The 288,358-nt window shown below is 34.9% G+C and overlaps 1 long non-coding RNA gene and 1 pseudogene across 1 annotated transcript; one reads left to right on the plus strand and one right to left on the minus strand.

Moving 5' to 3' along the window:
* The first annotated feature begins 15,019 nt into the window (after positions 1-15,019).
* On the plus strand, positions 15,020-16,293 carry LOC141504798 (bifunctional phosphoribosylaminoimidazole carboxylase/phosphoribosylaminoimidazole succinocarboxamide synthetase pseudogene; annotated as a pseudogene).
* A 51,981-nt stretch (positions 16,294-68,274) lies between these two features.
* LOC141520156 (uncharacterized) lies at positions 68,275-232,138 on the minus strand. Its single transcript, XR_012477553.1, has 4 exons — positions 232,029-232,138; positions 231,581-231,682; positions 77,377-77,489; positions 68,275-68,832 (listed from the first exon to the last, which is right to left on the minus strand). It is a non-coding gene; the product is annotated as an uncharacterized LOC141520156 (long non-coding RNA).
* Positions 232,139-288,358: the final 56,220 nt, after the last annotated feature.

Raw genomic sequence — 288,358 nt, forward strand, 5'->3', positions numbered from 1 at the left:
TAAATGCTGCTTATTATTCTGAGGAACAATTCATTGATTCCTATACTCTCTAGTGTTTGTAGTAGGAATGGGTGCTGTATTTTGTCAAAAGTTTTTCCAGCATCTATTGATATGATCATATGATTTCTGATAGGCTTGTCATTGATATAATTTATTATACTAACAGTTTTCCTAATACTGAACTAACCCTGCATACCTGGGATAAATCCTACTTGATCATGATACATTATTTTAGAGATAAATTATTGTAATCATTTTACTAAGATTTTATTTATGATTTTTGCATCTATATTCATCAGGGAGATAGATCTATAATTTTCTTTCTCTGTTTTAACTCTTCCTGATTTAGCTATCAGCACCATATGAGTGTCATAGAAAGAGTTAAGAAAAGTTCTGTCTTCCCCTATTTTTCCAAAGAGTTTATATAGAATTGGAACCAATTGTTCCTTAAATGTTTGATAGAATTCTCTTGAATCCATATGACCCTGGAGATTTTTTCTTAGGGAGTTCAATAATGACTTGTTGAATTTCTTTTTCTGAGTTAAGATTATTTATGTATTTAATTTGCTCTTCATTTAATCTGGGACACATATTTTTGTGCATATTGATCCATTTCACTTAGATTGTCAAATTTATTGGCATAGACTTGGGCAAAATAATTCTGAACTATTACTTTAAATTCCTCCTCACTGGTGGTGAGTTCACCTTTTTCATTAATGATACTAGCAATTTGGTTTTCTTCTTTCTTTTTTTTTAATCAAATTAACCAGAGGTTTATCAATTTTATTGGATTTTTTTTCATACAACCAGCTCTTGGTTTTATTTATTAGTTCAATAGTTTTCCTGCTTTTGCTTTTAATTTCTAATACAATATTGAATAGTAGTGGTGATAATGGGCACCCTTGTTTCACCCCTGATCTTATTGGGAATGCTTCTGTCCTCTCCCCATTGAATATAATGCTTGTTGATGGTTTCAGATAGATACTGCTAATTATTTTAAGGAACAGTCCATTTATTCCTACACTCTCTAGTGTTTTTCATAGGAATGGATGCTGTATTTTGTCAAAAGGTTTTTCAGCATCTATTGATATGATCATGTGATTTCTGATAGGTTTGTTGTTGATGTAATTGAGTATACTAGCAGTTTTCCTAATATTGAACCAACCCTGCATTCCTGGAATAAATCCTACTTGATCATAATGTATTATCCTAGTGATGACTTGTTGTAGTCATTTTGCTAAGATTTTATTTAGGATTTTTGCATCTATATTCATCAGGGAAATAGGTCTATAATTTTCTTTCTCTGTTTTAACACTTCCTGGTTTAGGTAACAGTACCATATTGGTTTCATAGAAAGAGTTAAGCAGAGTTCCATCTTTCCCTATTTTTCCAAAGAGTTTATATAGGATTGGAACCAATTGTTCCTCAAATGTTTGGTAGAATTCACTTGTGAATCCATCAGGCCCTGGAGATTTTTTTTTAGGGAGTTCAATAATGACTTGTTGAATTTCTTTTTCTGAGATAGGGTTGTTTAGGTATTTAATCTCTTCTTCATTTAACTTGGGCAACTTATATTTTTGTAAATATTCATCCATTTCACTTAGATTATCAAATTTATTGGCATAGAGTTGGGCAAAATAATTTTGAATTATTACTTTAATTTCCTCCTCATTGGTGGTGAGTTCACCTTTTTCATTTATAATACTAGCAATTTGGTTTTCTTCTTTCTTTTTTTAAATCAAATTGACCAGAGGTTTATCAATTTTATTGGTTTTTTTCATAATACCAACTTTTGGTTTTATTTATTAATTCAATAGTTTTTTTTTGCTTTCGATTTTATTAATTTCTCCTTTAATTTTTAGAATTTCTAATTTGGTATTTAATTGGGGGGTTGTAATTTGTTCATTCTCCAATTTTTTAGTTGCATATTTACTTCATTGATTTTTTCTTTCTCTAATCTATTCATGTAAGCATTTAAAGATATACTATATCCCCAACAACTGACTTGAATGTATCCCATAGGTTTTGGAATGTTGTTTCATTATTGTCATCATGTAGGATGGAATAATTAATTCTTTCTGTAATTTGTTACTTGATACACTCATTCTTTAAAATGAGGTTATTTAGTTTCCAATTAGTTCTGGGTCTATATCTTCCTGGCCCAATATTGCATATGACTTTTATTGCATTATAATCTGAGAACGATGTATTCACTATTTCTACCTTTCTGCAATGGATCATTAGGTGTTTATTCCCTAGTACATGGTCAATTTTTGCATAAGTGCCACGTACTGCAGAAAAGAAAGTATATTCCTTTCTATCCCCATTTAATTTCCTCCATAAGTTTATCATATCTAGGTTTTCTAACAATCTATTTACCTCTTTAACTTCCTTCTTGTTTATTTTACAGTTAGATTTATCTAAACCTGAGAGTGGGACATTGAGGTCTCCCACTACTAGAGTTTTGCTGTCTATGTCTTCCTGTAGGTCTTTCAACTTTTACTCTATGAATTTGGATGCTATACTATTGAGTGCATACATATTTAGTATTGAAATAACTTTATCATCTATGGTACCTTTTAGGAGAATATAGTTTCCTTCCTTATCTCTTTTAACTTTTTAACACTATCTATTTTTCAGCTGCTTTGTCTGAGATAAGGTTTGCTACCACTCCTTTTTTTACTTCAGCTGAAGCAAAATATATTTTGCTCCACTCTTTTACCTTTACTCTATATGTATCTCTCTGCTTCAAATGAGTTTCTTGTAAGCTGCATATTGTAGTATTCTGGTTTTTAATCCACTCTGCTATTCACTTATGTTTTAAGGGAGAGTTCATCCCATTCACATTCAAAGTTATAATTACTCACTTTTTATTGCCCTCCATGCCATCTTCCCTCTGCTTGGATTTTTCCCTCTTTTTTCCCTTTATACATATTCCCCAGTGCTTTGTTTCTGAATACCACCACCTGAAGTGTGTTTGTCCAACTAAACCCCTCCCCTTTCTTTCTCATTTCCCTTTTCTTCTTCTTCCCTTCCTTCTGTAAGTTCTCCTTTTTCTTCCCCTCCCTATCACCTCCCCCTTTCCCCCTTTTGATTTTTGAAAGCTAAGGTAAGTTTCTTAATTTAGCTGAGTGTGTCTAAGTTAAACTTAAGTCAAATCTGATGAGATGAAGATTCAGGTGGCTTTCACCTACTCCCCTCTCTCCCTCTATTACAATAGGTCTTTTCTACCTCTTGATATAATGAGATTTACCCCATTCAGTCTCCTCCCACCTCCCATCCACTTACTGTTCTCATTTTTAAAGAAGTATTCTTGGCTGGTGGACTTAGGCATGGTGAGAAAACTGGTAACTTCAGATGGAGATGGATGGTGAGATTCAAGAGCAGGTCATGAGGGCTTAGAAGAAAGGGAGAGGTTGTGGTGTTTAAGAGAAAAGGAAGTAGAGTCACAAGGTGCTAGTTTGTATAGGTGGTAGATTCCCAAGACAGTTTTCCAAGGATGGGAGAAAATGTGGACATATCTGTGGGGAGCAGGGGAAGAACCAGTAGATAAGAGAGGGAATGAAGAGAAGAGAGAATGGAAGTTATTAGGTATCAGAGACTTGAACACTATAAAAGAGAGGAGGGCATGGGGCTGTGATAGAAGAGGGAGACAAAGAAGAGGAAGAGGAGGGGGAAAGATGGAGCTCAGGCAGTGGTCTCAAGTTTCTCTATAAAGTGTGAAGCAGGATCATTTACTGAGAGGAGGAAGGGACAGTCCTGTGAGGGACTTGAGGCAAGACAAGGTTTGGAAATGACCCACGACTCCAAGGTTCAGGTAACCCCCCTCAGGTGTAGTTCTCCAGAATACTTGTGTTTCAGAATGCTGGGAAGTGTCCCTAGAAGTGAGGAACCTGTACTCAGAAAGAAGCCCCTACCCCCAGAGCCCTGATCTGTGATTCTACACTGGGGAATCACTTTCTAAAAGAACATGGAAGTGCCAGATGGTGAGGATGGCCATATCCTACTTAGGTAGAGACCCTGAGAGGGGGCAGCATGAGAAAGCTCCACTCACTTCAGGGTCAGGAGCTACATGATTGCACTCTTTCAGGAGCAGGCCCTGAGAAATCAACTGTGGCCATACCCATCCCCCTCCCACTCAGAATTGCTTAAGAGCCAGGCAAGAGCAAAAAGTCTTTTCTGGCCCTGAACTTGACAGAACTACTTCCCATTGCTGTCCTGGTACAAGATGCTATGTCAGAGAGTCTTAGAATGTTGGCTGCAGGTGAACCCCTCAAGGTTCCAGCATAAGCCAGTGAGATCCAGAGGAGCCCAACAAATCCAGGCCTCTCATTGATCTCTGCCTCCTCATCCCAGGCATCTCCATGGATCTGGTATCTCCTCCATGGAAGTTCTAGGTACTCATCTCCCTAGGATGGGACTCAACCCCCCCCCCACTCCAGCTTCCCCCTTCTGTCCCACAAGTCCGAATCATGTCCCAGATCTACCACAGCCCTCTCCTCAGCATATGACTCCCACACTTTTGTTTGGGTGTCTCATGCTGCTTGGATCCCTCCTACAGCACAAATAGCAAGGGGTTCCCACTTTTTTATGTGTTCACATATAAGCAATAGAGACCAAGAACTTTTTTTTTGCAAGACAGTGACTTGCCTAAGGTCACACAGCTAGATAATTAATAAGTGTCTGAGGCCACATTTGAACTCTGGTCCTTCTGACTCCAGGGCCAGTGCTCTATCCACTGCACTACCCAGCTGTCCCAAGGCCAAGAACTTTCAAAGACCTCTCAAGCCTAGATGGGTGTGAGACAAGAGGAAACCTGCTGCTTGGCCCAGCTCCTAGCAAGGCTTCTTATCTTGGATAAGGTCATGCTGTGCAGTCTTAGATTGTTCTGGTCTGGCTGCTGACCCATGACTTCATCACTGTAGGGCACTCCTGGAAAGGACTCCACAGCTGTTCTGTAATTTCTAGTCTTGAAAAGGGAGCTACCTTTCTAATTCCTTTGGAGTCTCCACTCTACCATGCTTCCTCTCTTTGGCAAGTGGCTTCCTCTGTTCAGCAAATATTTATGAGAAGATAATAGATCCAACAAGAATCTCCTCTTAAACATGCCCAGGAGGTTGTCGTCTAGCCTTTTTGAAAGACCTTAAGTAAAAGGACCCACTGCACTTCGGATAGGCAGGAAGGTTTTAATTTTCTAAGTTTCCATTCCTCTCCCAACACCTTCCCTTTGCTTGGTCCTTGTTCTGCCCATGGGGGTCCTATAGATCCTAGTAAATACCTATTCCTGGAGAGGTGATGACACTTGGATTCCATGAGTATTTACTTGAGAGCAGGGATTATGCTATCCTCTCCATTCCTCAGTGCCCCTCTCAGCCAGTCTTCTCTTGAATGAAGCTCTATAGTTCCTTCAGTTGATTCTCAAAATGTCCCAACTGCCAAGCCTCTCACTGTCCTGGGCGTCCTTATCTGGATGCTGGCCAGATTTTCAATGTCTTGACTTTCTAGGACCAAGAGGAACTGGACTTGGCATCACAGATGAAGAAGGAGGCCAGAGAAGTGCTGACCTCCCTCGGCCAAATTGTCAGGCCTCTCTCGGGGTTGCCTGTCATCTCAGAAACTTTGGAGTTGCAGATCCGAGCTAGTTTGTACATGTTTATGGCTTGTTAAATTGTACATCTTTGCAATAGATGGAAATGTAGGTGGCGATTGGGTGAAACAATGTATGTATTAGGACGTTTTCTGCACTGTCAAGGGTTACAGAGGCGTTAAGTTACCAGTGTTCATTGGCATATCAATGAATATTAAGCAGAAAGTTACTATTAGTCAGTAATTAAGGAACAGACAGTAGGAAGTTCCTTGGTATCATATTGATTCTTGTGTGGTCCCAAAGCATCTGTTTGACTTGTTGCCTTGAGTGCAGTCACAAAGGGAAAAGGCCTGGGTACCAGGGCTGACCCAACCTCTTTGTAACCTGGGTAGTCTTGAGCAAGTCACTTGACTCTCTGGGCCTTAGTGGCATGAATTTGAAGGCCCCTCCCACTCTCAATCAATGAGCCTGAATGGTGTTCTTAACCACAGTTACCAGTTAAGAGAGAGTGCCATCTTGGCTAAACTTCTTTTGTGCTGTTGAGACTCAGAGTAAGTAGGAGTCCAGGAGAACGGGAGGTCACTGGGGACTCAAAGGAGGTTTAGTGGAGGGGTGGGGGGGTAGGCTTTGAATGATGGAACTGGGCTAAAGGTTGGGGCAGAGGCAGGGAGAGTATTCTAGGAAAGGGGGCAGTGGTTACCAAGGCACTTGAAGAAATAGTTTTATCACACTCTGGCTCCAAATGAAATCCTAATTAATGACAGCAGTATCTCTAATGATGCATAGAAGACTCTTCTCTGAAGCTTGATGACCAGAAACATTAGTAGTGTAGGAGAACCAGGCTCATATTCCAAGAGGTCAGGTGAAGGGTCAGTGAAACTGGGAGAAATCCCTAAATATGTTCTTCATTTCACCAAACATCAAAGAGGACTTTCTTGGCCTAGACACTGAGAAGGCAAAAATGAAATCATTTCTACCCTCAGGGAGCTTACATTCTCCTCCTGATGGAATACAACATATACACAGATAATTGTTTACAAAGAAATTAAAGTAACTCCAAGATGGAGAGACAAAAAAAATTAACAAACATAGAATTGAGGAGAAACATCATTAGAATAGGAAAAAATATTAAATATTTCTGATAAAAATCTAACATAATAAAAATCCTCAAATGAGTCTTAGAGATATGCCCTAGTAGATATCAAAGGAAATGAGCAAATGGTTTTAAAAATAATTGCAAGGGGCAGCTAGATGGCACAGTAGTTAGAGTACCAGTCCTGTGGTTAGGAGGATCTGAGTTCAAATTTGGCCTCAGACACTTAACAATTACCTAGCTGTATGACCTTGAGCAAGCTTAACCCCATTACTTTAAATAAATAAAATTTTTAAAAAAGAAAAAAAATAAAGAAGTATTCTTTTTAAATCATTCTGTCTATGTCACAGAAAAGTTATGAGTGTCCATCACTTCTGGCTAAGTATATTTTTTTCTAATAGAGTTACAATTTTCAAGAGCTATGAGAATCTTTCTCCCAAGTGGGTATATAACCACTTTCATCTTATTGGATAGATGTTTTTTTCTTTACCCTTTTTTTAACCTTTTCATGTGTCTCTTGAGCCTCCCATTTGATGTCCAAATTTTGTATTTAGCTTGGGTTTTTCCAGCAGGAAATATTGGAAGTCTCCCGTTTCATTAAATGTCTATATTTTCCACTGAAGAGAAGGCTCAGCTTTGCCAGACAGTGGAATCTTGGTTGCACTCCAAGCTCCATTGCTCTTCAGAATATCTCATTCCAGGTCCTTTGATTCCTTAATGTTGATGCAGCCAGATACTGCATAATCCTTGCTGTTACTCCTTGGTATTTAATTTTTTTTCTTTCTGGATGCTTGCAGGATTTTTTTCTTTTTTTGATAGTTCTGGAATTTGGACACAACATTCCATGGTGTTTTCATTTTAGAATCTCTTTCCTGAGGAGATTGATATATTCTTTCAAAAACTATTTTTCCCTCTGGTTCCATGTTGTCAGGGCAATTTTCCATCACTAAATCCTGTAATATAAATCCAGGCTTTTTTTCTCTTCGATGTTTTCAGGAAGGCTGATAATTCTCAGGTTGTCCCTTCTTGATCTGTTCTGGAGGTCCGTGGTTTTGCTGATGAGGTATTTTACATGTTTTTTCCCATTTTTTTTGTCTTTTGGTTTTGTTTAACACAATTTTGTTGTCTCATGAAGTCATTAGTTTCCACCAATTCCATTCTTATTTTTAGAGAAGAAGAATTTTCTTCATTTACCTTTTGCTAGTCCTTTTCCAATTGGTCAATTCTATTTTTGAAGGAGTTTTGCATTTGCCCAAGTATAGTTTTGAGAGAGTCATTTTCTTTTCTCATTTGCCCTTTTGAAGATCTGAGAGTTAGTCTCATTTTGTATTTGTCCAATTGTATTTTCCAAGGACTTGTTTTCTTGTTGCAAGATGTCAATTTTCTCTTGTTAAGTGTTAATTTTCTCTTGAGTTTCTTTTCCCAATTTATCCAATTGATTTTTAAACTCCTTCCTAATTTCTTCAAGGAAGTCTTTTTGGTCTGGAGGCCAATTCATATTCTCCTCAGAAATGCTAGATCTCTCTGGGTTAGAATCTGTCGCTTTTAGGTATTTCTTCATGACCCCCTTTTTACTGGCTTTTCTTCATCTTTCTAGGATTTTGTGTTGGGGGGGCTGGCACTCAGAGGTTTGCTTTTGAAGATTCTAAAGAGAATTCTAAAGAGATTCTCTTGGCTTAGTAATTCCAAGGACCAGCCAGTAGGGAGTGCTGGTTGCTTTTTCTGGAGGGTTTAAGGCCCTCAGCAGTAGTGTCTGAGTTGACCTTGAACAATGTGCTGAGCCCTCGGGGAAGGAGTTAGCCCCTTTTTCCATTGAGTAAACTCTGTTGCCCACACCTGAGCCTGAGGGAGCGTGTGTGTGTGTGTGGGGGGGGGGGGGTTGTTTATCGGTTGCTCTGGGCATAGGGCTGTGCTGAAAGTATGGAGCTCAGGCCCCTGGACCAGCTGGTTGCTCTCCAGGTGTGGGCTAAAACTCTCTGTGCTTGAACTCACCCTCCCATAGATTCTCCTCCCCTCCCTCCAGGACAAAGATTCTGGGATAAAAGTTGGATCTTGCACCTGCCAATCACCAAAGTCCGTGGCTGAGGATAGTCCTTTGCCATCCCCCCTGATGTTGTCCCTGTGCTGACTCTCTGCTCTCATCTCCTGGTTCACCCATGGCCTCCTGAGACAGATATTATTGTTAGGTGTTCTTCTCCTAGCTTCTCTTTCTTGGTTTTGTCGATCAGATTTCTATTAAGAGGTTTCTCTCATGTTATTTCTGAGGGAAAAGAAGAGAAATTAACACAGTGCCTGTCTTCTCTCTGCCATCTTGGCCAGAAGTCCCATTTTCTATTTTTCTAGTAGGTTTTGGATACAGAAGCTCTGGTTTTTCATCATTTGAGTATTTATTTTAGTCCTCCGTGGGACCAAAGTAATTTTCTATGGTCAGATTGTTCTTTTTCTGTTGTTTGCTCATTTCCTTGGCCTCCGTGGGACCAAAGTAATTTTCTATGGTCAGATTGTTCTTTTTCTGTTGTTTGCTCATTTCCTTGGCCTACTACTGATTTACTATACTTCCAAGGCTTTGGGAGATTTAGGGGAACAACTCACAGGTACAGGTATCTTAATTCCTCCAAGGTCTTATGAGAGACTCTGACTGCTCTCTTGCCTGTGTTCAGGCTCTCCCCTTTGCCCTGGAGCTGTGACGATGGCCCCTGATCAGATGGTCCCTAATGGTGATTGGGGGCCCGAACTGCAACCTGAATCTGAGTGTGGGCAAACAGGGCAAATGTAGTTAAGTGGCTTGCCCAAGGCCCCACAGCTAGGTAATTATTAAGTGTCTGAGACCAGATTTGAACCCAGCTACTCCTGACTCCAGGGCCAATGCTTTATCCACTACACCACCCCATAGAGAAACTTCTGCAGTGTCCCCTGACCCCATTACCATCTAATGAGATGAGAGCTCTGGATGTGCTGGGTGGCTCTGCCTACTCTTGCTGCAGATTCTCACCTCAGGGTTGCTCTGATGCTGGATCTCTGCTCTGCACTCACTCTGGTGCAGCAGAGTTCTCTCACCATGCTTTCCTACTGTCCCTGATGATTGAACTGTCCCCTCTGCCACAGATCCAGATGCTCACCCCAGCTGTGTTGTGCTGTGGCTGCACTGTAGCTTTTTCCAACCCCTAATCCTTATGAAACAAAAAACCTGTCCTGAAGATCTTCTAGATTATCTTGGACTGGGAAATTTTATCACTCAATCTTTCTATGGGTTCTGCCCCTCTAGATTTTGACAAGTCATAATTTGAGGGATTTTGGAGTATTGGGGGAAATGAGTTTCTGGGAATTAATGCCTTCCCACCACTATCTTGACTCTGCCCCCCAAAGATTTCTGAATTTTGTCTTGCTTGTTATTTATGAATCATTAATATCACCAAGAAGATCATTCAAAAATTTATGCCCATATTCTCATATGTCATAGTATCTTGTTTTTAACACCTATAAAAGATACCTTGTTGGATGAGAACTTTTAAGGCAATATTTGTTATAAAGAATCAAATACTAATTTTTTTTCAAAATCAACAACTATAGCTGCTGTATGTGTTTATTTCATTTAATCCTCAAAACAGACCTGCAACTTAGTTTTTTTACCATCCCAATTTTTATAGGTGAGGCAAGAGAGGGTAAAAGAAATTAATGACTCCCACAGCTGGTAAGTATCTGAACTGTACATTGAACTTACCTTTTCTTGATCCTGGGTCCAAAGCTCATGACACCAAGGATAAAAGATACTCTACAACTTGTATCATCTGTTCCAAATCAAACTATGATACTCTAAAGATGTATGACTACTTTTTAAAACTACATATGAATTACTGCACACACACACACACACACACACACACACATATTACCATAAAAAATCATACAGGTTAGATCACACAAATATCAAACAGTAATTTCTGTTACCTCTTATTTTGAAAGCAATAATTGTGAACTTTTTCTTCATCCTGCATTTGTAATCTTTCCCTTTTCAAGATAACTTGAAATTAAGCTAATTGCTTTTAAAATTATGCTTCACACAGAAAGGATTATTTCTGTATGAACTTATTTGTTCAGGTACAACCATTCATCTTAACTTCATCTTCACAAATATTATTGCCATTTCATTTAATTTGAGATACTGAAATAATAGAGCTTTGGTATATTTTTATGCTATCATTTATGAGAACAAACAACACCAAGAATTCATCTGTTCATTCTTGTCTTTTTTATTGTAATCTCCCCTTTTTTCTTCTGTAATCATGCTCATGATAATGTGCTTTAGCTGTGTCTCTTATAAAAACTTTGTACTCATTTTCCCCTTAACTACTTTTTGCTCTTTTGTGAACCCACATTTCTCATATCTTCTAAAACTCTGCTCTGTAATGTTTTACAAATGAACTTGTATTCAAATCTAGTGTCACCCATGATTGTCATACATCTCTGTTTAACAAGCAGATCATGCATCTGATAGTTGAAGCAGTAGCTAGTTTCTGTTCTATTTGAATTGTCTACTTCATGTTGGCTAAAATACTGTCAAAGAATCCATATTTTTATATTTCAGAGTCTCTTTTGCTTCAATAACTTGTTTTAAATGATAAAGTTGAGGATATGTGGGAAAGTAGCTAGGGTAACCTTGCAGTGTCCTTTTCTATTGTTTAAGCTTTCTTCTTTTTTTAAAAAGTAATTGTTTTCAGTTAGCAAAAATCTACTTGCTCTCTCTCTCTCTCATCTCTCTCCTGCATCAAATAAAAAAGAAAAAAATAAATTCCTGTTATAAACATATATAGTAAATTCCTATGTTTCTCATGTCTTATGTCCATACAAACACACATATATATGTATATATATATAATATGTGCATACACACATACACATATGTGTATTTATACATATATGTATGGCAGCTATGTGATGCCTGAATAGAATTCCTGGAGTCAGGAGGACCCAAGTTCAAATTCAGACTCAAACACTTACTAGCTGTATGACCCTGTTTGCCTGAGTTCCTCATCTGTAATATAAACTGGAGAAAGAAATGGCTAACCATTCCACTAACTTTGCCAAGAAAACCCCAAATAGATAAATGATTGAATATAAATGAAAAATAACTAAATATACATATATGTGTATTATATTATATGCATTTTTACATGTATAAGTCTCACTCTGCTTTGAATCCTTGACCTCTTCATAGGAAGTGTGTGTCTAGTCTCATCATGACTCCTCTGATATGATGGTTGCTCAGAAGCATTAATCTGAGTTGTCTTTCAATGTAATTTGATTTTAAGATACTGTTATTACTTTATAAATTGTTCTTCTGATTTTACTCTCTTCATTCTGCATCAATTCATGCAAGTCTTCCCAAGTTTTTCTGAAACTATTCCCTTCATAATTTATAGTGAAGTGCTGTAGAAGTTATACATCATAACTTTTTCAGACTTTCCATAAAAATGTGGTCATTGCCTCAGTTTCAAATATTTTTCCACTACAAGAAACACTAGCAATATTTTTTTTAACATCATTGGAATTTGTTGCAATTTATATAGTCCTCCTCTAATGCATTCTCATTCTTATTCTCCCTTCTCCCTTTTCCCCAACCCTCCTATTTCCCCATTGAATTAAATGCATTTCTATATCCAATATTGTGTGTATTCTGCCTTCTTTTGACCAGTTCAATTGAGAATGAGGTTCAAGTGTCACCTGCTCTTCCCTTTCTTGCTTCATATCTTCCAGGGATTCTAGTTGAACTTGTATTCAATTTGTTGTTTTTGTTAAGCTTTGCTTAGAGATGTTTTGGAGATAATTTCTCCTTCTGTGTTTGTGTCTTGGAGGGGTGTAGTTTCCCTGTCACCCTAATAATTTTTTGATGGATACTTTTTTTGTTGTCTCATTCTTCCATTCTTAAGTTTCTTAGGTCTGCATACTTCTGGACAGAATATCTGGGCTTTTCCTGCTGCTTCCTTTTGGGCTTGTGAATGTTACTTTATTCCAAGATCTTAAAGACAATTCAGACTAAGGTCCTGAAGATTTCAGGGATTCAGAATAGACCCGATCCAAGGCACAATCTGATTTCTTCCCTCGTTGTCTGAGCTATGTGATTTCTTGACCTGGATTTGAAATTGACCAACAGTGTGTGGGCTTGTTGCTTTGATTTTTTCAGTAGACTGTTATTGCTAGATGCAGCCACTATCAGCTTTGCTGGTACATGGTAACACAATTTCAGGTTCCCCTTTCTCTGGGATTTCTAACCTGGTCATTTTTCTGACAGTTACTGATGGACCCAAACTCCAGAATTAAGATTTTTAACCCACTTTTGGGTCCAAATCACTCAATTTCTGCTTCCTTCAATCTAGATCCTAAGACCATTTCTCATCTTACAATACCAGCTACAGGTACCCACTTCAGTTAGCCCTGGACCTAGTGCTTGATTCTGGGTAACAAAGAAAATGCTGCCATTTGGCAACTGTTCCTCTTTCTTGCACAACTTTAGATCTCTTTGTTCTGATTTGCAAGTACTTCTTGCTCTCAGAAATGTCTTCTTACTGCTCTGAAATCCTTCATATAAATTGTCCTCCACTTCCCACCCTTCACTTCCCTAGATCTTTCTAACTACCTAAGCTAATTTGGTATGTAAAATGACTCACTGATTTTTTTCCTTGAAATTCTCAATCAGAGTATGATTTGATGTGTTTTCTGAATCTATTGGGAGGAATTGTATGAGGGAGGGTGGAGTTAGGCTGTTCTTTCTACTTTTCCATATTTTGACTCTGTCTCCCTGTAATGATTTCCTTTAATGTGTTGCTGACTTTTAAATTTTACTCTAAACAGTAAATTATTGGACTATGCAGAGATTGTTAAATCAGAAATAACTGCCACAATGTTAATACATAATTTTCTATCTATTTGTATTCTATCAATTTCTTTTTACTTTCCTATCTTTTTTGGTAATGCTAACAAATGCTTAATATCCTTCTCTCCTTCCATCTCTCTTGTTGAAGAAGATATTCAGGATATACAGGCATGAGTTTTCTGAATTATCTACAAGTCTTTGGCTTCTATCATGTATTTATCCTAGATCATATTTTGTAACATCTCTTTTATCCATTCCTTTCTGCAGTTACCTTAAAGTCTAAATTAATAAGTATCAAATGCTGTTGACAATTTGAAGCATGTTGTCCAAGTTCTTATTAACATTTCTCTGCTTCTTGATCTTCTGGAATATAATTGTATGTTATCCACCTCTATCTTCATGATAGTCTTTGCCTACAACATCATAAGCATCATATGTTAGATGAGGAATTACTCCCATGATAACATTATTTATTTTGCCTATGTATATATAATGAAATAAATTTCACCAATTCCTTTATTTTACTTTCCAAGAATATGTTTTGTAAGCCATCTTTATATTCAACTTCCTTTTCTTCATGCCTACATAAAAGAAGAGGGTATAAATTTATAGAGATTATATGGTTAATTTCCTCCCACTGGAGACTGGACAATGACATATATTAAGAGTAAAAATTAAAAATAATATCCGTAAATGGTTTAAGAACTAGAAATTGTAGGGATGTCCATCACTTGAGGAATAGTTAAAAATGTTGTAGTATATGATTGTGATGGAATACTACTGTACTACAAGAAATGATGTGCTCAATGATTTTAGAAAAAACATGGAAAGTCTTGTATTAAATAATGAAATAAAATGAGCAGAACAAAGAGAATATTACGTATAATAAGAGCATATTTAACTCATGGATTTCCTTGAAGCAAGGTGATAAGGAAGTCTTTTTTAAATATTCAAGCATCATCTCAGTAGTAATGAAAGAAAGTCACAATGTTTATTTTATTTTTATCTATTCCATAGTCTTTTATGTTTTTTTTAAAGTTAAGTTTTGAACAGTAGATGTGGCATGAAAAACTCTTTCAACTTGGTAGAATTGCCATGAATAAAGGTTCACTGATAGAGAATTCAAGACTCCAAGACATATTGAGATATTGGAAAAGGACTATGTAGGAATTTCTCTTCTCTACTTATGGTTCTACACAAGCTACTTTTCTTTAAGTCTAGTTTCTCTATCTTTATGAGAAAGCTGCTCATGTATTTCAATGGCAGGGTCACTCTTTTATTAACAGAAGTAAAATAGTATCTCCAGCTGTCCTTCAATAGAATCATTATCCAAAGTACCTAAGATAAGTCCTTGGTATACAAACAAAAAACATGTCATTAAAATATATCCACTCATTTCTAAACTTGACTCCCATCTCTTCCCCACTTTCCCACAGCCCTCTCCTCAGCAGCTGTGGCATCCAGAGAAATGGACACTGCTGAAGTGAAGATTGGTAAGAAAGTCTACGAAGGCAAAACAAAAGAAGTCTATGAATTGTTGGCTAGTCCTGGAAAATTACTCTTGCAATCTAAAGACCAGATTACAGCTGGCAATGCAGCTAGGAAAAATCACCTAGAGGAGAAGGCTGCAATCTCAAACAAAATTATCAGCTGTGTTTTCGAGTTGTTACAGGAAGCAGGTATCAAAACTGCTTTCACCAAAAATGTGGTAAGTCAGCTTTCATTGCACCTCAATGTGAAATGATTCCAAATGAATGGGTTTGTAGAAGAATTGCAACTGATTCTTTTCTCCAAAGAAATCCTGGTGTCAAAGAAGGATATAAGTTTTACCCATCTAAAGTGGAGTTATTTTTCAAGGAAGATGCCAATAAGGATCCATAGTGGTCTGAAGAACAGGTTATTGCTGCCAAATGATGTCTTGCTGGACTTAACATTGGTCAGACTGAAGTGGATATCATGAGTCATTCCACACAGGCTATTTTTGAAATACTGGAAATATCCTGGTTACCTCAGAACTGCACACTGATGGACACGAAGACTGAATTTGTGTTGATGTAACTACAAAGGAAATTGCTCTTGCTGATGTTATTGATAATGATTCTTGTAGGCTCTGGCCATCTGGTGATAGAACCCAACAGAAAGACAGTCATACCAGGGACCTTAAGGAAGTGACTCCTGAAGGCCTCCAGATGGTGAAGAAAAATTTTAAATGGATTGAAGAAAGAGTGGACTTACTTCACAAAGTACAAAATCCATGCAGAGTTGTGGTATTGATGGGTTCAACTTCTGACCTTGGTCATTGTGAAAAAATTAAGGCTTGTGGAAACTATGGAATTCCCTGTGAACTTCAAGTAACATATGCCCATAAAGGACCAGATGAAACTCTAAGGATTAAAGCAGAGTAAGAAGGAGATGGTATTCCTACTGCATTTGTGGCAGTAGCTGGCAGAATCAATGGTTTGGGACCAGTATTGTCTGGGAACACTGCGTTATCCAGGAGTCAACTGTCCTCCTCTTAGATCTGACTGGGGAGCTCAGGATGTGTTGTCCTCACTTCAAATGCCTAGTGGTATACTTTCACCTGAGGGAGCAGCTCAATTTGCTGCTCAGATGTTCAGGCTGAATAACCATTTGGTCTGGGCTAAACTTCAAGGAAACATATTAAACTCATGGATTTCCTTGACGCAAGCTGATAAGAAAATCAGAGAATCAGTTTATAAGAAGACTGCTATGCATTCTTAAAAGGGAAAAACATATGGTAATGTTGCTTCAAAAACTGATCATGCAAGAGAAAAAATGATTCTAAACAAATCATAGAAAAATACTAATAAAATTTCTTACTTAGAGAAAAAATTATTCAGGATTCAGGCAGATATAATTCAAACCCATCAGTTCATTTTATTGAATGTATGTTTTTTTATTCCAATATAGGAGATTCTGGTACTAATAAATAATTATCTAATATAAGATGTGCTAATATTTTTAGTATTTAGCATTTTAGTATTTATTTTATTATTTATTATTTAGTATATTACTATTTTAGTATATTTAGTATCTAACTAATATCAAAATGTACTAATTATCTAGCTAATATCAAAATGTACTAATTACTTCATATGAAATTACTACTAGGTAGAGACCTAGAACTACAATTTTATCATCTGTAGCATCTTAGAGAACTTTTAGTCCAAACTCTAATTGCATGCAAAGATCATTTCCATAATGTTCCTGGTAGGTTCAGCACTGATTGAATACTACCTAAAAAGTTGCTTATTCTGGTTCTGGATAGCTAGAAATTTCTTTTATATATTGAACAAATACTTCTCTCCATGAATTTTTTTAGTCCATACTGAAAAGAAGGTCAGTCTTAGAGTTAGGAAGTCAGGGATCAAATGCCACTTCCAATAGATTCTAGCTATGTGACTCCAAGCAAGCCAATTGATATCTCAATGTTCTAAGGCTGTTTTTGATACAAAATGTCAGAAGGAGTTTCCTTACTAAAAATTTCTTAAACCAATGAAATTACAGGTTTGGTTCCATCCCCAATAAAATAGCACAAAGTAAAATAATAGTATTTCAAAAATTTGGAGAATGTTCTTTTTTCTCTAAAAATTTTCCTTTTCTAGATCAAGCATTCTAGTCCTATTAGTCATTACTTACAAGATATGATTTTCAAATCTGTCATCTTCCTAGTCACACTCTTTTCAATGAATTTCCATTTGTTAATGTCCTGATAATAAACATTATTAACTGCAATTTTTGTAGTTATTGTTTATAGAGTTCTGTTTTGGCTTTTCTTTTTTTCCTTTAATTCTTTCTTTTTCTTTTTCTTTTTAAATGTGGTTCCCTGTTTTGGCTAGCTGCTCATGGGCTAATCCTAACACTAATGATTGTGAGAGTTTTAACTTGCCCTCATTACCTGAGATGCACTGTCCTTCCTTTAGCAACCTAGTGTCTCTCTGTTCCCTGGGGCTTAATGGACTTGTGTTAGATTTAGTGAAGACACTAGATTGACTTTAGCCCTCTTACAATTTAGAAATTCCAAACAAGCAAACCACAAGACTCTACCTCCCCAAAAACAGAGGTAATGATATGTTTGTCTTCTGTTCTCAAAAAAAAAAAGACCATGATATCAGAGATGCTGCCATAACATGCGCATGAACTGGATTTGAGTGACAGGGTGCTGTAGTAAGACACAGTCTCATTTTCTCCTCTAGAGTCATCTGGGTTCAGTGACCAGACATGAATCAGGATGACTGTCTATGAGGCAATTAGGGTTAAGTGACTTGCCCAAAGTCACTGAACTAATAAGTGTCAAGTGTCTGGGATTGCTGAACTCCAGTCTTCCTGACTCCAGGGCTAGTACTTTATTCACTGCACCACCTAGCAGAGACTACAAGCATGTACTGCCATGACAATCTATATTATTCATAGGGCAGGTAGATGGTACAGTAGTAGATGGAGCACTGGTCCTAGAGTCAGGAGGATGGAAGTTCAAATCCAGACTCAGACACTTGACACTTACTAGCTGTGTGATATTGGGCAAGGCACTTAATCCTGATTGCTTTGCATAAAGTGTCATTTCCAGTCATTCTGATTCATATCTGACTACTGGACCCAGATGACTCTGGAGGAGAAACTGAGGCTGGTGACAACACAGCAGCCCTTCACTCAAATCCAGTTCATTTGCTTATCTCCCTGATGATATGGTCTTTTTCTAGAATAAAGGATAAATCATCATTATCATCACATTCTTCATACCAAATTGAATTAAGTTTGACTGAATTGAATGAAAGTACAAAGGTTCTTGGGTGAAAACACCTGACTCTACTTGTGTTTCCTAATCATACAATCTAATCACTTAACTTTCCTAGGTCTCAGCTCCCTCATCTAAAAAATGAAATAAGTGGACTAAGATGGTTCTAAAGTTTCTTCCAAGTCTAGGGCTATCATCCTATGATTTTTTGTTTTCTATCTTTTGTTCTTGTTTTGAGTAGATCATTCTACTTAAAAGTCTCCTAATTAGCTAAGTAATTTGCAATTGATCACACTTAATCTTTTTCGTAACATCTTCTCCTTCTAGAACTCAGGGAGTACTTTTCACTTAGATACTCTCTGAGCTATAGCTCCCCTCAATTCCCATTCTTTCTTGGGAATCCTGGGGTGTCTGATCCTTTGAGTTTGAAATTATTAAAGGTAACTAGACATTCTCTTAACTATTTTCTCATTTATCTTCAGTTTCCTTTCCCATTTTTAATCTCATGAGCAATCTGAAGATTGCACTCCTTGGTGGAACAACAACAAAAATAAAAACCAAAAACAAAGATTAATTCTGATTTCTTTTCATTTTTATTATCATTGCCCCTTACAGCCTAAGTAGCAATATTGTTCTATTTTTAATTTCCTATTTGTTCCCAACATAACATTCTGAGTTTTAGATCTTGCTGAATTTTAACAAGAATAACTGGTCTAGTACTTTAACATTTGCAAAGTGCTTTAAATGCATTAGCCCATTTGGGCTTTGCCAGGACCCTTTGAGGAATGTACCACATATATTATTATTCCCACTTAGCTGGAGATAATGATATTTAATTTAAAATTTTAATTTAAGAAAGTTAATTTAAGTATGTTGAGGTACAGAAAGGGAAATGGTATGCCTATGGTCACATAGTAAATGAATGCTGACTGCAAAATTTGAAACAAGATCAATTCCAAGTCCAACATTGGGCAATATTTCATGTTCTTCCTTTGTATATTCAATTTTTTCCTCATCATTATAGAATGCTTATGTGACTTCAGAATTTTTCTCTGAAGAATTGCTCATCTCTAGATGAGTAACTAGAGAATATTATATGGACATTCTCTTCTTTCTTTAAACATTTGGATATCAAGTCTCTCCAATCCACACTATGCTAATTTTGCTCCTCTCCTTCACAAACTAAAAGATAAAGATCTCACTCCCCACCCCCAACCCCCATCCTTTGATATCATTTGGTATTCAGTTTCCCCTTATTGGTTAGAATCTTTTCCAGAAGAGCTATCACATTTATTCCTTTTTTCTTCCTTTTGAATAATTAATTTAAAGTTAAAAATGGAATAATTTAGAAATGCAAAGGGAAAAATCAACTCTCCAGGACACAATCCTTCATTACTATATAATATTTCTGTAACAAGTAATTCTATAACAAACTCACCATCAATTTCCTCCTTCTGTCTCAGTGGTCTTTAGCATACTCACTACACAAGTTTGTTTCTGTTTTTCTGTTCCTTGATCCTAGCCTAAATGTCCTTTATCATACTTCTACCTTGAGATTTCTTTACATGAATGCAACATCTAGATATAAAATGCTACTCCACCAACTCCTTACTAGAATTCATTCTTCTTGGATACAATTCAGACAAGAAATGCCAAACCTTAGATGTAATTACTAGTTCTACTATTGTTTTATTTGATTACCTACAAATCTCTTAAACCTTCAAATTAAGTCCTCATTTAGAAACTTGGAAAATTGCAGTCTAATTGATTCTTTATTAGGATACTATGAGAATTATTTATTTAAAGTTTTCATAGTACTTTGAGATTGTAGAAAGAAATGTGTAAATTAAAGTCAAAATTTTGCAGACCAGAATACATTCCCCTTTATAAAATAATCTTTGATTCATAAGAATTTATATTCCATGTTATTTCCTATAAACATTAACTATTAAAAATTAAACCTCTGGATTTTGTGCCTTGATAGTTAATACTTCAAAGAAATTGGCTGCATCAATAAAATATACTCCTATTGATGTAGATTTCTCTCTTTAAATCTTAGTAGTTGGTTTGAATATTTGTTCTGACAAAGACTTTCATTACACAACTTCCAAGTTTCACATCTATCCATTTTATACAAATATTTGTTGTTCCCTAAGTTTGGTATTCCATTTGCTGCCTTTGTGCCTGTGTTCCCTATGAAAGCAATGATCTCCCTTTCTCACCTTTTAGAATCTCTAGATCAATTCTATGCTCAGGACATGATCCCTTTAACATAAGAATCCTTTTCTGATTCCACAACTTTTTAGTCCTCTCTGCCTCTTCAAATTATCATACCCATATAACGTGTTTAATAAACAAACACCACCAACCCCAATAAAATATATGATCTTTAAGAGAACAAGGAATATCTTTCATTTTCTCTTTGTGTCCCCTATGTTCAGCACAGTTAGCATATTAGATCCTTAATAAATTCTTGTTGAATTAGACAATTGAGGCTTGTTAGCCAAACTTTTGGTAATAAATTTCCTAGAAATTAGCAAGACTGTTTCCATGCTGGACTCGTAAATGAAATATTTGGTAGAATATGAGAGAACTTAGACCCCACTTATGTCATCTTCATGGGTCCAGGTCTATCACTATGCCATAATAAACAACCATAGTAGAATTCTTAATTATTTTTTGCATAAATGACAAGTGAAAGATTATAATATGGTATAAGAAATATAATGATCAGAGGATACAGCTAATCCTGGGGTGGGGGTTAAGTAGACTAAATTAAATCATTCAAATTTTGTATTAATAGATGAAAGCTAGCTAAAAATTTTAGTCGATATTTTAAAATCATACATAGATCTAGGACTAGGACTGGAAAGGATCTCAACATATATCTAGAGCTGGAAAGGATCTCAAAGATTAACTCATTCATTTTACGAAGAGAAAAATGAGGCCCAGGGAGATTAAGTGTTTTCTAAAAATTAGAAACAGAATAAATACCAGAGGAAGGATTTGAAAATGCTCCCTTATCTCCAAACCTAGTGCCCTTCCTACTGTGACAAGTTGCCTCTTGTAATCTCAATCAAGAAAACCAAGAAGAAAAACAGTTTGAATGGAAGTTGATGAAAGTATCTTAGAAAATAAATAGCCAAGATGGAGAAGAAATCAGTGTGACTCATTAGAAGAAGCAAGGGATTAAAATCAGAGGGCCTGGATTTAAATCTTGCCTCTCACAATTGCAAATATGTCTTTGGACTGAGTGTCTTATATTCACATGAGAAAATTGGGTTAGAGGAGGGATTCTTATCCTTTTGTATATCATAGACTTCTTTGCAATATGGTGAATCTCATAGACATCTTTTCTCAATAATATCTTGCCACCTTCATTTGTACTCAAAGGGAATGCTAGGTTTTAGCTTGATATTACTGAAAAATAAAGATATAATTTTTCCCCAATCAAGGTCATTAGAACCACTGAAATTTATCCACAGATCCCCTGGGATCTGGTGGAGCCCAGGTAATGAACTTTTACTTCAGAAGGGATATCCAAGGACCCATTTCAGTCATAATTTAATAATCCTATGAATTGTTTGTTATTTTTTTAAATTATATGTACCTAAAGGTAAGGGCTTCCTTTTATAATTATTGTGGTAAATAGGGGTGCCAATGGGTATTTATGTTAGTTCAGTGTCACAACCAACACTGCTTCAGAACCCACACATAGAATGCAGAATTTAAGAAGCAAGCAATGATTATAAATGTGAACAGATTCAACCTAAGAATAACTATGTAATTGAATCAATTGAGCTCATTCCCCAATTTTCCCCCCCAGGGATCCATGCCTGGAAGTGAAAATGAGGAAATATCATATTGAGAATATTATCTACTTAGAACCAGTATTCCAGATATGCCATACCATTGGGGTAGCACTAACCAGGGAAGAAAGATTGCCAAAGGAAATTTTGCTTTTCAGGTATTATTCTTAATTTTTTTAAGTTTATTTCTCTATATTCTAATAACTCCCTAGATAAGTTAATGAAGTTGATCTAACCTATAAGAAATAGAAGTCTAATCCTAATTCTCTTTATTTACAACAACATATTTTGTAATGAAATTCAGACTTGAGTCATTGAGGTGTATGCCAATCAACAAGAATCAATAAGCCTAGTTGTAGTCCAGGTTCCAACTTGTGCTCTCAGAGAAAGGACCACATAGTCCATCAGGCAGCATTTTACCATCTGCTTTTGGTTCCCCCATACCAATTCAACTTGGAGCTCAAAATAGCATGTCTATTTTATTTTAATAAGTGTAATTTATGTAAAGCTATGTTCTTTCTGTCAGTGTGTCAGCACAACACAACCCCTCCCTTGTTCTCCAAAGTAGACATTCTCCATAATGGGTATTATAATGTCATACTTTATTTTCAGCCCCTGATTCAGGCATTTATAACTTTCTGGAGAAATAATCTTTTCTTTGTTCCCAATCTGACTCCAGGACTATGGACCTTCAGGAAATGTCCAAGATCAGGAGAAAATCCCTAGTGGGACAATACAGGGAGGGGAATAAAGGTCAAAAGGTAAGAAGAATGCAGCGAATTCAGTTATCTATTTGGAAGATGAAGTGCTGATAATTATCAACAAACTGGATTTTTATTTTCTCTTTAATATACTTTCTAGAGAAAGAGATAAATCCCAATAAATTTATAATAGTCATTTACTTTAAAAAAAAAGATTCCTTTGCAATACATACCCTGAAATCACAGTGCATTCAGCCGAATTTCTTACATCTCTATCTCTTAATTCTACATCATAATAAAATGAGAATTCATATTTAGACTGCTCAAGATCCTTAATCATTAAAAAGGGATTATGTTCACTCTGTTCTACTGAATTACACATAGTCTAAACCATGATATATGAACTTTTAATAAAAGGAGTTATATGGCTAACATAATAAACACAATCAATAGATATTGTAAAGCAAGCCATATTTGACCAGATATGAATTCCATATATGGGTCCAAATGTGAATTCCCTATGTTTATATGTCTTAAGATTTATTATATAACCTTGAAAATTGGCATGATGCCAGCTTTGTTCTATGTCCCCAAAATGCTTTGCCCTGTGGGTAGACAGTATGGATTGATTTCCAGATTTGGCAAATTGATTTTTGGACTGGTGCACTGGCAGATCTATACATTATAGTCCCTCCCCTCAAGCATGGTTGAATTTCCTCACCTCAGTTTTCCAGCATTTCTTTGGTCTATCTGAATCCCAGAACCTGCAGTCAGGAAAAATAAGCTCCTGGCATATAGACATATGAGGTGACTTTATTTTAAATGGAGATCCTTACCTATTCAATTTGCCTTTTGTTCTACTTCAAAGTTATTTGCATGCTAAATCAAAGAAGAACTTGGAAATCTTTGACCCTAAGTTAAATATTTGCTTGGAACAAAAGACTCCATGCTGACAAAGAAGTCAAAAAGAAAAGAGATGATTTTAGTCAAGATTCACTGTTTGTCTTTTTTAAGCAAGGAGATGTGGTTATGAATAAAGGTTATGTCATCCTGCATTTATAGGAAAGGTCCTAACCACTATACTCTAGCAGACTAGAACTCAGATGATCTCCACATAATTCAGAAGAGATGAAGCATAATGGCAGGGAGCAATAGATAATAGAGATGATGTGTCCAGAAACCAATATAAAGCTATCTAAAATAAGTGGAACAATTCCTAACAGAGACTAAGACCTTCAGAGTAATGCCATTGTCAGCAGCTACAACATGATCTTTAAAGCAGGACCTTCAATTCCCACCATAAGTCACCAAGAGACCAGGGAGGATCAATAGAGCAACAATACATCAAGTAGGAAGCAAATCTCATAAGAACATACAATTGCATTACCAAAAGATCCAAGTGCCTTACAATAGGGCAAAATTGCTCCCAATAGTGTTGTAATAGGGCAACATTGCCCTGACTATACATGTTCCTTATGCATAAACCTTTTGAGCACCTACTTTTCCCACTAATTATGTATTTGCAGAAAAATGTTCCACCAATTATATGAGGGAAGCAATTTTTCTACTATGGTTCTAACAATGTTTTATCATTAAATACCTGCCATTTGAACAAACTGTGTGCTATGGTCCCTAGAAAATAAATGAATGCCTATCAGATTGGCCAATATGACCAGAAAGGTCATATTGGAATTTTGGAATTTTGGAAGGGATGTAGGAAATATGGGATTCTAATACCTTGTTGGTGGAGTTGAGAACTCATCCAACATTTCTGGAGAACAATCTGCAATTATGCCCAAAAGGCAATAAAAATGTGCAAACTCTTTGATCTAGCAATTCCACTACTAGGTCTATACCCTGAAGTGATCATGCAAAAGGGTAAAAACATCACTTGTACAAACATATTCATAGCAGCCCTATTTGTGGTAGCAAAGAATTGGAAATCAAATGAATGTCCTATTGGGGAATGGCTGAACAAGTTATGGTATATGTATGTTATGGAATACTATTGTACTATTAGAAACCAAGAAGGATGGGATTTCAGAGAAGCCTGGAAAGACTTGCATGAGCTGATGTCGAATGAGATAAGCAGAATTAGCAAAACATTGTACACCCTAACAGCAACATGGGGGTGATGATCAACCTTAATGGACTTGCTCATTCCATCAATGTAATAATCAGGAACAATTTTAGAGCACTTGCAATGGAGAATACCATCTGTATCCAGAGAGAGAACTGTGGAGTTTAGACAAAGACCAAAGTTTATTACTTTTAATTTTTTTAAAGTGACTATGTACTACATAATTTTGCTATCTCTAATATTTTATTTTCTCCTTAACTATATGATTGCTCTCCCAACACATTCTATTTCGATCAATGTATAGCATGGAAACAATTATTATTAGATTATTAGACTGCCTTCTGTGAGGGGTTTGGAGGGAGGGAAGGGAGGATGGAGGAACAATTGTAAAATTCAAAACCTTATAGAAAATGATAGATAGGAACTACTATTGTACATAATTGGAAAACAAATAAAATATTAATAAAAAGAAAAAGGAAAACAGAAAATAAATGAATGAATGAAAAATTAATATCAAAATGTTAATTGTTAAGTGCCAAATACTATGCTTACTGGTGAAAAAAGCCATATAGTCCCTACTCTCAAACAGCTCTCACTTTAAATTGGGAGAGAGAGTATGTAAAAGAAAGGAGGAATGGATGGAAAGACTTGTAAGTGCTAAGGGTTCAGCTAGATTATGAATGGCAAAGGGCAGGAGACCTAAGCCTAAGTTAGCAGATCAAATGATCCTGCTAGGATAGATATTACAGATAATAAAGACATGAGGACCTTAAAATGTAGTGGCAAGGAAAGGGTGAGCCTGGTGAGCCTCTATGTTCCCTAAAGGAACTGAGGGAGTAAACACAGGGAGTATAAAGTAAAAATAAATGAACATAATACCTTGAACTTTGAGTCAGGAACTGTCAAGGTTTTGTGTGTGTGTGTGTGTGTGTGTGTGTGTGTGTGTGTGTGTGTGTGTGTGTGTCTGTGTGTGTGTGTGAATTCATTATACTACAAATTACATACTTATATAATAAGGTTAAACAAAGAAAAGAAAAGTACTTTTCTGCTTAAAACTACAGTTAATCAGAAAAAAACTAGAGTTAATCTGAAATAATAATACTAAGTGGAATGTATCCTTGCCCAAATTTTCCAATTAATTAAAGCCTCACTATTTATTCACAGTAGTATGCAGATTCATGTGCTCAGAAACTTCTCTATCCTGAGAAATCCCATGAAGCTGAACTTCTGCTTCAAACTAAGGGAGGAGAGTATGTGCTGATAGAATATAGTATAGTTAGAAATAATTTAGAAAGTAGCTAGTTTTAGAATTTAGAAATTTAGAAATCAATTTAGAAATTAATTTAGAAAGAGATAGTTTTCCCTCTTGCAGAAATTTAGTTTATTTGGGAAGGTATTTTACTCTTCCAAGACAATTTGTGCTACTGCTTTAATCCAATGCCACCAGTACAGTAAATATTACATAAGCTTCTGATAGCTTGATTAGTTTTGTAGTTCTAGGAAACACAAGGTAATTAGACCTGTTTACTTTAGAAATGCTTTCAGAGAAACCACAATAAATTAGGCTTCTGTGGCCATCAACTTTTACCTATTTATACTTTCCCTATTTAGTTCCATTTTAAGATGGGTTTCAGGCAGCACAGTGGATACAGCACCAGCCCTGGATTCAGGAGGACCTGAGTTCAAATATGACCCCAGACATCTAATAATTACCTAGCTGTGTGGCCTTGGGCAAGCCACTTAACCCCATTGCCTAGCAAAAACCTAAAAAAAAGATGTGTTTCTTCTGATGTGTAACATAAAACTTTTTAAATGAAATACATCACTGCCCTTTAACATCCAGTTCTTGAATTATATAGTCCTAAGTCATACTACAAGAGTACTGAGAACTGAGCAATATTGTTTGGTGATCTAGTCCTATCCTCTCATTTTATAGCTAAGAAAATGAGACCGAGAGAGGGAAAGTATTTCAAACAGAAGTGCTACAACTGATATAAGTGATCTTCCTGTGATAAGAAGCACAACTTCTGACATAGGGTAAAAGTCATGGGGGGCAAAAATGAATGTTGAGGGGGCAGCTAGGTGGCACAGTGGATAAAGCACCAGCCCTGGAGTCAGGAAGACCTGAGTTCAAGTCTGACCTCAGACACTTAATAATTACCTAGCTGTGTGACCTTGGGCAAGTCACTTAAACCCACTGCCAGAAACAAAACAAACAAACAAACAAAAAAAGTCATGTACAACTTCATTTCCTTTTTATGCTTTTAATAGTTATCTTGATACCCAGAGGTGATTATAGGTAAATTGTAAAGGTAGGAAAAGTTTATCTTTGTTGACCTCCCACAGCTCCTTTCTTCACCCTCTCCCACTACTTATTTCCATATTTCTCCTATTCCTCCTGGTATATACACTGCCCTTGTTTATCCAGAGTGCCTCATTGGACCACGCCTCTCAGTCTTGCCATCTGTCAGGACCCCTTGATCCCGATGAGCACTTTGCAACTCATCTCTGTGGTTGTTATTGTTTAGTCATTCCAGTCATGTCTGAGTCCTTGTGAACCCAGGTGAGGTTTTATTGGCAAAGATAACTGAAGTAATTTTCTTCCCCAGCTCATTTTACAGATGAGGAAGTGGAGGCAGTGTTAAGTGATTTACCCAGGGTCACATAGCTAGTAAGTGTCTCAGGTTGGATTTGAACTCATGAAGATGTCTTCCTGACTCCAGGTCCAGCACTCTATCCATTGTACCACCTAACTGCCCAAAACTTATCTCAATTTGGTATTAAAGTGAAATTATCTTTTTGCAGGTTCCATTTTCTTATCTATGATATGAAGGAATTGGACTAAATGAAATCTCAAGTCCAATAAAGCTCTCAACCTAGAAGTTTATAATCTTATCCCTTCCTCCTCTTGAAGCTGTATTCAGGATCTCCCCACTTTTGTTCCTTTATTCTCTTCCCCTTTTTCAGCTTCCCTTGTGTGTTGTCTTCCCTCTTTAGAGTTTAAGTGGCTTACAGGTAAGCATTCTTTTTGTTAAAATTTGTATTCACAACACTTAAACATAGTACTTTATATATAATCTATGGTGGTCAATTGACAGATTAAATTAATTCACGTTGAGGTGTGGATAATCTATAGTATCCTTTCATAATGTACTAACTCTTTTAGGGGCATTTGCTATTTTTTGACGTGTGAATTTTCTTCATTTATTTTTTCCCATTTACATGTAGCATAAAGTTTTCAATATTTGTTTTTGTCAGATTTTGAGTTCCACATTTTTCTGCCTTGCTTCCTTCTCCCCCAAGATACCAAGCAATCTGATATAGGTTATACTTATATAATAATGTTAAACATATTTACATATTAGTCATGTTGTGAAAGAAGAATCAAAACAAAAGGAGAAAAAGCATGTGAAGTATATCCCATGACAACTCAGGTGTGCATCTAAACATTGATTGAGAGCCAGGTTGAAAAGAGACCACCAACACTTAATGTCATGAAACCATCTCTTAACTTTATTGTTGAATATCCAGACTTTGATAACAAAACATCTCAGACGTGACAAGTCAGATGGAACCCAGCTGCATAGCTTCCCTAATTAAATTTACAATATTTATCCTTGGAAGGCTATGAACTTCCTTATCAGAAAGTTTCCCATACACTTCTAGCTCTGCAGATGTTTGGGTCAGGTTTCATTGGTGAGCCAACCAATCCATTAATGAGCAAGAATACATGCTTATCCAGATGGCCTTTGTCATCAGAAAACACCTGTGTTCCCCTTGCTGGGGCTGGCCTTCCACAGAGAGAGAAAAAAACTAAAACCTAAAACAAATTTTTAAAATTGAAAATAGTTTGCTTTGGTCTGCAATCAGACTCTGTCATAATTTCTCTGGATGTGGATGGTATTTTCCATCATAAGTCTTTTAGAATTGTATTTGCAATGTACTGCTGAGAAGAGATAAATCTATCATAGTTGATCATTAGGATATTTGCTTTTTCAAACAATAGCTTGTTAGCCTAAAGGTTTATTATTAATGATAAAATTTAAGAAATCTTTTATGAGGGAAAATGACCAACAATATTGCCTTTCAAGGCAATTCACATAGGGAGCTACTGACTCCAGAGTTTCAAATGCTTAACCCACAAACTGCCCATAGCACACCAGAGTATGACTTGAAATCAGATTAAAATATAATTTGGAAATATTTAACAAAATAAAAAGAATACAATCAAACATCAATAACATTACATTTTTAAAAAGCCAATATGCAGCCTATAGAGATTTTTATTGTGACTCTCATCACTGGTCAGCTCCATGCATGGAATCAGAGTTAGTTCCACTCACTACACACATACACACATACACACATACACACACACACACACACACACACACACACACACACACACACACGCTTCAAAGTATAGCAATTGGATCACATCATACTGTTCCATACTAAGGAAGCCTTCGTTTCCCCCTTGTGATTTTTAAAGAGGCTCAGGTCCTCATTCTAGTGTTCCTTCAATTCAATGAATAATGTTCCATTTAACTAACTAACATTGATTAAGTTTTCCAAAGAGAGTTTTACTTCAAAGATATAGCAAAAACAGGAGTATAAACTTTCCATTAACAACCAGATGAGTCCAACTCTCAGATACTACTGTACTAGATCCTACAGTCTATTCTGCTTAACTGGATGCACATTAAAGCAAATTATAAGCTATACTCCATACTCCAGATCATGGATCTCCTGATCTTTCAAAATTCAGCCATATTGAGTCTCCACCTAAAAGCAGAACATAATTGAAACAGAGACAGAAGCAACAGCAGGGGCCTTGCATATTTCACTTTATATGAGCTCTAAATGAAAAATAAATCCTGATGTTTCCTTACAAACCAAAAGCTTTCAATAGAAAATCTTCCTCAAAGGTCATCAGGTTTAGAAAGACCCTATATCAAGTCCTTTTTTGAAAACATTGTAAGTCCATTTCTAGAGCTAATCAAAAAGCATCTTCAGTAGATGTGAACCAATTATAAAATACAGCTTTGTCCATGCTTCACATCTTTCCAAGACAATTACACTATACAATGATCCTTTCTATATCATGACTTTCTTCATTATGGTTTTTATATGTCTTAGATCAGCATAAGAAATCACTACAAATGGGAATTAGGGGGAAATTTTGTAGAAATCACAGATGATACCCAAAGGCCAGTAGATGACACAGAAAATATATAATATATGCCTATAGCCAAATATTTAATGAAATTTTCAAATAAAAAACTGCAAATAACCCTTAAAAGAAAAAAAAATTCAGATTTCTTCTCTGGTACAAAGGGAGGGTCAAAAAAATATTACTGGATTTTCCAAATTGTAGGAGCACTGTGCCATTAACCTCCACAAGGTGAAAGGAATAATACCTGTCCCATCATCATGAATCTCCAGGAACATATTCCCACCTACTTCTATTTGGAGGATTGCATCTGCAGTCCCCACTTACCAATCCCCCCCCCCCAGCTCTAGCCCTATATCATCACTGAATTTTGGACTTCTCTGTGTATGTCAAGGACACCACTATTCTCCTATTAATCCATGCTCTAAACTTTGGTATCAGGCTAGATTGCTCATGCCATATAACCAATCTAATGCTATCTTACTTCTACCTTCCCAATATTTCTTGTATAGATATTCTTCTTTCCCCTCCTAAAGTCATACAAAAATATTTGTGTATTATCTGCATAATTAGAATGTGACAAGTATTATGTATTTGCCTTTCTTTTGTTCTAATGCTTTGGGTACCTGGCACATAGTAAGAACTTAACAAATGCTTATTAATTTACTAACCCTAGCCACAATTCAGTTTTTTTTTTTCACAACAGAGATTTTATCCAATCCGCACTTTGATATTCTTTGGGAATTGTCCATTTCCTGCCCTGAATCTTCCATAGAAGGTTATGCTAGAGATGATATGCTAGAGATTTATCTCCTTACATTCCTAGTGTTAAATTGAAATCTTTAAAAAAATATTTTAAAAGAATTAGAACATGGGGTAGCTAGGTGACATAGTGAATAAAGCACCAGCCCTGGAGTCAGGAGTACCTGGGTTCAAATCCGGTCTCAGACACTTAATTACCTAGCTGTGGGGCCTTGGGCAAGCTACTTAGCCTCATTTGCCTTGCAAAACCCTAAAAAAAGAATTAGAACAATAGTTCTGTTTTCATAAAATACCTGCTATCATATTTTTTAACTGATGAATAATTTCATAATTTTTTTAAGTACAAGTGTACTACACTAAATCAGTCTAAGCATCCTTTTGGCATGTAAGTTACTTGTGACCAAATAATGCAATACAGAATCATAGAATTATATTACTTAGACCTGAAGAAGTCTTTCAAGATCCTCTAGTTTAACTCTCTTATCTTACAGATAAGAAAACAAAGGCATAAATAGCTTAAATATAACTTGTTCTGCAATATTTTACTCTTTTAGAAGTGTCTTTCTTTTTTTCTCTAGATCTCAGAATTTCATCATTTCAACAGAAAGAATAATCAAAATTAATTGACCCTTTGCCTATTCATAATAAAAAATATTCCTAACAGGCAAATCATGTTCCTTCTTCTCAACTCACAGCACTTAGGCACACAGTAGGTGCTCAACAAATGTTTGTTGAATTAGATTTAAAATATACCAGCTAAACAGTTTCTATTTTTTATTTTACTAAAACTACCACTTTATTGAACTCAATTATAGCTGGATCCACTAAAGAGTTGCTGAGACAATTGGAAAAGGCATCAGCAATTCCTGTTTCCTTCATTTATTGAATTTTTTTAGTATGTAGACATATAAAATCTGATCCACAATGTAATTCTTCTGATGGTCCATATTATAAGATGTTTTTGTTTTAAAGTCTTCATGATATAAAGTAATATAATTTCTAAGGCACTCTATTCCTATTCGTGTTTGTCCCTTTAAACACCCAATTCATTGTATTATATTTTCCAGAATCCATATTTACCTTAAAAATAATCCAAATAGACAAGATTATATAAAGTTTGCCTTAGTTTGCTTAAATAGAAGAATTTTATCAGGGTAGATTGTGTTTATTTTGTATCTCTGCATTCATTAAAAGATAATAGATTTAGTAGTCCTGCATGCAAGAAGAGAAATGTCTTTCTTTATGCCACCTCCACAAGACATATACATACACACAGACACACACACACACACACATACACACCTCTACATATAGACATACCACCACCACAACAACAACAACGACAACGACAATAACAACAATAACTTAGGATCAAATATTTAAGACAAAACAATAAACATTTTTAAATCACCTACCATGTCTGGCATTCTGCTAAGGGCCAGGGAATATAAAGAAAAACAAAAGTTGGGGCAGCTAGGTGGTGCAATGGTTAGAACACTGGTCCTGGAGCAAAGAGGACCTGAATTCAAACACTGCCTCAGACATTTAATAATTACCTAGCTGTGTGATCTTGGGCAAGTCATTACAATCTAATAGTGGTGACAACTATGAAATATGCACTCATCATACATTTAAGTAATAACTGGAGATAATCTCAAAGAAAAAGTTTCAGCATTTAGGAGAACAAAGAAGTGTTTCTTGCAGAAAATGGGATTTCAACTGATACTTGCAGAAGTCAGGAAAACAAAGAGACGGAGATGAGGAGAAAGAACGTTCCAAGAATGGAAGATAGTAAAAATGCACTGACTCAGTAGCTAAATGTCTTTTTGTGAGTAATGAAAAAGAGGTCTATGTTACTAGATCATGGAGTTGGAAGAAACCATGGGGATAATCTGGTACAATCTCTTCATTTTACATATAAAGAAACAGACTCTTAGTGGTAGACTAAGGATTTAAATCTAGGTCTTCTATCTCCAAAGCCAGCATTCTTTATACTATGTCATACTATTCCCTTCTTCAGTCAGGATGAACTCAGATTAGGAAAGAATTTTTGGGTCAATGTTTTTTTTTTTTCCCTAAGTGATCTAAGTCATTTTACGTTTCCAAATTGCCTGTAAAAAAACTGTTTTTTTAAAAAACTTCTCTTTGTCCCTGCTTCCCCTCACCCATCTCTAAGAAGATAGGCAAATTTTTTAGGTTATTTTTTGCAAAGCAATGGGGTTAAGTGGCTTTCCCAAGGCCACACAGGTAGGTAATTATTAAATGTCTGAGACTGCATTTGAACTCAGGTACTCCTGACTCCAGGGTCGGTGCTCTATACATTGAGTCACCTAGCCACCCCTAGAAGACAAGCAATTTGATATGAATTATACATGTTCAAATCATCGAAAACATATTCCCAGATAGGTGATTGATAGAAAACAGATTTTTAAAAATGAAAAAGAAAGTTTAAAAAATTTATACTTATGTCTATTTTCAGACTCAATTACTTCTTTCTTTGGAGAGGGATAGCATTTTTTTTCCAACATAAGGCCTATAGAATAGTCTGAGATTATTGTATTGTTGAGAATAACTGTTATTCACAACTGATCATTATACAATGTTACTTTTTCTTTATCCACTCTTCTCCTGGTTCAACTCACTTCATTTTGCATCAATATATGTAAGTTTTTCCCGATTTTTCTGAAGTCATCCTACACCTTTGTTTCTTATAACATAATAGTATATATTAAATCATTTAATACAATTGTTCAGTCATTCCCCATTTGATGACTATCCCTTCAATATTCAATTCTTTTTCCACCATAAAGAAGCAACTATAAACATTTTGTATGTATAGTTTTTTCCTTTTTCTTGATCTCCTTGGAATATAGACCTAGTAGTAATATTGTTGCATATCTTATTTATAAAAGGTCATTTTAATCCATAATAAATGAAATTATCCATTTTACATATTGTTGAATTCAAATTTTTTCTGACATCAACTTCTATTTTATGGGTTAATCCATCCCATTCATATTTTAAACTGTAATTACTTGTGCATTTTTCTCCTTCCTATTTTTCCTTGCCATCTTGTTTTGTTTTGTAGACATTATTTTATTTTATGAGTTTAAAAACATTATTCTGACGAGTTGATAGGTTTGACCAGATTAGAAAATGGTACTTGATATTAAAAGAAAAATTAGTTATGGCTCCTGCTTTAGGAAGCTCACACAATATCGATGTTAAAATTACTCAGGTTTTAGAATTGCTAATTTGGAATTATATGAAGCAAAGTAAAATGCAATGTTTTTTAAAGTAATGTTTAACTAGAGTCCACCAACTACTTGCTACAAAGATTCATTCTTTCAAAAAATATTAATTCGCTGAATACTACAGGCATGACATTATATATAAAAGTCATATACTGCAACAATTGTCTTCTCAGTTTGAAATTATCCAGATATCCCTGGACTCACATTTGAAACACCTTGAAATAATTTATCAATTTCTATGGAGTCAGTAATTATTTTTTAATGAAACTAATGAAATTCTACTGCCATGACAAACCAATAACACTCATTTCAATGCCTGAGTCAAGAAATTATCAAAATGAGATAAAATTCTGCACATTCCCAGGCACATGATAAGTGATTAGTAAATGCTTACTGATTGATTAATTCCTTTGTCTTTACATTCTCAAGAGTGTTTAGTGTACTGTCTGACAATGGATTTCCAATACATGTGAAAACACTGTAAAATTGTAATGATGGACTGGACAATCTCTAGGTTTCCATGGACTTTTGACACCATTTTTCAAGTGTTATAAGAAACATATATGTTTTTAATAATTTTATTTGTTTTTCCAACTACATGCAATGGTAGATTTTACCATTCATTTATTGCAAGGTTTTGAGTTTTACATTTTCTTCCTCCCTCACTTTCCCCCTGCCCCCTGACAGAAAAGCATCTGATGTAGGCTCTACCTTTATAACCAGGCTAAGCAATATATCCATATTGATGCTGTTGTGAGAGAAGAAGAATATTCAAATGAAAGGAAAAAAAAAACATTAGGAAAAAATTATTTAATACATAAGACAACTTTTAAAACTTGAAGATATTAAGCTTTGGTCTTCATTTAAAGTCCACAGATCCTTCTCTGGATATGAATAGTATTTTTCATCATGTCTTCACTATTTATTCAGCCATTCCCCAATTGATGGGTATCCTCTCAATTTCCTGTTCTTTGCCACTGGAAAAAAGGAGCTGCTATGAACGTTTTTGTACATGTGCAATTTTTACCCTTTTACATGATCTCTTCAGGATATAGACCCATAGTGGTATTTCTGGATCAAAGGTTATGCAGAGTTTATTGGTGAAGATTTTGGGCATAAGTCCAAATTGCTCTCCAAAAATGTTGGATCAGTTCACAATGTCATAAAAAATGCAAAAGTGTCCCAGTTTTCCCATATCTCCTCCAACATTGATCATTTTCCTTTCTAGTCATATTGACCAATCTGATAGATGTGAGGTTTTATCTCAGAGATATTTAATTTGCATTTCTCTAATCAATAGTGAATTACAGCAATTTTTTCTTAAAATTATGGATAGATCTAATTTCTTCATCTGAAAATTGCTTTTCCATACCTTTGATTATTTATCAATTGGGGAATGACTTTTTTTTAATAAATTTGTTCGTATTTTTAAATATCCTTTGTCAGAAGCACTAGATGTAAAAATTGATTCCCAATTTATTGCTTTCCTTTTAATCTTAAATTGCAATTGTTTTAATTTAATGTAATCGAAGTTATCTAGTTTTTTGTGTGTTCTCTATGCCTTCTTTGGTCATAAATTGCTCCCTTTCCATAGATCTGACAGGCAAACTATTCCTAATTGACTTTTATGTCCAAATCCATTTCAACCTTATCTTGGTATAGGATAGGAGATGTTGATCTATGCATAATTTTCTGTCACTATCTTATCCTCAAAGTTGAAAAATTTGGGTTTATCAAACAGATTACTATAGTCATTTACTGCTATTTCTTTTGCGCTTAATCTATTCCACTGACATATACATTATGTGTATATAGAGAGAGTTTTACTTTTTAGGATCACTCTATCATATGCAGCTCAGTTCAAGTCTTTCTTTCAAAATACCAAAATAATGATAAATTGTAGGATATTTTCATGTAAAAGAAGTAAACAATTTGATTTTATTGAGGGTTTTATAATTAATCTTTGAAGTTTACCTTATATTTCTCCAAAATAGTATATGTTTTGCTATTATTGTTACAAATACCTAAAAATCTTTCAGTTCATTAAATTTTCATTTTTTCTTACAGATTATAATTAACTTTGCTAGATTACAACCCCAGCCCTTTTGCTCTACAAAATATAGCATTCTAAGACATGATCTTTAATGTAGTAGCTGCTAGATGTTGTATAATTCCATGATATTTATATGTTTTTGTTGCTTTCAATATTTTCTCATTTATCAAGGTGCTTTGAAACTTGGCTATGTTATTACATAGGTTTTCCTCCTGATATCTCTTTCAGGTTGTTGATTGATGGATTTTTTCCCCATTTCTCCTTAACCTTCTTGTTCTAAAATTTCAAGGTTATTCTTCCCTGATGATTTCTTATAATATTATATCAAGATTATTTTTTAATTTTATTTATCAAGTAGTTTGATTATTCTTATATTTTTCTCTTCTCCAGATCACTTGTTTTATTTATGAACTGTTATACATTTTCTTCTACCTTTTCATTCTTATGATTTTATAATTTTTATAATATTTTTATTTTTATAATTTTCTGGTATCTTAGAACATCATTAATTTCCCTTTTCTCAATTCAATTTTTCAAAGAATTATTTTCTTCCTTGTCAATTTCTCTATTTCCAGTTACTTTCTTTTCTTCATTTTCTTAGATTACTCTTTTTTTCTATATTTTCCTCAATATCTTATTTGATTTTTAAAATAATTTTTAAGTTGAAAACTATATTTGTATACAATTGAAAAAATTAAGTCCTTTTTAAGATCTTTCAAGAACACTTTTTGTGCTTGATACCATTTGACATTTCTCATTAAAGAGGGGAATTTTTTTAGCTTTATTATCTTCTGGATATGAACCCAGATCTTCTCTATCCCTATAGTAGCTATCTATGGTTGAATTCTTCTCCTTTGGTCACTCATTTTAATTTTGTTTTTTTTTTTTATTTCTAGTAATAATTAGTGTAATCAACTTCTAGTTCCAAAGTATGAGGAATGATGCCCCAAGTCTCAGGTCTTTATTACTGTTATTTTATGAAATCTGTTCCAAGGAAAACTCAACCTTGCACTTACCACTCCTAAATCACAGTTAGGGACCCACCCATGATGCACCACAAATGCCCTTGTTCCCTGAAGTTCCATGGTGGCTGTAAACTATAGCTGTGCTCTCTGTCCTGGAATTGAAATCACTGACTGCTTTCCCACAGTCAACCGGGTGCCTACCCCTATGCTACTCCAATCACCAGATGTGTGCTCCTTCTCCCCTGCAACCAGAGCCCAAGATACATCCAATCTGGATAGCTGTGCTTGTTGTCCCTCAGTGAGTGAAAAGTCCTTCAATCTTCTCCAATTCAGCCCTTCAGTCCCTTACACTTTCCATGAGATGAAAATTCTAAGGCTAAGGCTTCCTCCCTTCCTCCCACTACAGCTACTCCCAATTCTGCAGAGTTCACTTGATGGTGTTCACACTTCATTCAAACCAACTGAATGTTTTGGAGGTTGGGTCACTCCTGGGGTCTTTTCACGTTATCTAAGGAGAACAACTACTTTACCCTGACTTTTGTTTATTTCCTCTTCTCTATGTTCTCTCTGAGGTGAGGTTCTGAATTTTTTAGTGGTGAAATTTTGGAAAAATTTAAAGTTTTCTGACCTACTCCTTCACCAGAATCCTTGCCACAAATTCTTCTTTATTTACAGAGATAGCAAATGGTTAACAATGAGACTTCCCAGAAAAAGAAAATATGTACACTTAATTAAGCTTAATCTGCTTAATTATTAATAATAGTTTTAAAAAATTAAACAATCAACAACATAAAATCAAAACCTCATTTGTAGCAATTGTCATTTCTGAGGTATAAATGTTTATCTTGAAGATTTAATAATTTGTTCTCATAAGTCACAACCCTAGTTCCAGCACATCCCTGAGTTAAGTTGCTAGTCTTTACCTCTTCTCCCTACTTACCAGTTTTTCAGATTCTTTCCCATGATAGATTTGAATGAACTCTATTCTCTTGCATTGTCATCAAGTATTAAAATCTCATTCCTAGTTAACAAATGATGGTTTAAGCTTCTGGTGTTCCAGGATCCATTTAAATTATAATAGTAAAGCTTTCAAAACCTAAATTAATGAACTATGAAAGCATAGTAGAGTGAAAAGAAATTAAATTTTAGACTAAGTAGCTTTGGGTTCTGATTCTGGTTCTACCACTGATTGGCTGATTGTGTGACCTTGTGCAAGACACTGAACCATTCTCAATCTCAGTTTCCTTATTTTAAAAAGAATTATATTTAGTGATATACAAGGTCCTTTCCAGTTTAGTTATTCTATTGTCCTTTGCACATGAGCTTATAAAATCATTCTACAAAGGTAATTACTTTCTTTTAGGATTGAGAGGTTATAGAGCAATGGATTCTAGAAATTTTTAAGAGAAAAGTCATGCTTCAACCTTTCATATAGCAGGGTCATGTGTGTTTTAAAAGTGATGTTACTGAAACAAAACCAATGTAACCAAAATTAGAAGAAAAGCAGAAATCTAGGAAACAATTTTTACAGTATTTCTAATAAAGGCCTCATTTCTCCAATATAAAAAGAATTGAGTCAAATTTATAAGAATACAAGTTATTACCAAATTGATGAATGATCAAAGGATATGAACAGGTAATTGTCAGATGAAGAAATAAAAACTATCTATAGTCATATGAGAAAATTATCTAAATCATTATTAGAGAATTGCAAATTAAAGCAACTCAACAGTACTGCTTCACAATTGTCAGATTGGCTAATATGACTCAAAATTTAAATCATTTCCATATATGTTCATTCATTTGCATATGTAAAAAAGGTGTGCTGTATATTTAGCTTATGCAGCTTACATGTGTCCACACAAGTCTGTCTAGATATGGCTCACAGATAAAAGAGTCTCTTTCTCATACCTTTCTTCAAGAAAGACTGATTACTCTCAGAAGGGAAAGCAAGAGGCTGGTCATTCTGTTCTCCTCAGAGTAAGGATCTACTGGTCTAAAATTATATCTATTTACCCCATAAAAACACTTTTTTAGTCTAGGAGAAATAATTTTGTAAGTTTATATACTGATTCTTATAATTTAATAGAGGATAACTCCAAGCTATATAGTTAACATTTGAGTCCTTTCAATCATCAATCAATAAAAATTTATTAAGCATTCACTATATATATATATGCACCAGACTCTTTACTAAATGCTGGAATACAAAAAAGAGGCAAAAGACAGTTCCTTCCCTCAAGGAGCTTACACTCTAGTGAGGGAAACAACACACAAACATACATATATATATATATATCCAAAGCAAGCTTATTTAGGAGAAATAGGAAATAATTATTAAAGAGAAGAAATGTATTTAAGAAAGACTGGGGGGGGCAGCTTGTAAAAACCAAAAGAAAAAGATTTTGAAAGATTAAGGGAATAATGAAATAAAATCCATTTCTTGGGGCGGCTAGGTGGCATAGTAGATAAAACACCAGCCCTGGAGTCAGGAATACCTGGGTTCAAATCCGGTTTCAGACACTTAATAATTGCCTAGCTGTGTGGCCTTGGGCAAGTCACTCAGCCCTGTTTGCCTTGCAAAGACCTAAAAAAAAAGGACTGAAAAAAGCTTCCTATAGATGGTGGGATTTTAGTTGGGACTTAAAGGGAACCAGGAAGGTCAGCAATGGGAGTAGAAGAAGAACATTCAGAAATGTGGGACAGTAAAAGAAAATTCTAGAAGCAGAAAAATGTTGTGATTCCTTCATAGAATAGCTAGGGAACTAGTATCATTGTATTTTTTAATTGAAGAGCTGGAGGGATGAAAGGAGTAAGGTTGAAAAACTATGAGGGAGATTGATCATAAAAGCTTTGAATATCAAATAGAGCATTTTGTATTTGCTCCTGGAGCAGCTGCTAGAGGTATAGAATGAAGGGGTTATATGACCAAACCTGACCTTCAGGAAAATTCCTATAGTGGTTGAATAATGGAGTGACAATAGAGTTGAGACTGGTAGACCCATTATTATAATCTATGTTTTAGGTTATGAGGACTTGTAGTAGAGTAACTGTGGTATCAGAGAGAAAGGAAAAATTAGAGAGATGTTGTAATGGTGAAATTGATAGACCTTAGCAAAAACATGGATGTATATATGGGGGGGTGGGAAGAAGGAGCAGACATAGGTGGAATCCAGGCTAATTTCTAGATTGTGAGCCTGAGGGACTGGGAAGATGTTATTGCCCTTTACAGTAATATGGAAGGAATTTAGGAGTATTTAGGAGGAAAGATAATAAGTTCTATTTTTCATACATTAAATTTAAGATGTCTACTAGGCATCCAGTTTGCAATATCTAAAACACAGTTGGAGATGCAAGATTGGAGGTCATCAGAGAGACTGAGGCAGGATAGGTAGAATTAAGAGCCATTAGCAGACCTAGCAATTAAATCCATGGGAGCTTATAAGATTAAGTGAGATGGTATAAAAGGAGAAGAAAAGAAGACCCAGAATAGAATGTTGAGGGACACTGATGATTAGAAAGAATGATCCAGCAAATGAGAACAGAGGGGTGGTCAGTTAGGTAGGAAGAAAACCAAGTGAGAATAAGTCCTGAAAATTTAAAAGTTAAACAAGTAGCAAGGAAAATAGAGTGATCAATAGTGTCAAAGACCACAGAGAGCTCAAGGAGAATGAAGAATGAGAAAAGACTATTAGATTTGGCAACTAAGAGATCATTAGTATTTTTGGAGAAAGCAGTTTCAGTGGAATGATAGGGCCAGACACTAGATTATAAGGGGTTAATAAAAGAGTAAGAGCCAAGAAAGTAGAGGCAACTGTTGTGCAGTTGATCTTTTCAAGGAGTTTAACTACAAGAGACAAAAAGATATAAGTCCATAGTCAGCATGGTTGGAAGGATCAATTGAGGATTTTTTTCAGGATAGACCTGGGCATGACTGTAGGCAGCAGGAAATGACTTAGGAGAATGGAAGAGATAGGAAATAAATGAAAGAGTATGACAGAAGGGACAACCTGCTTGAAAGCAGTATGGAATAGGATCTCTTGTACAAATAGAAAAGTTCACCTTGGTAAGGAGTAAGGTCACTTCATATGAGATAGAGGTGAATGAGATGAAAATGGCAGAAGACCCCTGAGTGATGGCAGATGAAGAACAAATAATGCCTGGATGATAATAGACAAGGTTCTCATCTGAGAGCTTGGTGGCAAGAGGAGCCATTGGAGACTTAAAGAGGAATGAAAGGTTTAAAAGAGCTGCTATGGAAAATGGGATAATGAGTTGACAACGGAGGTATAGAAGGACTGCCTAGTAGCAGTGAGGGTCTAGTTGAAGTTGTGTAACATAAATTTGTTGTGGACCCGATCAAACCAGTTGCATGATTTTCTTCACTTTCATTCAGCAGCATGTTTATAGAAGTGCAGAGGATAAGTGATGAAATGATCCAAGGCTGAGATGTGGACATAATTGGCAGTATGATTAGAAATTCAAGAAAGGAGCACAGTGTGTAGTTGAATAGGCTCACCAAAGTGTCAAGATGGGAGGAAAAGAAGAGAGCAGCTGATACTGGGATGTGGTCTGATAATGAATTGAGGAATCAAGAGTTTGGAGGTCATGGTATGAATGAAAAATAGTGTTATAAAAAGGAAAACAGCAGGAGATGTGCAAAGTCAGTAGATTTTGTTCAGAAAAGTGATTTTCAGAGTTCTTGAACACAGAGGTACTACATTCCTGGATGACTGCAAGACAAACATAGCAAATAGTAAAAAAAAAATTATTAAAGTGGATAGCAAAACAGAAACAGAGAAGCCATACATGTGAGAAGATATACCAAATAGTATAGAGTGAATGAGCTGTCCTATTGTAAGAAATTCCCTGAAGTCTCCTAGCATAATAAGTTAAGGATAGAATTATGTTGGAGATGCTGACTCCTCTACATGTTGGTTTCTTTCCATGGGCTCTGTCCCTTCAGAGATCTAAAGAACATCTAACATAACTAGTCTCTTTCAAAGCTGAAAGCCAAAAGACCAGGATCTTTCTTCTCTTCTTAACCTCTCATAACTCTGTCCTTCATGCAGATATAGAGCATTGACTTGTTATCAGTAAGCAGAGTCCTATGCAAAGGATCTCTGAACCACAGTTTGAATATAAAGAGGGAGAAAAATGCAATCAAAACCAAATTAATTAACAATTCAAGATAACATTTCCTCCCAACTTCCTGACCATTTAGAAAAGATACCACTTGCACAGTAGACATCTTTCTCCTCTCCCTTCAGCTGAAACTTGGACTCTCACTCAGAGACACTGTATTCTAACTCCTCTTTGTATCCTATCTCTTCCCCTACCCCCATTACAGTATAAACTTCTGGAGAGTAGGAATTTTCTTTCTTGATTATATTTTTATCTTTAGTATTTATCACATTCTTTGGAACACTGTAAATGCTTAATAAATGCCTTTTGTTATTAATTTGACTATTTAGTCAGGGAAAAAATAGTTGTTACCCACATAATTTTATGTGTCTCTAGAATTTATATGTGTAGCTATACAGAGAAGGGTAAGGTGAAATATTAGACTGGAACCTCATCAAAATTGATTGTTTTTGTTCCTGAGTTTTTTTGCTCACAGATACATACCAATTAAAATTATCATTCAGATTCAAGTCAATCTGGAGTTGGTTTATCTGAGCATGTTTTTCTCATTTCTAATCTTGTTGTTAAAGTAAGATATACATATAGTATCTCAATATGAACCTAACAAAAATTTATCATCCCATTTCAGTATTCTTATTGCTTTTAGAGGAGTCCTAATGAAGCATCTGTCTAAGCACAAACGGGGGGGTAGTGCATAGAGACATAGATGACTGCAGCAAATGATTTCTGATACTCTCCAAAGCACAGAAAAAGGCAATGATCTTGTCCATTTCTGTTCAAGAAAAACCAATCCAATAAAATTCCTGAAAGCAAATGAGAAAAAACTAAGATTTATGTAGGGTTGTCTTGCATTATTTTTTGCAAACAAAGTATTTTGCAATACATATATTGATAAATTCTAATTTAGGAGAAAGGTGATCTAGACTATATTCCCCAGAAACCATGATGTGATACCAACAGAGGGCTACAATGATTGAGAAGTCTTCTGAAGGATACAAAGTTTCAAGAGCAAAGATGACCTGGGAGAAGAAACAATAAACACAGAGGAGGCAAGCAGTAGAATTTTAATGGGGATGGAGACTAAAAGGAACATATAATGCCCAACAGGCAAGGTGACCTCAGACTCCAAAGTCCTAGCAGAAGGTTGATGACCCTGGACCTAAGCAAAGAGGCTTTAGCAGATTTCCGGTCCTACCAGAGATTTCCAATAGGGAAAAGACACTGATCTGTAAACTTCCTTAGTCTTCCTTAGTCTTACTTAATATGCTTAGAGGTATAGTGAAGATATTAAGAAAGAAATTGAAATCCAATTTCCCCAAAGACTAAAAGAGGTTAACTCACTTGAATATGGGAGCAGAAGAAAGCTCTATTACTTAGTTGGCCTTAGTACCATATTTCTCCATGTATAAGATGCACCCTTTTTTTTTAGGATTTTGCAAAGCAAATGGGGTTAAAGTGGCTTGCTCAAGGAGGCCACACAGCTAGATAATTATTAAGTGTCTGAGGCTGGATTTGAACTCAGGGACTCCTGCCTCCAGGGCAGGTGCTCTATCCACTATACCACCTAGCTGCTCCAAGATGCACCCTTTTTGGAAAAATTCTGGGTCTACCAATTGACAAATGGTCAAAGAATATGTGGAGGCAATTTACAGATGAAGAAGTCAAAGAAATATATAGTCATATGAAAAATTATTCTAAATCATTAATTATTAGAGAAACACAAATTAAAGCGTCTCTGAGGTACCACCTCATACCTCTTAGACTGGCCAATACAACCAGAAAGGATACAATGATCAATGTTGGAAGGGATGTAAGAAATCTAGGTCTCTAATGCATTGTTGGTGGAGCTCTGAACTCATCCAACCTTTCTGGAGAACAATTTGGAATTATGCCCAAAGGGCAATAAAATGTGCATACCCTTTGATCCAGCAATACCACTACCAGGTCTATACCCTGAAGAGATCATGAAAAAGGGCAAAAATATCACTTGTACAAAAATGTTCATAGCAGCTCGTTTGTGGTGGCAAAGAATTGCAAATTGAGTGAATGTCAATCAATTGGGGAATGGCTGAACAAATTCTTGTATATGTATATTATAGAACACTATTGTTTTATTAGAAATCAGTAGGGATGAGAATTCAAAGAAGCTTCAATTTTAATGGGCTTGCTCATTCCATCAGTGCAACAATAAGGGCAACTTTGGGGTGTCTGTAATGGAGAATACCATCTGTATCCAGAGACAGAATTATGGAATTTGAACAAAGATCAAAAACTATTTCCTTTAATTTAAACAAAAACTGTTATCTTAATATGTAATTTTGCTATCTCTTATTTTTTTCCTTAAGGATATGATTTCTCTTTAAACATATTCAATTTATATTAATTTATAGCATGGAAACAGTGGAAAAATTAACAGACTGCCTTCTATGGGGGGAGTGAGGGAAGTAAGATTAGGGGGAAAATTGTAAAATTCAAAAATAAATATTAAAAAATTGGGGGGGTCTAAAAACCAGAAGCATCTTATATAGTAATAGTAGATTTTTTACTTGCATTTCTCACTTTTTCATGCTTATTTTGCAGTCATTGTTTCACATTTTTTTACTGATATATATATATATATATATATATATATATACATATACATATATATATACATATATATTTGATTATGTTTTTGCCACATTCTTCCCAGAAATAGCTCAGAAAAGATTTTGGTGCAGAACTGAATTCAACTTCAAAGCAATCCAGTTTGCAAAAGTGAATGGAAATCGTGCTACTAATCATAAATTTGGTCTTCCTCCAACTGAGAAAACAATCCAAGACTGGCTGGCTATGCAAAGAAGAAACCCTACTGAAAACTCCCAAGCAGTTAGTCAAATACAGAGGAAATTGAAGAGATGAATTGAAGAGCAAAGGGCAATTGGAATTTCTGTGTCCACAAAGATGGTTCAGCAGGAAGCAAGAAGAATTGCTAATGAAAAAGAAGTGACTGATATCAAAGGAGGAAAAGATTGGTGCTTCAGGTTTGAGAAAGGGAACAGACTAAGCACACATCCACGCACCAGACTTGCCCAAAAGATTCCTGGAAGCTATGAGCAGAAGGGTCCTTGAATTTCATGATGAATAAAATTTGACTTCAATAACTTTATGTAATACATTTTTCTCAAATTTCGGGCCCCAAAATTAAGGTACATCTTATACATGGGGAAATATGCTATTACCATTGGTTTCTATCTTGATTAAATGTTGTCATTTAATTTGCAGCTAGCAAGGTTTATACAGAGAAAATATATTTTGGTGGAAGCACAGATCGTGATTTACAAACCTGATTGCCCAAAACATACCATAACAAACTTGGGAAAACTCATGTATTTTTCATGTTACTATTAAATATACAGAAATGTATTGAATTCAACAACTTTTGAAAGTCTCATCCTCTCCCTACAACTAGTCATGCCCTTATTAAATCTATTTAATTATAGGATTATCTATAAAACCATCAAGTATGAACTCTAATGCATTGTTGGTGGAGCTGTGAACTAATCCAACCTTTCTGCAGAACAATTTGGAATTATGCCCAAAGGGCAATAAAAATGTGCATACCCTTTGATTCAGCAATACCACTGGACTCAAATGGGTATAACTATGACCATAGAGAACAAAAGACTATGCCATTTCGAAATCTCAGTAGGAAGGCTGAGATTATGTAAATGTCTATGTATATAATACATATGCACATAAATATACATATACATGTAATTCATTTATTCATATAGATACACATACAAATATATATATATATATACATGCATATGAAAAATATTCCATTCTGATTTTCCATAGCTCATTCTGATAATTTAAACAGTAGTAGGATCACTATTTCTAAGTGTTCAAAATTCATGCAGCTCTATTGATGAGTTGTAAACAATTAGAGGGAGCAAATCCTTTCCCTCCATCTCTAATTGACTAATCAACCATGGATCATAGTAATATTATATGAATGGTAGGACTGCCTTAGTTGATGTTCTTATAGATAGATTTAGACATAGTCATTCAATTCCATTAAATTCAACAAATATTAATTCAGCACCTACTTTGTGTATATCCTTATGCCAGGAACAGAATGAAATAAATTTTGATAAGACATTATCCCTGGCTGAGCTTACCATCAAATGGCAATTATAACACACACACACACACACACACACACACACACACACACACACACAATGGTCCAAAACTGCATTATAATAATAATAGTTGTCCTTTGTTTTCAGAAAGGACCACATCAACCAAGTTAATAATGGCATGACTTACATATTATGTTTATTATGGTGAGGGATATGATGTTCAAAGACATGCTTCTCACTTGCCTTTTCCAGAACCATTAGTAATGATCTGGATGCTGGGAGTGTCCTTGGTCTTTAAAATAGGGTTTCCTCTCCCATATCAGGGAGGCACTTCAGCAGTCCAATAATGCCAGGTAAAATGCCATTATGTGATATTTGGTGACAAAACAGAGACATACACTATATCCATTGTAAGCTGGGATGTGAGAACTGAGTGAAGAAACTCATTTGTCATGGAGGCATAAGGAAAGGCTTCATAAAGAAGGTAATATATGAGTTCCTCTTTAAAGATGAATAAAAATGAAAAGCAATGTGGCATAATAGCTAGAGAGCTAGCTTTGCAGTCCTGAACTCTTGAATTCACCTCTGGAACAAATTGTCAGGGCAAATCACTTAATCTCTGACTTTCACAAGATCTGAACTGATAGAGAAATACCTCACTAGAAACTCCCTACACTGATGGAATCACATCTTGATAAAAGAAAAAAAAAACAAAAGATTGATAAAGTATGAAACTATAAAATAGAGTTGCATAAGAGTCTTAAGAAATTTGAGTTTTGCCTAATAGGAACCACTGATGAGTTACCTCAAGCACAACAAGGCTATATCTATGCATTAGGAAAATAAGACCAGTCGTAATCTGAAAGCTGAACTAGAGATAGAGAGAATAGAGGCAAAAAGCCTTAAAGAATTCTGTTTTAATAATTGAAGCAACTACAGTGTCTGGCACATAGTGGCTACTTAATGAGTGATAACTGATTGATAGTATGAGAAATTGTACCTGTGTTGGGGCAATTAGATTAGGAAGGGATAGATCCAAGAGATAAATCGGATTAGCCCATAGGCATACATATAATTTACATATATGCATATTATTCTTATTAATATTTTATTATTCTTACAAAATAAAATAATCCATCACACCAGGATATTAGACATGTTGCTCCTCTATCCTCCTAGAGATGTCAGAGAGATAGTGTGAAAAGGAAGAAAATATGCTATCTCAAAAACCTGGAGAAGGGATAGCATACTAAAAGAGATGTAATCTGAAGTATGTGACAAAAAGACCTGGGAGGAAGAGGACCATAGAATATGTGATAATTTGGTGACTTTTGATGACTTTTGAAAGATCAATTTCTCTGGAATGTCGAGAAAAGTAGTGAGATTACAAAGGATTCGGGAAACAATGATGACTAGGGAATAAACCAATTTCTCATAAAGTTCATCCTAGCCCTTTGCTAATTCCACTAAACTTTCTATTCAGGCCATTGGGGCTCTCTGAAGTTGTAAGATATGGGTCTAGGCTTCTTGAATCTTGCTGAAGCTAACACCTCCTACAGACATTTCCTATTTTTCATTTTCAATTAATTTTATTTTATTTCAAATAATGATTTGATCTTCAGTGTTTTTATTACACCCATTTGTATATAACTCCTACTTCATGAGAGATCTCTTGTAACTAATAAAAGTAAAATTAATAATACAGTGATCTTATCTGAAGGTACATGAAACATTTCATATACACAACCCCCCCATTTTTCTATTATTTACAAAAACTGACAGTAATCTATTTTCTCTTCTTCCCAAATCATTGTAAAATAAAAACAAAAAGGCAAAGTTTTTTTAGAAATACACAAAATCAAGCAAAATAAATCCCCCCAATGGCTATACATATATATATATATATATATGGATATATACATGTGTACATATTTCATCTATATGTACATATATCCATATATGTATATAGATATAGTTACATCTCATTCCACTCTCTAAATTCATTACCTCTCTGTAATGAATAACAAATGATTATTATATTGATTATAGTTCTTATAGTAGCCTCTACCTTTCACAGAGGGTATCCTGGAGGGAATAAATATAGAGAAAAATATTTCTTCCACAAAACTTTGGTAATTATAGAAGTTTCCTAGTTCATCTTTGGACATGCTTGCCTATCAATAAATATAATCATCTAATGCCATTATTTAAGGCCCTTGAAAATCTTAAAACAATATATATATATATATATATATAAAATGTTATTATTAGTAATTTTTTTATTATTACAGAGTGAAATAGTCCATCACTGCTAGAATATTAAAGATATTGTTTCTATTTTCTCCCAAAGATATTGACAATGTACACAAGCTCCAAAAAGCTTACTGACACTTAGACTTTAAATGTGTGCATTACTAGCATTTTCCTTTGAACACATCAATAAAATCTCATCTACCTTATGGATATGCACTTCCATCTTGGACCAGTTAAACCTATTTTTTAAAGTTTTTATTGAGGCAATGGGGTTAAGTGACTTGCCCGAGGTCACAAAGCTAGGCAATTATTAAGCATCTGAAGTTTGGATTTGAACTCAGGTCCTCCTGACTGCAGGGCACCAGCCCTATCCACAGCACCACCTAGCTGTCCCCAGTTAAACCTATTTTTTACTAGTTCAGTATTTTCTTTTATCCCAAATACATGACCCTTTGTATTGTTTTCAAGTCCATATCATGTGGTAGCCATGTGCTGGTCTAATTACAGTTTGGTACAATACTTCAGAGCATAGCTCCAAGTTCCACCATTATCTCAAGGAGAAGATACCTTTTGGTAAGTGAAGTTTGAGAATTGATGGTCATTCTTTCACATCTTGGTGTGTTACTTCACAGACCCCATCATCATGTAGTTGTTTCCCCCAACTGGTGATAAGCACAACTGAGGCAAAGAAGACTAAATCAACGCAGCAAATTTCACAAAGTCACATGTAATACACTCTCCAGTGGAAGTTCAGGCTTTTGGATGCACTCTCCCATAATTTCCCTTCCTGTCACAAATCACTTTTACCTCATCTATCAATGTCACCATAGAATTAGTTTCACATAGTCTACATGTCAGGGAGTTGAATCCAAATTAGTTTTCCCTGACCTATAATGCTCACCAAACTTATAATCAGCTAGTGCTGCTATGTATCTCTGACAGGTAGCATGCAACTTGGCAATGGTTAAAACAAAAAAATCAATGAACCACTCTCCATTCATACTTGAAATTAAACCCCACTCACATAGCTTTGGAACAAAGAACAAAAGGGGACAAAAACAAGAACTTTAATTTAAGATAGGATCCCAAGTCAATGTTAATAAATTCTCAGTGCAAATGCAAAAAATTTTCAGAGGCCATCACTCTTAATAGCAAACCTACTCCCAAACTCATACAAACACTAGCATGAAGTACAAAGAAATTTCTTGAATCTGTATAAGAAAATATAAATAAATGCAGTAGAAAATGCTATTTTTATCATCATTATTTAATTTTTCTCCTTTAGTTCAGTAAAGCTCTGTCCTAGAACAAGTCAATAATATGCCATATTTTTTTTGTTTTTAAGTGTTTATGTAGTATTTCAAATATTCTTTTCATAATTGAATAAAAATACTGGAATGTAAATGCATCTTCTGTAGGCTCACTGAAAGCATCCTTGGTACAAATTCCAGGTTCAGATAAGATTATGAGAATAATATGTAGCTCATCATGTTCCCATATGATTTAGTTCATTTTTTCCCAATCAATCAGCATCTGTTGCTTTCTCTCACCTCTCCCCCCCACCCTTTGGAAAATGAAAGAGAAAAACAAAACCCTTATACCAAATATGCATAGTCAAGTAAAACAGATTCCCGTATGTGTTGTGTCCAGAAACTTGTCTCATTCTACAGCTTGAGTCCATCACCTCTCCAACAGATTAGACAGGATTTTGATTTCTCTGATCTTAGCCATTGTATATACTAAAAGTCTAATGCAGTGTAAATATTTTCAGCCCTTACTATTGGTTGCTGAAGTGATATCTATATATTCCAAAAAAAATCCCCAAAGGTGTTTTTACCTGCTTAGTTTTATAAAATTATAAGGAAGTAATTCAGTCTCAATAAAGTTGCTGCAAAACATATTCACTGAGAGAGCAGCTAGGTGGCAAATGGAGAGAGTATTGTCTCTGGAGTCAGGAGGACCTGAGTTAAAATTTGAGGACATTTAATATTTATTTAGTTGTCTGACTTAGGACAAGTCATTTAACTCCTTTGCCTTGCCAAAAAAAAATATTTTCACTGAAACTTCAAAAACAATAGGAAAAAATTTGTCTCATGATAGTCTTCCAGTTTTTATCATCTAAAAATTTTATTCCATGTATCTTGTAGACTGAAGAATTAAGCTTAAATACAGTCTGAGACACTACCTATTTGATCTTGGACAAGTAACTTAATCACTGCTTGTCTCAGTTTCCTCAAATTTAAAATGAGGATGACAATAGCATCTGTCTCATAGGATTGTGGTAAGAATGAAATGAGATTATTAACAAAGAATTTATCAGTGGCTTTCATATAGTAGTCACTTAATAAATGCTTATTCCTTCCCCATTACAAACATTCTTCTAAATGTTTGTAGATAAATATGTTGTCCAGGTTATTGTGGGTAACACCTAATTCTATTTGCATTGTATTCCAATGCAACTTATTGGAGAATTCTACAGAATATTTTGAAGAATCTATTTGTATCCTTAGGATTTGTCATCTCTCAGATCTAAGAAAGAAGGCAAGCTAATTCTATTGAGTAAGTCTTGTCTTGCTAGGCATTTAGTAGGTGCCAAATTTTTGTAGCATTTAATTATGGTTTACATATTTTCTACCATTTACTTGTAAAATTTATATTAATTATTAAGTCTGGGCTTCTTAAGAATATTCTTCCTCTAATTCCTGGAGAAAATGGTCCTATATAGCAAACCTGCCATTTCACAGACAAATCTATGTTGCTCTGACATTTATTCAACAATTCTATATCAACATATTGCAGGCTGAATTCATGCATATGTGGCCATGGAGGATCTTAAGGTTCTAATCTAAAATCTTAGAAATTTCATAGCTTCTGTCCTGAAGTAATTAACTTTCAGTTACACTCAATAAATTCAATGGCCTGAACCTACTGTGAGTTTTTACTAATACATGATGGAGTGTTGTCTGATTGTTTTTGTGTGGTTTTTAATCCGCCTTTCATATGATCTAAGAATATTTCTCAATGTTCCTTTTCTTTTTAATCAAAAAGTATACATATTTCCACAACATCTTTGGGATGTTGGACCGTGTTTTGTTTATATAGCATAGGTTCTTGCAAAATCTGTAAGGATCCATTTTTTAGTTCCCAAGATGTAAACACTAAGACCATGATTACATAGATGTTAATTACCTTAAACATGATCTACCATTTCAGTTTTTGATTTCATGATGACAATAAGAATATTATTTTTAACAATATTTAATAATAAACTTAATATTTTTTATGCTAAATGTGTTGTCCCTAGAGAATACTATAGTATTTATAAATATCACTTTGAGGAATTAGTTCAATGTGACCCCAAGATTCAAGCTCAAAACATATTCGCTAAGGGGGCAGCTAGGTGTCGAAGTGGTTAGAGCACCATCCCTGGAGTCAGGCCAACCTGAGTTCAAATTTGACATCACTTAGTATTTATTTAGTTGTGTGATTTCAGTCTCTGTTTCTTTGGTATATGGACAGAATTTTATAATTATAATCCCAAATTACATTTTAATATCAATAAAGAAAGATTTCATGAGATGAACGAGCTCTTTAATTTGTTCTTGGTAGAGTCATTCACCTGGATATCATTCATGTATACCATGGAATTAATGAGATTTTTCTGTTCAAATTCCTCTTTAATCTGAGACTATATTTTATTTAAGAGAAATAATAATGAATTTAAAGCTAGACAGAACTAAAGATGTTTTAAACTGTCTCCCTGAAAAAAGTCACATTTTATGTAAATTATTCCTCATATTTTTGACTTGTAGTATATATCATAAGTAAAGAATCTTTTCTTGTATACAGAAAATATAATATCCTCACCACATTTTGATCCCATGCTATATATTCCTAACATTTGCATAAGCTGTGTGTATTTATCTAAGTTAAAAGCTTTGTAACAATATTATTGATGTTACTGTGCTTTCAGATTACTTGTTTATTAACTATTGAATCAAAAATAAGTTGCTTCTTATCCTTAAGAGACTTTTTTGGCATATCATATTTTGTTCCTTGGTCAATATTTTTTGTACATTTAAACATTATTTTAATGATATAAGATATGTATGTTTTGTGTATATGTGTGTGTATGTGTATGCATATAATTGAGCTATATTATGAAAAACTACTGATGCATTTAACGCTTTTGATAACTGATAGTGATAACTGATAGATAATTGATAATGACTTCTATTTAGAAAATTGGGATCAGCATTCCATCAGTGCAATAATCAGGGACAATTTGGGGCTGTCTGTGATGGACAATACCATCTGTATCCAGAAAAAAAACTGTGGAATTTGAACAAAGACCAAGGACTATTACCTTTAATTTAGAAAAAAAAAACCTGCTACCTTATTGTCTGATCTTGCTATCTCTTATAATTTATGTTTCTTCCTTAAGGATATGATTTCTCTCTCATCACATTCAGTTTGGATCATTATATACCATGGAAACAATTTAAAGACTGGCAAATTGCCTTCTGTGGGGGGGGAAGTAAGATTAGGGGAAAAATTGTAAAACTCAAAATAAATAAAATCTCTAAATTAAAAAAAGAAAAGTGGAATCAGTATTATTCTTGAGGAGAGGATGTTATCAAAGGTATTTCTATTAAGTCATGGATATTATAATCATTTCAGGAAATAATTATGAATATGATTCAGTACAACTGTTTTCCAGTTTTGTAGAAAAATTAAAATTTCAACCACTTCACTTGACATAATTGCTATGTCAGTTATATTAATAACATGTAATCTTTCTGCTTTTGTTTTTTTCAATGTAACAATAATGATAATGATAACAATTATGAGCATTTATATAACAGTCAATGTACAAAGTATATTACAAATAAAATATATTATAATTTGTACAACAACCTTGGAAAGTGAGTGCTATTATTATTCACATTTTATTATTGAGGAAACTGATAAAAACTGAGGTAAATGAAGTAAGCTCATACATCTAGTATTTGACTGAATCTGTATCTAAATGTAGATCTTTCTGATTCCAGACTCAGTACTCTTTTTACTACACTACCTAGCTCTTCTGAAATTTTGGGTTTCCTGTGATTATGCAGATGACCAAAAACTTTCTCATTTCCTCCTTCTTAGGTATTCTTCCTTCTTTAGCTATTTCTTTATTTCACAAATCCTTCACTATAAACTTTTTTAATGCTGTTTAATGATTCTTTCTGTTGCTTTGACTTTCATTATTTTTAACCTTTTGGTTTTTTTTTACTTTCTGTTGCTGATTAGAGGAATCAGAATTTCTGACATGTTATTTCCCCCAATTCCTTTCTTCATGTTGTTATTATTGTTGCTTTAATTAAGTAATATAGTATCCAAGAATTCTACAGTGTCAACCAGATATTAATGTGATCTTCTAAAACTACTCCAAAGATCTTCACTAGCTCTTTGAAATCATTTTTGCCATGGAGGTGTTTTATAACTATGATTAGGAGAATTCCTTCAGAATTTCATCTTTGCTTCTGTGGTTCTTGCAATGGCAAGAGCTGCTATATTCATTGCTGCGGTGAAGTCTTAAAATGTTTTCATATTTTTAAATGCCATATATTGCAAAGTGAATAGAGCACTAGTCCTGGAATCAGGAAGATCTGAGGTTAAAAAAAATCCTTAAAATAATGCATGCTCTTCCAGAATAAACCTTCTACAATTTCTTGGGTTCCTTACCTGGTCCTGAATTGCCAACACACCTGTCTTCATTTACATAAGTAAATTCCCATAACTTAGTCCAGACCCTTGTTTTTTCTTCACATAAGGCAGTGGAAAGAGATCCACCCCCATTCAATTCTTTTTTGACTTTTTCCTCTCCACCACCAAATGCTTGAATCTCTTGTATGCTGTACTAGTTATTTTGTATAAAACCCAGAGAGTATTACTAACTCCTTTAACCAAGTCCCAGTTAAAAAGCCTTTTGATTGTTGTGTGGGCTTTGATCATATTTAGCTCATTTATCAGTTTCATTCATTTGAAATGTGTTCTCACTTAACAAAGACTGTAGCATCCTATCACTTTTTTTAAATTGAAGCAGGGCATTTAAAGGAATTGACCCCCTCCCTTTAAGAATGATGGCATATTTCTTTATTATTTAAAGTAAAAGTCAGAGAATTTTAGAAAAGAATTTAACTTTTGAAGATATTTTGAACAAAATATTGAACTCTAGGGGTGGCTAGTTGGTGCAGTAGATAGAGAACCAGCCCTGGAGTCAGGAGTACCTGAGTTCAAATCCAGCCTCAGACACTTAATAATTACCTAGCTGTGTGGCCTTGGACAAGCCACTGAACCTCATTGCCTAGCAAAAAAAAAAACCTAAAAAAATATTGCACTCTTCAATCTTTTCACAATGAGTACCAATTCTTATTGTCATGGCATGTGAATCACATCTCACCCTTAAAAATTTACACTCATTGAGAGTTTCAGATCATCTTCTAGATAATAAAGTGACCTCTAGACCCTTTCATTATTCTTTCCTCATGATTATCTAAGGATTTTCTGAAAGACATTTATGATATTTAGCTCTAAAAACCTTTCAAGTAGTTCATGTCTCTAACCACCTTCTCCATAAGTAATTCAAATTCGACCAGTGCCCTCAAGATTTCTTGGAGTATAATTTTAATCTGAGAAAATCCTGCAAGGCAAATAAAAATGATATTCTCCTTGCTTTCCTCAGCCAATTAGTTATCATAGCTTTCACTATAGAAGTTTAATATTGATACCCATTATGAATCTAATAAATGGTCCAATATATAATGAACCCTGATCATGTTATAGTAATCTCTTTTAATTCTCCTGTTCAAAATTTAGAAATTTTGCACTTTTCAATCATCCAAATGTTCATCTTCATCACCTACCACTAAAATGGGAGTTGCACATATTAGAAGAAGTCTTTATTATTATGACACAAACTGAGTTCCTTCATGTGATTTCTGAGATCTTCCATCTCTTATAGGAGAATCTTTTGAGATCATTCTCAAAAAAGTTTAGAGTTGTTGTTTAGCTAAAAAAAATTAAAAGAAAGTCAGTGATGTTAAAAAAAAATTTGCTTCATGGAGCTTCACTCTACTGAAATGGAGATCATATATGAGTCCACACAACATATAATCTAGAGTGTTCCCTGTCATACATGTCATACAAATAAACTATTACCTGTTCAGAACAAATTCTGGATCTGCATTCATTCAAACTGTAACTCATGAGCTCCAAACTGATGTGTTTGCTTTTACTAGTTAGATCAGAATATACAATAGGAAATACAAATAATGAAAAAGGACAAAAACAATGATATCAGTAGAATATTTTGCAATTTTTTAGTCATAAATGCATATACTAGCAATAGAAAGAGTAGTGTCATATAGGAATCACATATAGGAGAGCATACACAGTGGGGAACATGTATAACCAGCACACAAAAATGGAGAGTCACAGACAAAGAGAATATATGTAGTCAGAGAACAAAAATTGAAGGGTCACTCATGCTTCTGATATGTCAGTGCTGCAATTATTTTCTAGCAATGTCATCATACAACTCTTCTGATCTTTTGTATCATGAGAATTTCTATACTGCCCTCTTTTCATTTGTAAATAGACACAAAGATGAGGAATGACAGAACATTAGAATCCTTTGAGTCTTGACTTGCAAAATGTATGGCTGGAAGTGGGGGGGTGGATAGTGAAGGAGGCTATAGATGCTATAATTAATATTGTCTTAGAAATCTGTAAAGTGGGGGGTTAAGCAGTTGAACTATATGGACTCTGAGTTCCTTTCCATCTCTAAATCTATGATCCTATGATCTGGTTGTTTCAACCAATCTCCCAGGCTTTGGGTGATCCATAATGACAAGTAAAGAAAGGCCCAGAGAAATTGATGTAGGTGTTTAGATTTTATATCTAGAATTAGAAGGAATCCCAAATTTCACCTAGTCTAAATTTCTTACTTTACAGATGAGGAAACTAAAGTCCTGGTTTAATCAATTTGCTCAAGGTTATATGAATATTAAATATTGCCTTGTATTGGCCAAGGTCAAAGGAGTTAAAGGATCATGAGAGACAGTAAACTCTCCAAAAGCCACAGAGATCAAATGTTCTCTGTACCCATGTTTGAAAGGCTCTCCCCCCTCAATTCTGCCTTTTGGTTGTCCTGGTTTCCTTCAAGTCCAACTAAATTCCCATATTCTAGAGACGAGGTAGGGAATCTTTTTTTTCTACCAATGGGCCATTTGGATATTTATAAGATCATTTGTGACCATACAAAAATATCAACTTAAAAATTAGCCTATTTGGTCAAACATTTAATTAATTCACCCCTAAAAGGTTCCTAGATTTTTTTGAATTTTGAGTCTTACCTGCTGTTGCTGTGATAGCACACACTACATGATATCACTGACCTTATATGACCTGTTTACCAGGTGTTCCCTACCCCTGTTCTAGGGAAAGCCTTTCCAAACCCTTCTTACTTTTAGGGTCTTCTCTTTCTTCATTATTCATTAGTTATTCCATATAAAACTTGTTTGTACATATTTGTTTCCTTATTATTTATCAAATTGGGAGTTCCTTGAGGGCAGAAACTTTTTCCTCCTTTTGTACTCCAGTGCTTAGGATAGTACCCAGCAGAGCACATAATAAATGTTGTTTGGTGGAATTTAGACCCTGGTCCTTTCAATCCATAGCCAATGTGTTTTCTTCTGTACTATTGTCAATCAACCACTTGGATGTAGAAAACAAAGTAGAATTCTGTTCTCAGAAGATAGTATTGCTTCTGGTACATTACACTATTATGTCTGATTTCTGTGGTTTAGCTCAGAAAATCAAAGATGTTGATATAGACTCAGGGACCATCACCCAAACAAAAATTATGATTTTAATTCTGGGGCTTGTTAAGTCTTTTGGAGATAGTGAGCTACTTAGGATTTAGAAAATTCAGTAAAGTGAATTAATGACTAAAGTCTCAGGAAAAATTAATGTAATAAGTCTCAGGGAAAATTGATATAATGATCAAGGAGTTTCATATAACTTTCTGGATTTCATTTACTTTTCCATTAAGTCCTAAAAAGGTATTACTCTAGGGACAAGTTTCACATCAGGGGCCAAGTTCATGCTTGAAAATTATGCAATAGGTCAATGATACATTTGGCTACTCTAAAAATAAGTTCATCTAGTTATTGTGCAACTAAAGGACTTAGTTTTTTGGAGGAAAGAATTAAAAAATAGAAACTCATTTTAAGACAACTCACAAAAATGTCTTTGTATTTGAGCTAATGATTTGTCCTGTGGTGAATCTTAATTGAATTTAGATATAACAACAAAAACAATAATAATGTAGATGATGCTAACAATTCTGTTTAAGTCAGTAAATTGCTAGATGTGCAGTAAATGATTTTTCAGACTGCCTTACTGTGAAATACCAAGAGTAGCAACCCTTTGCTCCATTCAATGACTTCCACATTAGCAGCTAATGGTGGATGTTCATTTCCTTCTTCTGGTACACTGGAGGCTTGGGCTTCATGTTAAGCATAATTGGATCTATTTTTGTATTGTACTTTTACAAGGTGACATGAGCTAAAAATGACTTACAAAGTGCATGGATGTACTTTTCACTAAAATGGACACTAAAGTGGATTGAAGAAAGCCCCATCCATTCACTGGGCAAAATGATGAGTTTGGTGCCATTAACGGCCTTTAATGAAACAATTAATGCAATATATTCAGATTAAAATATGAAATCTGTCTGGTAAACCATGAGGTTATTAACCTTAATGGTCTTATTTTTAACTATCAAACTCAACTAATTAGTGTCTCAGGTGCCAGCTATATGCCCAGATTGCACAGTGAAATAAATTAAAGTCTGTTTTAAACAAAGCAACTTTTGAAGTTACTAATAAGGCTGCACTTGATGAGATGAGAAAGCAAAACTTGTTTAGAATTCTCAATAGGGGGAATATTTTTGTCTTAAACTGGAAAAAAGCTAATCATGTTAGACAGTGTTTATAAGAATGAGCTACTTGTGTCTATTCACATTGTTACTGTAATTATTTTGAATATTCATATTGACATTGGAGATCATCTTTGGCAAATGAACTGCTGCCTCTACTTTCCACCATATTGATAGAGAATACCTGGGCTATGGACAATGATGGGTTAAAAGTAAGTCAAATCCATTTGTGAAAATATTAGTCTTCCACAGGAAATCATGAAATTCAAAGCACTTTCCAAAACTCTTTAGGTCATTGCTCTCCATATACAAACATACTTCCAAAACTAAAAATAATTTCCCAAATGATGCACATTGAAGGTGAGGGTCACTCTTATGAGTACATAATTATCCCTGTGGTTTGATTTATTAATAATAATAATATCTTCTCTATCTAGTTCCAACTCCTGCTCTTTTCAGGATAAGCTCATCACTTCTAATCTCATCACCATACCACTAACTCAAACTTGGTTTGATGTCATCCCTAAGGGGTGACATCAACTCCTCTCCCCTCCAGTTGCAGGACTGTAGAGTAGGTACCAAACTCTTCCCAATGCTGCCTTATTAGATTGTTATTGTCTTAGGGCAGGAATTAACATATTTTTTCTTAATTTTATCCCCAGTACTTAAAACATAGTAGTGTTTAAGAAATGTTATTATAGTTAGTATTTGTGTAATATTTTCAGATTTGCAAAGCCCTCCATATGCTAATTCACTTGATCCTCACAATGAACTTCAAAGGTACTGTATTTCCCCATACCTTAATTTTGGGCCTGAAATTTGAAAAAAAATGTATTACATAAAGTTATTTAACTCAAATTTTATTCATTACGATATTCAAGGACCTTCTGCTCATAGCTTTCAGGAATCTTTTGGGCAAGTCTGGTGCACATACACATGCTTAGTCCATTCCCTTTCATGAACCTGAAGCACCAGTTGTGTCCTCCTTTGAAAATCAGTCACTTCTTTTTCATTAGCAATTCTTCTTGTCTCATGTTAAACCATCTTTGTGGACACAGGAATGTCCTTTGCTCTTCAATCCATATCTCCAATTCCCTCTCTAAATCAGGCCATTTTTCTGACTTGCTTCTCAAGGTCTTCTTCTACTGACATTTTCAATAGTGTTTCTTCTTCCCATAGTCACTCTCAATTCATTTTCCCAGTTGGAGGAGGACCAAACTTAGGTTCAGCAGCACAATTTTCATTCATTTTTGCAATTGGTTCACCTTGATCTTGAATTCAGCACTGTATAAAAATTTTTTCTAAGCTATTTCTGGGCAGAATGTGGCAAATTGTAACCTAATATACCTGTAACAAATGTGAAATAATAACCACAAAGAAAACAAGTTAGGAAAAAGAGGGAAATGCAAGTAAAAAAAATCTATAAGCAATGTATTGGATGCTCCCAGTTTTTAGACCCCATATTTTTTGAAAAGGGGTGCATCTTATACATGGGAAAATATGATAAATGTTGGTATTATCCCTGGCATAAACTAGGCAGAGCCCCCAACCTCAAAGATCATATTTATTACCTTCATAGAATCATAAGATAGTGAAGCTGGAAGGTTCTTGAATGTTGTAGGTCCTTAATAATGGAGAATTTTGTATTTGTTACTTCAACCCTCTCATCTTGCAGATGAGGATATAGAGACTTAGAAAAATTAAATAACCTTCAGAGGAACAAATGGTCAGCTAATGATAGATCCAAGAACAAGATGCTCGAACCCACACCAAGTGTTCATTTCCCTGCATTCTAACTCTCTAAAAATGTTCCTTTTTAGGTATTAAAATCTTTTCCATTAAAACATAAATATCCTTGACAGGAAAAGTGGTATAATATAAAGAATGCTAGACTAGAATCAAGAGGGTTCAATTCCTGTCTCAGACATTGATTAGTTATGTCACCAGTGGCAAATTACTTAAGTTCTCAGAGCCTATGTTTCTTTAACTATAAAATAGGAATAATAACATTTTTAAAATATTTTATTAATTTTTTTCTAGTTTTCATATGCTCCCTGACCTATACCCACTGCTTAGAGAATACTCTCTCAAAATAAAGAAAGACAACTATAAGCACTCAGCATGACTAAGGAGGATGCCTTATTACAGACACATTATCTCTCAAATTTAGAGGAGAAATCATGAGTCCATTGCAATGAAGAATAGGCACTGGATAAAATCTGAATTCTGATGTTCTTCATTGGGATAATTCCACTTTCAGCACTTACCTCAAAGGAGATATTACTTTATCTTAGGAATTAATATATGATCCACCTAAAAGGAAGAATCTAAGGTAATTAGCTATAAGAAAAAGGCACTGTAGGTAAATGATGCCAAAGTAAGTTCTTATTGTTGCATTTGTAACTTTATCATTCATGGAACTGTTTCAATTCATAAGAATTTGAAGTACTAAAATAATTTATGTACTTGAATCATAGAAACTGAGAATCAATTAGACTAACTTACCCAAATCCCTTTAAGTGATTGCCTAGATGTCATGAAGGTCTTTAATAAGAGGAAATTAATAAGAAGTAAATTTAAATGGTAACCATCTCAGCAGGTAGGCAGTTGGTCTATGTTTATAGATGCTGGTTAGAAGAGTCAATCCATATTTAATGAATGTAAGATTACCCGAGGCACAGGTATTAGCATGCTTTCCTAACTTGAAAAAACAAAACTCTTATTAAACTTTTTATAATATAGCTAAGCCTAGGTGAGAGAAAGAGAAGGAAAGAAGGAAGAGAAGGAGGAGGAGGAGGAGAGGAAAAGAATAAAAAGAAAATAAGAGGAGGAGGAAGAGAAGAAGAAGAAAAAGAAGAAGAAGAAGAAGAAGAAGAAAAGGAGGAGTAAAAGTAGAAGAAGGAAAAGAAAAGGAAGAGAAGAAGCAGGAGTAGGAAAGGGAAGAGGTGGGGGAAGAGAAGGAGGAGAAGAAGAAAAAGGAAGAGGAGGAGGTGTGAAGGGTATGCTATGGGTCAAGGAAAGTGTTAAGTACTAAAGATAGCATTACCAAATAAGAAGATAGATTTGAGCTCAAGTCGCTTATATGCTAACATAAAAAAGACAATACACAGAAGGGTTCTGGAATCCTAGAAAAGCAGGGCAAAAAATAAAACATCAGGACTAAGTACCTCAGGGACTGAGTTTCAGATTCCAGTAGGAATGGATGAAAATTGGCATGGTGAAGAGACAGTCATCAAGTGGAAATGACTCTTCTTTGAAACTTTTAAAGAAAAAAAAATCATTAGCACAATAATTTTTTTTCTTAAATAGTAGGATTCTTTCTTTTCCCTTTATAGTTTCCAACAGGAAAAAATCCCCTTAATAGTAGTAATAGTAGACACTTATATAGCAGTTTACATTTATTTCCAATGGAACTCTTACAACAATTTTGTAAGGTAGGTACCATATTCCCATTTTACAGATGAGGGAAATGAGACTAATATATGGCCTGCCATATTCACCCAGCTATCCAGTAGTCCTGACTATATGTTTAGTATTCTATGCATATACATTATATATGCATATACTGTCTTTATTCTTTTTTCCCCTACAAGAACTTGCTAGTGTGAACACTAAATTATAGTCAATAATCTTTGGGAAATGGTAGAGAATTGGGAAAATGCCAAAAGACTTAAAATGGACAAATGTTGCAGTTGTTCAAACTGCAGGGAAAGGGTAGATTTCAAAAGCTCCAGATCAGTTGAGCTTGACATTGTTCACTGGCAAAAGTCTACTACAGATTACTAAACAGATGGCTTATGAGCAAAGGAAAAGGTGATAACTGGGAGCCAACTTCATTTTTAAAAGAACAAGTCATGCCAAACTAAATTCATTTCCTTTTCAGATCAGATTCTTAGAATGGGATGTCAGTGGAATGTCTTAGAACAGTGTATCTGAATTTTGCAAGACTTTTGGCAAAATATCCCTATTCTAATGAATAGGATATAGAATATGAAGTGTGAGGTAGAATGGTATCTTTGGAACTCAGAAAGTTGGTGGAATTCCACAAAGAGTTGTACTTGGCCATGCTCTGCCTAGCACTTGAAAAAAGCAAACTACTGAAAGTATAGATCGTTGGTTTTTTTTAAAACTTCCTGATTATACAAAGCTGGAAGGGATATATATTAATATATCCTCTATATTACATATCTATATAACATAATAATGTTTATAAATATTTACACATTTTATATTTTATTAGAAAGACACTTTAAGCCATAAAATATGACAATTGTTTTACTGAACAAAACAAGTTTTTACAACTATGGATGCTGCAGATATAATTTATCTAGATGGTACAGTGAATAGAGCACTGGACCTAAAGTCAGAGGGATCTGAGTTCAAATTCAGATCAGACACTTACTAGTTGTAGAATCTTGATTTAGTCACTTTAACCTTGATTACTTCACAACAAGAGCTATCCTGATTCATAACTGGTCACTGGACCTAGATAGCTCCAAAGGAAAAAGTGAAGCTGGTTACAGCACCACCTTCATTCAAATCCAATTCATATAACTGTCATGACATCATCTCCCTGATGTTATATTCTTCTTTAAGAATAAATGACACACATCATCATCAATTCAGCTTTTAAAGAGTTGAACTTTTTCTGACTCACTAGTAGTAAAGAGTTTGCAATTCTATTCTATGTTTTTTGGATTTTTGAGTTGAGGAGATTAGGATTATTGAGGTGAATTTTTTGTTTAAATCTATGTAACAACCAGAGGAATGTGACTAGATTGCTGGACTTTAGAGACCATCACATGTAGCTATTGGTCCAAGAAATGTTTAGCTTGAAGAAGAGAATACATAGTGGGGACTTAAGAGCAATTATCAGGTATTTGAAGGGTTGACATATACAGAATAGATTTGACTGGTTCTTTTTGAATCCAGAGAAGAGGTCTGAAAGTAATTGGGATGTGTTGCAGAAGGCTTAATATAAAAAGAAATTTTCCGACAATTATATCTATCCAGAAGTAGAGAACAGTGAATTTTCTCTTTGCAAATTTCTGAGATACTGTGAGATCTGTTGTAGAGGAGAACTTTTGTTCAGAAGCAATAGTTCTACTTATTAGATAACCATTCCCAGAGAAAAGCATGGAATGGGGAGAGGAACTCACCCAGTAGCAAAGTAGATTGCAAGATACTGACCACGTAGGAAGGTGAAAGGAATGTGAAGTTTTATCTTGGTCTAGGGCTTGATTTACTCAATAGTCCATATGCTTTGACAGTGGTTAAAGATAAGATGATAGCATGACCCCAGGATAGTGGTATCAAAATGTGTGTACTAAATCACCCAAGGTATTAGTATTATTTTAAAATGCTCAATTCTCATCTTGTAGTCATAATTTTTAAATTTTTAAAACTTTTTTTACTTCCAAATTCTCTCCCCTCCCTCTTATTCTTCCCTCATCAATTGTGAAAGCAAGAAATATGATGTTGGAGCAGCTAGGTGGTGCAGTGGATATAGAATTTACCCTGGAGTCAGGAAGAACTGAGTTCAAATCCAGCCTAAGACACTTAAATAATTACTTAGCTATGTGACTTTGGGCAAGTCACTTAACCCCATTGCCTTTCAAAAAAATGTGAATCAATTATAAATGTGAAATTATGCAAAATGCATTTCCATATTAGTATTTATGTATGGATTTCAGTTTTGAAACTACTTTATGTCCAAGGCACAGCAATATCAAGTTGCATTGAAATTTCCAAAAATAGATTCCAACTCCAACCCACCCTACCCCCAACAGATTTGAGTATGCAGCTGTATCAACAATGGATATAAATTAAAAGTTCCTCAGTTTATAATAGGTTGCATAAAATAAGTCTATAACCAAATGATCCATTTTTAATGAAAAGAAGAAAATTATACCTCTCTTAAAAGAGAAGCATCCTTTCTCATATCAAGAATTATTATATGCTATGTATATATTCTTGAAATGATCATTTACAATGAGACTGATCCTACCAGTTCCATTTTCAGGGTGCTTATTTTTCTTTTATCCTATTTTTGCCTTCTCACACTATTCTCTCCTGTTTCTCTGTTCATCTTTCTCTTTGTCTGTCTCTGTTTCTCATGGTAATATCCCTGTCTGTCTCCCTCCTATATATAGATAAGTGTAATGATGTTACTGTTGTTGATGAGTCACTTTAGTCATGTCTAACTCTTTGTGACTTCCTAGTGGAATTTTCTCAAAGATACTGGAATAGTTTGCTATTTTCTTCTCCATGTCATTTTTCAGATGAGGAAATTGTGGGAAATAAGATCAAGTAACTTGTCTAGTCAAAGTATCAAAATATCACAGACCTGATTTGAACTCATATCTTCCCAGTCGATATGGATATATATATATATATATATATATATATATATATATGTATATATATATATATATATATACAAATAGATGCAGCATAAATATATAGTAAGTAATCATAAGTATATACAAAGTAGTTAAATTCAAGGTAGTTTGTGAGGAAGGACACTAATGTTTGGAGGTATCAGAAAAGCCAGCTTTATGTATTCTTAGACCACAATGTCCACCTCCATCTCCAACTGAGTTATTTGAAACAACATATTATCCATCCAAAGCTTTCAATTTAAAATTTCTCATTATAGCAATTCTAGAAACGTTTCAAGATTATTTAGGACTGGTAATTAAATTTCTATTTGTATACTAAACAATAAAATATTGTAGACATAGTACTATATTTACTTCTTAGCAGTAATCCTAAAAATATGAGGAGAAAGTAATCATAACTGAATGTGTTTTAAACTTTGATGAATCTGTGATAATGTAGGAAATCCCCACAATAGTGTAAATGGCAACCTATTCATTTCTAGTCACCATCACATAGACACACAGGAAAGAAACAATATGGAATAGTTGATAAAAAGAAGATCTCAGACTTAGGAATATCTAGATTCAAATTGCACCTCTGCCAAATAGCCATATCTCTTTATGAGTCAACTAGTGTCCCAGAAAATTTCCTGAGGCATTGAGTTACAGAATAGTTGCTGATCAGCATTGAAAAACTCAGTGGTCTTCACCAATATAATTTCATGCCTGAAAAACATTATATAGTTAACATATAGATGTTTATATGTATTTGTGCATATATACCTTGTCCTTGCTGTGACTTCACCGTGACTCCAGACCATCTTTTTGACTTGTGGGATTTAATCTTATTACAGCATACAGCAAATTAGATAGCACTGAACTCCAAGAAAGACATGAATAACAAAGTAGGAAAAGAAATAGTTAAAAGGGTTTTTTGAGAAGAGTGCAGTATAGGAGTAAGGAAAAACAGGTGCATATCATTGGGGTCCTACGGACAGGACTGCCTGTGATTTTCTTGAAGCCTGAAACAAAGAGATTTTGACAAAGTAATTGAAGGGGACAAAAAGAAAAAGAAAAAACTAGTTATTTAGATGTTGTTGGGGGGGGGCCTTCAAAAGCTTTTTTTTTAAAGTATCTACAGGCACATCCTCTCTCTCTCTCTCTCTCTCTCTCTCTCTCTCTCTCTCTCTCTCTCTCTCTCTCTCTCCCAGTCAACTCTATTTGACTGTTCTTTCTTTCTCTCTCTTTGCCTGTCCTCTCTGTCTCTGCCTCACATTCTGTCTACTAGGTCCTTATTATTCATTCTGTCTTAAGTACTTCTGACCCTTCGAGAGAAGTTTTTTTAAAACCTGTTTATTATATTCTATATTAAAATCCTGAGCAGTTTTAACATCTCAGAGAGCTGTGAATTCCTTCACCTTTTCAATGGACTTAAATCTTCTGTCTTAAATCTCTAAATTTTAAAAAATTGGCAACATTTATGGTGAGCCAGTTAGGATGTCATTGAATCTCTCTGGATCTGCTCAGATATCTATGAGTTGCCTTCATGGTCACTGGAACAAAGTATTCTAATTATTGGGATAAGTCTTCACATGCTTGAAGTAGATACCCCCTAATACACTGAAAATTTTGAGATTCCTTGGTTTCCTTTGACCATTTTCTGAGATGGTTTAATTGGGGTATGGCCACTGCACATACTACAGATTCTTGGAGCTACAGATGTTTGATATAAATGAAAATGCATCTGCCATAGGTGATGGAGACAACAATCATTTGGGAGGAACAAGTAGAAAAGGCTTTTTTTCCTTTGCTGAGTTGAAGAATATCTGAGCTTTGTCCTGATAATGTATGCATAGGACAAAAACACTAAGAATAAGGTGATAATGAGTGTCAACACAGCAAAGATCAAAACCATCTTCTCCATGAATTGTGTGCCTGAGCATGCAATCTTTAATATGGGAAATGCATCACAGCCAAAATGATCAACAACATTAGAGTCACAAAATTCTAGCTGGAGGCCCAGACTAAAAGGTGGGAGGATGATCTTCTACTCAGCCAGGCAAGAACTCAGGAGGATCTGGTTACAAACATTGTTGTTAATGATGGTGTGTAGTGCAGAGGTTTGCAGATGATCACATAACAATCATAGGACATGGTGGCCAGAAGAAAGCATTCTGTTGCAAAAAGTATGACAAAAAAATATTTGGGCAAAGTGAGCATTATAGGTAATAGTAGTGTCCCCAGCTGACAAACTGTAAAGATATCTGGAAAAATAGGCAGTGCTTAATGCCACTTCTAAAAAGGGAAAGTTTCAGAGAAAAAAAATACATGGGTGTCTTAAGTTGTGTATTCATCAAGGTGAGGGTGATGATGATGAGGTTTCCAATTATAGTCAAAACATATATGAAAAAGAGAAAAATGAAAATCAGAACTTTTCACTGTGGATCATCTGTTATTACTTGAAGGATAAATAATGTTATTGCTGTATGGTTTCTCATATCTGACTTCTGATATGCCTGTGTATAAAAGAAGAGAGAGATTAGATTTGAGAAGGGCAGAAAAATATATAAGTCCTAGGAATCAGAGGGGGAACTCGTGTAAATTATCACTGGACATTTCTTTTTCTTGATAAAAAAAAATCATTGAACTGTGCATCTCTCAGTTACAAATTAGGGATAATAAGTAAGGAGTTTGTTTAGAGTTAATTTTCTTTGGTATTCTATAACACCCCTGACTACACTCTCTACATATATTCCTTCCATATTTCTTTGTAACTATCTTCCTTTCATTTCAGTCACTTTTAAAAATGTTCTCATTATTTTTTACTTAATAACATAAACACTCCTCTTTTTTTTTTTAATCACACACCAGAGGGTCATGTCATCTTGTTTTAATATCCATCTCTTATGTTTATTACTTTTGATTGTGGACAATCTTGGAGCTTATTTTGTCTCATCTGTAAAATGATGTTAATAAAATTTGTTGTTTACTCATAGAGTTATTGTGAGTAAAGTATTTTGTAAAACTTAACATGGTATATTTGATAGGGTCATTCACTGGACCAGTTCAAAGAAGGACTTTCTGAGTCAATTCAAGGAATTTTAAAATGAGGAGACATGATAAATTTCTCCAACTCACTTAAATCACTACACTTTTGAGGCAAATATAACTCCAAATAATGTACTATTTGCCAACCCAGCATCTACACTGGATAAGAGAGAGGGGATGAATGCTAATGCATAGTACTAATACAAAAGAGATTAATTAGGGGATATTGTTTTTTAAAGTCAGTTGAAGAATTGAGTGTATAATGAGAAATGTGCACAGATTCCATACTGTCTAACATCTTTTACCAAAGAAGATCTTTTATCATTTCCTTTTTGTCTTGGAAAGAAATCTCTTCTCTGACTTTGGTTAGATATGCTCCCTCTTTTATGAGGATTTCAGGAGAATGCCTAATGGGACAAAAGGTATAATCTGCTTTCTCTAATTCCATATTTTGACATCTTTGAGTTAGTATTGAGAAGAATGAAAAAGAGTGTGAGATAAGACTATCTCCCAGTTTACTCAATGTTACTTAACAATGTTACTTAACTGGGAAAATAACAGAATGATTTCTTGGCTAGTTCCAGGGGTGGGAAAAAAAAGGAAATAAGCAATTAAAATTCTATATACATAAAAGACAATAGCTATTTAATGTGGACGTTGTCTGTCTTTCCAGGCATTTCTTCTTCATAAACTGTCTGGTTGATACCAGTAATGTGAAGATCAAAGGGTTTTTGGAGGTATTAAATGGATTTTCCCCTCAGAATTTTACAGTGATGCCAATATCCTAAAAAAGGAGAGAAAGGTCTTAATGTAAATGTATATTTGCATGTATTTATTTTCTAGCAATATATATTGAATCATATTTCCCTGTGTGTGTGAATAAACATTTTTGCAGCACCTACATTTTGCCAGATACTGTACTAAGCACTTTTTACAAATATCATCTCATTTGATCCTCTTTACAACTTTTCAAGTAAGTGTTATTTTTATCCTAATTTTACAGTTGAGGAAATTGGGGCAAACAGGCTAAGTGAAATTCTAGGCTTGCACAGCTGGTGTCTGAAATCACATTTGAACTCAGGTCTTCTTGATTCCAGACCCAATGCTCTATCCATTGTGCTTTTTCCCTTCAAAAGAAAGGAACATAGAACCCACAAACTAAGCACTATGAAATGAATCATGGCAATCATAATTTAAGAGACCCCCACAACATTTAACAGACCAAAACTGCACTCAGGGTTTTGATTCACCCTGGATAGATGCACACTCTTCTTATTTCTATTATTATCAATTTGTTCTCCTGAACTTTATTTTTCAGTAGAGCTTAAGCATACAATTTTTGCAACCTGAAATAATATGCTTCCATTTGTATCATTTTTTTTTTTGCAAAGTTTGCACTGATCAGTTTGTCTGGACCCATTAAGAATGAGTTTTTTGCTGTTTCTGGTTGAATGATCTGATTACATATCATGTATATGTATATGATTACATATCATATACATGTAATTACATTTCATATACATGTAACAAATGTACTCAACTTTTTAAAAAGTGTCTATAGAAAGGAATAGTACAACAGAAAGTGATGGATCCTCCACCACTACCAAAACTGTGATGGTAGTCCTTTAATCATGAAAACTAATATTTGAAAAACTGCTCAATTCATTCCTGACCAGATATTTCCTCTCCAATGTACCCTAGAAATAGTCATTCAGTCTTATATGTAAAGGGAACGCATTCCCTCTTAAAGAAATTCATTCCAATTTTGAAAAGCTTTACCATTTAACAAGCTTTTCCTTACATGAATCCAAAAATCTATTCCTATGAAACTTCCTCACAATTCTTCCCTCTGCAGCAAGCAAAATAAACCAAATCCACATGACATTCTTTAAAATTCATGAGAGTTACCATGTTCTCCCTAAATCTTATTTACTCCACACTTCCTCCATCTCCAGTTCCACAGAAGAGTTTCAATTTCTCTTATCATCCTAAATATATATATATATATATGTATATATATATATATATATATATATCATCCTAAATATATATTATATATGTATACATATATAGATATATAGATATATATGTAATTTCCTCTGGAGGCATCCTTAGCTAGCTAGGAGCCTTCATAAAACTTTAAATGTAGGGTATAATGAAATGCCACCAATTTGTTTGACTACAGTAGACTAATCTTGATAATGATGGTTCTACAAATCTACTTCATATGGGTTTCTACATGACAGCATTGACAAATTTAATCTACACTCCTTTCAAAAGGATGAAATTATCAGAAAATATGGCAAGAATTTCTCAGCTATTCTGTTTTTAGCAGAGAGTATCTTATAGTATAATGTCTGCATAATTCAAGTCCTCTTCACTGCTACATTCTATCTTGGTGTCAGTTTTGTAATCTATTTCTGGAACTTATCCATTTTCTCCTTCTGGTTGGGGGAACTGTAGTATAGTCCCACCATAAAAACACATATGTTTCTTTTTCCTTTAGTTTTCACTTCAAAACTCTCTATCATGTTCCTCTCTTCATCAGAAGAGGCTATCCTCTTGATATACAGTGCTAGTCCAACACATCTTTGATATCATTTCCTTTGAAGAAGATAAACACTTACATTGCCATATTTCAGACATAAATCACTTTCCAAGTCTTTGTGTTAGCTTCAAGATTATATTTGTCTCTCAGCATTATGACTATTGCCTCACTTAATACATTACTACAACATTATGAATTTTATATAGCCCTCTGAGTCAATGAGTTTAATTATTGTTTATCTTGCTGGCTATTATCTTCTGCATTCTGATTCTCTTTCCTATAGCATAACTAATACTCTCAGTGCTATCTTAGTAGTTCTAAGTGGACTGTTTTATACCTTCTCTATTTACATTTCAAAGTTTCCTTAATCAGATACAAAAATATTAAAATATATATAGTCTTCTTGCTTCATCCCTGGAAAAGAACCTATAATTTCCTCCATATTATACCTTAACCCAAAACTAGTTACTCATTTCTAATTTCATCCTTTCTCTTCTCAAGCAGAAGCTGAATAAAATTCAACTGAGTAGGTCATTATGGAGATTCCTTTCATGTATGGCTTGGACAGATGGCTGCTGAGGTTCCTTTCAATTCTCAAGGTCAGTTATCTTGCTTCTTTAGCCCCTACTTTTATCCAGAACTAATTATAAAATACTAACCATTCCCCTAAAAATTTTAATTTCCCCCCCCCTTCAAACTCATTATTTCTTAGTGCTGTTCTCTGGCTTTCTTCTATTGGTATTATTTTTCTCCATATGAATAGCCCAGTTAAGTGGAAAAAAAGGAAAGAGAGAGATGAGAGATTAAAATGTCATGCTTACTTTGGGGGAATGAATCATTCCCAATTATAGGTATTTGTGAGGAAGGTTTGTGGTTCTATTGGACCAGTGACAAGTTGGATAGGGCAAAGGCCCTTCAAATATGATCATTCTGGGATAGTAGGGCAGAGCTTGAAGTAATGATCCTGGATATTGCTCCTATAGTGCTTATTCCTCTCCCACAACACTATGACCATGTCCCAAACTTTAACAAAGAAGTGTGATCAAGCAAAGCTTTTCAGTTGACATTCAGTTTCAGAATCTAAAGGATCTCTTTAGTTCTCCCTAGAATCTGCCATATTTTCTGAAAGAATATTAGAATAAGGTCTTTCTCCAATCCATGGACTCAAGAGCAAACAGTTAATGTTTGAAGCACAAGTCCTAGTAAAAAATTTCTTGTCAAAACAATTAGCTCTATAGAACCATAGACTCATAACAAACTTAGTTTTGTGATAATTAAATGGAGCTAGAAAATCAGTATTCTTTAACTCTATTCCTTTCCAATTTATGGACTTAAATGGTATTTATTCATTACATTGGATAGAATCCAATATTGAAAAATTCCATTCAACTGAGTCAAGAATTTCTTCAGATCATTTAAAATGCAATCATATTTTCATTCCAAGTTGTTTCTCCCCTGGGCATTTATTGCCTAAGTTCTCATTTTGAACTAGAGTTTTATTGTTATTTGTATATAAAAATATAATGTATAGTATACATGTCTGTCTATAATTTATATTATTGTATGTATATGTGCCTGCATATACACTCATATATCTATATTCTTTTTAGGGACTAGGTCTGTTATTTTATCAATATAGAAAATACTCAGACTTCCGGCCAAGATGGCGGAGAGAAGACAGGCATAGTTCTAAAGTCTCCTGATCTCTTCCCCATCTATCACATAAAACAAACCTCTTAAAAGAAATCTGAACCAGGAAACCCAGAAAGAAAAGCCAGGAGAGGAAAATCTAGCTCAGAATTTGTCTCCTGCAGCAGCCTTGTGAGTACCAGCAGGTGAGTCTGAGCTCGAAGGGAAGATCATCCCGGGATCAGCCAGATCAACAGCTGAATCAGAACCAGGAGTCTGAGAGCCCGAGAGCTGGACTTGCTGGACCAGTGGTGGGGCTGGATGAAGGGGGCTTGGGTCCGCGGGGAAGCAGAGGCGCTGGTGTTGGGGCTGTCCCCCTGAAGCTTGGGGAAGGGGCCGCGGGGAGAGGTCTGGTGCAGGAGAGCTGTGGACGCCATCCCTGGGCTCCTCAGGTCTGAGAAACTCTGAGCCCACGCCTCCATTGCACTGAGGCCTCTTCTCAAACAAATGCAAATTACTTCTGCCTCAGGCCCAGGTGTGTGAGCAAAAGAACCAGCCCAGCTCAGGCCAGGGTAAAGCCCACCATTGATTGAAGGCAAAAGAATTCAATAGCTCCAATTCCCTCCCTCAAGCAAAGGGAGAAGGCCACACAACCAAGGTCACAGACACCCCAAAGAGGGCAACCAGCTCCTCCTACTGGCCAGCTAGAGAAACTGCACTCAGTAAAGCCTTTAGAGATCCCAGGCCCAATTGAACCAGCCCTTAGCAAAAGGTGGATCCATACAAAAATTCCTGGAAGGGAAAAACCCCAACCCAGAGAGACCTGGAACATGTGAGGAGAATACAATCTGGTCTCCAGCACTTAAAGACTTCCTTGAAGAAATAAGAAAGGAGTTTAAAAATCAACTGGAAAATTTGGGGGAGACAATTAATACCTTGCAAAATGAGAATAATTCTCTCAGATCCTCAAATGAGCAAATGCAAAAAGAAATTAATTCTCTCAAAACCTCAATTGGTCAAATGAAAAGCTCTTTCAAAAGTAGATTTGACCAATTGGAAAAGGTTAATGAAGAAAACTCCTCCCCCCAAAAAATAATGGAGTCTACAGAACCTAATGACTCCATGAGACAGCAAGAGTCAGTTAAACAAAATCAAAAAATAGAAAAAATAGAAGCAAATGTGAAATACCTCATCAACAAAACCACTGACCTCGAGAATAGATTGAGGAGGGGAAACCTGAAAATTATAGGACTTCTGAAAACATTGAAGAGAAAAAAAGCCTGGACTTAATATTACAGGATCTAGTGATGGAAAACTGCCCTGATATCATGGAACAGGAGGGCAAAGTAGTTATTGAAAGAATGCATCTATCCCCTCCAGAAAAAGATCCTAAAATGAAAACACCAAGGAATGTTGTGGCCAAATTCCAGAACTATAAGATTAAAGAGAAAATCCTGCAAGCAGCAAGAAAGAAGCAATTTAAATATCAAGGAGCCACAGTAAGGATCACAAAGGACCTGGCTGCATCAACATCAAGGGATCAAAGGGCTTGGACCAAGATATTTCAAAGAGCAAGGGAGCTTGGAATGCAGTCAAGAATCTACTATCCTGCAAAGCTGAGCCTTCTCTTCCAGGGAAAAAGATAAACATTTAATGAAATGGAAGAATTCCAAAAATTCCTGATGAAAAGACCAGAGCTAAACAGAAAATTTGGACACCAAACAGGAGGTTCAAGAGGCACATGATAAGATTAAAAAAGGGGGGGGCAGTAAAAGGAAAAAAGACTGCTATCCAGTAAATTGAAACTGGCTATATCCCAGCATGAGGAAAAAGATTCTCATTAATCTTGAGAATTGTAACTCTAACAGAGAGAATATACCTATCCAGAAATGATGGACATTCATGACCTATCCATGAGACTGCTATCTAATGGGATATAACTGGCTTTAACCCCAATTGGGAGAAAGACTCTAATAACTCTCTCAAGAATCTTAACTCTATTAGATAGAATATACTTTACTACAAGTGACAGACACTCAGAATTTTCTCTGACTCAGATAGAATGATCTAAAAAACACTATCTCCTTCAAAAGGGGGACAGGAAAGAGACAGGAGGAGGGAGGGGATTGAATGGGGTAAATCTCATTACACTAAGAGGTACAAAAAACCTGTGGTAATAGAGGGGAAGAAGGAAGCAGATTAGAAACACCTGAATCTTCTTCTCATCAGACTTGGCTTAAAGTCAACCTACACATACTCAGTTAACGTATACAATATCTAACCTTTCAAGTATTTCAAAGGGGAAAAGGGGAGGGGGGATGGGGAAAGGGAAGGGGAATGGGGGATAAAAAGGGGGAACCAACAAAAGGAAGGGGAGGGAAAAAGGGAAAGGGGAAAGAAAGGGGAGGGTGTGATATAGGAGGGCAAACACTGAAGGGGGGTGGTATTCAGAAACAAAATACTGGGGAATATGGATAAAGGGGGCAAAGGGGGAAAAATACAAACAAAGAGAAAATAGCATGGAGGGCAATAAAGAATTAGTAATCATAACTTTGAATGTGAATGGGATGAACTCTCCCTTAAAACATAAGCAAATAGAAGAGTGGATTAAAAACTAGAATCCTACAATATGCTGCTTATGAGAAACTCATTTGAAGCAGAGAGAGATACATACATAATAAAGTTAAAAGTTTGGAGCAAAATATACTTTGCTTCATCTGAAGTAAAAAAAAAAAACAGGTGTAGCAATCCTTATCTCAGACAAAGCAGCAGCAAAAATAGATAGCGTTAAAAGATATAAGGAAGGAAACTCTAAACTCCTAAAAGGTACCATAGACAATAAAGTTATTTCAATACTGAATATATATGCACCCAGTGGGACAGCATCCAAATTCTTAGAGGAGAAGCTGAAAGAACTGCAGGAAGACATAGACAGCAAAACTCTACTAGTGGGAGACTTCAACCTCCCACTCTCAGATCTAGATAAATAGAATCATAAAATAACCAAGAAAGAAGTTAAGGAGGTAAATAGATTGTTAGAAAAATTGGATATGGTAGACTTATGGAGGAAACTGAATGGGATTAGAAAGGAATATACCTTTTCCTCTGCAGTACATGTAACTTCTATAAAAATTGACAATGTACTAGGACATAAAAACCTAATGATCAACTGCAGAAAGGCAGAAATAGTGAATACATCTTTCTCAGATCACAATGCAATAAAAGTCATATGCAATACTGGGCCAAGGAGATATAGACCCAGAGCAAATTGGAAACTTTAACCTCATCTTAAAAAATGAGTGGACCAAAAAACAAATTATAGAAAGAATTAACCATTTTATGCTAGATAATGATAATAATGAAACAACATACCAAAACCTATGGGATTCATTCAAAGCAACTCTCAGGGGATGTATTATAGCTCTAAATGCTTATATGAATAAATTGTAGAAAGAGGAAATCAATGAAGTGAACATGCAACTAAAAAAATTAGAGAAAGAACAAATCAAAAATCCTCAATCAAATACCAAATTAGAAATTTTAAAAATTAAAGGAGAAATTAATAAAATTGAAAGCAAAAAAACTATCGAATTAATAAATAAAATCAAAAGTTGGTATTATGAAAAAACCAATAAAATTGATAAACCTCTCATCAATTTGATTTAAAAAAAGAAAGAAGGAAACCAAATTGCTAGTATTATAAATGAAAAAGGTGAACTCACCACCAATGAGGAGGAAATTAAAGTAATAATTTGAAATTATTTTGCCCAACTCTATGCCAATAAATTTGATAATCTAAGTGAAATGGATGAATATTTACAAAAATATAAGTTGCCCAGGTTAAATGAAGAAGAGATTAAATACCTGAACAACCCTATCTCAGAAAAAGAAATTCAACAAGCCATTGTTGAACTCCCTAAAAAAAATCTCCAGGGCCTGATGGATTCACAAGTGAATTCTACCAAACATTTAAGGAACAATTGGTTCCAATCCTATATAAACTCTTTGGAAAAACAGGGAAAGATGGAACTTTGCCTAACTCTTTCTATGAAACCAATATGGTACTGTTACCTAAACCAGGAAGAGTTAAAACAAAGAAAATTATAGACCTATTTCCCTGATGAATATAGATGCAACCTCGCTTTTTTCAAGTGTGAAAACCCAAATAATATCCATCTCTCAAGATAAGTTTTTAAATGTTGAGTTTCCATATTAGGTTTTACTTAGTAACTAATGAAGACAAGTGAATTATTTCAAAATTTATCAATGTGTACCTCTTTGTCACTTCTTTAATGTAATATATTGGTATCAATGGAAGAACAGAATTTGATTAGTAAGGATTACAAAAAGACCATTCTACAGCCTTAAGCAGGTAATTTTATCATGGAATCTCAAGGTTTGGAATTTGGGTAACTTGATAGTAAAGTACCCTATTTTTGTTGAGGCACCATCATCCTAATTTCTAACCTTTTCATCATCCATGACTCTTTCCATTCCCTTACTAAACATATTCAATCAATCAGGTAACATGCCTTGTTAATTCTACTTCCACACTTATATCATTTTTATCCCTCTGAATCTATTCCAATCACAAGACTATCACTTTGTTTCAAGCCCTTATTATCATTCACAGGAACTCTTGCAACACCTCCTTATTATATTCTCTTAAAGAGAAGTCATTAATGCTTCAAAGTTAACTTAGCAAAATTTCCTTAGTGGGATACTTTATTCCCTTAGCTAGTTAACATTTTTGTTAATGAGTTCAAGTAATGACATCAAATATTAAGATGAAATTATCTTGAAAGGATACCTACTCCACTAAATGACAAAGTTCAAAATGTTCCTGACAGGCTAGAATAATGGGCTGTTGGAATTCAACAGGGATAAATGTAAAGTCTTATATTTAGGCAAAACAAAAAAAACCCTCACAAATATAGATTGGAAGGGTTATAGTTAGACAGTAATTTGTCTGAAAAAAAGACATGGGGAGGGGCAAGCTTAATTGTCTATCAGTTATGTGATGTGGTATCTAAAAAAGTATAATAAATATCAAAAACACTAATCTCAGACTATGTTAAAAAAAGACATAACTTTCAGAAATATGAACTGCATTCAGTTGTAGTAGTATGCTCAGTTTGGGGGCACACTCACTTTGGAAGGATATTAGTAATTTGTAGATTATTCAGAAGAAGGCAAACTGGATGCTGAATGGTCTTGTGCCCATTTCATTAAAGGAAGAATTGAAGCAACTGGGAATTTTTAGTCTGTGAAAAAAAGAAAATGGAAGAGGGAGAATTATATATGAGTGAGGAGGAGTGAAAGCTGGCTTCAGTTATCTGAAGGGTTGCCCTGGAAGAAAGATTAGATTTATTCTGTTTGGTCCCAGTTGGCAAAACCAAGATCAATTGATAGGAAAAATCAAGAGGCAAATTTAGACTCGACAAGGAAAATTCCAACCAATTAAATCTATCAATTATTTTAAATTAAAAAAACACTACAACAAGGCAAGCTATTTCAGAAGTTAATGGCTTTTCCTTTTTTGGAGATCTCCAACCAAAGTCTGAATAACCCCTTTGGCAAGTATGTTATGATTAAATTATTTTTAAGGCTTCAAACTTTAAAATTCTGTGACTTTTGTGACTTTCAATTTCCAGTCTCTTTCATTTTTGATCACTCTACCACCCAGTTATCAAAATAAATCTTACTAAAGCATATTTGACCTGCACTATATTTCTCAAGAATCTTCAGTGTTTGCCTAGCCCTATAAAGTGCAAACTCTTTAGCTTGAACTTTAAGGTGCCTATTATATTAATTAACTCACTTTAAGACTAGTTAAATTATAGTAGTCCATCAGGGCCAATTCTTTGATTTTAAGCATCAAAAATTTAGCAATACCATCACAATTGCTCCAAGACTAGTTTAAAACTTTCCTAACATTTAAGTTGTTCTTTGACTTTCAGTCTTAATTTACATTAAAATTTATTTCTTTTTAACCTCAGGGCTCTTTGTGTCAGAGGTAAAATTCAAGTTACTAGAAATATTTGGGAAAAGAAGGGGTATAGTATTTACAGTATGTATAAATAGGCAGACATGAGAAAGGAAATTAGGGATTTCTTGAAATTTACTTCAGTATTTTAGGAGGTGTGTACAATTGTTGGTGTCAAATCAAACGTCCTGTTGTGAAGTGCCTGTAGAGTCAATTACCTTTCAAGAACTCTTTCTGATCTGACATATCTCAGTTCTGTTTCTTCTCTCTCCTTTCATCAGTTGCTCATGTGCTATTTTATGGGAATTCTTTCCAGTTCTGCTTTCTCTTTCCTCTTCAATGTGAGACCTGAGATCTCTCCTAGTTCTAAACTAGTTCCTCCTCAAAATGGAATCAAGATATTCTCTCAATCAGAGCAGATTTCCCATCCTACCTAAATGAAATGGCTAGCTATCTAGTCATTGTTCATGTCTACTTAACAATCAAAATGTGTTCTCATCTTATAAATATATCTTGATTTAGAATCTTGACATATAAGTGAAGTGGAATGATTTAAATGATTTGCTTCTACTCAAAAAAAATTCTCTCCTCCTCCACTTCAGTTCCTTATAAAATTCTTTCCTGTTCTGATCAAACCTACTTTTTTCCCACATTACTCCCTAATTTATATACAATATTAGCCCTTCCAATAAAACTGCTAAACTTTGTTTTCCCTGAACTTGGCATTCCATCTTCTCCAACCTTTGTTTGGTCTTTCCAATGCACAGAACTTCCTCTTCATCGCTTGCATTTGATAACCCTACTTTGTTTAAAGTATCACATATTATGGTTAACCTTTTCCTACCATAACTATTAGTCTTCTTTGTTCAGTCTTATCTGACTCTCCATGATCCCATTTGGGATTTTTGTGGCAAAGAAACTGGAGCAGTTTGCCATTTCCTCCTAAACTCATTTTACAAGTAAGGAAACTAGGGCAAATAGGATTAAGTGATTTGCCCAGAGTCACTTAGCAAGTATCTGAGGTCAAATTTGAACTCAGGAAGATTCATTTTCCTGACTCCAGGACTTATGCTTTTTCCACTATGACACCTAGGTAACCCCTTAGTCCCTTATCCTTCCTCAAATTATCTTCCCTTTCCTTTTATGTTTACTTATTTGTCTCTCCTAAAGGAATGTAAGTCCTTTGAGTAAAATCTTTTAATTTGTCTTTTTTATAGCCAGCTCCTAGAACAATGTCTTCTTTCACATAGTAGGCTCTTAATAAATACTATTGAAGAGAATATTACACAACAGTAGAAAAAACATAACTTATTGTTCTAATCTTAAAACTCTTTTCAAATATTTCCTATTTTTTCAGTTTTGAAAACTTATCAGAACTATTTTTTCAATGAATTGAATTGGAGAGATTGAATTGAAATGGAGAGATTAGAGGCATTTATATAGAAACTCAAGATTTAAGAAAAAAATCAAAAGTCACATAATTAGATGTCCTTGGATGGTATATGCAAAGCTATACTGCACAAGTGGTTAAAAATAACACTGGGAGAAAGTTCACCCTCAGATGCTTGGAAGGACTCCCAGTGTAAAAGTCCACTTGACATTTGGTGGGTCTTATAGTTATAAAAAAAGTCTATTACTAATTTTGGATCTGTGAAAAGAATAATACCTCTGTCCTTCCTGGAATTACACAAAGAGCATGGTCCTGATCCCAGAGATAGTGTTTTCTATAATCAACTTACAAAGAACTCTTTGATCACAGTTTTCTCTTCCCATAGGAGACACAATCATAAAACATTAAGAGAAGGGCAAAGGAAGGCTTTAATACTCTCAAACTAGCTATTACATTCAGAGAAACAATCACAGCCAACATCTTGACATTCACCATAGGACACCAACTGAATTTTTTTACATTGGAAATATGTGGGTGTGTCTGGAGAATCGGTCTCTCTCTCTCTCTCTCTCTCTCTCTCTCTCTCTCTCTCTTCACTTCCCCACATCCACCCAAAGCAGAATCACTAATAATTTTGTAACACTCATGTGGTGTCATTGGTCCTTTTAAAGGGCAACTAGGTGATACAGGGGAGAGAATACCAGCCCTGGAGTCAGGAGGATCTAAGTTCAAGAATTAAGGATTTACAACAAGAACTTCTCTTGATGACAACTTCTTCCTTTTAAAAGGTTGAGAAATCCAACAAAGAGATTTGTTTTGCACCAAAAGGAAATGATTACTAAGCTAAAAATAAGGGAAAATGAGGGGTGGATGGATAGAGTTTGTGATAAAAAAAAAAGAGGAAAATCAAAACTTGTTCAATTTGGACTCTAGGAAAGAAGGTATCAAAGAATTGAAAAGGAGAGAAGATAGAGAAGTTAACACAGAGAAGTAGACAAAAGAGGATGGGAAAAGCTCAAGAATTTAATTCTTAAGACTCAAAGAGAATACATGTAGAGAAAGAGGAGCAAATCTGAATAAACTGATGTGAATTCACAGGGACTCAACAATCAACTTCAATTATTTTTTTATGTTTTTGCAAGGCAATGGGGTTAAGTGGCTTCTCCAAGGCCACACAGCTAGGTAATTATTAAGTGTCTGAGGCAGCATTTGAACTCATATATTCCTGACTCCAGGGCTGGTGCTCAATCCACCAGCTGCCCCAATCAACTTCAATTTTAAAAAGAAACATACAGGAAATAAAGGCAAATGCAGGATACCATGGATGGATTAAAAATATGACTATGACATTATAGTACTGAAATAAAAAATGAACTAAGGCAGGCAAGGAAAACTAAGGACAATAAGAAAAGTTTTTGAACCATAGCAAGGAAAACACAAGTATCTAAAAAAGGATAGGATTGCTGCTCCAGATGGATTGAATGATGAGAAAGGATGACAGAAAAAAAGGGGAGCTTCTATTTTGCTTTTTTTTCTCAAAGAGAATGATCTTTGGACTCAAAAGGGCAGAGCACATAGAGCTATTAGTAATGTAATAATCATAGTAAGAAAAGATGTCACAAAGAAAGAAGCTAACTGGTCCAACTAGTTCAAAATCTGTAGTCCAATTGAATTACATCCTTGAATGCTGCCAGTGATCTTGGAAAGATCATGGAAAACTGAGAAGATTCCATGGAATCAGGAGAAGAGCAACTGTTCCATTATCCAAAAAGGGAAGAAAATGGAATTCTTAAGCTAAAGGCTAGGGAACATGAAATTGATCCTGATAAAAAGAAGTCATAATAAGTAGGAAATATTTCTTCATAAAATACAAGTCATTCTTGACTAAATTTATTTCCTTTAAAAAGCAGTTTACTAGATAAGTAGTTTAGGGAATGCTATAAACATAATTTAATTAGATTTTAATAATGCATTTCAGAAATTCTCTTATGGTATTCTTGTGGATAAATGGAGGCCAGGAAAGAGGTATCAAACATGCACAGAACATTCCTTAGCACAGCCTAAATCAGATTAAAATGAAATTAGTTGATATAAAATAAAAAATGTTAATATATGGTTTTATCTCAATATGTGAGCACAAGGATCCTTATGTAGAAGTTTGAGGCCTCTTTTTCTATTTGAGTTTGATATCTCTGTGCTGATAGTAGTAGAGAGAAGTAGAATCAGATTTCATTTAATGGCTAAAGAATAGTCATTAATGCTTGCATGCAGCTCAAAAGGAGATCAGTAGAGTGATTTACAGATATATGCTTGGTCTCTTACTAGGATAAAGGCATGGATGGAATACTTACCAATTCTGATGAGGCAAAAACTGACAGGAAAAATTAAGGGGCAGGGGCAGCCAGGTGGCACAGTGGGTGCTCTATCCACTTAACCATATTACCTTAAATTAAACTTTAAAAAAAATTTATAAAAAGAAATTGAGTGGAAATTAAGAATCAAAAAGATATTGATAATAAGAAAATATGTAATAATGTCAATGTAGGAACATGATTTGCATATAAAGGGTGATATTATAATCAAATTAGGGAGAGCATGGGATAGTTTATCTGTGAGTTCTACGAATAAGAGAAGAATTTTTTACCAAGCCAAAGATGGATTATGTTTGAAAATATAATTTAGAAAATTTTGATTATATAAAATGAAAAATGATTTGAACAAATAAAGCCAATACAATCAAAATTATAAGGAAATCAGAAAGCTGGAAAAAATTTTACAATAAGTATCTCTGATAAAGGCCTCATTTGTCAAATATATAGAGAAATGAGACAAATTTAAAAAATAAAACTCATTCCCCAATTGATAAATGGTCAAAGGTTATGAACAGGTAGTTTTCAAAAAAAGGAAAACCATCTATAATCCTTTGAGTTTTTTTAATTGTTTGTATTTAATGGTGCCTCTTGTCCAATCCATAGCTTGGCTCTATACTAAAAATTCGAAAAGTCAAGGTAGTTTTACTGTGTAGATACAGGTTGGGGAATACCAGAATTTGCCATTAGTGAGCATTCCACTGGACCAAGATCATTGCTAGTCAAATTTCACAGAACCAATCAGAAGTGCAGAAGGGTCACTCCTTGGATAGCAGCCAGCAAGAAAAAGTAGTAGTTCAGGTAATAGTCATTAATGTTACCAAAGTCTGTGTGATTATTCATCCATCCAATGCTAAGAATCCTGAGCCAAAAACAAAAAATGACCCAACTCCAAAGAAAAAAGAATACTACATTATGGCATTCTGCATAGATTTTAGAGTAGCTGAATATGCAAAATTCCAATCCTGTTTATCTATAGTCCTTTGAAAAAATGCTCTAAATCACTATGGATTAGAGTAAGAAGTTAAAACAATTCTGAAATACCACCTCACATCTATCAGATTAGCTAATATGCCAAAAAATGAAAATGATTGATCTTGAGGGGATGTGGGAAAAGTGGGACATTAGACACTATTGGTAGAGTTGAGAACTGATCCAAATAGTCTGGAATACAATTTGAAACTATGCCCAAAGAAGTATAAAAGTGCATACTCTTTTAACCAGCAATTCTACTGCTAGATCTAGATTCCAATGATATCAAAAAAGGAGGGAAAGGACCTATATGCACAAACATGTTTACAGCAGCTCTTTTTGTGGTGACTAAGAATTAGAAATCAATTGGAAGTCCATCAATTGGGGAATGGTTATACAAGATGTGGTATATGATTGTAATGGAATATTATTGTGCTTTAAGAAATGACAAGCAGGATGATTTCAGAAAAAACCTAGAAAGACCTACATGAACTGATGCAAAAAGAAATGAACAGAATCAGGAGAATGTTTTATATATATATATATATATATCTCAAGAATATTGCTCAATGAAGAACTATGAATGACTTAGCTATTCTCAACTAGACAATGATCGAAGAAAATCCTAAAGAATTAATGCTAAAATATTATGCCTCCAGAGAAATTACATTGTTTGAATAGACACTGAAGTATGCTATTTTCACTTTTTTTCATTCATTCTTTTTCTTTTATTCCCATTGTCTTGTACAAAATGTCTAATATGGAAATGTTTTACATGACTGCACACACAGGTATATGTGTGCGTTTTTAAATTTGCTTACTATCTCAGAGAGGAGACATGAGAGGGAGGGAGAAAGGGATAGAATTTGAAACTAAAAGCTTCAAAAAGAACCAAATGTTAAAAATTGTTTTAATATGTAGTGGAGAAATGAAATACATACATACATATATATATATATATATATATATATATATATATATATATATATATTAAAAGATGACAAGGAAAAACACCTATTTCTAAATATCTTTTACAGCACATAAAAGCTGATCCCCTAGATCATTGTATGGAGCAGTGGCAGAAAAAAAATTGGCTGCCTCATTGAATAGCATTTTTTCCTATTACTAGAAGTCTTCAAGTAGATGATAGAAAACCACTTCTCAGTAATGTTGAAGTAAGAATTCCTGTTCAAATACAGTGTAGAATAGATGGTTCCATTCTTGATAATATGAAATTTGGCTTTAGATTTCATTTTTGTTTTATTGATTCCTTTTTTTTAATTTTTTCATTTCCCAATATACCTCCTCCCTCATAACAAAAGAAAATTAATAAAAAAACAAACCAATATAGTGAACCATTTCTAATAATACATACAATACCCCCTAAGGGATTTCTATTTCATTATATACTGTTTTGCCCTAAAAAGAGTCCTATAAAGATTACTTCCAATTTTCTAATTGCAATTTTCTTTCTTTTCACTCATTCACTTATTAAGAATGATAATTATAATTACAGGGACAGTTAGGTTGGCACAGTGGATAGGGAACCTGTCATGGAGTCAGGAGGACCTGAGTTCAAATTTGACCTCAAACATTTGATACTTAACTAGTTGTATGACCTTGGGCAAATCACTTAACCTATCACCCCACAAAAACAAAACAAAGAAAAAGAATAAAAATAAAACCATAAATGGTAAAATAACAACAATAAAAGTAATAACTAACTTTAAGACTTGCAGAACAAATTCCATATATTAACACATTCACCATATACATAACACCTGACTGGGAACGTAGCATTCTGTTTTCATAAAATTTGGGGCTGGCATATTCAGCCAGTCTGTATGCTAGTATGAAATTTTAGGTTTCTTTCCATGGAAAAGTCATCTATTAGATTACTTACTGCTGACATGGCAACAAACTTAAGAGCAGACAAAACGTGTCACTCAGCTTCTTAAGTAATTTGAGTGGCATAATATATAAGTAAGCTAGACTTCTACAGAGTTACAATTCACAAAGCCTTCTTTAGACTTTGACTGTTTTCCTTGCTTTAAAATGGTATCAGATTTGTCATGTGATTCCATTTGGCAAAGTGAACTAATACCAGGAAAGAATTAATTGTTTTAATTTGCAAGTGATTAAGTGGTTTGTTGACCAGAGCTACTTTGGTTTTAGATGGTCTGACTTTTCATTTATTATTCAAATGTAGAATAAATGAAATTTTTACTGTAAAAATAAAGTCAGCTTTGAAAGATTATAGTTGCATTTCTTAGAACACATCATCTCACCAAATATGCACCAATGGTTTTTTCCAAGATTTGTTCCAAGCAAATGGTTACTGGTTTATCACTTTCAATTTTAAGAATCAGAGAGTACCTAGTTATTTGATATTAAATAGAAGTCACCCAAGTTCAAAACTGTGATTGCTTCAAAAAACCTTTCTGAAAACCTTCTCAAAATAGTCTATATATAAATCCCAAAGAACATTATCTGGGGTAAGACATATTGTCTGTTTTAGCACCTTAATGAGATGAAGATTCTATATTCATCTCATTATGAGATAAACCCATAATGGGAGCATCTCTGAGTGTACTTGGGCAGCAAATGCTAAAGTTAAGCATACATTGAAACATCCTACAGAAAGCCCCTGGTGTTCATTTACTCAGAACTTTCTGAAATATAATCAAATTTGGGATGAAACTTTCCATACTTAGGCTCAGTGCCACAATAATTTGGAGAGGTTTTTAAGGGACTCTTTGGGGGGGGGGAACTGCAGAATATTAAGATTGGAAATGCCTTTAGAGCTCATTTAATACAATCCCATCATTTCTGACACAAGGGCATTTGAGACACATAGTCAACAATATTGAGAAATGACTTGGTCAAGGTCATTAGTAAATGGCAGAGTTAAGACTTGAAGCTAGGTTTCTTGAATCCAAATCCATCCTCTCCTTATGCTAGCAATATTATTCAGAGACTTACTTAAGAAAAATAAATACTATTTCCAATTAAAAAATTAAATGAATAGGGGAATACAGAGATCTCTCATTATAAATTTAAAGCAAGAAAGGACTTAGAGATCATCTGATCCTTCTTTACTTGATAAAAAAGGACAGTATTGAGCAGCTAGGTGGTGCAGTGGATAGAGTACCAGCCCTGGAGTCAAGAGGACCTGAGTTCAAATCTGATCTTGGACATTTAATAATTACCTAGCTGTATGACCTTGGGCAAGTCACTTAACCTCATTGCCTTGCAAAAAAAATCTAAAAAAAAAAAGAACAGTAAAATAAAGATAGGGTTACATCAGTAGGTAATACTAGATTTAGAATTAGAATCTAGGTTGCTCTTTTGGTCACAGTGCCTCTCAAAAAGAATAAGAAATTAAATTATTTTTAAAATCTGTTTTCAAACAGTCTGCACAGGACATACGGGAAACTGAAAAGAAGTGCTGACAGAATGGAGCACCTTCTTTAATAGGGTCCCACTATTCAGAGTGCATGGAAGCAAAAGCCAACCCCCAGCTAAGTATCAGAATGTCTAATCTAGGTTAACTCTTTGGTACATTGTGTTTGAAGTAAAGTTTACTTGATTAAGAAATGATAGGAGGATGAAGTTAAGATTGCAAATGTTTCATACTGTGATGCTTCCACCACTGTTTGCAGTTAAGGGATAATTACTAAAAGAAATATTTACTTTTAGGCTTTATTTTCTCTTTCAGATTATGCCCTGACCTATATTGGAACTACTGTCCCCTGAGGCCTTGGTGCCCTTTGTTTAAGTAGCAGGACAATCAAAGTAGTTTAGACAAAAGTCTGATGCATTAGAAAGCAAAAAACTATTGCTATTCCCTGAGAAATATTATATGAACCTTGTTATATGTATTTGAAATGATCATACTTAAAACATGAAATTATAGTTTTATTGATAGAGGTAGTTTCACCAATGCATTTTGCAGTTTTCTGGGTTTTTTTACTCTTCAAAATTATTATCCATGTATTTCCATAAATCTACTACAACCACTTCATGCAACAAGGCCTTCCTTTGGTTCCTTATACTTCGAGGACAAGACAGTACTCAAATTGTCTATACATTGTCATCTTCAATATGCATTGTCTACTTCTGTTTCTATTTATACAAATTCTTAATAATGGATATTATGCCATTTTTTACCCACAAGTGACCTTAGGTTACATGCTATGGACATCATATAGCTACCAATATATCTAGCCAGGTATTATGGAGAAGTTTGATTCTACTTAGATTCTGACATTCCGTGATCAATTGCTATGGAACCTGAAACACTTTGTATTTCTCTTCTTTGCTTTCTTTTGTTTTTCTTTTAATTTGTGGAATAAAACTATATGCACATATAAACACATACACATAAGCATATTTATATACTTACATCATGTATTTATTTGCCTGTATAAATATTTTAGAATGTATGACCCTAGAGAACAGTAGCTATCTTATTTTTGTCCTTTTGTACCTAATTCAGTACATAGTACAAATATAACATATAATTTTAAGTAATAAAAAAGTAATAAATGCTCAGCTACCAAGGTGGTACAGTGAATAAAGTCTTTATCTTCAAGTCCAGATGATCTAAGGTCAGACCTTGCCTCAGCAAAGAATTGGAAATTGAAGGAATTTTCATCAATTGGGAATGACTAAACAAGTTATGGTAAGTGAATTTAATGGAGTATTACTTTTCAGAAGAAATCATGAGCAGCCAGACCTTAGAGTAGTATGCAAAGACTTATTTGAGCTGATGTTGATTGTAGTGAGCAGAACCAAGAACACTGTACACATCAACAAAATGAGATGATCAGCTATGATGGACACAACTCCTCTCTGCAGTTAAGTGCTCAAGGACACTTCTAAGAAACCTATTAAGGAAAATGCTATCCACATCCAAAGAAAAAAATTATGGATTCTGACTGCAGAGCACAGTATACTATGTTCACTTTTTTAAAAAATCTTTTGTTTTTTCTTTCTTTCTCATGTTTTGCCCCTCAGTTCGAATTTCTCTTTCACAACATGACTAATATGGAAGTATGTTAAACATGACTGACATGTATAACTTTTAACAGAATGTTTGCCACCAAGGAGAGGGGGAGGGAAGGAAGGGTGAATGTTGAAAACTACCTTTGCAAGTAATTGGAAAAATTAAATTAAATTTCAAAAAATCTTGCCTTGGACCTTTACTAGTTCTGTGTATCCCTAGGCAAGTCAGTTAACCTCTCTTGACCTTAATTTCCTCTGCTGATCAAAATTGTTCCCAAGGTCCCTTCCCAACTCTAAATCTATGAAACTCTGAATTTACTAAAATATTGGTTAAAAGAGATTTATTTCCAGACAGAAAGCAGTTCAGAATAGTTTTTCAAATTCAATCTAGTCTGATCAGATGATTAGACTATTTTTTTTTACTCTAATGGATTTCATTGGGGAAGCTTTCACTGTTCTAGGGCTTTGTGCTATTAGTAAAATGTCAGAACTAAGCATTTCATTTGAAAAGCCAAGGTAGGGGCAGAGCCAAGATGGGGACATGAAGGGATCGAGTCTTAGGAGCTCTCTGATAAAAACTCATAAACTAAGGACTCTAACTAAACTTTCGAGAGACAGAACCCACAAAGGGAAGCAGTGAGGCAGTTCTACTCAAGGTAACCTGGAAAAGAGCAGAAAGTCTCTGCTCCCCGGGGTTGGAGGGGTGGCCTGCCAGAGGTATGGGCCGCCGGAGGGGTGGCCCTCCAGAGTGAAAGAACTTCAGCCTCCCGGAGGCAGCCCCAGGGCGCTGGGAGCCGGCTCACAGCAGCGGGGGAGTCTCTTGAGCTGCACCCCAGGGAGCACCGGGCACAAAGTGGAAGAACAGAGGGGGACCTCTGCCAGAGAGCACGTAGAGCCTAGCCCTCAGGGCACACAGAGAGCAGCTTGGTCTTTCCTCAGCCTAGACCCTGAAACAGAAGCAGGTGGAGCCTGTAAGCAGGAGCCCCCAGGGCATGAGCCCATTGAGCTGAGGGAGGGGAGTGAAGAGAGAGAGACTGCCAAGCTCTGTCCTCTGCCCCTGGAACAGGACTCTGGGGCTCTGACCACATTCAGATCCTGATCCCAGTCTTGGCCCTGCCATAGAACAACAGCCCCCCCCCCCCCCACCTCGGCCCCGTGGCAGAGGGGGGCGCTTATGTTCATTCACAGACCAGGAGGGAGGACAGAACCTCACACACTGAGACCCTTGTGGGAGTGTCCCAAAAGCTCAAGACGCACCCCAAAAAAACAGGCTTAGGCTGGGAAAATGAACAAGCAAAGAAACAAGAGGAAGACCATTGAGAAATATTTTGCAAATGAGCCCAAGAAAGCTCAAAATACTCAGTCTGAAGATGAGGAAGCACAAACTCCTGCATCTAAAGACTCCAAGAAAAACGGAAATTGGGCTTAGGCTATGATAGAGCTCAAAAAAGACTTTGAAAATCAAATGAGGGAGTTGGAAGAAAAACTGGGAAAAGAAAGGAAAGAGATGCAGGAAAAACATGAAAATGAAGTCAGCAGCTTAGTCAAGGAAATCCAAAAAGATGCTGAAGAAAATAGCATGCTAAAAACCAGCTTAGGTCAAATGCATAAAACAGTTCAAAAAGTTATTGAGGAGAAGAATGCTTTAAAAAGTAAAATTGGCCAGATGGAAAAAGAGATAAGAAAACTCTGTGGAGAACAAATCCTTCAGACAAAGAATAGAATTCAGGGAGATTGATGAATTTACCAGAAATCAGGAATCAATACTTCAAAACCCCAAAAATGAAAAATTTAGAAGAAAATGTGAAATATCTCATTGAAAAAACAACTGATATGGAAAACAGACTTAGGAAAGATAATTTTAAAATTATTAGAATACCTGAAAGTCATGATCAGGAAAAGAGCCTTGACATCATTTTCAAAGAATTACTACAGGAAAATTGCCCTGATATTCTAGAATCAGAGGGCAAAATAGAAATGGAGAGAATCCACCAATCCCCCCCCCCCCCAAGAAAGAGATCCCAAAAAACCAACCCAAAAGAATATTATAGCCAAGTTCCAGAACTCCCAAGTCAAAGAGAAAATATTACAAGCAACCAGAAGGACGCAATTCAAATATCGTGAAACTGCAGTCAGGATCACACAGGACTTAGCAGCAACTACATCGGAAGCTCGTAGGGCTTGGAATACAATATACTAGAAGGCAAAAGAGCTTAGAATGCAGCCAAGAATGAACTACCCAGCAAGGCTGAATGTCCTCTTCCAGGGAAAAAGATGGACTTTCAATTAACCAGAGGAATTTCAAAGGTTCCTTTTGGAATGGCCAGAGCTGAACAGAAGGTTTGATCTTCAGATACAGGACTCAGGTGAAGCATGGAGATTGGAGGAGAGGGGGGAAATATGAGGGACTTAATGATAATGAACTAACTGCATGTATTCTTGCATAGAAAAATGATACTGATAATATTCAAATGAACCATCTCAGTTAATAGAGCAGGTAGAGGGAGCTTTTATAGTTGAAGCACAGGAGAAAGCTGAATTTGAAGATAAAATATGGTGTAAAAATGGAGTCAATAGGAAAAAAAGGGAAATCAAATGGGAGAAAGGAAAAGGAGAGGGGGAATAGTCCAAGATATTTCATATAATAAGATTTTTTTTATTACAATGAGCTATTGCAATGATATGGAAGGGGGAAGGCAAGGGGGAATGAGGGAACCTTTGCTCTCATCAGAGATGGCTAGGAGAGGAAACACCAAATACACTCAATGGGGTATAGACAACTGGAGTAAGAAGGAGGGGGGAGCAGAGGGGAAGGGGTGGGGATGTGAATAAAGGAGGAGAGGATGGACCACGGGGGGACAGTGGTCAGATATAACACATTTTCCATTTTCTTTTTTATTTATTGCAAGGGGTTGGGATTGGATGGCCTGCCCAGGACCATAGGGCCAGGTGGATTCTGGGCCTAAGGGGTGGTATGGGGGCTCAGGGCCTCTTGGCCCCAGGACCAGGGATCTGTCTGCTGTGCCACTCAGCAACCCTACAGCAGAGTCAGAGTGAAAGGAGAGAGAAAATATAGTACATGGAAGTGGAGAAATATGAAAGGAGGGAGTTGCGATCAGCAATGGCAATGTTGGAAAAATATGGAAGTAACTTTTGTGATGGACTTATCATAAAGAATGTGATCCACTCACGACAGAGTTGATGGTGTTGGAACAAAGACTGAAGCACATTTTTTGTTATTATTATTTGGGGGAGGGTGCAGGGCAGGTGGGGCTGGGTGGCCTGCCTGGGGCCATATAGCAGGGTGATCTTTGGGTGTCTGGGGCTGGATTAGGACCCAGGTGCTCCTGGCTCAAGGGCCAGTGCTCTGTCTGCCACCCAGCCACCCCTACTATTATTACTATTTTATTTTATTTTGGGTCTTTTTTTTCCTTCTTTTTGGTTTTTGCAGGGCAGTGGGGATCGGGTGGCTTGCATGTCACATGGCTGGGTGATTGTTGGGTTTATGAGGCTGGATATGGACTCGGGTGCTCGTTGCTCCAGGGCTGGTGCTTCGTCCATTGTGCCACCTGGCCATACCTACAATTATTACTATTATTTTTTTTAATTTTAATTTTTTTTCCCTCCCCTTTACTTTTTTGCCCAAGCAAGTCTATTTGTATTCATGGGGGGAGGGGTATTTTGTTTACTTGTAAACAAGTATATTTTATTAATGTAAAAAAAAAAAGAACATTTGTACAAAATGAGAATAAAAAATAAATTTAAAAAAAAAAGAAAAGAAAAGCCAAGGTACATCAGCAGAGAATCCTGTGCTGGTTATCTTCCAAAGCATAAAAAAAATTCCAATCCAATATAATAAAATATATATATATATATATATATATATATATATATATATATATATATATATTTATTAAGCACCTATTAGGTCTCTCAAAGAGTTTACAGTATAATAGGGGTGGGGTGGGGAGGGAGAAACAGCACACAAAAGGATCTAGGAAAGAAGGACTGGGGAAAGGGGAGAGAGTGAGAAAATAAGGGTGCACCAGAGAGCATCTTGCTCCATGGAGTTGAGCAGCAGAAATCATGAATATCTAAATTCTGTGATGGCTCATCAGGGTCAAACTTTTGTGAAGAGAAAAGGACAACTTTTCCTGATGCTTGGTTTGAGACTTAATTAAGTCTGTTAATCTCTAGATTTGGATTGAGCTAGAAGAAGGGCAATGAAAAAAATGTAGAAAAGGATAGATTTGAGAGCATTTTTATAGAGCAGCAGTTGCAAGTGGAGTGAGATGAGAGAGAAAGAAGTTTCTGCCCTTTAAAAAGGAAGTCATTGAGACGAATTTGGTACTCTACCCTCTAGCACTATAACAAGTAGAAAGAAGGTTAAGTATAGTTGTACCAATCCAGACTTGAGTTAAGGACATGGTGATGAGATTAGAGGTGATAAAATTAATCTAGCAGGAATAAGAAAATGTAGGTCCTGTCTCAGCAGATTTAAGCAAAACCTATTGTTTTATTACTACATTGAAGCTATTCTCTTATTCAGTTTTTAGCAGTCACTGCTACTTATTGTCCTAACTATGCAATGGTCTATCTCTTTCTTGAATGTTAGAGTAGTCATTATTCCCTTTTTCAGTCTTCTTGGACAATAGAACAGATATAATTCAACTTGAATTTTGTAATTAAAACTGACTCCCCCCCCTCAACTCTCAGCCAGGAATTCTTGGGATATTTCTGTAGTCAGGAAATAACTCTCCTAAAGAAAAAATGGCTATTCCTCTTTATGTGTAAGCATATTCTCCAATATATTCCTTCCTCTTCTCTCTCTCTGTCTCTCTCTCTCTGTCTCTCTCTTTCTCTTTCTCTCTCTCTCTCTCTCTCTCTCTCTCTCTCTCTCTCTCTCTCTCTCTCTCTCCCCTCTTTCTTCTCCTCCTTTTTTCTCTATTTATGCCTTTCTCACTAGGTGAAAACACCCATGTGTCTCCATCATCATTAAAAAAGCCTCATTTGATTCTGGAATCCTATCCAGCTATGGTCCTATATGTTTCATCACCTTCTTAGCTAAGTTTTCAGTCCCTGGAAAACAATTCCAATGACATATCTTATTCTCCATACCTTTCAGTACATTATATAATTGTAGGGATGTACTCTAATGTAGAAGTATGACTGTAAAAAAAATCTGCCTTCCCTTCTCAGGTTTTCATTAAAGCTATCCTTGATATTTATATTTTATGTTCTCATAAGGATTTTATAAACATAAGAAAGCAGGCCACTATCCTTACTATCATCTTCTAAGTATCATTTTTTCTTATAGCACATTGAGGACTGGCATGTTAGGTCTTAAATATGTTTGTTATTCTGGCAACAAAAATGAAAAAAACTTTACTATAGAAATGCTCTCAAAGTAATAATCATCAGAATAATCTAGTGCTGGCTAAGAAATAGAGTGGTGGATTTGTGAACAAGATTAGATACCCAATAAGCAGTAATGAATGATTATAGTAATCTTAATAGCAATCTAATAATAGTAATCTAGTGCATGAAACCCAAAGGTTCAAGCCTTTGAAACAAGAACTCACCATTTGGCAAAAATTTCTGGGGAAGACAAGAGAGTAGTTTGGTTAAAAGCTAGTCATCAACTAGCAGCTCACATAGGATACTAAAATAAGGTCAAAATGCATACATGATTTAGAAATACATGATGATATCATAAGCAAGTTAGGAAGAGTATGACAAATTTTACCTCTAAGACTTTTGGATAAGGAAAGAACTTATAAGTAAATGAGATGGAGAGGATCATAGAATGGAAAAATAGAAAGTTTTCATTAAACTAAATCAAAAAAGGTTTTATGCAAAAACCAGTGGTACCAAGTTTAAAATGAGAGAAAAAAAAATCTAGGGAAATTTTTATGGCAAGTTTCTCGGGATAATAGTCTCAATTCTCAAATGTATGAGAATATGAGTCATTCCCCAATTGATAAATGACTAAAAGATATGAACAGGCAGTTTTCTGATGAAGAAATTAAAACTATAACCATATGAAAATGTTCTAAATCACTATTGATTAGAGAAAAGCAAATTAAACAATTCTGTTGGCTAATATGACAGAAAAAAATGACAAATGTTAAAGGTGATATGGGAAAATTTCTATACTTAGGCACTATTGGAGGAGTTCTGGATTTGTCCAGCCATTCTGGAGAGCTATTTGGAACCAGGCCCAAAACATTATTTAATTGTGCATACCCATTGATTCAGCAATACTTGGGTCTGCATCCCAAAATAAAAAAGTTGGGAGTAAGGAGAGAACCTATTTGTACAAAAATATTTATAGCAGCTATTTTGTGGTAGCAAAGAATTAGAAATTGATAGGATGTCCAGAAAAGATGCAGTATATGATTGTGATGGAATACTATGGTGCTGCAAGAAATGAAGAGCAGGATGGTTTCAGAACAGCCTGGAAAGACTTATGTGAACTGATATAATGTGAAGGAAACAAAAACCAGGAGAACATTGCACATAGTAATAGCAATATTATACAATACAATAATCATCTGTTAATGACTTAGTTATTCTAATGAATTCAATGATTCAAGATAATTCCAAAAAACTTAAGATAAAAAATGTTAATTACTTCCAGAGAAAAAATGATGGAATCTGAACACATATGGAAGCATATTTTGTTTTGCTTTCTTTATTTTTCTTGTTTTTTTGTAACATAGATTATATGGAAATTTTTTATAATTTCATGTGATTAATGATATTTCATTTATAGTCTTCACAATGGGTAGGGGGCTTAAATGAATGTCAAAAATAAATAAATAAAATATATTATATATTAATGGGTAGAATAGGTTGACTACTACATGATTAGATTCTTGACAACCTATGAATAAGAATAAAACCAAAAACTGACCTTTAGTGCTATAAAACCCACTTCTTTTTCTTCAACAATGATGACAATTTTTAAAAGGATGATATGCTTAAAGAAGTAGAAAGTAAATGGAAGAAAAGCTTACAGGTTTTCTCTGTAGTTGGGGGAAAGAAGAGATGGAAGGATTTCACTATAAGAAACATTTCATAAAAGTTATCTCCCCCTACAGTGAAAGCAATCAGAAACATTAAAAGATAATCACAGATTTCATCTGTCATAAAAGATGAATAAATAAAAAGATTTTTCTAAAAAAACTAATTTTAAAAATCCTTCAAATTAAGTCAGTATAACCATTGATTCTCAATTACTTTAAAGTGATAATTGGTCTAATGGAGTACAGAAACAGAAACAATAACAATAGAAATGTGTGTTCCAAGATTAAGAAGTGGAAACCCCATAATTATTGTGAATACCAAATTTTGATTCAGGTAACTGATAAACAAATTTTAAATAAAACTAGAAAAAGGACAGATGTCTGGCATAGTCTTCCTTCCAATTTAAGATTATACTATTAGTTACTATTCTTTAGATCCAACTATGCAAATAGTTCCAAAACCACCTAACTATACTATTATCTAAGACTTTTCTCTCTACCTTGTCAATAATAATTTTATGAAGAATGTTGTTAAAGGTTTTGCAAAAACCCAAAATTTTCTCTTTCTTTACTAGTCTTATGATCCTGAAACAGAATGAAATATAGCTTGTTTGAAATGACCTGGTCTCCTAAATCTCAGACCATCTCCTCTCTAGCTTCACTGGTAGACCAAGAGGTCTTGGAAAACCTTCCACTCTGGGGTCCACTTTCCTTATTAATGAATGCCTTTTACTTCAGGGAAAGCTTTCATTTCATTTCCAATTCCCCACTTTCTCTTCCATAGCCTAGTATTCCCACACAAGTATACTTTTCCCTCCACCCCTCACCCCAGTTCAAGACCCATGAACTACGGTGATCAAATCAACTTATATCAATATACTCTTCTATGTCCTTACTCAGCATCCCTCTTGACTTTTCAGACAAACATGCCACTTCTTGGTCATCATTTCTCTTTGTTTGTTTATTTGTCTCCCTGATTAAATGTAAAATCTAACAGTACTATGATGGTCTTTGCTTTTTTTTGTACTTCTATTCCTAATATTTAATATAATGCTTGATATATAGAGCTTAATAAATGCCCTTCTTGCTCTTTCATTCAATCATAAATCTGTTCCGACCCTCCCTAGTGATTGCTTCCTTTTTTCCTAATTGTTCACTCACAATTTTATTAATTAATCATTCCAGAATTTTTTCCAGGCATTACAATAGAAATCACTTTCTTAGAATTCTCAGACACCAATTTCCTCCATTTTTAAAATTTAGGATATTTTTGTTCCTCCAGTCCTATAATATCTTTTTCATTTTTCTTGCTCTTACAAAGAAAATTGAATGTCAGAAATGACATTCATTATTTCTTCCAGTAATCTGAAATGTAGCACATCTGATCCTGATGACATGAACTTATCTCTCTATTATCCATTTTAGTCTGATCCTTTCTAGTTCAAAGTGTTTTGTCCTTGGTTCTTCTCTTCATTATCCCACCTGTGCAAAAGTTTGCATCTCTTCTTTTTCCAACTGTAGTTGCAAAATTGTTTGACTTTATTGGTTAGATCCACATTTAATAATAGTCAATATTCATACTATATAATAATTTTATATTCCTAAAATTTATTTTACTTTCAAAAATGATTCTATGAAAATCACATACTTGAAACTTTTCTAGATAACAGCCTATAAACAATCATTCATTTTATATCACCAGTAATGGGGTAAAGTCTGTTAATGATTTCAATCTTGCTAAGCTTTTCTATGATATCCTAATAAAACAACAATCATTCAAAAATTATTAATACTTAAAAGATCAATGGTTAGTTAAGTCCAGTTCTAAGAGTCACATTGGAAGATAAACATTAGGTCAAAAAAGATCTTTGAGCTATATAATAATTATATTAGAAGTTTTAAGCAAAATTTAGTGTCAACAATATAAAAAAGTGTAAAACTGAATTGATTAATCAAAGGTTAAAGATCAAAAAAGAAAATGAATATAGACAGAATAAGGATTTCCAGATAAGGATCTGAAAAAGATGTGAGAGGTAGATGTTTTGGAGGTCACAGAAAGAAGGAAGAATGAAATTAGGGGTCATAGGGCAGAGAGAAAGAATTATAAAATATTATTATCAGATAGTCATGAATCAGAGGTCATGAACAGGAAAATTAAATGCTTATTTGTGTGTGCTGACAAGATAAAGAATCTGTAACTGAGATAGAGTGCTAGAGTAGGTACTGGGAATGGAAAGTTAGTGTTCTTGGAAAAAGATTAATGTTGAGGTTACTTAATATATGGGTAAGATTTGGGATAAATATACTATGAACCAGACAATGAACTTATTGAGAGGGGAAGGCATGGTTTCTAGGAGTCACAAACTATTAATAAACAAAATCTTGATTGGTGATCAATTTAAATTGAATGAACTTTAAAGAAGGAGAGGCTACAGAGTGATAGTGGAAGAGAAAGAAACTGGAAACATTAACAAGAAATGAATATTCTGATCCCACCACTACTAATGAATTAATGGTATGAGTGCAAGTCTAGCTAAAACTGTAAAGGGTGACCAGAAATACCACTTCACTCAGAGTCAGAGATGGAAGCAATAGGAAATGAAAATAACTGCAATAAAAATGTATGTTAACCATGGATCAGGCATTTCAGACACCACAGTAAAATGGACAGATAGCTAGGTATTTGAGGATTGTAGTTGAAGAAAATGAGAATAATGGAACCATCAGCTGGAAGAAGGTGTGGCAAGGAATAAAATTTGAAAAATGATAGCAAAGGATTCAGAATCACTGGTATAGAGCTATAATAATAGAGTGAGAATATACTAACAATTGATGAATACGTCCAGGCATAGTAAAAGAGTACCGTAACTAGAGAGAAGTTCCTTGAGGGAGAAAGAAATTTAGACTGAGGCATTCTTTTGGGATTCAATCTCATTACAGATGAAGAGGTTGAATCCTTTGAGGTTTAGAAGGGTCATCTCATAGGAGGCAAGGGCAGGCAAATTATTGGCCTTGGGAAGTTTGAAAGTCTGATCTGGAAAAGTATCTCTAGAGCACTAGAGAAGTCCCTAGGGCAAAGACAGAGTCATAGGCAGTTGGTTTGTCACCTGAACCTAGAATTGATGAAGAGCTTTCTGGGAAAACACAGGAGCAATGAGCTTTGTACTTCATTCTGGTAGATGAGTACAATTCAAATAAATGAAACAGAACAATATTATTTGTTGGTCTTATTCAGAATTATTATGGACTAAATAGAGGTGTGTCTAGTGCAATATACAATGATGGAGAAGATTTGACAAGACGACTCCACTTGAAGACTCAGAAGTCTCTACCATATACAAAATGGGCAAGCAATATAGAAGTAGTAACTACTGTAAAATAAAAGTACTCCATCACTTTTCAAGAATTAAAGAAAATCCCATGAAAATATATTCCATTTTATAAGCTGTATTTCCAAAGTTTGCCTCTTTGATACTAAAATAAAAGCCAGTGGCCTTATCCATGAGCTAAATTAATTCACATCCAGCTTTACCCTTCAAGTGATGCACCCTATTCTTAAAATGGTCATAAAAATGACAGGAATGAAAAACTTATGTTGCTAAGTTCCAATTACCCTAAATAACAAATACCATGCAGTGGTCACATGTATTTGAATTAGTTCTATTTGAGGTTATAATTATGTAAAATATATTAAATAGTTCCAGCCTAAAAGAAATATGCAGTGAGAATTCAAATAATGCTACTACATCACAGGTTTCATTATTCACACTAACCAAGACAGAGCTATGCATCTCTTTGACTGTGATGAGAAGTAGCTCAGAATATTTTCAATCAATTGTAAAAAGGTATGAAGAAAATGATATATTAATTCTCTCAGTAAAGAGAGAAAAATGTCTATTTATACTGATGACATGTTAAATCCTAGCATCATTTTGATATTAAAGAGGAGCAGAAGTGAATAATTTCTTTTTATGTATTCCTAAACTCAAGGATTATGAAATTTTTACTGCAATAAGAAAACTGATGAGCTTAGACACTGGCAAAGATGATATGAGAATTATGGCCAAAAATTTTTAAATTGTCCTTGGCTGAGTTGGAAGTTGAAATTTGTCACTTTGGTCTTAGGAGGCATAAGTTCCTACAGGCAATATTATGAATAATGCTTGAGGGGTTTGATTTTTAAAGGAAATAGACTAGTTTTCTGTGTTCCAGACTTTTAAGCATCTATACTTGTTACTCTTACTTGTTAAAAGAATTTCACATAGGGGCAGCTAGATGGCATAGTGGATAAAGCACCAACCCTGAAGTCAGGAGTACTTGGGTTCAAATCCGGTCTCAGACACTTAATAATTAACTAGCTGTGTGGCCTTGGGCAAGCCACTTTGCCCCGTTTGCCTTGCAATACCTTAAAAAAAGGGGGAGTTCATGTGAACTTTTCCAAACTAATATGCAAAAAAAGCCAGTCAACAAATCCAATGTCCCAAAAACTTCTTGCTCACTCATGATTTTATTCATCAAAAAAAAAAATGAGAATTGACTTCAGCAGAGCTAATAAAATATTATTTGCCGTGTCCCAAAAATCTTTGTGTAGTTTCAAGCTATTTGCACAAAGATATTTGGAAAATTCTATCAGTAAAGAGTTTTGTAAACATTAAAATTTCTAAATAAATGTTAACTGCTATTTTTTATCAATAAAAAAATTCCATGTACAAAAATAATTACATCAAGTAAAGATATTTATATAAGGGCAAATAATAATATAATGTATGAAAAATATTACTAACTGATTTTTACTAGCATTTACTATGTTCTAGATGCATTACAATTATTAGCTCATTTGTTCCTTCCAACCACCCTGAGAAGGAGATACTACTAGTATCTGAATTTAACAGATGAGTAAACTAAGTAATCTGTTTTCGATTAAGGGACTTGCCCAGATCATACAGCTGAAGTGAGATTTAAGTTACGCTTTTCCTGAATACATTTCCAGCCCCCTAGCTACTACAACACCTTGGAGCATCTATTCATCACTTAATTAAAATAATGTGTTTGAAAATTTTGAAATTCATAATACCTGATGCAACAAGGTAGTGCAGTCAGGAAGACTTGAGTTAAAGTCTGGAACTACACGCTTACTAGTTAGTCACCTATAAACTAATGAAAATAATAGCACCTACATCTCAGAGTGGTTTTAGGATCAAATGAGATAATGCTTGTAAATTTTTGTAAATCTTAAAACCCTATAGAAAGGCTAATGATTATTATTATTTTGAAAAGTATTAATCTATTTTGTCCATTTGGATTTGAATTTTGTGATTAAAGGTAAGAATTTTAATATATACTTAGTTCTCCCTACAGCAAAAATCAGTTTTTTTATTCTCGTTTTAAATAAAGTTTTTTATGAATTAAAAATGTTTGATTTGAATAAAAATGAAATTTTTTATGATTGAGTATTAATAACTTTGCTCTATTAGAATGTAAATACTTAAAGGAAGGTACTGACAATCTAAGGTGGTCCCTGTACTTTGATGAAAAGAATTATGAGAAGAACCCATCATTAGGATTTAGATTCATATTAGTGTTACAAAACTATTCATGATCAGTGATTTTCAAACATTCGCATTTTTGCAGTTCTTTCATGTGTTTACCCATTGTTTTTTCCATGTTGCCCTGTGATGTAGGCAGTAGACTTTTTTACTGACCTTAATTTACAAATGAAGAAAGGAAGGTACAGAGAGTAGGAAACTTTGATTTACAGTCAAACATCTCATAGATATTAGAGGTAGAATTTTTTTATATATTTTTTTACTTTTTTTAATTAAAGATATTATTTGAGTTTTACAATTTTCCCCCAATCTTGCTTCCCTCCCCCACCCCCACCCCACAGATAGCACTGTTAGAGGTAGAATTTGAATACTGATTCTGAGGTCAGAACTCTTTCCATTATATTGTATTTTAAGGTTGCAACTCTTTCCATTACATTATGCTGTCTCCTTGGATTAAATTGGAAAGCAATTGTTCCAAACAGATAAGACAAAGTTTAAACACTTTTCAAGTATTCAAAGTTAACACTTTTCAAGAAGTTATTTAATATTTGAACAGATCCAACATTTCATCAATTTGTGTCTTCTTTCCCACCCTAAAGAAACTTTTTCTGAGTCCCATCTCTGCTGACTGCATGTTTAGACAACAGTAACATGAAGAGTCCCAACCAAGCATCTCCAGGCTACTCTTTAGACTTCTCTTCCTCTTTGATAGCTGTCTTTCCTCTGAGCAGTTGTTATGTCTACTCCCTGCTTCCCAGCTCCCCATTATGTTTTTTCCTTCTCTGATTAAAATTTAAACTCCTTAAGGACAAAGACTCTACTATTTATATCTATTTCACTAGAAGTTAGTCCAATGTCTGGTTCATAGTATATGCTTAAGAAATACCCACTCTATTTATCTACCAGTTACCTAGCTATCTAATCATCTATCAAACTGTCTTTCCAACTTTTTCTATCTATTCCTCCATTTTAGATCTATCTATATATCCATCCATTCATCCACTTATCTTTCTATCCATCTATAACCTTCCACCCCTTGTGAATTATATCTTCATATGTTTTTGGATAGCTTTCTTTTGAAGTATTTGATGGATTTGTGAAACTCCTAGGCAAGAACATTCTCTTTACCATGCCAGGTACCAACCTGGCTGATAGTCCTAGACTAGAGAGTTGAGTAGGGGTAGGGTATGGAGTGGTTAAGTGGCTTGGCTAGGGTCACAAGTTAGTATTTGGCAGAAGCAGGATATAAATATAGATCTTCCTCTCTGTATTGATAAGATTAAAATAAATCATTATATTATGGCAAACCTTTCATCAATGATCCTCTCTGCTTTAAGCTAGGTGATTCTTAAATGACAAATAGTCTATTTCTAAGCCCAGTTACAATGAAGTCTTTTTGCTAGCTTGATAAAACTTGCCAAAGTATGTGCTACATAAGGGCATAGCTTTTGATAACTCAAATCCTCTTCTAAATTATAATGAGGAATTCCAAATATGACTTTATAAGAAAAAATGTTCTAAAAGGATAAAATTAAAATAAACTCAATGTTCTCAAGTATCCCTTTAACTTCATGTATCCTAATCTATTTGCATACAAAAGATATGTTCTCTCTGAAAAAGAAAGACTCAGATTTAAGGGAAGAAGAGCAAAGTATAAGCCTGGATAATACTTCTTTTGTCTTTCTTCAGCTGTATGTTTCAACATTAACTGTCTTCTAGCAAAGGAAGAACCATATTCATATTAGCATTAGAGGCAATTTCCTGCAACCAATAATGTTATCTTTTTATGATATAATTTTCTCAAAATTATTACTTATAGTATAAAGGGTTTATATATCTATTTAATTCATAATCTAGAGTGAAAATCTATTTAGTTCAATCTATAGCTGAACAGGAAATCCTTTTCCTTGAAACCCTTCACTGGAGGAAAATAAGTTTCTCTCCTAAGAAAGCTCATTCCATTTTCAGATAGTTCTGGTTCTTTGGAAGCTTTCCTTTTAATCTTCAGTTTATTCTTACTTCTTGTTTATTTGAATTGCTTCTCAGAAGATTTTTGTAGAGCATCAATGTAATCATTCAAAGACAACTTTTGATCAGGAAAGGATATGATATATAACTGTCAGAAAGCTAGAAGGAAACTCAAAGTTTACATAACTACTTGGTTTATAACTGAGCACAAATAACTCTAATAATATTAATAATATTAATAATAATCTAACTGTATATAGCATTTAAAATTTGTAAAGCATTTTATAAATTTTTCTCATTGGACCTTTACAACAACCAGTGAAGCATATGCTATCATTATCTCCATTGTAGAGATGAGGAAACTGAGACTGAAAGAGGTTAAATGACTTGACCAGATTCATACAACTAGAAAGTGGCTGAGAAAAGTTTTGAATCCAATTTCCCTGATGCCTGATATAGAGCTTACCCCCTACTAGTTAGCTGTCATCATATTGTTGTTGTTCAGTAATTTTTCAATCATGTTTAATTCTCTGTAATGTCATTTGGGATATTCTTCACAAAGATAATGGAATGATTTGTCATTTCCTGTTCCAGTTCATTTTAAAGATATGGAAACTGAGGCAAACAAGGCTATGTGATGTGATGTATTCAGGGTTACATAGCTACTGTCTGAGGCTACATTTGAACACATAAAGGTAACTCGAGGCTCCACCTAGCCAACTAGTTATGACAGTACCTAGTCTTTATATAGCTTTCTCGGATTTCCAAAGCATTTTACAAATACTATCTCATTTGATTCTTATAACAACCTTGAGAGATGGGTATTTTTATTATCCCCATTTTACAGATAAGGAAACAGGTTTAAGAAGGATAAATTGAATTCAAATCTTCCTAACTTCAGATCCAACACTATTTATTCACTGTGCCACCTAGCTACCTCTATACCAACACTATTTATTCACTGTGCCACCTAGCTACCTCTATACTTCTCTCCTCAGCAGAACTGTTGAAAACCCATTATTCGGTCTCTAGTTGAAAGCCTCCAGTAAAGAAAACACCGCTAAAATCAGAATCCCATTTCATTTTTTAACAGTTCTAATTTTTAGGAAAGTTCTCCTTCATCCAATATCATTTTAAATTCAGCCTGCCCTCTGACACCAGGGGAAAAAATATTGAAACTCTCTTCCCAATGAAAGCTTTTCAAATACTTAAAGACAATTCTACATTCCCTACAACATCCCTTCTCCAGGCTTAATTTTTCCACATCCTTCAATCAACCTCATATGACACAGCCTGTATTGTGTCTTCAATATCAAGGTCTTAGATATTCTGGATATACTACAACTTGTTTATTTTTCCTAAAGTGCAGTGTCTAAAAGTGAATATCTTGTTCTAGGTATATCCTAATCAAGGAAGAATGTATCAGGACTATTACTTTACTTAGTCTGTATACTATACCTCTCTTAATGCAGATGAATAAATCTTTTTTGTTGTTACCATATCAGATTGCATTTTCAATACTCTCCTACATAAATCTTTCCTTAGAGATGCTGTTAAAATAGCTAAGTCATCTGATCATATTCCTTCAACAAAAAGAATTTATTATCTAGTTAGTAAGAGTAAGGCACTGTGCTAAGCCAGTTGAATGTGCATAAAATTGACTAAACCATTGTTTCTAGTTATTGTTAGGTAATTTTTCATTCTCTGTATGAGTCACTGTGATCCCATTTGGGCTTTTCTTGGCAAAGTTTCTGGAGTGCTTTGCCATATCCTTCTCCAGTTTATTTTATAACAGAAGCAAAGTGTTAAGTAACTTGCCCAAGACCATAGTGTTAACAAGTGTCTGAGGTCACATTTGAACTGAAGAAGAAAAGTCTGATTAATTCCAAGCTTGGCACTCTATCTACTCTATTACCAACCTGCCCTCAAAGAACTTGTAGTCAAATTGATGAGTTTTTAATTGAGTCTTTCCATATTCTGGTAATAAACACTGGAAATTCTAAGGGTCAGATGGGGGAAAATAAGGTTAGTGGAATGTTGGATGATTGAATTATAATCTAGATGGAGTCTATAAATTTTTAATTATAATAATAATAATTATCATAAGCATTTCAATATAATTAGTTTAATTTATGCTATGGATTTTACTTCAATTCTTAGCATTTACTTAATATTTACTTAAATTCTATAAATATTTAATATTTAACAAATAAGTTTATAAGCTTTATCAGATTGCAAATAATTTCCATGACACAAAAATGGTTAAGAATCCTTGGACTAAATAATCAATGTGTGAATGAATAGTCAGAGCTTAATGGACTTTAAAAGAAGTCACTTTCTAAAATACTAGCTTCACAAATATTTCACTCTGTTTTTCTTTATCTTACCCAATATATATATATATATATATATATATATATATATATATATATATATATATATATATATATGCCAACTGTAGAAAACAAGGAAAGAATGCTATTTTGCTTTTTTTTTCTCCATCTATGGATTGATCCTTAGAAGGCTAAGTCTCTAAGTCTCAGAAGTTAAGGCATTGCAGTTTCTCAGTTCTCTACTTTTATTCCAAAACCACTGAACTGTTCTTAATGTTAACACATGAATCCAATTTTTCAAGTTGCTGTTGCAGTGCAGTCAGATATAGAACCTGTAAGAATTCACACTCTTAAAAAATACTAGCTTCCTAGACTTGTAAATTTTAGAAATGCAAACCGGCTGGTTGGTGGCCTTTCTGGAAAGCTTGTCTTTGCTGGTTCATTATAGTCTCCCAAAAGTAAAATCAACACACAAGTGGCCATTCATTGAGTCACCTTTGGCAGACTATGATTTTAGTTCAAAATCTGAGTCACCATGATGCCATGTTTCTCTTTCATCCCTTGGCTATTTTTAACTGTAACTTTATTTTTGTTGCCTTTGTTTCAGTCACATCAATGGGAGGAAGTCGTCTGGCACAGTCTATGATATATTTCTAGTGATGTGTTTTGGGGAAAGTAGCACAAATGTAAATTCACAACTATAATTTTAGTGCTTGGAAAGGACCCCAGACCTTGGTAAGTTCTGCTTAGAGAGCCTCCAATGACAGTGCCTCCTCCACACAGGAACCATTTTTCTCAGCTCTGTGGAAGAGGAAGTTCTGGGCTGTGTAAACACTTCTCCCTGATGGAGGCCAACAGTTGGTTTAGATCATAGGGACTGGGAAGAGTGATTAAAATTCCAAAAACTGGAAAAAAAGACTATTACAATCTACTCTTAATAACAGTATAGCCAGGTTTTCATTTAAATGAAGTAGTTTCAAGCCTATCATTGCCTCCTTGTGTTTGTATAACATTTTACATTATATAAATTCTTTGACTATTGTTTTTCCCAGTGGAGTCATTCAATAAATCTATATATACAAAATTGAAATCATTATCTTTGGCCCAAGTCCTCTTCTTTTCCTAACTTTACTATTTCTTTTGATAATCAATCAAGCATCTACTAATAATCAATCAATTAAGCACCTACTATATGCCAAATACTGTGGTTCTGCTGGAGCTACAAAGACAAAAAATGAAGCAATCTCTACACATAAGAAGCTTACATTTTTAGTGGAGAGGAAAGATAACAATAACATATAAAATATATTCAATATTAATATAAATTTAAGGAATGCGTGACCCATGTTAAATGTGAGTGTCTATATAGGTTATCTAAATGGGACTCATAACTGAGTCAGATTTATAAGAATACAAGTCATTCTTCAGTTGATAAATGGTCAGAAGATAGGAATAGACAGTTTTCTTAATAAAGAAATCAAAATTAGATATAATCATATGAAAAAATTCTTTAATTCACTATTGATTAGAAAAATACATCTCTGAAGTACAACCTCACAGCTATCAGATTAGCAAATATGACAGAAAAGGAAAATGATAAATGTTGAAAGATATGTGGGAAAACTTGGACACTGCTGCATTATTGATAAGAGTTATGAAGTGATCCATCCATCCTGGAGAGCAATTTGGAATTATGCACAAAAGACAATCAAATTGTGCTTACCATTTGAACCAGCAATAACACTAATATTTATATGACAAATAGATTTATTTAAAAGGAAAAACATATTTACAGAAAAATATCTAAGGTAGCTCATTTTTGTAGTGATTAAAAATTAAAATTGAAAGGAAGACCCTCAATTGATGAATGGCTGTTGTTGTAACATGACTGTAATGAGATATCATTGCACTATAAGAAATGAAAAGCAGGATGATTTTAGAAAACCCTGGAAAGATTTACACGTATTAATGCAAGGTGAAATATTATTTCACATTCTTTATCATACGTCCATCAGAGAAGTTGCTTCATTATTTTTTATCCCACAGATGCTATTGTTAACTGTATTTCCCTCCATTCTATTCTTCCCCATTCCCATTTATTCTATTCTCTCTTTCCTTTCACCTTGCCCCTCCTCAAAAGTGTGTTATATGTGACCACCCACTCCCATGATAGTTTCTCTTGTCTTTCACCTCCAACTCCCCACCCCACCCCCTGTCCCCTTTGATCTATACCTTTCCTATGGGAAAAGGATAAGATAATCAAAAATAAATTTCTTTACCCTATTGAATGTGTATGTTATTTCCTCTCTGAGCCATTTATGATGAGAATGAAGGTTCACTCATTCCCCCTAACTTCTCCCCTTCCACTCCAAAACAAAAGCTTTTCTTTGACTTTCATAAAATATCTAAGTCCATTCTACTTCTCCTTTCCCTTGTCTATATAGGCTCCTTCTAACTTCTTTAATATATGAGAAGGTTTATATGAGTTATCAAAATCATGTTCTCATGTAGGACTATAAGTAGTTCAACATCTTAAATCCCTCATAATTTGCCCATCCCTTCTACCCTCTCTATGCTTTACCTGAGTCTTGTTCTTGAACATTCTATTCAGCTCTGGTCTTTTCAACAGGAAAGTTTAAAGTCCCTTATTTCATTGAACGTTCATCTTTTCCCCTGACAGAGGATGTTCAGCTTTGCTGGGTAGTTGATTCTAAGTTGTAATTCAAACTCTTTTACCTTGTAGAATATCATATACCAAGCCCTGTGAGCCCATAATATAAATGATGCTAAATCTTGTGTAATCCTGACTGTAGCACCATGATATTTGAATTTTTTCTTTCTGGTTGCTTATAATATTTTCTCTTTTACTTAGGAGTTCTGAAATTTGACTATAATATTCCTAGGAGTATTTTTGGGGGGTTTAATCTCTTTCAGGAACTTATGGGTAGATTTCCTCAACTTCTATTTTACCCTCTGCTTCTAGGATATCAAGTCAATTTCCCTGGAGAATTTCTTTAAAAATGAAGTCTAGGTTCTATTTCTAGTCATGACTTCCAAGTAGCCTAATCATTTTTAAATAACTCTCCAGGATCTGTTCTTCAGGTCATTGTTTTTCCAATGAGATGTTTCACATTTTCTTCTAGTTTTTCATTCTGTTGGTTTTGTTTTATGGTTTCTTGATTTCTAACACAGTCATTAGCTTCCTTTAGCTCCATTCTTTATCTCCTTTTCCATCTGGCCAAATCTGCTACTTAAGGTATTATTCTCCTTGTTAACTTTTGGATTGATTTTTACATTTGACCTAAACTGGTATTAACATGTTATTTTCTTCAGTATTTTTTTGTATCTCCTTCACCAAGTTGCTAACTTAATTTTAATGATTTTCCTGCATCACTTTCATTTCTCTTCCCAATTTTTCCTCCACCTCCCTTATTTGATTTACAAAATATTTTTTGAGCTCTTCCATATCCTGAGACCAATTCTTATTTTTCTCGGAGGTTTTGGATACAGAAGATTTGAGTTTGTTATCTTCTGAATGCATATATTGATCCTCCACATAATCAAAGTAATTGTTTTTGGTCAGATTCTTTTTCTTCTGTTTACTCATTTCTACTATGGCCTAATTTTAATGTACTTCCCAAGGTTTTAAGTGTTTTGGGGATGCCCTCTCCAGCAACTTTAATTTTTTCAAGATCTTATGAGAGGCTGACTGCTCTCCTTGCCTGTGTTCTCCTCTGTGGATAACCACAAGCACTTCTTTCTGCCCTGGAACTGTAAGGAGGATCCCTGTTCCTCTATGGCAGTATGGAGTCCAAGATGACAATCTGAATCTGAACTTGGGTAGAACAACAGTGACTTGTCTCAGACATAAAAACATACTTCTACAGTCTCCCCCCCCCCCCACTCCTTACCATCTGTGGGCTGAGCACTCTGGAAGTATTTGTTGGGTGGCTGAGCAGGCCTAATTGGGGGGGGTGGGGGCCAGGAAGGGGGAAAGCAAGTCTTCACTGAAGCCTGAGCTGCACTGGGCTCCATGCACACTCTGGTGCAGTAGAATTTTCCCATTCACCTTCCAAGTTGTACTTGGTGATCCTTGTAGGGGCTGAGAGGTCTGGAAACTGCTCCTGCTGCCATGGACCTAGGTGCTTCAGGGACTCATGCTCCCTACAGGCTGTTCCTAGAAGGCTATAGCTGGTTCACTCTAGCATGATGAGTCCCAAGCTGTGCTGCGGCACTTTCTATCCCTGGCAGAATAGATCCCACTCATGGATCTTCCAATTTATCTTGGATCAGAAAATTGTTTCACTCAATCTTTCTGTGTGTTCTGCCACTCAAGAATTTAGTTAGGCATTTAAGGCATTTGGAGTGTTCTGGAAGAAATATTCTGGGAATTCGTGTCTCCATATCACCATCTTGTCTCTGCCCCAAATACAATTATTTTTAAAAATAAATAGGACTCATGGAGGAGCTTGGATAAATGTCTCTGGAATCTTGTTCATTTCTCTTCATGGAAGACTTTTAATTCCTTTATGGTGGAGATCAAGAGAAGGTTCCTTGAGGCTTTCTTTGTTCACATCTTAAAAAGAAAACTGAGCTAGAATTATATGTGTCTCAAAATATTATTGGTCTAAATGACATGATTTTTTAGTCTAAAGCTAGATTTCCTGCTTATGATCCATTAAAGCAGGGGTGGGAAATGTCAGCTCACTAGCCATAGAAGACCTATAAAATCATTTGATCTGGCACTGCTCCAGAAATCAAAGGCAAAACTCAAAATTCAATAAATTTATGAATTTTAGGGGTGAATTAAAAGCTTTACTAAATATGATAGGTTAGTTTTTAAGCTAATAATTTTGGATAACCCAGGAGAAAAAAAAAGGTTCCTCACTCCTGCCTTAAAGAAAGAGGGTAACATAAATATGTATTCACAGATTTATCTACTTCCCATCAAATACCATTTTTGCAGAAGACCCAGACAAATAGTGCCTAGTGAGTAAACTCATTATCCAACAAGAAATAAACAGATATTGAAGGTTTATAGAGTGGGATATATCAGAAAATACACAAGTGAATAAATCTCGCTCATCCAAGAGAAAGAAATTTTTCTGATATCACCCAAGGGAAAGCTTCCAGAAGTCTCTAGGAAGTTAAACCGGAAATCAGTGAAATACCTATACAAGTCTTCAAGACATTAATTCTCTTTCTCGTCTGTGAACTACAACTAATTCTCTCTCTCTCTCTCTCTCTCTCTCTCTCTCTCTCTCTCTCTCTCTCTCTCTCCCTCTCTGTCTTTCTCCCCTACTCAGAATATATCTCTCCAAAACTCTTAGAATTCTACCCCTTATGTACATAGTACAAAGTTACAATTTTCTTTTCCAATTGGGAGAGTCTTATACAGGAGGTTGTATCATTAATTAATTAAGCCACATAATTAGTGGATACAAAATACCTAATTGCAATGGAGGTGGGAAGTAGGACTAGAGATTGTGGGAATCAGAAAAGAATTTTTGGAGAAAACATTAGTTGACCTACATCTTAAAGAGAAGAGGGACTGTGTGAGCCGTGGGTAAATAGAGAATCTATTCCAAGCAATGAAAAATGACCTACACAAAGATATAGAGATTGAAATAGAATTTCATTTGTGCAGAGCAGAGGTGTCAGATGATTGGATCTGTGTGCAAAGAAAATTAACTTTAGTAATAGTATGTAGGATGAGACTAAAGAGAAATGAGGGAGCTCAAGTAGGAGGTTACTACAATAAGATGAGAGGTTATGAGGACCTGACCTAAGATGATAACTCTGAGAGTAGAGAGAAGAGATTGGTTACAGGAGTGTTGTGAAGATAGAAATGGCAAGAATTGGCAGATGATTGAGTATGTATGCAAAGGAAAGTGGAGGAACCATTAGTAATGCTGAGGTTATAAACCTTAAAGATTGGAAGAATGGCAGTGCCTTCCACAGAAAAAGGAGAGTTTGGAAGAAAAGGTAACAGGAATAATAATGAACATTATTTAAGACATGTTGAGTTTAAGATGTCTCCATAACATCAATCTGAAATATTCACTAGATGTTTGGTGATACAGAATTGAACTCAGGGTAGACTGGGATAGCCTATATAGACCAGAGCATCATCTAAATAGAAATGATAATTAAAGTTATACCTTCAAGCTATCTCCTTATTTGCCAAATCTACACCCTTGGGAACTGATGAGGTTACCAAGAGAGAAAAGGAAGGGAGGGGAAGGAACTAAGAAAGTCTTAGGAAATATCCAGTTAAGGAACATGATATGGATGATGAGTATTGCAGGAGACTGAGAAAGATTAGTAGAACAAATAGAATGCAAATTAAAAGAAAGTAGTGCTACCAAAACCCAGAAAGAGGATAGGATCAGGAAGCAGTGATTATGTAACAATTTCAAATACAGTAGATAATTCAAGAAGGATAAGATCTGAGAAAATAAAAGACCGCTGGTAATTTTAGAAGGGGCAATACCAGTTGAATGATGAAGAGGCCAGTTCGTAAATTGTTGGGGAGTTGCTGAGAAGAGAGAATTTAATAGAGAAAGATAAAGATAGAGGAAGATATCTTGAGGAGTGTATGATAAGCTCTAGGAAACATTCTTTGTTTTTAAGGATGATGTTAGAAGAAGAAGAAGAAGAAGAAGAAGAAGAAGAAGAAGAAGAAGAAAAGAAACAATTCATTGAAAGACATTGTAGATCTGAGAAAAAGTGGGAATAAATGAGCAGGTCATCTGCTAAAATAGACAGGTAGGGATGGGGGTGATCGAGGGAAGGTGGAACTATGAGAAGGGGAAGAGGGAAAAAAAGGCTTGGAAGAGCCTCCATGCAGAGTAAGAAAAGTATTCCATTAAGATGAAAATGACTGTCTTACTGTCTACTGCTTACTTCGAAGTAGACATGCATTGGGTTTGGATAACATGAATTTGTAGCATAGCTTATCAATAATTTTGTGAGATTTCATTCATCTATATTCAAAGAGTAGAAAGATTAGAGGACGTAGATGGTTGAAATGAATCAGATGTGAGGTTTGGCAAGAGATGGGGGGGGGGGTGGAGCCAAGATGGCTACAGGAGAAGAGTATCTCCTTAGGTGCTCTCTCAAAATTTATAAAATAAGGACTCTAATGCAACTTTTAAGATACTGAACCCACAGAGGGATCCAGTGAGGCAGTTCTCCAGCCCAAGGTAACCTGGAAAGTAGTGGAAAGGCTCTGCTCCATGGAGTTAGAGGGGCAGCCCGCCAGAGTGAAGGAATTTCAGCCTCCCAGAGGCAGCCCCAGTGTGGCTGGGAGCCACAGCTCATGGCAGCAGGGGCAGTTTCCTGACCTACAGCCCAGGGAGCACTGGGCACAACTTGGAAGATCAGTTGGGGGGTGGGGGCCTCTGCCAGAGCTAGCATGTGAAGCCCAGCCCTCAGGGCACTCGGTGAGCAGGAACCCGAGGCAGGCAGAACCAGTAAGTAGGAGCCTCCAGGCAACTCAGTCTTGAGTATTCAGCCTAGGTAGGGGGATGGAGAGAGACTTCTGAGCTCTGTCCTCTGTACCTGGAACAGGACTCTGGGGCTCTGATCACATTCAGATCCTGATAACAGTGTAGGCCCCCCCACCGAAAAGCAGGACCTCCCCCACCTCAGACCTGGTGAAGGGGTGCACTTATGGTCATTCACAGACCAGGAGGGAAGACAGAGCTTCACACACTGAGATCCTTGGTTGGGGTGGGGGGGAGGGTGTCCCAATAATACTCAAAGGCAAAGGCTGGGCAAATGAGTAAACAGAGAATAAAGGAATACCATTGAGAAATACATTGTCTCTGATCCCAAGAAGAATCAAAATACTCAATCTGAAGATGAGGAAATACAATTTCCTGCATCTAAAAACTGCAAGAAAAATGGAAATTGGTCTCAGGCTATGACAGAGCTCAAAAAAGACTTTGAAAATCAAGTAAGAGAGATAGAAGAAAAATAGGGGAAAGAAATTAGAGATTTACAGGAAAAACATGAAAAAGAAGTCAGCAGCTTAAATCAAGGAGATCCAAAAAAAAAATGCTGAAGAAAATAGCATGTTAAAAACCAGCATAGGTCAAATGGATAAAACAATTTTAAAAGTTATTGAGGAGAAGAATGCTTTAAAAAGCAGAATTGGCCAGATGGAAAAAGAGATAAGAAAGCTCCCTGAGAAAAACAAATCCTTCAGATCTACAATGGAGCTGAAAGAAGCTGCCGAATTTATGAGAAATCAGGACACAATACTTCAAAACCAAAAGAATGAAAAATTAGAAGAAAATGTGAAGCATCTCACTGAAAAAAACAACTGATCTATAAAAACAGATTTAGGAAATATAATTTAAAAATTATTGAAATACCCGAAAGTCATGATCAGGAAAAGAGCCTTGACATCATTTTTAAAGAATTTGTACAGCGAAATTGCCCAGATATCCTAGAAGCAGAGGGCAAAATAGAAATTGAGAGAATCCACCGATCTCCCATGCAAAAAGATCTTAACAAAAACAACCCCCTGGAATATTATAGCCAAGTTCCAGAACTCCCAAGTCAAATAGAAAATATTACAAGCATTCAGAAGGACACAATTCAAATACCATGGTGCTTCAGTCAGGCTCACACAGGACTTAGCAGTAACTACACTAAAGGCTCATAGGGCTTGGAGTATAATATTCTGGAAGACAAAAGAGCTTGGAATGCACTTGAGAATCAACTACCCAGCAAAACTGAACATCCTCTCCCAGGGAAAAAGATAGACTTTCAATGAACCAGGAGAATTTCAAATTTTCCTGCTAAAATGGACAGAGCTGAACAGAAAGTTTGATCTTCAAATACAGGACTCAGGTGAAGCATAGAGAGTGGAAGAGAAGGGTAAAATATGAGGGACTTAATGATGATGTATTCCTGGATAGAAAAATACTGATAATACTCAAAAGAAACCATCTCATTTAATAGAGCAAGTAGAAGGAATTTTTATAGATAAAGCACAGGAGAGAGCTGAATTTGAAGATATAATATATTGTAAAAATGGAGTCAGTGGCTAAAATGGAAATGTAATGGGAGTAAGAGAAAGGAGAGATGGAATAGACTAAGATATTTCATATAATAAGATTTTTTTATTACAATGAGCTATGGCAATGATATGGAAGTGGGGAGGGCAAGGGGGCATGAGGGAAACTTTGCTCTCATCAGAGGTGGTTTGGAGAGGAAACAGCATATATACTCAATGGGGTATAGACATCTAGAGTAAGAAGGAGAGAAGGGGGACAGGGGGATGAGGGGATGTGAGTGATGGAGGAGAAGGTAGACCATGGGGGAGAGTGGTCAGATATAACACACTTTCTTTTTTACTTCTTGCAAGGGGCTGGGATTGGATGGCCTGTCTAGGACCACAGGGCTGGATGGTTGCTGGGCCTTAGGGGTGGTATGTGGGCTTGGAGCCTCTTGACCACAGGGTCAGTAATCAATCTTCTGTGCCACTCAGATACCCCACAGCACATTTAAGAAGAGGGACAGAGTGAAAGGAGAGAGAAAATATAGTATATGGTAGTGGGGAAGTACGAATGGAAGGAGTAGTGATCAGCAATGGCAACAATGGAAAAATATGGAAGTAGCTTTTGTGATGGACTTATCATAAAGAATGTGATCTTCCTGAGACAGAGCTGGTGGTGTTGGAACACAGACTGAATCACATTTATTATTATTATTATTTTTGGTGGGGGGATGTTTGCAGGGTGGATGGGATTGGGTGCCTTGTCCAGGGCTACACAGTTGGGTGATTGTTGGGTGCCTGAGGCCAGATTTGGACCTGGGTGCTCCTGACTCTGGGGCTGGTGTTCTTTCTACTGTGCCACCTTGGTCACCATTATTATCATTATTATTATTATTATTATTATTATTATTATTATTATTATTATTATCATCATCATCATCATCATTTTTTATTTTAGGGTTATTTTGTTTTTGCAAGGCAGTGGGGTTGGGGTGGCTTGTCCAGGGTTGCACAGCTGGGTGACTGTTGGGTGTCTGGGCCAGATTTGAGCTCAGGTGCTCCTGACTCTAGGACCAGTGCTCTGTCCACTGTGACACCTAACTGCCCCTATTATTATTTTATTTAATTTTAATTTTTTTCCTCTTTCCTTTATTGCTTGTGAGGGTCTATATTTTTTGGGGGAGGGGTATTACGTTTATTCTTAAACAAGAATATTTTAGTAATGTATAAAAAATCATTTGTACAAAAATAAGAGATAGGTGATAGTAGGACAAGTAGGAAAAAATTGTATAGCAGAACAATAATAGAACTGAAATGGCTAATTACTCTGTTGAATTTGGAGAGGGTATAATATGAAGATTCAGCAAGCAGAATAACCTAAAAAGGACTGAATGGTAATGGAATAATAGGGTTTTGAGGAGTTTTTAAGTAAGTATTTACATTTATTCCATTAAATATTTCCCAATTAAAATTTAAAAAACTTTAAAAATCATTGTGAACATTTTGACTTCCAGATTCTTTCCCTCTCTCTAGTCACACTCCTCTTCATAAGAAAGCAAGAAATTTGATATCAATTATCCATGTAAAGTGATGCAAAAAATGTTATCATATTAGTCCTATTGCAAAAGAAAACAGACAAAAATAAAACAATAGAAAGTTTTTTTAAAAAAATATGCTTCAATCTGCATTCAATTTCAAGGTGGCTAGCCTTTTTCATCATGGGTACTTTGGTATCAGATCATGCTCTTGATCAGATTTGCTAAGTTTTTTATAGTTGATCATTCTTTCATATTATTACTGTGTATAATGACCTCCTGGTTCTGATTGCTTCACTTTCCATAACTTCATATGTCTTAATAATCCTGCTGATCACTTTTTATAGTACAATAGAATTCTATCATACTCAAATACCTTAACTTATTCAACCTGATGACCACCCCCTCATTTTCAATTCTTCACCACAAGAAAAGCTGCTAAAAGTATTTTTGTATAGATATGTCCTTCTCACTACATAATTTTTTTAAATCTGAAATACAAACTTAGTAGTTGCTGAGTCAGAGGATATACACCATTTTACAGCCCTTTGGGCATAATTCCGAATAGTTGTCCAAAATTGTTGGATTGTGTCACAACTCCACCAGCAGTGCAGAAGTGTCCCAATTTTTCCACATCCCCTCCAACTTTTTTCATTTTCTTTTTCTGTCTTTTTAGCAAATCTGATAGGTATGAGGTGGTATCTCAGAATTACTTTATGTTTCTCTAATCCATAGTGATTTAGAGTATATTTTCTGATTATTTCTAGCTTTGATTTATTCTTCTTAAAATTGCTTAAGCATATCTCTTGACCATTTATCAATGGGGAATGGTTCTTTTTAAATAAAATTTTAAAAAATTTGACCCAATTCCTTATATATTTGAGAAATGAGACCTTTATCAGAGAAACAATCTGGAAAAAAGCTTTTCCTGGTTTCCTGTTTTCCCTTTAATTTTTACTGTATTAAACTTTTTAATTTCACATAATAAAAATTATCTGAACCTCTCTCTCTTTTCTTTGGTTATACACTCCTCCCTTCTTTATAAATCTGACAGGTATATTTTTTCCATGTTCCTTTAATTTTCTCATAATATCATCCTTTATGTCTAAATCATTTATTCATTTTCACTTTGGATCTTTGGGTTTATCAAGTCCTAGATTACTCTAGTCATTCACTAATTTTGTGGTTATTGAATGATTTCAGGGTCAGACTCTTTATGATACTATTTGGGATTTTCTTGGCAAAATACTGGAGTAGCTTGCCATTTCCTTCTCCAGTTTATTTTGAAGATGAGGAACTAAGACAAACAGAGTTAAGTAACTTGACAAGGGCTACACAACTACTGTGACTGAGGTCAGATTTAAAATCAGGAACCTTAGTTATACCAACCTCAGGTACAGCACTATTCAATATCTTTACTACTGTATGCTATGGGCCTAATATACTCCACTGGTCCACCACTCTGTTTCTTAGCCAGGATCAGATTATTTTGACGACTATCACTTTTCAATCTAATTTGAAATCTTGTAAAGAGAAGTCATTTCCTTAATTTTTTCCCATTGATTCTTTTGATATTCTTGATTTTTTGTGCTTCTAGATGAATTTTACTCTTTTTTTCTATCTCTAAAAAATAATTCTTTAGTAGTATGATGGGTATTTCACTGAATCAACAAATTAACTTGGAATTAATTAATTAGAATTGGCATTTTTATTAAATTGATGTGTCCTACCCATAAGTAATTGATATTTCTCCAACTGTTTATTCATATGAAGAGTTTTATAATTGTGTCCATATATTCCCTTGGTTAATCTTGACAGATAGGTTCCTAAGTAGTTTGTCTGCAGTTATTTGGGGGGGGGGGGGGTTCCAAGGAAAAGAGGTTAAGGACTTGCCCAAGGTCACACAACTAAATAATTATTAAGTGCCTGAGGCCACATTTGAACTCAGGTTCTCCTGACTCCAGGGTCAGTGCTTTATCCACTGCACCACCTGACTGTATCCAGTCTGCAGTTATTTTAAGAAGGGTTTTTCTTTCTGATTCTTCCTGCTGGACTTTGTTGATTGCTGAATTCTGTTGCTTCTCTAGGGTTCTTAAGTATCACATTGTGTCATCTATAAAGCATGATAGCTTTGCTTCCTCATTTCTTTTTATTGCTTCAATTTCTTTTCCTTTTTTCTCTTGATATAGTTGGAATTTCTAGTACTTGAATAACAGAGGAGACAATGGATATCCTTGGTTCATTCTTTATCACACTGAAAAGGCTTAGTTTATTCCTATTACAGATAATGTTTGCTGATGTTTTTAAATAGATAATAATTATCATTTTAATAAAGTATTAATTTATTGCTATGATTTCTTAGGTATTTTATTGGAATGAGGGTTGTATTTTATTTAAGGCTTTTTCTGATTCTGTTGATATACACATATGATTTTTGTTGGGTTTTTGATTGACATGATCATTTATGCTAAGGGTTTTCACAATATTAAATCAGTCCTGCATTCCTGGTATAAATCTTACCTGATCATAGTATATTATCTTTGTGCTATATAGATATAATCTCCTACATAATATTTTATTTAAGTCTTTGCATCAATATTCATTAAGGAAATTGTTCCATAGTTTTCTTTCTCTGTTTTTGCTCTCTATACTTTAGGTAGCAAAACCATATGTATATCATAAAAATAATTTGGTATTATTCACTTCTTTACATCTTTCTTCAAATAGTTTAAATAGCTTTGGAATTAATTATTCCTTAAATGTTTAGTAGAATCTACTTCTATCTAGTCCTCAACTTTTTCTTAGGAAACTCAATGATGGCTTGTTCAATTTATATTTCTAAAGTGTCGTCTAAGTATTCAATTTTATCTTCTGTTAATCAGGTCAGTTTATATTTTTAAAGTATCCATTTCACTAAGATTATCATTTATGCTAGCATATAATTGGGCAAAGTAGCTCCTAATAATTGCTTTAATTTCATCTTCATGGTTGGTGCCTTCACCCTTTTTGTTTTTATACTGGTAAATTGGGTTTTTTCCCCCTTTTTAAATCAAATAAAACAAAGACATTTATTTTCTTAGTTTTTTTTTTTTTTGCAAGGCAATGTGGTTAAGTGACTTGTGACTTGCCCAAGGCCACATAGCTAGGTAATTAATAAGTGTCTGAGGCCAGGTTTGAACTCAGGTACTCCTGACTCCAGGGTCAGTGCTCTATCCACTGTGCCACCTAGCTGCCCAACATCTATTTTCTTGTTTGAGTTTAAAAAAAACACAGGGCCCAGTTTTATTAGATCAATTTTTAGTTTTACTTTAAATTTCATTAATCTCTCATTTGATTTTCAATATCTCCATTTTGATGTTTAATTGAGAATTGAAAATTAATTTTCTAGGTTTTGTTGTATTTGCATGCCCAATTCTGCTCTCCCTCTCTTTTATCTAAATCTGTAGAATCAGAGATATAAATTTTTCCTAAATATTGTTTTGGTTGTATCCCACCAATTTTAAGTGTTATTTCATTATTTTTATTATCTTTAATGAAATTATATTTTTATGATTTTTTTCATTGATTACTCATTCTTTAGAATCAGATTATTTAGTCTCAATTAATACTTAATCTATAAATCCATGGGTTTTTATTACAGTTTTATTCCATAATGATCTGAAAAGGATGTATTTAATATTTCTGCTTTTCTATATCTGGTTATGAGGTTATTAATGCCCTAATACACCATTTTTGTGTACCACTGAGGAAAATGTATATTGCCTTCTATTTTATTCATTTATCTCCACAGATCTCTATTATCTAACTTTTTTGAGATTCTATTTATCTCCTTAATTCTTATTGATTTTATGGTTATATATTTATTTATCTCTGATATGGAAAAGCTGAGGTCCCCCAGGATGCTTTTATTCTGTTTTCTCTTGTAACTCATTTAAATTTTACTTTATGAATTTGGATGCCACGCCATTGGGCATATATATATATATATATATATATATATATGTATATATATACATATATATATATATATATATTTAGTATTGCTATAACTTCATTATCTAGGATTCCTTTCAGCAAAGGGGTGTTTCCATACTTATCCCTTTTCATTAGATCTATTTTTCTATTGCTGTATATGAGTTCATATTTGCTGCCCTACTTTTTTTTACTTCAGCTGAAGCATATTAGAGTCATCTTCAGTCCTTTCTTTTAACTCTGTGTGTCTGTCTCTCTGTTTCAAATGTGCTTAACATTTTGTTAGATTATGATTTCTAATTGATTAGACTTTCTGCTTCCATTTTATACATGGTTTCATCCCATTCACATTCACAGTTATCATTACTATGTGCTTCCCTCTATCCAATTTTCTTCATCTCTCTCTCTCTCTCTCTCTCTCTCTCTCTCTCTCTCTCTCTCTCATCCTGTTCCTTCTCTAAAATCTGTTTTGCTTCATTCACTACCTCCTTTCCTGACTTCATTTGTCACCTCCCTTATCTCCTTCCCCTCCTCCTCCTTCCCTGTTGGGTAAAATAAATTTGTAGTACTAATTGAGTATATGTTCCCTCTTTGAACAATTTAACTAAGAGCAAGTTTCAAGCATTGCCAACACACACACACACACACACACACGCACATAATTTCACCCTCCTCTAGAAAATTTCTTCCTTTTTCACTTATTTTATGTGAGGTAATTTTTCTCATTCTTCCACTCCTTTCCTCCTTTTCCCAGGGTATCTCTCTTTCTCATCCAGATATTTATTGATATCATCACAACTCAATTGCCTCACTATTGCATATGTAGAATCTTTCTAACTAACCTAATAATAATAAAGTTCATATAAAACATTTAACAGTATAACCTTATTGAGATTATTTCTCTTGAGTCCTGTATCTTAACATCAAATTTTCTATTGAATACTGATCTTTTCTTCAAGAATGATTGAAAGCCCTCCATTTCATTAAATATCTTTTTTTCACTTGAAGGATTATATTCAGTTTTGTTAGTATATCATATTCCAAGTCTTCTGTTCTTTAAATATGATAGCTACTAAATCTTGTGTGATGGAATGGTTGCTTTCTGCCTATTTGGAATTTTTCTCTTGAAGTTAGAGGTTCTAGAATTGGACTGTGATATTCCTAGACATTTTCATTTTAAAAGGCAACCCTCTTTCAGGAGGCAATTAGCAGATTCTTTCCATTTCTCTTTAATTTTTGGTTCTGAGACATTAGAGCAGTTCTTCATAATTTCTTGAAATATGGTGTCTGGGTTTGTTCTTTGATCTTGATCTTTCAAGTAATTTAATAATTCTTAAATTATCTCTTATCCATTTTCCAGATTAGTTGTTTTTCCAATGAGATATTTCACATTTTCTTCTGTTTTTCATTCTTTTTATTTTGTTTTACTGTTACTTGATGCCTCATGAAATAACTAGATTCCATTTGCCCAAATTTAATTTTTTAGGGATTATTTTCTTCAATGAGTTTTTTATAACTTTCTCCATTTTGAATCTTACCAGGTTGTTAATTGTCTTTTCATAATTTTCCTCCTTTGTTTTCAATTCTTTATCTAATTTTCCTTCTACCACACTTATTTGAGTTCAAAGATAATTACAACTTTTTTTTCAGTATTCATAAACCTCTTAGACTAATCAAAACAAGGGAAACTCATCTTTCCTCCAATAATATTTCAAATATCTGAAGACCACTGTCATTCCCAGAATTCTTATTGAGCTTGTATTTAATTCACATTTTTCTTTTTTAGCTATTTTGACTTCACTGTCTTCTTTTGAGTTTGTATCTTGAGAGTCCCTCTCTCCATAACAACTTCTTTATGGTCAGGTTTTGTTTCTTTTTTTTGGTTTTTGCATATTTTTAATCTATTTATTGATTTGAAGTTTTATGTTTAATGTTAGACTCTGTTCTTTACATGGGAGCAAAGGGGACTTGTCTCAAACTTCAGACTTTTTTGCAATACTATTTTCAGAGCTAGTTGTGGGATTTGGAAGTTTTCAGTACTTTCAAGGTTGTGTGATATGTAGAGAGATGCAGGCACTACTCTCCTCTTCAGTACTCTGGTCCTTGCCTTAAAAGGGTTCCTGATCTCTGTGGATCAGAAGTGATACTGCCTCTCAGGGCTTCCACTCCCTGTTCACTAAAAGTATTCCCTCTCTGTCCTTGAACAAAGATACAGAATAAAGTTTAAGCAATCAAGTTGCCAAGTATTTGCCCCTCAATGCTTCTCCCTCTTGACCAAAAGTGCTCCTCTCTGTCTTTAAATTATGATTCCGTACAGCATCTGGTCCTGTGTCCAGTGCTAGAAAAGAATACCCTGAAATCTCTTTCTGACCAGTGGCAAGATCCCCTTACTGTTTCTGAATTCAGAGTACCTGAAACTGCTGCTGCTTCTGTCACTATCATCTGTCAATCACTTGGGTTTGATCTATGTCTGAACTCTGGATCAGCCTCCTCCTCATATCACAGAACTTTCTTTCTGATCTCCTAGGTAGTCATGGACTGGAAGAATGTCTCACTTTGATCTTTCTGTTGTCTCTACCACTCTGAAATTTTATTTGAGGAATTATTTGAAAGTTGTTTGGAAGGCAATGTTGAAAAAACTCAACTGAGTACTTTCTCTGTTCTAATCTTGACTCCACCCCCAGGAATCACTTTTGTAGGTCTTAATGAGGGCAGTCCTTCTCCTAGACTTTTGCCTTGTCAATCTATTCATCCTGATACCTAATAAGAAGTAATTTTTGAAGTCTCCTAGTACTAAGGACACAATAGTCTAAAGACAAAGAATAGAATTCTGGAGTAAAATTTTGTGCCAGAGATGAAGATAATTATAAAACACTAATTTAATAGAAGCACATGCACAAATCACAGTCTATTTCAGTCCTGCCCAATAGATAAGACAAACTTAAGAGTGGGGATGAGCAGTAAAGGGAAGAATGAGCAGAATCTTTTCTTTCAAAATAAGCAAGCTTTATAATTCATGTGGGATTGTGAAAATTACTATCCTAAAATCATAGAATCTCAGAATTGGAACAGATCAAATATGTCATGTAGTACAGAAAGGAATCTTCTCTATGTTATCCTAAACTAGTGACCAACACTAGTCGGGGCATAACACTACATTATTGGATTGTGCTAAGGTTTTTACTTAAAACAAACCTAACTGTGGCTCTATATAACTTCTTCTTGAGTATTCATAATTCTAACCTCTTGGACTAAGCAAAATGAGTGAAATTCATGTCTTCTCTACTAACACCTCAAATATTTGAAGTTGTCATGTTCCCATGTAGTTCAACTCTTCTAGGCTAAGCATCATTAATTTCTTCAACAAATCCTCATGGTATTTGATTCTTTGGAGAAACAAGTTTATCAATATCTTTCCTATAATAGGTTAAACTAAATTGAAAAGTGTAGTGCTCTGCATGATCTGAAAGAATACTGAAACCTATTTTTGATATAACATTTAATCAGTGAATCTTAAGATCACATAAACATTTTTGACTACTTTGCTACATCATTCAAAACTTTGACTCCTAAGGTCTTCTTCATGTAAACTGTCATCTTCTCACATGTTTCTAATTTTTTATTTGAGCAGTTGATTTTTAACACAGTTGAAGACTTCACAGTTATCTTATCTAAGCTTAGATTCAGTCCATCATGACATGAGATGTGCTTTAGATGATAAAAAATTAATTTTAAAAAGCATTTCTTTAAGTGCTTACTATGTGCAAGACAGTATGGTAAGTACTAGAGAGACAAATACACTAGCAAGGTGTTTTCTATGCTCAAGAATCTTACATTCTAATAGAGGGAGCAAATACATATAGGGAAGAAGTGACCAGAGAAGCTAGTTTTGCCTTGGAATCCACAAGGATGATGAGTAGAACATTAAGACACACTATTTCAAGAAGCAATGGTAGAATGACAAGGAAATATTGGCTATAAAATATATTTTGGGACCAATTAAATATAATAGGTTGTTACAGATCAGAATTGCGTGGCACTAGAGTGGCATGAAGAATGGAAAGATAGTGATACTAATGATTATGTGATGATGGGTCAATATCAGAAGAAATGTCAGCTTGATTATGGTTACAGATAGTGAAACATCACAGATACATTATATTAATTACAGATACTAAAAAAACAAAGAAATATTAAAAGGAAAAAACTGAAATGTGGTTAGAATATATAACATAATAATTAATTTTCATTTTATATTACAAATCATATTTATGTTAAATGTTCATGTGTGATATACAATTATGTAGACAAGTATATGTTGTATTATATTTTATTAGAAAATTTAACACTCTACTTGAGATCTGAGTCCTTTTTTGTTAAACATGTCACATGATCATCTGAGAACATGAGATGCAGGGAGGAATTACACAAAACTTAGAAATAATGGACAGCTTCCCATTACTTCATGAATCAGATCAGGTCAGGTCACTATGGTATCCTCATTTTCCCATTTTTTCATATTTTATGTTGTTATAAAGTAACATTAATTTTATTTCCATATCATTAAATGAATTCATATTCAAATATGTATACAAAATACATTCTTCATGTAAAAACACATAACACAATAAATTTTAAATTACATTTCACTGAAATTGTGTCTTTGCTCCCCAGTACTCTCCATTAGAATAGAATTTGCCTTCCACAATCTAGTCTTGTTCTCTAAAAATGTTTAGAATTCCTAGGTTTTTATTTCTTCCCTATACACTATCAATTCTTTGAAGGAAAAGATTTATTTCTTATATTTTTAGTATATCATCTAGAACAGTGCTGGGTACAAAAAAGCTATCAAGTAATGCTTATTAAGGTTTGACAATTAAAAATTATCTATACTAGCAAATATAATTTCTTTCAACTTCATCATAATCAATGTTAGGTCCTGCTCATATATTTTTCCTGGTCCATTCAGACTTAGGGAGAACTCAAGAGAAGTTGCCAAGAGAAGACCTTAACTTAATCTTCAGAATTTTTACTTCAGTTCACATTCATCCAAACATATGAATAGTATGTGAGACCTATTGTATGTACTTTATAAAGCTTTATAAAATATTTTACAAATTGATCAAGATTAGCAACCAAGTCTATTTTTTTTTATCTAAACCTTTTGCCATCTTCTCCTGCTTAGTAAGTAGTATTCTTTTCTTCACATTATCTCTTTTGCAGGGATAAATCAATAGGTATCTACCTTTCTGAATGAATGGTAATCCAAACTTTATCAAAATCCAACTATTAGGGGGAAGCTAGGTGGTGTAGTGGATAGAGCACCAGCCCTGGAGTTAGGAGTACCTGAGTTCAAATTCACCTCAGACACTTAATAATTACCTAGCTGTTTGGCCTTGGGCAAGCCACTTAACCCCATTTGCCTTGCAAAAACCTAAAAAAAAATTCAACTACTTATTCTGGACTAGACAAAAATGTGGAAATAAATGGAGAAGTCTATGAGCAATGAGTCACAAAATGACTGTTACAAAGCCTATTCACTTTATTGACCCAGAAGAGATTTGAAGTGCAGTCAAACCTCACTAAGAAACTAATGATTCCTATTGTCAATACTAGGTATAATCAATAAAACATGAAAATATTAATGATAAAATGACAGAAAATAGAAAATGATTTATATAACAATTTTATCCCATTGGACAATTGATTAAAAACAATCAAAGAGAGAAAAATCATCTAGAGGAAGACATAATGATAACAATGAGAAATGCCAGCTAACCAGCAAGGTCAAAGACAGAACAACCAAAATATACAATCTGGGGTCATTTAGTGGAAGGACAATAATCCCATGAAATATTCAATAGATTAAAAGACAGTTAAATAATTGATATTGACAATGATTCTCAGTCATCATAGAAAAGATCAGATATCATTCTACATTTTCAGAGTTCTTTGATGAGGCAGGAGAATATGTTATGTTTAATCAAGATGTACATTAAAAATACAGTTTTAATTATCCCCAAGATTCACTTAGAACCAATATTCCATAGAAATCCAAACAAAATGACAATACTATAAAACTAATGATCTATTGTTATTTGTCATAATTGCACATAATAAATGTTTATGGGAAAGCTAAAGGTGACATTCTACAAATTCACATTTAACCTATTTCTTTCGTTCAGGGATGTTTCCCAGACTGATCACAATTTAGGGGCATTTTCACACTAAAGAACAGCCTTTATTACTAAGGATGAAAGAGAGTTATTTACTCCCATTTCCAGAGACAAATCTGAATTACCTGGTACGTTTGCTCATGTTTGTGCTATTGTAGAATGAAACTTGCAAGACCAAAATAGCTTCCTCCAATTCTTCCTGATAAAAAGTGGTGTACAACATCAAGCTAAGCAATTCCTGAACTTTCATAAAATAAGTTGTCATTAAAAAACACACTTGACTCAGTTTTTCCATATAAGCCTCTTAGTAAGAGGCCCTTTTTGAGTAAAACTATCATTGGTGAAAGATTTGTTCTCATGATATATAACGCTAATGCCTCATCAAAGAAGTAGAACTCTCCCATCACACAAGTTCCATAAATCATCCCTACTCCATCAACATTGATTTATTTCCCAAGAAGAAAGCATCAGACAGGAGGAGAAACAAATATCCCTGAGTATATTTCAATCTGTGTTTTTTTTTTCAAAAAGGGATAAAATAAAATCTAATAAATGATCATTTCTGTCATCGTGTGTGGGCTGGATGAAGTTGTGCTCCTGCTCTAATGCCATAATGTTCCCAAGTGAACAAGATACCGGATCTTTTCATTATTCTTGCTCTAGCATTGGTATTCAAGTATTCATCTGTAAGCATAAATACTAGGTAAAGCCATGAGAGAAATGGATAACCCTAGCAACACTGGCTCCACTGATACCCATTCTCAGTCAATTCTATTATCTTCTTGGCATTCCTCATCTTCCACTGCACATATTTCTTCTTTAATTAGAAAATTTGAATGGTTACAATAAACCTAGAGAAAAAAGAAAGTGATTATTCACATTTACAATTTGCAGGTCATTTTGCCAGGGACTGTCAACCTCCAAAATCCAGGTTAGGAAAACCTCCTAAAGTCCAGAACATTTGGAATAGTTTATAGTCACTTCAAACTCCCACTGCCTGTGGGATGCGATTCAGATTCCTTAATCTGATATTCAAGGATTTATACAAGTTGGTCTCTACCTTTTCAGTCTCCTCTTTCAGTGATATTTTTCCATGATCATTCATTCTACTTGAGACAAATTAATTCACTCACTCTTGAATACATCTCATACTTTCCTACTTTCCTGCTTTGCTCATTCTTTATATCATATCTTTTTACTCTATATACCCTAAGTTTTATTAGTCCTTTAAAACCAGTTCAAATCAAAAATAATAAACTTCTATTCATCCTGAATTTTTTCTTCTCCATCTCCTTTCATCTTCTAGATATTACAGAAACTTAATTTCCCATGACATCATCTCGCTAGTAACCCATTCCAGTACTAACTTCACCTTTATAAGTTCTACTTGACTCACTGATTGAAGCAAGGTTGTTGGATGCTTCTTACTCCCCATTGTTACTTCCTGGTTTTCTCTCTAATTCTATCCCTCAGTAATGTCTCCTCCTTTAAGTTTTATGCCATTTATCTCTATTATTCTAGTAGCAATTGGCTATAGTTCTCTAGGTCACTCCTCTTCCTTCCTCAATGAGTTTGGCACATGGTTCACAATTTTTCTCCCCTCTTCAACTGCTGCCCTCATAATGCGAAGTTCAATATAAATAAAAACCTTCATCAAACACTTCACCCACTCAATTCCTCAATCTCACTTCCCATAAATAAATGTGCAGCTTTCTCTTACTTAAATCCAAATCAAGAGCAAGTCAAGACATTGTGATGTCATAGAGCTTCTTTGAGAACAATGTTCTGTTCATCCAGTGTATTTCAGTCACACAAAGAAATGGTTATATCCTTGATCTTACCATTTCCACATTTATGAAAAATGAAGTCCCCTATCAAACAATAATCTATTAGCTTTTCTAAACTCTAGTTTATCCCTTATCTAACCACATTCTTCCTACACAACATGACCTCCAATCCCTTGACCCACCCCTTCACTATTAACTCTCTTCTTTTTACCTTGATCTCCAGTTTAACTCTATACAGTCATCTTCTCTTGTGTTCTTAGTCCAATTGTGATGATTCTGCCCATTTATGCCTCAGCCTTGGATCACTCCCATCACCTGCCACCTTCACAATCTACACACATACTGCTAAAGAAAGGTTGAGAAAATCGATTTTGTATGACTATCAGATTCACTAAAAGTTTATATTAGACAATATCAACTAGACCTTCACTGCTGCTAGGTAATCCTATATACATATACATTATCAGGTCACCATCTCACTTTCTGAAGAAGCTAGTCGAAATCTTTCATCCCTTTTAGTTAAAAATTTTGCCTCATATTTTATGTTATTTTTCAATTTATTTATTTATTTTCAGCCATATGCACATGTATGTTTTTAAGGTACCAAATTTCCTTCCAACCTCCCTTCCCACTTCACTCCCCTTAGCAGTGAACAGTCAGGTTAGCATTGTACATACATATTTTGGACAAACATGTTTACATATAATATAGTACTCATTTGGGGTATGAAGAAGACAAAGAGATACGTAAGAGATAATTTTTATAAAGTATTCATCAGATTCTGAAGGGTTGGTTTTTCTTTTTGTTTTGTTTTGTTTTTCTTCCTCTGATGGGGATAACATTATCCATAAGCCAATCTAATTTGATTATCCTTACTCTCTGAACTATTGAGAGTAGCTGCTTCAATTAAGGTTGATCATATGACAATGTTTTTGTTAAACGTATACATGGTTTTCTTGGTTCTGCTCCCTTCTCTTAGCATCAAATCCCATAAGTCATTCCATGTTTCTCTAGAGTCCAACCAGTTATGGTTCATAACTTGTTTAGTCATTCCCCAATTGATGGGCATCTCCTCAATTTCCAATTCTTTGCCACTACAAAAAGAGCTGCTATGAATATTTTGTAACAGGTGGGACTTTTCCCATTTTTTATAATTTCTTCTAGATATAGATATAGAATTGGAATTGCTGGGTCAAAGGATATAAGCAGCTTTATTGCTCTTTGTGCATAGTTCCATATTGCTCTCTCAAAATGTTGGATCTGTTCACAACTCCACCAACAATGCATCGATGTCCCAATCCTCCCACAACCTCTCCAACATTGATCATTTTCCCTTTTTCTCATCTTGGCCAATCTGTTAGGTGTGAGGTGACACTTCTTGTTTTAATTTGCATTTCTCTAATCAATAATGACTTGGAGCATTTTTTCATATGATTATATATGACTTTAATTTCTTCATTTGAAAACTGTCTTTTTCATATCCTTTGACCATTTATCAATAGGGGAATGACTTGTAACCTTATAAATTTGATGCAATTCTCTATATACTTTTGAAATGAGACCAGTATCAGAATTTCCAGTTGTGAAGATTGTTTCCAAGCTTTCTGCTTTCATTCTGATTTGGCAGCATTGATTTTATTTGTACAAAACCTTTTTAATTTAATATAGTCAAAATCATTCACTTTGCAGTTAATAATGTACTCTAATTCTTATATGGTCATAAATTTATTTCCTGTCCATAAATCTGATAGAGTATTTCTTGGTCTATTAATTTATCTATGGTCTCACCCTTTAAGTCTAAATCCTGTACCCATTTTGACCTTATTTTGGTATAAGATTTGAGATTTGGGCCTCATCCAGTTTTTGCCATACTATTTTCTAGTTTTCCCAAACATGTTTATCAAATAGTGAGTTCTTATCCCAGAAGCTGATGTCTTTGGGTTTGTCAAATAGTAGATTGCTGTAATTATTTACTGCAGTTTCTTTTAAACTTATCCTACTGATCCATAATTCTTATTTCTTAATCAGTACCAGGCAGTTTTGATGACTGCTGCTTTATAGTATAGTTTTAGATATTGTAGAGCTAGGTCACTTTCCTTTACAATTCTTTTCATCAGTTCCCTGGCTATTCATGACTTTTTGCTGCTCCACATGAATTTTGCTACTATTTTTTCTAGTTCAGTAGAGTTATTTGGATGTTAGATTGGTATTGCACTGAATAAATAATTTAATTTGGATAGAACTGTTATGTTGATTATATTAGTCAACCTAACCATGAGCAACTGACATTTTTCCAATTATTTATATCGGACTTTATTTAGGTGAGAAGTGCTTCATAATTTGTTTTTATACAGTTTCTGGGTTTGTCTTGAGAGTTAGGTTCCCAATAATATAATGTTGTCTATAGTTACTTTAAATGGAATTTCTCTTTCTATCTCTTGCTCTTGGGCTTTGTTATTCATATATAGAAATGCTGATGATTTATATGGGTTTATATTATATCCTGCTACTTTTCTGAATTGGTTAATTATTTCAAGAAGATTTTTAGATGATTTTCTCAGTTTCACTATGTATGCCATCATATCATCTGCAAAGAGTGAAAACTTTACTTCCTTATTGCTAATTCTGATTCCATCAGTTTCTTTATCTTCTCTTATTACTTCAGTTAGCATTTCTAACTATATTGAATAGTAATGGTGAAAATGGGCATCTTTGTTTCACCCCTGATTTTATAGAAAATGCTCAAATTTTATTCCCATTGCATATAATATTTGCTGATGGTTTTAGATAGATACTATTTATTGTTTTAATGAAAATTCCATTTATTCTTAAGATTTCTAGCATTTTTAATAGAAATGGATGCTATATTTTATCAAATGCTTTTTCAGCATATATTGAGATAATCATATGATTTCTGTTGGTTTTGCTATTGATATGCTCAATTATGTTGAGTGTTTTCCTAATATTGAGCTATCCCTGCCTACCTGGTATAAATCCTACCTGGTCATGTTGTATTATTCTAGTAATATCTTGCTGTAGACTCATTGCTAATATTTTATTTAAGATTTTTGCATCAATGTTAATTAGGAATATTCATCTATAATTTTCTTTGTTTTGGTTATTCCTGGTTTAGGTATCAGCCCCATGCTGGTGTCATAAAAGAAGTTTGGCAGAACTCCTTCTTCTCCTGTTTTTTAAATAGTTTATGTAGAATAGGAATTAATTGTTCCTTAAATATTTGATAGAATTCACATATAAATCCATCTGGACTTGGAAACTTTTTCTTAGGGAGTTTATTGATGATTTCTTCAATTTCTTTTTTCTGAAATGGGATTATTTAAGTAAATTATTTCTTCTTGTGTTAATCTGAGCAGTTTGCATGTTTGTAAATATTTATCCATTTTTGTATGCCAATAATTGGCATACAATTCAACAAAGTAGCTCTGAATTTTCTCTTTAATTTCTTCCTCATTGGTTCATCCTTTTCATTTTTGATAGTGAAAATATGGTTATCTTCTTTCTTTTTTAATACTCAAAGGTTTGTCTATTTTATTGTTTTTTTCATAAAACTAACTCTTAGTTTTATTTATGAGATCAATGGTTTTCTTGCTTTTTAATTTTATTAATCTCTTCCTTGATTTTAAGAATTGCTAATTTGGTATTTAATTGGGGAATCTTTAATTTGTTCTTTTTCTAGCTTTTTTAAAATTGCATACCCAGTTCATTGATTGCCTCTTTCTCTATTTTATTCATATATTTATTTAGAAGTTTCCCATCAAAAGTGCCTTGGCTACATCCCATAAATTTTGGCATGATGTCTCATTAGTATCATTTTCTTGGATATAATTATAATTGTTTCTATTATTTGCTGTTTGATTCACCCATTGTTTAAGATAAAGTAATTTAATTTCCAATTTATTTTTGGTTTATCTTTCCATAACCCTTTATTACATGTAATGCGTTCTGCATCGTGGTCTGAAAAGTGTATATTTATTATTACTGCCTTTCTGCATGTGACTAAAAAATTTTTGTGCAATTTCGGTATAGGTGCCATGGACTCCAAAGAAAAAGGATATTCTTTTCTATCCCCATTAAGTTTTGTCCAGAGGTCTATCATATCTATGTTTTCTAAGATTTCATCCACCTTAGCTTCCTTCTTGTTTATTTTGTGGCTATATTTATCTTGTTCTGAGAGAGGGAAGATTGAAGTCCTCCATTTTTAAAGTTTTGCTGTCTATGTCTCCTTATAATTCACTCAGCTTTTCCTCTAGAAATTTAGATGCTATATCTCTAGGTGCATACATGTTTAGTAATGATATAGTTTCATTACCAATGGTAGATTTAAGAAGATGTAGTTTCCTTCCTTATACCTTTTAATGAGATCAATTTTTGCTTTTATTTTACCTGAGATCAGCATCACTACCCCTGATTTTTTTACTTCAGTTGAAGCATAATATATTGTAGTCCAACCTTTTACCTTTACTCTGTGTGTGTGTGTGTCTATGCTTCAAATGTGCTTTTTGTAAACAACATATTGTAGGATTCTGGTTTTTAATCCGTTATGCTATCTGATTCCACTCTATGGGACAGTACATACCATTCACATTTACAGTTAAGATTACAATTCTGTATTTCCCTCCATGCTATCTTTATTCATTTATATTTTTCTCTTTCCTTTCCTCTTATTCCTCCTCACCAAAATTTTGCTCCCCTTTCCTTTTGACTTTTCTTTTAAAATTTAACTTTCAGTTTATTTTCACTTTTACATTTGCCCTCCCTTTTATCAGTTCCCTTGTTCCTTTATCTTTCCCTTTCCCTATCCCCCTCTTCTCTATAGATTCGGATAAAATTTTAAACCCAAGTTATAATATATCTTATTTCCTCTCTGGGTCAAATCTATTGAACAGAATTTACTCAGTGTTCACACTCTCCTTTCTGTCAGGTTTTATGAATCACAATTGGATTATTTGATTGCTTAATAAGCTCATATTGTTATCAAAGTCTCATCACTGATTACTTGCTTGATTGTTTGATAAGCAGCATTGTCTCAAATTACATCCAATTATATTTTTAAATATGTTTTATCTCACCTCCATTTCAAGTACCCTCCAATGACACAGGGTCTTCCTCATGAGCCAAAGTACGATCCAAAGCCAAATCATTTCTTAAATTATTTGTGCCCCTCCCCTGAGGTCTATTTTCTCTCATGCTTTGCCTCTCCCCCTTACACATACACCCAGAATACTCAACCCCTGGTTAAATGAAGAGTGGATTGGGTCAAACCTTGATCTAATTAACTGCAAGAATCTTAGGATCTCTAAGTACTGGGAGGTTCTGAGGGTCACACCTAAGAACTTTACAAATGGTTGTAAGTTACAGAGACACTGAATCAGCATCACCCAGTTTAGGACACCGTCATTAGAGTAAGTGCTAAGTTTTGTCAGTACTGAAGACTTAAAGTGGGTCAAAGGATAATGAGACACTTAAATTTAAAGTTAACACCCTGCTTTTCATCAGGGCTTTTAGTCTCAAATATAATGAAGTCATCTTGGACCTCTTCAATGCAGAGATAAGACCCAACTTATGCCAATCTCTTCAATGATATTTGACCCTTTAATTATCTTAAGAGAAGTAAAGTTCTCAAGAATTAGAAGTGTTGGGGTGACTAGGTGGTGCAGTGGATACAGCACCAGTCCTGGAGTCAGGAGTACCTGAGTTCAAATGTGGCCTCAGACACTTAATAATTACCTAGCTGTGTGACCTTGGGCAAACCACTTAACCCCATTTTCCTTGCAAAAACATTAAAAAAGGAATTAGAAGTGCTATATCTTCCCTTTTAGGGTTGCAGACAATTTTATAGTCTTGAATAACATTTGTTTTGTTTTTTGCCTTCTCCTTTTTCATTTATTTTTTCTGCAACTCTTGAGTCCTGTATTTGGCAATTGAGTTCTCTGTTCGGTTCTTGTCTTTGTGTCAGGAAATTCTGTAAGACCTCTATTTCATTGAACATTCATCTTTTTTCCTCTGACAACATATACTGAATTTTGCTGGGTAGTACATTCTGGGTTGGAATGCCAGGTCCTTTGCTCTCTGAAATATGTTTACTGGTCTTCTGATCCTTCATTGTTGAGGGTGATAGGTCCTGTATGAGTCTGATTATGTTTCCTTTGTATTTGAATTGTTTTCTTTTTGCTGCTTGCAATATTCTCTCCTTTATCTGAGAGCCTCTGGAATTTGTCTATAACAGCCCTTGGAGTTTTTATTCTGGGAGCTCTTTCTTTGGGATTTTTCAAAGATTATATTGTTTTCCTCTTCTTTTCCCCCTATAATTTCCTGAATGATGTTTTCCAGGTTCTTTTTTTTATCTAGTCTTCCTAGTAGTTCAATGATTCATAGATTGTCTCTCATGTATCTATTTTCCAGGTCATCCATTTTCCCCTAAAAGGTACTTTATATTTTCTTCAATTTTTTCCTTTTTTTTATTTTGTTTGATGGAAACTTGTAAACTTGTAGATTCTTTGGTTTATATCTGTTTTATTTTCTTCAATTAGTTTTTGTGTTTCCTTTTCCAGTTGGTTATTTTTACTGTTAACAGAATTGATTTATATGATCAATGTTTTCATAATTTTCCTGCATGAGTCTCATTTTTTTCTACTTTTCTTCTTCCTCTCTTCTTTTTTTTTAAATTATTTTGTAAACTCTTTGATGAGCCTTTGTATTTGAGTTCTAGACTGTTTTGACCCATCCCCTATGAGTGATTTTTCACTGATTTCCTCTTCAGACATTGGCATTGTTGTCATCTTTGTAAAGTAGTTTTCTATAGTGAGTGCTCTTCTTAGCTTTTGTGCTCATCTTTGTTGTTTTAGTTTTGCTCCTAAGATATAGGAAGTATAGATACAAGCTTTTTTTTTTGCTAGGACTGGGGTCTGATCCCTGACTTGTTGTTGACCAATGTCTTGGTTGGTCTATGTAGTTCAGCCCTTCCCTTTTGCAGAAGTTTGTTTCCTCCTTCATGTCCAGGTTCTGACTTAGCAGTGGTTTGTTCCTGATGTTTAACCCCAGTGTTCCCAGGGTTCAGACTTTAGTTGGGGTTTGGATTCTTTCTATCTAGCTACTGGAACCTCTGTTATTATCAAGCTTTACTTCTTCTTTTCCCCCAGAGAGACAGACCTTCACTGAAGATCCACTATGATGTCTACCATTGAAAACTCCTTTGAATCGTCTCTTTTTCTTGGTGGTGTCTGTAGTTGAATGTCAAAATAGAGGCTTCATTTATCTTTGGTAAGGAAAAGCTCCAGGAGCATATTAGATTCTTAGCTCCAGCCCAGAAGTCACCTCATATTTCACAGGAGGAAAAAAACAAGAGACCATTTTCCCTTCTCCTATTTTCCTCATCTTGTATCACTCTTGTTTTCTTCCATTATTTCTTTCTTTGCCACTGTCTTATCTGATGAGGTTTCCTTTTTCCCTTACCAAAGTTAACTCCTTTACTTGCTCAAGAGATCCAACTATATCTGGTCTCTGTCAATAAATAACCTCTTCTGTAATTGCCACTCTGTTACTTATTTCTAATATCTCCACCTATTTAGTTTCTCTACTCACTGCAAGTATGTTCCGGTTTCCACCATCCTCACAAAATACTCACTTCATCCTTCCAATCTAGCTGAAGATCATCCAATCTCTTCCATTCTTTTTGGTTATACTTCATGACTAGGTTTCTGAGGTTCCCCTACTTTCTCTCTATTCACTTGATTTCTTCTTAACATTCAACATACCACACATTATTCCACCAAAACTGCTTTCCCCAAAGTTACCAACAATCTCTTAATTGATCCCTTAACCAGACAACTTTTCCTCCAACCTCATTCTCCTCAATAGTTCTGCAGCCTTTAACACTGTTGATCACCCTCTTCTCCCTGATACTCTCTTCTCTATAAGTTTTCAAGAAATCACTCTCCCCTGGTTCTCCTATCTATTTGACTATTAATTTTCAGTCTCATTTACTGGATCCTTATTAGATCATGCCACTTAACTATAGGTGTTTCATGGAATATTACCTCTCCTTCTAGACTACTCTACTTGGTGATCTCATCAATTCTCAAGAACTTAATTATCATCTCTAGCCTGGTTATTCTCACATCTCCCTAACCTTCCCTAACATCTCTACTGACATGCAGTTTTTCCTCTCAAAAGGCCAAATACATATTTCAAACTGATGTCTAGTTTGACACATCTTAAATTGAATGTTCCTGCTAAACCTTGATCACATCCCTTCTTCCCTGTTACCACAGAGGTCAGAACAGCTTTCCCAATTCCTCAGACTTGGAACCAAGGTATCTACCTCAATTCCCCACTATCTTTTACCTTCCATATCCAAACTGTTTCCAAGACCTATCAATTTTTCCTTTGTAACACCTCTTATTTATGTCATTTTCTGTCCTCTAACATTGCCCCAAATATTATACCCAGACTATTACAATAGCAGACCAATGACTTTGCTTCCCCCACTCCCAATTGATTCAGTCATTAAGTGGATTTTCCTAAAGTGTTGATTCAACCATTTCACCCTCCTACTCAGTAAACGCCAATGCCTCCCTATTTCAGCCAGGATCAAATACAAAATGTTCTGTTTGGCTTCCAAAGTACTTCATAACTTATTCCCTTTCACCACTTTTCCATTCTTCTTCTACTTCACCCCTCCACCATGTTCTTTTTTGATCAGTGACACTGCCCTCCTGACTGTCCCATGAACAAAGTACTCCATTTCTCAATTTTGGCAATTTTTTCTAGCCATCCCCCAAGCTTAGAATGGTCTCCTTCCTCATCTCCACCTACTTCCCAAGTAAAATCTCATCTTCTACAGAAAACCCTTCCCAATCCCTCTTAATTCTATTGATTTCCCAGTCTTTATTGTGTTTCCTATTTGTCTTGCATATGATTTACATATTTTTTTTGCTTCTTGTGTCCTCCAGATCAGTACCTTAGAGACAAAGGATGGCTGTCCTTTGACTCTTTTTCTATCCCTAGAAATTAGCACATAGAAGGCTTGTAATAAATGTGTATTGACTATCACAACCAGAAGCTTCTCTGTCTCACCTGCTGACTCACCTTAGAATGCATATACACATACATGCATACATAATTATATATAGATATGTATAAATACAAAACTTTCCATTTACACTGTTCACATATTATATTTACATGATTTTGTAGGTTATCTCCCCTATGAAAGTGTCAGTTGCTGAAGGCACAGACCATAGTTTTGCTTTTCTTTCACAATACTTAACATAATATCTCACACATAGTAAAGTACTGAATAAATGCTTTTTGGCCATGACATATATTAAATAATAATGGAATACTTTGTGGCAATGTTTTTATTGTCTTGAAATCTTATTTCAGTTTTACCTGTTTCTGTCTTGTTTCTACAACTCTCTTGTAAAGTCTTTGATACAGTAACTGTCTTCAAATTCCTGACCTCTACAATTCGAGAAATCGAATATTCATTAAACTTATGTCATTCATGGGTCTAGAGTCAGGAGCACTTGAGTTCAAATCTAGCATCAGACACTCACTAGCTCTGGGACCTTGGGCAACTCATTTGACTTCTTTGCCTCAGTAACCTCAAACCCAAAACGTAGATAATAATGGTGCCTACTTCACAGGACTGATGTGAGAATCAAATGAGATAATATGTATAAAAAGCACTAAAAATAGTACCTGGCATATAATTATATAAACTATTTCCCCTTTTACTTCCTCTCCAAAAGCAAGTACATCCTTACATTTAGCATCAGCTTTAATAAAAGTGGTAGACAATTTGGATATTAAAATATTCTCCAAAGTGTCCAGTTTCAAAATCTTCCATAGCAAAAGAATCATAGAGAATGTCTACTCTAAAAAATGTATGAATGCAACTTCCCACTATGATATGCCCAACAAGGGCATATCCACCATTGAAGACCTCTGGTGAGGGTTAGCCACAACTTCCTAATGTAAAGAATAATTCTTATCATTAAGAAGTTTTTTCACAGATAAAACCTAAAATTCCTACTACAAATACAAATCTCCTTAATACAAATCCTTAACCACAAGTTTCAAACCTTATACCTAGTAGTGCTTTTTCACACCAAGCAAAACAAGAAAAAGACATCTGTCACTTGAAGAATATTTAAATACAACAACTTTTCTAAGTCTTCTCTTCTCCAAGATAAATCACCTAAATTCCATCAAATAGAGAAAATATAGAATGGTCTCTGGGACCCATCATACTGGTAGCCCTCACCGATATACAGTCCATCCATTTGTCAGTGTCTTCCTAAAATATAGCTCCAAGAATTGGGCATAATACTCCAAATATGGTCTGTGAGGAGCAAAAGACAGTGAATTTCAATTATTCTCATTCTGGACACTATATATATCATTGGTATACCCTAAAATCTCCTTAGCCTTTAATAATTATCTTTTGGTAGCTATAGTAACTATTTTGTCTACCATATCACATAGTTGAACTTATATAGTTAGAATATCAACAAATTTTAATAAATAAAATACTTTAAAATTTTCTTAAAATAGGTTACTTTGAACTCACATGAAGGATGTTGGATCAGATTTCATTATATAGACCCTTAATTCAGTTCATTGTTCAACTTCTGAAATTTTGATTCTGTCCTACAAGATGTTAACTATCTCTCCCAGTTTTGTGTCATATTCAAATGTGATCAACTATGATTTCTTCCATCATTAATAAAAATGCGAAACATCACCAAAACAAGAATATATCCATGAAAGTGTTCATTGAGAAACCTGAAATCTATTCACTAATATTTTTATCACTCTTCTTTGAAATTTGAACTACAAAATGTCAAATTTGAAATGCATTATCAATCTAGCCTTCTTCTTGTTCTCTTTCATGAATCTTAAGATGATGTGATCACTTCCTTCAAATGTTCCCATCATTTTTAGTTGTACAAGTAGTTCTTTTTTATGACACATTAAAGATCAAACTAGGTTCTCCCCTTATCCTAGACTATATCACTCTTTCCATTTTTGAAGAGTGAAGTCATCATGAAAAGAAATCATGATTTTATTAGCTGCTCTACTTTTGGAAAAGAGTTACTTGCAGAAGATTTAAAGATAATTAAAATCTCATAATTCCTATCTAACAGTTTTGAATCATATTTGTATTTTATTTACTTTTCTTTTACTTTCTCCTGCTGTGATAGTCTATGTACACTCCTATGATATACTATTTCCTCTTCCATTTGTTCTTACTCAAATGTTGTCTGACATGCTTTCCACCTAGATTTCCTTCAGGGATATATTTTTTTCATATATGGTGCTACTTCTTCATTCTTTTCATTTACTTTGCTCCTTTATATTAAGTGAAACTTTCATAAGTACAAAATCACACAGAGGTTTGATCATACCATCTACCTATCAGAAAATTCCAATATCTCCCTATATCCCTAAAACTCAAATATAAATGCCTCATTTGGTATTTAAAGCTCTTAATTTTTTTAGCTCTCCACCTTTCTTAAAAGTTTTTTACCTTTTTCATACTACTCTAATACTACTATCTGACTTGTAAAGTTGTGATACTCCATTTTTATCACTAAACTTTTGCAATGGATGTCCTCACTCCTTGGAATCCTCTCCCTCCTTACCTTTTTCTCTTTAAATTCTTGATTTTCTTTAAGACTCAGCTTGGAGTCACCATCTGAAGAAGATATTTACTGACCTTTGCCATCCCACTCATCCCCATCCCAGTTCATATTGCCCTTCCAGTCAAACTAACTTCATGTTTTGTGTCTTACACAAAATATGTGCACAAGAATAAAATAAATTCATTAAAAAGCTGGAACTCTTTATGCCTTGGTCTTTGTATCTCCTAGTATTTGGCAGAGTATCTGGCACAGTTTTTAATGAATTCTTGCTGATTAAAAGATCTGCAGTTTATTCATAATATAACCTAACTTCCCATAGGATCAAAGGACTGACACATTCTTTAGATGAATACATGTGGCTGTGGCTGTGGCTGTGGCTGTGGCTGTGGCTGTGGCTGTGGCTGTGGCTGTGGCTGTGGCTGTGGCTGTGGCTGTGGCTGTGGATAGGCAGTGATATTTTTTCCAGGTAGTGCTAATTGAGTCCTTATTAAATTGATGAAAGTGAAAGAAAGTTACAAGCTATTTCTTTAATATATTAATAGAAAAATATAAAACATTCATTAAATGAATCTCATTGGATTTTTGTTAGAAATTCTTCTTTCTCAACCTTCTGTAACAAATATATAACCTGCTAGACTCTCACCTTTACCCTGTTACTTTAAAAGACAAAGTGTCTGAAGTCTGGAAGTAAATGTAAGGCTTTTCAAGAGTAAAATAATCACCTCTTAATTAAATTGGCATGCTTTCTTTCAAATCACTATGTTAATATAAGGAGTAGACCTTGATGATCACAATTTGAAAAGAGGATAAATTGATGAGTATGATATTTTCCTTAAGGAAATTTGCTTTTGAGAAGAGAAAATCAATCAACTTATTGTACTAAGTGTCAGGCAGAGTAGAATAGGAGGACACAGTAGGAAGGTCCATTCCCCTGCTTGTAACTTGACAGTCATTTTCCCCACCTCTTGCATTCCAGACAAACATTTGTAGGTTCTCTTGATTGCTTCTGCAATATCTCTTCTTGAATCTCCCCCCTTCTTTAACATTCAATTTAGCATTACCTTCATTTGATGTCTCATTACCCTTTTTTGTACTATTGTATTTACACATTTTTTTTATCCCTTCAATCTGTCATTTGAACCAAAGCAAAGCAATTAGCAATTTTTAAGTACCTACTATTTGTTACTGTGCTAAACACTGAGGATACAAAGAAAGGCAAAGAATAGTCCCTACAAGTCAAGGGTTAACTTGAAAGCAATTACATAAAAACAAGAAACAAATAAACTAAATTGTAGATGAGGATTTCAAGAGAGAGGAGATAAGCTGTATAGGTGCTAGAGGTGGCTGATGGCACATTGGATAAAGTACTTGACTTGGAATTAGAAAGATCTGAGTTCAAATCCAGCCTCAGGCACTAGCTGACCCTGAAAAAATTACATAACCTTAATTTGCCTCAGTCTATTGGACTCCAAAATTGTGATGATAAGAGTACCTACCTTGCTGTGTTGTTGCCAGGATTAAAGAAGAGAATGTTTGTAAAAGAGCTCTGTAAATGCTTACTGGCATTCTTCCCCTTCCCCTTCCTTTTGACTGTGGCTTAAAGGAAGCCAGAGAAGGCAGGAGACAGAGAAAAGGAGGAAAAAATACCAGACATAGATAAAATACCAGACATAGTCAGTGAAGACACCCAGAATTTGGAGATGGAATGAATGCAAAGAATAGCAAGGAAGGTGTCATTCAATTGCAAAGGACAGGACAGGATTGGGATGGAAGAGTAAGTTGTAAGAAGACCTGTTAAGTCTTATTAGTGCTCAGGTATGAGTACAGCATCCCATTGCTTGAAAAATTCCTTATTTTCTATCCAATAAAGATCACATTGACCATCTGTGCGACCTAGCATTGCTCATCACAATGTGCAGTAGAAGGAGCTCTAAGCTGTGAATCAGAAGACCCAAGTTCAAATTGTTCATCTGACATTTATTACCTTTCTGACCTGGGCCTCAATTTCTTTATCTGTAAAATAAAAGTATTACCCTAGGTATCCTCCAAAGACACCTCCAACTCTGATCCATTCAGTCCTATCTCATATTACTACTTTTGATATTGTATCTCCTTTGAAAAGGAAATACTTTATTGCATGAATATATATCCTATATTTTTCTGCACCTGACTTTAAATAAGACTGTTTCCTAATTCCTGGAATGTCCTCTCTTGTCCAGTTTCACCTATTTATTTCTTTCTCATTCTATAAAACCTCAAAACCTCCTATCTGAAAATGATTTCTTCCCTTATTTAAAAATGATTACCTTATATATTGACAAAATTCTAATTTTGCTACATGTGCAATTCTTATCTCCTCATATTTTAGGATTAGAACCTGAGAATAAGAACAGAGCATTAATTAGTTTAATTTCCCCTACTACTCACTTTTTAATGACTGAATGAAAACAGAGTAGTTAAATTAGTAAGACTTAAGTTAATTTCCCTGTAAAATGGGAAAATTGAAATTGATGATCTCTAAGATCCATTCTGATCTTAGATATAGAGTTTTATGATTTCCCAACCTGCAATAAGCTTGTCTTTCTTGAGGAAATAGAGCAGTTTTGGTGGTGTTGTTACTCCTGCTGTTTTTATTGTTATTTAGAAAGGATTCATTATTTCATGGCATCTCCCTCTATTAACAGTCCTATGATACCACTTTAAAAAGTTGCCCAAGATCCTAGGAGGTTAAGGGAGTCAGTAGGTCAGGCTCCCACACCTAATCTTTTCCAGAGGCAGATTTTGAACCCAGGCTGTCCTGGCTCTGAAGCAGGATCACCATTCACAGTTCTAAGTCTCATAATAAGAAGGTTAACAACACACACACAAAAAGATTGAATTTCACAGGAAATAGATATTATCTGAGTTCAAAGGGCAAAAAAAAACAATTTTCGCTGGGGAAATCAAAGAAGTCTTCTTTAGATAATACAATATCTGATCTGGACTTCAAAGGATGGATGATAGGTCTTAGACATGCTGTAATGGGAAGAGAAAAGGTCAAGGGAGCACAATGGCATGAACAAAGAACCAGAGGGAAGAAAACATTCAGTATATTCTAGGAGTCAACAACTGCCAATCTGACCAATATGAGATGGTTGTCTAAGTCATCGATAAGATATGGGGCTGGAAATGCAAATTAGTAATAGATTATAAATTGCACATACACACCAAAGAATATCAGAATACTAGTAAAGAGATTGAGATCTATCAACAAAGGACTGAGTTTTGGGCCATGTTTTTTCTCATTTCTGGTTTATGCACTAGACTCTAATCTACCTTTCCAAGAATAATTTATGCTTCACAATAATATTCTTCACAAATTCTTTTCTGGCTAAGTTTACCTGTTTAATATCAATGATTCACGTATTCAGAGCTAGGATAAATGTTAGAAATCACAGAATCCCAAATCTAAAGTTGGAAAAAACCTTAAAATTCATTTAGTTCAAACCCTTTTCACTATGCAGATAAGGAAACTGAATCTAATAAAGTCCAAAAACTTGCCCAAAGACACATGAGTAGAAAGTTGCAGAGATGTGATTGAACCCACATCTTTTAACTTAAGACCCATGATTCTTTCTCCTGAAATACTTCCTCTCCTTACTCTTCCCTGAAACTGTTCTTTCTTTCTTCTCTAGGTTTACAAGCTCTTATAACTACCCCATACTTAAAATAGCCTATCCCTATAACTTCTTCCTTTAAAAACCAACTACTTCATTCATGAAACCTCTTATAAACACCCAGCTTCAAGTGATTCTTTCTATTTCAATTATCCCAAATCATTTTATCTGAATTTCTTAGTACTTAAATTAAAACTTTAATTATCATTTTCTTTGCAGTTGTTTTTTTTAAATCTCCTATTGTATTATAAGCTTCCTGAGAGCAGGGACTTCTTGTTTTGTTGTATAGCTAGTTATTAATACAATCCACTTAATATAGGTTTATGGAATTGAATATAAGATCATAGGGAGAAAAATGGAAGAATTTGCTTTCTAGTAATCAATATGAAAAATTTTGCCTGTGTCCCTTACTTGAATATATCTGGTACAGTTTATTTTATTTTATGTTCCTAAACACCTCTAGTTATAATCTGTGATGATTCACCATAGTATGGAGATGAGCCTGTGTTCTCAAAAACATGATGCCAGTGAAAACCAAGAACTGGCAGATTTCACTGACCTGGAAGGTTTTAAGTCAAGAATTGGCAGATTTCACTGAGCTAGAAGAGTTTAAGTCTAGCCTGGTGACAGTCTTTGTGGCCTTCCTCCAAGCGCAAAAGGTTAACGTCTAAAAAGTTGCCCCCCCCCCCCAGTTGATAATGAATTTTTGTTTTTTTTAAATAAACAGTTATTCCTCAAAGTATCTCCTGATTTCAGAGTTGATGAGCTTCGGTCAGTGGAGAATATATTCATGCTGATCAAATAGAAGATATCTGAAATGAGTTCCCCAAATTTGGGGAGAGGGGAGAGAACTGACATGCATGTGGACAGATGAACTAAAAATATCTTCTTGGAGTATGTGTATGTGTGTCTGTGCATGTGCACATTAAACAAGAACAGTGGCTCACATATATTTGTATTCTGTTTAATGTCTGAGTTAACCCTAAGCACACAGTAGTTGGTCAACAAATATTTCATTATCTAATATCTTTCATCTGTCAAAAGAATTGAACAAGGAAATGACAAACCACTTCAGTATGTTTGCCAAGAAAGTCCTAGATGGGATCACGAAGAGTCAGAAGGGACTGAAAAATGACTAAACAACAAAAAGAACAACCTAACACCTCTTCTGTTGACTATAGTTAATATGGACAGAACTAACTTCATTCTGGTAAAGCTCCAAATTCTCTGTGGCATCTTTAAGTGGGGTGGGAAAAGGAGGTAAGTGATGAAGTGTGTCCATTGTGCATCTCATCTCATTCATTGACCCTATTGGGAACAAAATTAGAATAGAGTGTCTTCTTTCTTAATAATTTATGGCCAGGAAGAGAATCAATGAGAGCCGTGTAGGAAGAGTCAAGTGTCTAAGAAAAGAATTTAAAACTTGTGATATGTTTGTGATTACTCTTCCTCTGTGAAATATTGCATCTCCTGGAAACTTATTTACATCTTAATATAGAAATATTAAATCTATTTAAATAGCTCTTAGGGATTTATTATTATTTTGCAATGAATGATTTTAGGTGGAATTGGAGTTTGGAGAGAGAGATGGAGCAGAACCAACAAGAAGAGTTATTTGAAGATATGTGTGATATGTAAATGAAAAGAAGTATCCAGTTCAGGAGATCTTATCTCATTGCAGCTCATCCAAATGTTGGGAAAACAGGTTTAAACAAGATTTCTCTATAATTTTAAGAACTCATATTTATAAAGTGCTTTTGAGTTCATGAGGCTTCACAGGCATCATCTCATTTTCTCCCCACAAGCCTGTGAGTTAGGTACAGGAAGTGTTACTATTTTCATTTTAAAGATCTAAAAAAGTGAAACTGGAATACATTAAATGACTTGTCTAAAGTCACACAACTAGTAATCTTGAGATATGGGATTTGAAGCTTGGTCTTCCTGACTCCAAGTAGAGCTTTCTAGGAGAAAGGAGGTAATAAAGGAGGAGAGGGAAGATGATAAAGATCAAAAATAAGAGGACAAAGAGGAACAGGCAGGTTAATAGGAAGACAGCCAAAAAAGGTCAGTATCATAGAAGCAAAATCAAGGGATTAACGTTGTTTTTGCACTCCATGTCCCCTGTGAGGGGGACTATAGACTATCATCTATAGCAATAATAAGAGATATCAATTATTTAGCATTTTAAGATTTGCAAAAACACTTTAAAAATATTATCTTCCTTGGTTCTCACAACAACTCTGGAAGGAGGTGTTTTTATTATCCCCACTGAGATGGGGAAACTGAGGGAAAATAATTTGCCTAGGATCATAGATCTCCAGAGTCATTATTCTATCTATTATACCACTTAGTTGTCTCTTCATTTCTACTTCTTACTAGCTCTTTTTTCCCTTTAAAATTTAGCTCACACTCCATCTCTAAATGAAGACTATCCTGATTTCTCCCAAAAAATAAACTATCAATGTTCATCCATTCCAAAATGATCTTTATTGATTCTGCATCTAATCTATATAGAAATGTTGGCTGTCTTGATAGAATGTAAACTCCCTGAGGGCAGTAGATGTTCCTTTTTTTGTCTTTTCAACCCTTTTGCCTAGAACAGTGACTAACAAATCATAGGCACATGATGATGAGAACTTAGATCTTAAATAGTCCCTGTAAAATGACTAAAGTGAAGTGAAAAGATGAGAAGTTATGAGATCTGAACAAAATTAGCTCAACTTGGTCCATCCATAGATCAGAAGAAACAGTGGAAATCAGAATCCCCTTAGTTCTACTGCTGTGCAAGTGAGGAACCTCACACAAACTACTGGACCTCTCCAAACTTCTACTTTATTTATTTCTTTATTTGTTTGTTTGTTTGTTTGCTTGTTTATTTTAGGTTTTTCCAAGGCAATGAGGTTAAGTGGCTTGCCCAAAGCCACACAGCTAGGTAATTAAAAAATATCTGAGGCCAGATTTGAACTCACATACTCCTGACTCCAGGGCTGGTGCTCCATCCACTGTGCCATCTAGCCATCCCAAAACTTCTACTTAAAAAAAATATTCCTCCTCAGTAAAATGAAGATGTTAAAAAAGAGGGTTTTTAAAATGCCTTCAAATTCTACATTGTTTTATCAGGTATCACAGGTGCTTCTTCTTTGGGACAAGAATGCAAACTGTAAAATGAATTCGAATTAAACAGATACTGCATATTTTCTCTAAAATTCTATAGAGCTTCTGAAGATCCAGAGAGTTTCTTTATGAAGAACTTCCTACCCTGGTGATCTGAATAACAATATGACTAATACCATTACTAGGACCACTGTCACTATCACTACTCTGACAATGAGGGGCAATCAAATTAAAAAGTTAATTGGTCAATATTTAAGAAAATGAACAAAAATACAATATAACATAAATAGTAGTAATTTGTAATTTTCTAAGTCAGTATGCAGCTGCAGGGAACCTCATTTGCTGTTTAGTAACCCCCCACTTCTGTTTGAGTTTGACATGACTATTCTAGGCAACAATCTAAGCCTATAAGTATCAGAAAAGGTGCTGCATTATATTAGAAAAGGGAATTTCCTTACCAAGGTATTCCCTATATCAGTGATACCATAAGTTCATTTCCTATCCCTATCCAAAGTATCTAACATAAATGATCTCATTTCATCCTTAAAACCCTATCAATTAGGTATCACAGGTATGTTCATCCCCAATCTATAGAGAAGGATAGTGAGGTCCAAAGAGATTAAGGGATTTGCCTGAGGTCACCTAGCAAACTCAGATCCACAATAAGGAATCTGTGGTGAATACATATCTATATAGATATAGATATACATAGATGTATCTATAAACTATATGAAAAGAACCACCCATCTTATGATGCTCTCAGGAAGGGCATCGAGGACTACAGCAATTGTACAAAAAATGTGCTTAGCCTTTGAAAGAAGTAGCAAAATAATTATGTCAATGTACCAAACAAATATCACAGCCATCTTTTTAAATGTTTTTAAAAGTCAGTAGTTTGAGGTGTCATATGACCACTTTTTTGATGTCAGGAACTGCTGTGTTTTTAGCTTTCAGTTGATTACTGGTGTTAGAAAACAGTTGTTTCTATACTATAATCCCTGACAAGACATGATGCATAAATTTATCAAATGATTTGAAATAACCACCATCCTTCATCACTTCACAAGGTGGAGTTTTCCTCCTCGTTTTCTATGTCCACTTTTCTTAGTAGCTTCCCTGCCTTTGTAAGGCAGTAACAGCAAACTGCCAACTGCATTTCTGATTTATTGCATTAATCTAATATTCAATAATGCCATTCCTTAGACAACTGCATTAATTAAAAGCAGGCACTACAAGAAACCTGCCACTTTAAGTGCCATTTGTCACAACAACCTGATGTTCTTTTCCCCCCTTTCATTTTTAGAACTTTGGTTACCATGGCAACCTGTGGCAGCTTTTATATATAGCATCACTTACATTCAGTCAGATGATTTTATTTTTTCACTGTCAAGGAGATGAGCTGGATTTCCTCCTTTTGACAAAACTCTTAATGTGGTGAATAAACAGGCATAATGATAGATTAAACCACAATGGAATATTACATCTTAAATGAAAAATTATTATCTTACATCTTCATATTAATATGTTTTGTTTAAAATAACTCTGCCAAGAAGAAGCATGCCAGGGTCTATTCTCTCAGGTACCAACTCATTTAAATCTTTAGCCCAAGGATGTAATTAACATCCTATAAAATGACAAACAACAAAACTACTCCAGGTACCAAGAATGTGTAGATCTGCAAAACAAGCAATATTTGGTAATAATTGATGTTTATGTCACTCGGGGATAATACTGCCCACTGATTAAATTCTGTATTTTGGCCCAAAGCTCCAGGAGAAACCCACCTATCCTAGAAATCATTCATGCTTTTGTAATTAACCAAAGACTTCAGAGGACTGGTAGCCAAGAGTGGGCTAGCTTTCAGGAAGTTCCATATGCATTTGGAGGAACTTTAATTATAAATCAAAAGAATGAGATCACAAAAGAATAGTATATTTGCATATCAACTTAGGTTTTACAAAAGATATTCTACACATGCTTCTTTAAGTTTAAATTTCACTGTCAGGAAATTGTACTATCCATTTATGCTTCTATTGTCCATTCACCATATCCATTCTCAAACAATATGAAATGAACTTCTTAATGATCTTTTCATAGCTTCTATCACTAACATGAGGGTCATACATGTCCTTTTGTTGATCTTATTTTTTCTATACAGGTACCAAAAGGTTCATATACTTGTTCAGAGGTAAATCTGGACACATGCTGATAATTAAAGACACCACTGGGGCTAAGGGAAAAATTTCCCCTGAAGAATGAAGGCTGTGGCTCATATTAGGAACTGATAGGTAGGTTCACAACTCACTGTTATTTTATTTCATTTGAAGAAATGGAAGGAGAATGGCAAGTGGAAGATACCTGTATATGTACCCACATGAAATAATGTTTGTCTCTGTGTAATGCCTATATGTAATAAAGCATGCATATATGCAATACTTGTGTGTGTTATACATATCCCTCTCCTCCTTTATTATGTGCCTTCCTCTGATATTGTAGGACAAGAATGAACTTGAAACATACCCTACCAGACTGAAATGCTGACTCTCTCACCTCCTTTCTCCATAGGGAAATTTTCTCTTACCCCAGTCCTAAATACCAAAATGTGTCCAACCCTACCTCTTTATGCATCTAAATATAGACATACATATAAAAGCACACATATATGTATTGCTTTGAAAAATTTTAAGCATCCTATGAATGTTAGATATTTTTGTTATTTAGTTTCTTTAACCCATGATAAGCATCCAAAATTTCAAAGAAAATGTTCACTTTCTAAGATAGTCATATCTTTCCTAGGCTAGACATCCCCAGTCTTTCTTCTCTCCTGTACTCCCAACCTAGATCCAATTCTAGTGGTCCTCCTCTTCATCTTCCCACCAAATCCAAACTTCTGTCCTAAGGACACTTCCCAGCCTCACAAATGTCCTGGGAATAAGTAAAAATGGCAAATGAGTTAAGTATGGTCTGACCACCTCCATGTGCTCCCTTAAATTTTGAGGTAGCTCCCACTCTATAGGCACTTACTTATTCAAGGAATAGGAAGCTAGGTGGAACAGTGGATTGGTCTTAGAGTCAGGAGGACAAGAGTTTGAATCCAAACTCAGACACTTGACTCTTAAGAGCTGTGCTACTTTGGGCAAGTCACTTAACCCTGATTGCCTGGCATCTAGGGCCATCTCCAGTGTTCCTGTTTCATAAATGGTCACTGGACCCAGATGACTCTGGAGGAGAAAGTGAATCTGGTGACTTAGCACAGAAACTCCCCCACCACTCAAAACCCAATCCATGTGCTTGTCATGGCACCATCTCCTGATGTTTGTGGCATCATCTCCTGATATTCAAAGAATATGCTTCCTTTAAATACATACTCATTGAAGGGCTACAGCCCTTCTCTTAGAAATATATCACATTACATCAAATTAGAATGACACATAAGCATTACTCATATAATATCAATATTGATTATGTGCTACAGGAGTGAGAAAATGTATTTCCTAACGGTTCTATAGTGTAAACAACCAATTTAATAGTATTATCTTTTTTCAATATAGTCTGATGCTATGAAGTTGATAAGTCTCATAGAAATATAACCTTTTTGCTTAAACATCAAATACCATTTCTCATTCTTTACGGTATAAGAACCACTATCAGTAAAGTTCTCCTTCAGCATTCCATATGTCATCATGACGGTGACTGTCTTTCTAAAGGCTATTTTAGAGAACCATGCTCTCTGGTTGGTCCTACAAAACTGTAAAAGCTGACTGTGTGTCAGACCAGAATTAGTCAAGCTAATATTAGAGAGGTTCCCCCCACTAGGTCATTCACAAGGTCATGGTTTTTTCCCAACACAGCAGCTAAGATGTAATATACCAAATCACAAAGGAATTATATTCATAAAAGAAAAATCTAAAGAAATGAAATTACGGATCCTTGAAGAATAAGCATTCAACAGAGTTCTTGATATTTCCTATAGGCAAGGAAGACTTCAGTAGACTGTGTAACTACAGGCAGCTTGTAGCTCAGCGGATAGAGTAGTAGACTTGGGATCAGGAAGACCTGAGTTACAATCTTTCTCTATGACTCTGGGAAAGTCACTTACGTGTGTTCTACCTCCATTTCCTCAACTATAAAATAGAGATAATAATATCACAATTCATAGGCTATTGTGAGGATGAAAAAACACAGTATTTGTAAAAAAAAAGTGCTTTACTACAGTGCTGATGCTGTAGTAGGCATTTAATATATGTTTATTCCCTTTCTCCTCTCTGCTTCCAATAACTGGGGATACAAAGAAAGATATCTCTGTAAGCTCACAGGTATTATGCCTAATGCTAAGTTTAAAACTAGAGAGATAGTGGTTCCCCTGAAATTCCAAAGATCTAATAAATCAAAATGGCTTTACCTTCTAAGAAAATGACTATCTTTTATTGATAACTCATATGAACTTTCTCATTTATAAGAGTATATAGAAGTTAGAAGACTTATATAGACAGGACATAGGAAGGAGCAGAATATAATGGTATAATATAGTAAAAATGGTATAATATAGTGGGTGATAAAGGAAAGTACTGGGATGAAGAAAAAAGGAGATAAAGAAGAAGCTAAGAAATTTCACATAAGAGTCAAGAAAAAGCTTTTTCAATGGAGTGGAAAGGGGGAAGGCAAGGGGGTATGAGTGAGCCTTCATTCTCATCAGAAATGGCTCAGAGAGGAAATAACATATACACTTAATAGGGTGAGGAAATCTATCTTACCCTAGAGAAAAATAAGAAGAAAGGGATGGGATAAGGGGAAATGGGGTCAGGGAAAGGGGAAATAGGTGATAGAAGAGAGGGAAGATTGAGGGAGAGGGTACTCAGATTCAACACACATTTGGACAGAGCCAGGATGAAAGGAGAGAGAGAACAGAATAAATGAGAGTGGGGAGGAAAAGAGTGGAGGGACAGCTAGTACTAGGAACTGTGGGAAAAATATTGAAGCAACTTCTCTGATGGACTTGTGATAAAGAAAGTAACTCACCCCAGAGACAGAGCCATTGAAATCTGAACACAGACTGAAGTACAATTTTTTTCTCCTTCTCTATTCTTGAGGTTTCTCATCTTCTTGGGGGGGGGGGGGGAATTATGTTTACTCTTATAACACATTCAATTTACATCAGTGTATGGCATGGAAACAAGGTAAAGACTATCAAACTGCCTTCTGTGTGGGAGGGGAGGGAAGGGAGGGTAGGGGGAAAAATTATGGGTACATATTACTATTGTATATAATTGGAAAACAAAATGTTAAAATGTCAAAAAAGAAAGAAAATGACTATCTTTGTCCATATTACAGACCAATCATAGACCATTTTAGAACTATATGCAAGTACTTATGATTGTTGCAATTTCTACACAAATGGATAGGCTCTGTATATACATTCTGAAATACAAGTTAATTTTTAAATGTGCTGGGACCCTGAGAGGGGGGGCTTTTCCCTTGAAAAAGATTTGAGAAATCTAGCAATAAGCTTCAAGAAACCAATTAGACTAACCTTTGAAGTTTTAAAATATTTGAAGTTGACCCGAAGAATTGCATTAAATAAGACCACACTTTTTATCTTTGGGAGGCACGATGGTACAAGGAAAAGAACATTAACTCTGGAGTCAGAGGGCTTCGGTTTGAAATCCAATCCCTGTTGATCTTTGACTATCCAAAGAAAAGTAAAAATCAGTCCCTGGCCTCCAGGGGCTCACAGTCAAAAGAGGAGACAACATGTAAGTAACTATGTACCACAAGCTATCTATAGGACAAACTGGAAGTAATCAACAGAGAAAAGGCAAGGAAAGGCTCCCTGTTAAAGGTGGGATTTTAGCTAAAACTTGAAGGAAGGTAGTGAAACAAGGAGATAGAAATGAGGAAGAAGATATAAGAAAAAGACAGTGTAAAGGGTTGGGAGATGGAGTGTCTTATTCATAGAACAGTAAAGAAGATGGTGTCACTGGTTCAAAGAGTTCATAGGAAAGTGTAGTTATAAGAAGCCCGAAAAGATATGGAGAATAGATTATGAAGGACTTTGAATTCCAGAAAGAGGATGTTATATTTGATCCTTGATGTCATTAGAGAACCTTTCACATTTGCTGAGGGAGAAAAGTATATTACATGGTCTCAGAACTGAGTAAAGTGTATGTTCACTTTGACATCTGAGTAGAGAATGGACTGGAAGAGGTAGAGATATGTGGCAAGGAGACCAATCAGCAGGCTTTGGCAGCAATGCAGACTTGAGATGACAAGAACCTACATCAGGTTAGTGGTAATTTTAGATGAGAGAAGGGAGTAAATGTGAGAGATGTTTAAAAGGTGAAAGCTACAGGATATGGCAACTGATTGGATATATTGGTTGACATTTAGGTTTGGAGCCTACAATATTGAGAGGATAGTGGTATCCTTGACAGTAATAGGGAAGTAGTATGTGATATAAAAAGAGGTTAAATCTCCATCTATCAAATCCTAAAAGGCTGGCTGTTCTAATAGAGATGACTAAAAACTTCTTTTTTATTTCATCTTGTACCACAGGAAGTAGTTTTCCCCTCTATGTGATTTAGTTTCTCTCCTGAGAATAGGAAAACAATTTATAGAACTTGCATAGAGATGAAAATTATAATACCAAGCAAGCTTTATCAGTATCTCAGGGAAAGAGAAAAGAAAGCATGATACAAAAGGTAAATACAGCACAGCCTGTGAAGTAGAGGCTGTGAGTGTAAAAATGAGATGGTACTCTTTTTTATTTACAAAACAAACTTGAAGATCCTAGAAATATTTCTTTTTTCAGCAAGCACCCACTCAATACTGCATATTTTTCCCCTCTAGGAAAGATTTCCTCCATAACCCAAAAATCTCACCTCTCACCTAGAAGAGATATGTGTTACATATGAAAATGCCTTTTAGCAGGAAACCTCCTTCAAAATAATTCAAATTCTCTTCCTTTGCTCAGGCTGAGAGGAGAACTTAAAATAGCTTGAAGGATTGGGGGCAAGAACCAGAGTATCTATTTTCTCACACTTCACCAGTCCAAGAGAGTGGCATAGCAACCTGTGATTTTGCTATTGTTGTTCAGTCATTGTTGAGTCATGTCCAATACTTTGTGACCCCATTTGTGGCTTTCTTGGCAAAAGTACTAGAGCAGTTTAACATTTCCTTCTCCAGCTCATTTTATAGAAATGGAAATTGAGGCAAAAGGGGTTAGTTGGCCTGCTCATGGTCATACAGCTATTGAGTGTCTGAGGCCAGATTTGAACTCATAAAGTTGAGACTATCAAACTCCAAATCTAATACTCTATACACTGTACCACCTAGTGACTCTAGTCTAACTTTCAACAAGTTTAAAGCCTTCATGATAAAATCTAGAGATCATTCTTATATCAGATGTTATGTGAGACAAAATTATATTCCACATACTCTACATTTTTCACACTTGCTATTAAAGGGTCATACATTGGAAATGAAATTATTCAAGTTAGCAACTCTTTAATCCTTCCTCCATGCTGCCCAACTTCCTGACACCCTAAAATAGTATAACTTGTATTATCTTGGCCCCAGTGAACACTGAGGAAATGAGCTTGTTGTCACAACCTAGAGAATTATGGAAATAATATTTCCTTAGGGGATGGCTCATAAGAACTTGGAGTTGGTGAGTTTTAAAACAAACAAACAACAAAAAAGGGACACATATATTGATGTAAATATTCACAGTTAAAAAGGTGTAGAATAGGGAATAGAAATACATCAGAGAGAAGTAAAACCATATCAGATCTTACCTTTCAAAGTTTTACATGAAGGGATCATTAGAATTCTGTAGTAAATGTGAGGGTGAGAGGACAAAATTTGGGAGCTGAAGAAAAGTGTAAATATCCCATTGATACTCTTTGGGACTTAGGTATAGCTGTCTTTGACTTTAGGGAAAACTTAAAGGAGGCAGCTAACTAATCTGTATCATCTTCAGCTACTCAAACCTTATTAGACATCAGTTAAGAACTGACAAGAGATTTATGGCTAGGAATTGTCCATAAATTAATAATGAATAGATATTTTTAAAAGAAGAAATTCATGGCACCAATCTCCCACAGTACACTCAAGGTGAGGACCCAGAAGAGACACATATATATATACAAAGTATTGTAGCATGCATAAAAAGTGCAGAAAGATGACTTAAAGTGCTAAGGAATTGAAGAAGTAAAAATTATTAGAATATCACTATATTTAGAAATATTCTGAAACTATAAGTTGAAGAGAAAGGCCATCTCACATATGTGTTTGATGAAAGGATTGTTAATTATGGTTTATAGAAAACTTGTTTATAGTTTGAAGCAATATGAGGATTTAGGATGTGAATTCAATAAAATTATCCTTGTCATTCCCTCCAAAAGTTAGCACCTAGAAAGAGATTGCTATTCTCTTATTCTCTCTTCCTTGATGCCATCTTCTCATTGGTAGAACTGATTTTTCAAGCCAAATATTCAATTCACTAAATGTTGTTCTGAGATCCCACTGATTCTCATGTCTGGCTGCATCTTTTGGAGACATCTGACTTCCTCAGAGATGGTATCCTATGTTGAAGGTTCTCATTGGGTGATAGAGAGAGCCTCCAGTAATGAGAGTGAGCAATAATAAACTGAAAGTAACCTTTAAGTTAACATTTTCATTCATATACCAGAATTCTCATAGATTCAAATAGTATTCATTAATGACTTCTGATCAGTTCAAAAAAGAGTCTTTAATAAACCCCTCAGAGATCTTTGCTAAGCTCTGAACTTTTTAACAATTTTATCAATGACAAAGGCATAATCGACATGGATGAAGCAAAGTTAAGAGAAATAGTTAAAACACTATTGATGGGAGTCAAAAAATAACCCTATAGAAGTTAGAACAGTAGCCTAAAATGTGTTATAGAACCAAAAACACAAATGTCATCTTTGAACGAAATGAGGCATAGAATGAAGAAATTGTAGTCCTGTTATAAACTGCCCAGTTCTAGAGTTCTGAATTCAGATATGACATATATTTTGAAAAGGATATAAATAATGTAGGGAATACCTGAATAAAGAGAACCAAAATAATAGAATACAATGTTGATGACATATGGAAATAGATTGAATGAATTAAAGATGCTTAATCTTCACTTTTTAAAACTACCTAAGAGTGAGACAAACACAAAAGTTATTTTCAAGGGCCTAAATCTCTGCTACGTAAAAGTCTTATGGCTAAGACCACTAACTATACCATGTCAAAGTACCTATTCAAGAATTATGCACTGACAGACAGATTCAATAGATTATTCATTCCACTAAGTTCCACAACCCAGACAATATGGAAAAGAATTTAACTGAGGAATTTCTGCAATGTTTCCAGATTTGATCCAACAAATAAAATGCAACCTAAAGGCACATGTATACAGAGATGACTTGATGGTGACTGTTTTTTGTATCTGTAGTCTGTACAAGGCAGCCATCATGACACTGGCAATCTCCTTGATTTAAGTGTCACTCAATATTGCTACTCATTGGATCACAGAATCAAGTTATCTGCAATACAGACTTGGATGATTTTTAACAAAATTATGCTGTTTGCTTTTTGTGAGGGGACTTTTAAGGCCACATTTTGTTCTAACAATTCAAATGGTGTTTTTTGTTAAATCAACAAAGAGCTGATATTTTCAAAAATTCTCACAAGTGTGATGAAGCTATAGCTTATCTGAGAAAATGAAGGGCAGAAACCTCTCTTGTTTCCTTCTCATGTCTTCATCAAAGGCAATCCTAATACTGCATAGATGGCTCTCATAAAAATTTTACAGTAATGAGAGAAGATGTGTATAGAAAGTATCAACTTAGTTATCTACAAAGGAAAATTTGAGATCACTTGAAAAATCAGTTTCTAAGTATCCTTAAAATGTTGTCACTTGAAGCATAGATATTTTGTGTATATATTTGAATCTGTCTCCAATTATGTTTCCTAACTTCATCTTCTTAAGATTTATTCATAAATAATATTTATTACTGAAGTGATAGTGAATAATTGTTAAGATCTCCTAGTTGTTGCTGAGGAGACTAGATTAAACCCACAACTTTGAGCCACTTTGTGTTTAAAGAAGTCTTAGGTGGTGTATGGATGGGGCAATTAAATTTGGCATCAAACACAACAAGTTATGTGAACTCTCAATTTCCTCTACTGTGGAATGATAATAACAGCATCTATTTCCCAGGATTGTTTTGAGGATAAAATGAGATATTAATTGTGAAATGTTTTCTAAGCCTTAAAGCTAAATAAATATATATATATATATGTTTATATGTATGTATATGTATATATTTATAAATGTGTATATGTAATCTGTACATATATTTATAATGTGCATACATTTATAAATGTGTATATGTGTATAGATGTATACATACATAAACATGTATTGGCACAGTGGATAGAGTGCTGGGCCTAAAGTCAGGAAGCCTCATCTTCTTGAGTCCAAATCTAGCCTTGGACATTTTACTAGTATAATGACCCTGGACAAATTATTTAATCCTGTTTGCCTCAATCTCCTCATCTGTAAAATGAGCTAGAGATGGAAATGGTAAACCCCAAATGAAGTCATGAAGAGGCAGATCCAAATGAATAACAATGTTGCCTCTAATATAATGTCAAAAAAATGATGGGTTGTGATAATAGATTTAAATGATGCCAAATAGTGTATTACAATCACATTTTAGAAATGAGAACACTGCAGTCCACATTGAAAGTTAGTGAATGTCTGAGGTCTTATCTAAATAATCAATAAATCAAGAATTTGTCATATTTTGTGCATTCTGTTTAGGCTCCGGTGATATAAAGCTAAATAATATGTACACATATAAGTTTGTACAAAATATATATAAAATAAATATAACACATCAGGAAGAAAAAAAAACCCAAAACTGAGAAGATCAGGAATAGTGCTTGAGCTGAGTTTTGAAAAAAACTGAAGATTCTGAGAGATGGAGGGGAAGATGAAATGTATTTCAGGCATGAGGTGTTGATAACCTAAGCTAAGACCAAAAAACAGAGATAGAATGTTAATATGTAAAGGACAGATAACATGTCACCCACTTTGCCTAAATGACAGTATACATGAAATGGATTCTATATAATAAATCTAGAAAGGTATCCTGTATCCAAATATTAAAGTCCTGTAAAAGATAAATAGATGAATTTATCATTTCTTCCTGAGACAATGGGTAACCACTGAAGTTTCTTGAGCAAATAGTGCACAACTATACTTAATGACTATCATTTTGACTGCAATAGAGGGCGTGGATTGCAAAGTAGAGAGGCAGGAAGAACAATTTGTAAGTAATGCAATAGTCCGTGTGAGTTGTGATGAGAGCCAGGTAAGGGAAGAGAAGGGAATCAATAAGAAAGATGTTATTGAGGTTAATCTTATGTAAGTATGTCAAAGAGCTAAAAAAAAAGACACGCAATATCAGTTACACAAAGAGATTTGACAGCTAGATAGAACACTAAGCCTAGAATCAGGAAAGCCTGAGGCTTCAGACTTATTTGTTACAAGTGACCATCACAGTTTCTTTAACTGCAAAATGTGTATGCTTATAGAATTAATTAATACTAATTAAATATAATTAATAATAGTACTTGGCACATCATGGGTGCCTAAGTGCCTATTTCCTTCCTTATATCCTTGATCTTGCCGTGATCCATATATTCCAATTCTGTGTTCAAGAATCACCCTTTTCATCATGTTATCTTTAGTTTTAAGTCTTTCCCTATAATTGGATCCCTTTCTATAAACAGATTCAAGTCTATGTCACTATCTGAGATAACTATCATCCTATATCTCTTCTCTTTTGCACAGAAAAATTCCTTGAAAGAAATTATCAACATCTATTGCTTTCACTTATTTTCCTCTAACATTCATAACCCTATACAATCTAGCTTCAGACAACACTCAGGTAAACCCACTCTCTCCAAAATTAATATCTCATCATTACCATGTTCAATTTTTTTTCTCAGTATTCACCCTCTTTTTTTTAACCTCTGCAGCATCTGATAAAACTGAGCACTTTCTCTTCTAAATACTCTCTCCTCTATGACTTATCATGACACTGCCATCTTTTGGCTTTCCTTCCTGTCTGATTACTTCTTGACAGTCTTCTTGGCTGCTTCATCAGCAATGCCCCACCTAGTTACTGTGACTATACCAATAAGGTTCTGTCCTAGACCTCATTTTTTTCCTAAACTGTTAATGGGGTAATCTCATTAGCGTCCATGAGTTTAATTGCTATCTCTATAGAGAAGACTCCCAAATCTATAATTCATTTCTAGATTCTCTTTTGAGTTCCAGTCCTAAATCATTATTCTTCATATTTCTTATTCCCCTCCATAAACTAGACAAATCTATTCATACCTCCATACACTACTAGACTTGATCTTTCTTTTCCATGCATTATTCCTCATCTCTTTCTCTTGGACTATTTGTTACACATGTCAAACTAGAAGTTCCAAAGACATTACAAACTCAGTATGTCCCAAATGCAATTCATTATCTTTTCCCTTAAAAACTGCTCTTATAATCTTCCCTATCACTGTTAACAAAATCTTGTCATTTTTATGCTTATAACATTTCTTGTATCCATTCCATTCTATCCACTCACATAGCCACTGTTCTCATTCATATTTTTCTCATATCTCCCTATGTTTTTACAAGAGCCTCCCATTTGGTCTCCCGACTTTAACTATCCACCATTCTAACTCTTTCTTCAAACAGCTAAGGGATTTATTTTGAAATCATAGGTCCAGCTATCTCACAAATACCTCATCTCAATAAACTCCAATGTCTCCATATTACTTCTAGTGTAAAACAAAAAATTCACTTGTTTGACATTTAATTATCTTCATAATATGACACCTTACTTTCCACTCTTCTTATACATTATGTACTTAATTGTCCAACTATATGGATCTATTCATCCATCTATACATAATATGCCTTATCTTCTTTTCTATGATATTTTTTTGAATTGACTGTCTCCTATGCCAAAAATATATTTGCCTTGCACTTCTTCCTTTTAAAATTCCTGTTTCCCTTCAAAACTCTGATAAAGTGCCACTTTCTACATTAAGTCTTTCCTAGATTCCCTTCCTCAATTGCTTGTGTCTCTCCTTCTCAAATTAGCTTATATTTTCTTTGTGGATATTTTGTACATGTTTAGATATGTACATGTTGTTTTTACAAATCAAAATGTAAATTCCTTTTTTGAGTAGGTAGTTTCACTTTTGTTTTTCTATTTCTAGTGCTTAACCAATTGCCAGAAATAAATTAAAGACTCATTGATTGTTTTTTGATTGTTGATTGTTTGGTTGATTGACAGATTGTTTGGAACAACTCTAGGATGATGCATTAGCTAGCACCACTATGATTGCAACTGTGCTATTATGAAATCTACTTCCATCCTTTTAATTCATAAGAATAGCATAGGAGACTTCAACAATTGCTTTTCTAAAAATTTAAGGGACTATAGCTATAGAATTTCTCTGATTTACCAGTCCAGCACAACTAGATAATTAGACAGACAGACAGAGAGAGAGAGAGAGAGAGAGAGAGAGAGAGAGAGAGAGAGAAGGAAGGAAGGAAGGAAGGAAGGAAGGAAGAAGAAGAAAGAAGAAAGAAAGAAAGAAAGAAAGAAAGAAAGAAAGAAAGAAAGAAAGGAAGGAAGGAAGGAAGGAAGGAAGGAAGGAAGGAAGGAAGAAAGAAAGAAAGAAAGAAAGAAAGAAAGAAAGAAAGAAAGAAAGAAAGAAAGAAAGAAAGAAAGAAAGAAAGAAAGAAAGACAATAGATAGATAGAAAGGACTCTTCTGGGGTAGAGTCAAGATGGAAGTGTGAAGCTAACCTGCTCCTGGAGTTTTTCCCTAACAAAGATAAATGAAATCTCTACTCTGACATTCCAGATCCCACCAAGAAAAAGAGAAGATTCTTCGTAGACATCATGGAGGATCTTCAATGAAGGTCTGTCTCTTTGGCGTGGGGGGGGGGGGGGGGGGGGCGAGTAAGGGAAGTAAAATCCAAGAGGCAGGACAGCTGGAAGGCTAGCAGGAGGCTTTTAGCCAGAGTGCAATCCAGGTCCCAACAGTTTATAAATAGCAGAGGTCCCAGCAGCTAGATAGCAAGCCAGCAGGATCCCAACCCCAAAGAAAGTCTGAATGCTGAGAACACCAGGGTAAAAGACAGGACTGATCAAGAACAAACCACTGCTAGGTCAGAACCTGGGCATAAAGGAGGAAAAAAAATTCTGTGCAAAAGCACTGAACTGTATAGGCAACATCTTGGCCATCGACAAGCCAGGAATCAGATCCCAGGCCCAGCAAAAAAAAAAAAAAAAAGTTTGGATCTATACTCCTTACACCCTAGGAGCAGAGCTAAAACAACAAAGATAAGCAGGAAAGCTAAAAGAGTACTCACTATAGAAAACTACTTTACAGACAAAGATGATAACAATGCCATGTCTAAAGAAGAAAGCAGTGAAAACAGTGTTTGAATTGGACTCAAATACAAAAACTCATTGAAGAGCTTAAAAAATAATTTAAAAACAAAAAAGAGAGGATGAGGAAAAATGGAAAAAAGAAATGAGAGTCATGCAGGAAAAGTATGAAAAATTGAACAAAGAAATCAACTCCATTAAAAGTAAAAATAATCAACTAGAAAAGGAAACACAAAAGCTAATTGAAGAAAATAAACCCTAAAAAATTAGAATTAAACAAATAGAAACCAATGAATCTACAAGACTACAAGATTCCATCAAACAAAATAAAAAGGCTGAAAAAAATTGAAGAAAATATAAAGTAACTTTTAGGGAAAACAAATGACAAAACAAATAGATTCAGAAGAGACAATCTACAAAGTCTAGATCAAAAAAAGAACCTGGAAAACATCATGCAGGAAATTATAAAGGAAAACTCTTCAAATCTACTAGAACAAGATAACAGTATAACCATTGAAAGAATCCACAGAACCCTCCAGAAAGAGACCCCAGGATAAAAACTCCAAGGGCTGTAATAGCCAAATTCCAGAATTCTCAAATAAAGGAAAGAATATTACAAGCAGCAAGAAGAAAACAATTCAGATGATTTTAGATAGATGGATAGATAGATAGATAGATAGATAGATAGATAGATAGATAGATAGATAGATGATAGTTGATAAATGAGGTTTTATCTGGCTTGATATATTCTTGGTGATATGCTGATATTTTGTGATAGTTGCTTCCATTTTTCAAATGATCATTAATCATCCCTTTAATGATAAATACCAAAATCTGCCAGAAATTGAAGTCTAATTCAGTAGTTTATCTTTCCGTTTTTCAAAAATTGGGATAAATTTGACTTCTTTAGTCTTGTGGCACTAATTCTAGTCTTCATAATTTCAAAGATCACTGGCATAGTTAGAATTTTGTCTGTTCTTTAATTCTCTGAGTAGTTCACTTTTGTCTGATTATAATCTCATATTATCATATGGCAGAATGAAACATAGACAATATTATTTTTTAAGAGACGGAGACACTAGCCAAGAGAGACTAAATTGATTTGCCCCAGGTAACACATTTAGTAAAGGGTCCAGTCAGACTCTGGTCTTTTTACTTCAACAATAACATACTTTCCACCATACCACATTTACTGATTAAATTCATCAAGAGTAGGTAGTGTTTTATATTTCCTTATTGTATTGGCTAATAAATTCAAATAACATTTTTTTTCTTTTCTGCCAACCAGTAAAACAATTAATCTAATTATCAAAGAAAATAAATTTGAAAGAAGACTTGAGTAATCCTGCCTTCCTTTTGTCATACTTTGTCATTATCACCTGATATAGCCAATCTGCTGTAAAAGCAGATTCAAGAGGAAAAATTTCCTCTTCACCTAGAGTTCTTCAAATCTCCATTGATATAACAATTCACTGCTTGTTTAATATTCATCTCTTTTTTAACCTACTCATGCATACTGGATGGTTTCAAGATTTTTTCCAGTCCACTCAAAAAATATCACCTGCTTAAAAGATAAATTCTACATATTCATTGGACATTTTCCACACAGAGTTAATAGATGATTTACTGTCTTTAAATTTGTTTCCTCCTTCCATATCAACAGGCTAATTTAACATCTTATCTTCTACTTATTGGTTACTTTACTGAAATTTATTTCAGTAGGGAAATAAATTAAATGATTGCTGAGGAAAGAGAAAATAACATTTGATATGGGAGGATTAATTAGCAGCACTAATTCTCTAAATGCCACCTCTCCCTAGTTGCCTCCCCTATTCCTTAAATGCATGCATGGAATATATTTACTAAGAATAATTAGTCCAACATAGCTAGGAGGAAAATGATATTTTCTGTCAACATTTTAATTGGTTGGAAATCCTGTCCATTATTTTTGACCCCAGCAACAAAAATGTGCATACCCTTTCATCCAGCAATACCACTGCTGCACCTATACCCTGAAGAGATTGTGAAAAAGGGTAAAAACATCACTTGTACAAAAATATTCATAGCAGTCTTGTTTGTGGAGGCAAAGAATTGGAAATCAAGTAAATGTCCTTCAATTGGGGAATGGCTTAGCAAACTGTGGTATATATATGTCATGGAACACTATTGTTCTATTAGAAACCAAGAGGGACAGGAATTCAGAGAAACCTGGAAGGATTGGCATGAACTGATGCTGAGCGAGATGAGCAGAATCAGAAAAACACTTTACACCCTAACAGCAACATGGGGATGATGATCAACCTTGATGGACTTGCTCATTTGTTCAGTACAACAATCAGGGACAATTTGGGGCTGTCTGTGATGGAGAATACCATCTGTATCCAGAGAAAGTTCCGTGGAGTTTGAACAAAGGCCAAGGACTATTACCTTTAATTTAGGGGGAAAAAAACTGATATCTTATTTTCTGACCTTGCTATCTCTTTTACTTTGTTTCTTCCTTAAGGATATGATTTCTCTCTCATCACATTCAATTTGGATCAATGTATACCATGTAAACAATATAAAGACTGACAAACTGCCTTCTATAGGGGATGGAGGAGGGAAGAAAGATTGGGGGGGGGGGAATTGTAAAACTCAAAATAGATAAAATCTTTTGGTTTGGGGGGGTGGCTTTTTGGGGGGGTGCAAGGCAATGGGGTTAAGTGGCTTACCCAAGACCACACAGCTAGGTAATTATTAAATGTCTGAGTCCAAATTTGAACTCAGGTACTCCTGACTCCAGGGCCAGTGCTCTATCCATTGTGCGACCTAGCCACCCCATAAATAAAATCTTTTTTAAAAAAATAAATAAATAAATTTGACTCATATATATTTGAGAAATGAGGTCTTTATCAGAGACAATTTAAAAAAAATCCCAACTTTCTACTTTCCAGCTTATCTTAGTTACATTAGTTTTATTGGTATAAAACCTTTTTAATTTAATATAATCAAAAATATTCATGTTATAATTTTCACTGTTCTCTATCTCTTGTTTGGTCCTAAATTATTAAACCTTTCATGGATCTGATGGGTAGATTTTTCCATGATCCCTTATTTGATTCAAAGTGATTTTCTTAAACTACAGCTCTTTCCATGTCACTCCCAAACTTAATATATTCTAAACTCATGCGCATGCTTTCTAAAATCAGTTTATAAACTTCATTTTGCCATTCAAAACTCTTTGTAATTTTGCTCCAACTTATTTTTCCATATTAAGTAAACATTAGTTTCTTTTTCTCAACCAAGCTGACCTTCCGGCTGCTCTTTTTGTAAAATGTTCAATCTCTCATCTTTATGCCTTTTCAATGTCTGTTTCCCTTGTCTGAAATGTGCTCCCTCATATTTCATCTCTTAGAGTTGGTGGTCTCCTTTCAAAAAGCAAACTCAAGAGCCACCTTCTAATCAATCAATAAATCAGTCAATTATTCATTCATGAAGTTTGTGTCATATACTGTAGTCATCACTGGAAATTCAAAGAGAAATAAGAAATTAAATAACTCCTTTCTTTGAGGATCTTCCATTTTGGGGGGGAAGACAATCTGTACCTAAATTACAGTTTGCAAAATAAATATGAGGTAAATTTGAAGTGGGACACAGGCAACTAGTGCATTAGGAAAAATTTATAGAAAGTACTGTGTAAATACAATTCTGAAAAAAATAAGCTAATCTAAGACCCAATGGATGGGCAACACAAAGATACAGACTTAGGAGGGTAACATGTGTGAGAAACACCATGGAGATCAATTTGACTGATATGAAATGGAATGAAGAAAAATAAAATCACAAAGGTAGGTTTAGGTCAAATTGTGAAGGTCTTTAAAAGACATGTAGGATTTTTTTATTTAATCTTAGATACAGCAGAGAGCTATTGAAATTCATTGAGAAGGAGAGTGGTGTGGTCATATCTACACTCTCAGAAAATAATTTTTCCACTTGTGAGGATAATGGATTAAAGAGAGGTCAGACTTGAGGCATAGAGCCCAAATAAGAGATTGTAATAATCCATGAGAAAGGTGATAAAGGCCTGAAGTAGTATGGTAGTCATGTTGTTATAGAGAAGATGATGAAGGTGAGAAGTGCTTTGGATATGAAAAAAAAATTTGCAAATTTGAGCTGAGGGAAAGTGAAAAGTCAAGAACACCAAAGTTCTGAGTGACTTGGAGGACTCCAAGACACTGCATATGTGTATAAATATAACAAAATATAACAAGTATATATATAAAAAAGAGGGAGAGAAGAGAAAAATGGGGGAAGGGAGAGAGAGAGAGACAGAGATTGGGTAGTCATCTAAATAGAATTGTTAATCTCATGGGAGATGATGAGATCACCAAGTGAGAGAAATAAATATGGAAAGTAAGAGTGGATACTAGGGCAGAGTTTTATACATACACAACTAGATATCATAATAGGAATGATGAACCAACAAATGAGATTGAGAAATAGTAATCAAAAAAAGGAGAACTGAAAGAAAGCAGTGATGAAAATCCAGGGAAAAAAAGAATATGCAGAAGAAGCTCAACAGTGCCAATTCCAAATGCTTCAAAGGAATTGAAAAGGATAAATACTGAGGGAAAAAAAAGAATACCAGATTTATCAATTAATATATCACTGGAAATTTTGGAAAGAGTGTTTAGATTAAGTGATGAGATCTGAAGTCTAATTTTAAAAGGGTGGAAAGTTTGAGGAAATGAAATATCAACAAACGGGAATTTGGCTGTGAAAAAGAAAGGATAATAACTTGGGGGGATGGTAAACTTTAGTAAAACATTGGGGTTTTGGGGGGAGGTGGTTCCAAAAATGAAGAAGCTTCGGGCATATTTGTAGATGGCAGAAAAGTGACTGGTAAATGAAGAGGGATTGAATATTGAGGATGGGAAGAGATAAGGAACATAGTCAGCCAAAGGAGACAGGAATGTACAGGGAATGTAGAGAGAATTGCCTTAATGAAGAAATGCATTTCCTCTTCATCAGAGACAGGAATAAAGGAGGAGAAAATTACAAGATGACGTGAAAGGGAAAAGACCAGAAAATAGAAGGAAAAATATTAAGCTAACAGGATTCTCCCTAAAAGCAATAACAACCACCTTATATTGGTTTTTTAAAATATTCCTGCTTGTGCCTGTTTATCTTGCAATTCAGAATTTAAGTTCTTTGAAGGCAGGAGCTCTTTCACTTTGACTACCTAACAGTGATCCATAAATAAATGCCTAGTAAATTCTTGTTGACTGATCATTTTAACCTGTACTCAGTCTCTCATTGACCAATACCTTCATCTTAAACATATATGTTCCTTCCATTTCTTATCTTACATTCTTTTTCCTGTGGATGTTAATCTGTGCCTGCATTGATCTCCTCCTTTAGAAGGATTGCAATTCTCACTCCACAATGCCTTTCTATAGATTAAATTTCCTTATGTGCTAAGTGCCTAAACTTATTGATTAACCAGCTTTGAAGATCAAATTGTTCCTTTATATCCAAAGTAAACTTAGTGTTCAATATCTCTGAGAGTTTTCCTGAGTCTTCCTTCACAGGTTTCACCTACCTTTTGTTTCAGTGCTTATTTTGTTTTTCTTTGTTCATTGCCGTTTCCCACAATTCAATTAAAAGTCTCTGTTTTGTCTGTTGACATATGGTAGCTGGCAAACTGAACCTATAACAGCAAAGTCAGTTTAAGATCTGAAAGGAATTGTTTAGTTGAAAGCGACCTATTGTACTTAGAAATCTGTTGTTACAAGTACCACCCAATAAGCCTCCTTATTACATTTTCTATAAATTATGTTTTACCTGCTTCTTATTCCCTCATTACTCATTCATTTTCAAGAGATCAGGAGATGATTTCCAGAGGGCATATGGCAAGACACGATAAGGAGAAACCTAAAGGCAACTGAGATCTTCAACTATATTGCCTCAGGGAAGATCTCCACAGAGCTGAAGATTTTCACCAACAAAACTTAAAACTACCAATAAAAATCTTATGTGGGCCATCCTCTATCCAGATGTGCAGTGAATGACAGGTACAAAAAAATCCCTCAGGAGACAGGCAGATGGAAAGAAGCAGCAAATAAACTTTTGAGATTTAGACTAAAATGAGAATGAAAGGGAACTAGTCACTTCCAACACTCTAAAGGGAATTCTCCTATCTGGTGTGTTTGGGAAATGGAGTTTTCTATGTTCAGTTTCAAAAGAATTTGGACAAATAAACAATATAGGAATCACCAAGATTAAATGAATTATAATACAATGAAATGTATGACATTAAAATTATATTGAAAATAATTTTATATTAAAGAAAGAATTTTAATATCTGCAAGTCATCACTATGAAAATGAATTATGATTAAGTATTGAGCTTCTACTATATAAAAGACACTAGGGATACATAGTATGCTGTGACATTTAGAAACATATTGCAATTAATGCTACATAATTTCTTTTTTCAGATTGATATTTTCTTTTTACAAATACATGTTATGAAATTTTTTTCAATATTCATCCACTTGCATATTTATAAGTTACACATTTATGAGCTGCATATTTATAAGGTTTTTCTACTACTCTCCCTTTCCACCCCTCTCCTGTCAGAAGAAAACAGTCTGGTAAAGTCATATATGTACATTTGTGTTTAACATGTTTACAAATTAGTCATTTTGTGTATGAGGAATTAGAAGTAATGGAAAAGAAGGAAAACCCTGGGAAAGGAAGGAAAAACATAGTATTCATTCAGATTCTGTTTTCCCTCTGGATGTGGATATTATTGAACACAACAGGTTTCCTAGGGTTATCCTAGATCTCTGAACTGCCAAGACAAGCTACATCCATCATAGTTGATAAACTCACAATGTTATTATTAATGATCATGAATAATCATGAAACAGCTTCCTATAGGGGAGGCTAGGTGGCGTAGTGGATAAAGCACAGGCCTTGGAGTCAGGAGTACCTGGGTTCAAACCCATCTCAGACACTTAATAATTACCTAGCTGTGTGGCCTTGGGCAAGCCACTTAACTCCATTTGCCTTGCAAAAACCTAAAAAAGAAAAAAAAAAAGAAACAGCTTCCTATAGACATTCACCCAGGCTCTTATATCATCTTAATATTCAATATTCAAGATATGTTTATGAAACACATATTAATTGTGTTGAGTATAGAGTATGGTACAAAGTTGTAGAAAAGATGAATAAAATATGCAACTTACTCCAAAGAAACTAGCAATACTTATTCAATAAAGCTGGAAGGGACCTTAGTAGATCAGAGACCATCTAATCCAACTACTTTATTTGATAGATAAGGGAAAAAAGAGGTCTGAAAAAGGATAAATGATTTTCTTAAGTCACATAGCTAATAAACTGAAAAACTGATATTCAAATTTCAGTCATATGACTCATTTTTCCCAGGATATTCTACTAGTTCAAAACTTTAAATGGCTCTCTCATCCCACAGATATGGTTATTCTCTCCACTATTTTTTTAGTTTCTTTTTTTTTTGCAAGGCAATAACAAGTGGCTTGCCCAAGGCCACACAGCTAGGTAATTATTAAGTGTCTGAGGCCAGATTTGAACTCAGGTACTCCTGATTCCAGGGCCAGTGCTCTATCCACTGTGCCACCTAGCTGCCCTTATTCTCTCCACTATTGAATAATGCAATACATCCATTCCTTCCCATTTTTCTGTGAGTCATCCATGGAGCATCTACCCAATAGTTTGAAGATTTTCTTTGGGTTCTATCATTCCTCATTTTTCCTATGCTTATGTCATGCCTAATGTTCTGGACATGTATATATTTGTTGTGATGTCTGTTGTGGCATTTCTTTAAAACAGGACATCATGGATTATTTCATAACCTATTTATATCCATAATGCTACTTCTCACTGCTTTTTGCATCACTGGAGATGTTTAGCCTTCTGAGCTCATTCTGTCTTTTTATTTACAGAATTCACCTGGAATTTATCAGGGTTTTTTTTTAAATCAGTAATCTGATGTGAAATCACTGAAAATGCTGCAAGATTTTCCAAATGAAGAAATCTAATCTTCTCTTATTTAATTATAGGTCTAGTCTACTGTCCAACTACAATACTGGAATAACTCAACAGATTGCTCATTCAATGTCCTACTATAAAAACTGGGCAAAACATGTTCTTCATTTTGTTTTTGTCTTTTTAACTTGGATAAATGGACAAATCTCTTATGTATAATCCTGGACTCACCTATGATATATATATATTTATATATAGTTTTTCATGACTTAAACCTTCCTCATGTTTATCCAAAAGCAGAGGTATTTTAGTCTTTGTGAAGAGAAATCCTTTTTCTATTTGTATTTTGTAAAGGCTTCTTATCTGACCATAGAGAATACCTTAAGTGAATATACATCTTCCCATTTGATGCTTAACTTAGTGCCAAATTCAGCCTATCTTCAAACAAAGTAGCATCTGTCTTAGAATGCTTATATGATCCTAATATACATATGGGAGAAATCAACCTGCTTTCTGACATTAAATGTCAACATTAACTTGGGATTACTAATTTAAAAAATCTTGAAATAAATGTGGTTGACCAATATTGGATCCATTCTACAGTTTTTCTGGATTATATAATTGTGGAAGTCAGACATTCTCCTTCTGTTGTAAAGTAATTGAGAATTAAAGTACTGACTTACTTAATGTAGAAAAGCATAAATTTGGTGGTGTATAAACTTGACTGACTGTAAACTTCTAACACAGTAAAAGACAGACCCACCTAGTGAGAAGCAAGTTATGGTACTTTAAGTCAAAGTATATGGACTAAGAAGGGAAAAGGAAGAGCTATCACTACCAACAAACAGCTTCCAAATAATAACTATGATTACAAACTCAAGGATGGTATTCTGAAATATGTAAATAGTTATGAATGCTTTCATTCACATTGTTACAGTTGAGAGTTACCATCTGTCTTATTATTGTCATACATGAAGACAGCTGTATCTATTGCCTATGTGGGTTCCAATGCTAGGCAAGTGACCATAAGTGTTCATTTGGGCTTTTACCCTGTCTTCAATTCATTCAAGAGACAGGATTATATATTATTCACCCATTTTACAGAACTTTATTTACTATGACAAAAATGGTCTGATTCTGTGAGCCTAGGAAATGGAACTCATTCTACTATTCAATCTGCCATTTACTTTCTCTCTGTTCTTTCTTTGAAATGATACCATAGTTATCAAAGTCGAAAATAAGAAGACAGTTAATTCCTAGAACAAGCACCTAATGCTCAGCCTAATTGCTTACAGCAGTGGTCTCTGATCATCGATTCTCCTCCAAATATTATCCCACATTTCCCACCCCATATATAAGTTAAAGTATTCTTCACTTAATATGACAAAAATATAACACATTTTTACAAGTTTATGGGTTCAAATCAATAATTGTCCTTTGGATCAAAATTTATTTCAACTTTCCCTAGACTAGAGTTCTGTTTAAATCTGCCTTATATTTTCTTTCTTTATAATTAGGTATGGGAGGACTTTTATTTTCTACACCATAAAAAAGTACTCAAGACATGGAAATCACATATCCAATGTTTAAATATCAAACATTTAAATACACTTTTTATATATACTACCTGTGAAGGTAAATGACCTTTTTTGAGACTGATAAACAGGTTTTCCTATTTACCTTAGATCTACACAGTCCAACCAACTCCCAACAATTATTGTTCATAGATGGGAAGAGCCTCACCAAGAGCTTTATAAAAAGCTTTTTATAAATATTTTAAGCATGTCCTATTGTGATCTAAGCTCTGTGCTAAGTACTGAGTATATAAACTACTCTGTTTCAGATACTTAGTTACCAGTATCATTCCTATGAGTTCTTTACATCAAGAATAAAGAGCACAACAATCATGTGCTATATGAGTTCAGTGTCTTTGATGTTTACCTATTGCCAGCCCAAATTACCCATGCTGTGCTGTGCTTCCAAATCAAACTACTTCCAAATATAATTTCTGGTCCCAGCAGTAAAGTCTCAGATTCCAGTGCTGAAAAGAGCTATAATAATAGTTGAAATTTCTTAAAGATTAGTTTTAAAAACTGAAATATTAACAGTCCAGAGGGAGGCACAGACAAGGCATTTGAAGCAATATGGGGATGCAGCAGCAATCTCAGCTTTCTTCCCTGTACTAACCAAACACTCCAACTCATCAAAAGCATCATGATCATATTTCTCCATCTCTACATTGATCCAAAATTAGATGAGGTCTCATCATAAGATGGTTCTCTGAAAAGGTCTTTTGGATAAATGGCTAAATCTAATACCTTAATTTGTTTTTCACACCTTTGGGAAGGCTAAGAGTGGGATATTTCTTTTGGAATTCCCTTTTGATACTAATGCAACTGAGTAAAGATAATATATTATGTAGTGAAATATATCTATATACCATATTTACCCATTTTAAAACACTCCCATATATATTGCACCTTAATTTGGGGACCCAAAATTTGAAAATAACATGTTACATAAAGTTATTGATCTCAAGTTTTATTCCTCATGAAATTCAAGGCCCTTCTGCTCATAGCTCTCAGGCATCTTTTGGGCAAGTATAGTGCATGGTTGCATGCTTAGTCCATTTCGTATCATAAACTTGAAGCACCAATTGTGTCCTCCTTTGAAATCAGTAACTTCTTTTTCATCAGAGGTTCTTGCCTCCTGCTGAACCATCTTTGTGGACACAGGAATTACAATTGCCCTTTGCTCTTCAATCCATATCTTCAATTCCCTATCTAAATTAGGCCATTTGACTGATTTGCCTCTCATGGCCTTCTTCTGCCCTGGCGTTTTCAGTAGGGTTTCTTCCTCCTGTGACTGGACTTTAATTCTTTCTTAATTGGAGGACCATCAAACTGACATTCAGCAGCACGCTTTCCATTCACTTTTGCAAACTGGATCACTTTGAACTTGAATTTAGCACTGTATGAAAATGTTTTCTGAACCATTTCTGGGCAGAACATCACAAAACATAATCTAATATACCAGTATATATATATATATATATATATATATGATATGAAACAAACCTCTTTACAGAAATCTGATCAACAAAACCCAGAGAGAAAATCCAGGAGAAAGAACATCTACCTCAGGATTTGTCTTCCATAATCTTGGGTGAATCCAGGCACAGAGGGCAGACTCTCCTTGGAGCACAGGACATATGAGAGCCTGGAAGCCTCAATTAGCCACAGATTAGCCTAATTAGCAGAAAGCCTGGAGCCCAGGAGCCTGAGGGACCAAGACCTGGACCTGCTTGATCAATGGTGGGGCTAGAGCCTGATCGACTACAGGGGCTTGGGTCAACTAGGGAACAGAGGCTTGCCAGCAGGGCTAGAGGGAGAGTTCCAGTGCCGGAGAGCTGCAGACATCGTCCTTGAGCTCCTCTGGTTGGGAGAAACAGAGACCCCGTGCCTCCATTTCAGCTGAAGCCTCTTCACAGAACAAACACAATTACAGGCTACCTCTGCCCCAGGAGAAGGCTGAGCAGCAGAACCACCTCAGCTGACAATAGGGAGAGTGATCACCTCACCCCAGGGTACAACACACCATTGATCAAAGACAAAAGTATTTAACAGCTTCAATCACTCCCTCCAGGCCAAGGGAGAGGGTCTTAATCAAGGTCATAGATACTCCAAAGAAAGCAGCCAGCACCCCCTACTGGCCAGATGGAGATAATACACTCAGTGAGTAAAGCCTCTAGGGATCCCAACACCAAACCTCTGTGAACCAGCCCCTTCCCCAACTCAAGGTCTTAGTAAAATGAAGAAAGGCCAGTGAGAAATTCTTAGAAGGAAAAGACTCTAACTCAGAGAGACCCAGAATCTCTGAGGAGAATATGATCTGGTCTCCAGTGAAGAAAGACCTCCTTGAATAAATAAGGAAAGAGTTTACAAATCAATTGGGAAATTTTGGAAAAAAAAAACAAGAGAAGATTAACACCTTGCAACAAGAAAACAAATCATTGGAAAATACAATTGGACAAATGCAAAAACGAAAATAATTCCAAAACTTCAATTGGTCAAATGGAAAACTCTTTCAAAAATAGAATTGACCAATTGGAAAAGGAATTGCAAAAGGTAAATGAAGAAAATTCTTCTCTAAATAAAAGAGTGGAAGCTGTGGAAATTAATGACATCATGAGACAATAAGAGCCTGTTAAACAAAACCAAAAAAATACAAAAAATAGAAGAAAATGTAAAATAAATCATCAACAAAACAACTGACCTTGAAAATAGATCAAGGAGGGACAACCCAAGAATTATAGATCTTCCTGAAGAGGGAAAAAAGCCTAGATGTAATATTACAGGATTTAGTGGTGGAAAATTGCCCTGATATCATGGAACCAAAAGGCAAAATAGTTATTGAAAGAATATAATGATCCCCTCTGAAAAGAGGTCCTAAAATGAAAACACCAAGGAATTTTGTGACCAAATTCTAGAACTATCAAATAAAAGAGAAAAGCCTGCAAGCAGCCAGAAGGAAACAATTTAGATACCAAGGATTATTCAGGAGCTGGATGCAACAGCAATAAGGGATAGAAGGGCCTGGAACGAGATATTCCAAAGAACAAGGGAGCTTGGAATACAGCCAAGAATCCACTAACTGGCAAAAACTGAGCCTTCTTTTTCAGGGGAAAAGATGGACATTTAACAAAATGGAAGAATTCCAAAAATTCCTGATGAAAAGACCAGGGCTAAGTAAAAAATTTGGACATCAAACAGGAGGCTCAAGAGACACATGAAAAGATTAAAGGTCGGGGGGGGGGGGGACTGCTAACCAATAAGATGAAACTGGCTATATCCCAGAATGGGAAAGAGTCTCATAACTCTTAAGAATTTTAACTCTATCAAATAAAACAGACTTATCCAGAAATGATGGACACTCATGACTTATCCATAAGACTTCTTACCCAATGGAATAAAACTGGCTATATCCCTACTTGGGAGAAAGACTCTAATAACTCTCAAGAATTTTAAGTGTATTAGGACAGAATACTTAGCCAAGATTTTCTAAGACTCATAGAATGATTTAAAATCACTTCCTCCTTTAAAAGGGGGACAGGAAGGAGATGGTAGGAGGAGATTGAATGGGGTTAATGTAATTACATTAAGAAGTACAAAAGACCTATGGTAATAGAGGGGAAGAAGGGAGTTGATGAGAAACACCTGAATCTTGATCTCATCAAACTTGACAAATTTAACTTACACATACACACTCAGTTAACTTAAAAAAAAGTCTTACATTTCAAGTATTAAAAGGGGGAGGGGGGAGAGAGACAGGGAGGGGGAGAAAAAGGGGAATGAACAGAAGGAAGGGAAGGGAAAAGGGAAAGGGGAAAGAAAGAGGAGGTGTGGATATAGGAGGGCAATAACACTGAAGGGGGAGGTATTCAGAAACAAAATACTGGGGAATACAGATAAAGGGGGAAATGGGGGAAATACAAACAGGGAAGATAGCATGAAGGACAATAAAGAGATAGAAATTATAACTTTGAATGTGAATGGGATGAATTTTCCCTTAAAACTTAAGTGAATAGCAGACTGGATTAAAATCCAGAATCCTACAATGTGCTGCTTACAAGAAATTCATTTGAAGCAGAGAGATACACATAGTGTAAAGGCAAAAGGTTAGAGCAAAATATATTTTGCTTCACTTGAAGTGAAAAAAGCAGGTATAGTAATCTTTATCTCAGACAAAGCAGCTGCAAAAACAGATATTATTAAAAGAGACAAAGAAGGAAACCATATCCTCCTAAAAGGTACCATAGACAAAGTAATTACAATAATAAATATGTATGCAACCAACCAATGGTATAGCATCCAGATTATTAGAGGCGAAGCTGAAATAAATACAGGAAGACTTAGACAGCAAAACACTACTAGTGGGAGACCTCAAACTCTTGCTCTCAGATTTAGATAAATCAAATCATAAAATAAACAAGAAAGAAGTTAAGGAAGTAAATAGATTGTTAGAAAACCTAGATATGATAGACTTATGGACAGAAATGAATAGGGATAGAAAGGAATATACCTTTTCCTCTGCAGTACATGGCAGCAAAACAAAAATTGACCATGTACTAGGGCATAAAAATCTAATAATAAATTGCATAAAGGAAGAAATATTGAATTCATCTTTCTCAGATCATAATGCAATAAAAATCATATGCAATATTGGGCCAGGGTGATATAGACCCAGAACTAATTGGAAATGCAAAATCCTCATTTTAAAGAATGAGTGGATCAAACAACAAATTATAGAAAGAATTATTTTATCCTAGATAATGACAATAATAAAACAACATACCAAAACCTATGGAATTCACTCAAAGTGGCATTCGGGGGATATGTTATATCTTTAAATGCTTACATGAATAAATTAGAGAAAGAGGAAATCAATGAACTAAATATGCAACTAAAAAATTAGAGAAAGAACAAAATAAAATACCCAATTAAATACCAAATTAGAAATTTTTAAAATTAAAGGAGAAATTAATAATATTGAAAGCAAAGAAACTATTGAAGTGATAAATAAAACCAACAGTTAATGATTGTATGAAAAAAAGCCAATAAAATTCATAAATTTCTGGTCAATTTGATTTAAAAAAAGAAAGAAGAAAACCAAATTGCTAGGATTTTAAATGAAAAAGGAGAACTGACCACCAATGAAGAAGAAATTAAAGTAATAATTTGAAATTATTTTGCCCAACTCTGCCAAAAAATTTGACAATCTAAGTGAAATGGATGAATATTTACAAAAATATAAGTTACCCAGGTTAAATGAAGAGGAGATTAAATACCAAAACAACCCTAGCTCAGAAAAAGAAATTCAACAAGCCATCATTGAACTCCATTAAGGAAAAATGTCCAGGGCCTGATGGATTCACAAATGAATTCTACCAAACATTTAAGGAACAATTGGTTCCAATTCTATATAAAAATCTTTAGAAAAATAGAAGACAGAACTCTGACTAACTCTTTGTATGACACCAATATGGTGCTGATACCTAAACCAGGAAGTGTTAAAACAGAGAAAGAAAATTGTAGACCTGTCTCCCTGATGAATATAGATGCAAAAAATCTTAAATAAATCTTAGCAAAACGATTACAAGTTATCACTAGGATAACACATTTTGACCAAGTAGGATTTATCCCAGGAATGCAAGGTTGTTTCAATATTAAGAAATCTGTTGGGGCAGCTAGGTGGCGCAGTGGATAAAGTACCAGCCCTGGAGTCAGGAGTACCTGGGTTCAAATCCGGTCTCAGACATTTAATAATTACCTAGCTTTGTGGCCTTGGGCAAGCCACTTAACCCCATTTGTCTTGCAAAAACCTAAAAAAATAAATAATAAAATAAATCTGTTAATATAATTAATTATATCAACAAAAAACCTGTAAGAAATTATATCATTATATAAATAGATGCTGAAAAAACTTTTGACAAAATACAGTACCCATTCCTAATAAAACACTAGAGAGTGTAGGAATAAATGGACTGTTCCTTAGAATAATAAGCAATATCTATCTGAAACAATCAACAAGCATTATATTCAGTGGGGAGAGGCTAGAGGCATTCCCAATAAGATCAGGGGTGAAACAAGTATAACCATTATCACCACCACTATCCAATATCATATTAGAAATGTTAGCATCAGAAATAAGAGACAATAAATTGAAGAAATTAGAATTGGGAAGGAAGAGACAAATCTCTCACTTTGCAGATGACATGATGATATACCTAGAGAATCCCAAGAAATCATCCAACAAACTACTGGAAACAATTAGCAATTTTAGCAAAGTTGCAGGTTATAAAATAAACCCTCATAAATCTTCAACTTTTCTATATATGTCTAGCAAGATACAGCAGGAAAAGTTAAAAAGAGAAATTCCATTCAAAGTAACCTCAGACAATATAAAATACCTGGGAGTCTATTTGCGAGAACAGACTCAGAAACTTTTTTCAAAACAATTATAAAACACTTCTCACACAAATTAAATCAAATTTAAATAACTGGGCAAACATCAACTGCTCATGGACAGGTTGAGCTAATATAATAAAAAATGACAATTCTACCAAAACTAAATTACCTGTTTAGTGCCTTACCAATCAAAATTCCAAAAAAAAAATACTTTAATGAGTTGTAAGTAAAAAGTTGTAAGCAAATTCATAAGGAGAAATAAAAAGTCAAGAATTTCCAAGGATTCAATGAAAAAAAGTACAAAAGAAGGTGGTTTAGCCCTACCTGATCTAAAATTATATTATAAAGTATCAGTCATCAAAACTGTCTGGTATTGGCTAAGAAACAGAGTGGTGGACCAAGGGAATAGACTAGGTGCAATAGCAGGAAACAATTTTAGTAATCTGCTGTCTGATCAACCCAAAGAGTCCAGCTATTGGGATAAAAACTCTATCTTCCATAAAAACTGTTGGGAAAATTGGAAATTAGTATAGAAGAAACTTAGACCAACACTTCACACCTTTTACCAAGATAAAATCAAAATGGATACAGGATTTAGACATAAAAAATAATATTATAGGCAAACTAGAAGATCAAGTCTGTTGAAAAGGAAGCAGTTTATAACTAAGGGAGACATGAAGAACATCACTAAAAACAAACTAGATGATTTTGATTATATTAAATTAAAAACCTTTTGTACAGACAAAAGCACTGAAACCAAGATCAAAAGAAATGTAGTAAACTGGGAAACAATCTTTACAATTAAGGTTTCTGATAAAGGACTCATTTCTAAAAATATACAGAGAACTGAGTCAAATTTTTTTTTAAATGTCATTCCCCAATTGGCAAATGGTCAAAGGATATTTAAAGGCAATTTACAGATGAGGAGATCAAAGCAATCCATAGTCATATGAGAAATTGCTCTAAATCATATCTTATTAGAGAAATGCAAATTAAAGCATCTCTGATTATCAGCAATCATCTTATAACTATAACTTATTTTCAACCTGCTGGTAAAATAATTTGAAATACTTTGGGGTTATAATACATGTGGTTTTCATCATTTTATTTGGATAGATAGAGCATTTATCATGTGCTTATCATGAGAAAGAAACAACTCCCATTCACAGTTGTTGAGGGTCAGCCCCTAGGAGTAATTTGCACATATTTTTGGTGACCTTTGTCATCAGAGATTTGCATGTATTCTTGTTCATTAAATGGATTTGTTGATTCACCAGTGAACCCTGACCTAAGACATCTGTGGTGCCAGAGGTGTTTGGGAAGCTTTCTGATAAGGAAGTAAATTTATAGACTTTGAAGGATAAATATAAATTTAACCAAAGAAGCTATGCAGTGGGGTTTTATCTGACCTGTCATGTCTGAGTTAAGTTTTGTTATAAAAGTCTGAGTAACCAAGAATAAAGAAAGTGAGATTGTTTCAGCTTTGGTGCTTTATTCATTGGGCATCTCCTTCAACTTTGCTCTTAATGCCAGACCCACACCAGAGCTATTACAGGTGATAATGGGAACCAGAACAGGAGGGACCTGCAGGGGAATTAGTTTTAAAAGTAAAGACACTGTCTGGACATCCTGTGGGTCACAGAGTACACTACAAGACAGCAGGTTTGGAGGATATATGCTTTTTTATTTTTTTCACCAGGTGTAAAACAGAGAGTGTTAATATGGGACAGGGACAGTCTAAGGATAGAGGACATTATTTGAAAGTCCTAAAGCAGATAGTTAAAGAAAGAGGCTTGTTAATAACAACAAAACAATTGGAAGAATTTATTGAATCTGTACAAAAATGTTGTCCTTGGTTTCCAGAAGGAGGAGTACTAAGTACTGGAAAATGGGAAACTGGTGAAGCAGATGAATAAACACTTGAAACAAGAAGGTCAGGAGGCATTTCCTTAGGAACCTTTTCATTGTGGAATATTTTCAAAATCTGTATGACTCCATATGGAGATGCTCTTTTGCCTCAGAGTATATTAAAAGTTGAAGTAGTTGTTCAAACTTTTCAGCAGGAAGATAAGAGTAAAAAAGAAAAGGAGGAAGAAGAATGGTAGCTTTTACCTTCAAGTTACCTCCTCCTACCTCTAATAACCCATCTTCTGCTCCTTTATAGTCTAAAGAAGAAAACACTAACAAAGATAAGGGGCATATGAATGTTGTTCAAAAGGTTGCTCAAAAACCAGTAGATAAAGGAGAGGAGATTCCATGGGACATGAAAGAGTTATTGTTCTCTTTTCCTCTATTTGAGAGACCTGATCCAAAGAATCCAGGGAATTTTTTGAGAGAATACAACAATTTAGATTTTAAAACATTTAAACAATTAAAATCAGCAACAAGGACGTATGGCAATATTAGCCCATATGTTTTTAACTCTGATAGAAATATTATCCAAACAAATATTAGCACCAGAAGATTGGACTATGATAGCAAAAACTGCTCTTACACTAGGAGATTATTTAATATGGAAAACTGAAATTTTTGAGAATTGTACTAGTCAAGCTAAAAGAAAAGAAGCAGCGGGCTTAAGAATAACAGTAGGTGGCACAATGGATAGAGAACCAGCCCTGGAGTCAGGAGTACCTGAGTTCAAATCCAGTCCCAGACATTTAATAATTACCTAGCTGTGTGGCCCTGGGCAACCCATTTTACCCCATTGCCTTGCAAAAAAACCTAAAAAAAAGAACATTTGAAATGCTCACTAGAACAGGTCCATAGGCAGGAGTAAACAAAGAAACTGGGTATAGCTTACAAGCATATCAACAAATATCCATTGCTGCAAAACAGGCATGGTTGAAAATGCCTGAAAAGAAAGGAAGCAATACTTTAATTTACAAAAATAAAACAAGGGGGCAGAGCCAAGATGGCAACAGGAGAGGAGTCTCCCTTAGGTGCTGCTATCTCTCTCTCTCTAATATTTCAAAAATTATAAAATAATGACTCTAACTAAATTTTCATGAGACAATCTGTGTTCCAACACCACCAGCACTGTCAAAGGTGGATCACATTCTTTATGATAAGTCCATCACAAAAACTACTTCCATATTTTTCTACTGTTACCATTGCTGATCATAACTCCCCCATTCATACTTCCCCACTACCATATACCATATTTTCTCTCTCTTTTCACTCTGTCCCTCTTCTTAAATGTGCTATAGGGTAGCTGAGTGGTATAGCAGACTGATCACTGGCCCTGGGGCCAAGAGGCCCTAAGTCCACATACCACCTTTGAGGCCCAGCAAACACCCGACCCTGTTGTCCTGCACAGCCCATCCAATCCCAGCCCCTTGCAAGAAGTAAAAAAGAGAATGTGTAATATCTGACCATTCTCCCCCACGGTCCACCCTCTTCTCCATCACACATCCCCCGTCCCCCTGTCCCCCTTCTCTCCTTTTTACTCTAGATGTCTTTACCCCATTGGGTATATATGCTATTTCCCCTCCAAGCCACCTCTGATGACAGTGAAGTTTCCCTCATTCCCCTTGACCTTCCCCCTTCCATATCATTGCAATAGCTCATTGTAATAAAAAATCTTATTATATGAAATATCTTAACCTATTTCACCTCTCCTTTCTCTTACTCCCATTACATTTCCCTTTTAGCCACTGACTCCATTTTTACAATATATTATATCTTCAAATTCAGCTCTCTCCTGTGCTTTATTTATAAAAACTCCTTCTACTTGCTCTATTAAATAAGAAGTTTCTTATGAGTATTATCAGTATCATTTTTCTATGTAGGGATACATGTAGTTCATCATCATTAATTCCCTCATATTTTACCCTTCTTCTCCACTCTTTATGCTTCACCTGAATCTGTATTTAAAGATCAAATTTCCTGTTCAGCTCCAGACATTGTAACAGGAACATTTGAAATTCCCCTGGTTCATTAAAAGTCCATCTTTTTCCCTGGAAGAAGACATTCAATTTTGCTGGGTAGTTGATTCTTGGTTGCATTCTGAGCTCTTTTGCCTTCTGGAATATTATATTCCAAGCCCTATGAGCCTTTAATATAGTTGATGCTAAGTCCTGTGTGATCCTCACTGCAGTTCCATCATATTTGAATCATGTCCTTCTGGCTGCTTGTAATATTTTCTTTGACTTGGGAGTTCTGGAACTTGGCTATAATGTTCCTTGGGGTTGTTTATTTTTTAGATTTCTTTCCATAGGAGATTGGTGGATTCTCTGAACTTCTATTTTGCCCTCTGCTTTGAGAATATTTGGGCAATTTTCCTGTAGGAATTCTTTAAAAATGATGTCAAGGCTCTTTTACTGATCATGACTTTCAGGTAGCCTAATAATTTTTAAATTATCTTTCCTTTCTTTTTTTTTAGGTTTTTGCAAGGCAAATGGGGTTAAGTGGCTTGCCCAAGGCCACACAGCTAGGTAATTATTAAGTGCCTAAGACCGGATTTCAACCCAGGTACTCCTGACTCCAGGGCCGGTGCGTTATCCACTACGCCACCTAGCCACCCCAAAATTATCTTTTCTGAATCTGTTTTCCAGATCAGTTGTTTTCTCAATGAGATGTTTCATATTTTCTTCTAATTTTTCATTCTTTTGCTTTTGAAGTATTGAGTCCTGATTTCTTGTAAATTCAGCAATCCCCCTGAGTTCTATTCTTTGTCTGAAGGATTTATTTTCCTCAGAGAGCTTTCTTATCTCTATTTTTATTTGAATTTTATTTTGGGTTTTTGGGTTTTTTTTTATTTTGGCAGGGCAGTGGGGTTGGGGTGGCTTGCCCAGAATCACACAGCTGGGTGATTGTTGGGTGTCTGGGGCCGCATTTGAGCTCAGGTGCTCCTGACTCCAGGGTAAGTGCTCCATCTACTGTGCCACCTAACTGCCCCTATTATTATTTTTTTTAATTTTAATTTTTTCTCTTTCCTTTACTTTATTGCTCATGAAGGTCTATATTTTTGGAGAGAGGGGGTATAATTCTTACTCTTAAACAAGAACATTTTAATAATGTATAAAAAACATCATTTGTACAAAAATAAAAACAAATAAATAAATAAATTTTTAAAAACAAATAAAATAAAAAATAAAAGGAAAAACTCATGAAGATTTTGTACAATTTCTTGTTAGGCTGCAACAAGCAATTCAAAGGGATGTGAGGGATCAGACAGCTTGCTTGTTCATGGCATAGCTTTCTAGATCTTGAAGTTAATTGAAAGAAGAATTAAGAAAAATGACTAAGAGAGAATTGTTTCATAAAGACTTGATAAAATAAAATAAAATGTCCAAAAAAAGTTAAAAAGGGAATTTATTTGAAGTTATAGAAATAGAGAAAGTGACAGTAAGTATGTTCTGATGAGAAAGGTATGTGTTAAATAAACATTCACAAAAGAAATGCTATTTGACATTGAGAAAGCTTTGAAAAAGTAAATTGCAGAAAGACAAGAGAATCAGGTTCATTCTAAAGTACATAATTTGATTATGGGGCAATTGAAGATTTAAAAACAGAAATTTCCCCTCCTGGAAAAGATTTAGGGCTATACCTTTTAAAAGAAGTTATTTGGTTTACTGTAAGCTGAAGAGGGGACAGGGGATATTTCAATTAGCCTGAGGGATTTTTGAGTGACTGCCTTCTTAAAAGTTACAGTTATAGTTATTTGTAGTTAAAATCAAGAAATGTTGAATATTAAAACCTTTGAATGGAAAAATGTATTGTGAAAAATGGAATGTTGTCTGCAGTTTTCCTCTGGTTTCTTGGAGATTTGATACCTTTGGTGGTGTTAGTTTTTGTGTTACAGCCAGAGTGTGTGTGTGTGTGTGTGTGTGTGTGTGTGTGTGTGTGTGTGTGTGTGTTTATCTGGCATCCTGTTATATTTGTCTTTGTGTAGTTTTTAAGGGACCCTCTACTGTGAGAGCAACATGGGGTTTCCCCATAATTGGGGCCTCTCTGGTTTGTAATGCTCTGACTCCATTTGTGTGTTTATATGTGTTTGTTTTAAATTACAGGCAGAGGGAAGTTCCCAGCTGTCTCTGCATGGTCAGGCCTGCTGCCATGTCTCTGTGTTCTGATTGGCCAATCTTCTTTCCATTCTCTCTCTTCAAAATTAGATCTTTTCCCCAAAAAAACTCATGATTTGGCACCAAAAAAGATTTCTCTGAAAATCATGTTATTTTTGAAGGAGAAGGGGTGCTATTATTTTCTTTTGTTTTCTATTGCTTCTTTTCTGATCCAATTGACTAACAGATTTATTTACTGATTTGGCAAATTATACTTATAAGGGACCTAAAAGAAATTGAAATGATATGCTAAAATAGATAGGGGCAGAATGGTCTTGATAGAGGCTGGGAGTCTGCAAAACCATTGTCAGCACAGACTTCTGAGTTATGTGCTCTTAATCAGGCTCTAAAATTGCTAAATGGGGGGGATAATTTTTATACATATTTAAAATATGCTTATATGCTATAGTTCACATATTTTAAAAAATTGGGGGTGAGCAAGGAATGATACACTATAAAGGTAAATAATTAGAGCATACTACCTTGATATCTCAAAATGTGGGGAATCTCCAATTCCCAGAACATCATTTTGTCAGTGAGGATAGAAAGCTCTTATAAATTAGAGCATTGAGAAATTAGAATAGTGATGACACAGACAAGAAGGATTTGCAAATTTTTATATTTTGAAAAGGAAAATAATTGAAGGGAATTTTGAATATGAGTTTTGGACTTTATAAGATTACTAAGAAAAACTATAAAGAAAATCTTTTAACCATAAAAAGGGATTTTTAGAAACATCTGGTCTTAAGAAATTTTGTGTATTGCAAAGTTTTAGGGAGTAAATGGAATATTACATTAAATTGAAATGTGTTATGTATAATTAGTAAACTTCATATAAAAAGAGATTCAGACAATTTTTTGAAAACTTAAAGTTGTGTTACAATAACAAAAAATGAATGAATTGAAGTGCCATAAATCACCTTTGTAAACATTTATTATAAGAAAAAAATATACAACCTTGTCTACAGGTTATATCTCTCAAGATCTTTTTGGCCTAGAGAGTTTGTGAAAAGCTGTGTTCTTCCATCTAGTGTTTCTTAAAGGGAATATTTATATATAAGATCAAAGTAGCTTACTTAATATCTCACATTTAAGAAGAAGAAATTATATATGTATCTTGTAACACTGGCATTGGTAAAAGGTTTACATTGAATTTTTGAAATTATTATATATATTATATAAAACTAGTGTATTTGAACAAGAAGAAAATAAGCTTATAAAACAGATGTGAAAGAAATTTGTGTGTAATAGATATTCAGTTATAAGGTCAACTTTAAGAATGAGATGTCAGCATGGAAGCATTATGTTTCAAGTAAGTTAAGAATTTAATGTTCAATATTAAAGAAGCAAAATGGTAAACTCAGAAGAAGAGTGTATAAGAAATTAACTTCAATTGTTTCCAATAATTCTTAATAAATGTGAAGTGCTTTGAAAAATGATTGGGAAATTCAAAATTATGTAACCCATAATAAGGTAACTTATTGATGAGCATGATGTTTGAAAAGTTATGTGATCTGGTTTTCACATCTGTAAGCTATTTTACTGTAATGATGTCAAAACCTGGAATTAGTGATTGATTGCTTTATAGAGGTAATGAGGGAAAATATCTGAAGTTATGAACCTCTGGGTTCCCTGAAATTTATAAACAAAGCAATGGACCTTATTTTAGACCTGTAGATCCAAACATAGATGAAATAATAGAAAAGAAATCACAAACTCTTTGATATCAACACAAAAAAATGAATTATATGACCAATTAATGGTATTAAAAGAACAGCCACAACCCCTTAACATTTTTACAGATAGTAAGTATAATAGAAACAGCTTTTATTAAACATAGCACTGATGAAGAATTATATCAACTCTTTAAAGAATTTTAAAAAGTTATACAATCCCTTTCTTATTGAACTTATAAATTCCCATACTGGATTGCCTGGGTCTATATATGGGGGTAATCATAGGGCTGATCAATTAACCCTTCCACTTCTCATAAGTTTAGTAGAAGAGCAAGCTTAGCTGTTTCACAAAGAAAATTTGATCAGAATCCCTCGTTCCTAAGGAAAAAATTTAAAGTTGCCAGAGAGCAAGTGAGGAATACAATAAAATCCTATCAACAATGTTTACCATATTTGCCTACCCCTCCAAATTATTATATGAATCCTAGAGGCCAGGTCCCTAAGTAGTTGTGGCAGATTGATGTGAATCATTATGCAGTTTTTGGAAAAATGAAATTTATTCATGTTACTGTAGATACATTTAGTTCATATTCAATGGCAACAGCACAAAATTCAGAGGCTACACAAGGTGTGATTTATCATTTATTCCATTGTTTTGCTATTGCAGGGATACCAAAATCCATAAAAACAGATAATGGTCCTAAATATACTTCTATGGCATTTAAACAATTCTGCCTATATTACAATATAAAACATATTACAGGCATTCCCTATAACCCCACTGGTCAAGCTTTAGTAGAAAGGAAACAAAGATCTTAAGAGATTTCTGGAAGTACAAAAGAAAAGGGAATATATAGGAATAAAAGAGAAACAAAAGAGGAGAATAAATATTGCTTTATATATCATGAATTTTTTAACAATTAACACCTGCAGAAAAACTTTTAATAAGGATATGCAACATGAAGAAAAGGGCATAGTAATATGGAAAGACCCTAAGGATGGACAATGAAAAGGACTTGATCAACTATTAACCTGGAATCGAGGGTATGCTCTGTTTTGTCCACAGATGGAGAAACTGTCTGGATACCAGAAAGGAACATCAGACCTTGCAGACCAGATGAATCAAGTAATACAGAAAATGAATAACTTATACTTAAGAAATCAAAACAGAAAAGATAAGAAGAGAAGGAAGGACAGACCACGCAAAAGGAGAGCATGACATGGACTTACAGGACAATTTATGATGCTTATATTAATCATGAACAATTTTGGGACTATAAAAGGAACTGAATATTGCACTTACATTCAAAACCCTCCATGGGTAACTGCTCTACAATGGGGAGAGAGAGTATGATTGAAGTTGTATTAATAGGGGAAACTGCAAATTATTTGGGATATAACAAAGTTCCTACTGGAGATACCAAAGAAGAGATGTTGAGAAGAGAAATTAGGCATAATTTTTCTGGTTTAAATAGTATGACACCTATATATTTTTGTAAAACATGTACTGTTGAACTATGTGTTAAGTAAAACTAATCATTCAACTTATCCAAACATTTATAGCATGGGAGCATCTAGGACCTTAGAAATGTCAGGAATTCCATTTGTAGAAAGTACTGAAGGTAGAAAAATATTTCTTACAGAACCTCCTTGTTTAAATTTACATGCTTGGGATTTTAAACATAAATGTTTTCTACCATGGGTTGTCTTTCACACCCCCAAATAGAGGAATGTATGATTATTCTATTTTCCTGGTAGAGTTATTTCATGGGGTATTCCAGGCTATATTAAACCAATTTTATACCCAGAAATAGGGTTAGCTAATTCAGAGAAATGGAAGGCTATGGCAAGCAATAGATGAGATAAGGTATATACAATAGAATAAGATGTTGGGCAAAACATCTTATGCATAAAAGAAATTGTGTGTGACTGCATGAACAGGACCAAATATTGCTTTCATGATTGGATCTTCCAAAAATGTCAGTATTACTAGAGAAAAAGAGGGGTATAATGTTAACTGTTACAATTGCACTACTAGAGCATGTTTAAGTAAAGAAGTGATGAATGATGATGTTATTTTCATGATAAGACAACCAAATTTGATATAATACCCACAAAAGTGGAAGGCTGGTATGTCTCCTGCTGATGAGTTCTTAGAAAAGGTATTAAAGAGAATTAGGCAAAAGAGATGTGTTCATTTCATTGTGTCTGGATTACTAAATTATAACATCTATTGCAGCTGCCACATCTACAACTATATCCATATAAGTGATGAATAAGGAAAAAATAAAAGCAAAATATATTCAAGAATTATCAGAAAATGTTACTAGAAAAATAAAGTCTCAGGAAAGAATTAATGAAGATCTTTATCATTTGATTAATGCATTTCAAACCTCTGTAATAAACATAGGTGATCATGTGGATGCAATTGAGATAAGACTACAATTGCAATGTGATTATAGATATTTTTACTATGTGTGTTACTCCTTTAAAATATAATACTTCACATATTCCATGGGATAATATAAAAAATTATTTGAATGGAATATGGTATAATGATTCTATAACTGTGGATATGAATCAATTGCATAAAATTATTAATGATATTGCATTGGCGCCTAGCATGGAAATGGACTCAGATATTGTTAATTTGTTCGATTTTGTTAATAGGTTTCATCCTTTTCATTTTGTGAACCTATTAGTGAAAATGCTTCCTGGTATCTTTGCATTATTATTGGTATTGAGTATTATTCCCATTTGTCTCATTTGAGACAAATGCTCGAATAGTGCAATTTTAACAGTTAACATTATACCCCTATTTTTCTCTGGGTTGTGGTCAAATTCCAGAACTATCAGATAAAAAAGAAAATCCTACAAGCAGCCAGAAAGAAACAATTAAAATATCAAGGAGCCACAGTAAGGATTAAACCAGACCTGGCTGCATCATTAAGGGATCAAAGGGCCTGGAATGAGATATTTCAAAGAGCAAGGGAGCTTGGAATTCAAAGCTGATCATTCTCTTCCAGGGAAAAAAGATGGACATTTAATGAAATGGAAGAATTCCAAAAATTCCTGATGAAAAGACCAGAGATAAATAGAAAATTTGGACATCAAATAGGAGGTTCAAGAGACACATGAAAAGGTTAAAAAATGGGGGGGGTAAGAGAAAAAAAATTGCTATCCAATAAGTTGAAACTGGCTACATCCCAGCATGGGGAAAAAGATTCCCATAAATCTTGAGAACTGTAACTGTAACAGAGAGAATATACCTAGCCAGAACTGATGGACATTCATGACCTATCCATGAGACTGCTATCCAATGAGATGTAACTGGTTTTAACCCCACTTGGGAGAAAGACTGTAATAACTCTCAAGAATTTTAACTCTATTAGATAGAATGTACTAAGTTAGAAGGGACAAATACTCAGAATTTTTGATGACTCAGATAGAATGATCTAAAAAACACTACCTTCTTTAAAAAGGGGGACAGGAAGGAGATGGGAGGAGGGAGGGGAATGAATGGGGTAAATCTCATTACACTAAGAGATACAAAATAACTATAGTAATAAAGGGGAAGAAGGGAGGAGATGAGAAACACCTGAATCTTCACTTCATCAGACTTGGCTTAAAGTCAATTTACACATACTTAGTGAACTTAAAAAACATCTAACCTTTCAAGTATTAAAAGGGGAAAAGGAGAGGAGGGATGGAGAAAGGGAGGGGGGGGGAGGGGGAGGGGAGGGGGGAGGGGGGAGGGGGGGAGGGGGAGGGAACTAAAAAAGGAAGGGAAGGGAAAGGAAAAAAGGGAAAGGGGAAAGAAAGGGAAGGGGTGACATAGGAGGGCAAACACACTGAAGGGGGTGGTATTCAGAAACAAAATACTGGGGAATATGGATAAGGGGGAAGGGGAAAATACAAACAGAGGGAAGAAAGCATCAAGGACAATAAAGAATTAGTAATCATAACTTTGAATGTGAATGGGATGAACTCTCCCTTAAAATGTAAGTGAATAGCAGAATGGATTAAAAACCAGAATCCTACAATATGCTGCTTACATGAAACTCATTTGAAGCAGAGAGATACATATAGAGTAAAGGTAAAAGTTTGGAGCAAAATATATTTAGCTTCTGCGGAAGTGAAAAAAGCAGGGGTAGCAATCCTTATCTCAGACAAAGCAGCAGTAAAAATAGATAGCATTAAAAGAGATAAGGAAGGAAAATTTATCCTCCTAAAAGGTACCATAGACAATAAAGTTATTTCAATACTGAATATATATGCACCCAATGGGACAGCATCGAAATTCTTAGAGGAGAAGCTGAAAGAACTGCAGGAAGACATAAACAGCAAAACTCTACTAGTGGGAGACTTCAACCTCCCACTCTCAGATCTAGATAAATAGAATCATAAAATAAACAAGAAAGAAGTTAAGGAGGTATATAGATTTTTAGAAAAACTAGATATGGAGACTTATGGAGGAAATTGAATGGGGATAGAAAGGAATATACCTTTTTCCCTGCAGTACATGGAACTTATATAAAAATTGACCATGTACTAGGACATAAAAACCTAATGATCAATTGTAGAAAGGCAGAAATAGTGACTATATCTTTCTCAGAACACAATGCAATAAAAGTCATATGCAATATTGGACCAAGGAGATATAGACCCAGAACCAATTGGAAACTGAAAACCTCAATTTAAAGAATGAATGGACCAGGGATGAACAAATAGTTAATGAGGTTGACACACACATATTTCGAGAGCTCGCTCAATGTGTGGGAGGCTCTAAAGGAAAGTGTGAGAGGTAAACAATATCAAACTACCTACCAAACTGAAGATCTACAGAGTCATTGTACTGATCTCATTACCATATCTCTGAAACTTGGACAGTATACTAATGCCATGCCAGGAAACTGAATCTCTTCCTTTGTGTTGTCTTAGGAAGATTCTGAGAATCACCTGGAAAGATAAAGTAGCAGAGAGTACAGCTCCAGTGAACTGGTCACATTGTTCAAATGCCAAATGTACATTTGTCTTAAACACTATTCTACAGAGAACTCACACAAAGCAAGAGCCTTCATGAAGGTCAGAAGAAGCAAAACTTGGACCATCTCAAGGTCTCTCTGAAGAACTCTGGAATCAATAGTGAGACATAAAAAAACTGCAAGGATTGCCCATATCAAAGAAGGTGCTGTGCTCCATGAATAAAACAGAATTGAAATAGTGCAAAATAAATATTAGATGTGCAAATTTGGAGACATCATCACTGCAAATATTCATATGGATTATTTGTGCCTAACTTGGAATAGAGCCTTTTGAACCAATATTGTTCTAATAGTGATCATCCATAGTCAGACACAGTGTCTTGACCCCATCATAGTGATGTCATTTTGTTCCTCTTTGAGAATGAATGACAATAGCCAATAGGAATAAAAGGGAATATCTACACAGATAACAATGATGATGATGATAGCATTTATATAGTGCCTTAAAGTTTACAAAATGCTTTTATAAATAATGATAATGTTATTATCATCATTTTAGAGAAGAATAAATTGAGAAAGATAGAATTGAAGTGACTTGTCCAGGATCATACAACCAGTAAATATAAGGCTAGATATGAAACCAGATCTTCCTGACTAGAGGTCCAGTGATCGAGCCATTGCACTACCTAGAAGTTACATAAATTGTATATATATATATATATATATATATATATATATATATATATATATATACATATATGTACATTAATGTATATCCATGTGTGTGTCAAAATAATTTTGTGAAAAAGCCCTAAGAAATTGAGGCATAGGGTAGTCTGGGAAGGTCATATGGAAGACGTAATATTTGAACTGAAACCTTAAAGAGAAGTAGGGATTATGAGAGTAGTAAACATGGGGGAGAACACTCCAGACATGTGATAGAACCTGTGAAAAGAGCTGAAACTTGGGATATGGAATGCTATAAAAGGGGAACAAAATTGGCACAGCTTGCCTGGAATATAGATTGTGTAAGAAGAGAGCAATATGAATTTAGTCCAAGAGGGTCAGGATTGAGTGAGATTTATAAGTCACATATAGGAATTTGTATTTTATCCTAGATGCAGTCTGGGGCCCTGAAGCTAAATGAGAGGAGGAGTGATCTGATCAGACCCAATTTTGGAGAAATCATTATAGCATTGTGTATAAATCACAATAGATAAAAAAATTAATGAAGGCAGGGAAGCAAAGAATTAGTCTGGGTACAAGATGAATAGGACCTCAACTGGGTACAAGAAGAGAAGGAAGAGAAGAAAGAACAAGAAGAAGAAGGAAGAAGAGGAGGAGAGGAAAAGGAGGAGGAGGAGCATAAAAAAGGAAAAATAGAAATAAAAGGTCAAAAAACAAGAATAAGAAGAATGAAAATAACAAGAGCACAAAAAGAACCAGAACTAGATGAAACTTTGGCAGAATTAACTAGTAACATAGGATGAATCTAGCATTTTGTTCAAGTTTCTGCATCCATAATCCACAACTTTTTCAAACATGGAAGAAAGATGCATTTTCATAGCTTTTTTTTTTTGGTCAGTCTTGATTCTAGTTTTAGAGCATTCTGTTTTAATTATGTTATTTTTTCTTTTCATTTACTTTGTTATAGTCACTAGGCTTATTTTAATATGTCTCCCTTTGCTTCTCTATTCCCATTTTTTTGTCATCTGAAATTAGTGCCTTACTTTTAAGTAGCACTTTATGATTTCAAAGCAAATTAATCACTACATCAACTTATTAGGTCAGTACTATAAGTTTATCACTAATTTCCCCTCCCATTTTTCAACTGATGAAGCTAATTTCTAGAGATTTAAAATTATTTTTCCTAAGCCAAAACGTTGTTTGAATAAATGGTCTGTACCATTTCATTTATTTCCTCAATAAAATGAGTGCTTAATAAATGCTCACCGAGTAACTGATAGAATGATAAACACAGGGAGTAGCAAAATAGAGATTTAAACTATATTTTCTGATGCTCAATCCCTTCACAAAACAGCATTGCTTAATATCACTGTGGAATCCCACTATAAATTGATTGATTATTTTACTTTATATTATTTTAATTTATTCAATTTAAACAATGTCTAGGGCATGCCATTGCATCGATAAATATCATGGTCCATCTCTTCCAACCATCATTTCACTGTGCATTCTGACTTATATTTTAAAATTAGAGATATTAATATGGTAAAATTAGTATGGCATCAGAATGGCATTAGATGTTTAAGTGAATATTCAATTAATCTAAGCACCCCAAAATCTAATGTTTCTGGATTAAGTTACAACTATTCTATGACTATTACAACTTGCACTTTGATCTCTGATCTCACTTTAAATCACACAGATAAAATCAAATTTTGAAAAAAAAGTAGAATGAGCTATTTTGTAATTAGTGTGGGACTTTAGAGGAAGAATAAATAAAATGTTTATCTTCCCTAATGTTGCTTTATTGCCCGATGCAGCTAGTGAAATGTTTGATATAAGTATAAGACACTGGATTCTTCCATGTTAGGGGAAGAGCAAGGTATTGTAACAAATAAAAAGGTTGGTGTACATTAAAGATGATGAGTCTTCTTAAATTTTTCCCTTATTTTTCTTCCTACCACCAGAATGACCTGAGTGCTGACTGATCTACTGAGCCAGTATAAACTACATATTTATTTTTTCATTCAGTATAAATTTGAGCACTTCTATGTTCAAAGAAATGAATTGTTATTGGGGAAAAACTAATTTAGAATTGGTTTCACCTTCAATTTGCTTACAATCTAGTACTGAGGCTAGTCATTGCTCAACTGTAACTAAAAATTTCTCTCCCCAATATACTTATATAATAAATATCACTATATTAAGATGAACTATGTGCCAGGCACTCCACCAAGTGCTAGGAGGAAGAAGGGGAAGTGTTTTCATGTGCAGACATGTTTTGGAAATAGCCTGGCCTTAGTCTTGTTCTGGGGAAGATCTTTAAAATGGATAAATTATGAAGGATCATTCTTTCACAGTTAGGTTTAAAACCAGAGTAGATCTTCATTTGGAAAGAAACCAGCTTCATGATGTGATTTTCCCCTAAAATGTCTCTTTCATCAATTTACTCCATGTCTACTTCCTCTCCAAGTCGATGTTCAGCACAAATTTCTTCTCTAGAAATGTAACTTTTATTAGAATTGTAACAATTACCATTAATATCATAGCATAGATTAGTTCCTTAAAAGATAGCAGGGCACAAAGGAAATTGGTTATAGAATAGGTTTATGTTGATTGGAATGGGAAAGGAAGAGTGAAGGACTTCTTCATATTTGATTGGTCTGGATGGAATGTTAAGAAGGGGTTTGGTTTAGCATGAGAGCAAAAAATGGGTAGTAGAAAGGACCATATGAAAGAGAAGGAAGAGGGCCTTGAAAGAGGTAGTTGTTATTCAGTCATATCCAATTCTTGGTGACCCCTATTAAACCATATTATCCATGGAATTTTCTTAGCAATGATAGTGGAAGTAATTTGCCATTTTCTTCTACAGTGGATTAAAGCAAATAGAGTTTAAGTGACTTACACAGAGTCACAGAGCTTGGGTCTGAGGCTTTGATTTGAACTTGGGTCTATCCTGACTGCTCTCAGTACTCTATCCATTGAACCACCTAAATACTTCCTGAAACAGAAGATAAAGGTGATCAAAAATAAACTCTTGCTATTGAAATATTGCAACTATAATAAAGTGGATTTGGAATAAGGAACACAAATTCAAATCTAGCTTCTGACACTAGCGTGGGATATTGAGTGAATCATATAACCTTCTTTGTTATCTGAGGGGAAAAAAGAGTAGGTGTATGTCCACAGACCTTTGACTATGTTTCAGACTTGAAGTAAAGAATTTCTGGTAACATTTTCTAATTGATACAATGGAAGTAATCATACCTGCAGTACCTACCACAGAGAGTTGTAGTTGAGATAGTCTATGCTGGGGACTTTATTCTATGACTTTTATTAGTTAAAGTCAAAGGTTTCTCTAGGATTTGAGGATGGGAGATGGCTGTTGGGTCTCTTTTAGCTCTTTTAGTCTCATGATGCCATATCCAGGAATTGATGTAAAGGTGAAGATTATAGAAAAATTAAAAAGCTCTATAAATGGTCATACATTAGAAAGAGAAAATTAGAAGAAATCTGAAGTTAACAGAGATTATCTGACATACTCATAAAAGGATGTGAGAAGGTTAAGGAGGTAGGGGTTGCAGAGAAAATGAAAGAAATTTGGTCCATATCTATATATCCAGTCTAAGAGAGTAACATTTATATAAAAAGGAAACATTTTACCAGATTGTATCACAGATGGGAGTTTGTCTGTTTGAGCCCCCAAAGATGTGAGAGAATTATTTTGAAATTTGTTAATTTTTTTAAATGTTTCTCTCCCCACTCAGGAGTTTTATGTTTAGAATTTAAATTATCTGGTGACATTGAGAGGAAATAAAGACTAAATGAAATAGGAAATCCTGCAGGCACACAGACACATGCATATACAAATGTCATGTTCTTCTGTGGGAAGTCAAATAAGGTGTCGCAATAAGGCTAAACTTGGTTGGGGAGATGAATAAGATGAATAGAAAAGGAAAGAAAAAAATGTGGGCAAGATAAGTGGTTTGAGGATATTGAAGATAAAAAAAGAGTTGAGGTACAAAATAGAAAAAGTAATGAATTAAATTTTAAAAACATGCAAAGATTATATATGGACAAATAAACTGAGAGATCAATTATTGTCCAGATAATACAAGAAATATACAGTCTAATTCAAACAGGCAGGTAACAGAAAGGAATAAGGAAAAAAGGAAGACCAAAAATGCATATACAAAATACACAAATGACTAGTATAGTGGACTGATGGAAGAGAAGTTATGATGGTTTTCTTTCAAAGCAGTTGTTATGGAAATTTGCTAACCTTATTTTTACTGGTATTAAAACTTTCTAGGGGCAGCTAGGTGGCTCAATGGATAGAGATTGCCCTGGAGTCAAGAGAACCTGAGGTCAAATCAAACCTCAGACACTAATTACTTAGCTGTGTGACCTTGAGCAAGTCACTTAATCCAGTTGTCTTCCAAAAAACAAGTCACTTAATCCAGTTGTCTTCCAAAAAACAAACAAAAAAGCTTCCTCTGAAAATGTGGGATTTAAGGTGTAGCTAGGTGGTACAGTGGATAGTGCACCGACCCTGGTGTCAGGAGTACCTGAATTCAAATCTGGCCTCAGACACTCAATAATTACCTTGCTGGACTTCCAGCTCCTGATCTTTCCCCATCTGTCATAGGAAACAAACCTCTTAACAGAAATCTGATGCACAAAACCCAGAAAGAAAAGCCAGAAGAAAGAACATCGACCTCAGGATTCGTCTCCCACGGCAGCATTGGGCGAATTAAGGCAGGTGAGTATGGGCTCAGAGGGCGGATGAACCCCGGATCAGCCACATTAGCAGCTGAATTGGAGCCAGGAGTCTGAGGGCTGGAGAGCCAGACCTGCTGTATCAGCAGTGGGGCTATACAGTGGGGGCTTGAGTCAAATAGGGAGCAGAGGCACTGGTGTTGGCGCTGACCCTCTGGAGCTTGCCAACAGTACTAGGGGGAGAGTTCCTGTGCAGGAGAGCTGCAGACACCATCTCTGGGCTTCTCTGGCCTGAGGAACTCTGAGTCCATGCCTCCATTGCATCTGTGGCCTCATCCCAAACAAACAACTGCAGACTTCTTCTGCCTCAGGCACAGGTGTGTGAGCAGAAGAACCAGCCCAGTGGACAATAGGGAGAGGAATGACCTAACTCCAGGGTAAAGTCCACCATTGATTGGAAGCAAAAGGATTCAATAGCTTCAACCCCTCCTTTCAAGCTAAGTGAGAAGGCCTCAATCAAGGTCACAGACACTCCAGAGAAATCAAACACCTCCTATGGCCAGCCATAGAAATTGAACTCAGTGAGTAAAGCCTCTAGAGATCCCTAGCTCCTGGGAATCAGCCCCTCCCCAACTCAAGGTCTTAGCAAAATGAAGAAGGGTCAGTGGAAAGGTGGATACATAGAAAAATTCTTGGAAGGAAAAGATGCTAACCCAGAGAGACCTAGAACCTCTGAGGAGAATATAATCAGGTCTCTAGCACAGAAAGACTTTCTTGAAGAAATAAGGAAGGAGTTTAAAAATCAACTGGAAAATTTGGGAGAGATAATTAATACCTTACAACAAAAAAACAAATCCTTAGAAAATACAATTGGACAAATACAAAATGAGAATAAATCTCTCACATCATCAATTGGACAAATACAAAATGAGAATAATTCTTTGAGATCCTCAATTGGGCAAATGCAAAAAGAAAATAATTCTCTCAAAACCTCTATTGGTCAAATGGAAAACTCTTTCAAATGTAGAATTGACCAATTAGAAAAGGAGTTGCAAAAGGTTAACAAAGAAACTCCTCCCTATAAAAAAAAAGAATGGAATCTGCAGAAACTAATGACTTCATGAGACAGCAAGAGCCAGTTAAACTAAATTAAAAAATAGAAAAAATAGAAGAAAATTTAAAATATCTCATCAGCAAAGCCAGTGACCTTAAGAATAGGTCAAGGAGAGGTAACCTGAGATTACTGGACTTCCTGAAAACATTGAAGAGAAAAAAAGTCTGGACTTAATATTACAGGATCTAGTGATAGAAAACTGTCCTGATATCATGGCACCAGAGGGCAAAGTAGATATTGAAAGAATACATTGATGCCCTCCAGAAAAAATATCCTAAAATGAAAACACCAAGGACTGTTGTGGCCAAATTCCAGAACTATCAGATAAAAGAGAAAATCCTACAAGCAGCCAGAAAGAAGAAATTAAAGTATCAGTAAGGATTACACAGGACCTGGCTGCATCAACATTAAGGGATTGAAGGGCCCGGAAAGAAATATTTCAAAGAGCAAGGGAGCTTGGAATGCAGCCAAGAATCCACTATCCCACAAAGCTGAGCCTTCTCCTACAGGGAAAATGATGGACATTTAACAAAATGTAAGAATTCCAAATATTCCTGAGGAAAAGACCAGAGCTAAATAGAAAATTTGGACATTAAACATGAGGTTCAAGAGAAACATGAAAAGGTTAAAAAAAGGGGGGGGGGACAGTAAAAGAAAAAAAACTGCTATCCAATAAGTTGAAACTAGCTACATCCCAGCATGGGTAAAAAGATTCCCATAAATCTTGAGAATTGTAACTGTAACAGAGAGAATATACCTAGCCAGAAGTGCTGGACATTCATGATCTATCTACGAGACTGCTATCCAGTGGGATGCAACTGTCTTTAACCCTACTTGGGAGAAAGACTCTAATAACTCTCAAGAATTTTAACTCTATTAGATACAATGTACTTAGCTAGAAGTGACAGATACTCAGAATTTTCTATGACTCAGATAGAATGATCTAAAAAAACATTACCTCCTTAAAAAGGGGAAGAGGAAGGAGACAGGAGGAGAGTGGGGATTGAATGGGGTAAATCTCATTACACTAAGAGGTACAATATACCTATGGTAAAAGAGGGGAAGAAGAGAGGAGATGATAAATACCTGAATCTTCTTCTCATCAGACTTGGCTTAAAGTCAATTTACACATACTTAGTTAACTTAAAAAACATCTAACCTTTCAAGTATTAAAAGGGGAAAAGGGGAGGGGGATGAAGAAAAAGAAGGGGAGTGGGGAAAAAGGGGGAACTAACAAAAGGAAGGGAAGGGAAGAGGGAAAAGGGAAAGGGGAAAGAAAGGGGAGGGGGTGATATAGGAGGGCAAACACATTGAAGGGGGTAGTATACTGGGGAATAAGGATAAGGGGGGAAGGGGGAAAATACAAACAGAGGGAAGAAAGTATGGAGGGCAATAAAGAATTAGTAATCATAATTTTGAATGTGAATGGGATGAACTCTCCCTTAAAACGTAAGTGAATAGCAGAGTGGATTAAAAACCAGAATCCTACAATATGCTGCTTACAAGAAACTCATTTGAAGCAGAGAGATACATATAGAGTAAAGATAAAAGGTTGGAACAAAATATATTTTGCTTCAGCTGAAGTGAAAAAAGCAGGGGCAGCAATCCTTGTCTCAGACAAAGCAGCAGCAAAAATAGATAGTGTTAAAAGAGATAAGGAAGGAAACTTTATCCTCCTAGAAGGTACCATAGACAATAAAGTTATTTCAATATTGAATATATATGCACCCAATAGGATAGCATCCAAATTCTTAGAGAAGAAGCTGAAAGAATTACAGCAAAACTCTACTAGTGGGAGACTTCAACCTCCCACTCTCAGATCTAGATAAATCAGATCATAAAATAAACAAGAAGTTAAGGAGGTATATAGATTGTTAGAAAAACTAGATATGGTAGACTTATGGAGGAAACTGAATGAGGATAGAAAGGAATATACCTTTTTCTCTGCAGTACATAGAACTTATACAAAAATTGACCATGTACTAGGACATAAAAACCTAATGATCAACTGGAGAAAGGCAGAAACAGTGAATACATCTTTCTCAGATCACAATGCAATAAAAGTCATATGCAATATTGGACCAAGGAGATATAGACCCAGAACTAATTGGAAACTGAACAACCTCATTTTAAAGAATGAGTGGACCAAAAACAAATTATAGAAAGAATTAACCATTTTATCCTAAATAATGACAATAATGAAACAATATACCAAAACCTAGGGATTTACTCAAAGCAGCTCTCAGGGGATATATATATATATATATATATATATATATATATATATATATAGCTTTAAATGCTTGCATTAATAAATTGGAGAAAGAGGAAATCAATGAACTAAACATGCAACTAAAAACATTAAAGAAAGAACAAACTAAACATACTCAATACCCAATTAAATACCAAGTTAGAAATTCTAAAAATTAAAAGAGAAATAAAAGCAAAAGCAAAAAAACTATTGAATTAATAAATAAAACCAAAAATTGGTATTATAAAAAAACAATAAAATTGATAAACCTCTGGTGAATTTGATTTGAAAAAAGAAAGAAGAAAACCAAATTGCTAGTGTCATAAATGAAAAAGGTGAACTCACCACCAATGAGGAGGAAATTAAAGTAATAATTCAAAATTATTTTGTCCAACTCTATGCCAATAAATTTGATAATCTAAGTGAAATGGATGAATGCTTACAAAAATATAAGTTCTCCAGGTTAAATGAAGAGGAGATTAAATACCTAACCAACCCTATCTCAGAAAAAGAAATTCAACAAGCCATCATTGAATTCCCTAAGAAACAATCTCCAGGGCCTGATGGATTCACAAATGAATTCTACCAAACATTTAAGGAACAATTGGTTCCAATTCTATATAAACTCTTGGGAAAAATAGGGAAAGATGGAACTCTGCCTAACTCTTTCTATGAAACTGATGTTACGTAAACCAGGATGCATTAAAACAGAGAAAGAAAATTATAGACCTATCTCCCTGATGAATATAGATGCAAAAATCTTAAATAAAATCTTAGCAAAATGATTACAACAAGTTATCACTAGGATAATATATTATGATCGAGTAGGGTTTATCCTAGGAATGCAGGGTTGGTTCAATACTAGGAAAACTGTTAGTATACTCAGTTATATCAACAACAAACCTATCAGAAATTATATGATCATATCAATAGATGCTGAAAAGCTTTTGACAAAATACAGCATCTGTTCCTACTAAAAACACTAGAGAGAGTATAGGAATAAATGGATTGTTCCATAGAATAATTAGAAGTATCTGTTTGAAACCATCAACAAGCATTATATTCAATGAGGAGAGGCTAGAGGCATTCCCAATAAGATCAGGGGTGAAACAAGGGTGCCCATTATCACCACTACTATTCAATATCACATTAGAAATGGTAGCTTCAGCAATTAGAGAAGAGAAAGAAATTGACTTGTAATATGTAATTGGGAAGGAAGAGACAAAACTCTCACTCTTTGCAGATGACATGATGGTCTACCTGGAGAATCCCAAGAAATCATTCAAAAAAACTACTGGAAACAATTAGCAATTTTAAAAAAGTTGCAGGTTATAAAATTAACCCTCATAAGTCCTCAACTTTTATATATATATATATATATATATATATATATATATATATATATATATATATATATATATATAGCAAGATACAGCAGGAAGAGCTAGAAAGAGAAATCCCATTCTAAGTAACCTCAGACAATATAAAATGCCTGGGAGTCTATTTGCCAAGACAGACTCAGAAACTTTTTGAAAACAATTAAACACTTCTTAAACAAATTAAATCAGATTTAAATAACTGAGCAAATATCAACTGCTCATGGATAGGTAGAGCTAATATAATAAAAATGGCAATTCTACCAAAACTAAACTGTTTAGTGCCCTACCAATCAAAATTCCAAAAAATTACTTTAATGAGTTAGAAAAAATTGTAAGTAAATTCATATGGAGAAATAAAAAGTCAAGAATTTCTAGGAACTTAGTGAAAAGAAGTGCAAAAGAAGGGGGTTTAGCCCTACCTGATCTAAAATTATATTATTAAATATCAGTCATCAAAACTGTTCGGTATTGGCTAAGAAATAGAGTGGTGGTGAACCATTGGAATAGACTAGGTGTAAAAGCAGAAGACAAGTATAGTAATCTGATGTTTGATAAACCCAAAGAGTCCAGCTATTGGGATAAAAACTCTCTCTTTTTGATAAAAACTGCTGGGAAAATTGGAAGTTAGTATGGAAGAAACTTAGATTAGACCAACACCTCACACCCTTTACCAAGATAAGATCCAAATGGTTACAGTATTTAGACATAAAAAACAATACTATAAGCAAATTAGAAGATCAAGGACTAGTTTACCTGTCAGATCTATGCAAAGGGGAGCAGTTTATGACTAAGGAAGAGTGGGAGAACATCACCAAAAACCAATTAGATGGCTTTGATTACATTAAATTAAAAAGCTTTTGCACAGATAAAACCACTGTAACCAAGATCAAAAGAAATGTAGTAAATTGTGAAACAATCTTTACAACTAATGATTCTGAAAAAGAACTCATTTCTATAATATGCAGAGAACTGAGTCATATTTTTAAAACAAAAATCCATTCCCCAATTGACAAATGGTCAAAGGATATGCAAAGGCAATTTACAGATGAGGAGATCAAAGCAATCCATAGCCATATGAAAAATTGTTCTAAATCATTAATTATTAGAGAAATGCAAATTAAAGCTACTCTGAGGTACCACCCCACACCTCTCAGACTGGCCAATATAACCAGAAAGGATGATTGTTGGAAGGGTTGTGGGAAATCTGGGACACTATTATACAGTTGGTGAAGCTGTGAACTCATCCAACCTTTCTGGAGAGGAAATTTGGAATTATGCCCAAAGGGCAACAAAAATGAGCATACCCTTTGACCCAGCAATACCACTACTGGGTCTATACCCTGAAGAGATGATGAAAAAGGGTAAAAACATTACTTGTACAAAAATATTTATAACAGCCCTGTTTGTGGTGGCAAAGAATTGGAAATCAAGTAAATGTCCTTCAATTGGGGAAATGGCTTAGCAAACTGTGGTACATGTATGTCATGGAACATTATTGTTCTATTAGAAACCAGGAGGCATAGGAATTCTGGGAAGCCTGGAGGGATTTGCATGAACTGATGCAGAACCAGAAAAACACGCTACACCCTAACAGGGGGGTGATGTTCAAATTTGAAGGACTTGAAGGACTCCCTCATTCCATCAGTGCAACAATAGGGAACAATTTTGGGTTGTCTGCAAAGGAGAGTGCCATCTGTATCCAGAAAAAGAGCTGGGAGTTTGAACAAAATGCAAGGACTGTTCCCTTTAATTTAGGAAAAAACCCAGATATCTTATTGTCTGATCTTGTTATCTCTTAGACTTTTTGTCTCTTCCTTAAGGATATGATTTCTCTCGCATCATACTCAATTTGGATCATTGTACAACATGGAAACAAAGTAAAGACTGGCAGATTGCTTTCCATGGGGGGGGGGGCAGTAAGACTGGGGGGATTGTAAAACTCAAATAATATCTTTAATAAAAAAATAATAATTACCTAGCTGTTGTGTGGCCTTGGGCAAGCCACTGAACCCCATTGCCTTGCAAAAACCTAAAGAAAAAGAGTGGGATTCCAAGAACATCATTCCATAAATAGTAACTAATTCTAGTCAGAGATTTGGGAAAGGTTTTTTTTTCAATATTTCTTTCTTATTTCCCTTCTTCTTTGTTACTTTCTTTCCTTCTTTTCTCCCTTCTTATATTTTTTTCTTTCCTTCCTTCTTTTCTTTCTTGGTTTTCCTCCCATTTGCCTCCTCCTCCCTTCCTCAATTGTTTTTTTCTCCATTTCTTTCTCTCAATTGCCTTATAGGTTTCTCCAAAGACCAAATCCCTGATAACTTTGGGAGTAGGTTCATAATAGTTGTCAATCCAGATTGAGAATCTTAATACCAGGCTCCTTTACTTTTGCAGGACTCTGGGTTAAATGTTGCTTCAAACACAATTGTGTGACCTTGAGCAAGTCATCTAACACCTCAGGAACTCTATTCCCTTTTATTAAATTAGGATATTAATGCCTGCAGGACCTACCCCAGTGAATTGTTGTGAGAAACAAATGAGAAAATGCAAGCAAAGTGCTTTATTAATCTTAAAGAGCTATATAAATGTCAGCTATCTCTAAGTAAATTAGATACTTCTAGGCACTGGTGTTTCCTTGGTGCCCTAGAGATATTTTTCTCCTGTCATGGCTATTATTTTATACTGTTAAGTATTTCCAATAAAGAGAGCAGCAGTAATAAATTGTTCCTTCCTTGACTTTATCATCATAGACACCCAATATATATTTGTTTAGGAAATGAAGCTAACCCATTTCTATTGAAAAAGGCAAGACCAACCATGAATGTTTCCTTATATTATTTTAGAATTGTAGTGCCCTATTTATGTTATTTTATGACAGTCTCCATCCCTTCTCTACCCTCTTCCTCATGAACACTGGGTGACAAGCATAAAATTTAATTTTATTTCAACTTTAAAAAGTTTTGTTCTGAGACTTTTTTTCAAATAATCTCACAATTTTTTCAGATCTGTTCCATATTGCCAGGATATGCTTGTGTTTGAGTTTTTGTTCTCTCTGTCTCTGTCTCTGTGTTTGTGTGTGTCTCTCTCTCCTTTCTCCTCTCTTTCCTCTCTCTCTTCCCTCTCCCATCTCTTCTCTGTGTGTGTGTGTGTGTGTGTGTGTGTGTGTGTGTGTTTGTGTGTGTGTGTGTGAGTCTGTCTCTCTCTTTGTCTCTCCCTCCCTCCCTCCTAGCTGAAGGTTTACTCAATTCTCTAAGTGAGACTGACTGTGAATAAAGCATGAAATTAGAACACAAAGCATCTGGGGGACTATATCTATCAGCTCTGCTTCAAGTCTTTCTCTCCTTTATGGTTCTTAGACCTAACCTCCCAGCCTCACAAGGATTTCAGGAAGATTTCTGACATGAATAATGTGCTTTGGAATAATTTAGCAACCCCAAAACCACATTATCATCACTGTGCCTAGTGGGAAGGGAAGTGGTCTAAAAATCAGAAAACAATTTTCCCCTTCTATAATATTGAGATCACTAATTTTGTTCTTACATGAGAACTATATGTAACTATATGTATATATATATATATATATATATATATATATATATATGAATACAATTACATAATTGCATACAGAGAAAGTTCTAAAAATTTGTGAGGGGATCCTAGTCCAGCAACTTCAGGATCATTTTACATCTTATGTTCAGTTTGTCATTTGCTTCAGATAACTAACTCTCATACTCAGTCTTTAATTTCAACAAGAACATTTCAGGGTCAGCCATGGAAATAGAAGAGATCTGTTTTTATTTGGTGGTATGACATGGACTCTACAACTTACTTGTCTCAGTAAGATAAAGTGATATGACAAAGGTCACACACCAGCACAGTGACAATTATTGACATTTAGAATAGGCAAACCACCACCATTTCCTTTTCCTTAATCCTCCGATAGTTTTCATTTGTCTTCCAGCCACCAAATTGCAGCAGACAATAGAAGTTTTTTCTAATTCCCTTAGGGATATCAATGTATCCAGACATGGTTGACTGCAGAACAATTCAGCCAGGCTTTGCTTCTAAAGGGGCATATAAAACTATGGTGGTAGCAGATTGTAGTGCTGGCAACAGAAATGGACATTTTATTATTTTTTTAAATACTTTCCTGTGGAGGAGCATGAATTTTGTTCCCATCAAAATATATAACATGTTGGGTTTTTAAGATGCAACAGGGTAGTATTAAACTATGCCCCACTCCAACCCTTCTTCTTAAGAAGGGGGAACATCAGCAATGCCATGTGATATGCCCATGTTGTCATTAAGGGTAGTCAAAGACTTCCGCAGTTTCTAATTTTCCAACCTGTTGGGGTTAACTGCTGTTATTATGTTAGTATACTCAGTTCATTTTAAGCTGATGGTCTCTAAGAACCTTCCACTTCTAAGTTTATTTCTAAATTCTTGGTCAATTCTGGAATCTCTGGATATTAGAACCATGAGAATCAGGTTCAGAGGAACGTTCCAGCCTTGAGCTCTCTTATCTTGTCCTCTTAGTCATATGATTAATTTGATGGTTCTAGAGTCCTTGCACAAATCCTGTAAATTCAACTGCTTTAGAATCTTCCTTCATGGTTTAGATTTGCTTTTCCTACCTCACAAGGAGGGAAGGAAAATTCATGAGTTAAACTACATGTGGTGTGAAATGGTTAAAAACTACTACAATTTAGCAGTATCATGAAAGCAACCAAAGGGACCCCAAGAGTTTGGGGAGAAACATCCCCAATATTTCCCATCTTGGATTGGGAATTCAATGAAGTTTTGTCCTTCCTCTGTCCTTTTACCTCTTCTGAATCCTATCTACCCATTGGAATCCAAGTTCTGTTTTCTCTACAGTGCCTTCCCCAGCTAACCACTTGAAGCTATTGTGATCTCTTTTGCTATACTTCCTTATTTGGGGAATGATTACTTCTTTTGACTATCAAGTTCTATTGATTTTATCTTCAAAATCTCCCTCTCATCTGCCCCCTCACTGCTTTCCTATGCTACCACTATTTGAGATTTACATGTTCTCTCATCTGGATTACTGTGACTGACTACTAACTGGTTTCCCTACTTCCTCTTTCCTCTTCTTTCCACTCCTTCCTTCATACTGTTCTTGGAGTAATCCTCTTAATACACAAGTCTGAGGATGACACTGTCATACTCCATAAAAACAAAAACAAATAATTAAATAAATGAATTAATTAATATTTAAAACACCTACTATGTGCCACACCTTGTTCTTCAAAAGCTTAAAATCTTCTTTTACAATATTTTATTTTCCCCAATTACATACTAAAACAATTTTTAACATTTTTTTAAAGTTTTGAGTTCTAAATTCTATCTCCCCATCCTTTCCTGCCACCCTAAGATGGTAAGCAATCTGCTAATAGCTTATACATGTGTCATCATGTAAAACATTTCCATATTAAGTCATTTTATATGAGAATATTCAAATTAAAAATGGAATGAAAGACAATGAAAAAATAGTGTGCTTTAGACAGTATTCAAACAGTATCAGTTCTTTCTCTAGAGGCAAAAAGTATGCTTCATTATGAGTCTGTTTGGATTGTATTGAGAAGATACATTCACAGTTCTTCATAGAACAATATTACTCTTGATTTGTACAACATTCTCCTGATTCTGCTCATCTCACTTTGTATCAGTTCATGTAAGGCTCTCCAGGTTTTTCTGAAAGCATCCTGCTCATTATCTCTTATAGCATTATTATAATACATAACATTCATATACTACAACTTGTTCAACCATTCTCCAATTGATGAGTATCCCCTCAATTTCCAATACTTACCCACCACAGAAAGAGTTGCTATAAATATTTTCATACAAACAGTCCCTTTTCCCATTTTCTGATGTCTCTGGGATATAGATACAATAGTGGTATTGCTGGTTCAGAGTATGCACAGTTTTATAGCCCTTTGGGCATATTTCCAAATTGAAAAGCTTACAAACTAATGGAACAAAAACTTTTCAATAGCTACTTATTTCCGATTGAATTAAAATTCAAACTCTTAGACTCGGGAGCTGACAGAGACCTTAAATATCATCTAATTCAAATCTTTCATTTTCCAAGTGAAGAAATTCAGAAGTTAAGTGAAATGTTCAAGGCCACCAAGCAGCAAAACAAGGGTTGAACCCTAGGTCTCTCTCTTTCTCTCAGATATGGGACTTGCTCCTTTACTCCACTTATTACTAGACCCTCTTAATCAAATTTATTTACTTTTTCAGTCTCCTTTCATGTTTCTCCCCTTTAACTCAAAGCTGCTGCCAAACTGAACAATTTCCTGACCCCTCATTTTGTCCTGTCATCTCTCACTTCCTCATATGACTTCACACATACTAGCCCTCATACCTGGAATAGAGGTCCACTATATTTCCACAATATCTATGAAGCCTGAGCCAATCTTCCCAAGTAGAAGTGATCTATCCATTTTCAAATCGCTAAACTTTCCCATCCATTTATCTTGTTGTAATTTGTATTTATGTGTGCTTAGTCTGAGATTCACTGCTAAGTTGCAATAATTCCGAAAAGGACTACCTTAGTCTATTTTTGGATTTCAACACAGTACAATGACTTATAAAGAATATATGAATAAATATGTGGTCTCATTGACACAGGTGCAGACTAAAATCCACCTATGCCTATACATATCACTGTGTGATATGTGTTCATGTTTTGTCATAAATTCTCTACAGAAAGTTCATAGGATGCATGGAAATGTTTCCTTTGGATTTTTCAATATATTATGAATATCCACACAGCATAGAAACACTCAGGCTTATCTCTTTTGCTTCTACTTTTCTAGTTACATACACCTTTGTGACATGAGTGACTGAAAACCATTGTTATATAGCATTTTAAAATATACAAAACATTTTCTTCACAACAATACTAAGAAATGGGTAATGAAAATATTTTTAGTTTCATTTTATAAATTAATTTCTTCCAAAGGTTTCTGACCAATTTTAGGAAGATACTCATTTATTGGGGTTCAGAATTCTGACTTCTGAGAGTTGCAGAGTAACATCAAAGGGAAAAAAACTGACTTAGAAGTCAGAGAATATTTTATCCAATTCCTTTCTTGACAGTTCTTGTCCATATGACCTGGTAAACATACATTTAACCTCCCTAGGACTCATTTTCTTCATCTGCAAAATCAAATGATTGGAATAGATGATACCTAAGGTCCCTTCTAGTAATAAACCTCTAGTCCTATGATGCTGTAATTTGTCCCAGGGTCTTAGAACATTGATAAGGGCTCTTGCCAAAATATCATTATATCTACCCTAAAATAGCTCACATTTTAATGTTTACAAAGTACTTACCTAGAATTCAAAATACAAACTATATGGGAAGAAATGCATTTGAATGGTAAATATATTAATTCCACAAATATGTTAGTCCTTATGAGGACTAAAAACAGATAAACTACATCATGAAAAAATTCCCAGTGTATTTTCAGAACAAAGGAAATGCAAACAAGTCAGATGTATCTATTCTGATATCCAGCCCAGACTCAACTTCCATTTCCCTCCCTTCCACTACCCCACCCCACCCATTGCCCAGTATATTACCCCTCAATAGCTCCCTCTCTACCTCTCCTGAATATGACTAAATTGTTTCCTGATGGTTTGACTGCTTCCTCTCCAATACCTTGCACAATGTAATTATTTGAAGCAATTTGATAGAAGAAAATGCTAACTGATGTTTCTTTAATCTTTGCTTCTCTGAGACTATTATCTTTGGAAAATGTTAAGAACTTCCATTTTCTTGTTGCATTTAGATTACTTCCATTGATGTGTTTATTGAAAAATAGATTTTGGAGAAGTAAGTGATTTATTCTAGAACTGTTATAACCTCAAAATGTCTTTTTAGATAATGGATATTTTGAATTGCATATATTCTTTTTTTTTTTTTTTGCCAGGGCAAATGGGATTAAGTGGCTTGCCCAAGGCCACAAGGCTAGGTAATTACTAAGTGCCTGAGACCGGATTTGAACCCAGGTACTCCTGACTCCAAGGCCAGTGCTTTATCCACTGTGCCACCTAGCCACCCTAAGTGCATATATTCTTGATCTAAATAATGCTATGTGCTTTAAAAAAGGATAAATTACTTAAACAAGGAAGAACAGTTAGCCTATTCATTAGTGAAGAAATAGATATAGAGTGAGAAGAGTAGATTTTTACAACAATAAAATAAGTTCTTAAGTGGAATTCTGTAGACATTAACAGGACAACACAGTGTGGTACTTAGATAAGGATGAAAAAAGTGAAAAAAGGAAGTGAGATTATTCTTAAATTATGCTATATACCACCCAGTCAGAAGAGAAAATGGCTAATGAGTTCCTGTTACAGATCACAAAACTGAAACAGAAGGAAAATATAGTGGAAGTAGACTTCAAATTTCTCAGACAACAAAAAAAAGATACAACTAATAAATTCTCAATTTATTTATTTACTGTGGCATACCTACTTACTAAGGCATTTTCAGATATGAGCCTTAGAGAATCAGATTTCAAAGGATACAAAGAAAACATGTGTGGATCCATAATTATTGAGACTAAGAAGAGAAGATGACTCCAGGAAGTTGATATGAAGTAAAACTAACCAAAGAACTTTTTCCTCCCCTTTGTAAATAATGAATTTTCAATACTTGTACTGAACTAAATTAAGACACTAAGTAGGGACCTTAGAGCAGCCCAATTTCAGTTCTTCAAATGATTCACTTTAGTGGAGACACTGAAACAAAGAGAAAGGAGAAAGAAAAAAATTATATATCCTTTGAACTGCCCCAAATAGTATCACACATGCTATCTGTGCAAGGGTATGCAGTAAATTCAACATTTTAAAAGTGTGTTTTTTTTAAGGAACATTTATTTTTTTAAATTCATTCCATACCCTTCATACCAATTCCTTAGTATCAATACATTTGTATTGATGTCCCTATCTTCCTTTTAATTTTAGACAAATCCATACCCTACTTGAATTGTTGTGCTTCATGTGTTTTCTTTAATTAACTCTGCAAGTCTAGTTATTTGGGACCCTGGTATTTCTAATTTTCATTAATCTATGTTTCACACCATTTTTACTCAAATGTTTACTCAAAACTCTTATTAACTCTTATTTCTTCACTTGCTTGATTTAGAGATGATGAGAAAAAGTTCTGTATTCAAAATCAGAGGACTTGAGTTTGAAAACTGGCTTCCCTACTTGCTGCCTAGATGAATTTGAACCAATTACTTCTCTTTAAATGTCCTTAGTTTCCCCAACTGAACAATAAATTTGACTGGATGAAATCAAAGTATTCCTCAAGTATAGGTCCATGATCCTATGATGTATGCTTGGATGAGTGTTGGAATCTGCTTTCCTACCTCTAAACTCCATCCATTGAAATCAAAATTCTCAGGAGGACTGAATGTTTTTCTTTCATATATCCAGCATCCTCCATGCAGAAGAGTTCTTTTCCACTGCGCTATTGTGGATAAGCATAAAACTGACTTTGGGTTCTTGAAAGTTATGTTAGCTGAAAAGAGTTTTGTCTTTCTACCACACCAGAAAACATAGACTAGGCAATAGACTATAAGTATGTCTATAGTCCAAGGAGTATACTTCCTAAGTATGGAGAAGTTCATTACCAGAAAGGTGGACACCAGATGTAACTCACACATTTGTACATCATACATTTGTGCACATACTCATGTACACAAATATAAAGTCATTCAATTAAGTAAGCATTTATTAACGACATTCCATGTATCAGTTCCTGTACTAAGTACTAAAGATAACACAAAAGGCATAAGACAAACCCTGAACTTCTTGAGTTTACTCCAAGGAAGAGACAACAAAGGGGGAAAATTTGGGGTAAAAACAAGATATTTTGGAAATAATCAAAAGAATGTTGATATTAATACTAAGAAAAATTAGAAAATATGTGTTTAGATACAGATGAGAGATGTACATTTATATATTCATCACCTCTATTCTTCTGTTCATTAAAAAGGGCCATCTGCAAAATGTATCCAAATGGATGAAATCAAAGATCTTTGAATGATTAGAACACATCTATCAGCACTAACAGTGAACAGCAGAAGGTGCTATTATTTTGGTTATAAATAAAGACATAGCCTCTTGATCTTCATTCCTTTAGGTTTTTAACTTAACTGCTAAAGTAAGAATTAGGGGTTTATTCAGTAGTTGATGGTGGTTTGAGGGGTCAGATTGTATAAAATCTACTATACTATTATTTTGATGATGGTACACATAAACTCACAATGGATACTTTAACATAATCAGAATAATAAAATCATGGGACTATAGAACTAAAGAGATCCATAAGACCACCTAGCCTAGACCTGTCATTTTACAATTAATAAAAAAGTAATAATAATAGTAACTAAAACAATGAAAACAATCTCATCACCCAACCTAAAATCCATGTGTTGGAAAGGTATTGTCAGAGAAAAATCAATGTGCCATAGAGATATTTTTGGTGTGATTGTCCCTAACTGAGAGAAATTCATTGCTGGGGAGAAATGATAGGAACCTTGGAGAAAGCCATCATAGATTTTGTTATAAAGGAGAGGAAATTCTGGCATAGAATGGCATGTACTCGTAATTTTTGAAAAACCATTTTGAAAAAGTTCTGAGTATAAAATCAACAAGATATCAAGAACTATAAAACTTCACAGAAGGGGCGGCTAGGTGGTGCAGTGGGGCGGCTAGGTGGCACAGTTGATAAAGCATCAGCCCTGGAGTCAGGAGTACCTGGGTTCAAATCCCATCTCAGATACTTAATAATTACCTAGCTGTGTGGCCTTGGGCAAGCCACTTAGCCCCATTTGCCTTGCAAAAAAAAAAAAAAAAAAAACTTCACAGAAGTCAGCTAGGATGACAGAGGTCTTTGAATCCATGACATCTTATGAGTATGTGTTTAAGGAATTGGGTATGTTTATGCTGGAGAAAAGAAGACTTGGAGGAACATGATATCTGTCTTCAAGTTTCTGAAATACTTTCAGGTAGAAGAAGCTTTGGACCCAGAAGACTAAACCAGGAACACTGGGTAAAAGTTGAAAAGAGGCAAATTTAAGCTTAATGTCAGAGAAAACTTCCTAATCGCTGTTATTGTTCTTGAGTCTTTTCAGTTTTTTCTGATTCTCCATGATCCATTTGGGGTCTTCTTGAAAAAGATATGGGAGTGATTTGCCATTTCCTTCTCTATCTCATTTTCCAGATGAAGAAACTGAGGCAAAAAGGGGGAAATGATTTGCCCAGAGTCACATGGTTAGGAAGTGTCTGAGCCTGGATTTGAACTCTGGTCCTCCTGACTCCAAACCTGTTGCTCCATTCATTGTGATATTTAGCTATCTTCTTAACAAATGGAGATATCCAAAATTGGATTGGGCTTCCTCAAGAAATGTTTTCCTCTCTATGGAAATTTCTAGGTCTGTAGGGCTGTGTAAAAAAATTATATAGAAAAGGCATAAATTCCATATCATCCCTGGCATCCTGTCTACTACTGAAGTTGTACTAAGAATGTTTTCAATGAGCCTAGATAACTTTGCATCCTAATGCTATTTTTACCAATAAAAGGCAATTGTTTTAATCACCTGTGCTACATTCTGCAGAAATGAAATTTTAAAAAATAATAAGATAGGGATTTTTCTTAAAATTGTATCAACTCATCAAATAATATGAGAGTAATTTCCAGAATAGTGGCAAAAGCAATCATTTTAACCACCTGAACAGCTACCTATTGAAAATTAAGTATAAAAGAACAATATCAGATAATAAACTATCTTCCAAACTATCTGAACACTATTAAAAAAATAAAAATAAGTGATAATAATAATAATAATAATAATAATAATAATAATAATAAAGCTGTGATTTGTGAAGCACTTTAAGATTTATAAATTTGTTGTTGAATTATTTTAGTCATGCCGTGCTCTTCATGAACCCCACTTAGGGTTTTCTTGACAAAAATACAAAAGTGGTTTGTCATTTCTTTCTCCAGTTCATTTTACAAATAAGAAAAAATGAAGCAAACAGGATCAAGTGACTTGCCCAGGGTCACATAGCTAGAAAGAGTCTGAAGTCACACTTGAATTCAGAAGATGAGTCTAACCATTGTACCACCATGTTGCCCCTTATAAAGTACTTTGAAATTTTATTTGAGTTTAGCAATTCCTGTGAGGTATTATTATACCCATTTCTTAGAGGGAACATCCTCCATGCAAGTCCCCATTCTAGAAGTCTTTGTCAGCTGGATTCAAACTTTATCTTCCTACCACATTGGAAAGGTCTCTTGCCTAGAAACCTTTTAGTGTTTCCATAGTCTAAGGACCATGATTCTGAAGTTTGGAGAAGCCATACACCAGAAGGTTAGATACCAATTTATTCCATTATAGAGATATTGCCTTCTGCAAATGACTTGCAGATACTTGTCATGTAAGCTAGTAAGCACAAGAGTCCAAGTTGAATCCATTCTTTTTCTCCTGACTCTAAGATTAGTGCTCTTCTCTCTATACCCAGCTGCTTCCAGAAATCTTCTATCTAGTTAGTGACAGAGATAGTTCACTGTTACTTAGACTTCCCTACAATTGTTTTAGACCTGCACCTTCAATTTATAGATTCTCAGAGACAAAAGTTTGGCTAGAGATTATTGTTCGCAAATATTTTGACCTAGTTATGATTTTTCAGCAGTTAGGAGGCACAGTGGCTCAGTGTTCAGCTTCCTAGGCTGTGTGACCCTGGGCAACTCCCAACCCTGTTTACCTGAAAAATGAATTAAATGAAAATGAAAAATGGACAGGAAAAGGAAACAGCAAGCCATTACCAGTACCAAGAAGTAACCAAATGGGATCGTGAAAAGTAAGACACACAATTCAACAATAACAATTTTTATAGTGTTACACAATTCCTTTCATTCTTTTTTTAGTGTGACTAGGAATTGCTACCTAGTTGTCATATTGGTTGGAATGCTGGATTTAGAATCAGTAAATCATGAGTTCAAATCTTCCCCCATACATAAACTAGCTGAGTAATTATTGGCACTTCATTTAATGTCTCAATTTCAGTTTTCTCATTTCTAAAAATGAGTATAATAGTACCTACTTTATAGGATTGTTATGAAGATCTAATGTTATTATACATAAAAAACATTTTGCAAACCTTTGAGAGCCATTTAAATATCAGGTATTATTATTGTTATTTAACGTACACTAGGAAGGCTTCACTGCCACTGAATTTTGATTCTAAAAATGTACCTTTCTACACAAGAAGATACTATTGCCATTTACCTGCCTCTGTTTTCTCTTAGCATTCAATGATTTTTATTCTTCCCCATCCTATTAGAAAACTTGTCTTGTTATTAAGTCATGTCTGACTCTCCATGACCCTATTTGGGGCATTTTCTTGACAAAGATACTAGAGTGGTTTGCCATTTTCTTCTCCAGCTCATTTTACAGATGAGAACTAAGGCAAGCAAAGCTAAATTACTTGCTCAGGGTCTCACAGCTAGCAAGTGTCTGAGGAAGGATTTGAACTGTTCCTCCTGACTTTAGGGTCAGCCTTAAATCCACTGTGTCCTGCCCTAATGGATGATATGACATCATGGTAATTCTGTAAGCTTCTGTAAGCTTCATTTCTATAAGAAAAAAATTAATTTCTATACTTTTCCATATCCAACTCTTCTGTTTTTCCAAAGTCAACTTGGTTGTAGTTATCTTACTTGGTATAACAATTAAGCCTCTGTGAGAGAGTTACTCCACTATAATCAAGTTTGATGAAAATCAAAGGAACATACCAATAGCCCAGGTTGCTTTGAAGTCATTGTGAATGGAATTGGACACAAATCAGCCCAGATGCCCAGCTGCCTGGGCTTCTTTAAGGAGACACTCATATGTTAACTACATAGAGAGGAAGGAAGAGAATTCAGGCATGGCATGTCATTGAGCAATTAGTTACACAAGACTAGGTAGCCAAAGGAACCACTGTGGCCCATTCCTCTTGTAACTGTTTCTGTTGAGATAGCTCTGAAGAGGACTGGCCCATGCATAGTGGCAGATGAATAGTGCTGAGGGAAGCACATATTGCTCAGAAGTTTCCACCTTTCTGATTTGGGTCAGGATCAAGGTACATCTAAGGGCTTGTTGGATTTGTTACAGAAAACGAAGTCTGATCTCAATTGGCAGGGGGCAACAGCTTCTAACCAAACATCGACTTGGTTAAAAAAATAAAAAACACAGAAGAAGGAGCCGACCTCCACAGAATAGATACTTGGAGATTACAGGATTGAAATGATCTCTAGAAGGAAATGTCATGTGAAATCATGACTCACTCAATAAATTGTTTTCCAACTAAATCTGTCTTCTATTTCATTTTTTTAAAAAAAAGTTACCCTGACTATCCAGTAGTCTGTTCTAATGGCTGCTCAGTGCTGGGAACACTCAGAAGGGCATGGTTTGATTTATGTTTGTCCCAATTTTGATCTAATACATTTTTTCAAGTAGCTTTTGGGCAAGAAAGCACATGACTGGATAGCAAGATCAAATAGGGAAAAAATGTAGAGATAGATGCCCTTGTCCCTTTCCAGATGACTAGGGCAATACTTTGTTAATCTTATTGTCAAGGTCTAGGTAATTAAACTAAGGATTGTATAGAGCCCTACAAATAAAAACCTGCTCATTTTGATAAAGAAATTGTACATTTCTTAGTTTGAAGGGGGGAGAGAAGGGAAATTCTTCTTTTTTTTTAATTTAATCAAGTTGTAAATGCTAGTATACTTTAACTCCATTAAAGAAAATTTGAAACTATTCCACAACTAATTTAAAAAGTGGAAAGACTTGCATGAAATAATGAAGAGCAAAATGAAAAAAACCAAGAAAACTTTGTACATAGTAATAGCAATATTGTTTTAAGAATAATTTTTAATAAGTTAATAAATACTCAAATTAGCTATAAAGATAAAACATTCTATCAACACACAGAGAAAGAACTGATAAATATATATATATATATATATATATATATATATATATATATATAGAGAGAGAGAGAGAGAGAGAGAGAGAGAGAGAATGATTTTACACACATACACATACATACCTATTTGTGTCTAATGGTAGTCTTCTATGGGGGAGAGGGAGAGAGAAGAAAAAAAAAGAAATTTCATGGCAACTTTGTCCTATATTTAAGAAAAAGCAAGGTGCACATAATAGATTTGCAATTTCATGTGCAATTATCCTTTTTGATTATACTATAAGATGGAAATGCTTGCTTTATTCCCTAAATTAAAAATAAAATAAATTTTAAGTTTAAAAAAAGAATGACTTAAAAAATAATACAGTGAGTGCCAACAAATTATAAAGGTGATGGATTCTTTTTGAATAAGTTAAATTTCTAAAGAATGAATAGAATATGGGCTGGACCTATGATTTAATTGATATGAGAAACTCCTTGGTGAGGTAATTTCCTCTATTAGTTCAGGTTGGCACCTTCTCCATAATGTATAATCTTGAGAGTTTCTCACTTAAGTGATTTGCTCAGATTCATATGGTCATGATGTGTCAGAGGCAAGATTAAAATTCAGGTCTAATTCTCTATTCATTATGTCATGCACAGTTTTTTTAAAAGCTATGACATCATGGTAATTCTGCAAGCTTCACAATATTCATTTATTTTATATTTTTACAATAATCTTCTTATGAGAGTAAACATAAACCCACTCCCCCACAAGATGATGAGAACCCTCAAGAACAGTGAGAGAGAAAAAAAATGTACTTCAGTCTATGTTCACATTCCAATGTCTCTGTCTCTGGGGAGAGTTGCCTTCTTCATCATAAATCCACCAGAGACGTAAGCTTCACAATATTCTTCGAATACTGTAATCTCTAATACCTACCAGAAGAAAAACTGCTAATCCTGAAATTTAAGGCCTCCACAAACTGACCAGATAATCTTTCAAGATAGCTATCTATCTAATTTGTATCTATAAACATAAATATATATGTTGTGTATGGGTATAATATATGTAGATTAGATATAGATAAAGATATTTTACATAGACTATTCTGTTTCAAGCACTCTACATTTCCACTAAATCATATAATCAACTATTCCTCAGTTTGGTGAAGCTCCTCACATCTCACAGGTTGCTAAATTGATGCTGACTTTCTACCTGCCCTCCCTCACCAGGAATGCACTTGACACCTTATTACCTATTGAAATCCTCCCCTTCCTTCAATGTTCTTCTCAAATGATACCATCTGAAGGTTATCTCCTCTTCCTCATGTTTCTTAACAATCTTTTTGAAACTAGATCTTTCCTGGGGCAGTTAGGTGGCACAATGGGTAGAGCATCAGCCCTGGAGTCAGGAGGACCTGAGTTCAAATCTGATCTCAATCACTTTAATAATTGCCTAGCTGTGTGACCTAGGGCAAGTCACTTAACCCCATTGCCCCTTAAATAATTTTTTTTTAAAAAGAAACCATACCCTTCTTCTGCCCTTAAGATATTCTACTTTGTAGAATACTTCCTTGTATACAGATCTCATTCTCTCACATTAGATTAAAAGATCCCTGATGACAAAGGTTATGTTAAGTTTTCTTTTATATTTTTTTGTTGCTATTGAGTCATTTCAGTCATGTCTGACTCTTTGTAAACCCATCTGGGATTTTCTTGGCAAAGAAACCAGAGTGGTTTGCCATTTCCTCCTCCAGTTCACTTTACAGATGAGGAAACTAAGGTAATCAGAGTTAAGTGACTTGTCTGGGGTCATACAGTATCTGAAGGCAAATTTGAACTCATTCAGATAAGTTTTCTTGATTCCAAGCCCAGTGTTCTATCCACCACATCACCTAGCTATTTCGTCCAAAATTTATCACAGTACCTTTTACAAACTAAATACTTAACAAACAGATGATACATTAAAGTTGAGTTGAATGGTAATGCTAGAAATTATATTTCAGAATGAATGGCAGAACTCTCATTAATCTTTATGTTTAAAGATTGTGAACACTATCAGTAGAGATGAAAAAGGATGAACTAAATTTTCCAAGTATAATAAACCAATGGTGGTCAGGTAAACCAATTGGCCATTCAGCTTCCAAAATAAGCAAAAGCAGATATGACTTAGATATATTTTTATTAGGTTTTCCTCAGTGTTTAGTTCAAAACCTCTCCCAAATGGATCAAGAAGTCAGACAGACAAGATTTAAATAGGAAAATGACAATGTTTTATAAATGAGCATAAAAAAAGCAATTTTCCAAATTCTTAAGCTTCCAAAAGGATGAGAATGCCCCAACTTGAAGATTATGAAACATTTAGCTTAAACTAAAACTCAAATTGTAATTTTTAAAAAAGTCTAATTACAAGAAAAAGGAAAACAGTCTATCAATAGATGTTGTAGTGTAATAAAAACAGAAGGGCATCAAGAGTTTGGGGACCTGCGTTCTTATCCTGCCTTTGCAAGAGTGTCCTGAATGATTTTACCTGTGTCACTCTGAGCAGGTCACTTTATCACTCTTGTCCTCAGTTTCCTCATATGTAAAAGGATGGTTAAATGAGGTGGCTCCAAAGGTACTTTTCAGTTCTAAATATAGAGAGGGTTCTATTGATAGACAGTAGTTAGCAAGGAAGGGAAAGGCCTAGTCTTGAAGTTGAAAAGACCCAAGTTCAAATCCTGCATTAGTCACGTCAGTCCCTGACAATAAGAAGTCATTTAATTTCTCTCACACTATTCTATCATCTGTAAACTGAGCTTAACATTAGCACCCATTTTATATATGTGTAAGGCACTTTGTAAATTAATTATTACTCTAATATTATTATCCTATGCTATCTTCATCTGCAAAATGATAATATTGTCATTTAGGTCACTTTCAGTCTTAAATCCTATTGTCCTATGTTGTAGCACGGGGAATTATACTGAATGTTGGTAAATAGGATTTTGAAAAGTTGGAGGCTGGCCAGTATAAAAGCATCATGGGAGGAGAGAAAGAATGATCCCATGAGAGGATGTTTCAGATGAGTATTCTCCTTTGAGGTTTACATGTGATTTGATGGTTCTAATAAGACCTACAAGTGTTGGAGAGTGAGAAGGGGAGCAGTGCAATGTCCCAGAACTCCTTCCATTGCAGAAACATTGCAGTACATATGTAGGGTTGTTAGTCACTGAATAAATCAATTAATATATTTTAAGCATTCACTATATTCTATGTGGAGAAATCTACTAGTCCTGGAGTCAAGAAGGCTCATCTTCCTGAGTTTAAATCTGATCTTAGACATTTTCTAGCTATATAAGCTTGGGCAAATCACTTAACACTGTTGCCTGTTTCCTCATCTGTAAAATGAGCTGGAGAAGAAATGATAAACCACTCCAGTATCTTTACTAAGAAAATGCCAAATGGAGTCATGAAGAGTTAGATATGGAAAAAAAAAAGTTACATATGATTGGAAAATACCTAAGCAACAATTTTGTAGGCACAACACTAAGTGCTTAAAATGAAAGAAAATTCACACACACACACACACACACACACACACACACACACATACACACACACACACCACACATACAGAGTCATGTGGCCTAGTTGCTTGTGCACATCCCTCACCCAAGAAGCAGAAATGAAAGACTGAGAGATCAGATTTTGTCATATACTGATAATTTGAATGGAAAAGAGATTCTATCTACCTGTTTCAGAAAGAGTCTGAGTAAAGGGTTAAGGAGATTCAAAGATCTAACCGAAACAGAAATAGAGAATGATTCTATGATTTTATTACCTTAAATAACTCTCTCTGCCAATGACGTTAAGTTTATGTCTATAGTTTCTAGGCATAGACTGGGGAACTAAGAGTTTAAATGACTCACCCAGGATCACAAAACCAGTACATGTTAGACCTGGAACTAAAACCTAGGTCTTCCTGTCTGAGAAGTACATTTTCTATCCTTAGTTAGAGCTGGGTGGATAGAAGACTGTATCTGGAATAGGAAAGACCAGATTTCATACCCTGCCTTAGACACTTAATAAGTGGGCAAGTCACTTGATCTCTATAACCTTCAGTTTCTTCAACTGTAAAATGAGAACAATAAAATTTATTTCAAAGGATTATTGTTAGGATTATATCTTTAGTAAGATTATATCTTTGCAAAATATAAAGTATTATATAAATGCTAATTCTAATTGTTGTTATTTGGTACACAACCTCTGACCTAACAGTTACAAAAGACATAGCAATACTCCATTTCTCTTCCTTGCCTCCAACAATGTCATTTCTTATGGATTGTTGGGGGATAGAGCAGAGTATATTAACAAGGGCACTTTGTGCAGGTGATATCTAATATCAGTTGCTTGGGAATAGCCAGCAATTTCAACCACATATAAATAGATAGATAGATAGATAGATATATAGATACATATACACATACACATACACATACACATACATATACATATACATGTACATGTACATATACATATGCATATACATATACATATACATATACATATACATATACATATACATATACATATACATATACATATACATATACATATACATATACATACTTTTTTTTCCTCTATAGGGCAGTGCTAACCAGACTCCAGGACTCATTTCCAAACATTTCATCCAATTTAATGTAAGTAGTCTTTGTAATCTGGAATTTGGGAGCAACCTCACTTAATTAGTGGTACCATTAATGGAGGAGAAGAGCTTCTTGCTCTGGAGCTATACCAGAACTCTGAATATTGCATTAGCCCGCTGGTATCGCTTCCTCAAATCTTTTCCCATTCTAATCCATCCTCCATTCAGTCACTAAAATGACTTTTGATTATAGATGGATGCGACCTGGTTATCTGTATTGAACAAAGGATACTCCACTGCACTCTGGGCAGTAGGTCAAAAGCAAGTGTATAGGAGAGAAGGAATGGCAGTCATGCCTCTTAGATAGACCTGAATGAGCTACAACCTGCATTGTTAGAGGCATACTTCTATGATATTATGATTCTATGATCCTTGATTCCAAATAAACTTCAGTGATATCACAGGTCTAATGAAGTCAAAAAAAATATACAAGCCTTTGATCTATACCCTAAAATCAAAAATATTTTCCAAAATGATGCAATAATGTAGCAGATTTAGCAGCACAGACTGCTATTTCAGGAAATTTTTCAGTGTAAGAGAATTAAAATGATAAAGCAAAAAATGGTAGTAGAATTTAAATAAGGTATGTTTGGTTTTTGTTTTGAGAAGAAGGGAAATCTGATTGTACTTTAAGACAGAAGGAAAAGAGCCAAGAGAGATGAGAGGTGCTAGAGAGAAAGATAAGGTTGTTGGAACAGGATATAGGAAAGTATCACTATTCTGGAGTTCTTTACAATCTCCTGAATACATTCTCCTAAGGCCATGAGATTTCTCTTAACAATAACAGTAAACATGAGTCAACTAACATATCCTGCAGGATAGTGTCCATTATAATGTTCAGTGTGAGCTATCTAGCCTAGCTCCAGTTGGCCTGACTTCTTCCCTTCCCAATAAACATAGACTATAGGTCTATGGCAAGAAGGCTTCCTTCTTTGTGTTCCTACACATTCATCAGATCATCCTAGAGTCAATTCAGGTGGCCAGGATTCCAGAATATCTATTCCTACCAAATTTTCAAGACATCACACAAACAGAAAGGCAAAGTTTTCTGCCTTAATAGAAAGGAGAATTATCAACACCAGTCTGGTTATCTAAAGCACAGAAACAAGAAAGATTTGTTTCAAATCATCAGAGAATATCTAAATCTTCACTAAGTCTTAAATTTTTATAGGACTTTGACAGAAGAGAGATGGGAAATGGACTACCAGTGACTTTGGAAGATAGAGTATCCACAGTTCCACAGGTGCTTGCATTCCCTTAGTTCAGCTAAGGGTAGAGTTTCCACTTGCCTAGTTACAGCATAATTCATCATCATTCAATTTAGTCAAGTAAACAATAAGTATGTATTAAGCATCTAGTATTTTCCAGGCACTGTATTGAAGCAGGGAATACAAATACAAAGAATGTAATGATCCCTTCTCTTATTAAAGTCATTCTCTTCCTCGTGGGAATGGACTCAATAGTATGAGTTGAGGAATTAGCTTTGGCTAGAAGAGACACTTCTTCCTTTGACCCTAAAGAGATATCTTCAGGACCTGGAGCCCAAGATCCTTTGGAAGAGCAGCCCCACCACCACCACCACCAGACAATGAGTCTACTTCTAGCCTAAACCCTGCAACTATCATTTGAGGAAAATAATCATTATAGATAAGGAGTCCACCTTTTTCAATATGATCAAATCAACTGCTGTCTGATTGGCAGGTAAAGAATATTGAATATAACCTTATCTCCCTTATCACCAGATCTGCTTCCAACTAAACTCCCACAGTCATTACCCAAAGAAATAACACTATTGAAGTTACAGCTGGAAATCTGTTCCTTTACATGCTATAGCCACAGCTACTTGAGAACCAGAAAGGTCTTTGGTGCTATTAAATGATTTGGCATAAGAAACTGCAATGATTTTTTCAATGGAAATTTTATGAAAGAAAAGCCAATCACTATCAGCTTCACTACTATACACTAAAGACCATAAGATCTTCTATCTGACTTTCAGCTGAAATTGTTTATGTGTTATCTCCCTCATTAGAATACAAGTTGCTTGAAAGAAAAAATTGTCTTATTTTTCTATTTTCATAACTAGTATATTGCACACAATGTGTGATTAATAAATTCTGAAGTGAGATGAGAAGATGAGAGCACTCCCTTTGGATGGCCAGAATCTTCAGCAAAGTATCATTATCAATCAATCAATAAGAATGTGTCAATCACTAACTAGGTGACAGACATCATACTAAGTCCTTGGAATACAAAGAAAGGAAAAAAATAGTTCTGCTCCTAATTACATTCTAATGATGGAGCTAAGATATATGATGATGATGATGATGATGTTGTTTGTCCATCATCTTGAAGAAGATCATTACGTCAGGGAGGTAATGCTATGATAAGCACATGAATTAGATTTGAGTGAGGTGAGGCTATGCTAAGTCACCAGCCTCACTTTCTCCTCTGGTGCCATCTGGGTCCAGTTATCAGGTATGGATCAGGAAAATGGAGATGGCCCTGGATGTGAAGAAATCACTTGCTCAAAGTCACACAGCTAGTAAGGGTTAAGTGTCTGAGGCTGGATTTGAATTCCCATCCTCCTGTCTCCAAGACCAGTGAAGATATATACAAGGTAGATTTCAAATAATCTGACCTTAGGAGAGAAAGGCTGTAGCAGCTGAAGGGACCAGAAATGGTCTCCTACGCAAGTAGATGTTCATGTTCTCTCATATTGGGGTGAGTAAGTACGGAGACTAGAGCTGAAATTTAAAGAAAAGTTTTGGAATGAACACTATGAAAGATACATTATCATCACTGGAACCCTCTGAAAACTTATCCTCCAAAAGCTGATCTCAAAGAACTCTGGAGAATATGATAGAGAAAGCAATAACTAGATAGAAGCTCTTTTTTTCAGCATTAGAGAAAGAGATGGAGACAGAAACAGTGAAAAATACAGAGAGAGAGAGAGAGAGAGAGAGAGAGAGAGAGAGAGAGAGAGAGAGAGAATTATAAAGCCTCTTAATAAAAACGTTGATTTGATTAAGAAAGTAACAATTCATCTGAGTTCTCTCACAAGTTTTTTAACTAGTGAGACTTCTGCTTTTTGTGGGGACCAAGACATGTGCATGCCATCTAGTGGTGTCATAAGTTAATTACATGTGCATACTTTGCCTGTAAAACATACTGTCACTCTCCTTAAGAAACAGGAATTAAAAATGAGACATTAATATGGGATGCACACCCCTCACCCCACATTCACCCATAGAGCATACAGAGTCATTGCAAATGGAATCATGATTATAAACCCTAGAAGACAGACAATACCAGGACTACTCCTTAGAGAATAGTCCTTTTTACCCAATATTTTTAGAAAGTTTAAATCTGTTTCCAAATGAACGCCAAGCTAAGCCTTTATAATAATGTAATTGTTGTTCAGTCATTTCAGTTATCTCCAATTCTTTGGGACCCCAATTGGGGTTTTCTTAGCAAAGATACTGAAGTGGTTTGCCATTTCCTTCTCCAGTTCATTTTACAGATGAGGAAACTAGGCAAACAGGGTTAACTGACCTGTCCAAGGTCACAGAAATAGTAAGTGACTGAGGTCAGATCTAAATTTGATTGTTCCTGACTCCTGGCCTAGTGCTCTATCCACTGTGACTCTTATATCACAAAAGACTGACCAATAGACTGGGGACTGAGGCAGGGAAGATGGCTTGAAAATAGGAAAAGGAGCTATTCCTTTCAAACAGTCAATACTAAATTTTTTCACAGTATCTTCCTATTTGGCCTTCCTATCTCAAGTCTTCACTTCCTTTAAATTACCCTCTTTACATAGCAGCAAAAGTGCTTTTCCTCAAGCACAGATCTAACTATCTCACTTCATTACTCAAAAAATTCTAGTGGCTCCCTATTGTCTCATTGGTCAAATATTTGAAGCTTTTCACAATATGACTTCAATATACCTTTCTAACTCTATTATACAGCATATTCCAAAAGCCTTAATTCAGGTTTCAGTTTTAATAACAAAGAAGTTTTACAAATTTAAAATAACGAAAACTTTGAGACACCCTGTATATACTATTCCCTTTGGTTGTTCTATGAGTCCAGTCAAATTGTCCTTCTTGCCCCTTCTTACATATTGTCTGCCATCTTTCATCTTCATGCTTCTGTCTAGCATGTACCCACTGCTCACTTCCACTTTTTAGAATCCTTAAGTTCCCTCAAAGCTTTAGTTCTAGCATCATCTTTTACCTGAGGCCTGTTTCTATCCCCATGCCCTCCCAACTGCTGTTCTTCCCCCCCCAAAGAAACTAACTTGTTTGAGCATATATATATATATATATATATATATATATATAGTGTGTATATAGAGAGATTTTTGTATTTATTTATATTGCATATTTTTATTCACATATTTGTTTCTCCAAATAGAATGTAAAGTCCTCAGAGGTAGGAATTGTTTCACTTTTGTCTTTACTCTCTAGGACCTTGATTGGCTCTTAGTGGGTTCTTAAGAAATTTGATTTGATTGATAGTACTTTATTACAATTATTTCTCAACAAATAATATCACATAATTTATCGTATATTTGTTTGTATGTTAGCCTATTTCATCCCTACTGGCAACTGTCCCAGGTTCCTGTGTGGCTGCCAAGGGACCAATTTAACCCTTGGTCCATTTTGCTATACCCAAGAGACAAGTCTACCTGAATATCTCTATACAATGCTTAGCTCCAAGACACATACACACACACACACACACACACACACACACACACACACACACATATATATATATCAACAGAGATGATGACAACTTTTAACTGTCATTTGCAGTTTTTTCCTCAGAAGTGTGATTATGTATATACAGCATAAATGAAAATGAAAGTTGCACAGCCTATTTACCCAAGTTGTGGACAGGTTTTATTTTTTTATACTGATTTGACATCTAAAAAACAATCCAAATGTCATCCATTTTGGAGAATATTGAAATGTGATTGAAATAAAAATTAAGCAGTCTTAGAGAGTGTGTGATATCACACAAAGATAATATGTAAGGTGAAGAATGCTATGTGAAATGTAGGCTGGGTCTTCAGTTGGTCTTTGTAATTGCATTCTTCTTAAATGTAATCTGCTTTGATTGGCCATTTTGATATTGAACTTTAGCGGAAAGTGTACCAGGAAACCCTTGAAATGCAGGAAGCTTACAGAAAAACTCCATGGAAACAAGAGCTTTGTACTAATTAGAGACATCCCTCATTTTATTGTGTTTTGCTTTATTGAACTTCACAGATATTGTGGATTTTTGTTTTTACAAATTGAAGAATTGTGGCAAACCTATATCAAGCAAGTCTATCTGCACAATTTTTTTTCAACAGTATGTGCTTACATCCTATCTCTGTGTCACATCTTGAAAATTGTCACCATATTTCAAATATTTTCATTTATAACATAGCTGCTATGGTGATCTGTGATTGTAATTGTGTTGGGGTGCCATGAAGCACATCATATAAAAAAGCAGACTTAATCAATAAATGCTGTGTGTATTGATTCCTCTAATCTGCTGTTCTTGTCTCCCTATTGCCCAAAACATAAACAATATTGAAATTAGATCAATTAATAACACCTTCAATGATCACTAAGTGTTCAGATAAAAGGAGTCAATTATGCAACAAATTCCATTGTTGTCTTATTTAAAGAAATTACCACAGCCACCCAAAACTTCAGTAACCACCATGCTGGTCAGCCATCAGCTTCAAGGCAAGACCCTCCACCAACAAAAACACTGAATATTGTGGAATTTGCTTTATTGTAGTGATCTGGAACCAAGCTAACCATATGTCCAAGGCATGCTTGTCTTCATACTTTATCCCAATTCTTATCCTGTCCTTCCTTGAATCAATTACTGCACAGATTCCTAACAGCTAAGTTGGTGGTACTAAGTTGGTGTTTCCACCATATTCTCTCATGTCACCTGTCTTCTTGACATAACTTCCATAGCTTTCACTCCCAACAGATGATATGCAGATGGCCTCTTCTCTTCTGTTTTCTTGTTTTGTAATGTTTTTGATAATAACTACAATTCACTCTGCAAAGAAGAAGGACTTGAGACAGAGCAATGGGAACAGAATGTTAATGCATTCAATAGAAACTTCTCTTCACAGTAGCTAAAACTATACACTAACAAATTTCATTATAAAGATATAAGGACTCTCTGGAGACATAATGGATAGAGTGGTCTGAAGTCACTTTTAGCTGGGTGAAGAAAGTCACCTAACCCTGTTTGCTTCTGTTAAATTTTCTATGAAATGAGTTAGAAAAGGAAATGGCAAACAACTCCAATATCTCTGCCAAGAAAACCCCAAATGGGGTCACAACATGTCAAACATGTCTGAAAAATGACTGAACAACAAAAACAACAAAGAACATCAGCAGAAGGGATCATCCTTTGAACAATTCTTTCCATTCATTCCCTGAATATTCACAATGTATACTGTCCTCCATTCTAATCCATTTGACAGCTGGCAGATTCACCAGTTCCTTGGTAGAATGAAACATGAACTATAATCATCTTACCCTTTATCTTGCTTTGAAAATAGTTATTTTCATTGATATTTGAAAAGAAAAATTAAACCATTCAAATAACCCATAATGAGGATAATCAGAATGTTGGTTTATTTCCTAAGGCCAACTGAAAAGGCTAATGAGGGCAAATAAAATGAACATCCTCCCTCAGAAGGCTCTACTAGTGGCCTCAATTTGCCATCTTGTCAGTTGTCTGCTGACTACAGACAGAAGACTATGGAAATTGGCTTCTGTGAGGCTTCAGTGGATATAAGTCCCTGTAAAAGTTCACTGAAGTTGTTGGTCCCAAGAAATAACCTTCAGTGTTTATATCTGGCCTATATCTTACTTATAAACTGCAGTTATGGTTTAGAGACATCCTTGGACACCAAAAGGTCATTAGACTTGAAACAAATGATGAGTTGACCCATTTCCTTTCTTAACAATACCACTGGATAAGATCTGAGTGTAGAATATATGAGTTCTAGAGATAGTTCTAGTCCTATTCATGCCCATTAATTGGATGACAGGGTTGCCAATACCTTAGGAGTAGTCTACCATGACTTTGAAGTGAGTCTGTTACCTGGGCTTGACAAGAATCCTCATGGATTCTCAAGAATGTATTTTTCCATCTCTTAAATCAATTGAAATGCTTGTCTTGTGTAGAGTGCATCAAAAAAAACTAAAAATGTATTTTGACCCAACTTCAGAGATCAGATTAAATCAAATAACTATTATTATTATACTTGCTAGTTATTATCATATTAAGGAAAGAGGATCATGCATGCAATGCCTAATCATCTCTACTTGGCTTATTATGCCACCCATGTGGAAGAATCAACTCCATTCCACTGGCTAGCACACACATTATAAGTAATATTACTTTAATGTTCTTTTGGTTAGACTAAAAGTCATTGTGATTGAAGATGATCAATGTTATTCTATTATTTTTTTACTTGTTGCTAAGACAGGAAAATGAAGAAGAACTCTGCATGTGGAAGCTATTTTTTGTTGTTCAGACATATTCAACTGTTGGTAATCTCATAGATCATAGCACACCAGGCCTTTCTGTCCTCCACTATTTTCTAAAGTCTGATTAAGTTATGTTCATGGTATTCATGATACTATCTATCCATCTCATCCTCTACCATTTTCTTTCCCTTTTGTCATTAGTCTTGCCCACATCAGGACTTTTTTCAGTGAATCCCATCTTCTCATCAAGTAGACAAAATATTTAAGCCTCAGTTTCAGTATTCGACCTTCTAGGAAATAGCCTGAATTAATTTCTTTAAGTATTGACGGATATGATCTCCTTGCTGTCCAAGGGACTTTCAAGGGATTTTCTCCAGCACAACAATTTATATATAGTACAACTCAGATAGCCATATGTTGCTATTGGAAAAACCATTGCTTTGACTATCCAAACCATCTACTGAGGAAAATCAGTAACTCTCATGGGAGTTAATCTCTTAGAAAGTTGGCTAAGACACTAAGTATTAATTATGGAAACTCCTTCTACAAGACAGATTGAAAGCCGTCTAACATTGAACAAATAATTCCCAGGGTGTTTCCTAAAGCACAGAGAGATTAAATGACTTGCCTAAAATCACACAGCTAGATCATGTCAAAAGCAGAATTCAATCCCATTTTTTTCCTTTCTCTACATCTGGTACATTATCAATAACTAATTTATAAGACATTGCAGCCATAACAATGGCACAGAATTTTGTACTTTATAACCTCTTAAATGACCTAATCAGTTTAAGGCAGTAAAGTAGAGGGCATCAAAACTAATTATATCTTACCTCTAAAATTCTGTAACCTTGAAAATGTTTTTTATATACTCTGAAATAATGAGCTCCACAAAATGAAGAGAGGCCCTCATTGAGTTTTGGTCAGTTAGAAATAAATATGTGTTAACTTTCCCAGTTTGTCATAATCAAGGACAAAAGCTACCAGAGGTTTTGATCTTGAGAAAGAGCAAAACAGAATTAATTCAATTTGAAGGGTCCAGCTGGAGACCTAGACTCCCCTAGATGGAGGCCTTCCTTAAATAGCCTTGACCATCAGTAGGTATATTCTGAAACATCACACTTAGATTGTCCAATCAAAGGATATGCCCTGACCCCTGCCCATGAAGGATGGGTGGGGAGGCCAAATGGGGAAGAGGTGGGGGTAGGCAAAGAGCAAAGCAAAGCATAATCTGAAGGGTTCTTGATGGGATGAAGAAGGCATCTTGTAAAATTAAGAGTTGCATTCTTTTCAATTGCTCAATTGACTCAATTAAAGGAGACTTTACTTAGTTTCTAACTGACAATTTTCCAGTATTCTCTATTCTTAGAAACCTAGAAATATAATTATTTAAAAGGACAAAATTCACTATTGACACTATTTTCTTCAGTTCAATGTCATTTTGTTTTGAGGTATATTTTTAATCTTTATAAAACCAAAGGAGATTACTATCTGCTTTCCTTCTTACCTCAAGGGAATGTGAAGGGAACAGATCAAGTACCTTGGGGAGTTGTAGAATTTTTTTTTAAAAAAACACCAGCTTATAGTACTGTGCTGGTACTTGCAGGAATGGTAGCCTAAAGGCATTTTCTTGCCTTTTGCAGGTTTAACTGATATCCCAACTATTACTTTACATAAACTTGATTTAATCCTATATAAAAGCAAATACTTGTTAGTTAATTAAAAGTGTTATAATGTCTTCAAGTAGTCAGCAGGTTTTAATGGGCTGCTGATCAGAAAGAAAATGGTTCTTTTTAATGATCTTTTCATTTTTTAAATTGTAGTGTATTTATATAATCACCTACTAATATCAGCTAAATAATAGCAAAAAGATTAAGGAAGTGGCTTGTGTAGCAATATTCTCCTATCCCTTTATAAACACTTATACTTCTTTGAAGGGGAGGGTCACATATATCCCACTTTGTAGGTAGGGAAACTAAAACTGAGAGGAAGAGGATACAATTTGTTCCCAGCAAAATATAATGTCACTTTGAAAATAAAGGTTAAGATTTTTTTATCTCCTTGTCTATTCATTAGGATGGAATATTTCTATCCTTTCTGTAAAATGAAAGATGAATATGAATACCAAGTGTTTGGAATTAAGGGCAACTTATAAAATAATTTCACAAGATCAATCATTAAATATTTATTAAGGGCCTACTATAGTCCAGGTACAAAGAGAAGGCCTAAAGCAGCTTCTTTTTTCATATTCATGCATAGGTTCATTCAAAATAGATTCAAAGCAGTTATTTCAGTAAGACAACTTCTAGGTAGGGAAGGACAGGAAAGTCTACCCATAGAAAGTGGAGCTTAAGCTCAGTCTTGAGGGAAAACCAGGGACTTTAAGATGGAGTCATTCAGGGTTGGACCTGCTCATAAAATTAAGTATGAGAATACAAAGATGTCAAGGATGATACATGTGCTTGGAGAATTTTCTTTCACTATGGGTCATTTGTTGTTGCCATGCCTTTTCCACATAAGAGGCTTGCTTCCTCTTCTTGCGTCATGAAGACTGCCAAATAATCTTCTCCAGTAATAGGTCTTTTCATGAGTCATGCTGGATGGGTCACAGGCCAAAGACATATCATCACACCCTAAAAGTTTCTCTTTTAGAGGCATTGTGTCTTGATTCCAGAGCATCTCAGGGTCTGAAAGGGGTCAACCTGGAAAATCTGAGGTATATAGAAGTGCCTCAGAACCTCTTCACTGCCTTTCCCAAAGGAAAATTGGTCTTATAATCAATAAAAGAAACAAAAGGAAGTAGACCTCCATAGCTGAATTTTGTCAAGTTTTTTGTGTTTGTAGGTGACTAAGGTGCTCAATTTCTCAGTCTCTACCATCTCTTCAATTCATGTTTTACACTACCAACTTAATAATTCTGATGTATCTTTTGGTGTTGTTCAATCATTTTTTCATCCATGTTCAACTCTTTGTGACCCCATTTGCGGTTTCCTTGACAAAGATACTGAAGTGGCTTGCCATTTCCTTCTTCAGCCCATTTTACAGAGGAGAAAATGGAGGTAAATAGGGTTAAGTAACTTGCTCAGTATCCTACAGTTAGTAAATGTCTAACATCAGATTTGAACTCAGGAAGATGAATCTTTCTGACTCCAGATCCAAACTCTATCCACTATGCCACCTAGCTGCCCAATCTTGAATATGTGTAGAAGATCTTTTCATAACTCTCTTGCTTCTCTCCTTTTCTCTTAACAATTTCACTCACTGAAGTTTCAACCATTACCACCAGCAGCAGTAGCAGCATGGCATATTAGTTTGACTTAAAGTCAGGAAGATTTGGGGTTTAGTTTTACCTCTGATGCATATGAACCTGTATGCACAGTCCTGGTGTTCTTTCTAAGGCCATGAGTTACAAAGAAGGTTCTGATCTGTATTAATTGAGAGATTTTCTCGTCCTGGAGTTTCATTTCCATTAGCAGAAAAATTACAAGTCTAATATCTTTTTTAATGACAATAACCCCTTTAAAGTTCAATCCATCACTCATGTTGGGGGAAGAGAGCTGAGGAAGGAGGGAGGTGGAGAGAAACATTAACAAAGTAGGGGAAAATAGCAATGGTAAAGTACCTAGGTACCTCATGTCTAGGGACATCATTACAGGAACTGTTAAGATTTGAGAGTAACCCTGAAACCTCAATGAATTGGACCCTGTTAACATCACTTTCTGGTGTTAGTACTTTTGTCAGATATTATGTGATCCTAGATCTTAAACACTGCAGACCTTAATTTCCCCTTCTATAAAGTGAAGTATTCAAACATGATCTTTAAAAAACTATTCTGGCTCTAAATTGACCCTCCTCTGAATCATATAAAGAAAAAGAAATAATTGGAAGAAAGTCATCAATAAGAAGAAAGTCTACAACAAAATATTTCTAGCAGCATTTTTTGTAATAACAAAGAATTGGAAATAAGATGCTCATAGATTGGAGAATAGATAAATTATGGTATATAAATGTAATGGTAGAAGAAATAATGTAGTTAAAGAGAATCATAGAAAGAACTATATGAACTGAGTGATTATAGCACCCAGAAAAACAATATCCACAGACAACAATGTAATAAAAGGATAGTCTCACACACACACACACACACACATACATATATACATGCATACATGAAAATGAATATAATAAAATTATAAAGCTCAAGAAAGGCTCAGTTGAAGAGATATGAGAGTACAACCCCAATCTTCCTTTTGTAAAGGTAGAAGAAGCACAAATATTGCATATGCTTTCAGAATTTTTAAATGTATTGATCAGTTATGCTGATTTTCTCCTTTTACAGAGGAGAGTAGGAGGGAATGTTTTAACAGAGCATTTTTATGTGGCATGACTCTTGAGAAGGGGAATGAAGGATACTGGGGGAAATGATGATAATGACTTTAAAACCAAAACACAGCTATATAAAGTTGTTAAAAAACACAAAATAAACAAGCAACATGAGGTTAATGACTATTTGAAACTCTGGGGTGATAACAGAATAAATAACCCTCCCCCTTTAGCATTCTGATAAAAACAAAAAATGCAAGAAATACTGGAACAAATACTGGAACCCTAACACCTCGCCTGCAAGAAATACTGCAGTGCAGATGGTACTAATCACTAAAGCAGGCAAACCAGAAGTGCACATGAAATGGATTGAAAATAGGAATATTTTCATGATGCATAGTACTATCTCATAACAAAACTGGAAAAAGATCTCTCAAATGAAATGCCAGGTTTTCATGCTGCTTTTTGTTAATGGCACCATTAGCTCCATGTCATACAATAGCATATTATTATCAGCACAGTGCTATCAAAAAATAGCTCCATCCCAATGCTTATATGATATCAAATAAAACATGAAATAGAGAAGCTACAAAAAAACTGAAGATGAAAAAGTAGGACCTCAGGTCACTGAAAAATTCATTTAGTACAAACTCTAGAAATTATACCTAATCAAACTTGTCTGCTACTGAGAATTTAACTATAAAAAAGCAGCTATTTAATCTGTCTGTGCAATAAATAGCCTATAGAACATAGAAATGAATAGCAGCAGGATGCCAAACATTCTAGAACTGCTCCCTTCACAATCACTTCAAAAAAATTACAAGGTGAAATATAATAATGAGAAAAATTACTAATAATAACCAATATCTTGGGGAGATTCAGAGCTTCCTGCTTCTTCTAAATTTCTCATTTTTAAAATTTCATTTTCTTAAAGGACATTACTGATAATGAGATTGAATTAACTCACCTGGATCTTGTTCAGACCCTACCAATCTTTCAAAGAATTTATTCTAAGGTGGAGAAGCCCATTGTGTTCTTTTCAAACTTGGGTGGAGACACATCCTTTTGTCTAGAAAACCCAAGACCAAGAATGATTTGATATAGAAATATTGTCATTGCCTTTGGTTTAAAAAAAAGGTGGCCAAAGGGTCATCCTTTTATTATTAACCTGATAATGTTATTAATAAAATGATGAAAATATGTCCCTCAAACTTTTAAAATTGTCATCATTATCATAACCAACTTATAGTCCTCTTTATCTCATGTTCCCTTTCTATTTCCCTCAAGGGTACCACCATTCTTCCAGTCTTCCAGATTTATAATCTTAGGGTTATACTCAACTCCTCACTCAGCCCCACCCACATATCCATGCTTTTGTCAAATCTTGCCCTTTTTACTCCCACCAAACATCTTACCTCTGTCTTTTTTTTTCCTTGTTCTTACATTATCATTACTGGAGGTCAAATCTTCATCATCTCTCACTTAGGCTAGTGCAATGTGTTCTAAGAAGTCTCTCACCATTCTAATCCTTCCTCCATTCAGTTACCAAGGTGATATTCCTTACATGTAGATTGGAACATCACTCTTCTGTTCAATAAACTTTATTGGTTCCCTATTGTTACAGGGATGAAATATAAACTCCTTTTGACTTTATTTGACAATTTATCCCCAACCTATCTTTTTAGTCAATTGTACTTTTTCCTTTTCTCACATTTTTCAACCAGTAAAATTTTTTTTCTCTGTTCCTTAAAAATAATATTCAATCTCCATCTCAATGTCTTTGAACTGGACATTCCCCATACCTAGAATGCCCAAATGTATCATAAATATATGTATGTATATCATAAATATATACTATGTATATATATCTATATATACATAGTAGAGATACAAAATGAATATGGCATATATGTGTATGTATGTGTATTTTTACATAATCACAGTGGTGGGAGTGGTTATTGAGGGATTATTCCTTAAGAACTATGCAGACATTTTCTTCCTGAGGCCATGCCAACAGGCCAACCTGCAAAACTCCAAAACCTGGTTTGGCCATGATAACCTAAATTTTCATACTATATAATGACAAAAGGTCAACCAACTATCTTTAGAATTAATATAATGATGCCAGGAACTCTAGATACCTGCAGTTAGAAACGAGTTGCATATAGAAGGATCAATAAAATTCTCCCTTAAGCTATTTTCTGAAATTTTCCTTCTTGGTAGTGATGAGGCTGACATGGACTACTGGGTAGGGAAAGGGGGAGCAGCCAGCCTATTTCCTATGAACAAATGGCACCTTTGTTACTTTCTGTCCAAAATGGGAATGCCATTGAATAAAAATCAAAGTCCTTGGAGAGGTCTCTCCAGTCAATAGAGCTGGGAACAGCAAAATCTGGTCAGGAGACAGAGGAGCAGTCCAGTGTCTGTTAGACACATCCCAACAGCACCTTGCCCCATCAGTTGAGACACTACATGAAACCAGCTCTACCTAGAAACGAACATGGTAGAGACCCTTAAAAGGGAAAAAAAGCATCTCTAAGACTAGAATTCTCAAAGTCCCCCTAAGTCCCCCATATTTCCTATTTGTATGCCTATCTCTTTATAAATAAGCCCATTCTCACCAATGACTTTGTAGGTGCTCAAAAGGAAGGCCAACCTCCCCTCACACTAGTTTTATAACTACTATTCTTACTACAGCTTCTCATACCATTGTATAAAAGTCTTTGGTTGATTGAGATTAGAGAGCACATGGTATTGGATTTGTGTGTGACAATACCAGAAACTCCACCTTTTCAGTATTGTCCTTAATACCCTCTGGTGAAATGTGTTGATTGTATCCAGAGAACCTAATCTACTTATATTGTATGAATTGGGAGAGTGAATTCTTAGGAAGCATTGTCTCTCCCAAGTAGTCTCTCCCAAAACAATGTAAGGTCTCCCAATAGAAAGTAAGTGCTTCTTCTTCTCTTCCCCCTCCCCATTGTCTCCACCTCCTGGTCCCCAGAGACACACAGTTTGTGGTTATCAGAGGCTGATCTGAACTCAAGACCTCCTGTCTCCAGAACTGGAGATCTATAGTATATAAGTTCTTTGAGAACTAAAATCATTTCATTACTTATTTTTCTAACTACAGTGTCCATCAAAGGAATTGCTTAATAAAAGTTTATTCACTGATTGTTTTATATATCACTTAAGGTCTGTGAAGTCTTTTATTTTCTCTTATTTGAGCCTTACAACTTTATGATTTAGGTGTGTGAAAGTGTGTGTGTATGTGTGTGTGTGTGTGTGTGTGTGTGTGTGTGTGTGTGAGAGAGAGAGAAAGAGAGAGAGAGAGAGAGAGAGAGATAGGAAACTGAGATCATTGAAAGAAATTAAGAGGCTTGCCAAGTGTCACATAGTCAATAAGTCTCTGAGAGTAAATTTGAAATCAGTTCTCCATCCATTCTACTATCATGACCTCTTTCTTCTGGGGTTCAAGTCCTCATTTCCAACTGTCTATAAGAAGTTCTAATCTGTATGTTTACTTCAATACCTCACCTCTGCATTTCTAAAAATAGATGAATTATGTTTTCATCTAACCTGTTCCTACTTCTTACTTCACTTTTTCAGTCATTATTCATCCCAGTTTTCTTTGACTCTCATTATTCCTTCACCTCACAGTTATCAAATGTTATTGAGTTCACCTTCAAATCATTTCTTGCATTTGTTCCTATCTTTCTATTTCCACTGCCACCACCTCAGTAAAGATCCCTCTATCACCTTCTGAGTCTATTGCTGGGTTATAGGTCTTCCAACTTTCACCTTTTCCATTTATCAATCTACTCCACATATTGCTTTATGAATAATCTTCTTTATGTCTGTTCTGTCTTCAAAAATCTTTAGTTCCTCCTTATTGTCTACTGAATAAAGTTTAAACTCTTCTGATTGACATTCAAGGCCCTCCACAACCCGAGGCCAACTTACTTTCCACAATTTTCTCTTTTTTTCCTCCCTTTATGCAAAAACAAGTGAAATTCTGCTCCCTGAACATGATCTAATGTTTTTCCTGCTTTTGTTCAGTACAGTTGCAATATTCTTCCTCTCCCTTCTCACTTTTGAATTTCCATCTATCTTTTAAGTCCCAACTTATGGGACACTTCTTCCATGAAGACTTTTCTTAGCAGTCAGTCCAATAAAAATTTTCCCCTGGAAACTTATATAGCCCTTTGTTTTGTAACTCAAATGAATTTCTCACTATAGAAGCAGTGTAATATAATGAACACAGTAGTGGGCTGTAATCCTGCCTGTGCCACTTATTAGCCCTATAACTGAAGCATGTGAAAGATGAAATGATGAAGGAAACAAAGGTTTGTTCTTTTGAGCATATTGATTTATTAAGTAATGCATAGTATGCATGCAAAGCAGGATCACACCTTTTCAGCTTAGGACTTGATTCCAAATACACAAAGTTAAACTTTTATACATTAAAAAACAATTACTGAAATAAGGTCAATTAATTAAAAGAAAGTGATATAACATTAGAGAAGCTGATTTCTAATTGGAGGAAAGATTAGGAATTTTCCAGATCCCTAAGGAGGAAGAGAGTAAATCCCTTAATTCAAAAGAGAGGTATCCCACTTTCCCATGCTCCCCATGGAAACAATAACTGATTGATCAATACAGGGAAATTTTCAGATAAGACCTATGGATTACTTGAGCTGCACAATTGTGAGAAAACTCCTTTTATAAATCTTTGGGTCTGACCTGATTTCTCATCAGCATAACCTAAGTTTTTGGTTAAGGGTCTCTAACCAGCAGGTTGAGGCAGTCCAGTTTCCCAGTCATATAGGGTTATGTTTAAACAATACATTAAGGCCTTCTCCCAATTCCTACAATTCAAGAAAGTTTTCATAGAAAATGGCCTAGACCCATAATTGAATAGAAAGGGAACTGAACTAGCTCCAGAACTGAGTCACAAGGTGGGGTCAGTGTGGTTGACTCAATTCCTAATCCTCTCAATTCTTTCATGGTAATAGGCAACTCACTGTTTATCAGCTTTGTTCACCATCTGCAATTTATAGTGTCTATTTCACAATGTTATTGAAAAAAATCAAATATGATATATGTAATAAAATACTGGGACACTGCAACCAACAGTTCTTAAAGGGTAACTAATTTTTAATATGTGGTTTTAATGTCTTAAGTGAAAAAAAGGAATAAAAAGTAACTTTTAGAAAGTATGGAGAAATCCTTCAGTCATGCTTGACAGATAAAAATAACAATTACAAATATTTATATTGTACTTTCTATGTTTCAGGCACTACACTAAGTGCTTCACAAATATTATTATAGCATAATTTCAATATTAGAGAGTGACTAGCCAATGTCTGGCCAAAGGATCTTCCCAGTTCCTAGTTGACCTTTAAAAAGCAAGGTATATTCTTTAAGGAATGAGCCAAGATGAAAGGCAGATCTGAAGAACCAGGCTTGTGTCAACAGAGAATAGAACTTTGTGCAGAAAAAAGTATCCAGCTTTGGAGAAGGAATTGATCTTTCTTTTTCCCTGAATTTCTTCCAGAAGACATAGGATAAGGGGGGCAGGGGATGGGGGGGACTGGCAAAAATATCCCTTTCCCTCCCAGCCATAATATTTTACAATGGAGCTATTTGTCAAGTAATAGAGATCTCTCCCAGAAGAGAGTTGGTCAGGAGAGCCAAGCTATAAAATCAAGTCAAGGTCCAGTGAGGAGCAACCCCAAGGATCCCAGCCTTGCAAAGAGACTACATCCAAGGGAAGCATCATGAAGATGCCACATGAAGGAAAATTACCTTGGGATCCTGTAGTGTTAGTGGTGTGAGTTGGCTGGGCCATGTGTGCTGCCTATATATGGGCCTCTCTATTAATAATGATGATAGCTAACATTTACATAACACTTTTACTATGGGCTAGCATTCTCTAAGCTCTTTACAATTATTTTCTCATTTGATCCTCCAACAACTGGGAAGTGGGTTGTTCAGTAATTTCAGGTGTGTCCGACTCTTCTTGACAACATTTGGGTTATTCTTGGCAAGATACTGGAATAGTTTGTCATTTCCTTCTCCAGCTCATTTTATGGATGTGGAAACTCAGGGTGAAGTGACTTGTCCAAGGCCATACAATTAGTGTCTGAGGCCAGATTTGAACTCAGGAAGAAGAGTCTTCTTGTCTGTAGGCATGGCACTGTATCCACTGTACCACCTAGCTGCCCATAGCAAGTCCTGGTATCAGAAGTACCCAAGTTCAAATCCAGTCTCAGATGCTTGACAATTACTAGCTGTGTGAATGTGGGCAAGTCCTTAACCCTGATTAGCTCACATCCAGGGCTTTCTCCAGTCATCCTGATTCAGATCTGGCCTCTGGACCCAGATGACTCTGGAGGAGAAAGTGAGATTGGTGACATATCACAGTCCCCTTCACTCAAATTCAACTCTTGTGCTTGTCCTACCATCATCTCCCTGATGTCATGATCTTCTCTGAGAACAAAGGGCAAATATCAACATCATCAGGTGCTATTCATATTCTCATTTTACAGATGAAAAAATTGAGACAAACAAAAGTTAAGTCCCTTGCTCATGGTCACACAACTAGTAAATAATCTGAGGTCAATTTGAACTCAGGTCTTCCTGACTCCAGACCTAAGGCTCAACCCATTGCAACACCCCTCTACTTTCCTTACAATTCTATGGGCAATTGTAAGAAAGCATAACCTTTATTTATGGGGGAATGGTTTAATATTTTAATAATGTTCTTATGAGGCCATCTTAGGAAATTACCTTTGCTTTGTCAGATCAACAAGAATTCATTAAACATTTACTAAGAACTGTGGATACAAAGAATGTTAAAATAGCCCTTGCTTTCATGGAATTCATAATCTAATGAGGGAGACATTACATACAACCCTGTACACCTCCATTAAGAAAATCTCAAACACTATTGACTCTTAGGTTGAGGTAAGCACATTCCTTCTAAATCCAGTCATATTCCTGAAAGCTCATGCCAGAGCCATGAAAATTACCCTATAGTTTCTAAAGTCTCAAGGTGGCACATATCAACCCAGAAATGACATAAAAGGGACAACGGTAAAGGGAATGTGGGCCATTTCTACCACTACCTAGGTATGTGCCCCATTAGAACTGTCTGGGATTGATGCATTTAATTAAAAGTTGTTAATCACCTTTCATTCCAAAAGAGGACCAATGACATTCATGAGTGATGTCTTAACTTGCCTGTGAACTGGTAAGGCAGAATGGTACAGTCATCAACCTCACTCTCTCTTCCAGAGTCCTTGAAGTTCAATGGCAAGTAAAGTGGAAATGTCTGATGATAATATATGAAATCAAATGTTAGGAAAAATTAGGAAGAATGGGATACCTGATTTTTTTTAAGATCATAAGAGAAGGGGCTGCTAGGTGGCGCAGTGGATAGAGCAGCAGCCCTGGAGTCAGGAGTACCTGAGTTCAAATCCAACCTCAGACACTTAATAATTAAGCTAGCTGTGTGACCTTGGACAAGTCACTTAACCCCATTGCCTAGTGGGGAAAAAAAGAGATCATAAGTGAAGTATAAAGAAAACCAAGGCAGCCAATGTTTTCCAGTCCTTCCAACTTTGGTCTTCAGCAAAGATGGGAGAGGAGACTAATGTAGGAATAAAAATAAAGTATGTTTGAAAAGAGAAACTGGCATTAACCTTCCATATATTGTATAAAGTGGAATGGAAAATTCATTTCTGGTCCTCAATATATTAAGCCATGCAGATATTTTACTTGCTGAATCTTTCAATATATTGTGGGTTCTAGAGCAATTTAGTTCAAAATCACAATGGAATATTTCATATCATGAAAATGCCTTCTAAACTAATTTGTAACCAAAGTTCCCAAAAGAACAAAGCACTCAGCACAAGATTCCATGAGGATTTCTAACTCTAAGGGAACTGTAAGTATGTGATGAAGCTAAATCTTGTTTATGATCCTGAATGTGCAAAAAAAAAATGTTCCCTGGAAAATGCTAAGTTGCTGCAAACATCACCATAGGAGGAAAAATTAATTGGTCAGTTCCTTTTGGTTATTTTCTTCCTGACTAGAATTAGTAGTATTGATTTTTATTTGTTAGATAGAAACTTACTTCCAACCTTTTCCTCCCAAATGAAGAAATATAATAGCTAAAATGTCTCCAGAGAATCTGTCTAATCTGTTTTTTCTTTTTAAGAAATGTATTTTATTTATTGATTTATTTTTGTTACATTTTAAGTTCTGAACTGTCATAAGTTTTTTAAGTCAATTCATGGAAAGAATTAACAAGTCAGAAAAATCCCAGAAATCATTAGGGTTACTCACATACTCAATGTGAAGCATTGACCCTGGAAAATATCAGATGGTAGTTGACATGAAGGCAATTGTGATAGAGAGTTAACAGAAATATGTGAATATATGTATATAGCAGAGGTCCATATACAGAACAAGGTTCACAACACTCCTAAGTACTGCCAAAACCAGATTAAAATATAGAGAGAAATATTTAGCAAAACAAATAAAAGTACAATAAAGTATAGACAACATTACATTTTAAAACTAAATCAATATGCAACCTACAGGGATCCTTATATACAATGTAGTGGCCCCCATTTCTGTTTGAGTTTGGCATCACTGGCCTATAATACATAGCAGGATCCTACAAGAGTTATTATCTATTCAAATTACAGACATGCAATGGTCAAGGAATTTGGAATTTCCACAGGGCCAAAGTTCAGGGGAGAGACACATTCTAAATGAAAATCTCATTTTGATTTTCAGGCCATGAGTAAATAGACCTATAAAAGTCAACCTATAAATACTGTGTAAAATACTAGATCTCTGTTTTAAGTACTAAATAGATCCTAACTCCACAAGGACCTCTGTCTAAAGATCTGAACTAACAACCTGCAGTTATCATGAAGTCAGATGTAGAACCTTTTACCAGAGAGACTTCAAATCATTATTCACTTGCTTGCGGATGGTCCTCTGAAAAGACCTAACTTTGCAGTCAGAGGGAAATAAAAGAATGTAATGCAAAGTGACAGCCTAGAGACAAAATCCAGAGTCTTTTTCAATAATGTGCTCTTGTGCATATATGATCAACCATGTGAAATCATAACTGCCTTCATGTAGTCCCAAGGGGGGTGACAAAGGATGGCATCTACAACAGTCCATGTCTGTTGAACAGTAATATCTAGTATGAGTCATAAGTAAGGGAAAAACAGTAATAGTTTGAATTAATAGAATAGCTTTATTTGACTGAAAGCTATTGAACTCTATTATAAATCCAGTGTGTCTCCTTTATTCTAGGTAGTAGTGCACTTATGTCATCATTACAAGGCAGTATGGTGGATAGAATGCTGAACCGGGAGTCAGGAAGACCTATGTTCAAATCTAGCCTCAGATACTTACCAGCTGCCTGATAGGCTTGACTTTCCATCTGTAAAATAAGATTATTAATAGAACCTACTTTGCAGGGCTGTTAATAGAGTAAAATGAAGTAATATTTGTAAACGTGCTTTGCAAACTTTGAAATCATCATCATCACCATCATCCAAGTGGGAATTTTTCCCAAATTTTAAATTTGAAACCTCCTTCTTTAAGTTGTCCCAGATTCTGAATCACTACAATATGGTAACTAAACTAATCCTTTAGTTAAAATTGTGCCTATAAATGGCTCTTTGTATATTTAACAATAATGATAACAAGCTTTTATGCAGTGCTTTAAGTTTTGCAAGGCACCTATATTAAATGGTTTTTAATAGACCATGTTCTTTCCTTCTTTTTTCTCATAATAGATACACTACAAAGCTATGTTATCTAATCTCAGTTGGATTCTCCCTAATACAAGGCCATCTTTTTGTTCTTTCCAGAAGAAAATGATACTCTCTCATACCCTTCCTACTGTGGCTGTTCTATAAAAATGCTTGTCAAGTGACCACCAATGCTCTCTTCCCTTTCAAAAGAATAGAATCTCAGAATAAGAGAAATCTCATTTCATACTCTACTGAAAACAATAGAAACTATACACAATGAGTTCCCTCTTTCTCCCATTGTACACCTCAAAATTCCTTAACATCCCCCATTCTCTCCTCCTTGGCACCAGTCTCTGAACCAAAACTGGTTCCTTACCTAATCAAAATCAATCCTTTTACTTAAGATTCCATCCCTACTCCTCCAGGAAAGTGCCCCATCTCTCTGAGCTTTGATTTCTCCTTTTCCTGGATTCCTATATCACTTTTTCCCCCTCTCAGTTGTCTCTCAGGATCTCATCAGCTCAATAATTATTTCTATGCAGACCACTTGGAAACTTGGAAACTTGAAAGTTTCCAATTCATTTGTCTGAGCTCCTTTTTTACATCACCAACTGTCAGTGGAACATCTCCATCTAGATAGCCCGTGGTCATTGTTGTTCAGTCATGATAGTCGTGTCTCAATTTTCTTGGCAAAGATACTAGAATTTATTTCTCTGAATTATTTTAAGAAAACTGAGGGAAATGGGGATAAGAGACTTAATCAAGACCACACAACTGGTAAGTGTCTGAGGCCAGAGTTGAGCTCATGAAGGTGAGTCTTCCTAACTCCAGGTCCAGTGCTCTATCCTCTTTGGCACCTACTTGCCCAATAGATAACCCATAAACATTTGAAATTCAGCATATCCAAAGCAGGACTCCTAATCATTCTCTCTAAACTCACCCCTGTTCCTAACTTCCTTGTTTATGTCTAGGACACAATCATAATTTCAGATCACCAAGGTTTACAACCTCATTGTCAGTCTTGTTGCTTAACTGTCCCTCCCATATTCAATCATTTACCAATTCTGCTTCCTTAACATTTCTCACATCTGTCCCTCTCTCTCCATTTGATGATTATTAGCCTAGTTCAAGAACTTATCCAATCTTACCTGAACTATAAAACAGTCTTCAAATTGGTCCCCCGGTTCCATATTTCTGTTGTTCAAATCTATACTTTATTCACTTGCCAAAATAATCATCCCAAAGCTCAGATCTATGTTATTCAGTTGCGCAAGAAACTTCAATGACTACCCTTTTCCCCCTTAATATATTAGTATTTTCCCTTTTATATATTAGTATAAATCAAAGTGCATTTTTTTCTTTTTTGATATTTAAAGCCCTTCACATTGTTTCCAGTGCAGTTTTAGATACTTTCATTTGTTGACCTCATGCACCATAAGTCAACTATGGCCTTGACTACTCTGGTGCCCCCTTCTCAGGTCTTGTTCTCTTACCTCTACCCATTCCCCTCTATCATAAGGCCATCCAAAAAAAATCCTCTGCCAGTCAATATGAATAGCCAAGACTTCTCCCTCCCTTTTTTTTCATTTTATGCTTATTTTCCCTTTTCTTGCTTTGAGTGTTTTTTTGTTCAGTTACCATGGGAATCCTATTTGTACATGAACTTGGAGTTCTCTGGCTCTAGAAGATGCTTCAATTTGCATACCTGAGAAGGGGGGGCCACATTAGAAACTGGCAAGGCCAGTTAGAAGGGAGAGATTATGGCAATAATAACTGTATATGATACCAATTAAATTAATCTATCCAAATAAAATTTCTGCAGCCAGTTTTTAACATGACTTGTGAAGTTAATAACACTCAGTTGCATGCCCAATGAAGTCCCACACATGGAGGAAAGAAGCTGACAACTCTGGATGTGCTTTTCTCCTGAAACTTTGTACTTTTGTTCAATATACTCAGGTCTTAATTATCTGGAGTAATGGAAGAAAAGAAGTAATAATGAAATATTAGAAAATCCAGAAAATCTTTTTTGTCTTTGCAATGAGATAAGAGACACTAATACATACATAAGCAGCCTTCTAATTTGTCTCTCTCTACCTCTTGTCATAACTAAATGATTTACTACAGAGCTTCCCAAATGACTTTCCTAAAGCAGTGGTATAACCATGTCACAATACTGCATTAAAAAATCTTCCTTTCAAATTCGGCCTCATACATTTAATAATTACTTAGCTGTGTGGCCTTGGGCAAGCCACTTAACTCCATTGCATTGTAAAAAAAAATCTTCTTAATCTTATTCCACTAACAATAAAATAAATATTCCTTAGACTGGCATTTCAGGCCTTCTATAATCTGGCTCTAAACTCTTTTTTCTAGTTGGATTTCACAGTATTTGATTCCACATGTCCTATATTCCACACAAAATGTACTACATGTTTCTAGATCTTGGGGTGTAGGGTATGTTCAAGAAAGATTAAGATCTTGGTGTGAGGGTTGCCAAGCCATTTTCAAGGCTGCTTTCCACCTTTGATGTCCACCTTAGCCACCTAATTCTTGCCTGTGACTCCAAGAAGCTATATATCATTCACAGTAGCCACACCTTGGTAAACCATTTTTGACAAGCCAGCTAAACCAGGTTGAGGTTAACCAAGGGAGTCTAAAACTCATCAGTGAGTAGTGAGGGGTGTTTACCCCAAGCATGTGGAATCTTCCACTGGTGGAATGGGTTGAAGAGAACAATTCATTCCAATGGTCATGAAGTCAGCTGAAGCAGGTGCTGTGGAATGCTTAGAGCTTGGTTAAACATTGAAGATCCCAATGTCACATCTAGAGACCACCAATTGTTTTGACTCTGTCTTGCCATGTTGGATCATGATGACTTTGAAAGATGGAGTGAAAATAATAACTTCATGCAGCTCTGCCTCACTTAAATCCAATTTATGCATGCAGCAAAAGACATCACTCATAACCACTCCTCAAAGTCCTGTGGCTATAGACAAGTGATGAAGCAGCAGGTGCAGATACACTGGGAGCTGTTGTCATAACCCTGCGCACAGGTAACCCAGGAAAGTAGGTGTAAGGAAAAAAAAATATATATATATATATATATATGTATATATATGTGTGTGTGTGTGTGTGTGTGTGTGTGTATATATATATATATATATATATATATATATACACACTCATAGACAACACAAGATCCAATAAACCTGAAAGACAAACAGCTCTAGTTGTAAGAGAATTGAGCAGGCATTATATCCAAATAGCAACCCTAGGTAAAAAAAGACTGGCAAATGATGGCCAACTTATTGGAGGTAGATATATGTTTCTTTGGAGTGAAAGGGAACATCATGAAGTTGGGGTAGGTTTTGCAATCAAGACTAATCTAGCCACCATTCTTGATTACCAAAAGGAGTGAATAGACTCATGACAATGAGATTGCCACTTCCAGGAAAATGTCATGTTACCATCATCAGTGCCACCACTATGATGAACCCTGATAAAGACAAAGAAAAATTTTATGAAGACCTGGAAACTCTTATCATCAATGTACCAAAGGAGGATAAGTTCATAACTCTGGGTGATTTTAATGCTTGAGTAGCCTCAGATTACCAAACTTGGAAGGGAGGAATGGAGCTGGAAACAGCAACACCAGTGGTCACTTATTACTGAAATACTGTCTTCCATTTACCTCAATGCAATAAAACTTCCTGGATGAACCCTCCTAGCAAATATTGACATCTAATAGACTATATGGTTGTAAGGAGAAGAGGCAGATAGGATGTGAGAGTGACAAAGGCAATGGATGGAGCAGAGTACTGGACTGATCATGTACTCACCCTCTCTAAGGTATGTATTCACATTCAACCAAAGCAGTGACCCCAAGGCATAATGAATATTAACAGAATCAATGTCAGGAGATTAGAGTGTCTCTCTGAGAGGGAATGGTTTGTTGCTAAATTTGAGGGAAAACTATTGGCAACAGTGAAGTAGAAAAGGAGTGGGCAGCTTTCATAGATCTGGTGTATAGCTCTGCATTTACTCATCTTAACCAGAAAACTAGCAAATACAGAAGCTGCTAGGTGAAAAACAACTCCATAGGATTTACCAGCAGGATAGATCATCCATTTCTTAGAAGGTAGCACTTAATTACATCAAGTAAAGTACAAGTAAAAGTTGGAGAGATGCAGGACTCTTGGCTCAATAAGAAGGCAGAAACAATTCAATTTTATGCAGACAGTAACAAACCAAAATGCTTTTATGATGCTGGGAAGACTATTTCTGGGTCAAAGACATTTGGAGCATCTCAAGTGTTGATGGATCCACATTGATTAATGATAGGGATCCTAAAGAGATGGGCTGAACACTTTCATAGGGGTTTTTTTTTGACAGACCATGATCAATAAATACAAAAGTCATTGACCATTTAATTCAAGTTGAAGTCAATCAGTCCCTAATTGAAGTTACAACTGAAGAAGAGGGTTTGAATGCTGTTAGACTCCTTCCATGTGGTAAAGCATCTGGTGCTGATTTTATTCCAGCTGAGATTTACCAGGCAGAGAGTCCAATGCCGCTCCAAACATTGTCTGAAATTTTCCAAGTTAAAAGGAATGAAGAGGTTATTCCCCAAAAATTCAAGGATGTTTCCATTGTCCTCTATAAAGGTAAAAGAAATAGATTTGCCTGTGATAATCTCAGGGGTATTTCTCTTTTAGACATTGCTAGTAAGATTCTTACCAGAGTCCTTCTCCATAGGCTAATCCTTCACTTGCAAGATGGTCATCTCTCTGAGAGCAAGTGTGGCTTCAGAAAGGGTAGAGGAATACTTGATATGGTATTTGCTAACAGTCAGCGACAGGAAAAATGCCAGGAACAAAACAAAAGTCTGTATACTACATTTGTAGATCTGACCAATACCTTTGATACCATCAGTTGTGAGGGTTTAAGGAAAACTTTATGTCGAAATTTGGTTACCTGGAGAAGTTCATTAGTATTGCATGTCAATTTCATGACTGATAGTGGACTATGTTCTTGAGAATCCCCAGTCACCAACTGAGTCCTTGCTCCCATACTTTTTAGCGTGATGTTTTCAGTCATCTTATCAAATGCCATCACTAAGGATGAGCATGGCTTCAAGGTCAGCTTCCACATTGATGGCAAATTCTTCAACTTGAAAAGGCTACAAGCCAAGACAAAAGTGGAGGGAATATTGGGGCATTATCTTCTGTTTGCAGATAACTGTGCACTCAATGCAGCCTATGAAACTGAGATGAAACAAATTATGGATTGATTCTTTCTGCTGCTTGTGTTAACTTGGTCTAACTATTAACACCAAGAAAACACAAGTACTCCATCATCCAGCACCACACTATCCATATGTGGAACCATTGTCTACAGCCAAATGGGAAAGTGTGGAGTACTGTGGATAAGTTCACTTACCTTGGCAGTGTCCTTTCCAAGGAAGCACACATTGACAGTGAGATTGACACATGCATTTCTAGAGCTGGCTCAGTATTTGGGAGGCTTCAAAAGAAAGTGTGGTGGATGAGCTGCTAGGTGGTATAGTGGATAGAGTACCAGCCCTGAAGTCAGGAGTATCTGAGTTCAAATCTGGCCTCACACTTAATAATTACCTAGCTGTGTGGCCTTTGGCAAGTCACTTAACCCCATTGCCTTGCAAAAACCTAAAAAGAAAGTGTGGTAGAGAAGAGGTAGTAAACTGACTACCAAACTGAAGGTCTACCAGAGCTATTGTTTGACCTCATTGGTATAAGTCTGTGAAATCTGGACAGTCTGCCAGCACCATGTCAAGAAATTGAATTGTATCCATTTGAATTGTCTTAGGAAGCTTCTGAATATCACCTAGCAGGAGAAGTTACCAGACACTGAGGTCTCTTCTGGAGACAAACTGCCTAGCATTCCAACATTACTAAACAGAGTACAACTACAATGGACTGACCATGTTGTTAGAATATCAGACATACACTCACCAAAAAGACTATTTTATGGAGAATTCACACAAAGCAGGCAGAAGAAATGATTTCAGGATACCCTGAAGATCTCATTGAAAACCTTTAGAATTGATTGTATACCCTGAGAGACACTGACACAAGATCATCCAGCATGGCATATCCTCATCAAGGTGCTGTACTCTAGAAGAAGGCAGAATTGAAGAAGCTCAAAGGAAACATGACATACCTAAGTTTAGAGTATTTACCCCAGGTGTTCACATGGACTATTAGTACCCAACCTGTGATAGAACATTCAGAGCTTGTATTGGTGTGATCAGTCACAGTCATTCCCAGTGTAATTTGTCTCAAACATAGTAATGCCATTTTGGTCTTCTTCAATAATGAAGAACAAAAACCAACCAACTTCTGTTCCATGTCTCTTCATTTGTTCCTGGTATCCTCCATTCTGGAAAACTTCCTTTTCACCTTCCTACTTATATGTTGAATGAATGAATGAACAAATGAAAAAAGGAAGTAAATAAGGAAGGGTGAATCATTTATTAAATGCTTACTAGCACTTTACTAAGAGCTGATTGTCCAAATAAAAGAAAAAACCTATACTACAATCCCTGGCTTCATTAAGCAAAACATTTTCCTTAATTTTGCCCAGGATCAAATAACTAGTAATGCCTGAGAAAGGATTCCAATTCAAGTTGTTTTGATACCAAGTCTAATTGCCTATCACCATCTAATTGCCTATATTGGAAAGTGATAATCAGAAAAGGATGTTTTGATCTGAGATATCCCAGGAATAGTGAGTAGAGTCATAGAAAAATTGACAGATAGTTCCTTTTCCAGATGCAATCATTTCTAACACTGATTTGATTATAGTTCCTAGATCAAGAGAGATGGAAATAAGAAGAATCAGTTGGGTGACTTCACTGGACCTAAACATGATGAACACTTAATAATCAAAATAGAGTAGTAATTGAAAGCCCAGTTGGCCTTCCTGATGTATATCTGACCTCTGGACCCAGATGACACCAGAGAAGAGAGGTGATATCAGAACAACATGGGAAGAAGACGATTATTAAAATATTTCTTTTTCCATGACATTCAACTACCATGCTACCTCCTCGATGAAGATTCCCCTGATCCTCCCAGCTATAAATGATAGTTCTCTTTCATCTTTTCTTCTTCTTCTTCTTCTTCTTCTTCTTCTTCTTCTTCTTCTTCTTCTTCTTCTTCTTTTTCTTCTTCTTCCTCTCCTCAACTCTCCTCTCTCTCTCTCTCTCTCTCTCTCTCTCTCTCTCTCTCTCTCTCTCTCTATATATATATATATATATATATGCATATTTCTCTCACTTTTGATTAGAGTATTTTATATAAACTTTATTTACTTCATATATGCTGTCCATGCATCCACTTCCTCTCTTCTGTCTTCTCTCTGAGCTGGTTGTCTTACCCAATCTATACCCACATTAGTAGGATGGGGCTCTCTAAAGGAGAGGCAATTGCTATAATTTGATATCTATTGAGTAACTTGTACCACACACTGTAGATCCTGAACCCCCATTATTGTTCTTCCTATTTAACAAATCAACCAACTGACTTTATTAATTCTTAGGAAAACTAAGTGGTGCAGAGTGGGTAGAGCACCAGGTCTGGAGTCAGGAGGATGCAAGTTCAAAACTGGTCTCAGGCACTTGACATTTACTAACTGTGTAACTCTGGATAAATCACTTAATCCTCATTGACTTACATCCAGGGCCATCTCCAATCATCCTGATCCATATTTGACCACTGGACCCAGATGACTCAAGAGAAGCAAGTGAGGCTGGTGATCTAGTACAGCCCCTTCTCATTCAAATCCAATTCATATGCATGTCATGGCATCACCTCCCTGATGCCATGATCTTCTTCAAGAACAAAGAAGAAAACATTATATCACTAATTCTTAATCAAAAAAATACTTAACAGAAGACAAAACATAAATAAGTAACATTCAATCTATGAACCTGGGCATACTATGTCATCAGAGTACCCAATGCCACTGGGAAAAAAATAGATACAAGTGAGGCTTGTAAGTAGAGAACTCATGTACCCATAACAACTAACAATTCTTTTTCCCAGGATAAGTCCACACACACAAGTTTATTGTTGGTGTAGGCATTGATATAGAATAGCTGACTCCAATACTAAGTTCAGATGCTCCATAGTTAGATCAAACTGTCCTCATATAGGCAAAGTCCTTTACTAGATGGAACTATTGCTCTGATTCCTGTTCAGCTTCTCTTCATTGGGAAGGTTATTCAGCACTCTTTCAGAAAAGGTAGACACCCTTAGTCTTGGATTTACAGAACTTTTTCAAATTTTGATCCTTTTACTTCCAGAGCTGGAAGTAGGAAGAATTGCTAAAATAGGTTAAATCCCATTCAACAAGCTACTCTTCTAGGCAGAAGATTGCAATGCAGAAAAAAGTAAATCATTTCCTCCAAGATACAATAGTATCTGTTATTACACTAAACTTAATGGATCACAAACTGAATCCCTATCAGTTAAGAGAGCTCATATCTAAGTCATGGCGATTAACCCTGATTCTGGAGGATCAACCATAACTACAAAGTAAACATTTTTCCATAATCACAAAACCGTTCTTTGGTACATTGTTCCTCAACTTTCAACTCTTAAAGTTCTCTCAATGAGGGTTTTACAAATTAGATGTTAGGAAACCCTATAACCATTTCTAATCCAAGCCTTTGTTAGTACATCACAAAAAAAATCAATATTAATAGATATTGTTCACTGAAGTTTCAGTACTTCTCAAATATATGTCTTACATTTATTTTTTTCCTTTGACCCTTTCAGTTAACAAAATTGTCAATGTATAAAATGGGTATCACCTTACATATGAAATAGGGGGACTGCCCACTGCAGATACAATCCTTACAACATGTTTAAGCATACATAACGGAGGAGATTTGTATTCCTCAATTATATTACATGCAGGATTTTGCATTGTTCCTTTTGACTTGCTGCATGGTGACAGAAAACAAAACAAGAAAAAAAAATTCTTTCCATAGTGATTCAGGGAGTTGGGGCAGTGACAACACCTGCTTCTGCCCACCTTAAGGCTTGTAGTAGCTCTTGATTTGCTCACCACCAAGGACAGGATAGTTATTTTGGCCTTCAAGCCTTTTCTATGCACACTTAGTCCCAGCAAATAGTTTGGATATAAGTACATTACTATGAATAAAGAAGGTGAAAACTCTCCATTAAATATTTCCAGAAATAGACTCACTGAACTTCCACATGACTATTCAAAGCAGAACATACTATATGTGGTCTAACTAAAGACTAGGTTCACACACACACACACACACAAACACACATACACACACACACACACACACACACACACACACACACACACACACACCCTCGAATATTTTTTAATCTCTGGACATATTGCTTCTCTCAAGACAATATGAGCTCCTTGAGAGCAAGAATGTTTTTAATCTTTGTAATAATTATAGTTGTCCTTCAATATGAAGAAGACCAAGCCAACCAAATTAATGGTGGCATGATTTGCATATTATGTTTATTATAGTGAGGGGTTCTTCTCATTTGCCCTTGCCAGTACCATTTTACCCCATACCAAGGACTAACACAGTACCTATCATCTAGCAGGTGGCTTAATAGATGCTTGTTGAATCTGTCTTTTGGACCCATCACTTCCTACCCTGTGTAATATTTGTGTGAACACTATTTGTGCCATGCTTAATTGGAAAAAACCTAAAAAGCAGGAAATTTATTGGATTTTTCCTCATTGTATCCCCTTAACTTGATATGATTTGCATATATTTAGCTTGCCCTGTGATTTAATCAGCATGGATCTCCCAGCAAGGAGCTTTATTCACTTCTTAATTTTTTAAAAAATTTTTTCTGAACTTAAAAAATAAAACAAGCATTTCTATAACATAGTAGAATAGGAAAAATATGATTGCACATGAAACTGCAATTTTATTACATATAATTTGCTGACTTTTAAAATATATAACAAAATTATAATGTAACTTCCTTTTTTTCCTTTTTTTTTGACATCTTTATAATATTCACTTTTTTAAAAAGTTTCTGGGGGCATTGAGAGGTTGAGTGACTTACAGAGTCACACTGACAGTATACTCACAAGAAAGCAATAGAAGAAGCTGGACTAGGACACAGGTTTAACCAGTTCCAAGATCAGTTCTTTATTTTCTATTCCATAAGCTCTCTCTTTAATGTCAGCATGTAGTATTCACTTAATGACTTTTAATTATATTGAATTTAAGGCTTCTATACTTACAGATCCATAAATCCACTCCTAAGTTCTTAAGTTAGACCAAAAACCTGTCAGGGACTGGTAAGTAGGGTCAAGAAAAAGAAATTCCTCAGATATGGAGAACTGTCAGATATACTCTCTACCTCACTCCTTAAGAGCATTAATTAGTTCTTCTAGTGCTTTCAAACAAAAAGTCCAATTGAAGAACCAAACATTATTAATACATATTCTTTAAATGACCAGAATATATAAAACTTATGAAGGATGGTAACTTTCTAATGTACAAAAAATTAAGTAAAATATATTCAACTTAAATATATTCAATAAAATAAAATAAAATGAAAAATGACACTTTAGTTCAAGGTATTAGAGAAATATCACCCATGTTTATGTCAGTCCCATTTTGTGTTTATCCTTATTCTCAAAGTATATTCAAACTCTAACAAATTGTGTGAGTTCCCTTAGAATCCATTTTGGGATTTGGGGTTGGAGTATTGCTTCCCATTCTTGACTCAGAAGCTTGGGCAAGTGTGGGCTTGGGCAAGTCCCCTGTAAAATGTATTTGAGCCTCTTTCATCTTTTTGAACCTCTAAATCTTATGATTTTATTAGATGGGCTAGCATAGAAACAGGACCTTAGATTTTAGTGGTCTAGAGAATGCCTTGATGAGAAAGCTCCCTTTATCAATGCAGCCCAGCACCTTCTCTGCAACTTATCATACTAGAGAGTTCATTAAAACAATGAGAGAGCTTAAGTAACTCACACATTACACAAAATACATCCAGTCTACTGGTCAGTCTGTATATAAAACAACATTAATTTGCAATAATTTTTAAAACTGATCTTCAGTTTCTTTACCTGTGAAATAAGGACTAAACTATCTCTAAAATTTCTTCTAGTCTTATAATTATATGACTCTAAAAATCATTCCTGGAGCAAGTTATTTGATTTCATGCTTTTTCCAAAAAACAAAATCAGGGTAAAGGATGAAAATATGACTAATTGGACATATATTTTTACATGGTTGCACATATATAATGTATATCAAATTGCCTACTAAGGGAGGAGGAATTGAGAGAGGGAGGGAGAAATTTGAAAATCAAAAATTTTTTAATGAATGTTTAAAATTGTTTTTAGCATGTAATTGGAAAAATAAAATCCTATTTAAAAAGGGGAAAAAACCAAGTTAAATGTTATAGCATCGCAGTATGAATTTCAGGCAAAGAGGACCTTAGAATCCATCATATCCAGCCCTTTCCCTTTACAGATGGGGAAATTGAATCTCAGATAGGTTAAGTAATTTTACAAGATCCTCATAGCTAGTGAGTATCCAAGTTAGGATTTGAACTTACCTCTTCTTGACTCTAAGTCAAGCACTGTATCAATGGTGCCACCTATTTGCCCCACTGGATTCACTAACAATTCCATCATTAATATTCTCCAGAGCTGTCTTGAAACATTGAAATATTACTGTGATCATATTTGAATTGACATGAGCAATTTCCCTATATGTTTCCAATAAAATTGAATGATTACCACAAAGGGAAAGTAGCACATTATAAATAGAAAGAATACTGGTCTTAAAGTCAGAAGAGCTAAGTAAAAATCCCAGGTCTACCTCTTACTAAGGGGGCAATCTTGGTCAAATAGTTTCACCTCTTTGAGCTTCTGTTTTCTTATCCACAAATGAGTTTATATTGGACTATTATATGCTAGTTATATGGGCTATATAGAGTGCAGGTGATTTTGCTGAATTCAAATATGTTCTTAGACACGTACTAGCTGTATGACCCTGAGCAAGTCACTTAACCCCACTTATTTTGGGTACTCATCTGCAAAATGAGCTGGAGAAGGAAATGGAAGAATGCTTTGCCAAGAAAACCTCAAAAAGGGTCTCAGAGAGTATAACGTGCTTGAAATGACTAAACAACAAAAATATATGCTAGTTATACAAGAACTCCTCAGTCATTCACAGTTCTAACATTTTATGAATTTATGATTAGAGCAGGCAAATTTTGAATTTTTAATGTGCTTAGGTTATGTTCATCACTGTATTAAGGGAGGAGATCTCAGAATGGAGCTGAGAGGAAGAGACCTATGTGACAAAATATATATCTTCTAAGAGTTTACAATATAGTGAGAAGAAATGAAACAATAAAAGGAAAATTATGAAATAACAGTCTCAAAAACATAAGCAAACTCAGAAGTCATATCCAACTTCAGGCTTTTTTTTAAAATCTCTATTGAGGTGGAAATCACTCCATTACATAACAAATCATTCCACTTTCAATAGCTCTTATTATTAGGAAGTTTTCTCCCTGCAGCATCTCACATAGTTTCCTAATTCTGTCATCTAGAGCTTGTTGAATCTAATCCCTTTTCTATATAACTGTATTTCAAATTCTAGAAGATGGATATCATGTCTCCTCTCAGTCACTTCTTCTGTCATTTATAGACTCCACATTACCTGGTTCTTTTTTTTTAAATTAGGACATCTGTCATTCTTTGGTTCTATGGTGTGTGTGTGTGTGTGTCTATACAGATATAAAATTCCATAGCAGTTCTCCATGATCTTTCCAAATATCAATAATGGTGGCTCAACAATCACATCATTCCTTTTTTACTCTTGAATGTAAATCATCTTTATTACCTAAGGATATAATCACACAAAAATCTAGGTGCATGTCAGGCTATTCCTGTCTACTTTCATCCAACATGAATTGTAAGACAAAGTAGTTGCTCCATCCTCCATAAGGTTCTGACCATTTTATCCTAGAAACTATTTCCAACTTGTTGGTGAGAATCAGGTCCAGAAGAATAGTTTCTATGAATAGTTATTCAACCTTTTGAAGAATGAAGCTATTCTTAAAATTAGCCAATGTTCTGCTTTGAGTAAGAAGAGAATATTATTTTTGTGGTCCAGCTCCCTCAGATCAACCCCTTTCCAGATCTGGAAGCAGAATAACCTTTCACCTATTTCACAGCTCATAATTTCCCTTGAACTAAGTTCTTATTTCCTCTCTAAGAGCAAATCATACCTGTGAAATTCAAATTAGTGTGAATTCTAAAATGATAGTGGGTTGTATTTAGTGTAAGTGAAAATTCAATTAATTCAATGTTTTAGCTAATTGATAACATTAATATTCCTCCAAAGTTGCCAGGTTTCCATTTACATATCATAGTGTTTAAGTGTGATATGCTGCTCTGTTACCATATTACCAACAGTAGTGTTAATTTTAATTTTTTTAGAGAACCCTTCACAAATGAACAAAAGACAGATTACTTCATTTGGAAACAATGAAAATGAAAAAAAAGAAAAGGTTTGTTATTATTTCAGCACAAAAATTTTACGTAATAGAATGGCATATAGGAATCATAGAAACTCTAAAATAGAATGAGATATCAGAATGCCAATTTATGTCTATAATATTTTTAAAAAACACAGGCAAAATAAAAGAAAAAGATAAAATTGCAATAGCTTTTGTAGTTTGCTAACAACTACAAGACCTAATTATTCTAGTCAATAAATGGATCCAAGATAATTCAAAAGGATTTATGATGGAAAATGCTATTTACTTCCAGAGAGAAAACAGGTGAAATCTTAGTGCAGACTGAACCAAACTTTTAAAAATTTAATTTATTTTTCTTTTTGGGGGATATGAATAAAATGAAAATATATTTTATATGACTTCACATCTACAACTGATACATTTTTTTGTCTTCTCAATGAGTGGGAGACAAGCTAAAGGAATAAAGAAAATTTGGAATTCAAAGTTTTAAAAAACTAATGTGAACAAAATATAAAAAATAAGTATCACAGTAATAGAAAAAAGATGTTTTAGCTATCTGTGTTGAAGATTGCAATAAAAATATAATCCTCTTAGCAGCATAGCCTTTCAGACAAAAGTTTCAAGTTTTTTTGAAGTAGTGAAAGAAAACAAAAATGAAGTGAATGGGGAAGAACCATCTACTGTAAGCATTTGTTGGCTAAATTGCTTTAAAAATAGAGCTCAATTGTAAAATGGTACTAGAGAGGCAGTCAATACAGATGAGGACAAGAAAGTTAGAAATGTTAATGGTCCCTTTTCCATGCTGCCCAGAACCTTATTTCTTATGCTAAAGACCTCCACCATGCATGGGAATCTTCCCCTTCCAGGATGTCAGTGCCATCCTGTAGCAGCAGCAGAGATCCAGAAAGATAAACAAGCATGCCTTTTTTTTTCTTAAAGGTAAAGTTTGATAAAGCAAACACATAAAAAAAGGCTTATGACCTCTGCCTTCTTAATGCTTTCATACAAGTTGTCTCACACTTGGAGTCACTGGGGCAGGGGGGAAACTCATGTGTTAGGGGCAGAATTCAACTAAAGAATATACCTGCAAAGTAGTCACAACAAATAATATTGTCTTAATTTTATAGATAAGGAAACTTAATTGAGAGAAGTAAAATTATTTTTCCCAGGGTGTTGGAATCCATATGAAATCTAACATCCTTATCTCATTTTCTCACCTTTTCCAAAACCCAACTATCACTTTCACATCTTGTTCCCTATACTCCAATCATCATCCTTAGAACTTCAGGCTCTGCCCTTCCTAGAATGGACTGTGAAGTTTCTGCATTATCTTGTCCATAAATAGGCTATAATCATTTAATAATCACTATTTCTGGCATCAGGAATCCTCCTCCCCACCCTCTGCTTTCCAGTTTTGATTTGTGTATTGTATTCTCCCATTAGAATGTAAGGTCCTTGGAGGCTAGAACTGTCTTACTTATATTTGCATCCAAAATATTTAGCCCATCTGCCACATAATTATAAATTACATATATGTTCTATGCGTGTATGCCACATCATATATACAAATAGGATGCACACATATAATATATATGATACACAATGTGTATATACATTTGTGTATGTTTACATACATATGTTAATTAAAATATAATTCAATGGAAAGAGAAAGAAAGAAAAAGGAAACAAAGAAATCAGAAAAGAAACAAAGAAAGATTTACATGGAACAACAAAAATAGTTTCCACTTCATGTAATAGAAGGGTTATTCTCCTATGGGAGAATAACCCACAGCAATCAACTTGAAAAACAAGACAAAAGACCACTATTATTACAAATTCATTATCATGGGTAACATGTCTAGCTTGATTCCAATGAAATCATCCTTGCAAACAATCCCCATTTTGCCAGGAAATTTCCCAAACTGTTCCAGCTTCTGCGATCCGAGAGAATGAGGTGACTTCAAACTCAAATTCATATAAATTACTTCTGCTTTACAAATGCAATTCACTCATGGGGTCCAAGAAATGTTAGATGACAGACAAGTGCCATACTATCTAAAAGGATAAGTCTCTACATGGCCATACCTAGCAGGGTTAGTTTATTTTTTTAATATACATAGGTTTGGACTCTGGAAAGGGATAGCAGTTTAAATATTCAGATCTGATTTAATTACAATAGTCTGATATTCAGAACTGGGGTTGAACCTTGTCTCAGCATTTCAAAACCTAAGGAAACTCTCTAGAATGTAGATGTCAGCAACTTTTTGGAGTCCCCTTAGGCTGTCATAATACTGATAAAAATAAGTATTACTGCCACTCCCCATTCTCCTATCAATACCTCTTGCTGCAGTGACAATGCAGGCTTTTAATTATCTTACTAAGCAAAGATCATTTTTTTTCTTAGAAGCACATAATGCAATTTTAATGTCTGATCTTTTAATTTGGGGCACAGCACCTTTAAATTGAAAAAAAATTACATTGTATTAGGTTATTGAAGGAGTTTTCCCTTATAGTTATTTCTTTGCTCTTCCATTACACAGGTGTGGGCAAAAGTCAAATTTGCAGTGGGGAAAATAGAAGGTAGGGGATGCATTTTTATTTTTCTGCAAAAGATAAATTCAAAGCTTTCATTTGTAATTTCATATGAGGAGACAGGTTGTGTTTGCTTGTTGAGCTAGTTACCATGGAAACTTACCATAAAAAATCCAATTATGAAAGGGCAAGCCCTTCTGGTTGCCATAAGTGATGTTTCCTTAATAGTTAGTCAAGGCCAGAAAAGATATTTATAGTCTAAAGGGCTATTTATTTATACCAAAAATTAAATATTACACTGCCTAATTTTTTTCGTTCTTGCTTTCAATTAGGCTTTTTTTTCCCTTTTGACTGTATACCGATTTTTTTAAAAAAATACTTTTAAAGGTGGTAAAAAGTAGGTTCAATTTTCAATCAGTAAAATTTAGGGGATCTTTTTAAGGCAGGTGTTACAAAACAAAATCCTGTTTCTGCAAGTAAGATAAAGATCTTATATCTTTTTTGACCTATGTGCCTTTATAGATGAGTGTTATTTTAGTCCAAACTTCACTGGAAACACAAGTTTCTTAAGTCAGTGAGGGCCTTAGGGAGGTTAGAATGGAGTGGAGGAACTGATACTTTTCTCTCCCAACTCACCAAACTCCCTGAGTTAGAGAATTCCTCTTCTGGATAGCTTTCATTTAAATTTAAATGTGTCTATGCTAAGTGCTGGTGCTATAAAAACAAAAAAAGAAGCATTCCCTACTGTAAACATAATCCATATCTGTACAATGAGTAGGAGCTCAATAAATGTTTATTAAAATGAAATGGCATACCCATGATTCTCAGCTGACTCTGTGTTAGAAAGAACGATGCTATATTGACACTCATTACCAAATCAATGTAAGGATATTATTAGATCTTGGAAGAATGATTGGTCATGCTGGGTCACCTGGGGATAATTGAGAGATGCCTGTAATAGCCAAGGGAAACTGAAATAAAAAAAGATTATTTTCTGTACTCTCAACCACTTAGAAGTCAAAGAAAGGTATAAAAATTCATTTAAATAAGTCTGCTGTTTAAAATTTGTATCTGACTAAATGACCAAAGGGCAAATAGGTAGCCCTATGGTTTCAGTGCTATTAGAGATCTGTTCAGAAAGACTCTTCTTCCTGAGTTCATGTGAGACTCAGAGCAAGTCACTTAACTCTGTTTGCCTCACTTTACTCATCTGTAAAATGAACTGGAGAAGGAAATGACAGACCACTCCAGCATTTTTACAAAAACAAACAAACAAATAGGGTCAAAAGAAGCAGACAGGAATGAAAAGACCACTCAGCCAACAAAATGGCTGGAATTGTATTTCAAAGATCTTCAATGGATTAGCTAATTGACAGAAATTCAAACTCTTTCCAGCCTAACCATGTTACCATTTTAGTAAACTCAATGTTTTTTTTGCTTTGCTATAAAAAATGAAACTTTTATCTAAATTTCTTCATAACTTAATCCTCCTAGAAGATCAAACCTTCTTGCCATTCAAACTTTACATAATCTGGAACCTCTTTACCTAGGGCTGTACTCTTATGTGCTTTGCAACCATGTAGAACATACGTTTAAGTTTAATTTGCATTATAAACATATTTCCATCACTTTTTTAAATATAGACAATCAACAGAACAATCAATCAAGCCCTAATTTGTAGCATTTGACAATTTTCAAATGTAAATAAATGCTTTCTCTGAAAATGTAACAGTTGACTTCTCCAGTCAGTTCAAGCTGGTTCTAGTTCACTCTTGAATTCAATAACATTTATTAAGCCTGTTCTATTGGCATATCACTATGTTTGTTATTGTCCTTTGTTTTCTAAGAGGACTGATAATATCATGGGATGAGGTCTTTACTTTCAAATAAATTGGATTTAAGTGAGGCAGAGCTGCACAAGGTCATCAACCATACTCTCTCCTCCACAGTAATTAAAGTTTTAGAGAAGATGTACATTGAGGAGTAAGAAAGAAACAAGCAGGAGCAGCTAGGTGGCACAGTGAATAGAGCACCAGCCCTGGAGTCAGGAGTACCTGGGTTCAAATCTGGCCTCAGACACTTAATAATTACCTAGCTGTGTGGCCTTGGGCAAGCCACTTAACCCCATTTGCCTTGCAAAGACCTAAAAAGCAAAAAAAACCCAAAAAACAAAGAAAGGTAATCTTTCCTTTGTTTTTCCTATGGGTGAGTTTGTGAAACTACTAGCATGCAAAACATAATTTTCTATCATGCAAAAGGAGAGAAGAGAATAATGATAATTGATATTTATATAACATTGAAATAATAATAATTGATATTTATATAACGTTTGAAAATTTCAAATCAAGCCTGCACACATTAGCATTTTGACCAAGCTTTGTGCATCATGCATAAAATGCTTCACAGTTTGCCTACCATTTATCATACAATAGTCCTTAAAAGTGGGTAGAGAAAATATTATTATCTATATGTTACATGTAAAGAAACTAAGTTTCAGATAAGTGACTTATCAATAGATACCCCAGTCAGCAACAAGAAGAGATAAGACTTCAAAACATTTGGCTTCAAATTTAATGAGGCTGTCATTTTAAACTATGACAACACTTTTGTCTTTGAATGGCTGATAACATTTCTTGTTGTTGTTCAGTCGTTTTTCAGTCATGTCAGACTTTTTGTGGTCCCCTTTCTTGGCAGAGATCCTGGAATGGTTCACCATTTCCTTTTCCATCTCATTTTGCAGATGAGGAAACTGAGACAAATAGGATTAAACGATTTGCCCAGATTCACACATCTCAGAAGTTTCTGAGCCCAGATTTGAACTCAGAAAGATAAGTCTTTCTGACTCCATTATGCCAACAACTGCACAGCTGATAACCACATCAATATATAATATTGAACAAACAAAATCTTTTCATCATTAGCATCCTTATATGAAACTATGTGACCACATTCACTTCTAGCTAACTTCCCATATAAATAGGTTTGGGTTGTATTCTCACATAATAGGGAATGATAAATGAAATGAGAGACAAATTAAAACCCAGGTTTTAATCCCTATTTGCTACAAATCCACAGAGTAACCTTTACCTCTCCGAACATCAGTTTTCTCATTTGTAAAATGAGAAGTGAGGTCAGTCATCTGTCAACTACAGATGGCAACACTATGAACCTATTACTCTTCTAAGGACTGGACTAAATTTTGATCTACATTACCTAAAGTGTTTTTCAGTTCTATCTGACTCACAAGGTTGCTCAAATGAAATAATGTATGTAAAATGTTCTGTAAACCTTCAAGGGCTAAATGTGCCTATGCTGTTGCAAAAAATGAATTATAAAAATTTACTTCAAACATGAGTTCTGTATTTGTTGTGTATTTCACACTCCGTGTATCAATAGCCTCCCAGAGCTTTAGTCCTGTATGTCCTTGTCCAATCAGCCTTTTTAAAGTTATGTGAATAGCCATAGTATATGGCCAAATGAGTTGCCTTAGGTCTTTTATGACTTTTAATCAAGGCTGGGCAATAACTTTTATTTAGCTCTCTGATACAATTATGGATCAGGGAGACTACCTTTCTAAGCCTACTAAACTTGAATGACTCTTTTGTTATATCATAACAGGCAATAGATTTGCATATAAATGCCCATAATAAGCCCTACCCTTGAAATAAGGAAGCCTAAGTATAAGACTAAATATAAAGATCTCTCATATCCTCCAGCTGAATGTCATTCATGTGTGGTCTTTCAATCTTCTCTGCTTTAATGTTTTCTGATATTTGAAAGTACCTAGCCAGTTATAATCATTCCTAAAAGTATTATATATATGTTAACTATTGCTATTTCACTTCTCTCCCAGATTTTCCCCTGATTATCCAGACTTTTCCACCTTGTCCTGGAAGAACCCTCTCTCCCAGAAGTTCAATTCCCTTTTATGTTAGCTTTCCCTGTTACAAGTGGTTCCTTGAAGGAAGAAGCTGTTTTTTGACTTATTTGAATCTGTAATTATTCCCAGTGTTTAGCACAGTGTCCATACCAAAGTACTTATTAAGCTTTGAGTTAAGTTGCTAGTTGAGTTCTTAGTTCACTATCCCTATCCTCTTTATATTATTTTGATTTTTAATGTTACACTTTTTTGATTTGGATAGCTGTTTGACACTCTTTCTTGGACATTTACCCTTAGAGCTTCATCTTGGCTCTAATTTATTGCTGTCAGACACTTGAGAATTCAATCTTTGAAGCAATCTGGGTTTCTAGTAAAAACAACTTTCTTCCCCTAGAAAATAACCATCTTAGATAATTTCTGAAGGAAATTAGGCTGTTTGAATAAACCTTGTATTTCAACCAATAATCTTTCAGGGCAATTATTAAAAAATTGTCTTCTTTTTGTAATTATCAACTTTTTAACTATGAATAAATCATAGCATTTCCAATGTACATTGAAATATGATATATTTCAATCTATTTAATTTGGTGGAAGGTGGTTTCCTTCTGGTACCCTTTCTCTAAGGGTTTCATTGCTAATTTACTTCATTAAAGGGTCATCTCATCTATCCCAGTTCTTTTACTTATTACTTATTTTACTTATTTGGGCCAGTCAAGTAATCTCATTGAGACCCAGTTTCTTCATTTGTAAGGTGAAAAGATTAGACTTGACTTCTAAGGTCTTTTCTTTCTCTAAATTTGCAAGAAAGCAATGCCAGCTCCTTTACATAGTATAGTATATTGAGTTTCTTATGTGTTCATGGGATCGTCTCACCCAGCACTTTTCATTTTTCTCTATGAGTTTTGAAATCAAATGATTGTTTCATTTCAGCAGAAACCTTAGTCAATATCATTTCTTTTCTTAAATTTTTTTTATTGAAGTCTTGCTTTTATATTTGCTTCCTTTCTTAATATAATCCCCTTCCCAGGATGGGGCAATCTTTGTCACCCTTGTTACAAAGAAACTATAAAAGAAAGAAAAAAAAGGAGTTCAGTCAAATTAATCATTACATCAACCAATTATGAAATCAAAAATTTATAGTTAGACACCTCCTGTGAAGAAGGGAGTTAGGGTTCATTTTCTTTTCTTTTTATTTTTTAAGTCTTTATATCTGTAGCTATAATTACACAGTATTCACTTTTGTTCTTGTTTCCATTTGTATTACTGTAGTCATTGCACGGACTGTTTTGTTGATTCTGCTTACCTCACTTGGTATGAGTACCTACATTTTCCTTTTTCCCTGGATCCTTCATATACATTCTTTTCTTACAACATAATAATATCCCATCATATTCAAGTATAACAACTTGTTTGTTGATTCCTTAATCAATAAACATTTTCTTTTGCTTTCTATTCTTTGCATCTGCAAAAAACACTGCTATAAATAATGTATTCCATCTATAACCCTGTGTCTGAGGTCCTCAACTTCTTAAAAAGGATACATCAACACTTTGGAGGATTTTTCATTTCTATAATTCATTATCCCCACACAGGAAATATAGAAACTTCGCTCTATGAATTCAGTGAGGGTAACCAACTCCCCTTGCAAGCACATTGTTCACATATCTCGAAGAAAAGGTTTATTTACAAGTTGAACAGTGCAATCTAATGAGAGCTCATGGAAAATATTACCATTTGCCAGGAAGTAGCTCTTCTCTAGATATCATCTTTAGTAGCATGCCTTTCATGATTCCTCAGCATGGAGCACCAACTGAAGTTCCCATTAGGCTCCCAGATAGTGATTTTTATTTTTGTTCCTCTGGCAGTCCTCTCTTGGCTCCCAGAGAGCAGTGAATACTATTACTTCTCTGACTCTTCTTGCGACATAGCTCCTCTGCTCCGCTCTGCTCTGACTGTAGTTTCTAAGGTTCCTAGCAACTAGCCTTTCCAGAGGAAAATCATCTCTATCCAGGTCCTGTCCCATCATAGCAAAGGGAAATAGGCAAAGGTGTTTGTGAAGTTCTTATGAAATAATGAATTCAAAGTACTTTGCAAAACTTAGAGCTATATAAAACTCTTACTGACTACAAGAAGCTGTAGATAATGTAACAACTACATCATAGCAAATCAACAAGGTGACTAAAACAGTGACCTTGGCTTTTGTTCTGCTGTTGGATTTTTATGCCTTAGGAAGAGACTGAAGATTTTATTAAATCTAATCCCCATGCAAGTCAAGATATCACCCCCTGAAATCATGGGTCCTCTTGAAAAATAAATGACAAACAGCAACAGATAGGTGTATATATGTGTATGTATATATATATATATATATATATATATATATATATATACATATATATATATGGATACATATACACATTTATCAAGAAATAGAAAGAATGTGTATGTGTGTGCCACTATTAGTAATGGTAATGGCAGTACACACTTCATTGTCTGAGACTTCTGCTATACTTTTGTTGAGCTCAAGCAATGTTTTTGCAGTTTATTGTTGGGGCATTTCAGTCATTTCCCACATTTTGTGATCCCATTTTGGGTTTTCTTGGTAAAGATATTGGAATGTTTTGCCATTTCTTTTTGCAGTTTCGTTTTACAAATAAGGAAACTGAGACAAGCAGGAATAACTGACTTGCCCAAGTCATATTAATGTTACAAGCTAGTAAGGGTCTGAGGTCAGATTTGAACTCAAGACCCAACACTCTAGCCACAGCACCACCTGACTACTCATCAGGTAAATATTTAAAAATCAGGGAAAAAATTATGTATGTGGACACACTCATTTAAGTTAAAAATATTATGTCTAGACCAAGTGTGTCCAACTCATAGCCCTCACAGTCCATTCCTGTGGTCTGCATCACATAGAAAATGAAGGAATGAGTGAATGCCTGCATCAACATTGCAGCATCACAAACCACCTCAACCCTTAACTAACACAGCTCCACTTTTTCACATAACTAACATTGAGTTAGTGACAGTCCAGTGGAGTTTTATTGGGTTTTTTTTTCAGAAGATATGTATATAGGAGTGAAGATCTTTATTTTTAAGTGTTATATGATTCATCATAATTGCAACAGTCAACTTATTGTATGCAGCATTAATTGCTAATTTGTCACAGGACTTTGAGCATAGATTTAAGAAAATTCCAATTACATTTTAGTATATTTGCCATTCTTAATGTCAATTGACATCAACACACTTTCTGCAAACTTTCAGATAGAATATATAAAATTGCAATCAGATATGCATCTTAAAGAAAAACTTCTTCAAGTATCTGTATTGGACTTTTACAAGTTGTGCCTGCCTAAAAAAATTCTGACATTTCATAAAGATATCCTGTCAATGATGACTATTTTGGGGAGTAGGTTTATTTATGAGCATTTTTTTTCACCATATGAAGCATAAAAAATGTAAAAGTAAAACAAAATTTTCAGATGAGCAATATCACTACAGCCTCTATTAAACCAGATGTAGATTCATGGTAAGAAAAAATGGGCTCAGTGTTGTCATTAAAATAGCATCTTATTTTTTGTTTTTGTTTTATTATTATATTCATTATTTTATTAGTATACTTTATTACATTGTATTATACTTTATCTCATTATTACATTTTATTATTATAATACTCATTGGTAATATGGATTACATTGTAGTCATAAATAAATATTAAATTCTATAAGTAGCTCTCGACAAGCTTTTTGTTAAGCAATGCAAACCAAAAAAACTAAAAGGTTGGACACCCATGGTGGATAATCAACGGAACAATAAATCAAGTCTAGTAGCAGCAATCACTTATTTGTAAGCTATAAATATTTATACTACAAATTTTAACAATCCTGACTCCAGGACACCCCTAGAAGTATATATGGGATTATTATATCCCAAATGTCAGGCAGGGACCAGACTAGTATTCTACCACTTCTAACCTCATTCTTCTTCCTTGTCAACATACAAAAGTTCACTAGGAGTCAGCAAAACACTTTTTTCCCCACTTTAATCTCTGAGCTGGTCACAGTAATACACACAAAGATATGACTACATAATTTTGAAATCTTTTTCTCAGCATCTGTTCAGCTAAGAAATTCCCATAGCTCTAGAACAGAATAGCTTTAAGACACCTTTTTGAGTCACAGATCCCTTGAGCCACTTGGTGAAGCCTAAATTTCCCTTCTCAGAATGATGTTTTTAATGGCACAATATATGTATAATGCATAAGATTGATTACAAAAGAAACCATATGGAATAAAAAAACATTTGTTAAAAGAAATAGAACTAATTTAAAAATCCCATGCTCCTCTCTTTTTGTAGTGGCAAAGAACTGGAAACTGAGGGGATGCCCATCAGTTGGGGAAGGTTGAGCAAATTATAATATATGAATATTATATGTGCTGTAAGAAATCATGAACAGTCAAACTTTAGAGAAGTATGGAAAGACTTCCATGAACTGATGCTGAGTGAAGTGAGTAGAACCAAAAGAACAGTGTACACATTAAATACAACATTGTGAGATAGTCATCTATGACGGATGCAGCACCTCTCAGCAATTCAGAGAACGAAGACAATCCTGAGACACCTGCTATGGACAATGCCATCCACATCTAGAGAAAAATAAAACTACAGAGTCTGAATGCAGAGCAAAGCATGTAATGTTCACTTACTAAAAACTTCTTTTACGTTTTTCCTTTCTTTCTCATGTTTTTTTTTTCTTTTCCCTCAGTTCAACTTCCTCCTTCACAACATGACTAATATGGAACTAGGATAAATACTGTAGTACATGTATAGCTATTACCAGACTTTTTGCCATAATGGGGAGGGGAGATGGGGGTTTGAGGGGAGGGGGTAGAAAAATTTGGAACTCATAAATTTGCACATGGATGAATGTTGAGAAACTACTTTTGCATGTAATTGGAAAAATAAAATAAAATTTCAATTGGAAAAAAAAATCTTGCTTGAATGGCGGTGGAAGAATGGAGGATTATATCAGCTAGAGGTGGTGTGGAAAAAGTTAAAAAATATAAAATATAATGTAAAATATAAAGCCTTATATATTTCCAAGAATAAAACTATTCTTCCTTTGGGAGGAAAAAAAGGACACAACATGCCAGACTAGACTGATTTCCTTTGTGTGATCCTACAGTGAATTTTATAGACACATTTTCCCTATTTGTGTTAGAATATTTAATGAAATATTTCATACTATTCTTATGAAAAAGAAAAGAGTCTATGTGATAATAAAATTAAATGGAATGAGAATTGGTTCAATAGCCATACTCAAAGAATCATCATCTGTAGTTCAATGATAACTTTTTAAGAGGGGAGAGAGCCCCAAGGAAGCTGTATTTGGCACTTACTGTTTAACATTTTTATCAATGTGTCAGATAAAGGCATAGGTGGCATGCTCTTCCTATGACATGACATCCTATGATATTCCAATGACACAGAGCTGGGAGTGATAACTAACACAGTGAATAACAGCAAAGGTCCAAAAAAATAATGCTGGGTTAGAGCATTGGACCAAATGTAATAAGATGAAATTCAATAAAGATGAATGTAATGTCTTCTAATATGGTTTAAAAAAAGACAATTTCTCAAGGACAGGAAGAGGTACAGAGGGTTAGACTGAAGTGTATCTGACCAATGTTTGAGGATTTTAGTGTATAAAATATACAGAATGGGTCATCCACTAATATGGCAGTCAAAAGGAGCAGTTGTAATCTGACTGCTTTAAGAAAAATAGGACTTCCATCAGTGAATTAGTAGCGCCACTTTACTGTTGTCAGACCATACCTAAGAGTATTGTTTCCACTTAAAATTCTGTAGTTTAAGAGGATATTGATGAGTCAAAGTATATCCAGAGGAGGGCTAGCAGGATTGTGAAGGGTCTTGGGTCAATGGTTAGTTGGTTGTTGTCCTTTGTTTTCAATGTGGCCCAAAATGACATCACTATGTTAGAGTCAGGTAATAGTGTGTCCAACTATGACTGAACATATCAATCTGAGTTAAAAATGCTCTACCACAGGTCACAAATAGTCTATGTGAACATTTAGGGTAGAGCTGTACATTTGGACATCTCATCTTTCTTTTGAACTTCTTCGATCTTGTTTTATTCACAGAGCACAGCATCTTCTCTGATGAAATATATCATGCTAGGAGGCCTATACCAATACCTCCCATGTCACATAATCAATTTCAAAATTCTTAAGAGACCCCTTGAGACTGTCCTTATATTGTGTTTTCTGACCAACAGGTAAGTGTAATTCTGTCTTTTTTTTTCTCACCACCCCCTCCACAAAAAAAAAAAAGACACCAATTGACACCAAGTATAACTAGAAGGAATTGGAAGTGTTTAGCTTGGAAGAGAAAAGACCAAAGTATGACATGATAGTTATAAAAAAGTATTTCCAGTATTTTTTTTCCCTAAAGAGAGAATAAATTGCTTTATTTGGTCCCAGATGGCAGAACCAGTAACAATGGGGGAAAATTGTAAAGAATCAAATTTATGCTCAGTATCAGAAGAAATGTTCCTCTAGAATAGCCCAAAAGAGGAATGAGTTGCTCCCTGGTAGAGGATCCCCCATCCCCCTACCCACTGAAAGTCATTAAGCCAACTCTAATTCCCTACTTACTGGATGTATTGGATGTAAATGCTGTAAATATATTTTCCTTACTTGTATTAAAACATTTAATTTAATATCTCATACTATTCTTATGGAAAAGATAGAAGGATGTGGCCTAAATGCTAAATCAATTGAGAATTGATTCAAATGAAATCATTATCAGTAGTTGAAACTATTATCAGTAGTTGGCAAAAAGGAGAGAAAAGCATTTAAAAGAGAGTCCTTTATGGTTTGAGGTCCTCTCAAGTTCTAAACTTCTGTGATTTTGTGACTGTGTGTGTGTGTGTGTGTGTGTGTGTGTGTGTGTGTGTATAATATGTATATATATATGCATATATATATACATATATATATACATATATATATATATATATATATATATATATATATATATATATATATATATATAATATCGAGCTACCTGGATGATACACACTCTTCCCTCTTCTCCTGCCCTTCCTTTTTTTAAACTAAATTTCTTTTGATTACAGTCGCATGATACCAGATTAATGCGTCCCTTTGTAATTTCAGTCAATCCATAAAGGAGCAGAGGCTTGATCTAGAGCTAATTTTTCCTAACTTAAGGTCCAGTGTACCATTTAACTTGATCATTAAATCTTTTTGTTTTTAAAGAATGCTACCCTAGAAATAAAGAGGACCAATCTTTTTAGATTAATTCACAGGGGTCCAATGACTTTATATGTCTTTTTTTCCTCATTTGAGAGATGCTTCCTTCAGAATTGGTCAGCTACTGGGGCTTCTCTAGATGCTGTCCAATACAATAGAACTAAGTAACCATGTAACATAAGCAATTAGTGGAAGAGAGATATAGGAATGTCATTGCAACATAAAAAATGACAAATATGAGGAATTTAGCAAAACATGGTTAGACTCATAAGATCTGATGCACATTAACCAAGACTAGTAAGCAAAATATCTAATAACTAAGACAATATCAATACACTAAATGCTGTATATTTAAAAATAACTAAATATGATGTTAAGAAGATATGAGAAATATGCATCCTTTCTTTGGAAAGGTAGGGAATTATGAATGAAGAATTCTGCATGCTTTTTAAAACATATTTATGTGTCCATTGGTTTTTGCTTAGTAATCTCTTTATCCTTATTATAAAGGAGAAATCTCTTGATAAAGAAAGACCAAAGTGGGAGGGTCAAGAATATTTTCAGAAATGACTATAACACAGAGATCAAAGACATCAATAAAACTCAAAAAAATAATATTCTAAAAGGGAAGGTATCAGTGTGCTTTTTGTTGTTGTTAGCCATGTTTCAGTCATATTTGACTCTTTTGGATGCCCTCCCACTTGGAGTTTTCTTTTATGTTTCTATAATTGATAATTTTATTTTGTTTTTCCAAATGTGTTATGAAAGTTTTTCAAACTGTGTTATGAAAATTTTTCAAACTGTGTTATGAAAGTTTTTCAACATTCATCCACATGCATGTTTATATTACATAATTTCCTTCCACCCTCCCTTCCCAATCCCTCCTCTCAGTAGTGATCAATCTAGTGAACATTGTACATGTACATTTGTGCTTAATATGTTTACATATTAGTCATTTTCATTTTGAGCAATTAGAATTTGGGGGAAAAAATGAAAACCATGGGATAGGGTAGGAAAAGCACAAGAGAAATTTTTAAAAATTGAATATAGTTTTCATTCAGATTCTGTAGTTATGTTTTGTTTTTCTTTGTATGGATATGGATAGCATTATCCATAACAGTTTTCCTGGGATTATCTTAGCTCTTTGAGTTGCCGGGAAGAACTGCATCCATCAAAGTTGATTACCTCACAATGTTGTTATTAATGTGTACAATGTTCTCTTGGTTGTGCTCCCTTCACTTAGCATCAGGTCCTGTAATTCTTTCCATGCTTCTCTAGAGTCTGACCGTTCCTGATTTCTTATAGAAGAATAGTACTCCTTATCATTTATATATCATAACTTGTTCAATCATACCCAAATTAATGATCATTCCCTTGATTTATAGTTCTTTACCCCTACAAAAAAATCTGCTATGATTATTTTGAAACATGTGGAATTTTCCCCATTTTTTTTATGATGTCTTCTGGATATAGGCCTAATATTGGTATTGCTGGGTCAAAGGGAATGAATGATCAATTGTATTGCTCTTTAGGCATAGTTCCATATTACTCCCCAGGATGGCTGGAACAGTTCATAATTCCACCAACAGTGCATTAATGTCTCAATCCTTCCACAATCTCTCCAACACTGATCCTTTCCCCCTTTTGTCATCTTAGCCAATCTGATAGGTGTGAAGTGATATCTCATAGTTGTTTTAATTTGCATTTCTCTAATCAGTAATGATTTGGGTGTGATTATAAATAGCTTTAATTTCTTCATTTGAAAACTGTCTGTTCACATTCTTTGACCATTTATCAACTAGGGAAGGACTTGTAACTTTATAAATTTGATTCAATTCTCTATATATTTTAGATATGAGACCTTTATCATATCCCCTGACTGTGAAAGCTCTTTTTCAGTTTTCTGTTTTCCTTTTAATCTTGGCAGCATTGGTTTTCTTAGTGTAAAACCTTTTTAAAATAATATAGTCAAAATCATTTATATTGTAATTTATACTGTTCCCTATTTCTCATTTTGTCATAAATTTCTCCCTTTTCCATAAATCTGAAACAATATTTTTTGATTTGTTAATTGGTCTATAGTATCACCCATATGTCTAAATCCTATACCTATTTTAACCTTATTTTGGTATAGGGTGTGAGATGTGTCTCTGTCTAATTTATGCCATAATATTTTCCAATTTTCCTAATTTTTCCTGAATAGTGAATTCTTATCCTAGAAGCTAATATGTTTGTGTTTGTCAAGCAATAAATTACTATAGTCATTTACTACTATTTCTTTTGTACCTATCCTAATCCATGGGTCCATTACTCTACTTCTTAATGAGTACCAGGCAGTTTTGATGACTTTATAGTATAGTTTTAGATCTGGTTCAGCTAGGCCACTATCCTTTACATTTTTTTTAATTTGTTCTTTGCTATTCTTAAAATTTTATTGCTCCAGATCAATTTTGTTACTATTTTTTCTAGCTCTGTAAAATAATTATTTGGTAGTTTGATTGGTATGACATTAAATAAGTAATTTAATTTGAACAGAATTGTCATTTTTATTATATTAGTTTGATCTATGAGAAATTGATATTTTTACCAATGGTTTAGATCTGACTTGATTTGTATGAAAAGTGCTTTGTGTGTTCATATAGTTTTTGTTCATACAGAGTAGATTCCCATGTATTTTATGTTGTCAGCAGTTATTTTAAATGGAATTTCTCTTTCTATCTCTTACCTTTGGGCTTTGTTGTTCATATACAGAAAAGTTGATGAGTTATGGGTTTATTTTATATCCTCTTGCTTTACTGAATTTGTTAAATGTTTCAAGTAGTTTTTTAGATGATTTTCTATGGTTCTCAAAGTATCTGCGAAGTGTGAAAGTTTTGCTTCCACACAGCCAATTCTAATTTCTTCAATTTCTTTTTCTTCTATTATTGTTGAAGCTAACCTTTCTAACACTATATGGAATAATAATGGTGATAATGGGCATCCATGTTTCACCCCTGATCTTACTGGAAATGCTCCTAGTTTATCCCCATTTATAAATAATATTTGTTGATGGTTTTAGATACTGCTTATTATTTTAAGGAAATCTCCACTTATTCCTGTACTCTGGGAATGAATAGGAATGAATGTTATAGTTTGTCAAAGAATTTTTCAGCATTTATTGAAATACCCATATGATTTCTATGGGTTTTATTATTGATACATCTATTTATATTAAGTATTTTCCTAATATTGAACCATCCCTGCCTCTCTGGTATAACTCCTACCTGATCATGGTGTATTATGCTAGTAATAACTTGCTGTAATCTATGTGCTAAAATTTTATTTAACATTTTTCTATCAGTGTTCATCAACAATAATTTTCTTTGTCTGTTTTGACTCTTCCTGCTTTTAGGTACCAGTACCATATTAGTGTCATAAAAGGAATTCGGCAGAACTCCTATTCTTTTCAAATTGTTTAGGTAGAATTGGAATTAATTGTTCCTTAAACATTTGGTAGAATTCACTTGCAAATCCTTCTGCACCTGAATACTTTTTCTTTTGGAGTTTATTGATGGTTTCTTCTATTTCTTTTTCTGAAATGGGATTATTTAAATATTCTGTTTACTCTTTTGTTAATCTAGATAGTTTGTATTTTTGTAATTATTCATCCATTTCACTCAGGTTGTCAAATTTATTGACATACAGTTGGGCAAAATAGCTCCAAATTCTCTCTTTAATTTCCTCCTCATTGATGTGAGGTCACCTTTTTCATTTTTGTTTGTTTGTTTGTTTGTTTGTTTGTTATTTAAGGTTTTTGCAAGGCAAATAGGGTTAAGTGGCTTGCTCAAGGCCTCACAGCTAGGTAATTATTTAGTGTCTGAGGTCAGATTTGAACTCAGGTACTCCTGACTCTAGGGCCAGTGCTCTATCCACTGCACCACCTAGGCGCCCCTACCTTTTTTACTTTTGATAGTGGTAATGTGCCATTCTTTCTTTTTAAAAATCATATCATTTTATATATTTTTAAATCATATCATTTTATCTATTTTACTTTTTCATAGTTTTATTTATTAGATTAATGATTTTCTTTCTTTCAATTTTATTAATCTTTCCTTTAATTTTCAGAATTTCTAATTTAGTATTTATTTGATGATATTTAGTTTGTTTTTTTCTAGTTTGTTTAGTTGCATACCCATTTCATTGATCTCCTCTTTCTCTATTTTATTCATATTAGCATTTAGAGACATAAAATTTCCCCTAAAAACTGCTTTGGTTTCATCCCATAAATTTTGATATGTTGTCTCATTGCTATCATTTTCCTGGATGAAATGATTATTTCTTTGATTTGTTGTTTGATCCACTCATTCTTCAATATTTCATTATTTATTTTCCAATTAATTTTGTTTTATCTTTCTGTGGCTCTTTATTAAATTAATTTTTATTGCATCATGATCTGAAAAATGGGCTTTTATTATTTCTGATTTTCTGTACTTAATGGAAGTTTTTTAAGGCCCTAGTACATGGTCAGTTGATATAGGTGCCATGTACTACAGAGAAAAAGGTATATTATTTTCTATCCCCCATTAAGTTTTCTCCTGAGATCTATCATATCTAAGTTTTCAAAGATTTTATTCACCTTCTTAAATTGTGCAATTCTTATTTATATTGTGGATGGATTTATCTAGTTCTGAGAAAGGGAGATTTAGGTCCCCCTATTAGAGTAGTTTTGTTGTCTATGTCTCCTTGTAAGTCATTCAAGTTCTCCTCTAAAAATTTGAATGCCAAATCATTAGATGTATATATGTTTATAATAATATAATTTCATTGCCTATAGAGTCTTTTAAGAAGATAGAGTTTCCTTAATTATCACTTTTAATGAATTCTATTTTTGCTTTTGCTTTGTCAGAGATGAGGATCACTACCCTTGGTTTTTATTTTCCTTCCATTGAAGCATAATATATTTTGCTCCAACCTTTTACCTTTACTCTGTGTGTACCTCTTGTGCTTCAAATGTGTTTCTTATAAACAATATATTATAGGAGTATGGCTTTCAATACATTCTGTTATCTGATTCTGTTTTATTGGAGAGTTCATCACATTTACATTTACAATTGGGTTACTAACTCTTTATTTCCTATCATGTTATCTTACCCTGTTTGTACTTTTCTCTTTCCTTTCCTCTTATTCCTCCTCCTTCTTTCATTTTTCCCTTTCTCCCCCACTTCCCTGTAGGGTAGGATAGATTTTTAAATACAATTGGGAAGATATAATATTCCCTCTCTGGGCCAAATCTATTAAGTAGGGCTTACTCAGTGTTCACACCCTTCCTTCTTTCCCTCTACTATGATAGGTCTTTGCCTCTTCACCTGGTGTTATTTATCCATTAATGCCTAGCCTTTTCCTGGTATAGTCCTTCTTTTTATGTTTTTATTGTTTTAACTGTCTTGTACTTAAATTCCCTTTGTCAAAACATGTTCCTTTTATCTGACCTGATAGAAATACTCTTCTCAGAGGTTGATTGACAGTTTGCTTGCTTGCTTGATAAGCAGCATTGCCTCATATTAACTAAGTACCTACCCTTCTTCTGTCTCATTAGAAATACAATTCTTAAGAATCATGAATCACTTCAAATTATAATCACTTTATACCTTACTCCCTTTTCAGGTATCCTCTATAGACACAGGATCTTCATGAACCAAAGCATCAGACAAAGCCAATTCATTTCATGAAACATTTGTACCTTCCCCCCAAGCATACTCCCACCAATTGTAGCCAAAGCCTCAAGCAAAGCATATCTCTTCATGATGTTTTCATGTCCAGTAATTCTAAAGTACTCAAACCATAGGTCTTCAGCTCTACTCAACCAAAGTATCAGAAATACTCTCTCCCACTGTCCTTTTAGAATCCCAAACATTGTACTAAAACCCTCATTAACTAAAGTATGGATTAAGATGAGAACACTTCCCAGTCTCTTTATGTTCAACCCTTTTAAGTACACTTCCACCCTATCTCTCTAAGGTATTATAAACCTCTAAGTATATATTAATATAAAATCACTTCTGATTTAAATTATATTTAGAGCTTCTAAGTACTCTAAGTACTAGAACACCTTGATGGTCTCTCTTAAGAACTTTTACCATTTGATTGTAAGACATGGCAGATACTGGCATAGGACCACCCAGCATAAGGTGCCTTCAATCAGATAAAGCTGAATTTTATGAGCAAGGCAATGATAAAGTAGGTCAAAGGAAAACTGAGATGTATAAGTTTAAAGTAAATAACCCAGGTGTTCACCTTGACTATTTGTACCTGCCCTGTGAGAGAACATTCTGAGCTCATATTGATGTAATCAGCCACATTAGGATGCACTGTAATTTGTCTTAAGCATAGTGATGTCATTATGATCTTCTTTGATAGTAAAGGACAAGAATCAACCATACTTCTAAGTACAATCTCTTCAACTATGTTCATCCCTTTAATTGTCCTAAGAGAAATACAATTCTCAAGTCAGAAGTGTTATCTTCACTTGTAGGATCCTATAGAGTTTATTTTGTTCCTGACTAAAGGTTTTCCTCCTTTCTGTTTTCCTTTTTATGCATCTCTTGAAGCTTGTATTTGAATATCAAATTCTCTCTTCAGTTCTGCTTTGCTTATCAGAAAATTTTGGAAGTCCTCTATTTCATTGAAAATCCATCTTTTGGGTTGGTTAGGTGGTGCAGTGGATAGAGCACCAGCCCTGGAGTCAGGAGTACCTGAGTTCAAATCTGACCTCAGATACTTAATAATTACCTAGTTGTGTGGTCTTGGGCAAGCCACTTAACTCTAACCCCATTGCCTTGCAAAAAACTAAAAAAAATCCACCTTTGTCTATTTTTTTTTTGAAGAAGACTATGACATCAGAGAGGTGATGCCATGACACATATAGGAATTGGATTTGAGTGAGAGGGATACTATGCTAAGTCATCAGCATCACTTTCTCCTCCATAGCCATCCGGGACAAGTGGCCAGATATGAATCAGGATGACTGGAGACTGCCATAGATGTGAGACAAACAGAGTTAAATGATTTGCTCAAGGTGACATAGCTAGTGAATGACTAGTGTCTAAAGTCAGATTCGAACTCTCATCCTCCTAAATCCAAGGCCAGTGCTCTATTGACTGGACAGAATATGCTGAATTTTGTAGGGTTGTAAATTCTTGGTTGTAATCCAAGATCCTTTACCCTCTGAAATATATTCCAGGCCTTCCAATCTTTTATTATTGAAATGAAAAGTCCTACTCAATTCTGGTTGTGTTTCCTTTGTATTTAAATTGATTCTTTTTCACTACTCACAGTATTTTAACCTTTATTTGAGAATTCTGGAATTTGACTAAGATAGTCCTTTGAATTTTTAATTCTGGGTATCTTTCTAGAGGTATTCTGTTTATTTCTTTAAAGGGCTATTTTGTCTTTTTTTGATCTAGAATAATTGGAAAGTTTTCACAGATAATTTCCTGAAAGATATTTTCCAAGCTCTTTTTTTTGTTCTAGGCTTTCTGGTAAACCAATAATTTGCAAACTAACTCTACTGGATCTCTTTTCCAAGTTATTTGCTTTTCCTAAAAAGTACTTTACATTTTCTTCAATTTTTTCAAACTTCTGATCCTTTTTTGATGGAATCTTGGTGTCTCGTAGATTCATTAGTTTCTATCTGTCTAATTCTAATTTTGGGGTTTTATTTTCTTCACTTAGTGTTTGTGTTTACTTTTCCAGTTGATTAATTTTACTTTTAGCATTCCCTTTCCAACTGATTGATTGAAGTTTTAGGTGAGTTGTATTCCTTTTCCAGTTAGTCTATTTTATTTTTTGAAGAGTTAAATTCTTTGATCATTTTTTTTTAGTTTTTAGCAAGGCAAATGGAGTTAAGTGGCCTTCCCAAGGCCATACAGCTAGGTAATTATTAAGTTTCTGAGGTCACATTTGAACTCAGGTCCTCCTGACTCCAGGGTTGGTGCTCTACCTACTGTGCCACCTAGCCACCCCACTTTGATCACTTTTTAATCATTCCTGAGTAGCTCCTTGTTCCTTTTTTTTTTCATTTTTTCTTCTTTCTCTCTTCTCTGACTTTTTTTTTTAAGTTTTTGCAAGGCAATGGGGTTAAGTGTCTTGCCCAAGGACACACAGCTAGGTAATTATTAAGTGTCTGAGACCGGATTTGAACTCAGGTAGTCCTGACTCCATGGCCAGTGCTCTATCCACTGTGCCACCTAGCCGCTCCTCTTCTTTGACTTTTAAACTTTTTTTTAAAAGCTCTTCTATGAGGTTTTGGATTCATAGATTTCCAATTCATAGACTGCTTTGGGACTACCCATATAGGTAATTTGTCATTGCTTTCTTCTTCTGAGGCACTATTTTTATCATCTCTATCTGCGTAGTAGCTTTCTATGGTTAGTAGTCTTAGTTTTTTGTTCATTTTCATTATTTGAGACCTACTACTGAGCTATAGGGAGCATAGACCCAAGTATTCTAGGCAAAGGAGAAGAGAATTTGGAGCTATTTTGCCCAACTGTATGCCAATAAATTTGACAACCTGAGTGAAATGGATGAATAATTACAAAAATACAAACTATCTAGATTAACAGAAGAGTAAACAGAATATTTAAATAATCCTATTTCAGAAAAAGAAATAGAAGAAACCATCAATAAACTCCAAAAGAAAAAGTATTCAGGTGCAGAAGGATTTGCAAGTGAATTCTACCAAACATTTAAGGAACAATTAATTCCAATTCTACCTAAACAATTTGAAAAAAATAGTTCTGCCAAATTCCTTTTATGGCAATAATATGGTACTGTTACCTAAAAGCAGGAAGAGTCAAAACAGACAAAGAAAATTATTGTTGATGAAACCAGGTTGCTGAATTTGGAGTCAGGAACACCTGAGTTTGCATCCTGCCTTAGACTAGAGCCAATTTTATGACTCTGCAAGTCAAAACCTTTCTCAGACTTTATCTCCTCATCTTTAAGATAGGTATAATAATAATAATAATAATAATAATAATAATTAATATAGAGCTTATAGGGTAGGGCTATTATCATTATTATGATGCTGATAATTATTAGCCCTCATAATAGGATTGTTATGAAGATCAAATGGAATAATGGATATGAAGCACTTTGCAAACTTTAAATTGATATAGAAATGCAACTTTTACCAGTTCAAGTTATTATGGTGAATTTCTTTCTATTGAGCTGAATTATGCATCCCCATTCATTCCATTCTTTGATCCTAACTGCAACCCCTATAGCTAGGTTTTTTGTGGCAAAAGCAATGGACTGGAGGCATTCAATTCCTGCTTCTGATACTTAATGAAGGTATTATCATAAGCAAATTACTTAATTTCTCCAAGTTTCTTTATTTGTAAAATGAGGAATATAACATCTGTAGGGCCTACTACATGGGAGTAGTGTGAAGTTCAGATCACATGCTATTTATAAAGCTCTACATAAATGCTGGCTAATATTATTCCACATGACTTCCTCAAATGTTTAAAGACAACAGGATTCTGTTGTGTTCTTTTGACTACTTCTGAAAGGACATAGCTTTGTATTCCCTGGTTGGCTTGTTTCCTCTAGAGGTGCTCTAATTTTTTCAATGTTTCCCTCAAATAAGACACTAGGAACATAATATTCCACATCCTTAAAGATAAACTTAAGAATATACTTAGATGATTAGAAATTCAATCTGGAAGGGGGGGTAGGAAAAGAGTCATCCTTAATGTTTTTTGTTTTCACTCCCTTTTCCAAATACAGACTTCTCTCTCCCAATAGAGATTCATCCATTGTAATAAAAAAAAAAGAAATGAAGAGGAGTAGGAAAGGAGGGAAACAGGTCAGCAAAACCAACCAACGCATCAAATGAATCTGACAAAAGAGACAATGTTCTACAACCTTATAGTTCTTTATTTCTGATAAGAAGAAAGGGAGTTACATTTTCTCCTCATTATTCTTTTTCTATCAAGTATTGTAAGACATTACAAACTAAATCCCCTGACTTGGCTCACACAGCCCTTTCTATTAGGTCAATCTTCCTTCTAATATCCAAACTAACAAGGGAAAAAAAAAGACCAAAAGACTTTCCAATGCAATAGTGGTTCATGAAAATGAAGCCATACCATAGATGATTAATGGTATCTATCCATCTACAAATTGTGCATTTGAGAATGTTTATGTTGTAAATTAAAGGAATAAGCCATATAAATGAGCGTCCTTATTTTCAGGACAAGAGAGGGGAAGTATTTGTTTATGTAGCAGCTAGATGACAAAGCAGTGAACAAATTTTTGGACCTAGAGATAGGAAGACATGAGCTCATATTTTAACTTCTGCCTGCCTAAGTTTCTTCATCTATAAAATGTGAGTAATAACAGCATCTACCTTGCAGGGTTAATGTGAGGATCAAATGAGATATTTGGAAAGATCTTTGAAACCTTAAAGCATTACATGAGTATTGGCTATTAGCTTTTCCAAATGATATCAAAAATTAGTGGGGGAAGTATTACTTCATTCCCATAATTATTGGAATTGGAAAAAACTCTAGTATATTCTCATGCCATATGATGCTTGCTTTTGGTTTTAGGTAAATGCTTTTTTTATGATATTAAAAATTCCTCCAGGTCCATATTTTAGTGAGATTTTTAACATAAAAGTATTGTGCTTTTTCAAAGATTTTCTCCTCTATAAGATAATCCTGTGGTTTTGGATAGTTTGGTTTTTAACATGATTATGTTGGTTATTTTTCTAATATTGAAACATCCTTGCATCTCTAATATAAATCTCACTTGTCATAATGACTGAGTTTTTTTGGATAAATCACTGTCACCTAATTGTTGGCTGTTGTTATGAGATTACACAGTATCAAATAAAATGCTTAAAGTATGTCAGTTAATGAGATTGAACTGGATCTTCTTTATTTAATGTAGCTTAACCTAACTAACTTTTAGGTATATCATGTCATACTGTTGACTCATATTGACATTGTAATCCACTCAAATCCTCAACTTTTTTCATGTCAACTATTCTAATCAGGATTCACCTAATCAGAGTTTGTGATCCTGAGTTGTCTATTTTCCTCACACAATGCTTTCTTGTTGTTGTTGTTGTTTTCCATTAGTCTTTAGACCCCCTAAATCTTTGTAGTCCCCTGTGGATGGATATCTTCTTTTCATACAGGGCTAACTATAAAGATAGTTCTGCTTGCCTAGTGTTTTTTGGTTTAAGGCATTATAGATATATTTGTCCTTTATTCTCAAAGAAGACCACATATGAGTGTCTCCCCACACATGAGGGAGGTGATGCTATGACAGGCACATGAATTGGATTTGAGTGAGGGGCTGCATGCTAAGTCATCAGCCTCACTTTCTCCTCCAGAGCCTTCTGGGTCCAGTGGCCAGATAGGTAGGAATCAATACAACTAGAGATGGTCCTGGAAGGGAGGCAAATAGGGTTAAGTGATTTGTCCAAGGTCATACAGCTAGTAAGTGTCAAGTCCCTAAGGTGGGATTTGAACTCCCATTCTCCTGACTCCAAGACCAGTGCTCTATTCACTGTGCCACCTAGCTACCCCTAAAGCATTATAGATCTAGAGCTAGAGAAGATTTCATAGGCCATCTAACTCAACCTCCTCATTTTATGAATCTGAAAACAGACCTAGAAGGGTTAAGTGACTTGTCCAAGGTCATCCTAGGAGTCAGTGTCAGAGATGGTATTTGAACTTAAGTCTAATGATGCCAAAATCAGTACTTCAAGTCCAAACCTCTTTCTACTTTTACTGCACTGTGTCTCAATACTTAACAATTCTCTGACCTTAATGAATCCTCACAGAAACTCTGTTAAATAGGCAGGGTCAATATTATTACTATTTTTATATTGCAATTAAGGAAATTAAAACTAGTGAAATTAAGTGATCTATCCAAGATTAGTGGAAGAGTGAGAAATAGCAACTGGATCTTTTGATTTGATCAAAAGTCTTTTTCCATTGTGTGGCACTATAAGTCAATACAAGATGTGGTTTCACTCTGGGAGAAAGCATTCAAAAATTAGAATGATAACATGATTTTGAGGTCCCTGCACAAGTATGATATACAAATTCATGAACTCTGGTCTCCATCTTTTTATTCCCTAATCCATTATTCTTATTTTGGTCTCAATTCTCCTTCCCTCACATGCTTGACCCTAAAGTTGAGTAATTTAACCAGACACTTTCTCTCAACTTTTAAAGCAATTTTCTGTTTAGTTCTTCCACTGTTCACACCCCAATAATCCTCAACCTTGGATTCCCTCCAGCCCTGCCTCTTCTCTCCAACTCCCACACTAATTTACTGCTATAGGAAGTCACAAAACCATTAGACTGGGTCACTACAAAGACATCTAACTACATCTGGATTCTTTCAGCTACATAGCAATGCTTTTATTCATCTATGATTAACTTAGTAGCCTACTCCCCAATGCAGCTGTTCTAAACCTTTTTTCTTTCCTTAAGTTGCCAATTCTATTCTTACTCTCTTCTCTTTCAGCATACCATCTTGTCTCCTACTTTATTGAGGCTATTTTGAGCTCCTTTCTTCTTCCATCTTTCATATCTTAAACCCTTACACATTTTCACTCATCATCACCAGTCTCAGGTTCAAAGGATTCTTGCCAAGGCTACTCATAACCTTGATCTCCACCCTCTCACATCTCTTCAAGCAACTTATCATATCTATTATTCAAAGATCTTTTCATCTTCAATTCTCTGACTATTGACTACACTATCTACAAATATGCTCAGTATTAAATATTTTTTTGCAAGGCAATGGGGTTAAGTGGCCAAGGCCACACAGCTAGGCAATTATTAAGTGTCTGAGACTGGATTTGAACTCAGGTCCTCCTGACTCTGGGGCCAGTGCTCTATCCACTGTGCCACCTAGCCACCCTCTGTATTAAATATTGTTAAACACTCCTACATAGTCTCTCTTCCCTTGACTTGCATAGCCCTACTCTCTTGATTCTCCTTTTACCTTTCTGACCACTCCCCAGTTTCCTTCAATGGCCTATCATACTCCTTTTGCCCCTTTACTTATAAGAGTCCCCCAATTCTCTATCTTAGGACTCCTTTATTTACTTTATACCCAACTACACCACACCTCTCCCTCATTCACACTGTTCATTTTTTTTTTTGTCAAGGCAATGGGGTTAAGTGACTTGCCCAAAGTCACATAGCTAAGTATTAAGTGTCTGAGGGCAAATTTGAACTCAGGTCCTCCTGACTCCAGGACCAGAGCTCTATCCATTATGCCATCTACTGTGCATCTAGCTGCACCTCCTTTAGTTCAATTCTTTATCAAGTTTCATGCTTATGTTAATAGCCTGCTACCTGTCTTCCCTGTCTCCAGTCTCTGTGGTTTCTCATCCTTTCCCTACATAGCTTCCAGAATGATCTTCCTAAGGCATATACTGGACCCATCACACTCTTTCTTTCTTTCTTTCTTTCTTTCTTTCTTTCTTTCTTTCTTTCTTTCTTTCTTTCTTTCTTTTCCTTTTTTTTCTTTTTTTTGCAAGGCAATGGGGTTAAGTGACTTTCCCAAGGCTACACAGCTAGGTAATTATTAAGTGTCTGAAGCCGATTTAGACTTAGGTACTCCTGACTCCAGGGCCAGTGCTCTTTCCACTGTGCCACCTAGCTGCCCCATCATGATACTCTTTCTAAGAAAACCCAGACCAAACAAAAAATGTACAATATTTCCCTATTGCTTATTGGATAAAAATACTAACTCCCTAACCTGCTATCATTTTAAAGTCTTTCCTAATCTGTCTCTATCTACTGCCTATCGAAATACTATCGAAATACTTTTTCCTTCCTTCAAGGTTATGCTAAAGTATTGCTTACAACAGGCATTAAAAGTGAATTATCTCCATTTAAATATCTGATGGTACTTTGATCAAAACTTTGATGTTCTCCATCACATTTGCCTTGTGTTATAGTTGTTTCTGTATGTCTTATCTTCTCTTTGAGTTATAATCACCACCAGAACAGAAATTGTCTTTTCTATCTCTGCCTTAAGCTATGCTATCCACATAGGTAGGCACTTAATATGCATTTATTGAATTGAATGTGTTTCTACTAGAGCATCTTAGTTTTATTCTTAAAGTTTTTCTATTTTTCATAACCAGGGGATAAATACCTATTTATCTCCATCATGTGAGAGGAATAAATGTATCAAGTTGATAAAACTTGTGCACTTTTCTTCCCACTGCTGATTTATTTAAACTTTCCAACTCATTTAAGTGTAATACAAAAAGGTCTTTGCATGCTGCTTTATTGATGTTAGATTCATCATCTCTGAAAACACAGCAACAATCAAGATTAGAGCAAAAGTGGTAATGATGGTGACTGGATTTAATTAAAAGCAACAAATCATATGGTCAGGAATAATTGAGGCAGAACATAGCCCATCAGATGAATACAGATTGAGGGAGCCAATATTTTAATCTTCAAAATTTTGATTAGGCAATCTCATTGAACTGATAGCTGGATTTAGCATCTCATTTGATAGGATGCAATCTGGGAAACAGATGGCCTTCCTTTTGTTATGTTGGGTGGGGACAGGTAGATTGGCTCTGAATAAAATGTTGTAGAGCCAGTCTGTGCTCAACTTTAATTTATAGCATTAGTTTAAGAGCATCAGGATTGCTTGATAAGTGTAAGCAACAGAAAGTGATGAGGATTTCTGATAAAGCTTATTGTATTTAAATACAGTTGTACTATACATATGTGAATAGTTATGTAAGGATAGGTACATGTCTATCTATCATTGTATTTCACTCCTATATTTGTATGTATCTATCTCTCTCTCTCTCTATATATATATATATATATACATATATGTTGCTTTTCAAGTCTATTTTTTATATATTATATGTCATTTGTGTGCATGTATATACACATTTGATATTACAATCCCTTATGTATAAGCATACACATGTGGTATTTCTATCATATCATATATGTGTGTGTATATATATAGCATGTATGTAGCATTTCAATCCTTTATATCTGTGTATGCATATGGATGTGGTATTGCAATCCTACATATGTACTGTGTATGTGGATATGTATATTTTGTGCAAATTTTAAATAATATACAGAGTTCTACTAGGTTTAGTAGTAGTAGGAAAGTACCCCATAGTTATCATATAGTAATTATTGGAGTGAAATCAAGTATATGTCTTATATCAAATCGTCCCATGATGTCATGAAGTTGACTCTGGGAACTTGAACACTATGCCAGTAAAGTGTAAATTCTGACAGGTCCTACCAAACTGGAGAAACTTCAATAAGGATACGCTGAAGAACTGTTTGTCCATTACCTGAGGACTAGTGAAACTCCAAAGAGCCCATCCCTATGCTGGCCTCCAGGGAATTAATTTTTCAGCTATGGCAATTATAAACTATCTGATAAATTGTAGAGAGTGTGTGATGTGTGTGAGTGGAATTCTTGAATCTTTGAAGTAATCATGTTAAGAAGGATTTTGATTCATTGTATCACCATCATTTTTGTCGGCAGCTAAATTGTAGCTAAATAGCATACTGAACCTGAAGTCCGGAAGACATTTTCTTGAATTCACATCTGACCTCGGACACTTAACCCTGTTTGCCAGAGTTTTCTCACCTGTAAAATGACCTGGCAAATCACTCCAGTATCTTTACCAAGAAAACCACATTTATGATTTCTTAGAGAACAATAATACTCCATATTATTCATGTACCATAATCATAAATGTTTGGACTTTAGAGAAGCATGGAATGACTTACAGGATCTGATGCTGAGCAAAGGGAGTAGAACCAAGAACAATGTACACTTCAGCTACAACATTATGAGATGGACAACCTTGATGGAAGCAGCTCCTCTCAGCAGTCCAGTGAGTTAGGACAACCATGTTAGACTGGTTGTGAACTATATTATCCCTATCCTGAGGAAGAAAAACAAAACAACACAAAACAACAAAACCCTTCAGAATCTGATGAACACTTTATAAAAATTATCTCTTATGTATCTCTTTCCCCTAATCCTAATTCCTCATACCAAAAATGAATAATCTGTAAATATGTTTACCAAAATATATACAAACAATGCTAACCTGACTGTTCACTGCTGAGAGGAGTGGCGGTGGGGGTGGGAAGGGAGGGTGGAAGGAAATTTTGTAACTTAAAAACATGCATGTGCATATAGATGAAAATAAATAAATTTTAAAAAGAAACAGAAAATGAGAGTTTGGACCTGATAATTTCTGAAGTCTTTTTCAGCTCTTAATCTATTACCATATGTTCTTATAGTGGCATTTTAAGAACAAGGCCTAAACAGCCACTTCCTCAAGTGATTCTCATTTTTTTTTAGGTTTTTGCAAGGAAGTGGGGTTAAGTGGCTTGCCCAAGGACACACAGCTAGGTAATTATTAAGTGTCTGAGGCCATATTTGATCTCAGGTACCCCTGACTCCAGGGCTGGTGTTCTATCCACTGTGCCACCTAGCTGCCCCAATTCTCACTTTCAAAGATTGGGTCCCCAGATTGCAGTTAACAACAACCTTGATTATCTGAATTTCCAGGACCATCCCTTATGGGCCCCCACCATCAATCAACCAGGTTTCAATTAAATTTTAGAAAAAAATACTTATTAAGGTATTCTACATATATACATACATATACATATATGCAGACATATACATATATATAGTATAAAAATTTTCCTCCAAAAGCCTGGGATACATTGTCTCTCAGTGTGGCAGTTTGCATTTAGCAATAACACCCCCTATTCCTGATGGTAGATGGTGGTTTACATTTAGAAACCCCCCATCATTCTCCCAAATGGTGTGTTGTTAGAAACAGTAGCTTAGAAACCTCCAAACATGATATGTGGTTACCAACACTCCATCCCCTTATTTTCTAGAGATGACAGTCTATTCAATCTCCCATAGTCTTTGTGGCCAAAGTACTTTCCCTTGACTAGAGCAAGCATGCGTTGCTCTCCCCTCAACCCATAGCAAGTTGCCTTTGTGACATATTACCCTTCATTAGCATGCTATTATAGAGGCAAATCTATGCTTCCCATAATATAGTTGCTCACATTTCCATGAATTAGAGATGGGTTCAAGAACTCATCTAGTCTCCATCTCTTCCTCTGGGCAGAACTTTCATCTCCATTTCTTTTCCTCTTTCAAGCCCAAAAAACCCCCCATCACTCTTAAGCTCAGTCAACCAACTAGCCCCTGACAGTTATTTGGTTCCACTTTTGCTTTCTGCATCAATAAAAGCATCACTCACTGAGAAAGAGCTTGGACTCTCCAGTAATTCTTCCTGCCAAACCAGCTCTCCCACAGCATAAAGAGTATACATAGGTACATAAAAAAGGGAGTTCAAACTTAAAGTACAATGTAATGAGCTGCACATGTTTGAAATGTGTGTTAAAAAGGACTAACACAACTCTTATATTAGAAGTACTATATTTCCCCATGTATAAGACACAACCTTTCTCAAAAAATTTGGAGTCTAAAAATGGGAGCATCTTGTACAGTGTTTGTATATTTTTTACTTGCATTTACCGATTTTTCATGCTTGTCTTTTGCGCTCATTGTTTCACATTTGTTACGGGTATATTATGTTTTGCAACATTCTGCCCAGAAATGACTCAGAAAAGATTTCTGTACAATGCTGAATTCAAGTTAGAAGTGATTTAGTTTCTAAAAGTGAATGGAAATCATGCTGCTGTACCTAAGTTTGGTCCTCCTCCGACTGAGAAAAACAACCTGAGAATGGCCAAAGCAAGGAGAAACCCTACTGAAAACACTAGGGCAGAAGAAGGCCATGAGAAGCAAGTCAGCAAAATGACCTGATTGAGTGAGGGAGTTGGAAATCTGTATTGAAGAGCAAAGATAGTTCTGCATGAGGCAAGAAGAATTACTGATGAAAAACAAATGACTGATTTCAAAGGAGGACACAAGTTGGTGCTTTAGATTCATGAAACAGAATGGACTTAGCATTCGTCTATGCACCAGACTTGACCAGGAAGTCTTGTGGTCAACCTCAGACCAGAGCACAGGCAGGAGAGCAGTCAAAGCCTCTCCTGAGACAGTGATTCCTTATCAAACACAGATGAGGACAAGCTAATGGGTGAGAGTTTTGATAATGATGAGGAATTGTATGAATTTTACAATGAATAAAACTTGAATTCAATAACTTTAATAATTTTTTTCAAAATTTGGTTCTCAAAATTAAAGTGTGTTTTATACATGAGAAAATGAAGCTGCCTTCTTAAGCTGATAGATGGAATCTTCTCTGAAACAAAAGGTTCTGCCCCCCAAATCTGGTCTTCCCTCATGAGGTTTTTTCCTATATCTATTGTCAAAAGTGAATAAGCTTTAAATTTATATTTCTGAAACAGATAATTAGAAATTCCTCTATTTCATAAATTCTTCTAATGATCAAATAAGGGAGCAGAGAGGAACAGGAGTACCTCCAGGTAATTAAGCCAAGTAGAATTTGAGAAGGGTGCTTAGAAATTATTCCCTTAATAGTAAAACAAAACAAAGGGTTTGCCTTCTATTCCCACCAGGAGCCCTTCTAGGTATATTTTACCTTCAAGGTCTTCTAAGACTCTACTGTTGGAATGTGTCTGGGACTCTTCCTGAGTTCTCTCCCCTCTTTGGCACCTTGCCCCCTCCCATCCTAACTTGTGGGTTGTACCCTTCTTTGATTGGACAAATCAGAGGAGACATTTCAGATTCTACCTTCCAATGAATCCTACTATTTAAGTCAGGAGACCTACCTATTGGTAAGGGGTCTGACCCTCTGGTTCGACTTCATATTATTGTAATTTTTGACTTACAGAATTATCATTAAATATGCTTGCTAAACTAATTCTATATTGCTTTTGCTGAAGGCCAAAAGCTCTGGAAACTTGTTCTCAATTTAACTTAACTCTAAGACAGCTAACATATATTTATTTTCTACAGACCAAATTCAACCAGGTCCTCTCCTCATTTTCAGAAGATTCATCTTTTACACTATCTATGTTTGTGTTTGACCTTGATATTTCTCTTACTGCTCCCACTTAAATGAGTTGTTCCCTTCTGATATAGTCTATCCAAAAATATAGGCAAAAGAAGAGAAAAAAAAAAATATATATATATATATATATATAAAACACTCCTTCTGAGCTCCTTCCCTTCCCTTCAATCCACCATTTCCTCTATTATGTAATAAAGTAACTGCCTCTTTAAAGTGACTGCAAACTTAGAGTCTTCCACAGTTTAACTGGTCTACATCTGAAGTGAGTAACTGCTAAAATTTCTCTAGCTATTTACCATACACTCCCCATACATCCCATTTTTCTGGCTTGGTTAGCAAATCATAGTTTTCCCTTTTTAACTAAATCAAAGAGATCCATACTTCATAAAGTGTCCCCAAGGTGGAAACAATCTTGTTTACACATCTTGAAAACTTCATCCTGTGTATAGGTACATGACTCAATTGTGGTGCCTGGATCTACTGTGATTTTATTGAGTAAGTTGGAAGCCCACCCTTACACAGATATACTAGAAGACAGACAGTAAATCAAACTGAGACAAAAATCAGCCTTCTAAATTTTTGGTTAGAACTTTTGACAGATCAATTATAAACAAAATTATTAAGTTTGTGCCCCCATTCTTGCTATGGGGGAAGGGGGGGGGGAACATAGACCATTCTGTTCTCCCCTGTACTCCTGAAATCAGGTCATATAAGTAGATACTCCAACAAAATCCCAGTTCACCTGTAAAGTACAAACCAAGATAGTTTGTGGCCTGCTTTTTTTTTAATTCTTCCAAGTGATATAGTTTTAAGTAAGAGGACTCATGAAAAGTCTAAAGGGTGAGAATCATAGTGAGGATAAACACCAGCCCACAAAGCTATTTACATTGTAAAACTGGAAATCACCTACTTAATATCAGGATGTGACTGTCACCATAAATCCAAAAGAAAAATGGGTTGCCTGGCTTTCTCAGGAAGCCTTTGTTAAGGCTGAAAGATTATGAGAAGCCAAGCAGGCAAAGTTCCCTTTCAACTTATTCTGTATAATTATAGGAAATGAAATATAGCCGATTATCTGAACAGGACTGAATTTATGTTGAGCATTGAGAAGGCAACACTATAGAACACTATAGATTCTGTGTATTTGCAAATGTACCAAGAAGCTCAGCATCTGATAATACTCAGATTGGTCTTTTTTCCACCTGAAGTACCTTATGGTTGGTGATTTTGTTTATAGCTCCTGCCAAATGTGATAATACAAGGATAAGAGATTACATGCTCAATAGCCAGAACTACAGAATGGAAAACATTTGCCTGTATTCTCTACAACACCTTAGTGTTAGGGATTCAGTTCCTGCTAGAATGCTCTAATGGGAAGGGAGTCACCAGTAAGTCAAATGCCCTCCTCCATTTGCTGCCTATATGTGAAACTAGACCCTTCCAGGCAATGGGAAAGTGGCCAAGGCAATGAGGAAGGACAGATTAAGTGACTCCCTGAGAAAAGTCTTAAGACATTTGGTCTGAGGGGGGAGGCAGATTGTGAGATAAGCATCTAAAACTGAATTTAAGCAGTGAAGGATGGAATTGAGTGGGTGGAAGCAAAATCATCCTTGTTCTGGAGTTGTTTT

This window comes from Macrotis lagotis, chromosome 1 (genome assembly GCF_037893015.1).
Source record: "Macrotis lagotis isolate mMagLag1 chromosome 1, bilby.v1.9.chrom.fasta, whole genome shotgun sequence".
Classification (NCBI taxonomy): Eukaryota; Metazoa; Chordata; class Mammalia; order Peramelemorphia; family Peramelidae; genus Macrotis; species Macrotis lagotis.